Raw genomic sequence first — 288,358 nt, forward strand, 5'->3', positions numbered from 1 at the left:
ATGTAAATTGGTACAGCCACTATGGAGAACAGTATGGAGTTTCCTTAAAAAAACTAAAGCTAAAGCTACCATGTGACCCAGCAATCCCACTCTTAGGCATATATCTGGAGAAAAACATGGTTCAAAAGGATACATGCACCCCAATGTTCATTGTAGCATTGTTTACAATAGCCAAGACTTGGAAGCAACCTAAATATCCATCAACAGATAAATGGATAAAGAAGATGTGGTACATATATATTGTATTGTGGTACAATACAATGGAATATTACTCAGCCATTAAAAAGAATGAAATAATGCCGTTTGCAGCAACATGGATGGACCTGGAGATTATCATACTAAGTGAAGTAAGTCAGACAGAGAAAGACAAATATCATATGATATCACTTATATGTGGAATCTAAAAAAAAAAAAGATACAAATGAACTTATTTACAAAACAGAAACAGACTCACAGACTTAGAGAATGAACTTGATAAATAGAATATTTATAAATGGAATATTTCCTGCCATATCAATACACAAAGGATGTCACAGTCATCAATGATTGCAACCCTCCAACATGAGCCGGTGAACCCTGAGGAAACCCAGGGCTGAAAAGAATATCTGCCTTCTAGCAGCCGTCAGACTGCAGCCACTCCCTGCAGTGAGCCCTGAGGAAACTCAGGATGTGAAAATACAGGATCCTGGCCCCAAATGGCTGAGGTGCATATCAAAGGAACTATTTCAGTGAGCTCAGACTCTTGCATCTTCCCATACATAGAAAAGCGCTAAATTCCTTAACTTGAGATGTCTGGTTTTCTTTAATTAACAATAATCTTTTGATGTTCCCGACTACCTGCCCTTATCGCAAAACCCCTGTATATCCTGGCTTCCCCCACCTCGCCTCCTCGGAGCAGTTTCTCAGAGTTACCTGAAACACTGTCTCCCAGGCTGCAGTCCTCATTTTCTCCAGATAAAACTTAACTTGCAACTCTCACATTGTGCATTTTTTTTAAGTCAACAAACTTAGGGTTACCAGGGGGGAAGGGTGGGGGGGAGGGATAGACTGGGAGTTTGGGATTGACATGTACACACTGCTATATTTAAAATAGATAACCAACAGGGACCTACTGTAAAAAAATAAAACAGTAAACTTACCAACCAAAAAAAAAGAAAAATGAATAGAATCTTAAGAATCTGTGGAACAATATCAAAAGTTCTCATCTATGTGCACATGGATACCCAGCCAGAGAGTGAGATGGGGGATAGATTAAAAGAGGACATGAGAAAAATTTCGGAAATTTTTCATTAACTTGATTGTGGTAATGACTTACACAAATGTGGAAACTCATTCAATTATACACCTTAAATTTAAATATAAAAATTTAATGTCAATTGTATGTCAATGAAATTGCTTTAAAATTTTTAAATTACATACTCACACAAAAAAAGAAGAAAAGTAAATGTCCTTACACCCCCCCAAAAAAAGCCCAGAGATGATAGAGACCCAGACGAAGATTTTTTACTTAAGACATGCCTATGATGCAGTTACAATTGCTGAATGAAACTGCTTAAACAATTCGATCCAGATTTCATCTTTCTTTGAGGCAAAGGGAGGAAACAATAGGCTTACAGAAGTCTAGGAACTAGAAGTCAGCTAGCAAAAACATACTATCCAACCTACTCCATCTCATCATATTGCTTTCTTGAAAACATTGTACAGAGCCAGTTAGCATTCAAAAAGCCAACGCTTCTAATTCTAAAAAAATTAAAAGACACACTGTAATTTTATTTCAAATGTCTTATAGAATACTACTTAAAATTCTTTTCTTCTTGCTTCATTAAAATCTGATTAGCAATATGTAAAAACTTCCACTTTATTAGCAATCAGTAACCTCTCTTCTTCTGACCAGCATTATTTTCTTTTCTATTAAATATAGAAAATGAGATTCTGGGAAGTATACCTAAACTTTGTGATCCTGAGATTTTGTATTTTCAAATTGAAGTTACTATCCTCTTGTATCACAAAAAAAAGTACTTAAGATGGTTTAGATTATATTTAAATATTGTTGGATGAAATGTACTTAGTGGCTGAAGCCAATTATGTTACAAACCATGTGTTTTTCAGTACCAAATTAAACGAAATGGAAAAACGATGACAGTTATATCTAGTATCCCTGCTTCAATATTGCACAAATCAGGATCATACATATTCTGTTTTATATATATATATATAAGTTCTGGGGCTTCTCTTCTACTTAGAAATAAAATAATTGATAAGTAAGGAAATTGTGTGTTTATGTGTATAATAACAAAAGAATGGGTAGATCTAGAGACCCAAATTGCCTGAATAGCCAGCTGAGTACTTTAAGCAGTATGTATTTTTACTGCAACAATTTTTTATTAAACTTCAGATAAGTAAGCAGTGTATACTGAACATCATGAATACTTTCCTTGGTGAGTCAGGATTATCTCAACACAATACCAGTATCATATAGATTAGAGTTAAAAAGTGACTGCTCTTGGGACCTTGGGGTATTTGAGTGATGTTGATAGCATATGAAGAGAAAAACATGCCAGTAGAATTTAGTCTGCCACCTGCATGAACACACTCTTGCTATTTCTGAATGTAAAGGATTCCCTTAGCTTTTGAAGCACTTCGACTCGTGTTTGGATTTACCTGTAATCACGGGGCTTGACAGGCTCTACCTTTCTGGTCCACATTGTGCAATGAATACCTATTTTCTGTTTCTTCCTAATCTGACCCATTTTGATCTCTTCACCTCTAAATCTTATTTGTATTTTACAGTAAACATACATAACACATATGCCAATAAGTAGAGTGGAGGATGGAAAAATTGCCAGACAACTTTGTTTAATATTGTTCTTTTCACGAACTAGACACCATAACACAGAAAAAAATTTAAGAATGTGTGCATGTTCAGTAGCCTTCAGTGCTTACACTGGTTATTGCAAAATTTGCAGGAATCAAAATTTGTTGAAGATTCACTAGGTCTGTGCTGGTTAATTTTGTGTGTCAACTTGATTGCATCACAGGGTGCCTAAATATTTGGTCAACCATTGCTTTGGGTGTCTCTGTGAGGGTGTTTTTGGATGCGATGGATATTTAAACCAGTGGACTAAGTGAAGCAGATTGCCCTCCCTAATGTGAGTGGGCCTTATCTAATCAGTTGAAGGTCTGAATGGAATAAAAAAGCTGACCCCCCGCTTGATTAAGGGATTTCCTGCCTGACTGCTTTTGAATTGGGCCATCAGCTTTTTTCTGCCTTCACATTTGAACTGAAGCATCAGCTCTTCCTGGTTCTTGAGCCTGCCCATCTTTGAACTGAAACTATACCATTGGTTTTCCTGGGTGTCTAGCTTGTGGACTCACCCTGCAAATCTTGGACTTGCCAGCCTCCATAATCATGTGAGCCATTTCCTTATAATGTATATACTATATAATATACAATATCCTTTTAGTTCTATTTCTTCAGAGAACCCTAATACAAGGTGCCTCACATAATTTCAGAATTTTGACTAAGAAATAATAATGAAAATGCATTTCTTATAGTGTTCTTTAATCTACTATTTCCTCTACATGTGGTCTTATTTGTGTGCATGGTTATTGTTATAAGATCAGAGGCTAGTGGAGGTATTTGTCATGACCTGTTAACTTTTTCTTCTATACTCAATTTCCTGACCAATTCATGCTTTCCTTTTGCCCACCTCTGCCAGATTTGGGGACAAGTAACAGATTAGCTCATGGTGGCTATATTAAAGATGAATTTTCCTTCAATCAGTCCAATTTTTAGAAAAGAGACTAGTGAAATTATTTCAGATTATAACTTCAAAATCATTAAGTGGGTTATAGAGCTAGAGAACAGAGTTGACCCTCTCCATTCTCAGATGGTTATAAGGAAAACTGTATCCACAAAAAATATAATGGAAGCAGAATCTCTTGTTGCATATTCAACAGCTATTTCCCATTCCTCCTTTTTTTAAATTTTTTGGTAGCCTTTCAGAAGCTTGAGTAGGCCAATGTCAAATGTGTGTTATTACTCAGAATCAGGCTATTTATTAGCTACCAAGCAAATGTATGTTTACTGGAATCATCTGTTCTTTTTATTTTATTTATTATTTATTTATTTATTTTTGGCTGAGTTGGGTCTTCATTGCTGCACGTGGGCTTTCTCTAGTTGTGGCGAGGGGGGGCTACTCTTCATTGCAGTGCATGGGCTTCTCATTGCGGTGGCTTCTCTTGTTGCGGAGCATGGGTTCTGGGCGTGTGAGCTTCAGTAGTTGTGGCACGCAGCTTCAGTAGTCGTGGCTCACGGACTTTAGAGCACAGGCTCAGTAGTTGTGGCGCACAGGCTTAGTTGCTCCACGGCACATGGGATCTTCCTGGACCAGGGCTCGAACCCGTGTCCCCTGCATTGGCAGGCAGATTCTTAACCACTGCACCACCAGGGAAGCCCCCCATTCCTCCTTGATAACAGATCCCTATTATCATTTAGGACCCTGGTCTCAGTTGATGAACCATGAAGGAGTCTGAGTCAACAAGGTAATATTTTCTCTTTGCTTGTGGTTGTTTTAGAGGCAGATCTGTGATGTATTTCTGACCTCTGAGATATAAGAAGAAATATGTTGAAGACTTCTGGGAAAGATTTCACCTCTAAATAAAAAAAAAAGAAAGCCTTTTTTGCCCCTTTCTCTATTTTCCTACTTTGGAAACTTCCAAATAAGTAGAGCTGCAAAGCTATTTACAACTTTGAGGTGATGAGCCTGCTGGTGACATTCGATACCCTGAGGAAGGCAGAGTGAAAGGATAGAAAGAAACTAGTTTTTTAAGATACCACTGAGCCACCAAACCAACCCTGGGACCAAGTACCTTAAGACTTCTTGTTAAGTAAAAATCAAATGTTGCTGTGTTAATTAAGTTTTCTATTGCTTTCAACCAAACACAACCTAACTGGGATAATCTAGAATGATTAATTATGTATTACAGTGCATGAATTTGTCTTTATTTTTCAATGGTTCTTTCTGGTTATGTTGGCTTCATACTGAGTAGCCTATCTTTTCTTGCATTATACATAATTGCATTATGTTAATTTCTGTTATGATGTTTTCTATTGACATTCTCATTAATGTAATACCATATGGTTGCCTTTGCTTGCACAATGTAATCTGCAAACATACATTATTAGAAATATAAATAAAGTATTTTCTTTATACTAATGGTCTGAAGTACCCCTCAGAAGTTCACAGAGTTTAGAGCAAAATGCTTTTTTTTTGGCAAAATAACATTTTTGTTCTTTAAAGAAACAACTCTTGATTTGATTCCAGGCCATTGTAGAGACTGAAGTCCTGTCAATGAAACAAACATGACAACATGAACTGCTTTTCCTGAAATGAGTGCTACCCAATTAACTAGTCTTCTCCATTAGCAGGTGGGAACAACATATGTGGACTTGAGCCAAAACAGATTCCAAAGACACAGTAAGCTGCATGAGCTTACTGTCTGCACTGCTGCCCCTCCTTAATGCTCACCTATGTCTTCATGGGAAGTTCCCTCTGGCCAGTTGACCAATGAGGGGAAAGCTGAGCCTAATTTACAGAAGTCACTGCACAATATATCAGCACCAGAGAAAAGTAGATTGCTTAGGCATTATGGTCCACTTGAGTGTAATCTTAAGAGAACTTCAGGCCATATATATGGTTGTTCACTATTCCTGTAAGGAGAGATAGTATTGATTTATATGTGGTGGCTAATGATTGGCTAAGCGTGTAGGGACTTGGAAGGAACAAGACTGGAGGTTGGTAACAATGAGTTTGGGGGAAGAGACATGGGGATGAATCACTGAGAATGAACCAGAGTAGGAGAACATTTGTGCTTAATGGGAATGCTCACCAAACTACTGTCAAGAAGATTATCAATCAGATATTCACTTCAGGTGTGATACAACCTCTTTCACCAGGCACTACATTACTTGTCAGAAGGCTAGTGACCAAAGCAACCTTGGTGGTGGCAGTAGAGAATATGCTTGGGCTCAGCAGCATGCCCCAGTCCTCTCCAAAGCCAGCTTATCTGCAATACTATTAGGTGTCCAATATGCAAGCAACAGGGATCAAGGCTAAGCACCCAATAATATGTCACTGGTGAACGAACCACTCGCTTTTTGGCAGGCTCATTGATAATCCTGGCAATCTTCTGTCACAGTGGCAACAGGGAATTTTATAACTGGAATAGATGTTCATTCTAGGATTACATTGTCTCCATTACTGCACACCGTGCTTCTCTGATTACCACTCTCCATGAGCGTATCAAATACCTTATATGCTGCTGCAGTATCCAATTCTACATTGCTCCTATGCAAGGAACCTGTTTTATAACAAGAGAGTATTCATTGGACTTGCCTGTCTCACCATTTACCCTATCACCCCAAAACAACTGTTATTACAGAATGGTGACTGTGCTATTAAAGTCTCAATTGCAGTGCCACCTGAGAGACAATGGCTTGTAAGGTTGGGCTGATACTAGAGGATGAGGTGTGTGTTCTGAACTAGTAACCAAGCATGAGCTTGTATGGTGTCTCCCACAGAGCAAATACGAGAATCTTTGATCTGGGTTATGGATGTCAGAACGACACCATTCACTGTTAAAACTACTGATCCTTTCCAACTTTTTGTCTCCTATCCCTGAGATTCTAGGCTTTGCTGAATTAGTACCCAAGGGGAAGAGCCAAAGCAAGATTCCACTGAATTTGAGGATGAGACAGCTATGTGGCCTTGAGGGGTCCTCATGCCCCTGGACAAACAGTAAAAAAATTTAAGAGTGGATCCATTGTTGGCTGGGTTAATAAACCTTGACTCTAGAGAGGAATTAAAATTGCAATTCCTGAGAAAGGTAGAAAGGACCCAAGGGTATCCCCTAATTCTGCCAAGTCCTGTGGTAAAAATTAATGAAGACTAATTGCCAAAACCTGGAAGCAGCCAAGATAGCCTTCAATAGGTGGATGGATAAATAAGCAGTGGTACATCCACACAATGGAATACTATTCAGTGACTTTTCAGAATGAGCTATCAAGCCGTGAAAAGACATGGAGAAAATAGATGTATTTTGCTAACTGACAGAGGCTAGTCTGAAAAGGCTGTATACTGTAGTATTCCAACTATATGACATTCTGGAAGCCACATAAAGACAGTAAAAATATCAGTGGTTGCCAGGAGTTGGCAGGGAGGGGGATGAGTACATGGAACATGAGGTTTTTAGGGCCCTGAAACTATTCTGAATGACACTATAATGGTCAATACATGATATTATACATTTGGCAAAATGCATAGATCTGTGCAACACAAAGACTGAACCCTAATGTAAACTATGGGTTTTAGTTAATAATAATAATAATAATAATGTATCAATGTTGATTCCTCAATTTTAACAAAAGTACCACACCAATACAAGATGCTAAACTTTCTTGGAACTCTCTGTACTTTCTAACTCAATTTTTCTGTAAACCTATAACCACTCTAAAAAATGAAGGCTATTAAGTTTTAAAAATAAACTAAGAATGACTACAGCAAGCTCATACAAATAAATTATGAAGGACGTTTCTGTCAGGAATGAAGATTTGGTCACTTTACAATGTAAAACCTCAACTAGCAGAGATGTTAGCTAGGGGCACATGGTCATAGATACCTGGTCACCAATAATGACCTGGTGACCATCCACAGAAACAAGGGCCTTAACTTCCACCCACATTTTCTTTCCTGTATTGTCTTGTATATATTTATATATCTTAACAGTTTTTCCATCTTCTTTCCTTTCCATTTCTCCCTCTTTTTTTTATGTAGGGTATATTGAAGGTTAATTTTGAAGCCGTACTTGACAAAATATCAAGATAGTATAGTGATGGACTTAGAAGAGGAATGGACATCACCCAGAACTCTTGGACTTAAAGTAGATGCTGCAACTGGTGATATTTTTGGATTATTCCCTTGTTGTAGAGATGTAGGTAAGTGTTCACTTGTGGAAGAAATCGTGTTATGTTAGGAGGAAGCATGGGTCTTTTGTGATTAATTGAAAAAAATAAAAGTTTATGTTAATATTGAGCAAACCAAAAGATGGGTAATTATTATAATTTGAAGTTTGTTCCTATTTTTGCGGAATTCCCTAGCCTATCAGTCTTGATGGGAGTAAGAAACTATTTCTTGCTTTAGAAGCTAATACACCAAATGCATGCTTTCTCCACTTCCTTTGCAGCTAGGGTACCAGCATATGATTTAGGTTCTGCCAACCTGTTTGCCGGTGCTGAATTTTGACTTAGGAATTCATAGAAAAGAAACAGATTCAGTTAAGCTTTCTCTGTTTCTAGTGGAGGCAACGCAGCAGCTGCTAAAGTGTCTGCGGTGCGCTGCACGGTGGGTGTGATAATAGTTTAACAGTTGGCCTCGGATTGTGCAACAGGTACAGTTGCCGCCTTCTGAGAGCTGCAGCGTTAGTTCTTAGCGACGGTGGCAGTGGTTTCCTCTCTGGACCAGTTCTACAACATGGTTTGGGGCACGTTTCCTGTCTATCTAACTTTAAGTCTGGTTTTACAGCCTTTTCCACAGTTCCACAAGCTCCCCAATATTTCTGTGATAAGCTTATTTACTGTTAAAATCAGGCATATTAGGCGTCTGTAATTTATATTTTAAAAAATCCAAGATATACAGTTATAAGAGAGGCACAGCAAAATTTATCTTTTTAATTTAAGATATAATCTATGTCACATCAGGTAAAATGAACAAACTTCAACAAGTTGAATTGAGGTAAAGACCAAAGATATCTTAAGCCTGGCTGGTCTTAAAAATGTAACTGGATAGGCCTGAGGTTTTTGACTAAGTAGAAAAAAGGTTACATATGTGTGTATATATATATATATATATTTATTTATTTATATATGTATATATATGTATACATATGTATACATATACTTAAATATATTTATAAACTAATATTTTAAAAGGCCTGGAGTGTTTGGGTCCAAATGTTCTGGCTAAAAATGTTGATTCTAACCTTGTGGGAAAAGTGGAATGTGAAAATATACTGATAATCTGAAATCAGTATTTTTAAGTGCTAGGAAACAACTTTTTTGTAGATTTTCCATGGGTATTACATGGAAAAGGAAATATTGGGTTAATTAATATGAAAACTGTAGGTGTAATCATAATTAGAATTTTTAATTTTTACTTCTTGAAATGTTTAATATGTCTTGTGCTTTGTGAATCTCTAAAAGTGTGAAAAATACAGCTTGATATTTTCTAAATGTATTTGAACATGGACTATTTTACTTATTAAGTTAGCAAGCAAATACTCCCCTAAACACTCTGGCAAATCTGGTATAGATCAATTGTGAGCCAACATTTTAGCACGAATCTATTTGAATGGTTTTGGCTGCAAGTAACAAAAAGCATAATTCAAACTGGCTTTTATAATAAAGAGAATTAGGATAACAAAGAATTAAGGATAGTTTAATGCAAAGGTTTAGCAATGCCACAAAATAAACGCTTCTTGCCTCTCTGTATCTCCCTTCTACATTATTAAGTGTCCGTTTTATTCTATGGCTTGAAATTCTGTGTCATCACAAGGTAACTCCCTCATGCTTCCTCTGCTGCCATCAGAGAGAGGCTATTTTCCCCTCAATCATTGAATTAAAAAGCTGTGCTCCCTTCTGATTTGATTAGCTGGAAGCATATGCTCCTTCCCACACCAATGATCATGACCAAGAGTGCTTGACATGGGGGTCATCCCACTCAGATGTTGTCATGGCTGGGAAATTTACTGTCTGGTCAGCAGTATGTGTGGGCAGGGAATACTGAATGCTTAGGAGGCCACTGCATGTATTTCCATTTCAGTAGACTTTGCCATTAAGATACTGCTACAACAACAATCAGAAGAGCAGAGTCTGGGGCCCCCAACTTTGTTGATCTGACAAAATGAGGTTGTTTTCAACTGGATAGTTTTAAAGCTCACCTATGCCCATATGTCCTAGTCCAAATTTATTGTAAACAATTTTCAGACCCATATGGTTAGGATATTCCATTTGTTTGTTTATGCATGAGTGCATTGTGTATTATACATATGTACACCATATGTATAAATATTTACAATATATGCGCATACACACTCCTACATACATTAAACTGTTTTCCCTAAAGAGTGAAGAAAAAAGATGGATGCCGGAGTCGAAAAGAAAACTTTTACTTTATTTACATTTGTAGAATATGCATCTAAATGTTTTACATTGTGGATGTATTAATATTTTCACAGTTTTATTTATTATTTATTTATTTTGACTTAAAATGACAGACATGCATTTTCTCACAGTTCTGGAGGATAGGAGCCTGAAATCAAGGTGTCAGCAGGGCCACGCTTCCTCTGACACCTGTAGGGAAGACTCCTTCATGCTTCTTCTAGCTTCTGGTGTTTGCTAGTGATCCTTTAAATTTCTTGACTTATAGATGCACCGTTCCAATCTCTGGCTCCATCATCACATAGACATCTTCTCCCTCTGTCCTTGTCTTCACTTGGTGATCTCCCATAATTTTAAACACTACTTTAAAACCAGCAGATGAGTTCCCTTAAACAAATTTGGCTCTCACCTAAAAGATATCAAAGTATATGGTAGAGGCACTTTGCTTCTCAGTCTCCTCTATAGAAATTTAGAAGGCCCCTACATTTCAGAAGGGTCTAACATTTGTAATTACACTCATGCACTAAGGTCTACAACTGTCAACCAAATACTGACAGAAAGCTACAGGATGCGACATAGAGGTGGAAGCTCCAGGGTTTGCATTAGCTTCTACTAGTTCTTTCCACTGTGTCTGCCATGTTTCATGTTACTGTTATTTAGTTACTGAGCTAATGTACTTATATTTGTAAAGGGTCTCGTGTGAACCTGTAAATAATTAAAGATGCATTAGCTCCCTGGAGGGCCAGCATGAATTCCCGAACAAGCCAAAACACCTAGGGACCTAATCATGCAATTTCCCTAAAAAGCCTAGCTTTGAGGAAGAAGTCACATCACTCAGCAATGAGTAATATAATTACGCAGAGCAGTTTGCCTGGTGCTCTATAACATTCAATTTTCAGAATTAAAGGTAATGCAATTCAAAAGAAAAATAGCTGGTTTTAACAAATGAATGGCCACATCAACTATTGAAAGTGTCTTTGGGTTAGAGCCTCTGTATTAGGGTTTCGCAAGGCTTATACTTTTAATTAACATCCCATTTAGCTTGCTGTAACTTCCAGTAAGCTTCTCCAGGACAAAACAAATCAGAAATTGATTTTTGATTATAAGTCAAAAAGCAAAAGAACTGAGAAAAATTTTGAAGAAAGAGGTCAATCAGGACTAATCTTTCCAAAAGGATAAAGACAAATCAGATAAAAAAAGAAGCAGATATAATAAAAAACCCTATGAAGTGCGCCTAGAAAAAAATAATTTATTTTTTTAAGAAAAAAGGTTTAACCTGCCAGAGGAAAGAGTTAGCAGTTTGGACAGGAAAACAGCCAAATACCAAAGAATTACTTGAAGTCTAGAAGAGGAAGCTTTAAATTTTCTCAGAAAGAATTGGGTTGCTAAAGGATATAGTGTAGTTAAAAGTTGTGACATAAGACTTTCTTATAGTCTAATCTCAACTCAATGATTTCTAACTTTTTAGAATTGTATTATATGTTTAACTTATTCATAAAAATTGTGTTTCATTGTTTATTCATTTTATCATAAACATAACAAATGCAATGGCATTAGATTTAAATAACTCATTGGATTTAAAATGAGAAATAAATGTGCCCCTCTCCCCTACCTACACTATTGCACAGAGAAAGGTGCTGTTAATTTCTTTGTCCTTGTATGTTACATTTCCTTTTCCAAAAATGTAGTGTACGGGGAGACCTTCAAGATGGAGGAGGAGTGAGACGTGGAGATCACCTTCCTCCCCACAAATACATCAGAAATACATCTATATGTGTAACAACTCCTACAGAACACCCACTGAATGCTGGCAGAAGACCTCAGACCTCCCAAAAGGCAAGAAACTCCCCCACGTACCTGGGTAGCATAAAAGGAAAAAGAAAAAACAGAGACAAAAGAATAGGGACAGGACCTGCACCTCTGCAAGGGAGCCGTGAAGGAGGAAAGGTTTCCACACACTAGGAAGCCCCTTTGCGGGCGGAGACTGCGGAGGGCAGAGGGGGAAGCTTCGGAGCCACGGAGGAGAGCACAGCAACAGGGGTGCGGAGAGCAAAGCGGAGGGATTCCCGCACAGACGATTGGTGCCGACCAGCACTCACCAGCCCGAGAAGCTTGTCTGCTCACCCGCCGGGGCAGACAGGGGCTGGGAACTGAGGCTCAGGCTTCAGTCGGAGCGCAGGGAGAGGACTGGGGTTGGTGGCATGAACACAGCCTGAAGGGGGCTAGTGCACCACAGCTAGCCAGGAGGGAGTCCAGGAAAAAGTCTGGAGCTGTCTAAGAGGCAACAGACCATTGTTACGGGGTGCACCAGGAGAGGGGATTCAGAACACCACCTAAACGAGCTCCAGAGATGGGCGTGAGCTGCGGATATCAGCGGGGACCCCAGAGATGGGCATGAGACACTAAGGCTGCTGCTGCATCAGTGGAATACCTGAATAGAAAATGAATCATCCCAAAATTGAGGCAGTGGATGTTGGGAGCAACTTTAGACTTAGGGTTTGCTCTATGCGACTGACTGGTTTCTGATTTTATGTTTATCTTAGTTTAGTATTTACAGTTTATTATCATTGGTAGATTTGTTTATTGATTTGGTTGCTCTCTTCCTTTTTTTATGTATATAAGTATTGTTTTTTTCTTTTTCTCTTCTTTCAGTGTGTATGTGTAAGCTTCTTTGTGTGATTTTGTCTGTATAGCTTTGCTTTTACCATTTATCCTACAGTTCAGTCTGTCTGTTTTTTTTGCTTTGTTTTGTTTTGTTTTTTAAGTATAGTTTTTAGAGCTCGTTAGCATTCATGGATTTGTTTTTTGCTTTGGTAGCTCTCTTCTCTTTCTTTTTTCTTTTTTTAATACTTTTTTTTTTTTTTTTTTTTGGCGGTACATGGTCCTCTCACTGTTGTGGCCTCTCCCGTTGTGGAGCACAGGCTTTGGACACACAGGCTCAGCGGCCATGGTTCGTGGGACCAGCCGTTCCGCGGCATGTGGGATTTTCCCATACTGGGGCACGAACCCATATCCCCTGCATCGGCAGGCAGAATCTCAACCACTATGCCACCAGGGAAGCCCGATACTATTTAATTTTTGAATTTTTAATAATTATTTTTATTTGAATAACTTCATTTCTTTTTATTTTCTTCCTTTCTTTCTTTCTTTCTTTCTTTCTTTCTTTCTTTCTTTCTTTCTTTCTTTTTTTCTCCATTTTCTTCTGGGCCATGTGTGTGACAGGGTATTGGTGCTCAGACCAGGTGTCAGGCCTGTGCCTCTGAGTTGGGAGAGCTGAGTTCAGGACACTGGTCCACCAGAGACCTCCAAGCTCCACATAATATCAAATGGCGAAAGTTCTCCCAGATATCTCCATCTCAATACTAAGACCCAGCTCCACTCAATGACGAGCAAGCTACACTGCTGGACACCAAATGCCAAACAACTAGCAAGACAGGAACACAACCCCACACATTAGCAGAGAGGCTGCCTAAAATCATCATAATCATAATCATAATAAAATCATAACACCGCAAAACATACCACTGGGCGTGGTCCTGCCCCCCAGAAAGACAAGATCCAGCCTCATCCACCAGAACACAGGCAATAGTACCCTCCCAGGAAGGTACACAACCCACTGAACCAACCTTAGCCACTGGGGGCAGACACCAAAATCAACAGAAACTACGAACCTGCAGCCTGTGAAAAGGAGACGCCAAATACAGTAAGTTAAGCAAAATGAGAAAACAGAGAAACACACAGCAGATGAAGGATCAAGGTAAAAACCTACCAGACCAAACAAGTAAAGAGGAAATAGGCAGTGTTCCTGAAAAAGAATTCAGAGTAATAATAGTAAAGATGATCCAAAATCTTGGAAATAGAATGGGGAAAATACAAGAAACGTTTAACAAGGACCTAGAAGAACTAGAGAGCAAACAATGATGAACAGCACAATAAATGAAATTAAAAATTCTCTAGAAAAAATCAGTAGCAGAATAACTGAGGCAGAAGAACAGAGAAGTGACCTGGAAGATAAAATAGTAGAAATAACTACTGCAGAGCACAATAAAGAAAAAAGAATGAAAAGAATTTAGGACAGTCTCAGAGACCGCTGGAACAACATTAAACACACCAACATTCAAATTATAGAGGTCCCAGAAGAAGAAGAGAAAAAGAAAGGGATTGACAAAGTATTTGAAGAGATTATAGTTGAAAACTTCCCTAATAGGAGAAAGGATATAGTCAAGTCCAGGAAGTGCAGAGTCCCATACAGGATAAATCCAAGGAGAAACATGCCAGGACACATATTAATCAAACTATCAAAATTAAATACAAAGAAAAATTATTAAAAGCAGCAAGGGAAAAACAACAAATAACATACAAGGGAATCCCCATAAGGTTAACAGCTGATCTTTCAGCAGAAACTCTGCAAGCCAGAAGGGAGTGGGAAGACATATTTAAAGTGATGAAAGGGAGAAACCTACAACCAAGATTACCCAGCAAGGATCTCATTCAGATTCGACAGAGAAACTAAAACCTTTACAGACAAGCAAGAGCTAACAGAATTCAGCACCACCAAACCAGCTTTACAACAAATGCTAAAGAAACTTCTCTAGACAGAAAACACAAGACAAGAAAAAGACCTACAATAACAAACCCAAAACAATTAAGAAAATGGTAATGGGAACACACATATCGATAACTACCTTAAATGTAAATGGATTAAGTGCTCCAACCAAAAGATATAGACTGGCTGAATGGATACAAAAACAAGACCTGTATATATGCTGTCTACAAGAGATCCACTTCAGACCTAGGGAAACATACAGACTGAAAGTGAGGGGATGGAAAAAGATATTCCATGCAAATGGAAATCAAAAGAAAGCTGCAGCAGCAATTCTCATATCAGACAAAACAGACTTCTTTAAAATAAAGACTATTAAAGAGACAAAGAAGGACACTATATAATGATCAAGGGATTGATCCAAGAGAAAGATATAACAATTGTAAATATTTATGCACCCAACATAGGAACACCTCAATACATAAGGTAAATGCTAACAATCATAAAGGGGAAATCGACAGTAACACAGTCAGAGTAGGGAACTTTATCACCCCACTTTCACCAATGGACAGATCATCCAAAATGAAAATAAATAAGGAAACACAAGCTTTAAATGACACATTAAACAAATGGACTTAAGAGATATTTATAGGACATTCCATCCAAAAACAACAGAATACAACTTCTTCTCAAGTGTTCATGGAATATTCTCCAGGATAGATCATATCTTGGGTCACAAATCAAGCCTCGGTAAATTTAAGAAAATTGAAATGGTATCAAGTATCTTTTCCGACCACAACGCTGTGAGACTAGATATCAATTACAGGAAGAAATCTGTAAAAAATACAAAACACACAGAGATTAAACAATATGCTACTAAATAACCAAGAGATCACTGAAGAAATCAAAGAGGAAATCAAAAAAATACCTAGAAACAAATGACAATGAAAACACGACAACCCAAAACCTATGGGATGCAGCAAAAGCAGTTCTAAGAGGGAAGTTTATAGCAATACAGTCCTACCTCAAGAAACAGGAAACATCTCAAGTAAACAACCTAACCTTACACCTAAAGCAATTAGAGAAAGAACAACAAAAAAACCCCAAAGTTAGCAGAAGGAAAGGAATCATAAAGATCAGATCAGAAATAAATGAAAAAGAAATGAAGGAAACAATAGCAAAGATCAATAAAACTAAAAGCTGGTTCTTTGAGATGATAAACAAAATTGATAAACCATTAGCCAGACTCATCAAGAAAAAAAGGGAGAAGACTCAAATCAGTAGAATTAGAAATGAAAAAGGAGAAGTTAAAACTGACACTGCAGAAATACAAAGGATCATGAGAGATTACCACAGGCAACAATATGCCAATAAAATGGACAACCTGGAAGAAATGGACAAATTCTTTGAAAAGCACAACCTTCTGAGACTGAACCAGGGAGAAACAGAAAATATAAACAGACTGATCACAAGTACTGAAGTTGAGACTGTGATTAAAAATCTTCCAACAAACAAAAGCCCAGGACCAGATGGCTTCACAGGCAAATTCTATCAAACATTTAGAGAAGAGCTAACACCTGTCCTTCTCAAACTCTTCCAAAATATAGCAGAGAGAGGAATACTCCAAAACTCATTCTACGAGGCCACCATCACCCCGATACCAAAACCAGACGAGATGTCACAAAGAAAGAAAACTACAGGCCAGTATCACTGATGAACATAGATGCAAAAATCCTCAACAAAATACTAGCAAACAGAATCTAACAGCGTATTGAAAGGATCATACACCATGATCAAGTGGGATTTTTCCCAGGAATGCAAGGATTATTCAATATATGTGTATCAATCAATGTGATACACCATATCAACAAACTGAAGGAGAAAAACCAAATGATAATCTTAATAGATGCAGAAAAAGCTTTTGACAAAATTCAACACCCATTCATGATAAAAACCCTCCAGAAAGTAGGCATAGAGGGAACTTGCCTAACATAATAAAGGCCATATATGACAAACGCACAGCCAACATCATTCTCAATGGTGAAAAACTGAAAACATTTCCTCTAAGATCAGGAATGAAACAAGGTTGTCCACTCTCATCACTATTATTCAACATAGTTTTGGAAGTTTTAGCCACAGCAATCAGAGAAATAAGAGAAATAAAAGGTATCCAAATTGGAAAAGAAGAAGTAAAGCTGTCACTGTTTGCAGATGACATGATACTATAGATAGAGAATCCTAAAGATGCTACCAGAAAACTACTAGAGCTAATCAATGAATTTGGTAAAGTAGCAGGATACAAAATTAATGCACAGAAATCTCTCGCATTCCTATGCACTAATGATGAAAAATCTGAGAGAAAAATTAAGGAAACACTCCCATTTACCATTGCAACAAAAAGAATAAAATACCTAGGAGTAAACCTACCTAAGGAGACAAAAGACCTGTATGCAGAAAACTATAAGACACTGAAGAAATAAAGATGATACAAACAGATGGAGAGATACACCATGTCCTTGGATTGGAAGAATCAACATTGTGAAAATGACTATACTATCCAAAGCAATCTACAGAATCAGTGCAATCCCTATCAAACTACCAATGGCATTTTTCACAGAACTACAATGAAAAATTTCACAGTGTGTATGGAAACACAAAAGACCCCGAATAGCCAAAGCAGTCTTGAGCTGGAGGACTCAGGCTCCCAGACTGCAGACTATACTACAAAGCTATAGTAAAGAAGGCAGTATGGTACTGGCACAAAAACGGAAAGATAGATCAATGGAACAGGATAGAAAGCCCAGAGATAAACCCACGCACATATGGTCACCTTATCTTTGATAAAGGAGGCAAGAATATACAGTGGAGAAAAGACAGGCTCTTCAATAAGTGGTGCTGGGAAAGCTGGACAGCTACATGTAAAAGAATGAAATTAGAACACTCCCTAACACCATACACAAAAATAAACTCAAAATTGATTAAAGACCTAAAGGTAAGGCCAGACATTATAAAACTCTTAGACAAAAACATAGGCAGAACATTCTATGACATAAATCACAGCAAGATCCTTTTTGACCCACGTCCTAGGGAAGTGGGAATAAAAACAAAAATAAACAAATCGGACCTAATGAAAGTTAAGAGCTTTTGCACAGCAAAGGAAACCATAAACAAGACCAAAAGACAACCCTCAGAATGGGAGAAAATATTTGCAAATGAAGCAACTGACAAAGGATTAATCTCCAAAATTTACAAGCAGCTCATGTAGCTCAATATCAAAAAAAACAAACAACCCAATCTAAAAATGGGCAGAAGACCTAAGTAGACATTTCTCCAAAGAAGATATACAGAGTGCCAACAAACACATGAAAGGATGCTCAACATCACTAATCTTTAGAGAAATGCAAATCAAAACTACAATGAGGTATCACCTCACACCAGTTAGAATGGGCATCATCAGAAAATCTACAAACAGCAAATGCTGGAGAGGGTGTGGAGAAAAGGGAACCCTCTTGCACTATTGGTGGGAATGTAAATTGATACAGCCACTATGGAGAATAGTATGGAGGTTCCTTATAAAACTAAAAATAGCACTACCATACGACCTAGAAATCCCACTACCGGGCATATACCCTGAGAAAACCATAATTCAAAAAGAGTCGTGTACCACAATGTTCATTGCAGCACTATTTACAATAGCCAGAACATGCAAGCAACCTAACCTGTCCATTGACAGATGAATGGATAAAGAAGATGTGGCACATATATACAATGTAGTATTTCTCAGCCATAAAAAAAACGAAACTGAGTTTTTTGTAGTGAGGTGGATGGACCTAGTGTCTGTCATACAGAGTGAAGTAAGTCGGAAGAGAAAAGCAAATACCGTATGCTAACACATATATATGGAATCTTAAAAAAAAAAAAAAAGGTTCTGAGGAACCTAGGGACGGGACAGGAATAAAGACGCAGACGTAGAGAATGTACTTGAGGACACGGGGAGGGGGAAGGGTAAGCTGGGACGAAGTGAGAGAGTGGCATGGACATATATACACTACCAAATGTAAAATAGATAGCTAGTGGGAAGCAGCCGCATAGCACAGGGAGATCTGCTTGTTGCTTTGTGACCACCTAGAGGGGTGAGATAGGGAGGGTGAGAGGGAGACACAAGAGGGAGTGGATGTGAGGATATAGGTATAGCTGATTCACTTTGTTATAAAGGAGAAACTAACACACCATTGTAAAGCAATTATACTCCAATAAAGATGTTAAAAAAAAGTAGTGTACTATACTAGTATACGTACGGTCTATTCATGAACTTTGATTTTATCATTTAATATGTCTTAGATCCCTTTTCATAACAGCATATATCTCTACCCATGATTTTTATTTTTTTTTTGGTACGCGGGCCTGTCACTTCTGTGGCCTCTCCCGTTGCGGAGCACAGGCTCCGGACGCGCAGGCTCAGCGGCCATGGCTCACGGGCCCAGCCGCTCCACGGCATGTGGGATCTTCCTGGACCAGGGCACGAACCTGTGTCCCCTGCATCGGCAGGCAGACTCTCAACTACTGCGCCACCAGGGAAGCCCATACCCATGATTTTAGTTATTGCATAGTGCATCATTCCGATGTACAATTATTTATTTACCCAATCTCTTATCAGTGATTATTTAGATTGTTTCCAGTTTGCCCTTGCAAACAACACTGCAAAGAACAATCCTTACACATATATTATTGTACGTGTATCACAGGGTTTGTTCTACCAAAGAGAATATACATTGCTAATTTTGGTAGATGCCACCAAATTGTACACCAAAAAGATTTAATCAGTACACACACTCTCTAAGATTATGTGTGAGAATAGCCCTGGTTCCCAACCAGGTATTTGACAACCGTAGATATTACCAAATATAAACTTTGCCAATTTATTAGTTGATAACTGGCAGTCCAATACTATTTGGATTTGAATACCTTGAGTTATCATTGAGGCTGAGCATCTTTTCACGCATTCATTGGTAATTTGCTTCTCTTTCTCTGTTGTCTCTCTTTTTCTATGTTATACAGGTTTCCCAAGCTTTCCAAAAATAAAATGAAACCTTTCCTAAGCCAAAATGGCATAAAGCAATGCAATTACCTTAAGACAGATCTTGCTAATGGACACACAAAATAAATCGAGGTAAATCACAGATGCTCACTGACAAAGTTTGAAGGTATTGGCGGCTTGATGCTGAGATGTTGAGTGTGGAAGGAGCTTAGTGATACCACTCTCGCTGCTGGGCTGCGCTATGCCTCTATAACGGCTCTCAGCAAAACAAACGCTGAAGCCTATTTCTTCTTTTTGCCTTTTTTTTACAAAAGTGAAAAACCTCTTTAGATTTCTTCCAGTTAGTGAAAAGGCAGGTAGTCCTGTAAATCTTTTGTAAAAGAGGAGTGGCAAAAAGTGAACTTTAGAAAAGTGGGGGATATGTGTACTTATTCATACCATCTACCCTTCTGCATATTGGGCTCTTCACTGTTTTCTTAATCATTTGTAAGTTTAAAAAATGACCTATTTATCGGCTGCATTTTAGTCTCATAATTTTTCTCAATTGTTTATCTTTTATCAATGATTATGGAATTTCTTGCTATTTAGAAAGATTGTTTAAAATATTTTATATAAACTAATTTTATTCTTTGCCATTAATATCGCTGGGTTTGAAATCTTCCAGACCTCCCTGTAAACCAACTACAGGAAATTTTCCTCAGAGATAAATTGCCTTTTTCCCATTTGATTGTTGAGAAAGAATAACATTGGCAATGTGAGGCACTGAGGAAATTTAATCTGTGCATAATTGCTTTTAACCCTCATAATAATCCTATGAGATAAATATTATTTATTATCCCCATCTTAAGGACAAAGAAACTGGTTTAAATAATTTAAGAACTTTGCTTAAACTCATAAAAGAAGTAAATGGTGAGACCAGAATTCAAATCTAGGCAATGTGAATCTGAGCTTGAGCACTTTGCCTCTACATTAACTATTTCCTTTTGAGATTTCTATTACAGTGCCTGCAACATTTACAACACTTATTTTTTACGTCTCCAAGAAATCCTTTGTAGGGTAGGGAATGCATTAATCTCTGCATTCCCCAGAGCATACCACAGGACCTGGAAATCAGAAAATGATGGAAAATATTTACTGAAAGAATTATTAATCTGTGATAGTTGTTATAAACATTCAATTAGTTGTGCATGCTTACCAATTGCTATAAGGGAGTCAAAAGAAAGAAATTGCAGATCTTTTCTTGGAGAATTTATAGTTTACTACCGGAAAGTTAAACTATATATACTTGTGAAAGACTGAAGGATATTTACAAAAGAATATCTACTTAATCCCCAAGAGGCTGTATTAATAATGAAGCAAACAAGTTTGTTCATAAACAACTGAATAAATGAATGAATGAATGGTTTTGCTTTGCCTTGCCAGTTATTTTTTTCCCCCAAGATCTCTACTCTTATATTATTATTTTTAAAAAGTATCGAGTTAACCTTCTAAAAAGAAAAAAAATGAGTGTGTGGCTCAGTTTGGAAACAAAGTATTACAGAGTAGAAATTCAGGATTAAGGTCAGATTCTATGCAACAATGCTGAAACAGAAAAGCCTGATTTTTAGCTCAGTTCTCCAACTGAGTGCTAGGTGAGTGCTGGAGGTGTGAGAACGTAAGCCAGTATAATTGGCTTTGAAATACATCTTTGAAAAATTCTGTCTCATTATGGCATGCCACATATGCTAGCATTTGACCCCTGGAAAAAAGGATGGTATCACACCGAAATCTTGACTTACAATTTTTTCATATTGCTCGCTAAATGGATTTCTCTCTATTTCATTCTTATGTTAAGGGCAGACAGAATTCTTACTCATACAAAAGGGATAGTCACCTGAAGCTTTTCCTTCAATTATCACTAGAGTGAGAAAGTTAATCAAGGGATTATGTATATTTATATATATCAGATAAATAATATGGATAGGTTGTAGGATATATAGGGTATGTTACAGGCTGAATTTTGCCCCTCCTCTCCAATTCATGTGTTGAAATGCTAACCCCCAGAACCTCAGAATGTGACTGTATTTGGAGACAGGGACTTTAAAGATGTAATTAAAGATGTAATTAAGGAAAATGAACTCATATGGGTGGTACCTGAACTAATAGGACCGATGTTCCTAGTTGAAGAGGAAAGTTGGACACAGCTATGCATGCACACAGAGAAAAGACCCCATGAGGACAAAGGGAGAAGATGGTCATCTACAAGTCAAGGAGAGAGGCCTCAGAGTGAAATCAATCCTGCTGATGCCTTGAACTCGGACTTGTAGCCTCCAGAACTGTGAGAAAATAAATTCTGTTGTTTAAGCTGCCCAGTCTGTGGTATTTGTTTTAGTAAACTTAAAGAACTAATACAGGGTACAGATAGATAGATAGATTTTTATATTTATATATGTATAAACATTCTTTTCTGGTATGTAGAGAACAAGAGGGAAAAGAATCTCACATCTCTCTTCCTTTCTGCTCTTTTTGGATTGCAGACTCTCCTCGTAAATACAAAAAGTAATAATGCTAACAAAGTAAACAGAAAGGAAAATAATACTATTTTTGACCCCTGTGCAATCTTTTCTAAAATTACTGCATTTTTTTAATTTACATTGAGAAGTTGATGCTTAAAGTTTTATTAACGTGAAAGAACTCACTACTCTTCCAAGCATACAGAAATAATAGATAAAATATGATAGAGGATTCTTTTAAAATACACAGCTGAATTAGAATAATAGAAAGTAATTCCCTGCCCCCACCAAGCACAGAGCCAAGCATCACACTGCAGGTTGCTATAAAACCTAGGTCTAAGGACTGAAAGTTAGGATATATATTGAGAGAAAGAAAAAATGATAATGCAAATTTCATAAAATAATAACAATATTAACAGTCAGGGTAAAGGGTGTGTGGGTATTATGGGTGCTACTGTTTTTTTCATGTGCTCAATTTCAAACTTAAGTTTGAATTGTTTCCAAATAAAAAATCTTTAAGTTAAAAAACAGAAAGATATTTTTGGGTAACATTTTCACACCTAGGCTTTTCAGATACAGGAAGTACTCCAAGTGCTGAGCAAACTCCATAAGAATAAACGCATACCTACATACACCACAGTGAAATTGCAAGATACTAAAGACACAAAGAATATCTTGGAATCCACCAGAGAGGAAAAGCACATAACCTGCAATGAAAGGCAACTAGATTATTGCAGACTTTTCTTCATCTGCCGTGAGAACAGGCAATAGAGAAATAACATCTTCCAAGTTGACAACCCTCAAACTAGAATTCTACAGCCTAATAAACCATATTCAATGGACAGGGATTAAAAATATTACCAGGACTTCCTTGGTGGTGCAGTGATTAAGAGTCTGCCTGCCAATGCAGGGGAAACGGGTTCGATCCCTGGTCGGGGAAGATCCCACATGCCGCAGAGCAACTAAGGCTGTGTGCCACAACTACTGAGTCTGTGTTCCACAACTACTGAAGCCCGCGTGCCTAGAGCCCGTGCTCCACAACAAGAGAAGCCACCGCAGTGAGAAGCCCGCACACTGCAACAAAGAGTAGCCCCCGCTCACCGCAACCAGAGAAAAAGCCCGCCTGCAGCAACGAAGACCCAACGCAGCCAAAAATAAATAAATAAATTTGTAAAAAAAAAAAAAAAGAATTCCTGACTGGGTAATGGGTAGGACATCATAAGGTTTTCTTTTCCACAGAGTGTCTGACACAGTTGCAATAATTTATTAAATAAAAGTAAAAGTCACATTATATGAAGAGACAGAACAAGTCAAAGAATCTGGGCTTTCTAGATGAGTGTTAATCAACGTGGATCTAAAAGCAATAGGAAAAGCAAAAGGATTTGGGCTTGGAGTGTGAGGAGATTTTTAGGTGCTGCAGAAAGGCTGTGGTGTCTTTCCAGGAAAGCTGGAATTGGGTTAAAATAAGATAAGATAACCTCAGTGAAGAGATAAGTTCTTTTCCACTGAATGTCTCCTTCAGTGGAGAAATTAAAGTAAAAGGGGATTTCTTTATCATAGAAAGGGGAGAGGGAGGCCACTGTTTCAGAGGGAGGAGAGCTGTGAGAGGAGGGATCTGGAAAGAAAACCTGTGAGTCATGAAGAAATGATAGTACACGAGAAGGTGGATACTTTGATCAGTTAAGGTTGCAGTAAAAGGTAAGGGTGTGTGGCTTGACAGAATGTGTTGGCTGCATGTTTTCTAAAATAGTTAATTCCAGCAGTCCCTTGACCCTTCCTGGCTGAGGAAATAGCAGCCTAGTGGATGAAGTTTAGACCTTTCTAGAAGAAGAAAGAAAAACACTGTCTTTTAAAAACTAGTCCAGAAAAATAATAATTATGAGGGGATAATATGCCCATTAATTTATTAAATGTAAAGAGATAGCTCTATCTGCTTCTCTATCTATAGCACCATTGATTTATTTTACTTTTTTTCCTCTCTCTTTCCCACCCAACATTTTCAAGTACTTTTCAGACCACTGAGTGTGCATTGTCTCTGGGGAGGGATGTGAAAAGATAAAGCAGAGGAAAATGTTTTTCAGGCTTTGGTTTCTAAGGTTCTAAGCCTTAGGGAACTAGAGAGGATTCTAGACTTACCAAGGTATTTCGAGGCAGAGCAGAATTTTCCCCCACCTTCTCATTAAACCAGAACCAAAACCAAAATGAGACAAAATCCAAAATACTTTGGGTTCAGATTAGAAGAGAGAGAAGAGAGGATGATGAACTTGGGAAGAAGTAAGACCTGGAGAGAGAGCCACCCTTAGAGTCACCCTGAAAGGAAGGAGGCAAGTTGCAACAGCAAAGACCTGCAGCCACATATGTAATTGGGGGTCCAAGGAGCTGGACCTGAGTGAGCTGACAAGCTTGCACTTGTATAAGCAGAATGTGCTGCCTCATCACAGGGGTAATGCTAACTGAACTTCCCCTCTGTAGCCTTGGGTAGATTCCTTCTCCACAGCATTGTGCCTAAGAATCACAAGTGACCCCTGTCAGTGCCCACAGGTGTAGATAACAACAGCCCTAAAATGCCATTGGATGAAAGGGGGTGGGGAGTTTTATATGGATGAGGAAGTCCTTGTTCCTGAACCCTGGTAATGTTACTGAACCAAACTTATGTCCCTTCACCTGACTCACAGCAGAGACAATTTATTGACAGCAGGTTGTGGTGAAGGAAAGTACAGTGTTTATTGTCGGGCCAAGCAAGGAGAATGGGCAGCTCATGCTCAAAAGATCTGAACTCCCTGATGGATTTCAGGGAAGGGTTTTTAAAGGTAAGATGAGGGAGAGGGTGGCAGGGTGCCTGATCAGCTTGTGAACACTCTTCTGATTGGTTGGTGGTGAGGTAATCGGGAGTCAACATCGTCAACTTTCTGGTTCCAACCAGTCTGGGGTCTACATGCTGGTGGTCAGCAGTTAACTTCTTCCACCTGATGGGGGCTTTCATATCTGCAAAACAACTGAAAGATATGGCTCAGGATATTATCTATAACCCTTGACGAGGAACTAAATGTCTTTTGACTTTGTTTTATGGATAAACTATTATTATTTTATGTTGCTTGACTGCTTTCCTTTGTTTCTGCATCTTCTCACTTTTTAAGTTAAATTTGCTCTTTGGAACTCGGGAAAGGCCTAGGAGGCTAAAACTTTTCTATAAATAAGAGGTGTGGGGGGCTTCCCTGGTGGCTCAGTGGTTGAGAGTCTGCCTGCTGATGCAGGGTACATGGGTTCATGCCCCAGTCTGGGAAGATCCCACATGCCGCGGAGCGGATAGGCCCGTGAGCCATGGCTGCTGAGCCTGCGCATCTGGAGCCTGTGCTCTGCAACGGGAGAGGCCACGACAGTGAGAGGCCCGCGTACCACAAAAAAAAAATAATAATAATAAGAGGTGGGGGACTTTGTGTGGGGGCGTGGGCTGTCCCTGGGAAGGCCCCAAAGAGTCCTGCTCAGTTTTAGTAAGATATACCCTGAGTAAAGAGCCTTCCACCAATGTCAGATAAGCAGTATCTAAATCGCCCCTAGAAGTAGGGTTTACTGAAGAAGTTCATTTTAAAAAGAAATCTTTTCTTTTAGAGTTGAGAAAAGTAGAGTAAAAGTAAAATAAACACCTCATTTATGGAAGTGTAACAATGTTTGCTTTCCATCTTTTTGTTGCTGTTAGTTCTGAACTTTCCACGGGAAAACAAATGATCACTTCAAAATCTGTAATTTGAACATCAGGCTAAATTTGTTTAAAATAAACTAAAATGTTTTAAAATGCCAATAATCCTCATAATTATTGAAAATTTAAAAATAAGGAGAAAACAATTAAGACATTCATAATACCAACATTCAGAGATAAATACTTTTTAACATTTTGGTATAATTTCCAAGACACTATGAGACGTAACCATTCAGATGTAAAGAATCTTACTTTGTAAGAGTTTGATTTCACACTGTTTTTTCATCTTACAAGGCATATGTTGAGTGTGACAAAATGGGAGCCACCATGAGGGCATGAAGGCATCTTTGTAGGTATAAAGTTCGTGACTTTTGTAGTAAGTTTTCTTTTCAAGAAACTCACAGTTTTCTAGTGTATACCAGCAATGGTCTGGTGGACTGTTTGCATTGTCTTTATTGATTTATTTTTTCTTTACTGTTTGTGTCGGTCAACAATTACCACAACAATGCTGAGTAACAAATCCACTCCAAACTCTGTGGCTTAAAGCAGCAATTTATTCTTATTAATGTGTCTGTGCCTGATCCAAGCTGGAGTAGACTGGGCTTGGTTCCAAGTTGCAAACTGAATCCAGATCTGCCCTACATTTCTGTCATCCTTCTGGGAACCAACAGATTACCTAGGTTATGCTCTTCTCATGGTGATGGACAGGTGCAAGAGAGCAAGTCTAACCACACTTACACATTTCAAGCTTCTACTTGTTTCACATCTGTGAACAACCTATGGGCCAGAACAAGTCGATGGACCAGCCCAAAGGCAAAGGCAGCAATGTACACTATACCTGGCAGGAGACCAAAGAGAGTCACATGTCCAGCAACAACTAGTAGACTTTGCTCATGCGGATTAGAGGGCAGGAAAATTATTGAGTAATAATGGAATCTATTCCATTAAATTTCAATACAAACATTGAGTATCATAAGTTTGCTTTGTCAATTCTTGAAGTGATTGTATACTGTTAAGGTCAATGGTACATACATTTTGATTTACAAAAATTTTCCTTATGACAACTTTCCATGGATGACTCACTTTCATAAGATAGGAGAAGAAACATACATTTTTAATTGACTTTATCATTACTAGGTTGTTTTGTAACCACTTTTCCATGACAGTAACCAGTAATAGCAATATTAATTCTAATTCCTGATTCTATTTTAAATTTCCCTTGTTAAACTAGAAGTTTAAACAGGTAGAACAATCATTTTAAACACAAAGTATTCCCTACACAGGGCAGTAGAAAGGCTAAAGACCCCAAGAGAAGAAAGGGTCAGATTTAGGAACTAAGACCCTATAAACTGGTTTTAGGGATCAGAAACTAGGGGAAAGGGAAGAAGGCTCTTTGACTGTCGTGAGAACCTGTCCACTGATGACATCTCACGCTTTCATAAAAGCAAAACCCTAAATGAAAACCAACAAAGTGACTCTGAAAAGAGTGCTCTGAGGTAGCTCCTCTTTTCAGCCAAATCCCACCTGCAGCTGCTGCTTTCACTATAAGTTTCCATCTCAACAGCCCTGGAAAGAACATGACTCTATTCCTTTTTCCTCCTCCCTCCCTCCTTGCCTTCCTGCCTTCCTTCCTTCCTTCCTCTCTCTCTCCCCACCCTCCCTCTCGCTCTCAGTCTCTTTCTCTCTTAAATAAACTTTTTTCTATACATATTCATAAAGTTGAAAGCAACGTGAAAACCCTTTTAGTGTATACCTCTGCTATTAGACTGGACCACACCTAAAATAATCTGGACAGAAAAGAAAAACTTGGTGAGAGTTGGCATCCTTTTAGTTGGAAGTTTGCTAATGTCAGCATTTCAGGAGGCTGGTGTGGCAGGTGGCAGGAGGAAATAGACTTGTATTATATGGGAGATATGAGCTACTGGCACTGACAAAGTAGTGCTGCTATCATGGCTTGGTCTTGATGGAATCAAGCTTAGGTTGGGCCTGGTGTAGCTCTAGGCTAAACTGTTGGCTAAGATTGATTTGCTAGGACAGGCAATAACTTCCCTAGAACTGCAAGCATTTATATAGGGCGACTGTTTATGTCACCTGCCCAGTTTGCCATACAACACTACTGTTGAAGAACTCTAGCCAGCAGATACTGAGCAAGTCGTGCCATGTGTTTTTCCTTTCAGAATCTTTCAGTGGCTAAGAAATTCAGATGTCTGTGCTTCACACATAAGTTCCTTCATGATTTGATATTTGAGTAGCTGTCTAGCTTCATCTGTAGTAATATTCTATCCTCATGCTTCATGCAGTGGCATGGTAAATGTTTTAACTGTCAGCTCTCTGGAGAAGACAGTTGAGGCCCTGCTTTGCAGTGATTCTGACTTCTGTGGTGAATGTTCCCATTTTAGCTGATCTCAAGCTACCAGTGTGAAATCAGTGAAGGGAGAGTGGGGAAGAGCTGTGTACCATTGGTCTTGCAACCTTATGGGAGCCAGCTTGGGCACACCACTGACTCCAGACCTTCCCACAGCCGAGAATGTTCTTCACTTTCTTTACTCCTACTCTGCCTCCGATACTCAGCATCACTGATACCCGCTTCCCTCCCAGCTCATCTGAGTTATGTGCCCAATGAGTGTTTCACACTCTCCTTCCTTCTTTAAACAAGCACTTATTGTTTTCTGCGTTTCACACGTTAGCTTAAGTATTAGAGAAATACTGTTGAACAGAGCAAATTACTCAGGCTCTGGGCACATTTGCTCAGCCTTGTAAGAGAGGAGGACAAACAGTATGTGTGGTACGTGCTGTTACTGGGGTAAGCGCAGAGGAGGGGCACCAATATGGAGCATAGCATGCAAGTATTCTCACTACTTCACTGTAAGAATAAAATGAGAAGAAATCCAAACTGGGAGGAATAAAATAATACATTTTTTTGAGATATTTCAACCCCCCAAATATTAGTGAACACTCCAGACCCAGTCTAGAGAAATGTAGTAAACTGGTGATGTAGTAAATGATTTTTTATCAGACCAGTAAGAGATCAGTAAGCGATATTGCCTTCATTCTTTCTCACGTGCTGCCCCTAAACGTGAAATGAGTAACGGACTTGGGCCTAACAAATCAGAATACTTCATGCACTTGACCACAGTGATTGTCCAAAGATAGACCCTTGACCGGAGGTGGGTGGCTAATCTCATTACTTTTATCCTGGGATTCATATAGAGTTCCCGGGGAAAAGAAGCTATCTTTTCCCCCCTGCCCGGGCTTAATAAGCTGGAATGTTATAGGGGATTACCAGAGGGCCATTTTCTCTGGTATTTGAAAGTATGAAAATGCCACGCAGAAATGGAAATGGGAAGAGAGAGACAATGGGTTGAGTTGAGTCCTCAGTTCAATTCCCTGAGCTGCTAGGTCTACCAGCTCTTGCTCTGGTCTGCTACGCCCCAAACATCCTTCCCAGTTGTCAGAGCCAACAAATCAAGTGTTGCTTTTGCTGGTTTGAGCTAGAGTTCTGTGATACAACAAAACATTTCCTGACAAATATAGTGACCCTGGATGTGACCTCAAGGGGGCAAGACTGGGTTATAAAAACTGCACCTCCAGGGAGGCACTTGTTCCACGTCCCTCGAGCTCCTTCCTCTACCTAGAATCCGTATGGGCTCCCAGAGGGCACCAAGTACGTGGGCAGGGCCCACAAATATGAATAAGAGGAAGTCCCTGTGCAGGGACTTACCACTTACTTACGACAAATGCATCCAGACAATATGACAGAAACCTACCAAACTGGGGAAGCCAAGAAGGAATTAGTCAATTGTAGATAGGGGTGAGGGAGAGAATTTTTTAAAAGCAGTTCCTGGGGCTTTCCTGGTGGTGCAGTGGTTGAGAGTCCGCCTGCCGATGCAGGGGACACGGGTTCGTGCCCCGGTCCGGGAAGATCCCACATGCCACGGAGCGGCTGGGCCCGTGAGCTATGGCCACTGAGCCTGCGTGTCCAGAGCCTGTGCTCCACAACAGGCGAGGCCACAACAGTGAGAGGCCCACATACTGCAAAAAAAATAAATAAATAAAATAAAAGCGGTTCCTTAATAACAGTTAATTCTTACTAAGCAACTCCTATATTTCTCTTTACATGGGCTTATCTCATTTAAACCTCTTCAACTGTTAATGGCTAAGGGCCATTGTTCTTCCCATTTTTCAGATAAGAAAACTGAGATTTTATGTAATGACAAATTGATATTGGACACCTTGCCCAAGTTTCCAATTCTAGTAAGTTGGAGAGTCAGAATTTGATCCTGACTCTTCTACTCCAAAGCCCAGTGGGATGAGGGTTAAAGTTGTTCCACAGTTAATATCGTAAAGAAGAAAAAGAACATATAATGGAAGTTTTTACCTGAATTAAGAAAATATTGAAATTACATGGAACACAATTCATTGCCAACAAACAAACACAAACCCCAAGTGCTCAGTCATCTAGAGCTGTTTAAATATGCCACATATCCCTCTTAGGTGTATTACAGGCTCAACATTAATTAGAGAGAAGCCTATTTAACTTTACTTAATCCACTTTCCCTCAAACTTATTTGAATCTGGAACCACTTTGGGGGGAAATCTCATTATATAATATAAAATTAATATCCCATGGGACGCTCTTGGGGAAATGCTTCTCTTTTTCAGAAGAAAGCATGAAATGTTGAAGGTCATAACAAAGTGAAATCAATTAATCAATACATATGTACTGAGTACCTCCAATACACTCAGCAATGTGCCAGGAGCTATTTATGGTCAGTGGAAACAGAGTAAGTAACAGGGGAAATCTAAATTTCAAGGAATTTAAAACAAAGCAATAAAAGACAATAATTAAGGCTTCAAGTCAATCCAACAATTATCCATTAAACTACTGTGCATTATATTAAAACAGGCTCTTCTGTAAGCTCTGTGGTGGTTACTGAAATGAGTAAAACTAGTTCCCGCCTTCAAGGAACTTACAGTCTAGAAATGGGGAGTTTGGAGAAGAGGAGATATTAGTGAGTTGGAAAAATCAGGACAGATTTTTTTGAAGAAAAGAGTATGTGGTCTTAAAGGAGTTACTTTAATTTCTTTTTATTATTGTTTTTAATAAAGACTTAAAACTTCTATCTGACTAGAGTACCTATGAAAGAAAAGGTATTGCTATCCAGAAGATATAAAACCTCCTAGGAAAAAAATAATTAAAATCCAGAAGAACCAATAGGAAAACAGAGAAAGCCTATGACAGACAGCCATACTCAGTTATACTTGTATACTCAAAAGACTACAAATTGCCAATAAACACTTGAACAAATGCCCAACCTCACTAACAATCAGGGAAGTACAAATAACAACAAGGCAAATATTTTTCATCCAACCAATTAGAAAAAGATTTAAAGATTGATAGTGCCTGTTGTTGGAAATGTTGCAGAGAATTAGGTATTCGCAAAAAACAGTTGGCAGAGTATAAAATAATTTTGAGAGCAATTTGCTTGTACCTATCAAATTTTTAAATTGCCAGTTCCCTGTAATTCAGACGATCCACTTCTAACAATCTACCCAAAGAAACAGCTGAAACTTTGCAGAAAGTGTGCATTTGTTGCAAATTGTTTTAATCACAAAACATTTTGAAAAGCCCATCATGACTGCAGAGGCATGGTTAAAACATATTCAATAAAATATATTTTATTTCATTCAATAAGATTCTCTGCAGGAGCTAAAAGAAATGAGCGAGATCTCTTTGTACTGACTGAGAAAGTTCTCCAAGACAGTGGAAAAATCAAATTGCAAAACAATGTGTATTACGTGGTTCCTTTTAAATTAGAATGTATATGTATAAACCTATGAATATATGTACATTTGTGTGTGGATAGATGAATGCAAGAACCAAGAACGGGAGGATTCTCTTATAACTATTAATACCAGTTACCTTTGGAAGCAGGAGTGGAATTAGGGGTTATGATAGATGGGAATTTTCACATTTTACTCTCTGTACAAATACATGTCTTAAATGGTTTGCACTGAGAATATATTCATGCAGTATTTATGCACTTTAAAAAATAAACAAAGGAGAGGTATTTAAAAGATAGTAGAATTAATATGATTGAGTGCAAGCTGAGAAATTTAATGAGTTTGTTTGCATGGGATGGTGACGCATCTCATCTAACTAGGGCCGAGGATGCATCTACGGTAGAAACGAGAATTAAAGTTTAATGAGAGACAAATGAGACTAAATTAAAGAGAAACTTGGAACTAGAAAGAGCAGTTCAGGTTTCACACTATAGCTTTGATATTAGTTAAGTTCATTAAGATTGCTAGAAAGTGCCCTAAAACCTCCACACGACCACTGTGCTGCCCCATCTGACCTTAGGTTAGGGGTGGGGTAAGGATTAAATTCAGATGAATTTCATATCAAGCCACCTAAAATTCTCCATTTTCAAGGTTGACTTTGGTTTGCCCCTACTTTGATTGCTAGGCCAATCAGATGAGGTCAAGATAGCAAGATTAGTATCTCTCAAAGCAAAACTACTAGCTGCTTTATGACAAACTGCCCAAATCCACTTGTTTTAGAAGAGGCCAGCTGGGGCTAGCAGAGATTTTGAATTGGGTGGATTCCTTTCCATTATAGAACAATTGCAAGAAGTTATAGAAATCTAATGATTGACAAGAGCTTTGAGATTGCCTTCCTTCCAGTGGCTTCCCATTTCTCTCAAATTAAATTTCACTTCCCCACTCTGGCTTAAAGGCCCTTGGTGACCCCTTCCCATAGCGACCCCTCCGACACAACCTCTCCCTTTTTCACTCTGATTCTACCACAAATGATCACAGCGCTGTTTCCAAGGTCGACCAAGCCTGCTGGGCATTCCCACGGCATTTGCTACTGATAACACCATCACGTATTTGGGAAAGAGGGCTGCTCTCTTTGCTAATCCTGTCTCCCACCCTCTTTTCTTAATCCCCATGGAATAGCAGAGGTCAGGCTTTTACTAAGACTTTACTGAGGGCTGGGATTCATTTGGGAAAGGAAGTTCGATGCAGGAAAGAGAAATATAACTGCTACTAGAAGAGGCTATTTTGAGAGCCCATAGGCTCCAGGCATCCCTCAGAATCCATTATGGGGCTTCTTGTTGGCTTGAGTCCTGGCCTGCTGCCATTAGTGGGGCCAGTTTACTCAGCAGTGAGACTTCTGAACATTTATCTTCCTTAAAGTTCAGTTCAACTGCTGAAACGTTTGGAGAGAGGAAAAGGTTCATTGCCATCTAGTCCCACCTTAGACAAGCTAATTAACACTTTTGTGCCTCAGTCTCCTCTTTTGTAAAATGTGAAGAATAATAGGACAGCTTCCATATAGGGTTATTGTGAATTAAATGAGTTAATGTATGTAAAGCATTTAGAGCAGTGTCAGGCTGCACTACTAAGTTCTGGATGAGTGTGAGTTATTAATACCCACATCACACCGTTGAACTTAATGCCACATTTCCATGACCTTACACTTCTGCAGTTGAGTCTTTTAGCATAGGTGAGGAATTTACATTTTTTTTCTAGTAAATCCTCTCTGTTGGCTTGGGATCATTTTTCTAAACCAGTGGGACTTTTTTTGGCTAGACTCTATCATTCAACACATAGAGTATTATTTCCAATTACTACGGCATACCACAGACGTTCTCTCTCATCAAGAATAATGATTTTTTTTTTAACAAAGTGATTAAGGGCCTGTATGCACTATGTTCCTGAATGCATGTGAGTGTGTGTGTTTGCACAGAAGTGTTTAAGGCAGGGATATAACCTCTTCCTCATCTCAAAGGTACATAAAGTTTTTAATAAGACCACGGATAATCTAAATGTTTAAATAGGAGTCTGAGATGAGCCAGGGTAAACGGGATGCTGGCTATGAGCAGAGTTTGAAAGCATCATGCCATAAAGATCTAGCATAGGAACATTGATGCCTTGGCAGTTTTTATGAGAGAAACTTATCTTGTAGAAATGCATACTAGATAGAAAAGTTAGTTTTTAAATTTTTTATTATCCCTTAAAATTTAAAAATATTTAAACGTATCACACCTTAAGGGCATGAACAGAGTGAGGTTAGCTTTGTTTAACCAAAACAGGGCAGCCTGTGAAGCTTGAAGAAAAAATCAAATGTAGGACAAATCACAAGGCCTATTTTATGGAGTGAGTGGTAAGCCAGGAGGTGAGCCAGACCAAAAACATTTGGTACCTTTAAAACTATTTCAAATTTACTTTGGGAATGCAAGCTTGATGGATAGACAACTATAAAATAAATTCTTGTGAGTTAACAGATTTTAAGTTTTTAGAGACGTTAGGGTACAGAATGGAAGGAGGAAGTACGCATGATACCCAGTGTTATGTGGAAGAGAAGAAAGTGCTTTTGGTAGCCAGGGGGCCTACACAAAGCAGCATATTCAGGAAGGACTTGAACCCGTCCTGCCCTAGTCAGGAAGCATTTCAGGAAGGATGTGAGCAGATGTACCGTGACTGTGCCTCTACTACATCAAAGACTGCAGTGGTCCAGGTAATGCAGAGGAATGTTTCCTCCTATAATGCACAACGAATGTGATGTATTCCAGGGCGTATCACAAATCATTTCGTGTTTTCTTTCTGCAAGACAGAGGAGTTGGAGCATATAATTTCTCATTGCTTTTGTCTCTCTAGAATCTTAAGAATCCATCAGGGATCACGGTCATTCCTAATTCTCCTAAAGACATTGTCACTGTCAGTATTAGAACTGTACAGATTAAGGGTCTGAGCCAGTTTGACAACTCTTGGGTACTTATACTGATAAGGAAGCAGACTGAAGCTGGAGTATCCATAAAGAGGTTGAAGGGACGACCATTCATGCATTCAGCCAACATTTTAGCCTCGCTCCTATATTCCAGGCACTGTATTAGGCACTGGGGATGCAGAACCAAGTGAGGCGTGGTCTGCTCAGGGAAGCAGTCTCAGTGGAGAAAAGATCAACAAGCAAAGCGCTGTTAGAGGCCTGTCCTAGGGCATATGGCAGTATAGAGGCAGGGCAGCTACATCAGCCCAAGGTGTTCTTAGGCAGAACAGAAAGTGAGGCTCAGAGCAGTATCTCATTTCTAAACAAGACAACAGGATTGTAGAAGCTTTCCCTTGATTGGCGAAAAAGTGGCTTTTTAAAACAAGCCAAACAGATATCCATCCTTTAGGGAGACCCTGGCACGTGCCAGATGATTCTGCCAATTTTTCATGGACGGAAACACAGAGCAGGGAAGAACTGGTGAGTCTCTGCAAGTAGAAGTCCCTCAAAAGGGTCTGTGTTTCCTAAACGGCGCTCCAAAGGGACTGAACTACTTCCATCCGGGAGAAAAAGACTCTGGCAGGCAGGGCACGGGAGGGTGTACGTCTGGAGGCAATTCAAGGCTTTTTCCATCTTGCCTGATGTGGCAACAAGGAAAGATTTGTTCGTTTTATTTATTTATTTTCCATTTTGAACGCTTTTGCTTTTCCCTTCTTCCCCCCTCCCAGCCACTCGGGTTTGGGTTTTCCATATGACTCATAATTCCTTCCGAAAGTGGAGTCGAATTCATAAAAGTGGTGGTGCGCGGGGGGGGGGGGAGGGGGGAGGGGCTGGGAGCCCCAGGGAGTCTTCACTACCGACATTCCCAGCCCCCGGCGCGAGCGGCGGCCGGGCTGGGGAATCCAGCCTGCGCTCGGATGGCGGATACTATCAGAGCCCCGGCGGCCGGGACCGGGTGACTTCGCGGCGGGCGCGGGAGGGTCTGCGGCGGGCGACGCTGCAGCAGCCTCGGCACGGTCGCCGCGCCCCCGGGCGGGAGTGTGCGCGGGTGTGGAAGGCCGGCGTGCGGGCCGCGAGGGGTGTGCGCGCGTGAGGCGGAGCGGGGCTCGCCCCTCGCCGGCGCCCGCCGCCCCGCGGGCGATCGCTCTCTCGCCGTCTCCGGGACCCCCGGACCCCCACGGCCTTTGGTCCGGGCGGGGGAGGGAGAAAGTGAGACTCTGTGTCATCATCATCCATTGTGAGGAGGGGAAGAAATTGGAATCCAGCAGCGGCGAGCAGCAGCTGGGCGGTCACATCTGGGAATGCAAAGCCGACCTCCCCCCCCTCCTCCTCCACCACCTCCTCCTCTCTCACCCAGGATCACTTCCGAAACCACTTCGCCTTCAGCCCCTGCCTCGGCCAGAGGTTTCATTTTTAACTGAATATTTACGAAAGCTGGAAGCGTGCGAGGGGGTGGGGTGGGGTGGAAATAGCGGCTGCTTCTTTTCCAGGGATTTATTTAATGGGGATGTGTTCAAGGCAAGAGCGAATTCAGAAGGATATCGACGTCGTGATCCAGAAGTCCAGAGCTGAGAAGGACTGCCTGTTTGCAGGTGAGTTCTCGCCTTTCCAGAGCCTCGGACCCAGCGCCAGCTTCCTCTGCCTGCCCGTCACCCCCTTTTCCCAGTTTTCTGGCCGCGACGTGTGTGGCTGGGGATAGGGGGTGGGTTGCACGTTCTCATTCCCGGGGTCATTTGGCAACAGCTGCGGGAGCGGGAGCCAAAAGGGGGAGGGGGTGCCAGCCTCTCCCCTTCTCCCCTCCCCCCTCTGGGGCGGCCACTAGCTTTGGGGGCAGAACCCTGATGGCCCGAGCGGGGGTCTAGGCGGGGGAGCCTTGCATTGTATTTTTAGTCCCCGGTGAACGCCCGGAGCGTCCGAGCCCGCCTCCGGGGTTTCAGCAGCAGCGACCCAGGCAGCGGGTTGGACTCGCCGGGTTTGCGCAATGGGCAGAGCAGCGGCGGCGGCTGCCGGGAATGGAGCCCGCTGCGCTGCGCGGCGGTGGCCGGCTGCGCCCGGCACCGAGGCCCCCCGTGGGGCAGCGCTGGGCCGATCTCCCGCCCCTTCTGCTCCCTCTAGTACCTCCGACTGGCAGTGCGATGCCCCGGAAAGAAAAGGGATTCCCGAGGTTCCGAGGCGCGCGCCGCCCCTGCCTGGGGGTCGCCTTTCGTCCATTTTGCTACCCCGGGAGAGGGACTGGATTTTGCTTTCGCAGCCGCGACCTCGGCTGGGGCCGCTTCCGGCGGTCCGGACCGGGAAATTCCCGCCGTTGCCATGGCACCCGGCACTTGTTGCGGGGGGCGGCCTCCCGCGGCACCCGGCACGGGGTGCGCGGCATCCCCTCCCGCACCACTCGGAGAGCGGACCTAGGGGCTCTCCAGCTCTGGCCTCCCGCCCTGCCCCGCCCCGCCAGGTTTCCCTTCGGCTCCATCAAATAGGGGGCCCGAGCCATGACCGGGGTTAAAAATCCACTCCAGGGGTAGCTTTTAACAAGACTTTTCGTTTCAGATTTCAGATACTCAGACTCCACCTTTACTTTCACCTACGTTGGCGGCCCCAAAAGGTACTTATGTGTAGAGTTGCTTCATTTCCTGTTCACAGGCTTGTGTTTCCTTTGTTCTTAGCGTGTTCCGTGTTCCGGTATTTTTTCTTCTTATTCTTATTCTTATTCTCTTGTTGTCTTTTAGCCACGTCCCAAGCCTGAGGTCCCTCGATTTTAAATAGCAGAGGGGAAAGAAATATGTTTGATTCAAGTGTTTCTAAGATCACGCCACGGGCTATGAACAGAGCTCTCACACTCTTCGTGTTAAAGCTGTTCTACAGTAGTAGCTAGCTCTTGAGGCTTTAGGGGTTGACATAGGCGAGTGCAAAACCTGAATACTGGGCATAAGACATAACATGTCACAGAATAGTTTGATCACATGTGGTGATTCTTCTGGTGAGCTGGGGCTGCATGTTTCCATGTTTTCTGAAGGTTGACATAAACGTGCAGTGTGCCAATTCTCCATGCTTTTTTTTTTTTTTTAAGGAGTCCTATTTTGGTGTTCATAGTTGGAAAGAATTTGGGAGTTATATGTAGCTGGAGTGTATAACTTCTTTCTTGAAGAGGAAGAATGAGAGGTGCATATATTAATACTAAGTTGTCAACAGTATGAAAGAAGCCCAAATCCAATTTTGTGTTTAAAGAATTAGAGATGAAATGAAAAGTAATCGTTAAAATATGCTTTGCTGTCTTCACTTGTTGAGGTAGAATTTTCTCCCTGTTAGCCCTTTGGGGACACAGTGGTTTAAAAGAGCAGTGGCCACATATGAGAACTGTCAGAGTTTTAACCTTGCTGTTCGGACTTGACATTCACTACCATTTGATCATATTCCAAAATATGTCTTAGCTAATGGAAACATTTATGAACATATAAATTGCAAAAGAAGCTTTCTTCTGTAAATACATTTTTTACAAGCTTGAAATTGTTACGAATCTTAAAAATGCTTAGGATCTGTGTTGCAATGTACATCTCAAAAAAGCTTTCATTGAAATAGTTATTCAGGTTTCCCATATGCACAGTACACCTAAGTGTCAGGATTGGTATATTGATTTGATTTACTCGTTGAAAATATAACATATGGACTTATTGGGGGAGAATAAAATTACAGTATTTCTCAATTTCCTATAGTACCATCATTTTTGAATAAAAAGAATCAATTAGAAGAGATTCAACTAAATTAACGCTGCTCCTACACTTGCTATCCAGAGAATGTTGGTGTATGACTAATAATCTCTAGAGTTGTTTTAATAGTTAAAATACGCTGTGTGGCCCACTGAAAACATTCCCCATGCAGTCAGGTTGATACCTGCTTGAGTTGTCTGTTTCACAGTTGTGGTTCATCTCATGAGAGGTGCAGACTGGGAAAGCCCTGGGTAGGCTTTTTAACTAACTAGCTTTACTATTTCCAATAAGATAGTAGAGTTGTTTTGGCCTCAGTTTACTTGTCTGTACAAGGGAAAGCCCTGGGTAGGCTTTTTAACTAACTAGCTTTACTATTTCCAATAAGATAGTAGAGTTGTTTTGGCCACAGTTTACTTATCTGCACAAGGAGGGGGTGAACCTTACACTTAATCTCCAAGATCTGTTAGATACTGCACTAAGATTGTTTATCAGCAAATTACTGAACTAGTGTCCACACAGCTCCAGGAGCAAGGCCTGGAGGTTGGGATGAATAATTAACTAATTGAGATAACGTCAGTTTTCACTGTAGGAACAAGTTTCCTTTTCTATGTTATCCTACTAAGAGATAGTTTTTTCCTTTGGTTTCTGATTTAAATAATGGGGAACTTGCATATCTAACGTGGAACAGTCTGCTTTTTAAAGATGTGTTGTGAATTGTTGATGTGATTGCTTTGTCTTCCCAAAAGCTTGTTCTATAAACCAATATATGAAAGATTGTTTTGGTACAGTAATAATAGTACCCTTAATGATTATCCCTTTATGGGTTTGTAGCTAATGGCAGAAAATAAATTTTCCGAAAGAAAAAATATTGTTTTCATGAACTACATTATCTACATTAGAATCTGATATTTATTATGTATTTCTCATTGCTGTGTGTCAGACGGGCATTTAAAAATCAAATAATCCTCCTCTGTTTTGATTTAATATGCTTAACAACTTGTAATATTCAATTAATAGTGTCATGTCGGGAAAACTAGACTTATTTCCAGATTAAAGGAAGGTGGGGATCTTATGGAGAAATAGTACATGTTTATCTTGAATTATATTGTACTATCATTTCATCTAAACCATTGAAAACATTTATTTTTGAGAAATGATTTCAAGAATAATTTTCAATTCAAGTTGTAGATAAAACAATCTGCTCTTTTGTGTCTGACACTCTCCAAGAACAATTACACTTTGTTCTAGGACAAAAGTTGATCTTACATGTTACCCTTCAAAAAAAGAAATAATATTGAGAATTTTTTTTAAATGTAAATTTATTTGTGTTTCTGTGGATAAGAGGAAATGCCAAGAGGCCACTGTGTCAGGACTGGCTGCTGTCCTAGTATATTGGCCTGTCATTCAGAGATTGTGAGAGGGGCAGAGTTCCTTTCGCCATTTGCTCTCCTACCTGGGTGGACTTCAGGTGAGGATTGAGGGGGAGCAGACGGTCAGCTGGAAGAGTGGGTTCACTTAGTTCTCCCTCATGGGAAGGTTCATGGAATTATTATTATCCTCAGCTTTGGATTGGATTTGCAAACTGAGGCTCAGAGAGTTTAGAAAACATGCTCAGATTTACTCAGTTACTGATGAAGCTGCCATATGAACCCTGTTATGCCACACTTCTGAGACCTGTGCTCCTTCCTCTACACTAGTGTTCCCAACCTCTTTGAGACCTCTTTGAGACACTCGAACATCAAAAATATTATGCAGATGTTTACGTGAGAGCTGTAGTGTTAGTGTCATTTGATTGAGAAATAATGAGAAAAGTGTTAAATGTTAAGAATTGATGGGCTTCCCTGGTGGCGCAGTGGTTGAGAGTCCGCCTGCTGATGCGTGACCCGGTCTGGGAAGATCCCACATGCCGCGGAGCGGCTGGTCCCGTGAGCCATGGCCACTGAGCCTGCGCGTCCGGAGCCTGTGCTCCGCAACGGGAGAGGCCACAACAGTGAGAGGACCGCGTACCGCAAAAAAAAAAAAAAAAAAGAATTGGTAATACCATCTACATATGCTTGAAAACTTGTGTTATATATAGGGCAAGATTGACTCATTGTAGCAATGGTCCTTATAATGCTTCTGACTCCTGGGCTTCTTGGAAGAACTCCACAGTCATCAGTATTCCAGGGCCTGCTGTAGGCTCCTACCGAATGCTGCCCCCCATTTCAGGGGTGTGCTAAGAACTATAAAACTGGAAGCCTCAACTGTATACAATTTGTAAGTTTATGCAAAAGTCATTCCTTCCTTGTACTTTGTCATGCTGTGATCTCCTGCCTCCTTCTTTCTCCTTTTTTGGTTGGCAGTAAACTCCTTTCAGACCACTAAGGTTTGGGGTTATGGTCCTTCATCTCACTTGCAGTCAGTTGTGCAGTTAGTGGTAGAAGAAACAGAAGGGATAAAGTGGGTGGTGACAGCTACTGAGAGGCTGGGGAAGCAGGCTGAGTGTCTGGGGCCAGGAGTTAACAAAGAGAGCAGGGAGAGAGCCCCACATGAGCCTGGCTGTGGACCCCTGTGGGATTCCCTGATTGTGAGCTTTTAGCAAGAAAAGTATTGTGAAGATATAATTGAAGTTTTAAGTGTAGATTGTTAAAAAAAAGGAAAAAAGATAAGCCAAAAAGAAGAAACTTTTAAAAAACATGATTTCTCCATCTTCTATTAATATATTAGAATTTATTCTTTCAGAATTTTTATGTCTATATGCATATAAAATGTATGTATCCAAAGACGGTATTATACTCTTGAGACCTCAAGAGTTTTTCACCTAAGAATATGACATGAATGTCTTTCCTTTAGAAAGAATATGAAAATAAAGAAATGTTTATTGAATTAGGATTTTTCCAGTCAAGGAGTGTGCATGATAAGAAATCTAAAATTTATATTAGAAATTATTAATAAATTAGAAATTTAGTATTTAGTGGAATGTTCAGAGTTGCCTGTAAATGTACAAACTGTACTGTATGAATAGACACTTTTTCATGTGGTCATGGGTAGATTGACATCTTTGAAGTGCACTCTTCTCTTTTAGGAGTTTCTGTCCACATAACTGTTTGTGTGACACTAACAGTAGTACTCCACAATCTCTCAAATCACGTGCTACCTCCTCTTTCTCCTGGGCCTTTGCACACCCATCCACATCCTACCCTCCCACCTCTCCCACCTCTCAACCCTAGTCAGCTTTCCTTGTCGAGATCTTTGCTAACCCAAATTCCCCTCTGAGAAGCCTTTCCTGGCATCCTCTACCCTGTTTGATTTTGTTAGGTGTTTCTAAAATCATGTCACATTGTATTGTTAGCTACTGTTTACTTGATCATCTGTCTGGCCATAAGCCTCTCTGAGGCAGGGTCTGTCTTATTCATTGCAATTTGCCCAGCCCTTCGTGCACTGCCTAGTACTATATATTTTCTCAGTAAGTAGATGTTGAATGAATCACTAAATGAATGCTAAAAGGGCTTCTGGCAGGTGAAAAACAATTTCCTAACCCAAATGACCAGGTGTAGAGATACCCAAATAGTTCAAAAAGCCCCCAATCTGGTGACGTCACTTGGACTGGAATTTCTTATGAATCCAGAAGTTGCTTACCCAAGTTATGAGCCCCGTTCTCTGCCCTGTTCAAATGCTTTCAGGAGACAGATAATGCAATTGCTTAGGATAATAGAGAGTTACAAGGACTGTGGTACACTGGAGAGTTTGGTTTCTAAAAGTATTTAATTCAGTTAAAAAAATCAGCACCACTCTGGTGATCAAGCACATCTTCTGGGGACCCTAACCCACCTGGACTCCCAGTGTTTAATTCCTTACTCATGGAATGCTATGGAAAGAGCAAATCTACTTGATTGCCAAAGTGCATCTGTTTTCTTTTGATTTTCTTAGAAAGGAGGCATGTACCTGCGTGCAGGAGTTGGGGAACTGGGAGGGTGGAGAAGTAATTCCATCATCTCCAAAAGATTCATCAGTTTTCATTATGAAAGAAGTACATGCTTATTCTAAAATCTTGAAATATGTAATTATTTTGAAACCATCAAGTGCCCCTGAAGGTGTCAGAATGAAAAGAAGGATCTTTTTTTTTTTTAAATAATTAGGATGCTCCTGTTAGAAATGGGGACTTGTTTTCCATAATTTTTGGTTATACCAATTATTATTCAAAATGATGATTTTTTAAAAAAAGTGTGTGCCCTGGAGCCCTAGGAACCTACCTTAGAAGTTTGGGGTGACCGGTGGAAGGGCGTGTGAAGGAAGCTGAATGTGTGAGAGCCAGGCTTTCACATCCCTTTGTAAATCACAGCTGCTCTAGCTCTTTTCTGTTCCGTATAACATTTTCTTTGAAAAACGTTTCATTGGTAAATGAGTTTTAAAATCATTGACCTAAAATAACCACCAATTTAATACAAGTGTAACGTTATTGAAGCTTATATAGTAAAAACATATTTAAACTCCATTTATTTCATGGATTAAAATAATACTACTAATCATATTTATGGGCATAACCTCTGCTATGCTTTTTGCCTACCTTACATCCTGTATTTGCAACAGAGAAGACCAGTAGGTATTTTGTCAGCTGTTTTACATTTTATAGCTAAAGAAACTGAGGCTTGGGTAGTTTAAATAACAGAGTTAGTAAGAAGCAGAATAGGGATATATTGCAGAGTAAGTCAGTGTTTTTGTGAGGTTTTAAGGGGCATTGATTGAACTGGCAAGACTAGAATAGTAGGGAATGTTTGAGCCTAGGAAGGATTGCTATTGCTAGTGGAATGTCTGCCAGGGGCAGACATCTCTTTCCATAGCATTCCATGAAAATCTACTGCTTGGCAGGGGAAGTGCCCAAGCCCAGTGCTAAGCATTAATAGTAGGAAACTTATGTACATTCGCTGTGGAATCCTTATGCAGATATCTGGCCGACCCATTTAAATTCCCCATCATTTCTTTCTGCAGCATTGGGTGAAAAAAATGAATAAAAGTGAAATTTCATCAGCCTTAAGATATTTTGTAATTCTCTGCACACGTTGGCTTTTGGATGGATATTGTGCTATAGTAGATAAGTATTGCTTTAAAACAGCTGCCACTGACTTTGTATGGAATTTTAATCAAGTTATTGATATATAATCTTTCTTTTTTTCATTCTCTAAATTTCTGAAATCCTATCTTCCATGTACCCCCAGGAAAGACTAATCAGGAATATGTTTTTATTAATAAGGCTTGTCATTCCTATTTTATTGTGTCATACTTTAGGTTTTCTGTTCAGTCATCTCACTTAAATGCTGGGTACTTCAACCCAACACATGAAACAAATCATCATTTCCTCCTTAAAAGAAGCTTCTCTTCCCAGCCCTTCCTTGGGCGCTATCACATCAGTTGAGCCTGGCATGGGGAACCACGGTCTCAGGTTTCATGTATCCCACCATCCTCTTTGCCTCCTAAGCTCCACCAGCTCTTCCTTTGCAATCTTGGTTGGCACCTTCATCCCTCCCCATGTTTACACTTGGTCTGGGCCCTGATCACCTTGACTTAGGTCAATCACTTTAACCAAGTGCTTTAAAATACTTGATTAACAGCTACTCACCAATCCAGTTCATTTATTCTTGAATTCTTTAAGCATGAATTTAATCATAGCATTTACATGCTCAGAAGCTTTCAAATGCAACCAAAGTTTATTCCGTACCAAATTTAGTCCCCCTTCTTGGCTTTCAAGAGCCAACTTCCCCATCCATTCATATATTTCTCAGCCTTCTAAACACTGACTCACTACTATTTGTTTATTGACCTCATCTCTCCACTCAACAGCAGTTTGTATTCACTTAGTGCATTAAACATATACAGCAGCTGTTCAAGGTTTATCGATTGTAACGTGTTGCTTAATATTCTTGGTTTGGCTATCAAGATCATGTTTTTTATTATCACGAAGACTGGTTCATTTAATCTTTCTGTGACCCCAAGTAGCAACTCCGTGAAAATGTATAATGTATTCACATACAAGAAGAGGATAGAGTGAGGCCCTGAGTGGAACAAGGTGAGACTGAGAAGACAAGATGAAATCTGAGGAGGGTGGGATTAGGCTATAAACAGATTAGTCCCAATCCATTACACAATAACAGCAACAGCAGGTCTCAAGTGTAGTTTATTTGCATATCGGTGACATCCTGTTTGTGGCTGACACCTTCTCAATATTAAATGGAGGATGCAGATTTTCCAGTGTTAAATTTAAAAGGGAGACATCCACTTAAGTCTTTGTGCAGTCAGATCAATTTTCCTTAAACCGAAATTAGCAAACAAGATGGTTTCTTTCTGAACATTTTGAAATGTAGGTTGGAAAGACCTTCCCAATGGCCTGAAAATGTTCTTAGGATTTGTCAACCAACTCTGAAGTGCTGTAGTTATTTGGATTTTCATCATCCTTTTGTTTATAAAGCAAATACAGGTTGTTATTATCCAAGAATCGTTTGTAGATTATTTACTGTATTTGAAGTATAGAATTGAGCCAGAGACTAATAGAACGACTTTACATTCGTTAGGCTTTCACATCTGTGCAGAAAAAAGTTCAGGCAAAATTGTAAAACAACAAACCAAAAATACTATTAAGGATAGAGCTGTGTAAAAGAAACAGTAAGTCAAATAAAATGTCACACACAAGAAATCAATACTCTGTTTAAAGACTAGAACTATTTTAGCAGAGTGCCCAGAATATAGTATTTCCCAATATTTCTTAAATGATAGTAATATTTTTCTTAAATGCTATGTGATAGTATTTCCCAAACTGTTTAATTAGATGTTAGGTATGTGGCCAAATAATGACTGGGAAATGATTAGTTAAATAATATTGAACAATTTTAATGGTTGTCTTTTTAGAGACTTTTATATGTTACTGTGCATTATGCATACCCAAGAGGTGAATGAAGCATTCAGGGTTTTTCAGACTTATTTGATTACAGATCTGGAACATCTCGAGAGAGTCATTTTGTGGAAAACACTTTGGTAAACGCTGTCTTATTCATTAAAAATAGTTTTTGAGCAAACAACAGCATAATATAAATGGAAATTGCCGATTCACATTGAGCCCCGAAGAATTTATTTTAAGTAAGTTTTGCAGACCTTGCTTTATGACAGTTAAAGGCACTTGGCATTTCATGCCACCAACATTTCCACATGAGGACTTATCTTTCTGGGTCTCTCACTCCCTCCTCAGTTGTATTGAAGTCACTCATGATGAGGGTTCTCAACTATTCTTCGTTATCAAAGCACCCAAGTTAGCAGGACCCTGTTTGGCACATGATTAGAAGTTAGCTTCATAAAGAAGTATTAGAGATAATGGTTCTGTGTAGCAGAAGGATTCATTATGTCCTCTTAAATTCTGCCACTGTAACTGCAGTAGAGCTTCTTAGTGGGCCATCTTTGTTGGAGTATATACTGTGGGAGAAGTTGGTGGCGAGAGAAATCTAGAATTTATCTAAATGTTTCATTTCTTTGACAAATTACATTTAAAAAAATCAATGTGGTTATCTATTTTGTAAACTCATTTTCCTCCCAGTGACCACATAAGAAAATTACTTGAAGGAGTTTTACAGCATTTCTCAGAATGTTTTCAACATTAGTCAGGAAGCTAACTCCCTCTTTAGACAGTGTCAGTCGTTAAACTTTAGGCAGCCACACGTTTCTTTTGGTAACACATGAATAGAGGCTGAATCATCTGCTTTACAGCGCACTCCTGGGGACACAGGGTCAGGTCTGTATTTAAAAGGATTCGTGTTAACAGTTGATGTTTTGTCTATACGAACATTTTTGTGATTCAGGAGAACCAGTGGAACCTCACACGTACCAAGATCTGCTTAGTTCTAGGTTTCTCATTTGGAAGTCAGTGTGCAAAGTCTTAACAGTGAATTTGTGATTGTGATAATACATTTGTCCATCTACATGTATTTGTGTCATTGATCTTCTTCAGAACAAAGTCTTCGATATTGGCATGCGGGAGACCTAAGCAGAAGGCTAAAATCTGCTTCATGGATAAAAGCTGATGCAGTCATCCTTTCTCATTAAAATGCACCACAGCTAGATATGCAGCAGCAAAAAAAAAAAAAGGCCCTCCAGCTGAAAAGCAGTCATTGCTTTATTACTACTACAGAATTTGATATGATTTCTCTAGTGATTGGTCATATTCATTTTTAGCTAACTAAGAAAGAAGTTTGAATAATTCACTGCAAGCCACATTCTTTCTTGATTCTTTTTGGATCAGTCCATCCTTATGAGAAAACCAGCCTAGAATGGTAATTTCAGTGAATTTCGATTAAGCGATTTCAATCAGAGTTGCATATTCTTGGCTGAATTTGACCCCCCATTGATGAAACTTTGGTCAAGAAAGATTTTAGACTTAATTTTTTGAAATTATACTAGTTTGATTTCATATGAGCTTTCTGTGTTGACTTCCTATGTCATTAATTTAAAATTTCCAGTATTCTCAATTCTTTTTTTTTTAAATAAAAAATTTATCTATTTATTTTTGGCCGCATTGGGTCTTCGTTGCTGCACGCGGGCTTTCTCAAGTTGCGGCGAGAGGGGGCTACTCTTCCTTGCGGTGCCCGGGCTTCTCACTGCAGTGGCTTCTTGTTGCAGAGCATGGGGCTCTAGGCGTGTGGGCTTCAGTAGTTGTGGCAGGCAGGCTCAGTAGCTGTGGCTCGCGGGCTCTAGAGCTCAGACTCAGTAGTTGTGGCACAGGGCTTAGTTGCTCCGTGGCATGTGGGATCTTCCCGGACCAGGGCTCGAGCCCGTGTCCCCTGCATTGGCAGGCGGATTCTTAACCACTGCGCCATCAGGGAAGTCCAGTATTCTCAATCCTTGATGTCCAATATGTACAAAATTCTTCCTAACCAAAAGTAATTGGTGGGGAAAAATCTACTTAGGGCAATAGTTTCCTAAAGGGGTATTTTTTCAAAACAGAGAAATGTTGACATTTTCAGCCTTTAAGTTATATTCTGGGAAATGTTACATTTCAAAGGTACTTTGAAATCAGAATTCAGGAGCTTAACACTACACAGCTATTAGAATGGCCAAATTCCGGAACACTGGAAGCACCAGATGCTGGCAGGGATGTGGAGCAACAGGAGTTCCTGGCGGGGAGGCAAGGTGTAGGTCCGGTCACTTTGGAAGACAGTTTGGACACTTTCCAATAAAACTAAACCTACTCTTACCTGTGATCCAGCAATCACACTCCTTGGTAGTTACACAAAAGAGTTGAAAACTGAATGTCCACACAGAAACCTGCACATGATGTTTATAGCGGTTTTACTCAAAATTGCCCAAACCTGGATGCCACCAACATGTCCTTCATGTTGGTGGATGGATAAGTCATCTGTGGTACATCCAGACAATAGTGGAATATTTTTCAGCACTAAAAAGGAACTAGCTATCAGGCCATGAAAAGACATGGAGGAACCTTAAATGCATGTTGCTAAGTAAAAGAGGCCAATCTGAAGGGCTACACATTCTATTGTTCCAACTATGTGAGTTCTGGAAGTGGCACAACTACAGAGACCGTGAAAAGATCAGTGGTTGCCAGGGGTTAACAGGGAAGGAAGGGCTAAATAGGCAGAACAGAGAATTTTTAGGGTATTGAAACTGTTCCGTGTGATACTATAATGGTAGATACATGTCATTTTACATTTGTGTAAATCCATAAAATGTACAACACCAAGAGTGAACCTTAAAGTAAACTACAGACTCTGGGTGATAATGATGTGTCGCTGTAGGTTCATCATTATTAATAAATGTATCCCTCTGGTGGGGAAAGTTGGTGATAGGGGAGCCTATGCTTGCGGGGAGGATAGAGGGAGCAAACGGGAAATCTCTATATTCTGCTCAATTTTGCTGTGAACCTAAAACCACTCTAAAAGATAAAGTCCATTTAAAAAATTAGCCAGAAAAAAGAGGCAGGTGCTTGCCAAGGCTTTTCCAACTTAAGATTCATATCTATAGAAAGCAATCTACAGATTCAATGCAATCCCTATCAAACTACCACTGGCATTTTTCACAGAACTAGAACAAAAAAGTTCACAATTTGTATGGAAACACAAAAGACCCCGAATAGCCAAAGCAATCTTGAGAACGAAAAACAGAACTGGAGGAACCAGGCTCCCTGACTTCAGACTATACTACAAAGCTACAGTAATCAAGACAGTATGGTACTGGCACAAAAACAGAAATATAGATCAATGGAACAGGATAGAAAGCCCAGAGATAAACCCACCCACATATGGTCACCTTATCTTTGATAAAGGAAGCAGGAATGTACAGTGGAGAAAGGACAGCTTCTTCAATAAGTGATGCTGGGAAAATTGGACAGGTACATGTAAAAGTATGAGATTAGATCACTCCCTAACACCATACACAAAAATAAGCTCAAAATGGATTAAAGACCTAAATGTAAGGCCAGAAACCATCAAAGTCTTAGAGGAAAACATAGGCAGAACACTCTATGACATAAATCACAGCAAGATCCTTTTTGACCCACCTCCTAGAGAAATGGAAATAAAACCAAAAATAAACAAATGGGACCTAATGAAACTTAAAAGCTTTTACACAGCAAAGGAAACCATTAAGAAGATGAAAAGACAGCCCTCAGAATGGGAGAAAATATTTGCAAATGAAGCAACTGACAAAGGATTAATCTCCAAAATTTATAAGCAGCTCATGCAGCTCAATAACAAAAAAACAAACAACCCAATCCAAAAATGGGCAGAAGACCTAAATAAACATTTCTCCAAAGAAGATATATGGACTGCCAACAAACACACGAAAGAATGCTCAACATCATTAATCATTAGAGAAATGCAAATCAAAACTACAATGAGATATCATCTCACACCAGTCAGAATGGCCATCATCAAAAAATCTAGAAATAATAAATGCTGGAGAGGGTGTGGAGAAAAGGGAACCCTCTTGCACTGCTGGTGGGAATGTGAATTGGTACAGCCACTATGGAGAACAGTATGGAGGTTCCTTAAAAAACTACAAATAGAACTATCATATGACCCAGCAGTCCCACTACTGGGCATATACCCTGAGAAAACCATAATTCAAAAAGAGTCATGTACCAAAATGTTCATTGCAGCTCTATTTACAATAGCCCGGAGATGGAAACAACCTAAGTGTCCATCATTGGATGAATGGATAAAGAAGATGTGGCACATATATACAATGGAATATTACTCAGCCATAAAACGAAACAAAATTGAGCTATTTGTAATGAGGTGGATGGACCTGGAGTCTGTCATACAGAGTGAAGTAAGAGAGAGACAGGTACCGTATGCTAACACATATATATGGAATTTAAGAAAAAAAAATGTCATGAAGAACCTAGGGGTAAGACAGGAATAAAGACACAGATCTGTTAGAGAATGGACTTGAGGATATGTGGAGGGGGAAGGGTAAGCTGTGACAAAGCGCGAGAGAGGCATGGACATATATACACTACCAAACGTAAGGTAGCTAGCTAGTGGGAAGCAGCCGCATGGCACAGGGAGATCAGCTCAGTGCTTTGTGACCATCTGGAGGGGTGGGATAGGGAGGGTGGGAGGGAGGGAGATGCAGGAGGGAGGGAGATGCAGGAGGGAGGAGATATGGGGACATATGTATATGTATAACTGATTCACTTTGTTATAAAGCAGAAACTAACACACCATTGTAAAGCAATTATACTCCAATAAAGATGTAAAAAAAAAAAAAGTTTCAGGATTTCTTTTCACATTACACAGGCATATAAATTTAAATCAGGAAAGTATAACATTAGCTATTTTGTTTTATTAAATAAGAGTGTCTTGGCACAAAACTAAAATGGGTAATCTGTATTATGGTTTTAGCATTTAGCTAATTATGTAAAAGAAAAATCACAATTTTAAATTAGAAATTTATAAGTATTATTCAAATACAGAACATAAAACTGTACTAAACAATAAGTATTTCGTATTCCAAGAAATATCAGTAACTATACAAAAATTCTATGCCTCCAGAATTTTAGTCACCACGGAAACACAATATTTAGTAATGCCAGTGCACTTCTCAAATAAAACCAAGTAGGACTTTGTGCTATCAGATATTTCTGTGGCTGAATACTGAACTTAAGCATAAAATATATTTGAAATATTTCTCTCTTGTACACACACGTACACGCATACGCACAAACCTGCAAAACATTGAAATGACAGTGCATTTTAAGCTTCCCCCCTCAACATACAAAGATAACGTTCTGAAGTACACTTGTACATGTTAAGAAAATAATGTATCTATTTCTTTCCCTCACACACACACATCCCCATATGGTTTTCAAAGATGGGAAGCACTGAGAATTACCCTGAAAAAATTTTTTAAGGGTGGAGGGATAGGTAGGCAAGGAACATCATGTAATTTTTAAAAGTGCCGGTACCATATTACTGCTTTTAGAACCACCACAGACATACATAAAATTCTTAATGAATGTAAGTTGGACAGTGTTTACAAATTAATTATAGTCTAAATAATTTTCAAGGATTATGAAATTGTATTTTATATTTTCCAAAGAAAATATTGCAAATGTAGGTTAACTTATAAGATTATTTTAACAGTTCTTTATAGCCTGTAACATTACAGCATGGTATAGCAGAATTGATTCAGATTCTTTTAACCAACCAGTCAAATGGCTTAACCTCTCTGAGTCTGGATTCTGTCGTCTGTGAAATGGCAGTAGTTACATTGCAGGGTTTTCAGGATTGAACTAGAGAACATGTTTGGAAGGGGTCTTGAAGACTGAAGGAATCACAGGACTCAGAAAGCTGTTAAACTCACTGTTATATTTTATCATAACAAAAAAATACAGATTAAAATCAGCAAACGGCAAAGGCGTATTGGGCAAAGTCCAGGAGACACTGGCACAAATTTCCAAGTGTCTGGTCAGTAGAGTCACATGGACGTACTTCGTTTTCCCTGCAGTGACTGGTGATAACACATGCAGAGTGTTGCCAACCAGGGAAGCTCCCCGAGCCTTGGTGTCCAGGGCTTTCATTAGGGGTCAGTCACAGCTGTACTGCACTTTTATGACTGACCTCAGCTACTCAGACTCCAGCCACAGAACAAAAAAAACAGGTGTTTACCATAAATCACAGTTGTTAGCACAACTATCTGAGCAAATCCAAGACCATAGGCCTAGAAAAACACCCTTATCAGGCAGAATATTCCAAGGGCTCAGAGCTCATTTCCTAGGAACTGGCCAAGGGCCTGTCTCAAAGACAGACCTTTCTTGGGAATGTGCAGGGTTTGAACATCCAAGGCCTGAGTTAATCCTTTTCTGCAGTGTCCTGCACAGGACAATACTTGTGCTGGACAATAGAGAAGGCAATACTTGATATAATTATTCATAGCACTAGCCTGACTAATTCCTGGAGTCTGGGCCCCAGGAGCAAGCAGAATAAGGGCGGAAAATGACCTTTTTTGGGTAGGACAATTGCTCTGATTGATTTGGAAGTGCAAAATGTTCTCGATTTAAAAAGGCATTAATTTGTAAGATGCACTGTCATTGAATAACAACTTCTAATAAAAACTATAGTAAGTGTACACAAATGTTAAAAAGATAGCAATAGCATATGTTCATTTGTATAATTGCATGCTATTCTTTTTTTTTTTTTCCTCAGTGTCACGAGGTCCAAGTCTAAGCCTTCGTCATTTTTAGAGTCTAAAGATCCTTCAGACTCACTTGTGGCCGCTATCAGGTCACCGCAGCATTCCAGTGATACTAATTTTCCTTCCCCAAGTTCTGGGTTCCTGATCTTCACCTATAACTTTAGAATAGTTAGGCCTTCTTTTTTTAAAAAAAATTTTGAACAATTATAGGTCTTTGTCTACATTTCTTATTTGCTTAACCTTGTAGTTTTTCCCTTTCTTTCACTGAATTATGTATTAGTGAAAATTAAGTAGTTTCTCTGGAAAATCAGCTAAAATGTGTTTTAAGGCCACCATAAGAGCCCTTCTCTTGGCAGGTCCCTCCTATTGTACCAGCCTCCCCCATCCTTAGAAAGTCTTCATATTATTCTGGTACATTTGGCAGTTCCTCCTGACGTTTCTTGCGTTGTCTGACATGTAACGACCCTCTCCGTAGGAAAAAAAAAAAATCTTTTATTTCAGGGTTATATCATAGCTTTATGCAACAGACAAGTGGTGATTCCAACGCAGCTGACGATCAAATGAGGTGAAATACTCTGTTGAGGTTAAGCTATCACTTTTGCTAACACTGGTAGGTAAATGTCACAACTTTTAAGAAGTTTCTTTTGATATAGATTTTAGAGATGACAAGTTAAAAACATGAGTTTTATAATCAAGAAAATTCAATAACCAAGCAAAGGCTTACTGAGCAAGTATATGAGATAGGCAAATACTTCCTAATTTCGGCTTCTAAATTACCCCTCACATTTTGGTCCCAAGCAGATTTCTCATTTATTCCATGTCCTTTACATGCTAGAGAAGCTGTTGGAACAGGTGACTGGAATAACTTTATACATTCTGATAGCCTGGATTGCCTCAACATTTACATGTTTAATTAAAGTATCTGATAAGTTAAATTAATTTGAAACAATATAATGAAGGGAAAGCTCTTCAGATTTTGTGAGAGAGGCTATTTTGGGACCAGATATTTACCGCTAGGCTTACTACTTCTGCCTCTTCCATTACCGTGGATCAGCGCCCCTCGTTCTTATTTTTCACAGCGCCCTCCCTCCTGCTTCACATAGCCTATGCGTTTTCTTTTTTGACAGTGACTCTCAAGGCTATTGGAGCTGCTACACCAGGCAAGGTGGGAAACGGGAGGGGTGAATGAACATAGAGGTCATTTGCAAACCATCTGTGTTCTTACTGCTCCTCCATTCACTCTGTCTGTCTGCCTCTGTCTGTGTGCATGTCTATTACAATATGTATTTTTCATGCACACATCTACAGTTTTTAAAGAGCAACTATTGTCACAGTTAAAACCGGGGGAAATTGATTTTTTTAAAGGAAATACCAATAGGCAAATAAATCAATTGATTTTTTTCCCCCTGAAACTTGCTTAAGTGTATTGATGAAACACACTCAGTAAAGAAAAACATCACTGTCTCATAAAGTATGTTTCACTTTCATATGCCTTCCATATTCCAGTAACTCAGACTTCCCCTTTCTAAGGGTTACTTTCTAAGTGATGTTGGAAGCCATGTATGTGGTAAGAGGACAGAATTACAAAATCATATTTAAATAAAAAAGTAAAATCTTGCTGTATTTGGCACAAATCCATCAGTCCTATGTCCTTTGTTAGGACCTGAGGGCATGCCTGATTTTCATAAAAGCCGTGCATTGCCATTCAAATAAACAAGCAAAAATTATTTTTGATACCCTACTGAAAAGCATATGAATAACTTAAGTGTATTAGAAATTTTGCAAATGGTTGAAATTTTATAAAATGCTGAGTTTTATATTTTTTCATGAATCAAAAAGATAGACCCTAGTTTTCTGAAAAAATAATTCACATAGATAATATCTATGTAATTATAGATAGTAATTAATTAATTAGCATAGATAATTTCCCTACTAATAGAGCATGAGTGAGTTTTAGTTCCAACTTAAAAGAATATATATTACCAGAGATATAAAAACAGAAGAATCAAATGTATCCGATCCCATTAGAAAATATTACTTTTTCTTGAAATTTTAAATGACAGGAATTTAATGACATACATAAGTCACCTCTTGTTTCATTTTAAAAAATGGTTTCAGTAAAATGCAGTTGAGCAATTGAGATTTGTTTTCCCAGTACCTATGATATTTTTTGGCTAAAAAGTAAGTGAGTTTGGCTTTGAATCCAGTTCATTTATTCTTTAAGGGCTGTTGGATCACTGACCTATGAGGCAAAAGTCATTTAATCATCCTGGATGTGGATAGTCACTTCTAAGCATTTTTTAGATCCTGTTTACTTAAAATGAGAGGGATTAGCATTGGGCACCTGAGAAGGAGGGTGAATATTCCTCTTTGATACCTAGAGCAGCAAGTTTACAGATTCATTATTCAGATTGAGAGCTTCATATAAAATTTAATTCCAATTTCAGCTACTTGTGAAGCAGTTTATTTAAAGTAAAATTAAAGTCCTTGTTTTGAAGTTATGGAGGAGACGCAAGAATCAGAACAGAGTTTCTTTCAACCTGAAGTTGCAAGTCTGTGAGTTCAAGGACTAATAAGTAAAAAAGCAAACTATGTAGTGTGATCATTAAGGGGGAACTATTCCTGTAGTTACCCAGTTGAGGAACATTCCAGTCTTGAATCTCCCACTTTCTGTCCTCTGTCTCCCCACACCCCATTCTTCTTTTTCAATTTACTTGTAATACAGTGTGATCGGAAACCAAATAACCATGCTTGTTAGAATTGTGTCAAAAATGGCACAGACTTTGTGCAGGGACCAGAGGGAACATAAGGACACGGCCTTGTGACATATTTTTTGATGGTTTAAAACCATTTTGTGTGTTTTGTTTTCTTCTGTGCTTAATCTCATGGCTATTACTGTTTCATATCCTCTGACTTAGAGCTTTGGCTACAAAGCAGTGTAAATGTTGCACATATTACCATTTGTAATATTGGCAGATGGCAGTGGATAGATAGATGGTTGGAATTTTGCTGTTTGGGCAAGGCTATGCCATTAAAAACTTGTTTTCCCAAGTATCAGTACATTCTCTACTTCTCTGAGTAGAGAAACCCAGATCTGAACTAAGCATAATTGAATACATACCAAGCGAGAGCAGGGAATAACATTCGATGCCACTTCCCTTTGCTTATATATTGTTCATTGCATTTGAATATGAATGGAAAGGTTTTCTACCAAGCATATGAAAGTAACATTTTGCTAAACTTAATTTTAATGAAATCATTTGGGCGTATTTATAGTCACTTAACATTTTCGGTTCATGTGTTCATATTAATTCTACTTGCTGGAGAGAAAGTACAGAAATGGTATTCAATGTGAACACCTCGTTACTGCAGACATGTAGAAATTTGGCATTTTTAATATCAGATGTTTTAAGTTAAAGAAAACTTGCCAGTGTCCCACAGCATAATCTATGCTTGCTTATGTCCCTTTAATCTTGCCGTTATAAAATTAAGCCTAGAGGCCTTATACGATTTAAAATTTTCAAAATTAGGTCACGTAAATGTTGTGTCAGACTTCTAATTCATAAGTAATATCCTCATGAATAGTGAAGATAGGATATATTTATATCCTACTACTTGCTTAGCTGTGGATCAGCAGAGGTGAATAGAGAACACTAACGGTACTTTGAAATGTTGGTAAACTGTTTTTCTTGATCTCTTATATACAAGTGTGATGACTTTGTTTTTCGTTCCTGAACACTGGAACATATGGTCTGGTAAGTGTGAGTACATTTGGGGAAGGCAAGAGAGAATGCTTCAAATTAGGGCTGACCTGGAAATTTGTGGATTAGGAGGGGGAGGTAGTGAAAAGGAACTTTCAAAGCAACAGAATGAATGGTAAAGAGAACGGGTTCGCAGCATTCTTGGGGATCCCAAGGATTTATCCTGAAGAGACTGAGGAGAGTTCCTGTGATTAATGTAGCAGGGGAACAAATTGAAAGCCTTCCACCTAGGAAATGATTTAAATACCCTGGTCCTATCCAGAGTGTGAATACTTTATTTACTTGGAGGAAGATGTTTTGACCCTTCTTACAGATTCCATCAATTTCAGATGTAGCAAATACATTTTCCCTTTGGCTGTTTTACAAGGACGTTGAGGATTAATTAAATTTAAAAGAAAGTAGTGCATTGAACTCCCAGGAGACAGAGGAGCTATTTATTATTTTCTCATCATTCATTCCTTATTCATTCATTTTACAAATATTTGTTGAATATCAATTGCAATGAAGACACTATACCAGGTGCTGTAACTGGGAATAAAAAGATGAATAATTAGGGTGACTTCTGCCCTCATTATGTATTGTGTTTATATTTTATTTTAAAAATTTCCATTATAATATGAGTAATTGTGCAGGGATATAACGTTGCCAGTGTCAGCAGTAGTTGATCTTTGACTAACATCACTGACACATATTTTTACTTTGTAAATTCATTTTTCTCTTCTAAATTTAGAACTGCTCTACCTTCTACTGTAAGAGAGGCACAACATAACTTCATTTTGTTTTATATTATAATCAGCGCTATATGAACTATTTTTTCTTACTAAAAAAATAAACACAAATTATAATAGGAAACCAAAATAAACCCCTTACACATTACTTCTTCCATTAAAATACATAGGTATCATTTTAGATGCCACACTGAGAATGATTTTAATCTTGTGTTCTTATTTGTGAAAATATTAGGTAGAATTTTAAAAAAGGGTCTCTAATATTCATATTCTTTAATTAGCATTAAAGAAGCATAAATTAATCCACAGTTTGAATTAAAATATATGTTAATTATCGAAGACATAAACTTAGACGTTTCCAATAAGCATTTGTAATCTATTGTAGTAGAAAAGTGCACACTATTTTCCAAAGAGGCTGGCGAAGGTTTCCTAGCTTAGATGACTTTTATAGCTCGTTGGTTCTTGAAGTTCACTGAATAATGAGTGAACAATTTTGACTACCAGCCTGAAAATGTTAATCGTTCATTTCAGTCTTAGCAAGTGAAAGTAGATAAATTTGTAACGTGTGCCTGGTTCTCTCCTTTGCATTTGAGAAGAAATAAAGACTCTCCTTCCTAAATTAGTATAGAAAAGAGGAGAATTTCTCTCCTTGATTATTTCTCAGTTTAGGTTTGTGTTTTTGGAGAAGGAAAATAGTGCTGGAATCAGTAGCCTTTGTCACTGCCAAATAACACTGTCCTGGACTGGGCTGAAAAAATACTGGATTAAGAATAATGCTAAGTGATAAGCTAAAGTTTTATATATATTCATATACTCTATTTCTCTTCATCTTATGTAATGTTATAAAAATGATAAAATGCCTAAATGGAGTCTTGATAGAGCACCAGCATCCAACTTCTGCTTAAATTACGTGAACCTATCAGAAACCTTATGATGATATTTTGGGGCTAACCTAATGTTATTTGGAACCAGTTTCAGGAATGATTCCCGGGACTCACTTGACTTCCATATTTATAACATGGATTTTTAAAAACGATCTTTTCAGTTTGGCTACTTTGAAAGCAGGAGTTTAGTAAGTGTCACAAATGGCATATTTTTCTATTCCTGCCTCCTGTTCCTTTCCCAGAAGCGGGATACGGGTGAAGTCTCTTTGTAGGTGGTGTGCTTGCAGGGCAATCAGGGGACCTGTGGTTCTACTGTAGCTCCATTCCCGTGAAGATCAAATCATTCAACATCTCTGTGGCTTCAGCTGTCCCACTTATAACAATTGCTCTCGACTGTAAGCTCCTTTTACAGAAGTGCAGATTTTACGGTATTTCTGATTTTTTTTGCATTTAGTTTAAAGTGTTATTTGTAGTTGATTAGAGAATGCGGAGAAGGAAGCAGGATTTCTGGAATGTGCAGATCATTCTCAGAGCATGGAACACACACAAGCTGTGTGTCTTGACATTTGTGTATGTCAGGATGCCTTCATTTGAGAATGCCGGAATACCCCACTCAATTGGCTGGAATAAAAGAGGATTTTCTTAGTTGTCTAATTCTGGATTTGGTGATAAATTGAGTTTCTGGGTTGATGAGTTCAGAGTTTAACAATGTCTCCAACTACTTGGTTTCTTTCCAAAAGTAGGCTCTTGCCTTCCATGTCAGCTAGTATGTAGCACTTTCTCCAGGGACTGCAAGATAGCCACAGACAACTCCAGTGGTTTTTCCTTTCCCATATCCAAACAGGGGAGATGCTTTCAGAAGCTGATTATTTTAGGCCTACATTCCATGTCCCATTGCTAGAGTCGGGGGTAAAATTAGATGTCCTCAAATTAGCTACCCTGCGGAAGATATGATATAGTCATGGACAGTAGGAACATTTCTAAGAAAAAAGGAATAGATGTTGTTGGCGTGACAACCACAAAGTCCACCAGAGAGAGAGTTTTTCCATTTCCATTACATAGTGTTTTTTTCTGTTTGGCCTTGGAAAAGCTACAGAACAATTGGATTTATCTTAAGCAAATAATTGTACTGTGCCATGTGAGAGTAGTTCACTCTGACACACAGCTCTGACAAACAAAATACACTCCTTGGTTTCAGTGTGCTCGGGGCAGACTTCTATAACCACTATCATAATTTTTTTTTTTTTTTTTTTTTGCGGTACGCGGGCCTCTCACCGTTGCTGCCTCTCCCGTTGCGGAGCACAGGCTCCGGACGCACAGGCTCAGCGGCCATGGCTCAAGGGCCCAGCCGCTTCGCGGCATGTGGGATCCTCCTGGACCGAGGCACGAACCTGTGTCCCCTGCATCGGCAGGCGGACTCTCAACCACTGCGCCACCAGGGAAGCCCCCACTATCATAATTTTTGCCACGAACCTCAGAGTTCCCTGGTGAGTAGGCATTGCAGAAGAAGAGACTTCACAGGAAATACAGATTCATTGGGAAATAGATCAGAATATGTCATCATGAACCACGCCCTTCCAGTGCAGATGGTGGAGATAATGATTGGTAAATATTTTATTGTTTTGGGTAATATTCTACAGTTCATTTGAATTTATATTATTGATGTAGTTTCAAACTCACATGTGTGACATAAATTATGTATTAATACTTTAATAACGATGGGAAATAAAAATCATAATTCTCATTTCTGTATAAAATCTAATTATGAAAGTTCTAAGTTAATATTTATATAAGTGCCTAGAAATTAATTCTAGCTTGACTCTTCAAGTGTTCTTCAAGTAGCATTTAAATTCTTTACTGAAAGAAAATATGAGATGAGTCATTATGTTATTTTACTCCTTTTATTATATAGCTTTGTCAATTCAGAAAATTAAGAACATCTTGGTATATTATGGGTTGAGCTGTGGCTCAAGGCACTCAAACAGGAAAATGATCGCTTTGGTGATCTTGGACAGATATCGTCATTCACAATGACTTCCTTGTTTGTGCCAAAGGAGTGGGGTAGGGTGGGGGAAGGTGTTTAAATATGAATGATTTTTCTTGCTGAGTTCTCCAGGGAATGCTACATCGTTCCTGGGGGCTCTTAAACTGTCGCTTGACCCTCTGGCCTTCCGAGGAAGAGACACTTTAGTCCACCAATGATCGGAGATGTGATTTTCCAGGAGGCTGGGCTGCCTGAACCTTTAAACCGACTTCTCTGTAATATTTTTCCACACCATCCACTCTTGTCAGCGATCACAGCTTTTGATTTTCTTGGCCAATATGGACGTTTTCTATGTTTAGTGAGTATAGCCTAGTTATGCTGCAGTAACTAAGTAACTCTGAAATCCAAGCCACTTCATTCTATTGCTACTAAGGCTTAGTTCTCTCTTACTGTCTGCATCCGTCTTTGGCTGGTGGGGGGCTCCGTATAATAGGATTGAAGGGCCTCTATCTTGTATGCTCATTATCTGGAAACACACCCTGCTCAGTCTCTATTTCAGGGAAAGAAAGAAGCTAGAGAATTCTACATGGGCCTTTCATTACTTCAGTCCAGATGTGACACACAGCACTTGCTCTCCCGTATCACAGGCTCACATCAGTCATGTAGACCAGGGGTCCCCAACCCCAGGCTGCGGACCGGTACTAGGCCACGGCCTGTTAGGAACCGGGCTGCACAGCAGAAGGTGAGCGGCGAGTGCGCAAAGCTTCGACCGCCGCTCCCCCATCGCTGGCATTACTGCCTGAACTGTCCCCCCAACCACCAGTCCATGGAAAAATTGTCTTCCACGAAACCAGTCCCTGGTGCCAAAAAGGTTGGGGACCGCTGATGTAGTCCTGCCCAACTATGAGGGTTACAGTGAAAGGGGGCAAAAGGAATGTCAGTGAACAGTGTTACACCTGCTATACTTCTCTGTACTGGAAAAGGTTGCAATTTCTGAACACTTGGGGAGGTCGCAGGGGACCAACTCATTCCCTCGCCTACCTTACTTGGTAGAATGGTCTCTTGGAATTCATGGATCTAGACAGTTCCTAAATGAGGCATATGTCTCACCTTGTACCTGGATTACTGCAGGCACTTTCTACTGGAAGATTACTTTGGAAACATTATTTATCCTTCTAGCCGCTCTCACACTGAGGCTTGTCCGTTTCTAGCCTTAGGTGGAGACTGGGCCTTCCCTGAGGTCATCTTCCTGCAACTCTCTTAAGAAAGCTGCTCTTAGGTAAGATGGCAAGTAGATAAAAGGATTCCCATTTGACGGCTTTCGTTTCTTTCTTAAGGAAGGTAGACGAATAGAGAGATTAAGAAAGTTGGAATAGCCTGCTTAAACTGTGGCATATTAAGCCCATATAACCTCACTCTGACATTGTCAATGTGCCGTCTTTCCAGTTCTCACATTATTATTACCACTTCTTTGAGACCTTTGATCTCATGGCCCATTTACTTTCTTTGTTAACTTCTTCCTAAGTTTACTCCTTCCCCTTTTAGCCTGTTCTATCGTCTCAGAGACCCATTTGGTAGTATCCTCTAAACTTGTCCTTTTAGCTTTCTGTTGGACCCATTTAGCTAAACTACATTTAAGATTTGTCTACCTACCTACTCCACTCCTAGGCTGATTCACATTTCTGCAGGTAAAAACTCAGAAGTGACAATGTTCCTAAGTGTATGATCTCCAGCCTCAACTGGGCCCTCACATACCCAGGTACTACATCAGCTGTTGAAAGAATACTGAAGAGTGAGACACCAGTACAGTCTGCTTCCCTGTTCAGCTCTGTCTCCTGTTTTCCACAGTAGTTGCTCTTTCTCTACCTCCCTTCTCCACCCTCCTCAAACCTCTTATTCCTCCACCTTCTTCCAGATGACATTCCATCAAAATCCTCATTAAAATCAGTAACCAAAAGGTAGCAACTCTTCACTTTTTGCCAGGTACCCACAGCCCTGCTTTTGATGATCCTTCCATCATTCAATCTCGTTGGAAAGGAGCCCGTGGCTAATGTGTTAACATCCCGCTTTGTGCTCTGGAACACATCTATTCCATGATTTATTCCCCTTTCACACACCTTCTTCTCACTAGTCCCTTTGTCTTTAAAAAAAAAAAAAGCAAACCAGCTTACAAATAAAAACTCCCTTGTTTCCTCATTCTTTTATTCCTGCTTTACTCCCCTCCAAAGCCAAGTTCTCGGACAGAAGTGTTTGTGTTCTTTTCTTTACATCCTCAGCTTTTCCCTTCAGCTGACTAGCAATCCTGTCCAGTAGTTGGCCCCTGTGCTCCATTGACACAGCTCTTACTTTGCTTGACTTGCCTGAATGTAGCCTTTGACAGGATTAATCAGGCTTCTTTTTGGAAATGCTCTTCTCCCTTGGCCTCTGTGACGGACTCCTGGTTCTGCCCCACACCTCTGACTGCTACATCCTTTTTATGGACTCCACTCCCTATTCCAGTCTCGGAAATGTCAGTGTAACTTAACATTCTCTTCTGTTCCCTCATTTTTACCTACTCCAAACATCCGGGAAATCTCCTTCAACTCCCTTGTGTTGAGTTAATTTCATTACTGTCATGTCCCAGATCTCCCCACTTCCTGACCGCCTTGTTTTCTTCAGCCCCGATCGATGTTCTGTATATCTGCCTATCTACTAGGCACCCCAACTTGGACATTTAAAGAATCTTCGAACTAAATACGTCAAAAATGAAACTCAGCTTTTGTGCCCTCCCAAGTTCCTATGCCATTGAATGACTCCACTGCTTACCCATATTTACTACCCATGTGAAAAACTTGGGTGGCATCCAAGATGCCTTTGTCTCCCACACTCCCTATTTATAATTAACCACCACATTCTTCTTGATTGTTTAACTCCTTAATATCAGTCAAATGACTGATATTGAATGGTGGCCACTTTCCATCCCAACTCCCTCTACCTTAGTTCTGACCACCACCACCATTTCTTTCTTTGATTATTCTAATTTTCCAAATTGGTCTTTCTTCTTCCCGTCTTGCTTCATTTCGTTCCATTCCATCATAGCAAAATAATCTTAAGTATAAATCTGATCATATTACTTCCTCCTCTTAAAGCCCATTCTGGTTTACCCACTGACTACAGAGTGAATCTAGAAATCTTCATCGTGTTATTCAGAAGCCGCCTCTTGATCTTCCTAGCTAATCATTAATCCTCACCACTTTATTTACTTTTGATATTTTATTTTTATTTTGCGTTTTATTTTATTACTGTTTGTTTTGATTTCAGTTTAGATGTCATTTCCTCTAAGTTCTTCCTGAAACCCTCAAGGTTAGAGTATATGTCTCTCTCAGGTGCTACTGTGGCCCCTAATACTTACCTACATGTATAGTAACCTCATTTATGTAAATTCCCTATTTATGACTCTGTCTTTTACACTCCTTAAAAGCAAAAGAAGTTTCTTTTTCACTTAGCATGGTGCCTGTGTGAAGGCAGATAATCAGAACTTTTGAATGAAGGAGTGAATGCTATTGGGACCTAATTAGACAGACCTATTGATGAGAAGTTCTCTTCGTCCCCAGGATTGCATTTTCTTACATCCATAGGATGGTAAAAATTAATACCCTTTACCTCTCTAATCCATTTGACTAGATCTTACTATCAACATCTAAGATCCAGCTTAAGTAGTCACACTTGGTCAGTCATTACCTTGTCTTAGAGGCACTTAATTTGCACCCCCATGACACCTCATGCTTGCTTGTTATAGCACTGAAAGCAATGATTTATAATTATTGGCTTTCCTGCTTGTGTTTACTTCTTGACTTCAAATTCTTCAAAGCAAGAATGTATATTCTTATCTGTGTCTCTAGATGACTGACCCAGGAAAAGAGGAGCTCTTAAAATTTTTATTATAAAGATGTTGGGGACTGCCCTTAGGAATTCTTTATATATGTTAAACATAGGAGTTCTCCAGATGATTACCAAACTCAAATGCCATTGGTAGATTTCAAGCGAAATTATCAGTTGACAGGAAATGAAAGGGATATTTTAAATGCTGTTTTCCCTTACTTTTCAGTATTTATTAATGACCGTAGATTTTCCCCCACTGATTTTTAAATGGCCTGTCTCAAATAAAATTTGAATAAGCATGGGAAGTAGCTATCTTGGCCTGGTGTTTTCTTACCCTTTCTTCATTCATTTAACACTACAGTTGAAAGCATCCCCGGGCATAGGATGGATTACATTTAGCCAGCATTTTGAATCTGAGCCATGTTCTGCAGCCATTAGGAAATTAAGCCTGTCCAGGTGTTGCTGATTGTGTTGATTTTCCTAGGAGGTCATAACCTACCTCAGGATAGAACATAACTACTTTATAGAAGAACATGTTCAGCGTCTAGGGTAGCATTATAGAATTCTAAGCTTTTTTAGTTTGTTATATTCACATCTACAATGCCCATGACTTTAGAGTTACGCATACTTGTTCTTATAATCCTGACAATGCAGAAGGGTATGAAGAAGAAAGAAAGCTGCTTATAATTTCAGCACCCAAAGCTAATGGATTAACCGTTTGATATCTTCGGTGTATTTTTCTATACACACACACATTTGTACTTTCTCTCTTGCTCTTTCATATTTTTTTTTATTATGTGTAAACTAAGATAATCCTAAATTCCTAAATGGTGTTTTGTAAGTAGCCTTTTTTTCACATAACAATAGCAATAAATAATTGTCTACAGTACCATACTTTATGCTTGAAGCAGCTATTTGTGAATATTTTTGTTGCTTTCAATATCCTGCAGTGAACAAGGATCCTTGTACTTATATTTTATTGCACTTGTCTATTAACTCATAATATATTCCTGGAGTGAAAATTCTGAGTCTTTTGACACATGTTGTGAAATTGCCCTTATGAAAGTGACACCGATTTACTTACACTCCTGCCAGCACTCTCATGACTTAGCTCATGCAGGATGTTAGAATTCTTTTAAATTTTTGCCAGTTCCATGCACACAAAGTTGAATCTCATTATAGTTTTAATTTGCATTTATTTAATTGGTAGTCAGTTTGAATATGCTTTCATGTTTAGTTTATTCTCCTAGATTTAGTCAAAATCCCCTTGGAGGGTTTTGGTACCACATTTCCTGCAGAGCGGGTTTCCTCTCTGAATGTCCTTGAGGCATTTTTTTACGGTGGCTTCGGGAACCTTGATTTTAACTATGAGCCTGACAGTACAGCTTCTAGAAACTGGGGCCATGTGTACCTTGCTTTATATTCTCTATGGAATAATCTGCTCCCAAGTATAGAAGTGGAGTGCCTTGACAATCATGCTGAATTGTCAGTGCTCAGGTAGCACTGAGCTTTAGGTGGAACGATGACCTGATGCAGCACCCAGTATGCTTAGAAAATGAAAAAATGAACAGCCTAATCCAGGTTCCTGCTTAGTCACCCAGACTTCCTAAAGCAGTGAACTAGGTTGTTAATGTCTGAGCAGTTTAGCTAATTGAATATTTATTAGACATACTTCATAAAAGCAGATGGGTAGTTTCTGTAATCTGCACTAATAATGTGTACCAATTAATTATTATTATTGTCAATAAAAGAGCAAAATATTTTTATGTCTTTCTTTTATGGCTTTTTTTTTTTTTTTTTGCGGTACGCGGGCCTCTCACTGTTGTGGCCTCTCCCGTTGCGGAGCACAGGCTCCGGATGCGCAGGCTCAGCGGCCATGGCTCACGGGCCCAGCCGCTCCGCGGCATGTGGGATCTTCCCAGACCGGGGCACGAACCCGTGTCCCCTGCATCGGCAGGCGGACTCTCAACCACTGCGCCACCAGGGAAGCCCTATGGCTCTTTTTAAAAATAAATATGAATCATTTTTTTCTTTTGGTTAGTGTTCAGTTTTCTTCTTTTTAATATCTATATCTTTGCTTCATTGTATAATACAGTAACGGATTATTTTTAAACTTTTCCCCCAATAATACATTATTTTGATTTAAAAATAACTCAGTAGATAAGGAATTATTACTTCCAGAAGCACTACAAGTTGATTTACTTTTGAATATGCAAAATATAAGCTTTAGTGTACTTGAGCAATGTTTTTGTGATTTAGAGTTGCTGTGGGATTTATAAATTTCAAAAATTTTCACTTGGGTGAATTCAAAATCATTCTCCACTATGGCATCTTGATATATTTCAGTTGAATTTACTCTTTATTTTTGAACAAAGGCATGATTTAGTTGAAAGAAATACTTGTTCTTCATTATCACAGATTATGTAAATCTTATAAATTAAACCTGTACATCAGCACTTAGAGGACATAATTTAATGCTTATACAGGAGAGATAAAAGATTTTGTTTTAAATGAGGAAAAGAAAAACAATGACTTCAAGTTAATTTCAAATAGACAATGTAGCAAAAGATTGAGGAGAATCAAACTATAACTTAGCTGCTTCTGTGGGTTAATCTATAGTCACTTTTTAGAGTGTTTGGGCTGCCTTACAGAAATAATTTTTTTAAAATTTTATTTATATATTTATTTATTTATTTATTTATTATTTTTGGCTGCGTTGGGTCTTTGTTGCTGTGTGCAGGCTTTCTCTAGTTGTGGCGAACAGGGGCTGCTCTTTGTTGCAGTGTGTGGGCTTCTCATTGCAGTGGCTTCTCTTGTTGCAGAGCATGGGCTCTAGGCACACGAGCTTCAGTAGTTGTGGCACGTGGGCTCAGTAGTTGTGGCTCCCGGGCTCTAGAGCACAGGCTCAGTAGTTGTGGTGCACGGGCCTAATTCCTCTGTGGCATGTGGGATCTTCTTCCTGGACCAGGGCTCGAACCCGTGTCCCCTGCACTGGCAGGAGGATTCTTAACCACTGCGCCACCAGGGAAGTCCCGATTTTTTTAAAAAGTAGAATTTTTTTAAACTTTCTGGGTGAAAGCTAAAAGTTTTAAGATTAGCTTAAACTTGGGTAACTGAAAAATTGTCCCAAATTTTAAATTAAATTTGGTCATCCAAGGTACCATATTTTCATGTATGTGGAAAACATCCATTAAATTTCTTGAATAATTAGCCCATAATCTTCAATATGAAAGGATGAAAACTGTAGGGCAGCCAGGATGATATTATCTAAAAACAAAGTAGCAGTCCTGTTTTACTCATCAGCTACTTCCCTTTCTCTTTCTCCGTTCAAAAATGTTCTGTGCTCTTTATTTTCCATTTACTGATTACCCGCTATGTGCCCTCTGCCCTCGCTGTTCTGATTGATCACCTTCTACTTGGTGTCTTCTTTCTGTGAAGTCTTTTTCCCTTTGACTTTACTAACATCACTCCTGTTTGTTTGTTTTGTTTCTCTTTTCCTTTCCCTCATCGCTTCTCAGGCTTTGACATTTCCACATTTCTACTTTTTTATCTGCCTGCTTGCCCCTTAATCTCCTTGCCCCTTTCTTAATTGACTCTGTAGCTTTTGGAATTTCTTATGCTTTTGCATACTTAGCTCTGGCTATCAGACCCTGAGGACTCACCTGTCTTATCTCTCTCTGTGCCCTTGGACTTATTGCACTTGCCTTGGGTGTTCTTATTCTCACTGAGGATAGTGAGACCCAGGCTTGCAGCCACATCTGTCACTCAGGACATTAAAAAGAATGGGTCTGAAAACATGCTTATACCCTTCTGAGTCAAAAACTCCAGGCTTTCGGAAAGTTATTGAACAGGCTGCCAGAATCCTATCTGGAAATCCTGTCTCTTTTATTTGAAATCCTGGCCAACAGTGTTTGAAAGAAGAAAATTGATACTTAAATCAAGACGTAAATTTAACAGACATTGATTCTATAAAAAATAAAAAAACAATTATTTGTATCATTTTCTTGATAAATGTGTTGGTGGTAACGGATAGATGTTGGCGAAGCTGTATTTTTTAAGTAAATAATATTCTCATTTGTCATCCATAATGTAATTTAGCATGTGGCTTATAAACTATTTGTTTACTATAACTAATTTCACTAATAATGACAATAATCACTGGGTTGGATCAGTAACACTACTTCCCTTTTGTACCTCTGTAGCTTTCACCGCTGAAGTGTCACAGGAAAGCCTCTCTTTCATTAGGTTAAATCCTCCCATTAGACATCTCTCCTAGCATTGCAACTGAAATTTTACACATTCATATATGATTACTTGATCAAAGTTTAATTTCTCTCTGGACTATGAACTCCACGAGGGCTTTTGGTGTTATGTTGTCCAGGGCCTAGCACAATGCCTGGTACACAGTAGGTGCTCAATAACTATTTCTCAGCTGAGTGCATAAGTAAGTAAATGAATGAGCTGGTGCTTCATGATTAAATTAAAGGTATAGATAAGAAAACCTCTGAGAACAAAATTCGTAAAATATTTACTAATTGGTTTACTCACCTATCATTCCAGCAGATTTAGGCATCGGAGAAACAAAGATGAATTCGATGTGACCCCTCGCACTGCAGGTGTCCATATTAATCCCAAACTTCCCCTATTCTCAGGACTTCCTGAGAATCCTAGAACATCTATGAGTGTTGTAATTGAAATACTCTCAAATGATACCTTCTAGCAGGTTCTTCATATCCCCCTCTTATTCCTTAGCATCTTTTCACTTCTTATCACTTTGTCAAATGCCTTATATGAAGCCAGAAATTATACCTGAGTTTGATAGGCAGCAGAATCTCAATGGAAATGAGAACCCCGCCCCTACCCCTGCCCCCAGCACATTGAAGAGCAGGAAAAAGGCTGGAGACCATTCTCAGTCAAAGAATAATCAATCTCTTATCCTGATCAGATTTTTGCTTTACCCCGTCTCTGAATAGAAGGAAAAACCGTTGAAGGAAATAAATGGGAAACCAAAAAAAATCTGAAAAGAGGCTCTGGTGCCAGGGGTTCCTTGAAAAGGGTTCAGGGAAGGAAAAGGATTAGAAGATTAGGTGTTATATAAGATGTGCTGGCCAAGATGATCTGTAGCTTCTAACCGGTAAGTTAAAAATGTACCAAGTAAATCTATTCAAGACATGTCGTTCCCCCACTGGGAAGACTTAGAAAAGGATTTTGCTTAGTTTCATAGGGAAAAAAAAATTCTTTGGAAAAAGTTCAACTTTGCCTCCTTGGAACTATAGTGGGAAGATACTTTTCCACATTCCTGTGTTCAGGAAATGAGGGCACTGTGGTGTCATTGGATCTTGTGTGTCTGGTTGGAAGAGGGTGATACCTAGAACCATGATAATGTCATTCCCATACAGACAGAGTTGTGTCTGTTTTACTCTCCACTGACTGTAATTCTTATCCTTAACATGGCAGGGCACAGGTAATGTTGTGTGAGTGAGTGTTAAATGACTGACCAAGTGAATGAAAGACTGTGAAGGGCCTCCCACCCTGGAACATGGAAAGGATTGCTGGGTTTGTTGACCCTTTAAATTCCTCCCTTGTCAAGTCCATGATCTAAAGAACATGGATCTCTGGCAGAATTGGGATCTTCAGAAAAAATCACAGGACCAACAGTTATTTAAGACCTTACCGGTTACAAAGTGTTTTGTACATACATTTCCATGTAATCTCATTTCCAGAGCTGCCTCAGTTTCTCAGTCATCTTGAGAGCACATCATTGTGTAGAGGTAGTTGGATCAAAGGAAATGTACGTTTACTCAGCCATCTTCAGTAAGATTCAGATTCAGTGGGTCTGAGATGGGCCAAGTTGTACTATTTCTAATAAGCTCCTAGGTAAGCTGATGCTGCTGGACAGTGGACCATATTCTGAGTAGTAGCAAGTTGCTAGGACATTAGAGGTCTTTGGGTACAGCTAAGGTCTCCCGTTGTTTTTCTCTGGCTGATACATTGTTGATAGGATAACATCACCCATTGGTTAGATAAAAGTCCCATTAACACGCAAAAGGACAGACAGCATGACTCATGGAACCTGTCTTCATTGAAAATGAGTGAATTAAGCCAGACTAAATACATATCCATTTTTAAAAGGCCAACTGGAGGCATTCTGGTGAGAAAAATGAGGCTTTCAGGTGGTGTTACTGGTTTAAGGTCAAGAAAATATTGGACTTAAGTCTTAAATCATCAACATTTGTCCTTCTCCTCCTATACCAAGGGCCAGATGTGCCAGAATCAGCTTCTAGAAAAAAGAACTGCACTGGTTTAGGGGTGAAAGGAGCTGGTATTTTTAACCTGTTGCCACTTTGCTGAAAAAAGAACTTATCTTTATATGATTTTCCTCTTTAAAATTCTCTGAGTGGATAAAGCTCTGCAGAGAAAACTAAGTTCCAACTAACTATTGATTATTCAGTAGATAACTTCATTCACAGTTTGGAGAAAAAATAGTAAGTTTGCACATAAAAACTTCTTAAGTAGCCTGTGGTTTCCATCATAAATTTTGTTTTGCTTTTCTGTAATGAACTGAAATGGAGACTTAATTTGATCAACTACAAGGAAATAAACATAATATGACCTAAATTTACTAAACAATGCTTTAAGGCAAGTATTTAAATTCTTGGAATATATGTTTGGTTTTCTCTTAACTATTTTATTTTAGTCTCTTGACTATTGCTTATACTTAATAACTGAATGTTTGTGTCAGGCATCATTTCTCAAAATTATATTTTCCCCTATGGATGCAATGTTAAATTATTGTGGTACTGTGGTAATGCTAATTCAGCTACTGTTCCATAAACTTCCATGTCTTTTTTTTAATCTGGTACAAGCTTTCTCTCAAGATAATCATTATACTTAGTAATCTTCACTCTCACACTTGATGTAGTTACTAGATAGATAATCTTCCAAGTAGTGCTCCTGATCTATCTGCATACTCATTAAAATATTTATTGTTGGTATCGGAAGTTTCTGAATTTCTGTATCTCTGAGACAATAGAAATTCCCCAGGTTATGCTATGGAGAAATTTTTCTATTAGAATTTCTATTTAAGTCTCACATTGTTTGAATACTCAAATTCTAATTTTAAACGTGATTTTTTTAAATGACTGACATGAATTCAATCAATTAAATCCACGAATTAAATGAACACAGATTTTAATTTTTGGAGTTCAGTGAACCTAACACAAATTAAAGATTTGACAGCCTAAGTCATTCTCCCCCTTCTCACTCATTTTTTCTTAGTAGAGCGATAAAAGGAAAGCGTATATAATTATCTTTGATAAGAGGAGACTTATAGTATGGCTATAAGGATGGGGATAAGTGGATGAATTGATATTGAATGGCAGAATTTGGTGTTGATTGGATGTGTAGGCTGGGGTGTGTTGATTGCATATGTGAGGTGTGAATTGGGGGAATCCATTAAAACGAAGTTCAAATTTCAAAGCATAGTGAATTTGTTGACCTGGGGATAAAGCCTTTATTTAATTCTTCTAATGAAAAGAATATGCTTTTTACCTGAATCCTTTTTATAAATATCAGTTTGCTCTCTGCATAATTTTCAAAAGTAGCATATAATATATATGACACTCGAATTAAGTAATTACCTTTCCATTTTGAATAGTCACGTTTGAAGTGACTTTGGTTAACAAGATCGGCTCTTTTGAAATCTGGAAATCTGTGTAAGTGGTTAAAGAGATAAAGTTTGCTTGAAAAGACCATTTAAAGCATGTGTTGATTAATGATTCCAAAATAAATCGTTACTCTTCTGCTTAGATAATAACCACACACATCCAAGGAAGACCTTGCCTTGCCCAAGGGGCTACAGAGAGGGTACATTTTGAGAATTTTTTTTGTTTTTGTTCAGCAGCACAGTGATACACAGCATTTAGAACTTCTTCCTTTATTATTTAGAAACTTGGAACCTTTTATATCATAATTTTATTTTTAAAAAATTTAAGAATTTGACCTCATTCTTCCAGCTCTGACTCATGAAAATAATGGGTGTAATTGTGGAGTTGTGACTGTTTTAGCTTGTAAACATAAACGAATACTTTTTTCTTGTTTTTACAGCTGACCTTTTAAATAAAACAGCATTCAGTTTTCCTGCTTTTGTGGACTAATTTGCAGAACATATAATTTGAAACCTGATGAAAATGTATTCATCTTTAGTTGTACAATTTATGTACAATTTATGTTCTTAAATTTGGTTCTTTTAGAAACAAAAGGAGCATCTTCCCTTAACTTCTAATTAGATCTTATTTAATTTCCCTAAGCAAGAATATTAAGGTTTTTTTTAAAGGTAGATATTATACTACCCTTAATCATACAGTTGCCATAATTAGACCTAGTCCTGTGTGATCATAAATAACTTGATCTTGGTCACTGATAAAGCATGAAAGTAAAATTATCTTTAAGTAGATAAATAAATTCCTACTATATTGGTGGCCTCTAGAACAATACCAACTTTAAAATTCACACCTTCCTATCGAAGTGAAAGTATTCTGAAATGACAGTTTTCAAGTCTTGTCACTTTGTTATATGATTTTCTAACACATTTTTATTGTCTATGAAGTATTTAAAATTCATTCTAAGTCAAAAAACCCTAGTTCATTCCAAACTAAGAATCTAGTAGATGACACCCTTGCTTTTGACTTCTCACTCTTACCTCTATTTTAAAAATGCATAAAATTCCAAATCCCATTGCTACAGCACTGTTCTTTTTCTCCACCCAGTTTCCCTCTCCACCGTATTCAACAACAGTAGTGGGAATTGTTTCTTTTATTAATGTATGTCTTTAATCCTCCTGTAGAAGTAATTGAGGCACGCAGTAATGTTAAGTGCAAAAACAAGGATTAGGTGAACCCATCAATTACACAGGAGAGGAAACAATAAGGACAATATATGCCTTTCCTCCATGTCATTGTTCCATGAGTGCTTCCTCTCTCTGTGCCAGGCACAGCAGATATAGTAGTGACAGTACTGACCTACTGACCGGGACCCTGACCTCCTGGGCAGACAGACAAATGTACATATAAATAAACCAGATACTTACAGATGATAGGAGGTTGTTCAAAAGCAAATTAACAGGATGATGTGATAATTCCTGGGAAATGCTATTTCTGATTAAGGAAAAAAATTCTTTTTTAAATTATTTCCTCTATGTAGAGACAAGGTATGATACTCGAACTGTCCAACTAAGTCAGTTCATTTCTCCAGAGGTTTACCTGGGGGTTTGATTTGGCCATTGAAGGAGTCATGATGTTATCACTGCCACTGCTTATGCGTCAAGCCACCAATATTGATTGAGTGCCTATTGTATTTCAGACCCTGATCTGGCCTTTGGGAACAAAACTGTCAAATTCCCTGATCTCAGTGAGCTTGCCATTTGTTCTCTGCTTTGATATAACCCACCTTGGGAACAACTGGAAGTCTCTTTCCTCTCCGAAGAAAGCTTCAAGGGGAAGCTTTGGCCACCAGGGAACTTGCTTTTCCATTTGTACCCTCCATTAGGCTTGGGAAAGTGAAACAGATGTAGTCAGAGGGTTAGATTTTGGAATTAGTCATGCTTGTCTTATCTCTTTCCTTTTAGTGGTAGTTGTTGTCGTAGCACCTCACATACCGCCATCTCACCACCAGGTGAGATGCTGGTGAATATTAATGACTGACTTCCTGTGTGTTCACACCACTGATCTAGTAGTGTATGTGTATGTGTTCCAGACTTCTGAGGGCCTTTATCTATGTGCCGGACACTAGGGTTTGAACAATAGAGCCTTCTTCAACAAGTCCCTCTTCATTAAAGAGAGACTCATCTGGAGACCTTATGGAATTTTCTTTTGAAGATTTTATGTCAAATATGGAAGGCCATTAATAAGTTTCTGTTTTTACATTTGCCTAATTAATTTATATTTGCCTTGAGACTTTTTCATGCTTTAAAAAGTGCTTTTATTTATTTTTAGTCTTGAGAGCTTGAACTTTCAAAATATTCTTAAAATGTAGGGATGGAGGTTTGTTTTAAATTTACTTTTTAGGTAAGAAAAATGTCATTTGGGGGAGCTTACTAGAAAAGAATAATGGGCTACAAAATGTATGGATGCTATAAGTTTTTATTAGGATCCACTATGTGGCAGGCACTTTGCTGGCTGCTGGGAATATGATGACGAGCACAGTGAATGTGCTTGATTTCATTATGCAATCAGGCAAAAATACTCATTGAAATATTTTCAGTACTGTTGTACAAAATGTGATGTGATAATCATTTAGCAAGATCCCTGTTTTCAAGAAAACTGTAATGGGGCAGAGTTCATAAAATTTAATTTGGTGAAGAAATTTTATTAAAGTAAGGTGAATATCATATGATACTGACTACACACCTGTATATGGTTGTAGTTCAAAGGAAGGAGAAACTGCATTGCCTTGAGTGAGGCACTGGGTTCTTAAAGATAAGTATAATTCAAAAGAGTATCAAGAAAGCTAACAGTGACATTAAAATTGGTTTACATTTATTGGGCACTCACATGATCCATACAGTTTTACACACATACACACACACACGAACACACAATCTCTCATATACTTTGAGTTGACATTTTCAGTTTTGGGGGTTTAACTTCTTTAAACATTTTATTGTTTAAGTACTGAAAACTTTGTAGGGAATATTTTCTTCCTTTATTTTATCACCTCAGTTATATCAGAAATGTAATGAAAATGAGAGAGGAAAATATATGACATAAATATGACGAAGCCTTGATGGAGGAAATTTTTGTATAATTAGTGTAATACAAGGACATTCCAACTTAATAGCGGTTAGTAAAGAGAAAATGAATTTAGAAGAATGAACTTTTAAAAAAGCTTTTGGTAGATTTTTCTTCTTTTTTTGGCTGCGTTGGGTCTTCATTGCCATGCGCGGGCATTCTCTAGATGCGGCGAGCGGGGGCTACTCTTCTTGCGGTGCGCGGGCTTCTCATTGCAGTGGCTTCTGTTGCGGAGCACGGGCTCTAGGCGCACAGGCTTTAGAAGTTGGGGCTTGCAGGCTCTAGAGCACAGGCTCAGTAGTTGTGGTGCACGAGCTTAGTTGCTCCGAGGCATGTGGGATCTTCCCGGACCAGGGCTCGAACCCATGTCGCCTGCATTGGCAGGCGGATTCTTCACCACTGCGCCACCTGGGAAGTCCCCCTGGTAGATATTTTAAGATCGTTGACTTTTCATGTTAGATAACCGCTAAATTATTAATTCTTCCAAGTGCTGCTTTGACTTTTCATTTCTCCTTGAAAGTTTGCAATGCTAAGGAAGTGAGGCATTTATTGCCTTTTTCATTTCAGTTTTTATTCTTAAGGAGAAGGCAGAAATCTCCTAGATTCAGCATTTGACCTGGAACAGTCCTCTGTGTTAGACAGTGAGGAACCCGAGATTGAGCGAGAGGATGACTACTCCCAGGTCACACAGCCATCCCAGCATGGCCTGCAAAGCCATACTTTTTTACTTCAGGACTTTTTGCACAACACGTGACTTTTCTTGGAGAAAACTAATCTAAAAATCGAGCCCTCCTCTCCCCTCTTCTAAGTTTTAGAAACCAAACTGTTTGCTTATTGTAAGAAAACAACTCTGAATACATGAATACAACTCTGAATACGTGAACTTAGGTTCCATAATTAATCTTTCATCTTGGAGACCATTAAAAGGTGGGAGTCAACTGAAATTGTAGTCTGCTTTCTCATATTGGTGAACTTGGTGAAGGTAGAACTCACACTGTGGCAAGATTGCGCAGAGGGCTTAGGCTTTGTTTAAGGGACCACTTGACAAGTAAAATAAGGAAGAGCTCGTATTTGTTTTTTTATTTCAGCTCAGAAAATTTCTTCCCAGTTAATATTGTACTTTGTTTCAGCTTCCCCAGATTTCATCTTGAAGTTCAAAGCCTATGAACTGCCCTAACCTTATATTTATACCTTCTCTTCCATGGCTCTCCCAGTCGCACACACTGTTGCCTTTGACATCGTCTTTGGAATTCTGTGTTTTTCAGCACCATTTGTCTATTTAGAGAGTCTGACCTTGTCCATGTCATTGTCTTGATTCTGCCTGCACACATACTCCCCAGTTTTTTTAAAAAAATGAGTAGTTTTATAATGATTCTTATTTTTTCTTTCCATATTTTACTCGGACCTATTAAAATACTAACATTTGAGAAAAATCTAGGTCTGAATTAGTTTAGTTTTTGAGTAGAATGAGAGTACTGAAGAAGAGGAAAGAAGGTATCATATCCACAGATAAAAAGGGTCACATTTTCAATGCTTTCCAGCAGTGGGTATGTTAACTTTAAGTACTCAGCCTATTTGGTTGGGTGGGTGTTGCCATGTACATTATAGTGCTTGCTATGATGATGTATACCTGAAGGTGGGCCTGGTGACAGCACTCAAGCTTTTCAGCCCCTGCCTCAGTGCCAGGGATGTAGCTCTGTGAGAAACAAGAATCCAGTCACGATAGGAGTAAACCTGCAGTACATTTGCAATGAATTTGCAACAATAACAGCTTTGCAGTCCACCTGTTGATGTCCATGGGATAATGCCTCAGTATCTCACAACTTACGCTTTTCTTATATGAAAGGTTCTGTATTAGATACTTAAGGGTCCTCCAGGCCCCTCAGTTTTATAACAGTCTGAACATTCATTCTTTGAACATTAATTTTCCATGTTTAGATATGAATTATAGGGGAAAGTACCTGCTGTATAAAGCAAAATTTAAGATTTAATTGATAACATATTGAAATGATTGACTTTGCTGTTGTTGCTGTTCTTTTTGAGCTGTATTTAACATTTGTTTAGCTTGCCCTCATATTAAATCTTTTCCTGCAGTTAGAAGTTGTCTTCTCTGTGCGTTCTATAGGGAATCTGGTGCCAAATCTGCCTCAGGCTGGAGAGTCTGGCCTACTTTTCCTACTTTTAGCCTTTGAGACTCACGGTGCCTCAAAGTCCTTATCATTCTGGATATCCTGATAATTCTCCTTGGCGTATGTAGATCCTGATCACCAACTGACCATCAAAAGGCCATTTATCTGTCTTCTTTTCAAATCATAATCAGAAAATGTTGCTTATTTTTCTACCATCTTTGAAAAACTACCCTGACCAATGTGTAATTACCTGGGTAAGTACATGGTCATTTATTTAATATGAGTCTTTATTCCCTAAATGCTCACCTCTAAAGTCTTGCAGTAGTTATTCCTTTAAATCTCTCCTCCCCTGGATAGCAGCCACTAGCTGAACGTGGCTTTTGAGTACTAGAGATGTAGCTGGATTGAGATGTACTGTAAGCTACACACTGGATTTCAAAGATTTAGTATAATAAAAAGCATGTAAAATATCTCAATAATTTTTACATTGGTCACATATTGGAATGATACTATTTTGGATATATTGGGTTAAATAAAATATATTTTAAAAATGATTTCATCTATTTCTTTTTACCTTTTCAATGTAACAATTTAAAATTACATCTGTGGCTTGCAGTATATTTCATTTGGACAGTGCTGCTTTAAAATAGGAATGCATGAAGAATGTTTCAAAATGGTTTTGGAAAGCTGTATTCGTTAATCTATTTGCAGAGATGCAATATCAGTCTAGAGCAGTGTAATTTTTAAATTTAGAATCACTTCATGGTCAATAATTTGCTTCCTTGTAAAGCAAGTGAGAGCTTTAATGTTGCATATGGGATGGATGCGACATTTACAAACGGACAAACTACAAACTGCCACAGCAGTGTCTTCGTTGCCATCTTGATTCTCTTCTCAATGTAGATCGAGACTCATGTATACAAGGAAAAATGTTCTGGTGGAAATTGTTGTTTCAGATTTTTAAAGTGTATTATTTTAAAATTGAGATTATTGACCTGAGTAGTACTGTAGGCAGTACTAGTCAGACATTGGCTTTGGGTTTGTGTTATGCTTTGTTGAGTTTCCAGACACCAAAGTAAATCAAGGGGTTTTCTTCATGTGAGTTTTATGTGCATCACTTGATTATAGGAGAACAACCACAGTAGCTAATTAGCTTGCTTCTTTTTAAATTGCCACTTCCTAATGTGTCACACAGGTGAGGAAAGAAAAATACTAATTTGATAAAGATGTCTGACTTATTTTTAGTTAACTGGGCTCATTTTCTTTTTAAAATCAGAAGGCTGCAATATAGGATATAAAGATTGGAAATGTAATTCCTTGTATGAGATAAATTATTGAAAACGAAGTTTTTAAAGCCAGTTACTTTTATTACTTTCAAAAATAGTTCACTGATTCAGACAGTTGCTCTATCTCAGGTATCATGGCTCAGGAGAATGTGTGATTTCAGAAGTAAAAGATGAAAAGGACATTGGTGATGCCTTTTGGTCACATATGTGGGAACTGTTTTCTATAATATCTGCTTAACTATGAAGAGTAGAGAATGGAATAATAAGGCTTATTATGGAATAATAAGGTATATTATTTCAAAGCACCAAGGTCCAACTGAAAAACTAAAAATAATAGCAGAGTTCTTATAGATACAATGTAAACATTGTAAAGGAGGTAAAATAAGATATAAGTAACATGGAGATAACCAGTCTAGGAATTAAAAATTCAGATGTTTAAAAGGAATTGGTGGGATGGGGCTAGGACTTGATTTTCATCATAAGCTAGCTGCATGTACCATTTAATTTGTTGCCATTTGTCTGCATTTCTTTAATATATATTTTTAATTTGGTCTCGGGCAGTATTTCTTAAAATGTGGTTCAGAATTCTGTATCAGAATTATTGGAGTGCATGTAAAATGCAGATTCCTAAGTCCCAGAATAATTGTATCAGTTTTTCTGGGTGTGATGCCTGGAAATCTGTGTTTTAAGTTGAATCTCAGTGGAATCCTTTTTTTTTTTTTTTTTTCCGGTACGCGGGCCTCTCACTGTTGTGGCCTCTCCCGTTGAGGAGCGCGCAGGCTCAGCGGCCATGGCTCACGGGCCCAGCCGCTCCGCGGCATGTGGGATCTTCCCGGACCGGGGCACGAACCTGTGTTCCCTGCATCGGCAGGCGAACTCTCAACCATTGCGCCACCAGGGAAGCCCTCAGTGGAATATTTTAAATTGAAGTTTAATTGGTTTACAAAATTATGTTAGTTTCAGGTATACAGCATAGTGATTCAGTATTTTTGCAGATTATTCTCCATTGTAGGTTATTACAAGTTAATGGGTATAATTCCCTGTGCTATACAGTATATCCTTGTTGCTTATCTATTTTTTACACATAGTAGTTTGAATCTGTTAATCCCATACCCCTAGTTTGTCCCCCCTCCCTTTCTACTCTCATTTGGTAAAGATAACTTTGTTTTCTATATCTGTTGGTCTGTTTTTGTTTTGCATATACATTCATTTGTATTATTTTTTAGACTCCACATATAAGTGATATCGTACAGTATTTGTCTTTTCCTGTCTGACTTATTTCACCAAGCATAATATTTTCTAGTTCAATCCAGGTTGCTGCAAATAGTGGCATTTTATTCTTTATGGCTGAGTAATATTTCATTGTATATATATACCCCCAGTGGAATCTTGAGCACATTAAAGTGTGAGAATCTCTTTGAGATGTCAGAGTATATTTGGTGAAAATTTTCATGTCGTGAAGTATCTCAGCAGTAACTAAAACAAATGTGCACTATAAATTCATTGGTATTGATATAATATAACAATTCTAGCCAGCCCTGAACAGCATAATATTGGGATTTACAAAGTGCTTTTTGATAGTGGTGGTTGGGGACCAGCCATTTCTGTATCAGTATAGTAAGATGTCAGTGATCTTATTTCCCAATTCTTGGGGGGCAGGGGGAAGCAAGTCCTTTGTTGGCATTTTATAATTGCAACATTGTGGACAGCACGTAGGGGATTAACCCTAAACAAAGTGTGCTTTTTAGTGGGGGGCAGTGTTGTTCTGCTGCGATTACATCAGGGATGGTATCCTTCCTTGTCTCAGCCAAGTACCTATGTTATAAACACCATAAACACTACTTCTACTTTGGTTATGGTATTTTGACAGCAAATAACAAAATGCCTGGACTCAAATTGGCTTAAATATGAAGGAAATTTATTATCTCAAATGACTGAGAGACCAGAGCTATAGTAAGATGAAGTCAGGGCATACATCAGGGACTAAGTTATGTCATTAAGGAACTGGTTATTTAGGCTTCATCCTAAGGCTGGTTTTCCTCCTGTTTCCAAGATGGCTGCCATTAATAATCAGCACTTTGCTTACTTCCTTGCTCAGATTCAACAGAAAGCGTGAGGGGATTACCTTATATCAATTTCATTGTAGTGGAATTATCATACTCCACTATGTGGTTGTTTCAAGGTAGTGTAGGTACTAATTTTATTGAGCATCTTTGTATGTCTCTTTATTTACTTGAACTAGATTCTCTCTTGGATATATTTTAAAAGTGGAATTGTTGGATTAAGATAGGCACATGCTCAGAAATTACTTTCTGAATTGGTTGTATCAATTTATACTGCAGGCAGAAATGCATGAAAATCACCATTTCCCCCCATTCTTGGCTGTAATTGATGTTACATTTTAAAATTTGTATCAATATTAGGGTGTTAAATCATATCCCATCATTATTTTAATTTGCATCTACTGATTATTAGCAAGTTGGAGTATTTTTTGAGTTTCTTGAAAGTTTGGAACTTTATTTCTGTGAGGTTTTATATTCTTTTGCATATATTTTATTGGATCTTAAATACTTTTCTTAGTTACTTTTAGACATTCTTTATATATTCTGAATAGTTGGTTTATGGGAGACAAAACTTTTAATGTGTTATCAATTTTCTTTTATCTGAAAAATCATGTAATCCTCTTCCTGTCCCATTTGACTGTATCTGGAACCTTTTGATTGTAAACTTCCTGTGACGGTTAATGTCAGAAACAAGCCTACTTAACAATAATTTTAGTAGTTAAGATCAGGGTTTTGAATCCAGAAGCTTCAGTTTGAATCCAGGCTCTTCATGATCTTGGGTAGTTACTTCATCTCTCTAATTTCTACATAGGAATAATAACTTGCTATAATAAACACACACAAACACAAATGTTTAACTCAGAGCTCAAAACTATGCCCACGGGGCTTCCCTGGTGGCGCAGTGGTTGAGAGTCCGCCTGCCGGTGCAGGGGACACGGGTTCGTGCCCCCGTCCGGGAGGATCCCACATGCCGCGGAGCGGCTGGGCCCGTGAGCCATGGCCGCTGAGCCTGCGCGTCCGGAGCCTGTGCTCCGCAACGGGAGAGGCCACAACAGTGAGAGGCCCGCGTACCGCAAAAAAAAAAAAAAAAAAAAAAAAAACACTATGCCCACAATAAATAGAAGGAATAATACTATTGTTATTAATAAGGAAGAGAATAGCACTGACAATTTTCATTTCACCAAATAGCTTATGCTTTCAGAGTGCTTTTACTTAAATAAAACTTGGTTGTCTGAGCATTTCCTAATTCACATTTTAATAGTCCATTGTGATGCTGGTAGCATTGAGTGATTGATTTCTGCAATTTTCATATACTGAGACACATATATCTTGCTTATGAAATCACCACTCAAGGGCTTCATAATTTACACAAAAATCTATATAGCTATTTTTTTATTGGGTAGTCTTGTCTAAGTAAGTGTCAGATTTGCATATAATTATGTAGTTCATTAAATCAATATGTTCTTTGTAAACTGACGTAAAATCTTTTTATACAGTTATAAGAGCATGTATTGACTTAATAAATCAGACACTTGTCAACCATGCATCAATGTAAATTGTTGTTTGTATGTAGTGTGAGCATAGTTCTTTAGAAAGAGTACATAATTCATCATTCAATTAACATAAATATATGATCAGTCAGTATTTACCTCCCATGGCCCAAATCCTGCAGGAAGGGAACTTCCTTAGATACATAGAAGTTATAATTGTTTCTCATTTGATGATTCTACTAGGGTGCTTTTGTGTTTTGCAGATATTTTAAATTTAGACTTTTTTAAAAACTCATTTCACAATAAAAATTAAATAGACTTGACAGGTATAGAATGAATAATCTTTTCCTCAAAAACAATATGGCAAATTCTAAAGGTTTGATTAAAATCCTTCGGCCATTAAAACTAACCTCTTAATATTTGAATATAATGTTTGATTTTGAGGCAAAATCAAAAATCTAAAGAGATACTCCAGAGAGTATCTGAGAGAGATTCACTCATTCATTCATTAGGGGACATGTTCTGCTACTTTTCAGGGAACAATAGCCAGGTGTAGAGACCATACTACTTGCCAACATCGTCTTTCAAAAGTTGATGATACTGACCGCTTCTTTTGGATTTGAATGCCTGCTGGTATTTCCCTGCTTCTACTTGCTGTGATCTCCTCTTGTTATCAATGGAGAGTTAAAAAGAATTATATATTCATGACATAAACATATATATAAGTGCAAAATCCGACAGCATGGGCTTATATCAACTGTATTTACCGTAATTTAGAATAATATGCTTTAACTGCTCTTTATTGATTTGTCAGTTTTAGACAGCTTCTACTGAATGCCTGTTATAGTAGTATTTATCCCCTCTTGCATCTCCTTACCCCATAATATCTCCATATAGACATTTCAATACATTGATGCATTTTTGGTTGCATCAGTAAATCAGCATTACATTTACATTGACTATGTCATTGTATTATAACTATATATTTTTTCTTATATAACTTTTCCTAGGATTAAAGATTGTCTATGAATTTTTTCCATTAGCTTTTATTTGACTATATATCTATTTTTTTCAATTATTTCAGAACATTTGCCATGGCTCTCAATAATTTTCCCAAATGGTCAAACACATCAGAATAAATTATCAGTGACCCATCTCTCTCCACTCCTTACCCATCCTGGTGACCTTCCCTGAGTTCTTTTTTTTCCCTTGAGTCTGACCCATTTTCTGTGTACGTCTGATACACATGTGTTATCCTTCATTATGGCTTGTGTTGTAACCTCTGTTTACTGGATGCCATGCTTTCCCTTTTTTGTTGAAAAGTGTACTCTTTTAGCTGCGAAAGAAAAGTTGTGTTGGAAGTCATTTTTTTGAGTCTGGGTATGTCTAAAATATTTTGATTTAACCCTCATTTTAATTGACAAATTGAGAAGGTATGAAAATCTGGGTTAGCACTCATTGTCCCTCATAATTTTGAAGACATTGCTTGACAGTCTTCTACTATCCGGTGCTATAGAGTATACAGTACCTTGCTGATTCTGATTCCTATATACTTAACCTGTCTTTGTATCTCTCTGGAAGCTTGATTTTAGAGCTTTCTTTATCCTTGAAGTTTTGACATTTCACAATGAAATGTCAAAGTAGATTTAGAGTAGATTTTTAGATTTTTAGGTTTAGAGTAGATTTTTTTAAAAAGTCTATTAGACTTGACATTCACAGGAAGGCCTTCTGATATAGAGGCTTCTGTCCTTCTAAGAAATTTTCTTGTACTGTATCTTTGATAATATTTCTTCTCCTCCTTCAACTCCTTTTTAAAATTTTGATTCTATTGTTGAACTTCCTAAAACGATCCTCTATGTTTCTTATGTTTATTTTCATATTTTCCGTGTCTTTATCTTTATTCTGCTTTTTCAAGATTTCTTCAATTTTATCTTCCAGTCCTTTCTGTTGAATTTTTAATTGTCAGTACATATATATATATATATATATATATATATATATATATATATATATATATATTCTTTATTTCCAGGGCTCTTTCTTCATTCTTTTATATTTTTTCCTAATTTTTTTCCTTTTGAAAATACTTTCTTAAAACATTTTGTTTTATTTTATGTACGTAATATCTTCTGGCTATCTGTGTCTCTCTGTATCAACTTAAGTTCCTTCTACTTCCTTCATTATTTCTGTTTTCTCCAAGTTTCCTTTTCTTTTTGTTTTGGTCTCTCACATTCATGTTGGAGGCTTTTCTCAAATGTCTAGTGATCGTTCACTGCCTGTTTATGTTCAAGAGTAAGGCAGTGGGTAAAATATAGTAATAATATGTGCAAACATTATAGTAGGAGGCAGTAATCAATGAAACTCTAGAGTGCAGTAGCCATGTGGTTTAGTGGACTGTTTCATTTCAGGATTCATCCAGAAATTTACTCCTCCCACAAAAAGTACCCAGTGTCATTAAAACCTGCTACTGTTGCAAAGCATAAAAGAAAGGGAAAAATGAGAACAATGGAAAGACCCAGAGCCCCAGAGAGAGAAAGACAGAGACAGAGAGACAGAAAGAGTTGTAGACGACTAAGAGTCAAAGATGGGTAGATGGATTGATAAGGGTGAATTCAGGAGGAAGGGAGAAGGGAGGAAGAAGAGAGAATAAATGATAGTGAGAATATATATTCAGAGATGTTTGTGAAGTGAACTTAATGACCCTTCAATAGAGAGAAGCTTTGTGTTAATTTTGGCAAAAAAAAAAATGACAAAGAAAATTCACATTAATAATTTTCTGGGGTTAATCATTACGTTTTTATTTTATTACATGATTACTCCTGAAATAGTCCTTTCTCAGTTATCTAAAGGTGATAAAGTGAGCACCTTCCATCAGCTTATTATTTATTCAGATCTATTTGCATGTCCGATTCAACCTGAAGTATAAATTGAGTTTTTTTGTAATTTCATGGGTCTTTGCTTAGGTGCTGTCTTCTAATGATTTTTATCTTTATTTTGGGATGATTTATGAGGCAGTGATTGCTGTTGCCTTAGAACTTTATCAGCAATAGTAATAGAGAAGTACTCACGTGCTTCTTTCTATATCCTTTTCAAAAGGAAATCTTTCTATTTATAAGAATCAGAGACTAGAATGGCTTGAACACCAGTGGTACCCAATCTCACTGAATCCTGCTAATTCTCATTTCTGTACCATTCCTTTGTTCTGGTAGGAACCTTTTAGAGAAAGATAAAGAACAGTGTGTGTGTGTGTGTGTGTGTGTGTGTGTGTGTGTGTGTGTGTGTTTCCTCCTTCATAGTGCGGATTTTCTTGAATTTCATTCTCCTTTTTTAAAATATCAATATGTAAGTGTGACAGATTAGCAGTGTAACTCTACTACTGACTTTTGAAAAAGAACATAATTTTGTTTCCATGTCTGCAACCTACATATATGATGAAAAATTATTACATCGAAGAGGTTCTGGTTTGAATGACTTAACCTAGCCTCCGTGTATCTATCTCTGTCTCTCTCTCTCTATCTATATATTATATATTCATACACACAGATGGGCATGTCTCAAATATCTTGATATGATCCTCATTTTAATTGATAGATTGAGAAGGTATGGAAGGTGGGTATGTGTACCTACATACATGTGTATGTATATGCACTCAAATATATATATATTTGAATGCTTTCCTAGCCTTAGCATGTAGTAGTATGTTTAAGTACTTTTTAGAAAGTGAATGGTTTCTTGTTACTGGCCATCTGTAAAATGGCATCTTGATTCCTCCTCTGGTAAACGGAACCTACCTCCTTCATCCTGCATCCTCGGAACTTGGCAGTTTGGCCTGTTATAGAGCTAACTCTTACGACACCATTCATCTCCCAAGTTTCAAACATTATCATCTATCAGACATCAGTTCCTACCTTTTTCTCTGCAAAGGGAAAACCTGCTTCATTCAGGAAATCACCCATGGTGAAAATGAGTGACCTTCTCTCCAGTCAGGGGTAAAAGGGAGGTAGTTTAATCCAGTCGTGTGCCTGGCCTCTCTTGCCCACCTTCCCACCCTGACTGATTCAAGGCTGTGGCTATAGGACTCACCTCTCAGATATGAGGAGTTCCCTACCGTGAAGCTTCTGGACCTGACTCCTGTTAGAGTTGCTCTTAAGAAGGAAATACACACAGGAAGCCTCTTCTGCTTTGGACATGCTCATGTCTGGGTGTGATGTTGGGACTGTAGCAACCATCTTTTTGGCCACATAGGAAGTTAACCCAAAGGTGAAACGATAAACTGAGACAGAAAGAAAAGCTGGAAGAAACTTGAGTCCTTGATGGCATTGTTGAAATGCTGAGTTAAACAGTTAAACAACCATGGAGTACCCCCTGCCCCTCCCACACACATACTCCAACATACATTTCTTTGCTTTTTCTTTTTTTTTTTTTTTAATTTTTATTTATTTATTTTTATTTATTTTGGCTGTGTTGGGTCTTCGTTTCTGTGTGAGGGCTTTCTCTAGTTGCTGCGGGCGGGGGCCACTCTTCATCGCGGTGCGCGGGCCTCTCACTATCGCAGCCTCTCCCGTTGCGGAGCACAGGCTCCAGACGCGCAGGCTCAGTAGTTGTGGCTCACGGGCCAAATTGCTCCGCGGCATGTGGGATCTTCCCAGACAAGGGCTCGAACCCGCGTCCCCTGCGTTGGCAGGCAGATTCTCAACCACTGCGCCACCAGGGAAGCCCTCTTTGCTTTTTCTTATATGAGATAATTGAGGTCTTTTTGAAAGTCAAGTCAGCTTGAGCCAAAAACGTCATGAGTGAAACATATCACTGCTTTACCTTTTACTTCCGTTTTCCATGGTGATTATTAATACACCTGTTAACCCTCTTTTTGTTTTGAAGCCAGTGGAGTAAATGACAGGCCAGGTTATTTGTCTGGTATTATTGCAATAATGATAAGCCTTCAGAGAAAAAAAAAATCTAAAGGATTTTTCTGCAAAACTGATTTACCTGTTTCCCAAAGGATCTTATTACTTCTTCCATCTCTGAGAAATATTTATGGTACAATGTGACTTTCTTCTTTATCAATTTAAAGTTTTATTAATCTTCACTTTATTCAAGATGGTTTGAAATAGATTACAAAGTGGAATGACACTTATTATGTCCAAAATAATAACAAACAGTGTATGCTGACCTTTAGTTATTGATTACCATTTTTTATATTTATCCCAGGGCTATATGTTTAGAAATAGGTATTTAGCATTTTATTTTTTTAAAAAAGAAACTTCTGGAAAAGGTTTTCTGTTTCTCCACAGTGAATATATACTGTTTTGTGAAGCACCTATAAAGCTACAGAATGTTCATATTTTTTATGTTTGAATCACTGTGTTGTTGATTGCAGAAACAAAAGAAACAGGAACATTTTAGAATCTATTCAGTTTCGTATTAGTTTTATGTTAATATAAGGAGATGTTTTATTCTAAGGAAGGTACAAAATGGTAGCAATTGGTAAAGATTCTTGGCAAAACAACCTACCAGGTTTTTAAATTACTGCGGTTTATTACTTCTGCACTCGTTCATTCAGTAAGCACAGAGGACCAGCCTCTACAGGCCACCCTAAGTATAGAAAGTCCCTGTCCTCATGACGCTCACAGGTCAGGGGACAGATAAAAAGTCAGACATTACAGTACATTCTAATATTGTCAGTGACAGTACAGACAAGGGCAGTGAGCTATGGGAGCATAATAGGAAGGGAACCAAATACAGATCTGTAGGGAGGAGAAGAGAGGTGTTTTGGTGTAAGGAGTATTTAATATAGGGAAGTGGGAGGCACTTAAAATGTTTTTAATTTTAAAAAGATCTAAATGCTAACATTGGACTTGATCTTTATCATGTTTTTATGTTTGTGGCATTAGATTTATATAATAAACTCAATGCAGAGATATAATAATAACTAAATATAATATAACAACTAAATATAATAATAATAACTAAAATGTACTGTGTTTACCCCGGTGGTTAAGGAGTGGAGAGGAGATTTTTAATCCCCCTTCTGTCAAATACTTGCTGTGTGACTTGAGGCATAGTTATTGAGCTATATTTTCCTCATCTGTAAAATGGGGATGATAGCGGTCTGTATGTCACAGGGCTACTGTGAGGTTTCAGTGAGTTAAATCTCCAAGGGATTTAGAAGAGTGCTTGGCGTATATAGAGTGATCAATAAGCTTCAGCTGTTATTGTTATTCTTTTGATAATATTGCATCATCTTTTTAATAGTCTGACAAGATAAGGTGGGAGACAGCATAATGGCACCGCAGTGTCCACATTCTAATCCCAGAGCCTGTGAATATGTTCCCTTGAACGACACAGAGGAATTTGCAGATGGGGTTAAGTTAACATTTCACGATGCGGGGGATGATCCTGGATTATCATGGTGAGCCCAGTGTAATGACAGGGATTCTTAGAGGAAGGAGAGTCAGAGTGGGAGACGTAATGAAGGCAGCAGAGGGTTGTAGTCAGAGATTTGCAGATGCTGTGCTGTTGGCTATGAAGATGGAGAGAAGAAAGCACCAGGAGCCAGGGAATGTCATAGCCAGACTCTAGAAGCTGGAAATGCCTAAAAGAGATTTTCCCCTCAGGCTTTGGGGTAGGGGTTGGTGGGGAGAACGGGACATGGCCCTGCTGACAACTTGATTTTGGCCTGGTCAAGTCTATTTTGGAATTGTGACCTCCAGAACTGTAAGATAATCAATTTGTGTAAATTTAAGCCACTGAGTTTGTGGCAGTTGGTTAGAGCAGCAATAGAAAGCAAATACAGATAGGCATTATTCCCTTTTCTCAAATGAGGAAATGAGCTCTGGGAAGTTAAATCACTGATAAGGTTACTGGAAGCTCTGAGATGTGAGCAGGGCTTGTAGGCCGTGTGAGGGGATAGTCACCGGGTGGACCCGGGGCCTACAACCCTGTGCAAGGCCTGCAGTTAAGCCTTCCTGTAGGTCCTGAGCCTCTCCAGCTCTTAAGGTAGCAAATTGCCTCTCTTCTCCCTGAGATACATTCTTGCAGGTAGCCCCCCACTGGCTTTTCCACTCTGTTAAATCACTTACCACTTTTCTAGCCCCTTCTCTTTTCCCAAAAGTGTTAGACATCTCTTTTCCATGGTTGGCTCTCTCATCCTTCCTGTCCTTGTGAATTTATGCCCCTCCCGCCCCTTTTCCCTGCTTTTAGTCTCATTTTAGTAAGAGTTCATCAGGAAACAGAAATCCGAGGTCAGCCAGCCATGCTCGCTCCAAGCAGCATATTAATTTCTGACCTGTAGCAGTGCCTCCTGTCACTTCAGTACCCTCAAAAGATTGCAAACAGTAGCATATATTCAGCCAGATGACCACAGTAAAAAAAGTCTCACGTGGTCATCATGAAAGCACCCGAGGTTTTTGCACTCTTTAGTAATCTTTCCATACAATCTTAGTGGTAGACCAGTAGGTGGTAGGCAGTCTTTTTCACAGCCTGCCAAAATACACACAATGGATACATTTCATATTTGGGGACAGATTTATATGAATTCACTTATATTTTTTACAGATATTCTGGGCGTTTACTCATACTTTCATGAACTCCTTCCCCATATTGGGGGAGGAAAGAGACTTGCAATGCATACTTTTTAGATGTGTGTGGGTCAGCGTGTCCTGGTATTCATAAAGACCTTTAATAAAAATGAAGTACTGCCAAAGAGACGACCAAAATTGGTCATTTAATAAGGAAAAGACAATATGATTAATCAGAATTTTAAAATGTTCATTTTTAAACAGTTATTCAGACCACCATATCATGGGCAGTAGTAACGAGGGGAGTAAGTAAATATTAATTAAAAGAATATTTTTTAAAAAACCCTAGTGTTTATATTGTAATACATGGTATGTTTACCCTATAACTTAGATTAGCAAATTTTCATGTCTCTATATAATTGGAAGTTGTAACTCTTAGGTCTTTACAGAACAGATATGTAGAGCTGCTGTTTCATTCTTGTGTAGTGTACAAGAATAATTCAAAGTTTTTCATTTGTTCTTTAAAGATGAACATTGTTTTAGAGCTTTATTTTCAGTTTTCAGTTCCCAACTTTCTAATTGTAATTCCATTTCTCTTCCACTCTGACATCCGAATGGATGAAACTGACATTGTAACAAGAATCTCAAATTTATTATGCCTTGTTGAAATGAGTAATTCTTTCCAAAATTTTGCTGTGCTTCAAAATGGTCATCTGAGACTCTTGTGCTCTCACATGGAGGCCGAGAATTGCTAATTTGGAGCCTCCTGTAAAGAAAGGAAGATGCTGTTATTCCTTACACTAGAATTCTGTTAAATTACAAAGGAAGATGACTTGATGATGTGGCACAGAGCTTTATAAATGAGGCAATAATTATATGATACAGGATAGTTCTGATTTAATAGTTGTATCAATATAGTGAATATCATTTTTTTTTTACTTGCTCATCAAAGGGTTTGATGCTTAAATGAGCCTAATGCCTGGATAGCATTGAGATTCTCAGATTAAAGGAATTTGGTAAAATTTTCTTGCTACTAGTGAATGTAAATTGTGTTTGAACAAACGTACTGTAAGTTTACTATGCTTTTAATATTTATTCCATTCATTCATTCATTCAACAAATAGCAAATGCACACCTACTATGTATCAGCAGCTGTTCTTAGAGCCGTGTTAACAGTGAACAAAGCGCAGTAGGCAGAGGAAGATCATGTAGGGCATTTTAAGAAATTTGATTTTTATTTTAACTACGGGGGGGCCATTGGATGATTTTGTGGGAAAGGTACATAATTTTCAAATATGTAAGTTGTATAATTTATAAATATTGGGTTAACCAAAAAGTTATTTCAGATTTCTGTGTATCATGTTACGGAAAAGCCCGAACGAACTTTTTGGCCAACCCGATAGATCACTGTGGCTTCTCTGCACAAAGTGGATTATTTGGAGGAACAAAGAGGGAGTTGGAAGACTGGGTGCATGCATTACAGTAGTTCAGGGGGGCTTCCCTGGTGGCGCAGTGGTTGAGAGTCCGCCTGCCGATGCAGGGGACACGGGTTCGTGCCCCGGTCCGAGAAGATCCCACATGTCGTGGAGCGGCTGCGCCCGTGAGCCATGGCCGCTGAGCCCGCGCGTCCGGAGCCTGTGCTCCACAACGGGAGAGGCCACAGCAGTGACAGGCCCGCGTACCGCAAAAAAAAAAAAAAAAAAAAATTAAAGTAGTTCAGGGGAAGGATGACGGTGGCTTGCCTTGGGGTTAAAGAAGAGGAGATGCAGAGCAGTGGATAGCTTCAGAAGCTGGTGTCAGTAAGACTTATGATGCAATAGACAGATGTGAAGGGGTGGGTGAGGGAAGGAAAGGAGTTAATCATGATGCCATAGTTTTGGGCCTGAGCAGGTATTTAGATAGTCAAGATAGAGAAGTCTGGGGAAGAGCAGGTAGAGGAGAGGAGAGAGAAGGAGTTGTAAGACTGAGTCCTGGAACATTCCATAATTTAGTGGTCAAGCAAGAAGATGGGTTCAGCAGTTGAAACTAAGGAGGGACCATAGACAAGAAACTAAGAGAGAGGATGGTGTCATGGAAGCTAAGAAAAGGAAGTGTTGCAAGAAAGAGAACATGTTTAATTGTCCAGTGCTAATGAGAGTTCAGCTCTCGTAGGGAGAGAGAACTGACCATCAGATTGGGGAACAGAGGTTGTTGATTATATTAACAAGACAAGCCCAAAATTTGATTGGGTTAAGGAAAAACAAGAGCTAGGAAAATAGCAGAAATAGTGCGTATTGGCAACTCTTTCAAGAAATGTTCGTATGAAGTGGAACAGAGAAATAGGGTGGTAGCCCGGAAAAATTATCCTAGGTTATACTAGAGTATGTTTGTATGCTGATGGAAAGAGGTAAGGAGAATCTGATGATGACAAACAGCCTAATTTTATGCATGAGGTTGTTGAGAAGTTGAGAGTATAAGCATCAAGGAATTATACAGTTGTGACCAATTGAAATTCACATTAAAATCTGGGAATTTGACCATTGGTAAGAAGTTTGGTAAAACTTAATGAATTTTTGTATACCAAATTTTGAAAGTGATACACAGGTAAATTGATCTTAATAGCTCCTTTCTCTCGAAGAAGGAATCTTGTATGTCTTCTTGATAAAAATTGTAAACATACTATTGAATAAATAGGAAGCGCTTTTAAAACCATGGAGAAAGCATATGTATATCTTATCTCTGAAGGTGTGCCAACAGGAATTTGGCCAGAGAATATTATCAGTATTTTGGTCCTTTATTGTAGGTTTTAAGAAGAACCATATTAAAATTTGTGTCTTTCTCCCCTCTCAGAAGTTAAGTGGTTTAAAAGATAAAGAGGGAAATTATAAAAAATATTTTCAGAGTCCCCAGAGAAAGAACACCCCTTGGAAACAAAACATGCAGTACATTTTCAGAAATCATTTTCATCACGGAAAGTCAAAGTCTACTCTAGATCAGTTTCATGCCGATAACTGAAACCTAGGAGGCTTAACAGAACCTGTAGTGTCTCGTGAGGTATAGCTGTTATAAGCCATACAGTCCTCAGGCAAATTATTTGAAAATATTTGACCTATTTCTGTCCTTGTTATGGATCCCATCAGCAGTCATATATTATCATTAATGGAGAACCTTTCAAAAATAGTGTTTTAGAAATCTTCCTATTATTGCTCCAAAAGTGTACTTTGCATTGCTTACGTTGTAAGAGACGTTGACTCCTTCACTGTCAAGGTCTGGCTCAGGCAGCAGATTGCATTTAGTAGGGATCTAGACTATATGTCAAGGGAAGGTGTGTGTTTTGGACCCTTCTTCTCCCCTCTTGTGTGTTCTCAGCTCCAGCATCTTCCCATAGCACTTTGGCTGCAGTTAACAAAAAACCATAATAACTTTGGCTGAAATGAGAAGTTTTCTTCCTTTTCATGTTGGTTTTTCGGGGCGGGTCTGGTCTCTGTGCTCAGGGACCCAGGCCCTTCCAGCTCGCCCCTTCCTTGTGGGCCAGGATGGTATGTGTGTCCTAGCAAGAAGGAAGAACGGAGGAGGAAGAAGGCAAAGGGACATTTACCAGCTGCCTCTTAGAGGAGGCTCCCAGAAGCTGCCGTAGGTTAGTTCTGTGTGAACCATATTGGCCAGGATGTGATCCTATCCTAATTCCTGGGCGCAGTGGAGGCGGGGGAATACAGTCTTGATTCGGGGCAGCAATGTTCCAGGGTAAACATCCGGTTTCCATAGCAAAAGGCGTGAATACATATTGGGGTCAAGGAGCTGTGCCACTGCATCCAACCCCTGACATCACAGAGGTCTGCATTTCCTTGAAATATACGTGCTCTTGATCATCTTTCTTCTTCCCTTCCATGGGCCTTTGACGATGAGAAAATGGCATCCCTTCCTCCCAGCCATGCTGCCCTAGGGTTCAAGTCTTACTGAGCAGAGTGAAGGCTGCATAGCATTCTCTCGGGAGCTCTCAGCCTGGAGCCCTTGTGTGGTGCGCACTTTGCACAGCTGTACACGGCAGTGCTATTTCCCTGCTCTAAGATCTTTTTCTCCTGTGTCCTCTCCTACTTTGGGGGAGAAGAGCAATCTAATTATCTAATTAAAGTGATTCACAGGGGGTAAAAATATTTTTTTTTTACCTTCCAACAGGGGTTATTATGAAATATTTTTGAGTTGGGATAAAACCCTTTCAGCCCTTTAATATCCCTGTGTGCAAAACTTTCCAATAGCAGTCTCCCTGTTCTAAAGAGAAGTCTGTCTCACTTAGTATAGGAGTTAAGAGGTTGCAGCGGTGGCTTCCCCCTGTGTTTCAGAAAGCATGCAATTTAAACGCCAGTGCATACAGGAAACTCTAAGTTGTTTGTTTTCTAGAGGTAGCATTAGCTTTTGTAATGCAGTCATACCCATGTAGATGATTTATTGGAAGACGAAAATTGGCCAGTTGTTTAAGAAACATGAAGCTAATTTTGCTTGTGTTTTAGTCCACCAATTCAGTAATTTATCTCAGAATACAGAGCTGACATTCTTGAGACAGAATATTCAATTCACTGGATCTCTCCTCCCATCTTCTCTGAATTCCAAGTACTTGCGACTTAAATAACCAGTTGTATTGTTCCGTGCTTACCACTGACCGTGGTTGATTAGTTCCCATGGGTGGATTATAGCTGAAATAGTCAGTACTAATTTGGGAATGAGTTTAATAATATTGTGTGGCTGAAACTATCTTCTCCTGTAACCTTTAGATGGTTTTTGAACACAAGAGTGTCTTATTTAGCACGAAAGTATGAGTGAGTTCATAGAAATGTTTTCTCCTTAGTGAAAAAGAAAAAGTTCTTCTTGGTTGGTAAGAAATCATGCCTTTGTATGCAGCATGAAATGAGTTAAAAAAACTACTAGAAAGGTATTCTGATTTTTTTCAGGTAGTTTTTATAATATAGTCTTTTCTTTTTTATGTATTTTGTTTTCTGTGTATCTATATCATGCTCTAAAAATGTTGCAGCTTTGTACTAGTATTAAGAATGTGACTGAGTAGATGAATCAGATTTTATTTTTCATGCCCAAGCTGTTTCCTTTTTCAATGTGTCCAATTAAAATATGTTACAGTTTTCATAGTGAATGTTTCAGTGTAATATTTGAAAGATGAGGGACAGCTGGACTGAAACAGTTGTTTTTTTTGTGAAAGTTTTGGGGGACTACTAAAATCTGCTTTAAAATTAAGTATATTTGTTTTTCCCTGCTGTTAATTTCTAACTAAGGGCACTGCAAAACTGAAGTTCTTTAGTTAATGAAAGAGTTTAAAAGTTATTAAATTTTCCAGTAAGCCAAATGTATTAATAACGTTAAAAGATGCTGTGGTACAAACTTCTGTGTATTCACCAGCTCCCTTTCTTCCTGAGCACACAGCCAGACTACATTTTCCAGCCTCCCTGGCAGTTCATCATGATCATGCATTTGAGTTCCAGGGAATGGAGTATGGATGGAAATGATGGAAATGATGTATATCATTTCAAGGCTTTGCCCGTGAAACTCTTCTCCATGGCTTCCGTGTTTTGTTTCCTGAGCATGTGATTTAATGCTGGAGGTGGATGAAGCCTTAGCAGATGGTTGGACACGACAGACAATAAGCCTGGAGCCCTCAATGACTGTGTGGGGCAGAATTACCCCCTCTTATCCACATACTGTGATATGGATGAGAAGTCAACGTCTGCAGTGTTAAACTGCTGAAAACACATGTAAAATTTGATACCAACAAGTATATGCTTCTCACCCCTCTTGGAGCATGGAATCGAGCTGTGTACTCTGGAGGAAATAGGATTTAGTGAAGACGAGACATTGTCTCTGCCAAAGATAACTTGCCAAAATTTTCAGGCATGGATGTTTTATATGCTTAAAGATTCTATGAATCTTACATTATCTCAGATGTTCCCTAACCTTGCAAAGTGATATGAGTTGTATACTCACTAGGAACGTTTGGGATAGTCTAGCATCAAGAAGGCATTTCAGTTCAGTCTAAATCATGAATATTTCTGCAGCAAATAATTAACATTGGTAATTGCACCTTTTCAGAGCCAGCTTATTGGAATGATCTGTAATGCAACTTGGCAACTGTCAACAGCTATCAGAAGCCATTTGAAATAATTTACTGATTAGAGATAAGTTCTTAATTCGTGCCCAGCTTTTTTACTCGATGAATGCTAAAGCAGATTTTTGCCTCTTAAATACAGTAATAGCTTTTCCTTGACATGCAAATAATTGTTATAAACTAAAAATTCCTTTCCCTTGAGAATCAACTTTCAGATGCTTTTAATGGATGATACTTTTTCAAAAATGTTATCCTTTGGTTCACAGATGTTTGTTTTAGAGTTTGTTTTAAAAACTCACTCACTTCCCCTAGAGTGAAGTTCTGTCTTTGCCGTCTCAGGAAGTGATGGAAGGACATTAAATTTCTCCTTCTTATACTCTTGCCCAAGTGTTTAACTAGTACATTTTCTACCGGAATAGATCATTCTTTCTCAGTTCCTAGATGAAACAGTTGCCTTCTTATGACTTTGGTGAAGATGATGATAATATGATTAGGTGTTTGGATATCAAAGGCCAGTGGCCTATCTTTTCTGAAAGAATTGTTTTTTTGGTTTTGGCTGGTTTACATTTAATTTCTTTTAGGTGGTTTGGGTCTGCTTGAATACCAGATTCTGGGCCTAATTCTGTAACTTTCTTGCTGTACAATATCAATGCTTTCTCATTCATTCATTCGTTCGTACCTGTAACAGGAAAAGTTAGGAAGCCCTTTAAAGCTCTGTGATCGTGTGATCCATTGAATTTATGATTTACACATGGCAGGTAGTACCAGTATCCTTGGTGATTGTAATCCTAGAGGTAAGAATAAGTTCTTGAAGAAGGATAATAACAAAAGAGAAAACTGAATGAGAAAAATAAAAAATATATGTACATCAGTGAGGAATATTTTCAGATCTCGCCAAAGAGGTTCATTTCTATTCCTTATTAGATTGAAAAAAAAAAATCTTTCAGGAAATGCGGAGGGACATTTTTAAAAAGTTCGTCTCAAAGTGTTATGTCCTAGAAACATCGAAACTTTTCTAACATTCATTTACGAGAAGTTTAGTTTTGTTTTACAGTTTAAGTAGAGAATTTGAAATCCTCCAGGAGAAATTATTCTGTTTGGGTCCACGTACATCTGTGCACTGACATTCATGTAAGCATTCTTCAGGATCAGCTGTAGAAATTCTTAAAAATATGATTGTCTATTCAGATTACATGCCTTTCCCTTCTGCTTTTGGAATGGACAGACAAATATATAGCTCGGTGAAATTATATTATGTGTGGAAATTGATTCGTTACTCTTACCTACCTTATTAAGCATGCAAATTGCTGACGTTTCAGTAGATGCATTTAAAATAGATCATAGCTAATCAAATGTGTCGCTTTGTTTCCTTCTAAATGGCGCAGTGTATGTGCCAGCACAGCAAAGGAAAAAAATCAGTTTGGTTATCCTTTACTGGAGACAGAAGTTGATTGGTTCAGAAGTGAATTTGCAGCTACATGAATTGATATTTATGAATTGCTCTGTAGATGAGTAGGAATCACAGTTTTTCAAAAACAAATGATTGCTCATGAATATATGGTGAAATGTTAGATAATTCTTCCCTGTTCTACCCATGTGTGTGTAGTTTATTAGTGGAAAATAATGTAATTATGTTATTTGTTTTAAAAATTTTTTGTGAAAGCAATACATAATACAATTTTGGCTGTATATGATACTCTTTATAGTTTTATTTGTATAATTGGAGTTAAAATGTTTGAACTTTTTTGATTGGAGTAGTAGTCTAATACCAGTTAAATGTATTTAGTTGTTATCCATGAAGCGTTTTACTTAATGCCTGTGTACATGTGTATTACCTAGAAGTGAATGTTGACTAATGTCTAAAGTAAGAAAAAAATTAGTAAATTATTTACCTATTTATACTTTTAATAAAATATTTATACATAGGTTCAAATAAAAATCTTGTATTTGGGGACTTCTCTGGTGGCACAGTGGTTAAGAATCCTCCCGCCAATGCAGGGAACATGGGATCGATCCCTGGTCCGGGAAGATCCCACATGCTGCGAAACAACTAAGACTGTGTGCCACAACTACTGAGCCTGCGCTCTAGACCCGCGAGCCACAACTACTGAGCCTGCATGCCCTAGAGCCCACGTGCCACAACTACTGAAGCCCATGTGCCACAACTACTGAAGCCTGCGTGCCTAGAGCCCATGCTCCACAACAAGAGAAGCCACCACAATGAGAAGCCCATGCACCACAACGAAGAGTAGCCCCTGCTCACCACAACTAGAGAAAGCCCGTGCATAGCAATGAAGACCCAACACAGCCAAAAAACCCCACAACTTATATTTGATTTCACTGTTAATCATTACAGTTAATCTGAGAAAGTATTGACTAACTATTGCTTCCTCACATAAGTACATATTCAGTCAGGGCGTGTCTGTGAAATTCAAACATAATTTCCTGAGTTTACTGCTAGTAATGGCTGTTAACTAAAGCAAAATGAGTGGGCTAAATAACATAAATTAAAGGGTAATGCATCAATTTACTAGTTCTCTTTTCCGTGGCAGACATTTTCAATTGTTTATGCAGTACACCACACTGGTGCTAAAAGAAGTATTTACAGTTTAGTTACGTTGCCATAGCAGTAGAAGATCTGTTAGGCCCTAAGCCAGTCTTTCTAAAATATAATCAGTATGTTCTTTTCTATTGGTGTTTGTATTTCAGTATGGCAGTGCTAATGTTGGCCTTATCAGTTTGTAAGCAATTCTGCTTAGTTTTTCTAATTCTGTTCATGTAAGTGAGATTTCCTTCACATCATGACTGTAGAAGCCTCCCTTAGAGCCTGAGCTGTTTACGGCTATGGAACTTACTCCTCTGGTATTTCCATGCCTCTTTTAAGAAAGCTGACAATTTGTTTGCTTTATATGTGGTTATTCCACAGTTATACCATGTTGATTCAAGTTGTCCTCCTCCCAACTTAAAAAAAAAAAATTCTGTCACTTAGCTGTGTGTTAGACAGATCTGGGTTTGAAGCTTCACTTTTTCCCTTGGTAGGATGTGACTTTGGAAGTTTGTGTGTGTGTATACACACACACACACACACACACACACATACACACACACATATATTTATTTATTTGGTTGCACCGGGTCTTAGTTGTGGCATGCAGGATTTGCGTTGCAGCATGCGGGCTCTTTCAGTTGCTGCATGCGGACTCTTAGTTGTGGCATGCAGGGTCTAGTTCCCTGACCAGGGATCGAACCCAGGCCCCTGCATTGGGAACGCGGAGTCTTAACCACTGGACCACCAGGGAAGTCCCTGGGAATGTTTTTATGGTTTGTTTGTTTTTTTTAATTTTATTTATTTTTGGCTGTGTTGGGTCTTCGTTGCTGCACGCGGTCTTTATCTAGTTGTGGCGAGCGGGGGTTACTCTTTGTTGTGGTGCTCAGGTTTCTCATTGTGGTGGCTTCTCTTGTTGTGGAGCACAGGCCCTAGGCACGTGGGCTTTAGTAGTTGCAGCACGCAAGCTCAGTAGTTGTGGTTCGCAGGCTCTAGAGCGCAGGCTCAGTAGCTGTGGCTCACGGGCTTAGTTGCTCCGCGGCATGTGGGATCTTTCCGGACCAGGGCATGAACCTGTGTCCCCTACATTGGCAGCCGGATTCTTAACCACTGTGCCACCAGGGAAGCCCCCTTGGGAATGTTTTTAAACTAGGAGTCTAAACTGTACAATAATACTGAATTTAGGGTGTTTTATTAAATGACATATTTAAGTGCTTGGCATATAAAACATATTCACTGAAAATACACTGAATGAAAGAAGTATGTGTAAACTGTTTCATTAGCTGTCTTCCAAGCTTTCTTTCTTTTTTTTTTCTAACATCTTTATTGGAGTATAATTGCTTTACAATGGTGTGTTAGTTTCTGCTTTATAACAAAGGGAATCAGCTATACATATACATATATCCCCATATCTCCTCCTTCTTGCATCTCCCTCCGACCCTCCCTATCCCACCCTTTTAGGTGGTCACAAACCACCAAGCTGATCTCCCTGTGCTATGTGGCTGTTTCCCACTAGCTATCTATTTTTAACTTGGTACTGTATATATTTCCATGTCACTCTCTCACTTCGTCCCAGCTTACCATTGCCCCTCCCCGTGTCCTCAATCCATTCTCTACGTCTGCATCTTTATTCCTGTACTGCCCCTATGTTCTTCAGAAACTATTTTTTTTCTTAAATTTCATATATATGTGTTGGCAACGGTATTTGTTTTTCTCTTTCTGACTTATTTCACTCTGTATCACAGACTCTAGGTCCCTCCACCTCACTACAAAAAACCTCAATTTCGTTTCTTTTTATGGCTGAGTAATATTCCATTGTATATATGTGCCACATCTTCTTTATGCATTCATTTGTCGATGGACACTTAAGTTGCTTCCATGTCCTGGCTATTGTAAATAGAGCTGCAATGAACATTGTGGTACATGACTCTTTTTGAATTATGGTTTTCTCAGGGTATATGCCTAGTAGTGGGATTGCTGGGTCGTATGGTAGTTCTGATTTTAGTTTTTTAAGGAACCTCCATACTGTTCTCCATAGTGGCTGTATCAATTTACTTTCCCACCAACAGTACAAGAGGGTTCCCTTTTCTCCACATCCTCTCCAGCATTTATTGTTTGTAGATTTTTTGATGATGGCCGTTCTGACTGGTGTGAGGTGATACCTCATTGTAGTTTTGATTTGCATTTCTCTAATGATTAGTGATGTTGAGCATCCTTTCATGTGTTTGTTGGCAGTCTGTGTATCTCCTTTTGAGAAATGTCTATTTAGGTCTTCTGCCCATTATTGGATTGTGTGTTTGGTTTTTTGATACTGAGCTGCATGGGCTGCTTGTAAATTTTGGAGATTAATCCTTTGTCAGTTGCTTCATTTGCAAGTATTTTCTCCCATTCTGAGGGTTGTCTTTTGGTCTTATTTATGGTTTCCTTTGCTGTGCAAAAGATTTTAAGTTTCATTAGGACCCATTTGTTTATTTTTGTTTTTATTTCCATTTCTCTAGGAGGTGGGTCAAAAAGGATCTTGCTGTGATTGCTGTCATAGAGTGCTCTGCCTATGTTTTCCCCTAAGTGTTTTATAGTTTCTGGCCTTACATTTAGGTCTTTAATCCATTTTGAGCTTATTTTTGTGTATGGTGTAAGGGAGTGTTCTAATTTCTTTCCTTTCCATGTAGCTGTCCAGTTTTCCCAGCACCACTTATTGAAGAGGCTGTCTTTTCTCCATTGTATATTCCTGCCTCCTTTATAAAAAATAACGTGACCATATGTGCATGGGTTTATCTCTGGGCTTTCTATCCTGTTCCATTGAACTATATTTCTGTTTTTGTGCCAGGACCATACTGTCTTGATTACTTTAGCTTTATATTATAGTCTGAAGTCTAGGAGCCTGATTCCTCCAGCTCTGTTTTTCTTTCTCAAGATTGCTTTGGCTATACGGGATCTTTTACTTTTTTTTTTTTTTTTTTTTTGGCGGTATGTGGGCCTCTCACTGCTGTGGCCTCTCCTGTTGTGGAACACAGGCTCTGGACGCGCAGGCTCAGCAGCCATGGCTCACGGGCCCAGCCGCTCCACGGCATGTGGGATCTTCCCGGACCGGGGCACGAACCCGTGTCCCCTGCATCGGCAGGCGGACTCTCAACCACTGTGTCACCAGGGAAGCCCTATACAGGATCTTCTGTGTTTCCATACAAATTGTGAAATTTTTCATTCTAGTTCTGTGAGAAATGGCATTGGCAGTTTGATAGGGATTGCATTGAATCTGTAGATTACTTTGGGTAGTAAAGTCATTTTCACAGTGTTGATTCTTTCAACCCAAGAACATGGTATATCTCTCCATCTGTTTGTATCATCTTTAATTTCTTTCATCAGTGTCTTATAGTTTTCTGCATACAGGTGTTTTGTCTCCTTAGGCAGGTTTATTCCTAGATATTTTATTTTTTTGTTGCAATCATAAATGTTTCCATTAAGGAGTGCTTCCTTAATTTGTCTCTCATATTTTTCATCATTAGTATATAGGAATGCTAGAGATTTCTGTGCATTAATTTTGTATCCTGCTACCTTACCAAATTTGATGATTAGCTTTAGTAGTTTTCTGGTAGCATCTTTAGGATTCTCTGTGTACAGTGTCATGTCATCTGCAAACAGTGACAGCTGTACTTGTTCCTTTCTGATTTGTATTCCTTTTATTTCTTTTTCTTCTCTGATTGCTATGGCTAAAACTTCCAATACTATGTTGAATAATAGTGGTGAGAGTGGGCAACCTTGTCTTAGTGGACATGGTTTCAGATTTTCACCATTGAGAATGACATTGGCTGTGGGTTTGTCATATATGGCCTTTATTATGTTGAGGTAAGTTCCCTCTATGCCTACTTTCTGGTGGGTATTTATCATAAATGGGTGTTGAACTTTGTCAAAAGCTTTTTCTGCATCTATTGAGGTGATCATATGGTTCTTCTCCTTCAGTTTGTTAATATGGTGTATCACATCGATTGATTTGCGTATATTGAAGCATCCTTGCATTCCTGGGATAAACCCCACTGGATCATGGTGTATGATCCTTTGAATGTGCTGTTGGATTCTGTTTGCTAGTATTTTGTTGAGGATTTTTGCATCTATGTTCATCAGTGATACTGGCCTGTAGTTTTCTTTTTTGGTGACATCTTCATCTGGTTTTGGTATGAGGGTGATGGTGGCCTCGTAGAATGAGTTTGGGAGTGTTCCTCCCTCTGCTATATTTTGGAAGAGTTTGAGAAGGATAGGTGTTATCTCTTCTCTAAATGTTTGATAGAATTTGCCTGTGAAGCCATCTGGTCCTGGGCTTTTGTTTGTTGGAAGATCTTTAATCACAGTCTCAATTTCAGTGCTTGTGATCAGTCTGTTTATATTTTCTATTTCTTCCTGCCTCAGTCTCAGAAGGTTGTGCTTTTCTAAGAATTTTTCCATTTCTTCCCGGTTGTCCATTTTATTGGCATATAGTTGCTTCTGGTAATCTCGCTTGATCCTTTGTATTTCTGCAGTGTCAGTTGTTACTTCTCTTCATTTCTAATTCTGTTGACTTGAATCCTCTCCCTTTTTTTCTTGATGAGTCTGGCTAATGGTTTATCAATTTTGTTTATCTTCTCAAAGAACCAGCTTTTAGTTTTATTCCTCTTTGCTATTGTTTCCTTCACTTCTTTTTCATTTATTTCTGATCTGATCTTTATGATTCCTTTCCTTCTGCTACCTTTGGGGTTTTTTTGTTGTTCTTTCTGTAATTGCTTTAAGTGTAAGGTTAGGTTGTTTATTTGAGATGTTTCTTGTTTCTTGAGGTAGGATTGTACTGCTACACACTTCCCTCTTAGAACTGCTTTTGCTGCATTCCATAGGTTTTGGGTCGTCATGTTTTCATTGTCATTTGTTTCTAGGAATTTTTTAATTTCCTCTTTGATTTCTTCAGTGACCTCTTGGTTATTTAGTAGCATATTGTTTAGCCTCAATGTTTGTATGTTTTACAGATTTCTTTCCTGTAATTGATTTCTAGTCTCATAGCGTTGTGGTTGGAAAAGATACTTGATATGATTTCAATTTTGTTAAATTTACCGAGGCTTGATTTGTGACCCAAGATATGCTCTATCCTGGATAATGTTCCATGAACACTTGAGAAGAAAGTGTGTTCTGTTGTTTTTGGATGGAATGTCGAATAAATATCAATTAAGTCCATCTTGTTTAATGTGTCATTTAAAGCTTGTGTTTCCTTATTTATTTTCATGTTGGATGATCTGTCCATTGGTGAAAGTGGTGTGTTAAATTCCCCTACTATGATTGTATTACTGTCGATTTCCCCTTTTATGGCTGTTAGCGTTTGCCTTATGTTTTGAGGTGCTCCTATGTTGGGTGCATAAATATTTACAATTGTTATATCTTCTTCTTGGATTGATCCCTTGATCATTATATAGTGTCCTTCTTTGTCTTTTGCAATACTCTTTATTCTAAAGTCTGTTTTGTCTGATATGAGAATTGCTACTCCATCTGTCTTTTAATTTCCGTTTGCATGGAATATCTTTTTCCATCCCCTCGCTTTCAGTCTGAAGTGGGTATCAAGGGCTGAAGTGTGTCTCTTGCAGACTGCATATATACGGGTCTTTTTTTTTGTGTTTTTTTGTTCGTTTGCAGTACGCGGGCCTCTCACTGTTGTGGCCTCTCTCGTTGCGGAGCACAGGCTCCGGACGCGCAGGCTCAGCGGCCATGGCTCATGGGCCCAGCCGCTCCGTGGCATGTGGGATCTTCCCAGACCGGGGCACGAACCCGTGTCCCCTGCATTGGCAGGCAGACTCCCAACCACTGCACCACCAGAGAAGCCCTGGGTCTTGTTTTTGTATCCATTCAGCCAGTCTATTTCTTTTGGTTGGAGCATTTAATCCATTTACATTTAAGGTAATTATCGATATGTATGTTCTATTACCATTTTCTTAATTGTTTTGGGTTTGTTATTGTACGTCTTTTCCTTCTCTTGTGTTTCCTGCCTAGAGAAGTTCCTTTAGCATTTGTTGTAAAGCTTTGGTGGTGCTGAATTCTCTTAGCTTTTGCTTGTCTGTAAAAGTTTTAATTTCCTTGTCGAATCTGAATGAGATCTTTGCTGGGTAGAGTAATCTTGGTTGTAGGTTTTTCCCTTTCATCCCTTTAAGTATGTCTTGCCACTCCCTTCTGGCTTTCAGAGTTTCTGCTGAAAGATCAGCTGTTAACCTAATGGGGATTCCCTTGTATGTTATTTGTTGTTTTTCACTTGCTGCTTTCTATATTTTTTCTTTGTATTTAATTTTTGATAGTTTGATTAATATGTGTCTTGGCGTGTTTCTCCTTGGATTTATCCTGTATGGGAGTCTTTACGCTTCCTGGACTTGATGACTATTTCCTTTCCCCTATTAGGGAAATTTTCAACTATAATCTCTTCAAATATTTTCTCAGTCTGCCCCCAGTGGGTAAGGTTGGTTCAGTGGGTTGTGTAGGCGTCCTGGTGGAGGGGACTAGTACCTGTGTTCTGTGGATGAGGCTGGATCTTGTCTTTCTAGTGGGCAGGATTGTGTCCCGTGGTGTGTTTTTGGGTGTCTGTGACCTTATTATGATTTTAGGCAGCCTCTCTGCTAATGGGTGGTTTGTGTTCCTGTCTTGCTAGTTGTTTGGCATAGGGTGTCCAGCACTGTAGCTTGCCACTCGTTGAGTGCGGCTGGGTCTTAGCGTTGAGATGGTGTTGTCTGGGAGAGTTTTTGCTGTTTGACATTATGTGGAACTGGGAGGTCTCTGGTGGACCAATGTCCAGAAGTTGGCTCTCCCACCTCAGAGGCACAGGCCTGACACCTGCCCAGAGCCCCAAGACCCTGTCAGCCACATGGCTCAGAAGAAAAGGGGGGAAAAAAAAAGAAAGAAAGAAAAATAAAATAAAGTTATTAAAATTATTTTTTTAATTATTAAAAATAAAAAAATTAAAAATAGTAAAACAAAGAAAGAAAGAAGAGAGCAACCAAAGCAAATCCACCAATGATAACACACGTTAAAAAAAAAAATAACGGACAGAACCCTAGGACAAATGGTCAAAGCAAAGCTATACAGACAAAATCACACAAAGAAGCATACACATACATACTCACAAAAAGAGAAAATGGAAAAAGTATATATATTTCTATATTTTTAAAAAAAGGGGCTTCCCTGGTGGTGCAGTGGTTGAGAGTCCGCCTGCCGATGCAGGGGATGCGGGTTCGTGCCCCGGTCCGGGAAGATCCCATGTGCCACGGAGCGGCTGAGCCCGTGAGCCATGGCCACTGAGCCTGCGCGTCCAGAGGCTGTGCTCCACAGCCGGGAGGGGCTGCACAGGTGAGAGGCCGGCGTACTGCAATTAAAAAAAAAAAAAAAAAAGGAAGAGAGCAACCAAATCAATAAACAAATCTACCATTGATAATAAATACTAAACTAAGATAAATATAAAACGAGAAACAAATTAGATGCAGAAAGGTAACCCCAAGTCTACAGTTGCTCCCAAAGTCCACCGCCTCAATTTGGGATGATTCGTTGTCTATTCATGTATTCCACAGATGCAGGGTACATCAAGTTGATTGTGGAGATTTAATCCGCTGCCCCTGAGACTGCTGGGAGAGATTTCCCTTTCTCTTCTTTGTTCTAATAGGTCCTGGGGTTCAGCTTTGGATTGGCCCTCCCTCTGCATGTAGGTCACCTGAGGGCGTCTGTTCTTCGCTCAGACAGGACAGAGTTAAAGGAGCAGCTGCTTGGGGGTCTCTGGCTTACTCAGTCTTGTGGGAGGGAGGGGTACCCGTGGCGGCAGAGGCTGGCGTGATGTTGCACCAGCCTTAGGCGCGCCGTGTGTTCTGCCGTGGAAGTTGTCCCTGGGTCACAGGATGCTGGCAGTGGACAGCTGCACAGGCTTCTGGGAGGGGAGGTATGGAGAGTGACCTGTGCTTGCACACAGGCTTCTTGGTGGCGGCAGCAGCAGCCTTAGCGTCTCATGCCCATCTCTGGGGTCCGCGCTGATAGCCGCAGCTCACGCCCGTCTCTGGAGCTCGCTCAGGTGGTGCTCCGAATCCCCTCTTCTCGTGCACCCCGAAACAATGGTCTCTTGCCTCTTTGGCAGCTCCAGACCTTTTTTCGGACTCCCTCCCGGCTAGCCGTGGCACACTAGCCCCCTTCAGGCTGTGTTCATGCAGCCAACCCCAGTCCTCTCCCTGCGATCTGACCCGAAGCCTGAGCCTCAGCTCCCAGCCCCGCCCACCCCGGCGGGGGAGCAGACAAGCCTTTCGGGCTGGTGAGTGCTGGTCGGCACCGATCCTCTGTGCGGGAATCTCTCCGCTTTGCCCTCCGCACGCTTGTTGCTGTGCTCTCCTCCGTGGCTCTGAAGCTTACGCCCTCCGCCCCCCCGCAGTGTCCGCCCATGAAGGGGCTTCCTAGGGTGTGGAAACTTTTCCTCCTTCACAGCTCCCTCCTAGAGGTGCAAGTCCCAATCCCTATCCTTTTGTCTCTGTTTTTTCTTTTTTCTTTTGCCCTACCCAGGTACGTGCAGAGTTTCTTGCCTTTTGGGAGGTCTGAGGTCTTCTGCCAGCGTTCAGTAGGTGTTCTGTAGGAGCTGTTCCACATGTAGATGTATTTCTGATGTATTTGTGGGGAGGAAGGTGATCTCCACGTCTTACTTCTCTGCCATCTTGAAGGTCTCTCCCCAAGCTTTATTTCTTTTCCCATTTTATAAATACGTTTTTCCTGATATGAGTACCTCAGATTTGATTTCAAAGTCTGAGAGGGCAGGCTGCTTTTTCTCATTTAATCACATTAATTAGCATCACTGACCACTATAGAGCACATTTTATATTGCCAATGATGTCCCAATTAAAAAATCCCCGGGAACAAAGCTCCACTTAATAAAGTTGGCTTGGGCATAGCGATGGTTGAGCAAGTTCCCCTTGTCCAGTGCAGGAAAACCCACAAGGGAGCTGTTTGCCTGCTGGTCTCTTGGAGACTTGCTGGCATCTGAATGTTCTCCGAGAAGGGCAGTTCAGGCTGGTCACAGGCAAATGCAAGAGGCACTGATCAGTGCTTGGATCATCTCTGTCCCCATGCTGTAGACCTGTCCCAAAGGGCAGAAGCCAAGCCACTCTACTTGCCCAAAGGGCAAGACTCCTTTATTTAGAGGGAAAGGGTGGAGGTGCACTGGGGAGAGAATTCACATCTTAGAATAAATACATCCCTGTTTCCTTTATTATTTCTTCTTGTGGAAGCAAACAGAAGAGTGTGCCGTTGGAAACTACACTCCTGTGGGTAGTTTAAGGACAAGGTAATCCCAAAGGGGAAAAGTTGGGGGGGGGATAAATTCGGAATTTGGGATTAACGTATACGCAGTACTCATGTAAAATAGATAATCAACAAGGACCTACTCTATAGCACAGGGAGCTCTACTCAATATTCTCTAATAACCTATATTGGAAAAGAATCTGAAAAAGAATGTTGATATATGTTCATGTGGAAAAAAAAAAAAAGGACAGGGTAATCCCATGCTATGGTGTCGTTTATAGTCATAAATCAAAACCATCTCAGATTTCTCAGGGCCTTTGATGTGTGTAAGAGAAACACAGGCACTTCCTTTGTGGTAGTGTTTTGTGAGTGACGGAGCCTTGCCCTGTTAATGGTTTTGGTAATCGTTTTATCCTTAGCTCCCTATCAGCAGGGCTCTAGTAGTTCTACGACCACTTCCCCCTTTTGTAATGAACATTTGAGCTACTTCCTTGCACAAAGAGCTGTAGGCCCATTTGGACACGATGTGAGTCAGCCCTGGCTCTCACGTGCCAAATACCCGCTTCTGCTGAAGTTTGCCCAGTCCCTGCACCTACTGCTTCTGCTTCTCCCCGGGCTTGGCTTCCTCTGGAAAAGGTGAACACTGACCCACTCAAGCTGTGTCTCTCTTTTTGGCTTGTTTTTCTTTGTGTAGATACTGTGTCAAGTGCTTTGATCAAATGTATTGCCGTGGTAGATGTGGACAGTATTTTTTAAAAGTAAAATATATCAGGTAATCTACATGACTCGTAGGCTTGCGTGCAGTTCTTTTCAACAAAATGTTTTAAGGTTGATTATGATTTGCACCTTCTGCTGTGCTGCGGGCTATCGGTACTACAGGTACACAGAGGAATAAAATGCAGTTTCTGCCCATGAAGAGGTCTGGGTTCTGCACTTAGTTTGGAAGATAAAGGCTAGAAAATGAAAAATTTGAAGAATGAAGATGGTGCATTTAAACTCCTCCAGTCTTTTTCCTTTGCTCATCTGCAAATTTCTGCCCAATTATCACTTTGTCTGGGAAACTTTCCTTCCCCCGCACGGTGGGAAAGTCACATGCCCTTGTTTTATGCTCCAGTGTATGGTGTAGTCTTTCCTTCAGAGCATTTGTCCTAACTGTAATTTTCATTTATTTGGGTGATATTTTCATTGTGTTTTCCTTCGACGGACTAGAAAGTTCCTGAGTTCAGGGGTCCTATCTATTTTAATTCAACTCTGTTGGCACAGTGTAGGTCTTCAACAATCATTTACTCCATACTTGGTTGAATGAATACTGAGTTCTGACTATTAAGGACTGGTGAGAACTGATTGTTGAATGCAGTTTCTTTTTACATTCTTTTCACTCTGAATGTGAATGTCATTTCTCTCAAGGGCCTAATATTTGTAGTGTTTTGGTAAAGACTCTCATGTGTGCTTTTAAAAGTTTTCTTTTGTTTTGTAGTAGTTTTAGTCATAATGGGATAATCAGTTTGAATTGCTTCCTCAGAGTCATGTTTGCGATTGGTCGAGTGTGTTAAGATATTTGAGTGCATTATATTTAAGTGGGTGCATATGAGAGAAGGAAAGTTTTGGGACTGGAGCTGGGTAGACATGATCATCGCCTGCATTCATTAGTTCTGTGCCATTTTTCTAGGTGGAAGGAAGTTAAGGCTTAAGTATTTTCCTTTAAATTCTAATGAGTATTTCTAAGCCATTATTTTGTTTCCTTTGTTAAATGACAACATCCAGTGAAGACACTTCATTGATACTTGCAATTTTAGAAAACAGAGTGGGTGTAGGTGATGCGTGGATGCTATTGAATTAGGCTGACATAAAAGAGTGATGAGAATGTTGAATTATCTAGGAACCAACTCCTTTAAAATGGTAAAAGTGATTCTATTGATCTTAACATTTAGAGTTCTGATCAACTTTTGTCATTTTGATATTTTTTTATACAATCTTTTTAAATTGACCTTATTCTTGTATTCTTTTTCCTCTCTGTTATTCTGAGTGAAATTTAATTGGTGGTTATCTCAGCTTCGCTTTTGCTATTTGTCAAACTATCTGTTTTTATGTTAGGCCCTTGTTTCTTAGGAATCACACTTTCAGAGTTAAGGTCCTACGGTTTCCTCAGTTTGTAAAGAACTACACAGATTGATTTTATTTTATTTTTGTTTCTTTTTTTTTTCTTGGCACCCATATGGGACTTTTGGTTACACCCTTTCCATTATTGGTTGCCTTTTCTTTCCCAAGAATGCCTGATATAGAAATAGTTCTAAAAAAGAAGTAAAACTAATATTTTAATATTTTTAATAATTTAATCTCTAGAAATTGAAATATTTTTGAATTGATAGCTTCTCCAGCAAAGTTTAAAATGTTGTGTAAATTTATGAGATACAATTTTGATAACACTCAAAATGAAATTTTGTATGAAGTAGTTTAGAGTTTTTCCATATCCTTTCATATCAGAGACACCTATGTTAACTTTGAAAAATATTTAGTGTGATGAGACAAATCAAAGTTCTTCACTGATGTAGAAAAAAGTAACCAATAGCTCACTTTCTGTTCACACTGACTGAAGACTTAAACTTTTTTTTTCTCTTAAGTGTACTTAGCTGTGTGGTAATTTTATGGTTTAATCTTGTGGTACACATATAAGTGTGCAGTTGTTGAAAATTACCCCTCTTCTAAAGTGAAAATCTCATTCATTTAAAAAAATAGACAAACTTTTGCTCTCATTGCTTTGGCAACTATGAACTAAGAAAAAGTTTTCAGCAGTCACCTCATCATCATAGGAACTTTCCTTTGATAACTACTATACAAAGATTTGCAAAGTTGATGCCAAATAGCATTGCACATATCTTCACTCACAAAGATTGCTTTGCTAAGGAAACCATATACAGAGGAACGGTAACTTTCTCTTCACATTTGGCTGTTAAATACATTTTATGATTGATTTAAACTGAATGACTTCTGACTTGGAGCAAGAGCTGGTGTCTGGTACATATAAATGTTAATAAATATGCTATACAGATTAAATTAAATAATTGTGAAAGATGGTACAATTTAATGAAAGGCATCAGTATCAAAGAAGACCTAAGTTTTGGATCAAGTGCTGTGTAACCAAGGGCACATTGATAGACCTCTCTGGGCCTTAATTCCCTGACCTGTAAAATGAGAGGCCCAGAGAGATGGTCCGTTTTTATGACCATAATTCTGTGAGTGTTATGAGAGTAAATTTTATTTCTCTTTGCAGTTCAGAAAGTTTACTCTTTGAATTATTTCTTTTCAGTTAGATATGAATATCTCCTGCAGGCATCTTCCATCCATCTCTTCCAGATTAGCTGTCTCAAACGTTTTTCCTTCCTTTTCTTACCAATACATTTGGACTCTGTCTTGACACTGATGACAACTTCAGTATCCTTCTTGTCACCTGACAGACTTTAAACATAAAAATCCTCATTTTATAAGTATGCATTAGGACTATGAAGGCTGGCCCTGAAAATTTCCTACCTTTTAAAAAAATCTTCATTACTTGAGCAGAATTTATTTTAGAATGTAAAATGGGAGAAGAAAGGAGCTAGATGCATTTGAGAATGCACTTATAGTAAAATAAACGTTTCAAATACTTTCGTAAAGCGAACACATATGGAAATGTATTAACTAAGGTATGAAGAAGTGTTTTAGCTTGTCTCCTCCTAATTAGGGCAAGCACCTGGCTATATTTACTCTTTTAAGATTGCAATAGGTTTTGGTTTTTTTTTTTTTGCGGTATGCGGGCCTCTCACTGTTGTGGCCTCTCACTGTTGTGGCCTCTCCCGTTGCGGAGCACAGGCTCCGGACGCGCAGGCTCAGCGGCCATGGCTCACGGGCCCAGCCGCTCCGCAGCATGTGGGATCTTCCCGGACCTGGGCACGAACCCGTCTCCCCTGCATCAGCAGGTGGACTTCCAACCACTGCGCCACCAGGGAAGCCCTGGAATAGGTTTTTAAAAAACATAAGAGTCATCAGCATAGATTGTAGATGGATTTTAACTGGATTTTGTTTAGTCTTATCAATTTTTTCTTTGTTAGTCTCTGTCATTTTATAAATGTCAAACCTACTTTTATGTCTTGAAAAAGCTGATATGACAGAACTGAGTTATGTGTGGATTATTAACCAGTACATTAGCTGTTTAAATATTTATTCATTGCCAAAAATCATTGAGATTTTTTTGTTATATTTTAAATGATTTCCTTTGGAAATAATTTATACTTCTAGAATATGAATAAGTTCTTTTGTTATGATGATCAAAGGTGAAATATAACAGATGAAGAAATAACTGCATACACTTAGGCATGTTGATTAGAAGCCAAGGTGTAACCTGTGAGGGAAAGGGTACCTGGTGGGGTTGGGCTTACTTTGGGACAGGAACTTTATTTTTTTGTCTCTATGTTCAGAAATACTTTGAGGAAGAAGAAGATTAGATCTTGTCACAAAATAATCAGAAGTTTCTTGCCGTAACAAAGCTCAGTGTGCAAAATTCACAAGAGGCCAAAAGACTTAGAGGAAAATATCAGAAAACCTAGCTCTGCTTCTGGTTCCACATGGAATTGAATGGATCCCTTTAAATTTATGTTTCTTCATCTGTAAAATGAGGGTGTGCATGAGGTGATTACTGACTTCTGTTGTAGTTGAACACACTGTGAAATCCAGATCATATTGTGAACATTTTTCTTTTCCATTTCCAAAACCTTTTTTATCCTTTGGTTGGCCTTCAGAGAGTGAAATCAAAACAACCTCTCTCCATTTTGAATTTCTTCGTTCAATTGATTTCTCTTTCGCTCTTCTGTCCAAAAGAATGAGCGTGTTTGTCTGTTGGACTTGAGTCAAATGAAAATGTAAAATAGGAAATTCATAGCATTGTGCATTTGCTTGTACAGGTCTGGCTCATGTAAATCTGGTAAGTCTGGTAGACATCTTAAATTTATCTATATGCTAAAGAAGAAAGATGTACTTATTGAACTTTGAATAAAGGACTGCTAGAAAGCTTTTTGTCCTTTCCATTGTGAAGATATACTCATCCTGATCTTACTGTGAAGGGAAATGTTCATTATCTCTTTCAGATATTTTTCTTTTTTTTTTTTTGATACAGTTATTGGGAAAGCATAAGGTATAGGACTTATTGCTTAGGTGTTTAGATTTCTTATTATAATCAGTTATGTATTTGCTTAATTATAGAATGTGGCCTATGAATCATCCTTTTAAATATTAAAAGTTGAAATATTTCACTTATCCAAATTCATTATCCAGAATTTCTAAATCTAAAATGCTCTGAGAATTGAAGCAGAATTATTTTGTAAATTTGGCCCATGTTAAGTGGCAAACTGACCTGAACTGACATGAGGTTATTTATAGTAGCAACATTCATGCATCTCTCTCCATATATATTATTGTTTTTGATGGTAAGGTGTAAAATATGCACTCTGTTACCTTTCTAAAATATGAAAAACTCTGAATTTCAGAACACCTCTGGCCACTGAGGATTCAGATAAGAGACTGATATCTTTATCATTATTAATTTTCCCACGTAAGCGTAAGAATATTGGTTTCTTACACATTATTGCTGGTAGTGGAAATACAATGCAATAATTTAGTGCTTGCGCCTAAGAAAGGTTGGAATTAGAATCTGGAAAAATAAAATACATACAATATGTGGGAGAATCTTAAAGAACACAGAACATATGATAGTACTTATGTATCAAAATTGTGATTTTTAAAACCAGTGTTGTTTGCTATAAATGTAAATAGTGTTTTGTACAGATTTGCTAAGTGGTTAAAAGAAATTCTGAATAGAAATAGTTGATATGCAGACTGATATTTGCATAAAAGCTAATTAATGGACTGCTTTGGAAACATTCAATATTTTGTTGAGTAATTTGGCTTTGAAAACAAAATAGTAAAAATTGTTTTCTTAAATGACAAATGCAAATGACATACAGTAGTTTTGACTCAGCAGATTGTATTTTTTTCAGTAACTATAGGAATGAAACTGTGAATAATTTTCACATAAGGATGCTTTTAAATTTCTGATCTGTGCTCATAGACAACATTCAAAATTGATGAAAAACTTGCTCCTGACATAACAGATGGTGTCTATTGGGCTGTCTGATAGGCAAATTGACTTTAAAAAAAAAATTGAAAATTCAATTGCTAGTACCAACATTTTTTTTAATTGAAGTATAGTTGATGTATAATATTATATAACTTACAGGTGTACAGTATAGTGATTCACAATTTTTAAGGGTTATACTCCATTTATAGTTATTATTAAAATATTGGCTATATTCCCCATATTGTACAATACATCCTTGTAGCTTATTTTATACCTAATAGTTTATACCTTTTAACCCCCCACCTCTTTGTTGCCCCTCCCACCTTGCTTTCCCTCCTGGTAACCCCTAGTTTTTTCTCTACATCTGTGAGTCTGCTTCTTTTTCGTTATGTTCACCAGTTTGTTGTGGTACCAATACTTTCTGAAAATTTTATTTTGCTTAAAAAGCTTTATATTTTAAAATTCTTTATGAAATAGTTTTTTAAAAGCTTTAAAATGTTTCCCTGATTGATTGACTTTAATTTAATATTCTTATTTTATGACTTTTTTGAAAAATTATATTAAGCTGTAATAGCTATATATATATATGTTTAGATTTCAATTAAACTATACTCAGGGTCAGAAAAGGTAGTTGTAAAATAATTTAGGAAATAACTTATCAATTATTGACTCACTACCTCACAATTTGTTATACATAAAAAGGGGCTTTTTGTCAATACAGTAGAATCTAATGCCTTTATTATCTTTTTCAGTCTCTTATCACGTGAGGCTTCATTTTAATATTCAGTATGATTACTTGTTTTCCTACTAAGTCAGATTCTCTACAATGCCCTACATATCTGGTTCTCACACTTGTTCATCTTTTCCTTAAATCTGTAGGACTCATCAATTTCCGGTGTATTCTCAGGTATTATAGTTACCTCCAAAAGCCTTCCATAAGTGGCCTTCTGCCATATAGAGCATTTCCTTACTTTGCTCACACTCTGTACAGTAACTGGTAACTTTTCTAATGAGGAAGGGGAACTTAAGTGACACACTTTGTTATGAAAAATAATGTTGGAAAATCTTGTGGAAGCCTATGATCTAATGATGTTAAATGCAAAAATGTGGATAAGAGTGGTACAGAAATTTTTAACATTGAACTTTATCTTTCTCTTTTATGGAGGTTTTATTTCAGATCCCATATGGACATTTGTCTTTTTTTCTATTATTATATGTGAACTTTGTAATAATTTATGAAGGATCTCTTGAGGGTAGAGTTGGGGCTTGGGAAATCTCATAGAGGAAATTTCATCATTTTCCTTTTCTCTGGCCCTCTTAAGAAAAGGAAAGGAAAGAAAGAGAAGAAAAGACCTTTGTGATGGTGCAGAAGTAGAGTATCCAGTTCTTCATTTGCTTTGGGCTGTCACTGGATGAGTAAAGGAATCATAATAATCATAATTATACATAGTCAGTTCTACATGATAACAGAGGGAGGCATATAGGTGAACTGTTTGCAGAAATAATCACAATCATTTCAAACAAGTCAATTTGTCACTAATGTATTTACTGTTATATAACATTGATTCTCCTTTCCTATTTCATGTCCTTAGGACTATATATTTCCCAACCAAATCGCAAATGTCCCCAGGATGGCTAGTGCACATTTTCTATCTCAAATTGACCGAACAAAGACAGTTAATGCGCTTTCTCTTATTCTCTCTCCCTCTCTGCTTTGCTTTTCTCTGCATTCTTTGCCCTGAGAAATTTCTTCATTGACTTATCTGGGATTAAGAGGTTTATCTGTTTTTATAAATAGAGAAGTGACTTTCCATGGGTGCTGGAGTTTTCCCATGTTCTTCAGTGAATTCACAGTGCCAAAATCAAGGACGCCAAGACACGGATTTATTCTGTAATGATGCATTGCCTAGAAAGGGAAATTAAGAGATTGAGGTCTTTTTGCCCACCCTAAATTCAAACCCTAAGAAGGTTAGGTATGCAGAACCACGTATCAGACAAACTATATTCTAGAGTCTCAATATCATTACTATTACTATAATAGAGATCCACCATGAGCAGAAGGGTTTGTAGTGATTGGAAGAACATTTTTATAAGTGAGATTGATGGTTGCTTCTCTCATTTGGTAGTGCTATACTAGGATTCCAGTGTACATTTGTATGGCTCCTGGGGAGCTGGCCGAACAGAATAGTTTCTGTAATTTATTTAAACATATTTGCATGGCTTGCAGATACTGAAATTTCAAGACCTTCAAGTGCCTTTTGCTGTTTGTTCAGATTTTATAATCAATATTGCAAATATCAGGTGTAATGTTTTCATGATTTTGAGCATGTTGAATTATAGATGCATGTACTTGAACCCTCTGCACATAATATATAAACACAGGCAATGTGACTCCTGTCTTGTCTCATTCAGGACATTATACAGTACAATAAAATTCCATCACAATGATTTGTTTCATGCAGACACATTATAGGCCAAATTATATCCCTTAAAATATTTCATATGTAAATAAACAATCTGTTCCATGAGTGAAAGACGGCGTTGTTCATCTCTCCTAAAATTAGACTTATTAACAGACTTAGTTTAATTGGATTTAGGTTGTTTATCTTTGATAAGACATAAAATACTTATTCTACCATATTTTAAGAGTCATTCAGTGTACATGGGAAGAGAGCTATACGTATATTTTGAGTGCCTCTTAGGATACAATATGCATAATACTGAGCTTCTGGGACACAACAGTGAATGAGCTACATAGACATCTAGTAAAATAGGATACATTAGATCTAGTGTCAGAAAGAAGCATTGATCTGATTTTCACCCAAATTATAGCTGTGAAAGTTTTAGGAGGCGTTAGGATAGGGCCCTATGAAAGTGTTTATTAAAGGGACAATCCGGTCTGGGTCAGGTTGGACAGAGCGGGGTGGAACCCGAGAGGGAGGACCTGAGAAAGTAAAAATGTAAACTAACTCCTAAAGGATGCGTAGGATCTAACCAGGAGATATAGAGGAGTTTGCCCCATTTTATTAATGAATATATCTCACAAGTATTTGATTTGTGAAATACAATTTTTAAATTAATTCTCGTAGTTTTTCCCTATAAATATACTTGATTACTATTATAAAGTTTATTCCAGAAAAGGTAGGAAGAAGAGAAAAGCAGACATCATCAGCAATAACAACAATGATTCAGGAAACCTTCTCCCAAAAAGGACACCTTAGATCCTTCTTCCCCACCAAAATGCCCTATACAACTATAAATCGATATTTTAATAAGTATATATAAAAATTGGAATTTTTAACAAAAATGGAGTCACAGCATCATTAGATGACAGTTTTACATCCTTTTATTGTCTGCACCATCCTTGTAATAGATACACCATTATTTATTTAACTATTCCCTATTTGTGAACTTTTTAGTTACTTCTAACTTTTCAACAACCCAAAAGTATTTTAGGCAAAATGTACAGTATTTATGAAGTTGACTTTATCATTTTAGCACCTAAATTAATCTGAAATAAGGAAGCATTCATTTATAAATTCCAAAGCTTCTTTATTTATGTTTGCATGATTCAAATGAGAATTGGAATACAGATATTTAACTTCCTGAGATACACATTCTTTATCAGAAAAAACTCATTTGTAATGCCATGAACAGAAATCATTTGCATTATGATCAGTGTTTTTACAACTGAGCTTTTATCCTTATATAGTATAAAAATAGCTGAGGTGATCAGAAATCCCTTTAGAATCGGATACTCATTTGCAGTGGCCCATTGTTCCAATGGAAAACCCTCAGAATCCTTTTTGCCCATTTTCATGTTTTTGACAGTTTTTCCTTGTAGTCTTCCTCCTGTGATCATAAGTAATTTCCAAATGCAATTCTTCATCACAAAAATCTTCAGCAAGAGTGTTAATCGGCTATAGAGGCCTCCTTGAGTTTGCAGATCTAGAATCATGACCTATTGAGGGGATAGAATTTAACTTCTCTCCAGAATTTTTCATTAGGAATCTTAGATTGGAGTTTTAAAAGCCTCTATTATTTGCTTCTCTGAGGCTAGGAAAACAAAACCAAGACACCCTCTACAACAGATTTCACCTTGAGTACCTATGTAATTGGATGAATAGCTGTTTGGTTGAGTCCTGCCAGAAAGCAACCTTTCTCACCTGCTGTAACTCTGGGAACCTACCAGCCCGACAGTTTTCCTGGCAGAGATTTGTAGGCATTAGTTGCACATAAAAGTCAATTCTTGTTTCCCAGTAGTTGCTTGTCATTTCTGATTAAATGAAAATCATTTTGAAATATATTCTAGGGATAGTTTTGGTTACACAATTGCTTTGTCCAATAATATACTGGTAAAAAAGAGAGGGCAGATTCTTACTGAACCTGTGAAAATAACTATAGGGCCATAAAACATAAGGAGTCTCATTAGGAGTTTCTGAATTCTGGAGCGATCAGTGAGAATTAGATGCTCTTTCTAAACGTTTCATTTTAGTTTATAAAAGCAGTGTCTACAAAATTGAAGTTAGTTACAGCTCAAAAATAAAGAAAAAGATGAAAGTCTTCCTCATCTGTCTGTTAGAAAATAGAATATTAAAACAGGAACAATATCTCAACAAATAGCTGATCAGTTAACTCAATTATATGTAATTCTTTTTTTTTTTAACATCTTTTTTGGAGTATAATTGCTTTACAATGGTGTGTTAGTTTCTGCTTTATAACAAAGTGAATCACCTATACATATACATATATCCCCATATCTCCTCCCTTTTGTGTCTCCCTCCCATTCTCCCTATCCCACCCCTTTAGGTGGACACAAAGCACGGAGCTGATATCCCTGTGCTATGCAGCTGCTTCCCACTAGCTATCTGTTTTACATTTGGTAGTGTATATATGTCCATGCCACTCTCTCACTTCGTCCCAGCTTACCCTTCCCCCTCCCCATGTCCTCAAGTACATTCTCTACGTCTGCGTCTTTATTCCTGTCCTGCCCCTAGGTTCTTCAGAACCACTTTTTTTTTTTTTTTTTAGATTCCATATATATGTGTTAGCATACCATTAAACTGCCACCTTCCCTTGGTTAAACCATCCACATGGCTCTCTTTGTGTTAAATATTTGTTACTTTGAGGCTGTCTTTTAGTTACATATTCACTGGCTTAAGAATGAATTGCATTTGCTAATTGAATATCTAGTAATCAATTAACTTTGTGGTCAAAATATGTCAGATTTAAGTACATTACCCTTGTTTTCAAATAATTATACTTTCCACATTAATCTTGTGAGAACAAATCAGTTTTCAAAAGCTTAATGAAGAGTGAAAGGCTAATTGATTTTAGTAAGCACTAGGAAATACTATTCTACAGTCTGAAAGTCTCCTGTTTCATTGCTGATCTCCCAAAAGGCTGTAGTCCAGAAAGAAAGAACCAAGAAAACCAGCAGATAGGACTACAGCTTTCCAAAGCCAATTTTACATACATACAGTATTGAAATAAAATGGTAAATCGAATGCCCATGAAGGACTAACAAAAATCATTTCACCACAAGGAAGAAAATGTTATACCCTAAAGAAAATGACCTCACCTTTGACAAATAGAAAAATAATAAATAACTTGCAACTTTTATTTTATAATACCTAATGTATCACAATTGCTTTCAGGTCATAAGTTCTGTAAAAGTTATGAACAGTACTTAAAACCCCAAATCACTAGTGTATTCTCTACTTTCAAATAATTAGGCAAAAATTATGAAATTAAACCATGGGTAAATGTCTATTAATTTTTGTTTGTTTTTTTAACATCTTTATTGGAGTATAATTGCTTTATAATGGTGTGTTAGTTTCTGCTTTATAACAAAGTGAATCAACTATACATATACATATATCCCCATATCCCCTCCCTCTTGCGTCTCCCTCCCACTCTCCCTATCCCACCCCTCTAGGTGGTCACAAAGCACCAAGCTGATCTCCCTGTGCTGTGTGGCTGCTTTCCACTAGCTATCTGTTTTACATTTGGTAGTGTATATAAGTCCATGCCACTCTCTCACTTCGTCCCAGCTTACCCTTCCTCCTCCCCGTGTCCTCAAGTCGATTCTCTACGTCTGCGTCTTTATTCCTGTCCTGCCCCTAGGTTCTTCAGAACCATTTGTTTTTTAGATTCCATATATATGTGTTAGCATATGGTATTTGTTTTTCTCTTTCTGCCTTACTTCACTCTGTATGACAGACTCTAGGTCCATCCACCTCACTACAAATAACTCAATTCCATTTCTTTTTATGGCTGAGTAATATTCCATTGTATATATGTGCCACATCTTCTTTATCCATTCATCTGTTGATGGACACTTAGGTTGCTTCCATGACCTGGCTATTGTAAATAGAGCTGCAATGAACATTGTGGTACATGACTCTTTTTGAATTATGGTTTTCTCAGAGTATATGCCCAGTAGTGGAATTGCTAGGTCATATAGTAGTTCTATTTTTAGTTTTTTAAGGAACTTCTATACTGTTCTCCATAGTGGCTGTATCAATTACATTCTCACCAACAGTGCAAGAGGGTTCCCTTTTCTCCACACCCTCTCCAGCATTTATTGTTTGTTGTCTATTAGTTTTGTTTTGTTTTTGCGGTACGTGGGCCTCTCACTGCTGTGGCCTCTCCCGTTTCGGAGCACAGGCTCTGGACGCGCAGGCTCAGCGGCCATGGCTCATGGACCCAGCCGCTCCGCGGCATGTGGGATCCTCCTGGACCGGGGCATGAACCCGTGTCCCCTGCATCGGCAGGCGGACTCTCAAGCACTGCGCCACCAGGGAAGCCCTTTTTAATTTAAATAGCTTGTAGACGTTTACGTTAAAATAACTCAAGCAGTTTAATAGGTCCGTGTCCAAATTAGGATGATTTTGGTTCTAAGAAACAAAAATATTTTATGCTGACTTAAACTGTAAAAGCAAAGTTATTTGTTCCTGCCATGAAAACTTCATTGATAAAGAGATGTAGGTTTATTTTGGTCAGGGCTCTGCCTCTGTCTCTGTGTCTGAAATTTTCTAAGTTCCACCTTTCTCTGCTCACCATGGGTGTTAGAAGGCTACCAGCAGAAACTGTGGCTGTATACTTCCTCATCCGCATACAGGAGGAGCAAGTGTCATTTCCCAAAACCATTAAATAGAAGTTCCAAGCTTGACTCTGAACGAATTACTGTGAACCAACTACTGATGCCAAGGTATAGGCTAGGTGACTTCTCTTTCCTACTTTAGGAGAGGGTTTGGCAATTCTGATTGGCTTATGTCTCCACCTGAGAGAAGGGATTCTCCTCCCCCAAATTCAAGGGCTTCTTCCTGCAGCAGGGAGGAGAAGGAGAGGAATGGAGAGTGAAGAGGCCTTGTGGATGTCTGTTACAGAATTATTTTACATCTTCTCATGCTTGAATATTTGGGGAGGGGAGAAAGTTGAGAAAACATTTTCATTGATCATTGTCTCCCATTCCACAAGCTGCTTTCTTCCACATGACAATCTCCATGTAATACTCTCTACAAGATGAGGAAGTAGATGTTATCTCACCTAACAAATAAGCAGGAGAAAGTTAGCCAATTTAATGTTCTCAGGTTCACGTGGTTCATAAAGGCATATTTTAAAGTCCATGCTCTTTCTTCTGCACTCTTCAGGTTGTAGACTAAATCATATTTGCTAAGTAATTTTGTGAGGAAAGTTATTCCAAGTTGGAAGGTCAAAGGATGTATACATTTTAAATAAACATTCATTCTGCAAATAATGACAATGTTCCTACGATGTGCTGAGTACATGGTAGGTGCTGGCATACTGTGGTGAAGAATATAGGTGCCTTCTAACCTCGCAGATTTCGTGGGAGAAGCAAATGTTAATGTCACGCAGTTAAGTTTAAAATTACAAACTGTGTGACTGCTCTGTCATAAGATCTGTCCAAGTCTGGGAAGGTTGATCAGAAACCTTTTTCCTGGGAGGTGACATTTGAGTTGAGATCTGAAGGATGAGAATGAATTCACAAGACAAAAAGGAGCGGGCTTCCCTGGTGGCGCAATGGTTGACAGTCTGCCTGCCAATGCAGGGGACATGGGTTCGAGCCCTGGTCTGGGAGGATCCCACATGCCGCAGAGCAACTGGGCCCGTGAGCCACAACTACTGAGCCTGCGCGTCTGGAGCCTGTGCTCCACAACAAGAGAGGCTGCGACAGTGAGAGCTCCACGCACTGCGATGAAGAGTGGCCCCCGCTTGCCACAACTAGAGAAAGCCCTCTCCCAGAAACGAAGACCCAACACAGCCCCAAAAATTAATTAATTAATTTTAAAAAAATAAATAAATACAATATATCATTAAAAAAAAAAAAAAAGGAGGAGGGGGAGAGAATTCCAGGCAGTGGGAACAAGGCATGGCGAAGAACTGAAAACGTGCTTTTTGTCTGAGCATAGAGAGTGAAGCAAGAGGGTGAGACGAGGAGATAGGCTGGATCCTGCAGGGTCTTCGGGTAGTATTAAGAATTGTGCTTCGTATTCCACAAGAAATTGTACCTTAACTCTTGGAGAAAGTCGGTGAGATAATATCTTAGTATTTGTTGCAGTTATGTCTCTGAATATTTATAATGTTTTCTTAATACATGTTTTCTTGCCTCTACAAAGCCCTTACTTCAGTTACAGAATTGTTCCATCATATCCGGCATTTCAGCCTTGACGTGCTGTGCAAATCATTTGTAGTAGCTTTAGACTTTTTATAACCACTTATAACTTGAACTTAGATGTAAAATGGTGAAGGCAAAGGCCTCTGCATTTTAGGGAGTATTTACCAAAAGAGTACTGAATTAGTTATTGTTGCAAACTGTGCAGAAAACTCCAGACATTAAACTTAGAGGGAAGAAATATGGAAATTACATATATATTATACATATTTATATATCTATAAATTTAATGTAGGTTTCAGGTAATATTTATATATAATTAACTTAATGGAGGTGACCTGGCATGTTGTCCACTATTCATGTCCTGTTGGAGTTGCGCTTGTGACCTCCTCTTATTTCTGGTTATGATTAAAGAAAGAGAGAGAAGCAGAACTTTGTTTAAATATACTGTTGGCTTTTGCATTCGACTAAGTCAGTATAAAAGAATGATTTTGCTCATACCATATGGTATATTAATACCATAAATAAAGCATGCATCTAGGTTACTAATTAAAGTTGGGCTGAGGTTTTTAGAGTTCATCCTTGTTGAGAAGATGGTTTACTTAGAAGTCTAAACATTCGACCTATAGTGTAACATTTAAGCATAGAAAGTTGCTGACTCAGCCACTTCCCTAAAATCAAACAAAAGAACACCATGGCTTTTGATTCCATTACTTCACGCGCTGCAAGTATAACTTTAAAAATTATCAAAATAAGCTTTGAAAATGGGAACACGTATATTATTGAGAAACAGTATTTATTGGGCAAGCGTCTTCACCCTTTACCTTTGTCAGGGGTGGTATAAATTGCCTTGTATCAACAGTTTATTTCCGGGCTTCTGGTGGCGCAGTGGTTGAGTCTGCCTGCCGATGCAGGGGACACGGGTTCGTGCCCCAGTCTGGGAGGATCCCACATGCCGCGGAGCGGCTGGGCCCGTGAGCCATGGCTGCTGAGCCTGCGCGTCCGGAGCCTGTGCTCCGCAACGGGAGAGGCCACAACAGTGAGAGGCCTGCATACCGCAAGAAAAAAACAAAAAAACAATTTATTTCCTTGGTGGGAAAGATGAGCCTTCTGTTCTGGAGTGAGAGCTTCCTGCTCTTGTCTTCATGTTGAGAGGAACAGAGGAAGGGAGGCAGATACATTCGCAGGCTTTTCACTGGAGGCCTTGAGTAAATCATGCTTATTCCTTGCATGGAATGTATGATGTTGCAACAAATTCCTGCTCAAACATTTTGCATACCACTGCCTCTTCTGTCCAGGAGAACTGACATTCTTTCTTCTATACTTTCAGGATAGGAGTAGATTAAATAAAGACTTCCATGGGTACTGCTCTCCTACAAGTAAATTAATTAAACTACTGATCAGTTTGAAATGCTAACATGTCTATTTTTTGTGAAAATAACTGGTGCTTCCATTTTTTAGAGCATCTCAGAGATCTTCCTCTATATCGTGTCGTTGAATTTCAGCTCATGCTATCAGGTCTGGTAGTAATTCAAGTATCATCCTCATTATGTTGATTTGAAAATGAAAAAGACAGAGAACACACATGACCTGGGTGTTCAGAACCACTTCTACTTCTGTATATCACAAAAAGCCTGTGCAGAGAATGTGATGAAAGGGCCTGACACTCACGTGAACAGTGGTGTGTACCCACAGGGAGAACTGCTGGGTACCTGCATTTGCTGATTTTTATCAAATATTTGAGCACTTGCCTACTACTTGGTAGGTATTCTGTCCAGGACTGTCATGGTATATCTTCAGGCAATTTAGGAAAAAGATATGATCTGTTCATTTATTCAGAAATTATTTTATTGATAAGTTACTCTGTCAGAGCCCTGGGAATTTGAAGATGAAAATGTTTGGTCTGTACCTTCAGTCTAAGGACAGTTAAGGTCAAGGTGAAGTGGGACATGAAGGAAAGAAAACCCAAGTCTACCTGGGTTATTGACGTTTCATGGGAAGTTGTTCTTCAAACTGAATCTTGAGGGTGGAGGGGCGTGTGTTCTAGGAAAGTAAGTCTACGTGCAGAAGTAATAGTCAATTAATAATATTATTAATGAAGCAGCTAATGTTTATTGACTACTTTGGTGTCAGTTTTTTTCTTCTCAGTGCTTTACCTGTATTCACTTGTTTACTCCTAACAACAACCCCAAAAGATAGGTACTACAGATGAGGAAACTGAGGCAGAGAGCAGTTAGTTATCTAGCCCTCGGTAGCACAGTCAATAATGGCAGAGCCAGCTTCAAAGCCCAACAGTCTGACGCCACCACGTTCCTTTGTGTGAAAAAGCTGACCTGTTTCGGGAATGGTAGAACCTGAAATGGTTGGAAGTTAAGGTCTGTGGGTATTTATCAGGGTTTTGGCTGGTCAGGTGCTTAAAGGTCAGATCGTGAAGAGCCTTGGGAGACACGCTAAAGAGTTAGAATTTTATTCCACAGGATCAGTATTTATATGAGCTTACCTTCATCGGTATCGCTTGGGGTGCTTTTTAGAGATGCACACTCCCAGGTTCCACTTCAGATCTACTATATCAGAATTTCCCTGCTCCAGAAAGTGGCCAAGGGGCTTGTGCCCTGAGTGGTCAAGTGGTAAGTTGATCCCTAGCTCCTAAGAGCAGCCGCTGCTCTTATTTTTACCAAGTTTCTTGGTATTTAATTTGCTGAGTTGAAAATTAACGTAAAGAAGGCTATGAGTTTTGTTTTGTATGTGTTGGGTTTAATATGCTTTCAGAATATCCTATGGGAAATGTGAGGAAAAAGAAGAAGCTGCCTGCTTGATTTAGAGATAGGGAATTTTTGAGTCTTCTGCTTATAGCTGGTTGGAGACACTTATGGATATAGTTGAGATTACTCATGTGAAAAAATAGAGCAGTCAGCATGGCTGGAAAGCATGGAAATATGAAAACAACATGAAACGTGAAATATTGAAAGAGATTAAGAAGACATCAAAAGCAAGCGGGGCCCTGAGAGAGGGGGAGTTCAGGAACCAAGGAAGGAGGGTTTCAAGACGTCTTCGTTTTTATTAAATGCATTTGAGAACTTGTGTAAGAAAAGAACCAGAAAAATAAAAAAGGTCAGTGGTGACCTGAAGAAGCAGAATTTTGCGGGAGTAGTAGTACTAGGCGTGGAAGCCGGATTGTAATGTGCATGTAAAGTGCGTGGCTAGTGAGAACACGTGAGATTATTCTTTGTAAAAACTTAACTTTCAGAAGAAAAGTATGGTGATAAAAGAGGCTACAAGGTAAAGGGAGAGCTTAAACATTACTAGCTTTTTACACAGTTCATATTTATTATAAGGATTGAAACAATACAGATATAAACAAAGAATAGAGTTCCCTTTCATCCAATAACCAAAAGATAGCAACTGTTGAAGTTTGTCATTATTTTTCAAGCCATGTTTCTATCTGTATATGTTTGTAGTAGATATGCATTTACACATTTTAAATGAAAATGTTACAGCAGTCTACATTTTTGTATGTACCTTATTGTATTAGAAACACTTACCTCTTTCTTTTTTTTTATAAATTTATTTTATTTATTTATTTATTTTTGGCTGTGTTGGGTCTTTGTTGCTGCCCGTGGGCTTTCTCTAGTTGCGGCGAGCGGGGGCTACTCTTCGTTGTGGTGCACAGGCTTCTCCTTGCGGTGGATTCCCTTGTTGCGGAGCACAAGCGCTAGGTGCGCGGGCTTCAGTAGTTGTGGCACGTGGGCTCAGTAGTTGTGGCTCGCGGGCTCTAGAGTGCAGGCTCAGTAGTTGTGGCACACGGACTTAGTTGCTCCGAGGCATGTGGGATCTTCCCGGACCAGAGCTCGAACCCATGTCCCCTGCATTGGCAGGAGGATTCTTAACCACTGCGCCAGCAGAGAAGCCCAGTTATCTCTTTCATTACATATTATTTTACACCATTACTTTTTCACAGTTGCCTAGCATCACATTGTGTGTATATAATAGTTTGTATAATCCTGTTATTGGCACTCTTGGTTTTGGGGGGTACTTTTTCATTTTAAATAGTGCTACCATTAATATCTTTGTGGACAAATCTTTTCTCATTTGCATAATAGCACATTTCTGATTAATTTCAAATGGTGGCATTGTTAGATTAAATTAATAGAAAAAGGTACCAAATGGAGTGTGGGTTTATGGGATCTATAAATCGAGATGATATTAGTCTTAGATAAAAAGACAGACATTTCCTTCTTTCTGGATGCAAGGAGGGTGGAGGACTGCTTGCCATTACCTGCAATTTTGTGTTAGTTTCTGCATTTTGCTTTCTCTCATGTAAATTCTAAAAGTGATCTAACTGGGAGAGAAAAGATAGGAAAAGATTTGGTTTATCGAAGAAATTGCTTTAGATTTTAGAGGATAAGGTAAAAGGCATTACTCAATAAAATACTGTTTTTTTCTTGCTCTGTCAAAGCCCCTGGGTGAAGTATGAGTTCAGGATCTGGGAGTTTTGAGTTAGAGATGGCAGAAAGTCACAGCATTTGGGGGCCCACTTGTAGAATACAGATATTGAATTCAGTACCACTGACAGGTGTTCTTGGTCTAAAACTCTTTCAAGTCTGAGTTCCCTTCTCTGTTGTGTTAAAACTGCCATCTTCCTTTAGCTCCTTCCTGTTCTTAAAGAATTTCCTTAGATCTGTGAGCTTGAGAACTAGATCTCAACTCTATCTACTTTCAGCTCTCTGCAGACATTTCAAAAGGAAGAGGATGGTAATGGAGCAGATGGTGAATTGATGCAAGAATGACCTTATGAATGATTTTAATGACCTTATGCATGATTTTAAAAAAATATATAAACAAACACAAGATTAGGCAGATACTGAACATCTAAGGGCTCTCCCAGGAACTTCTCCAGAGGCTCTTGGCTATTGGGAGGTATCTTTAACGGGGATAGATGCTTTCAGAGGAATAAGAGGTGGAAGCAACCATTTTATCTAAAAAGTTATTGAGGTTATGAAATAACTTACAGATTCTAGTTTTAAACTTGTGATATTAAGAACCTAGTACTGTGTGGTGCATACAGTATACGCCAAACACACATAGACGGACCTTAATTTCTCTGGCAAAGCACCTCAATGTAATTGTAATTTAGCGAATTCCAAATATCTGAAGGCATTTTTGTTTTTTAATCAGAATTTTAGAGTTTGCTCCAGGTTTTTCGTCCTTCTCATGTTCACCCTCTTTCACTTTGACTTCTCAGTATTTTTGCCTGCTTTAGTATTTATTATGTACAGCATATGCTACCCTTACTCTCCTATCTATTTAAGCTTGGTCCTTTGCTCTCTTTTTGGTCCTACCTTTTAGGTCCTTTAGTTTAATCATGCATGTCTGCTTCTATTGATACTAGATTGTTTCCCTAAGGACTCTGTTAGTGAAACTGATTTGGATTTTACTGCTCTGGTGATATTCCTTCTGGTGTACACCAAGAAGATGCTATATATCACAGGGGCTGATGCATTATTTTGTAGGGCTTTTGTTTTCTATTTTGTATTTGAAAAATTAGGTGTGATCATGAACATGGGAATGTCTCTTAATATCATGAGGATAATACAATCATAAAATAAAATCATCCATGTTAGTTTTGGTCTCTGAAAAATGTAATATATTGTGATTTTGAGCAAATCGAGTTCCCCAGAGAACATTCATTCATGTAAAATTTCACTTCTGTAAATTTTCGTTGCTTGTACTGGAAGCTGACTAAAATTACTTGGCACCTGCCGCTGTGTGTCTGGCGTTGTCCTGGGGACTTTACAGCTGTTAAGCCATTAAATCATCACAGCAGGCTTGTAAGGTAGGTCTGGATTCCCCCATTTTAGTGAAAAGGGATGGAAGCTGAGTGTATAGAAAATGACTTTTCTTATGCCACCCAGCTCAAAGCTGGAACTTGATCCTGTTTGTTTGGCCCTAATCACAGCAGTCTTCCTAATTGGCGTTAGACATGGGAATGTATTAAGGCTTCACTTTGGATTTAAACATTGATTCGGATGAAAAATGAAACCAAGTGCTGTTGGTTGAGATGGTAAGCTATTGAGAATTAACCCAATTTAGTACTGAGTATAATCTCTGGCAAGGTCCCAGGTTCTGTCACATAGTACTGCCAGATAAAGGGTTGCCTTGATCATCAGTGATTTCATTTCTGCAAGTACAGTTCCATTGTAGAAGGGAATGAATTGTGGGAAAAGAAATTCACACGGGATCATGGTGTATATTTCCCCCAGCTTGTCTGAGGCTCCACTGGCCTGGTTATTTTATCTTCTAAGTTTTGGCATTTGATTCAGGGCCCAAAGCTGGGCTCTTGGCTGGGGTTCAACATCTGCCATTTGTTCTTCCTTTTCCTTTCCAATAGGCACCTCCTCACTGATATTTGCTCATTATTTTATTACTTAATTCAATGTCTCTCCTCTTCAGTCTATCCTAAATGTTTCCAATCACAGTAATTTTTTCAAGACACTTATTTTGTCTTAAACTTCTATTATGCTTCACAGTCTGATTTCACTTATATAATACTCTTGAAATGACAGAATTACAGAGGTGGAGAATTAATTAGTGGCTGCCTGGGTTTAGGAATGCTGGGGTGAAGGGAGACAGCCTTGACCCTGAAGACGGCAGCATGAGGGAACTCTCCGAGTGATCAGATAGTTCTGTATCTGGATCAGATAGTTCTGTATCTGGATTTCTGTATCACTCTCCGAGTGATAGGCACACGAAGCAAATGTGAACAAATGACATAGGTAGAACTGCACCCAGATTTTACACTAATGTTGATTTCCTGCTTTTGATGTTGTGCTGTAGGAAGAGAAGATATAATCAGTGGGGGAAACTTGGTGAAGATCCATGAGACCTCTCTGCACTGTCCGTGTAACTTCGTGTGAATCTATAATTATTAAGAAAGAAAGGACTGTTGTGCTTTAAAATATTCAAGTTCCTTTGTCTAGCATATTCATTATGTTTCATATTCTTTGCTTCCCTCTGAATTAATCGTTCAGTTATCTCCTGATTTGTTTCCTACCTAAATCTTATTTGGCATTAACACAGTGTTTGGCTTCTACCAGGTTACCAAGAAATGCTTCTTGAATTAATTGAGCAATTAAATATGCTTTATGAAAGAACAGTATATCAGTACTTGGTCTCATTACTAACCATCTTTCTTTCCTACTCTTTTCTTTATTTAGTCTTTCTTGTCTCTGCCTAATCTCTTTCCAAGGACTAAGCAACATGCCAGGGATTTGGCGGGTGGAGTCTGGAGACTTGGGCTTGCCTGGGAGGGTTGCATCGCCTGTGGCCACAGTCACAAAGCCCAGTCACAAATTCTAAAAGGCAGTGGCTTCTTGAGGACTTACGACTTAGTGTCATAGGACAAGATGAGCCAGGAAACCCAGGATATAAACTACTGAACCCTGATCATCCATCCATTCAAATTTATTAAGACTAGTTTTACAGACCAGTATATGACTTATCTTGGTGAATATTGCATCCATGTGTACCTGAAAAGAAAAAGATATTCTTTTGAATATCTTTTGTGGTTGTAGTTTTCAGTGAAAATCTAGTTTAGATCACCTGTGTCTTTTAATGAGTTTTTTTTTGGGGGGGGGGGTTGGTTCTGTCAGTTTCTCATACTATGACTGTGGAGTTGTCTGTTATTCCCTTTAATTCTGTCAGGTTTTGTCTCATGGGTTTTGAAGCTGTGTTGTTAGGTACATGCACATTCATGATTATTGTGCCTTCATCCTGATGAATTGACCCGTTTATATTATGAATGATCTCTTTGTATCTTTGTCTTGAGGTGTTTGTTAAACACTTCAGTCTTCTTATGCTTACCTTTGCATGGTATATCTTTTCCATATAAAAATTTTCAAACTACCTGTGTCTTTTTATTTAATGTGGATCTCTTAAAGACAGCATAGAGTTGGATCTAGCTTTTTTTAATCCATCTGTCCACCTTTGCCTTTTATTCAATGTGTTTATTAGTCCATTAGCATTTAAGGCAATTCTTGCTATGGTAGGATTCAGGCACCATTTATTATTTTGTTTTCTATTTGTCCCTTGTTTTTTGTTCCTCTGTTCCTGCTTTCTTTTGGATTAAAGGTTCCAAAATGCTTTTAGAATTCCATTTATTATTGTTTTTAATCTTATTTTGTGTTTGCTTTAGGAATTACAATATATATTCGAAGTTTTCTTAGAGTTATTATTTAGGGTTAATATTATACCATTTCCCATAAGATTAAGGACCTTGGAACTGTATGTGACCGTTTAACCCCTCCCTGACATTATGCTGTAACTGTCATGTGTACTACATTTACATATGTTATAAATCACACTATGAAGTGTTAGAATTTTTACTTTAAACAGCTATGTATATTTTAAAAACATTAGGAGAAAAATAGTCTTTTATGTTTACAATTTTTGGTGATCTTCATTCCTTCTGGGTATTTGAATTTCTGATATCATTCAGCCTGAAGAACTTCATTTGGGATTTCTTGTACTTTAGGTCTGCTGGGACATGTTTCCACAATTTCCTCGTATCTGAAAGCTTCTTTATTTGCCTTCATTCTTGACAGATGTATAGTTTGGATAAAGAATTCTGGTTTCATAGTTGTTTGTTTACCCCCCTGTTCCCCTCCCGCCCCAGCTCTTTACTGTTCAACTGTCCTGTGTCCTCCATAGTTTCTTATGAAAACTTAACACTGATTCTTGTTTCCCTATATGTAATGTGCCATTTTTTTCTCTTCTTTAAATTTTTTTTCTTTATATTTGGTTTTCAGCAGTTTGACTATGTGTACCTAGAACTAATTTTCTTTGCACTTATCCCGTTTGGGATTTTCTGAGCTTCTTCAATCTATACATCTATGTCGTTCACCCAAATTAGGAGATTTTCAGCTTTTTTTCCCCTGCATTATTCTCTCTCTTTTCACCTTCTAAAACTCTAATTATATAAAATATTTGCTGTTTTGCTAGTGTCCCACAAGACCCTGATGATGTCTTTGTTTCTTCTTGAGACTGGATTTTCCTTTACATCCTTAACCATACTTATTAACTGTTTTAACATCATTGAGGGCTAATCCCAACACTTGGGTTAAATTTTCTCTCGAATGTTGGTTCAAGGTTCCTGTTTGTTCACGTCAAGTAATTTGGACTGTTTTCACTTTGTGAATGATACGTTACATAGGCTCTGCATTCTGTACGTTTCTTCAAAGAGAATTGATATTTTTTTGGTCTTAACGGGCAGTTACTTTGGCTGAACTCGAACTCAAGTTTGACTTCTCTGTGACAGGTGGCAGCTCCACTGACCCATCCAAAAAGCTAATATTGAATATGTGCTGTGCGTCATGCTCATGTGTTTACCATAGGTAATTGTGCTGAAAATACAAATAGACATGGACCGTAACCTCAGGAGACTTGCAATCTCCTTGACACAGAGAGGAGAGTAAACAAAGTGTGACAAATCCCCATATGTCCTATGAGATAGGTACATAGAGACAGTGGAGTTAACTGAAAAAGGAGTTGCTAAAAATGATTTTTGAAACAACTCAATCCTTCTGAGAACAGGAGGTAGTTTATTTATTATATATAGTAATGATGAAAGATCGGCTGATGAATAGCTATTAGTTACACTGTCATAATTTTGTTAGTTCTTTGAAGAAAAGGAAGTGTTTCAAAAGCACAGCCTGTTGTGAGGAAGCGATATTAAAAATAAATGTTTAAATTTATAAATGTTTAAATTCTTGAGTGCCATACTAAACAGGAGAAATACTTCTCTTCTGGTAAGAAAAGATGATTTGATAAAACCTGAGCAGACAATGCACATGATCATAAATTACTGAATGTTAGACATTGCTGAGATAAAAGACCTAGCTATACTAAAAAAAGTATCACAAAAGATATATATTACTATGTCATATACCTTAAAAATCTGTAAGTTTCCTGTGTCAAATATCAAAGACGTTTTCTAATCCATTTTGGTGTCTATACTTTTATCTATATAAAGTAATGGGTAACACGGGGTTGGTTGTCATTGTGTAAAAGCATGTTTGCCTTAGCAGTAACTTGAGCCTTTCTTTTCTCTCTCTCTTTTTTTTTTTCCTGTTTTAACAGTGTATCCTATTCAGTACATGTATCTGAAGATTACCCAGGTATGTTTTTCTTTTTCTTTTTATTACAAATATTCATGCCATGATTCTTTGAATAGTTTTTTCTTCTGGAGATGTAAAATATATATAAATATATCTAGGGGTGAAGGGTTGTCAGGGAAAGACAATATAAAAGAATTCTGTTGATTGCCTGTGAGTTACATGTCTCACCCTGAGACACAGTACAGAATCAAAATAGTTCTCCCGTGAAACTACTTTCCTTGAGTCAATATGATAGCTTCATCCTGTATATTTACCTCATTACAATTAAAATGAAGATTCTCTAAACTGGTTTAGTTGTTGGCTTTCATACTCTAAAAATAATGGGTAGGAGTAACAGCTAAAATAGTAGCTAAAAATAATAGTAATATTTGAAAATAATAGGCCTTTCTTAATTTCTCTAAATTTATATACAGTTGAACACATCTCACAACAACTCTCTGAGGTTGTTACTATAATCTCCTCATTTTACAGATGAATGATGACACTACTAGTAAGAGGAAGAACTGCAATTTGAACCCAATAGTCCAGAGCCCGTGGACCATACTGCTAGACTGTACTAGGCTTCTTGCATATGCACAGCTGTCCTCACCGTGTGTCCTGAAATAGATTACTAGATCCACACACATTTGTCCATAGAAAACTGAATATAAGGTCACTACAGATCTATTTTTCTATTGATCAAACCAGTATCTTTCTTCTAGGCCATGTTCAGTCTTACTTTCTAGACTCACTGTAATCTCACCAGAGCCCAGGATGTGTATGCCAGTATTTAAGTCATGATAATTTGGACTTTATCTTTAGTGTTTTTCTCACTAATGATGTCTGTAATTTTATCTTGAGTAAGAGCACGAGCACTGTAGACTTAGTGTAGATCAAATATGACTTGATTAGTTTACCCCAAAGAAAAAAGTATAATGCAAGAATCTATTTTTTATCATATTCTGTGGCAAAGATTAGCAAATTTTAACTGCCTATGTTTCATATATATATTTTTTACTCCAGCATTCTTACTTAATAAAATCTGATGGTTACCAAGCTAACTGTTCTGATCTGTCAGGGTCATAAATTGAAATCGCAATTCCAATTCCTATTCAAATCTAGCCATTTTATTCACTTACTGTGCATGACTGGGATCATAATTTTCTGTATAAAATGAGTAGATTGCTATAAGTAACTTTGATTACGTATACTTTGAGTATTTTTTAAAAAATAATTAGTTAATAATGTGGTATGAGGATATTGTAATATATTTTTTTAGCCTTTAAGCAAAGTATTTCCAGTGGCAATTTGCATTATGCATTTAACCTTTTTGTAAGATCAAATGTTACATTTTAAAATAATTTTCACATATCATAAGTTCCCTTACAGTTGTTTTGCTATGATCTCCATATGTTTTAAGCATAACATTCTATAAAACTATGGTGCAATTTTACAAGGAGAGTTATTCATTATTAAAAATATGCCTATTTTTAATAGTATAAAAAGTATTCTAGGCAGATATTATTGGAAGAACCAAGACATGAGATGTATAAAGAAAAAAAATTTCTTAGCTGGTTTTGCAATCAGCCCTCTCCCTTATTATGATATAGTATGTTTTTGATGCTGAATTTTGCTTAAATATATTAGGAAAATAAAAGCCCCACTATTTATTGTAAATATTATGATTATTATGCTTCTCATCTGAGGCAGCTCCTAGAGATGTCAGCCAAGAGAGATGCAGGACATTTAAGTCAGGGTGATAGAAATAATGCCACAAATGAAAGCCGCCTGAAGACAGTAAGTGAATTATTCTGTAGCGCAAGAAATATGGTAGATGCCTTTAATAAACCAAGTGAACCAAATGTTTAGCTCCCTCTTGTGGTCAAGAAGTATTACTCTGGTTTCTCTCGCCATCCGGGAGCCCCACTGGAACTACAGTATACAAAAATTGAAATTAAAACATAAAGTATTGGTTATCATTGGTGCTTTTTAAAATTGAGTTTACATCACGAAGCAAGTTCATAGTGAATTGGCAATATAATTTAATTTATAAAAAAGAAGTGTAAATAAAACACAGAGGTAATATTATATAAAAATTATATGTTTGCTCTTCCTTTCCAGTATTCATACCTGTATTTTTTTCTCCTCTTGTACTGGCTAGAACTTCCAGAATGACTTTTAATAATAGATAGGAAAATTGGCAACTTTGTTCCTTTTCTCAAAATTAGTGAGCTTGCTTCTAGTCGCTTTCAGAAGAGCAAGTATCATTGCTTTTCTCATTTACTAAGCTTTTTTTTTTTTTTGAGAATGAGTATTAAGTCTTTATTGAATTCTTGTTTGGCATCTAATGAGGTATCGTGTATGTTTTCTCCTTTGAATAGAAGGTGACAAGATATATTAGCAGATATCTTAAGGCTGCTCTATAAGAACTACGTGTATTTTGTCATGTACTCTGTTATTAAAAACTTCAAATTGATGACGGAATTAAACTGTTCTTTGGCATTTGATAGAACTTGCTAGCAAATCTATCTGAGCCTGTATCTTTTTTCTTTTTTTTTTTTTTTTTTGCGGTACGCGAGCCTCTCACTGTTCTGGCCTCTCCCGTTGCGGAGCACAGGCTCCGGACGCACAGGCTCCGGATGCACAGGCTCAGCGGCCATGGCTCACGGGCCTAGCTGCTCCGCGGCATGTGGGATCTTCCCGGACCGGGGCACGAACCCGTGTCTCCTGCATCGGCAGGCGGACACTCAACCACTGCGCCACCAGGGAAGCCCTGAGCCTGGTATCTTTTTAAGGATGGTTCTAGAGCAGTTGTCATATATTTCTGCCATGATTGATGAATCTGTTCTTTGTTTCTATTTCTTAGTCATTTTTTAACATGTGTTCTTCTTGAAAGCCCACTATGTTGGAGGAATGTCCAAATTTTTCAGCAAAAAGTGTTTTTAATAGTATTCAGTCTGTACGTCTAAAAATCTTCTGCATCTCTGTGGTTATTTCTCCTTTCTCATTTCTGTTATTTTATATTTATTCTTGTCTTTTTCTCCCCTTGCTTTTTCTTCCAAAAAGTTTGTCTATTTTAAAAATTATTTCAAACAAATGCTCTCTTTTATGTTGCTTTTAATTTCTAAATGCAGTAATCTTGATAGTACTTTTATTAATTCCTTCTGCTAATGTTCCTTAGGATTTTTTTCCTACTTTTTCTAGGTAATACGGTTCAGTGCTTATCTCATCATCTAAGTTTGAAAATACAGTATGGAATTTTTTTTGCCCTATGAACATGTATTAGCATAATCCTCCAAATTCAGGATTATGCCATCCTATTTATTCCTTAGCAGATTTGCCACTTTATAGTTTTAATCTATTAAGTTACCTGTGCCATCTATTGGAACTCATTTCATAGTTTGTTTTTGTGAAAATTAAAATTGAGAGGGTCTTCAGTTTTAGGTACATATAATAACGTATATAAATGAAATACTAAAGATATATTGGCTATTCAAATAAAATGAAGAAATAAAGCAGCCTTCTAGTTTACCTGTGGCGTTTCTACTGTAGACAATTTTCTGTTTTTTAAAGGTAAGTATGTTACAAATCACAGATAATTGACTCTGCTGTGACCAGCAGAATTCTTTCTCATCAGTTACCACCTTTAGTTGGGAGGCTTACCTACTGGAGGGTATGAATTCTCTCATTTCTCTTACATGTTTTACAAGATACTGCAATTGTTGAGTGACAATATTCTGATATAAAAAAACATAGCAAAGCACTGATGTTTGGATTCAGACAGTTTTACCACTTACTACGCTATGTGTAATTACTTTAGTTACTTAAATAATTTGGGTGAATTAATTTTTCTGAGCCTTGTTTCCTCATCTTTAAAATAGGGATAATAATTGGCTTGGTGGTTGACATGAATATCGTATGTAGGGGAAATATGCAGATTGTATTATAAAACCAGTATAGTTATTATTTATAATTATTTCTATTAAGTTACATAGTAATGAATAATGGAATGCTGGCTTAAATTAGAAATAGAATAAAAGCAGTAATTTAAGAGATGCGTTTCCATAGCTCTCTACTCACCTCTCCCTTGTCCACCGAAGTTCCAGTAATGCTTGCATAGTCTGGTAGGGAAGGGAAGAGAAAATATTCATACTGTTAACAGCCTTTAACAAGAATCTACAGGTTCTCTACAAAACATACACGTTAAAGAACCTAATTGTCCCCGGAAGCTTTCAGAAAAAGAAATTGCCAGCCTTAGACTCAAGTGGGAGACTCTTCCCGTGAAGGAATTTGAGTTTGAAAGCATCCTGTTCTGTCACTGGCTCATTCTGTTACCTTAAATGCATTCTTTATCCTTTTTGCGTCCTACTTTCCTATGTCTAAACAAAGACAATGTATTATTACAGATATCAGAATAGGTTGAGGAAGATTTAGAAATAATTAGTTAAACAACAACAAAAGAAAACATAGAATCAATTCAGACAGCTGGGACGCTCCTCAAAGATCATCAGCAAACCTCTTCATTTTATAACCAAGCAGACAGTGGCTTAGAGTTAAAGGGATCAACAGCTAATTGGTAGCAGAGTCTAGATTTGAAGTGCTTTGTCTGCTCTTACATTTCTGTTCTTGACTTGAATACACCTCTGTGATCTGGCCTGTTGTATCATAATGGTTATTTAATGGATACTGTCATGCAAACTGAAAACATTTTGGTTTGGGTAAATTAAGCCAAAAGCAGAAATGAAAAGTGTTCTAATGCTTAAATACTAATCAAACTACAGACTGGTAGAAAATCTCTTAGAAAATGATATGTCGAATGCCTAATCCTGTCTTTCGGTGTTATGCAACAATTATTTACTAAGTTATATTGTCTTGAATCACACCTCACTGCCTTCCAGTGTCAACACTTTGTGTGAGCCATTTGGTCCTTTAAATTGAGTTATTCATTTCCCTGTTTTCTTAAACAGAAAGTTCTAATTTATTTGCCTCTTGATGCTTTACTACAATCCTCCTCATTCCATGACACTGAGATATTCCATGATATGGAGTCCACTGTCCAGATCTTTCTGGATCTTTCCTTCGAGTTGGTGGTCAGCATTGCTTCCATTGCTCTTTTTCTTCTCAAGTTTGCGTCAAGGAATCCATTGTACATAGGGAAAACCGAACTATGCACAATGAATCAGTAAGGCTCTGAATGAGGGTTTAAGAGGTTTAAAAATGGACTGAACCCTCTGAATGAGGGCTAAGAAATTTAAAAACTCTGTTTTAACAGAGCAGCTGTTGATCCTCACCTGAAGGTATGAGTTTACTGACAGAAGAGACCCCAGATAAGCAGTCAAAGGCTCACCTAATATGATGAGACAGTAATTAAAAAGTTACATTAAATCTGTTTCTTAATCCGGGGTCTCACCTGATAAACACAAAAATCCTCACACCCTCCTAGATGCTACTTGAAAAGCAAATAAGGCAAAATTTGTAATTAGGACAAATCAAAATAATGGGGCAAACCTGTTTTGTTTCAAGTCTAATCCACCCGCATCTCCTCTCAGATTCCTGAATAACTTAAAGCCTTTGACTTTGAGAGTCTCTGTGGCTACGTTGTGAATACATATCACTGTCACTACTCAAGGTCTAAAAACAGTACAGATGTTTCTTTGGAAATAAAGTAATGACTTAGCTATCTATCAGTTAAAAATCATGTTCTCATTGTACTGACACAATATTATGAAAACTGGGCTCAAGATCTCTTATCATGTGTTCGGTAAGTCATCTGAACTCATTTCTCCTAGCAGAAATTGATACAGGCTTCTGTTGTTGGTTAGGTCTATTTTAGACTTTTATTTTTTATATATATATATTTACATATTTATACATCATTGATGAGTGTATTATAGGACCATTATTTAAAAATTGGTTAAATATTTGTTGAATAGCTGTGTCACAGATGCCCTGTAACCATCAATGAGCAAAAAAAATAACAGTCGTGTGTCATATTACCATATACTTGATACCGATATTGGGAAGGATGCGCTTCAATGACTTGAGGCAACCAGTTGCGTCCAAATGATCCATTACTGCATGGGATGTTAGAGATGTGTTTGGATAGTCTCTATCCAAAGTCCGTATTTGTCTAGGAGATGCAAACATCTTTAAAGAAGCTATTTACAATTAATTCGCACATAAACCTGCAATTTACTTCATTTTTTTCCTGAGATTAATCAGAACAGTAGTGTGTGCCTTATGAGTGTTGGAAGCAATGTGGCTATACCTTAATTTTTTTTAATAAAGGTTGTACTTTTTCAAGTTACTATGCCTTTAGTTGTCTATATTTCTTTTGCAGATAATACATACGTGTCAAGTTCAGAAAATGATGAAGATGTATTAGTTACTACAGAGCCAATTCCAGTCATTTTTCATCGAATAGCAACAGGTAATAGGAATACACTATTTTCTTAAATTCCAGGTTAATATTTTCTTGATTATAGGTAGCTTTGTTTTTCGGTTTCTTTTAACCCATATAGTATTTATCTTTGGCATCTATAAATCTGGTTTTCCATACAGATTTTCTATTTAAAGTCATTAATTTGTTTTTCAACAATTTTAAAAATGCATAAATTAGTACTTTTAAAAAGTCCCATTTAAATGCCTTATGCAGATATTTGCTTTTGTGAAAATATTTTCATTCATAATGATACTGCCAGACAAACTGAATATTTAAAAAACATACTGAAGGCAATGTAGATCCCATGAAATACATAGTGAGAACTGAAGGAATTTGTACTGTGGCCACTTCAGTTTGAGCACATTTTTATGGGCAATGAAAAATCAGAATAGTTTGTATGTAATATAATTCTCCAACATAATATAATTTCAAAATATCCCTTAATTTCTCTTGCAAAAGAAAGAATCATCTATGGGGTGTTTTTATACTGAAACTTATAAATATTTGGTAAATAGTATACTGAAAACTAAAATGATTCTTTAATTATAACTTTCAGAATTAAGAAAGACAAATGACATTAACTGTTGCTTATCCATAAAATCCAAATTACAGAAGGAAAATGGGGAGGTATGTAAATTACATTTTATGTTTTATTATATTTCTTCAAACAGTATAGATATATTTGAAATTTACTGTGTATTTGTAGTTAATATCATCATTACTTAGGTTAAAATTGCATATAGTGAATGAAGTACACGCTTCTGGCTTAGGGACTTATGTATGGGAAAGATGGTGGCCTAAAATTAGCTACCTTTCAAGTAATAGAAAGAACATCTGGTTTAAATCTAAATAAAGTGTATACAAAACCTAACTTGTTCTCTGTGTTTTCATCAAGTAATGTAGTTGATTGAAGAGCGCTTATGTAACATATTTAGAATAACCGTATGTTATTCTAAACTGTATGTTTAGATTAACTGTATGTGGTATACATAGTTTTGATCAGACCCTTAAAATTTCATCTGTAAAAGATGATCTTTCTAGCTAAAGGAGCACAGAGCTTGGGTATAGTCTTATTATTTTTGGCCAGTGTTAAAACAACAACAACAAACTTATCCCCTTTCCTCACCTTCAAGAAATTTACTTCAATCTGTAAGTAAATACGGGGACATTAAACAAGCAAAATGAATGTGGTGGGACCCGACAATTCTTTGGTTTTAAAACCACTGAATGCAACCCTGCCTTCCCCTCAGTGTTGTACCATTCATAGTGCTCTTCAGTAGCCAAACTGAGAATCACTGATTTAGCATTATTGCTGCTAAAACCAAAAACTGTTTGTATTTTATAAAACCCAAATTCCCTTTTCTAGGTTTTTTGTTTGCCTTAGTAATTTGAAATTTGATCTAGAAATTTAAGGATAATTACAAAACATTGAATTAATAGATTCCTGTGTCTAAAAGCAGCTACCTTTCTCTTAATTATTTTAAAAGGGTCAGGGATAGGAATAGTTACTTTAGATGAATTTTTGTTGTTTGTACTTTAGACACATAACAGATACGGTTCAGTTAATTAGAAACTCAAACTTCAAGCATATTTAATTAAATATTCTTTTGAAATCTGAAATCTAAAATTATTTCTACAAAGTTCTCTTCATAATGTGATTTGTATTTATTTTCATAATTTGAGTTTTATATTATTAGATTCAAAGTGCCTTTTCTTTCATACCATTATGTGGTGTTGGCAGTGGAAGTGAGAACAGTCTGGGATAAATAACGCTGAGGAATTTTTTAATAAAAAATTGAATCAGTGTGAGCTGCTCAGATGTTTTATCAGAACAAACCCAAAATTGTAATTGATTGATGTAGCTTTTTATGTACATCAAATATTAAATTGTACAACTCAAGACCAGTGAAACGTACATAGAGCTTAATGCACCCACAAAATTCTCTTACTACCTTTTTGTTTTTGGTTTGTACTGCACCAACAATTCTTTTATTTAAAATCCATGTGGTATGCATAAGACCTACCTATTATGGGCACTTGTTACTTTAGTTTCAGAAGGAGGAAAACTAGTTTGACCATTAAAATTGCCTTCTTACTATTATTTTAAGGAGTCAAGACAAAATAGTACAGTGGAAGAAGATTCTGAAGGAGATAATGATTCTGAAGAATTTTATTATGGAGGACAGGTAAGCACACCAGCTCCTCCAAATAGCCACTCTCAAAGGCAGCAGTAGCCATACATGTTCTAGTGGAAATCTGTGCTTGTCATCTAAAAGACCTGTGTGTTGTTCAGGGTTCTGTAACTAACCAGGAAATTCCTATTATTTGTCTGTCGCTCATTTTCTATATATTTTCAGAAATTAAGGTTAGTTTTGCAGTTATTTGACTGTAATCATTTATTTACATTGAAGTTGTCTTAACTTCATTACAGATGTTTTGCAGACAGCATCTTATTATGCTTTTAACTTTTACATTTATTAAGCATATTGTGCTCAGTCAATATTTTGAAATGGTGACACTAATAAAAGCATGAATTGTTAGTTTTAAATAGAAGGTGATTAACCTTTATAAAAACTGATGGGCCCTAATTATCGAGCATCCTCATTATTTGTATTCATTATCTTCCTTTTCCTTCTATACTAAAGTGTTTGTTGAAAAATTGTTGTGAAGAAACATCATAATTTATATATATGAAAATAGCATAGCCACATATGCATATATATGAAAGAATTCATTATATTTTTCCAGAATAATGTTAAAATTTTAAACTGAGCATTTGATTTTAGGATATGGCTATATAAGTTGTCTTGTTCTGTTTCTGTAAACTTCTTGATCCAATATGCTCTGTAACTTGGATAGTTTAAGGGAAAGGTAATATGTTAAAGAGATGCTTTAAAGCCAGTTATTATTATGTAAAGAATGCAAGTCAATTTATTCATTCAGAATCAGAAATTAGTAATCTGTCAATCAAGTGTATGCAAGGCAGTAGAGGTATGGACGGACATAAATAAAACTAGATTTCCTCTCTCCAGAATGCCTTACTAGGAATGGGGTACTTTTCCTAATGATTCTTTAACCAATATAACACTCTAACATTCTGCAAAATAATTCTTCCAGTTTCGATTTTTGTTTACACTGCTAATTCTTACGGGGGAAGTAAATGTTTTTTTCAGTCTAGAAGTTTTTCAGATTATCTGCCACTTCACTCCTTTTAACATTGGCATTGTCTTCATATCAAAGTAGTCAAATATTACTTTTTAAGCATAATAAATTATACTAGATGTATGTGAGCGTAAGGCCTTTAGTGAATATATTGCTGAACTGTCTATACTTTTTTTTTTTTTGCGATACGCGGGCCTCTCACCGCTGCGGCCCCTCCCGCTGCGGGGTAACAGGCTCCGGACGCGCAGGCTCAGCGGCCATGGCCCACGGGCGCAGCCGCTCCGCAGCATGCGGGATCATCCCGGACCGGGGCACGAGCCCGCGTCCCCCGCATCGGCAGGCGGAATCCCAACCACTGCGCCCCCAGGGAAGCCCTGAACTGTCTATACTTTTTTCATGAAGGCGACAGAGAAAATGCCCATGGCAGAACTACAGGGTCACCTGTCCAAGAGATTGTTTGTATTTTGATTTTTTTGATTCTCTTTACCCTAAGTCATTTCTAAATTATCCCTTTTCATCAGGTGAACTATGACGGGGAGCTGCACAAGCACCCCCAACTCGAAGCTGATTTGTCGGCAGTGAGAGAGATATATGGGCCACATGCAGTTTCTCTCAGGTAAATAAATACCTTCGGTGAATACAATTTAAAATTATTTGGAAAGTCACTGGAATTTTCTGTTGGAGTTAAGTGGAAATATCCTTGGGCTTAATTATATTTGAAAGTATATGAGAGTCTATTATGTTTCTACTTACACAAAATAGCATATTTATGGTTATGATTTTTTTGTGTGTACACATGGTTTAAGATTACATTGATTTCATTAAAGAAATTAGTTATTTTTGGAGAGTTAGTCTGATAAAATATCAGTCTTGAGTGGCATCATAATCAATTCCTGTAACAGATTTGGCCAGCTGAGCCCATGTTGTTATCATAAATTAAGGACATATTTGTGTGAACAATAAAAGTCAATAATGCATAACCGCTGGTATCCAAATCACATTGTGATATGTAATCTGGCCCCTAAGAAAAGAAAGGAAAAAAAGACATAAGTTTGTGCAATGTGTGTTTGAATGATAATTATTTTTTTTTGTTGCAGTTACTTAATATATTATTTGGTGATAAATTTCCAGGCCATTTTCTATTACTTTAATCATTCAGAAGACCCCCACCATCCCTATTTAGACTTTCTTTTCTCTCCTTAATTTAAGAAAAACCCTTTTCTGCCATCATACTTGTTTCCTTCCATGAGTCAGATCTGATGTTTCAGATTTTTGTTATCTTCCTAAAGGGTGGTCTCCAAGTCTCCAGACTCCTCTCACAGCCTGACCTCAGTTCCAGCCTCATCCACCCAAACCAGGATTGTTTCTGTTCTCGAAACGTGCTATATTTCCCCTTGACTTTGTCCATTTGCCCAAGCAGTGCTTCCCTCTCAAACCCGGTTGCTCTCTTTTTTCAAGCCCCAGTCTAAAGGTCAGCTTTTCTTTGAGCCTTCCTTGAATCTCTGATGCAGACTGGTTATTCTGCCATATGCACTCCCATCACATTTGGCTCTTAATCTCATTTATTAGTCTCTTCATGTCTTGTTGTTATGGGTTTACTTCTCCCCCTCTAGACTCTGAATTCTGTGAGTGCTGGGGCAGCACACTTTTTTGTTATTTGCCTTTATTTTGTGTTGGTTTGGTTTTCAATCCCGCTTGTACTCCAGTACTTAGCCTAGCACAGGGCACATATGAAATATAAGCTGGGGGCTTCTTGACTGTTTTCAGTGGAACGTCTGTGAAAAATGTTCGTATTATCTGGTTATATTCTTTTCAGTGAACATATGCAGATTTTGAGAGAGCAAACGAATACTTAAGGGAGTATAACACAGCTGTAATTTATAATTGCTAACTGTTTCATTTTACCTGCAGAAACTTACAACCACCTGTGGCCTAAATAAGCCGGGATCGTACACCCGGACCCTCTCCCTCCTGCTCATGGAGGGATATTAGGCTACAACTGAGTGAGGGTGATTGGGATTATACTTGGAAAAGCAAATCTTTGCAATTTCCAAAGTTTTGGCGAATTAGCTGTGATCATTTCACAATTGATCTATGCTCTGGCTCCAGGATAAGGAATATGGAGATTCCATAAGTATTATAGAATGAATAAAGGAAGAAGGCAACAGGGACTATCAATAAATTGTCCAGGGATTCCCTGGCGGTCCAGTGGTTAAGACTCTGCGCTCTCACTGCCGAGAACCTGGGTTCGATCCCTGGTAGGGGAACTAAGATCCCACAAGCTGTGTGGCTCGGCCTAAATAAATAAATAAATTGTCCAAAACAATGACTAATTTTTTTAACTTTAGTCAAACTTTGGTTGAAAGCTTAAAACTTTAATCGCAATAGTTTAACCCTCTCCCCCATAAAAGAAAAACGTCTGTATATGATTAATTCAATACAACATAGAATTTAGCTGCTTTTCATTTGAAATATGTATTTTTGTTTAGAGAATCACTTTACCACACATTGATTGCTTTTATAAAGTTTTTTTACATATATTTTCATGCTATCTAGGCCTCAATCATATCATATATATGTATATATATATGAATATTTTTGTTTCTTCAGCAAGCATTTGATAATTTCTTATATTACTATCATAAGGTAAATACTTATAATTTCTATTAGTAGCTTCCATTATTAATAAAATATTGATAATTTATGGACTGTTGAAATTAGATAAATATCTGGAATTTCATTCAAGTGAAGTATCTAAAGTCATAAATGGTTTTGATTATTTTCCCCTTGCCTCTTTCACTTACAAGTTTTGGTCCAATTTAACTCTCAATGAATGCAAGCCATGTTCTTGCCTGCTCTAGATTTCCTCTAACTACAGAGGATGTTTCCAGAATAAATAACCTCCCAGAGGCCTCATGATATAAAGGGAAATCACAGCAGGACTAGTGTGATTTACTTAAAATAAATAAGAATGAATTTACTGTCTGGTCTCAAATACTGTGGCTTGGACATATGGGAGAAAGGAGTAGTTAGGCCTAAGATCTTGGAGTCACCTTCTTTGCAAAGTTTTAAGTCTATTGAAAACAGACTGTTCTAATTAGCTGTTCTTTTACTTAATTGAGTTTCATAAGGACTTAATGGAGTTTGAAGAGCAAAAGTACCTCAATATGCGTAACATGCTATTTGCTGTCATTTTTTTTAACGTGACATCTAATGAGAAAGGCAGCTAACCACATCTAAGTTCTCTTTAAGAGAAGAAAATAACAGAGATTGCCTCAATTGAGGCAAAACTCTCTTTTAGTAGGTTGAGGGAGGCTATAGAAAAAGTGACTGATGATAAATTTATTACTTAAGTAGGTAATTTTAGCTTTACCTGGCCAAATCATTCAAAAGCAGCCTTCTGGCTGGGTTGAACCGTACTTGGAAACACTGATGACAATTGTGATTCACAGGCTCTTGTGCAGAAAGTGAGTTAGGTCTCTGGGGGAGCATGGTTAACCCCCTGATCAGTCTGCATGTGTCTCATCTTGAACCATGCAACAAAATGAGGTTATTTTACGTTTTTATTATAAATTTACTCCTATAGTCATGTATTCATTTAAAAAATGATCAGTGCTATTGAAAACAATTTGAGATTAATATTTTTAGAAAGCAGGGAATTACAAATCACAAAATTCTCACTTGGTTGGGAATGAAATGATTCTGATAATTTGCTGATGATGTTTCAAACTTTTACCCCGAATAAAATATCCTTTGCTTTATGATCATCCATCATCCATTTAAAGAACTGAAGGCAGCTGAGTAATATTCTAATCTTTGTATTGTGGCTAATGTTAAAGTAGGTTGGAAGATTGCAAGATTTTGACTATTCGTTTTGATCCCTTTTTGTGGTTGGATGATTGTAATTTTGGAGTTGATGTTTTGGAGGACAGGGCATGCAGAGGATTTTTTTAAGGTTTGAGGAAGCTATACCACTGTATTCAGGCTCACCACCCAAACATATATCTCATGGAAAAGAGAGAGAGAGAGAGAACGAGAGAGAAAGAAAGAAAAGGAAAGAAAAAGCCACATAAGTCAGGGTGGACCACTTTAATTTCTCTGGATTTCCATTAGTAGTGGGCCAGTAGGACTACTTAACAAATCTCTGGTTCTCCTCTTCTGGCAGATGGCAGGATTGTATTTCCCTATCTCTTTTTTTTTTTTTAATTAATTAATTTATTTATTTTTTCGCTGCGTTGGGTCTTCATTGATGTGCGTGGGCTTTTGCGGTGAGCAGGGACTACTCTTCATTGCGGTGTGCGGGCTTCTCCTTGCGGTGGCTTCTTTTGTTGCAGAGCACGGGCTCTAGGTGCGCGGACTTTGGTAGTTGTGGCACGCAGGCTCAGTAATTGTGGCGCACGGGCTCTAGAGTGCAAGCTCAGCAGCTGTGGCTTTGCACGGGCTTAGTTGCTCCGTAGCATGTGGGATCTTCCTGGACCAGGGCTCAAACCCATGTCCCCTGCATTGGCAGGAGGATTCTTAACCACTGCACCACCACCAGGGAAGTCCCGTCCCTACATCTTATAATATCAGCAGTGGACACACAACTAGTGTTGGCCAGTGAAATGTGAGCCGAAGTGCTAGTGTGTGAGTTCCCACATCTTCAGTACTCCACCACTCTGGGCCCCTTGACGACTACAATGAATAGCATTCTTTCTAGTCCTCTGATTCCATAGTAAGCAGGTAGTGTGAGTGAGATATAAATCCTTTTTTTGTGTGTTAAACCAGTGAGACTTTGAGGATGTTTGTTACTACAGCATAACTTAACCTACACCGAAGTATGTCATTCGTCAAAAGATCTTGGGTTGGATGTTTGTAATGTCCTTTGCAGCATACTGATTCTCCCGCTTCTGCCTCTGGAGCCCATGGAAAAGCAGTCTGAACTGAAAACCAGGGGAAAGTGATGGCAGGAGGCACACAGAAGAAAGAAACAAACAGGAGACTATTTTTCAAAACCACTGGCATAAAATCTAGATGCAGGCTTCACAATGTGAGATCCCAGACAGTCACCTCTTCTTCCAATGCCTGTGCTTTCCTCAAGCAAAACCAAGGACTTTTAAACGGAGGGCAGAGTTGTAGCAAGTGTTTACACTGTACCTCTTATACACTGTTATTTTATATGGGGTTCCTTTCTTATCTGGATCTAATTTTTAAATTCTTCTTAGCCCTGTTGTCCTTTAGAGAAATTTATAGCTACCATGAATACAGTCTTGCAAATGCTTTAATCTGCCAAGACTTCTTCCCAACTACTAAGTTTGCATATTTCTTGGCCCATTCACAAACATCTCTCCCACACTGAGCATGAAACACACACTGAGTAGGCATGCAGAGATAGACACACAAGCTGTTGAGTTTCAGATGTCATAGGAAGGTGTATGTTTCTTCACAAAATGTATTTCTTCTCCAAATATAACTGACTAATTGTTGAAAGCAGAAATAACTAAATAGCAATAGAGATTTATTTCCCAAGAACTTGTGATAGAGTTTCATGTATGTGTGTGTACGCATATAATTTCCTTGACAGTTGATGAGGGAAGGCTATCTGTCTAAAATATATTTTTATAACCAGCACAGTCCTGCTAATTTTGGTCAGATAGTATTATAAAACATCACAACAGTATAATAAATAAGCTGTGGTTTTATAGAGGAAGGAGGACCAACATAGATGGTCTAACATTTAATATATTGTAAGTATGTATGTGGTATCATTAATGAGGATGTTGTCTTGATTAGTTCCACTAAAAAAACAGGAGAATGAATTGCTAAGAATTCTAACATATAGTGCCCTCAACAATGCATGTTCATAGAAAAATATATTTCATACATATGTTCTTAAATGAACTAGGTCACATGCAAGTAGTCCAAATCAGATGGCTGGATTTCAAGATATGTCAATTCAAAGACTAATAACTCAGATGCTGGAAAGAAATTTGTGGAGCAGTTCTTCTCAAGCCCTCAGTCCCAGAGTGAAACAACTGCATCAGATCATTTCTGTGTAGTCTCCCTTCTCTTAAAAAAGTATTCAAGTTCAATTTGATGTGATCTTTTCATAGTGAATAAATATAGGCAGTGCACGGAATTGTTTTGAATTATTATAAACCCGATACAGCATTCAGTACACAATCAGATATCGAGATTCACAGTTCAATTTGCATTCGTATTTCAAAAATTCGCCTTGATTCTGCGTTTGCTATTCAGGAGATCTAGGGCTACTGAAAGATACTCAGATACAGAAGCAATCCTGATGACTGGGCCGCTGCATCTGGACAGACTGTAATCACGCTTTGTAATCTCGCAGTGGGAAACGTGAAATTACTGGCAATATATAAAAAGGGCATCACAAGGGAAATTGGTTTGCATATACACAGTGTTGTTGTGAGTTCTTTGAAGTGTGGCATAAAAACAAAAGTGTAACTATTTACAGATCTATACCTGCAGAATCCAGTTAATTGCAAACCTTTAATGCCTCTGCCTCCTTAAAATTCTGTATTTATGCTCTGCTGTGGTGAAGAAGAACACTTGTAACCCTTTCCTTTTTGGAAAGAAATTGATAGTATTGGTAACTGGGAAAATACTAACTTTTAACCAGAAAAGTGCTGAAGAAATCATATAAGGAATACTTCAGAATTCACATATTAAAGGTTTTATAAGGAACGTATATCACATTCTGATCATAACGTTATGATAAATTCCGTTGAAATGATCTGGAAATCTATTTTTGAAGAAAACAGCTGTGGGTAAGGTTTGTGCTGACTTTTGTTATCTCTGATTCCTTTTTCTCTGCCTCTAAACATACCCAAGTCTTGCATTCATAAATAAATCCAAAATTATTCTCGCCTCTGAAATTGGCAAAGATGGGAGAAAAAAATGCCTGGCGATGATGAGCATGTGGAAAATGGTCACTGGGGGATCCTCGCTGGTGCCATTATAAGTTGTTTTAACCTTTTAAAATAGTAACTAAACAGTATATATTAAGACTCCCAAATATAGTTATACTATTTATTTTACTCAGTAATTCTAGAAATTATTCTCTGGGAAGACAGCTGCACATCGATTTTTACCCAGAGAGCTATTTATCAATATTTATAGTGTAAAAAAGTTGAAAGCAACCTAATGTTGTATTACATCATTTTATTCATATAAATACAGACATTGAAATTTATGGTTTTGAAGAATGTTCCACAATATAAAAAATACTCATTATAGAAAAAGTGAAAGAGCAGGACAAAAATCTTTACATACCTTATTACCCTTAATAATAATCATGTGTATTACATGATATATTAATATATGAAAGAGACTGGAGTGAGATATAAGCAAAAAGAATTGTCTCTGAGTGACCGTGTTACAAGTTATCTATTGTCTGTTTTTCTCTTTCTCACATTTTATATAATGAGTCTATATTACCATTGTAATCAGAAAAAGTAGATATTTTTAGAAAATACATAAGATTTTTTAATAAAATAAATTTTATCCACAACCTATAGTTAATATATAAGTACTCTTTATACTTTTTTGGTTTTCCTACTTCTATTTTATCTAAATAAAGTGTTTTAGTTTCCATAGTGTTTTGGTAATCTGCTTGCTCAGTGAACAGTATATTTGGAACATTTCCCTCAGGATACTAAATGTTTTTATATCAATATTTTTAATAATGGGTGATTTTAAAAGATTATATTAACGTGCCATCATTTATATCCTTATTATTCAATATTCTTTTTTTTTCCTAATTTCTACTCTTACATACATCCTTCTAGGTAAAAGTTTGCACGCATTTGTTATAATTTTCTTGGGAATGGTTGTTGTCAAGGCCTCTTTGTCTCACCAAAATGTCTTTTGCACATCGTTAGTGATCTCTCCTCATCATTGTATTTAATGGCTCTCTTTTAACATGCCTGGCTGTAGGTTATTTGACTTCTTAAGAGAAATATGCAGCAGAGACTCTATGTGGCCTGAAAAACCTAAAATATTTACTCTTTTGACCTTTATAGGAAAAGTTTTCTGAACCCTGAAGTAGAGGCATAAAAGAAATGGTTCTTGTGCTTGGTCCTTCTTCTTGTCTTAGTTTCTGTATAATTTCATAACTAAGTTGGCATACTTTTGTATCTAAATTTGCATATATGTCTATATTTGTAAAGGGTTATAAAGGTTTTTATCCTTTATGAATAGCACAGATGTTTTGACGCAGGCAATTAAAGAATTCCTATGCGAATAATTTTATCCCTTTTCTTCTTTATGTAACCTTTAAAAATATGACCATGAAAAAAAAAAAGTAATTTCATAAATAGTGAAAATGTGCTCAGTGTTTTGATATATTTCTAAGGAGAGGAAGGAGAAAGCATAGAGGCTGAGTTATTATTTTCTAACATGCTGCATGTTTTTGGTCATTGATATCAAAAAGCAAAAGGACTCTCTAGATTCCTTTATTCATCAAATTACATAAAGCCATTTAATCATTAAAAATGCCTTCTCTAAACCCTATAAAAGTGCCATAGTTTTGTACTCTGTTAGCATTATTTGCATATATCATACACAGAAATCTTCATTGAGTACCTACTATGTGCCAGATACTGTACTGTACAATTTTGAAGTTGAACGTGAGTTCAATGCCTGGCTTCCCACTGACTTCTTATCTGCCCTTTGACAACTTGTTTCGCTTTCCTAAACCTCAGTTTCCTCATTTGCGAATGAGGATAATTATAGCATCCCTGTCAGAAGGCTATAATGAGGACCTAATGAGATCATCCATTAATGTTTGACCTGGTTTCCAACACAAAGTGATAAGTGATAGTTTATTGAATATCGAATCGGCTAAGCACTTGCATAAGTAAATAGGATACGTGTATTCACATCCCAGCTCTGCTACAGAGTGATGACAGGTGAGTTACTTTATTACTCTGAGCCTCAGTTAATGGACATATAAATTGGAAATAGTAGTAGTACCTATAGGGCACTATGATCGCAGGTATGCAAAATCCTTAGAACGATTTCTGGCATGAAAGTGCTCAATAAATATTGTCCATTAACTTTTATAATTTCTGTTATCTCTGTAGTTTTCTCCCTCACTATGATTTGTATTTGTAACTTAAGAAATTTATTACAATATCGAAAATAGGGATGTGTGTATGGAGAATATAAAAATTGCTGTTTTTATGATCTTTGTTAACTATATGCTAGTTTGTGGCACTATGTTTGCTGGAGAAAAGTTGGTCTCCATCATGTCTTTATGTGGAATATACTGTTGTTACTTGTTTTAATTTTGATACATCAGACCTTTAGAGCTGGCTGTCAAAACATAGTGACATTTAAGTGGCAGAACACCTGGACCAGTTTCAGAACCACCGTCTAATGTGACAGGAAAATTTATGGGCACTTTATTGTGGCAGTCACTTATCCCTCCACCCCTTCCTTGTGTCAGAAACTCCTTTCTTGTCCTTAGAGGCAGCTCTTCATCTTCAGAGTACAGTGAAAAGCGAGTGGTCACATAAGAAGATTGTTTAATTTGTCACAGAGAACTGGGAATGTTTGAAACTATGAACCAAATAAGTCTTGAATTTATGTATGCGTTTGCCTGAACATGAAGATGGAAAGATATCTGTATGGTATAAAGAGGTCACATAAGACCACAATCCAACTAAATTGAGTTAGTTAATTCATGTCCACAGTCATTTCTGAGCTATCTGTGGAAATCAGAGATGAAAATTCATGATCAAATTTTAATTTAAAATAAGCTAGGACGCTATCTTTTAAGCAAAATGAAAAAAATAATGTTAATCTTTGCTTTCAGGGAATATGGAGCCATTGATGATGTAGATATTGATCTGCATATTGATGTTAGCTTTCTTGATGTAAGTATCAATTGAAGCAATATGATTGGTACATTTAAAAAACACACTTTTATTCTTGGAAGAAAGTTAATTTTAGTTTCTCTTGTACATAATACTATAAGTAACATAATGACTTTGTCAAAGTGACTTATGAAGAAATGCTATGACTTGTCAAAAAAGCAGAGATTTTATATACATATATATTTTTTCCATCAGTTCTTGTAATATATTCTGAAACTTATGGGCTTGTAGTATATCATTATTTCTTAAGTTTTCACTTTAATTTTCAGATTTAGAAGGCAAGAATTAAGAGTACCTTGGCTTTCTTTTCACAAGCGAATAGGTTTTGAAATAATTTATAGGCCTTAATGATTTAAAATAAGTTTAAAAAATTTTATCTGGAAAAAACATCAAGAACTCTAAAAGATGACTAATTCATCTTTCAAATATTTGCACAGGAGGAGATTGCTGTGGCATGGGAAGTGATTCGAACAGAACCTATAATTGTCCGACTACACTGTTCGCTTACACAGTATTTAAATGGCCCAGGTTAGTTTTATTTCTCTATTATTTTGAATGTTCATTAGTTGTGCATTGTGCATTATGTAAAATGACTGTTCATTTGGTAATTCTGAACATAAATGCAGCTATCTTCATAATGATACTTAAATATACTTGCATCCTAACAGAGGTGCTCTATGACCAATATAACTATTGGAAGCAGAAACATATAACATTTAGTTTTATAGTTTTCAGAAGTTGACAAGTTGCTGTGAAACAAACACAATAAAACCTAAAAGAGAATTTTGCATATAATAGATTCTCAGTAAGTATACTTAGGGTTGCTCTTAAGTTTAATTATTTCTGTCTCTCAACCTGAGATTTAATTTTAATGTTTACTTATCTCACCTTTGATTACTGATGAATTTAACCTAAGTGTAACATATTTCTGTTTTTGAAAATGGAGATCATAATAATATTTTTGTTTTCCAATACCTGAAAGGGTGATTTTGCTTTATCTCAAGGAATAGTTGTTTATAACACAGGACCCTATTATAAATCTTGCCAAGACTTACTGGATTTAAATGTTTTCTCTGCCTACTAATACTCTCTCTCTCTCTCTCTCTCTCTCTCCCTCCCTCTCTCTCTCTTCTCTCTCTCTCTCTCTCTCTCTCTCTCTCTCTCTCATATACACACACACACACACACACACACACACACACAACTGCATCTATTCATATTATTGCAGTTATCTACTGCTGCAGAACAAACCACTTTAAAACGAAGTGGCTTAAAACAACTTCTCTCTCACCATTCTTTGGGGCTCAACTGGGCAGCTCCTGCCTGGGGTCTCCCGTGCCTTTGCAGTCAGGTGGTGGGCGGGGTTTATGTCATTAATGGCTCCACTAGTTGGATGCTCAAGATGGTTGGATTTCAGATGGCTAGCAATTGATACAGGTGTCATTTCGGGACCACGCAGGGCTCAGCTGGGGCTATTAACTAGAGTGTCTCCTTACACAAGGCTTCTTCGTGTGGTTTGGGCTTCTTGTAGTATGGTGACAGGGATCCGAAAGCAAGTGTTCCAAGACACAGGGTGTGTTAAAAGGCTCAACGGCTCTTTCACTGTATTCTGTTGATCAAAATTGTCAATGGACCCACCCAGAATAAAGGGATAGGGACATAGACGGCACCTCTCGAAATTGTGGCCATTTTTGATCTGCCGTGCACACATTACCGTGGTCTCTGCACATTTCTCTTTAGGCATATCATGGAACTTATATCTACTGTTAGTTTTCACATAAGAAAAATATTTGCCCTTTCAAGTTCATGAAATATATAGGAAAGTCTCTCATTTTGAAAATGTCTCTGTTGTCACCATTTTTTAATTTTTGGATAATGTATTCTACTTAAATAATCAACATACAGTAACACATAGTAACTGATGTGATTTAATGCTAGGCAAAGACAAATAGATGTTACATATCTTTATTTTGATTACTTCAAATATATAGAAATGTAATAAAGAAGAAAAATAATTCCTCGTAATCCCTCTATACTGAGAAACCTGTAAATCGGTTGGTGTTGTTTCTGTTTTCTGTGCACATGTGGTTTATTTTCATAAAGTTGATATCAAATTGTATAGATATCTGTGTGCCTTAATGTTATGTCATGAGCCTGTCCTCCAGTCGTTAAATATTCTAAAATGGAATGACTTGTAGTATCTGCACAATATTCCAGCCTATAGGTGTATGTGTTTTTGCTGTTTTCCCACTTATTCTGCTGTGTCGCTAATATTTTTCTTTCTTTAGTGATTTGAAATGTACTTATTCTGTTTTATTCTGATGGTGGTTAAAAGCAAAAGAACCCCTCATGTCTGAACTTTTTTTTTAATTAATGGGGTTAGGAAGAAAATTGGGTCATATAATCTCTACTCACCCCAATTCCATCTGTGCAAGATGACGATGTGGCATGCTTTTATGTAATCTTACCACTGTTACTCACGTGTTTATGTAATCTTGAATTTTAGGCAGAGATTTTCCATTCACAGTATCTCTTTGAAGATTTGTCACATTTGCATGGTTTTATATTTCAACAGTTATATTTTAATTCACGTTTAGATCATTTTATTGCTCAATACTATTTATTTAGTATCACAATTCATCTGTAATTTCTTATTTTTTCATCTTTGTTAGTTGATTTACATGTTTACTAGTTTGTAAACCAAAGAAACGTGCGGGTTATGCTTCATTTTTCATACCTAAGAATGACTCTTTGTTTTGTGAACGAGACAAACTTGACCAACTATAAATTTATGGGCTCATAACAGTTCTCCCCAAAGAGGCAAAAGTGCTTTAAAAACTTCTGCTAGTCTGTGTCTGAAGTGTTTCACTTTGTTCATTTGTAAGAAATCTATCTTGGTTTTTTTTATGTTTTGTTATGTGTACTTATCGAGGTATTTTTTTCTCTTTCTCCTTGATACTACTCTTTATATATTTATTTTTGATTGGTATGCTTACCTTCTTTATCTGCTCGCCCCAATATATGTAGATTGGATCTAATTCCCGTATCCTCCATGCTGTTTATCATTTCTCTTAGTCTTTCATCCGTCACCTCTGATTTTCTAAGTTTTTTTCATTTGTCTTCTACTCCATTGAGTGAATTTTTTTCATAATTTAGTCTTTGATTTAATGTTCCCCTATTTTTAATTTTACTACAATCTCTGCTGATACCATATTTTCCCCTTTATTATCAATTGCTTTCATTTTATTTATGCATCATTTTGAATTTTGTTCACAAAATCAATAATTGTCCAAGAATTATAATTTTGTTCCTATAGATGTGAGTTTTGTTTTCCTCAGAATTCAAGCAGTGTCGAAATGCACTTCTTTCAGAAATTAGTGTGATTTGTGTATAATTTCTTCCGATAAGAAGAGTAAAGACTCTTTATAATGAAAACAGGAAATACAGAGACAGTGTGGGGAAAAAAAAGGGATAGTAAAGAAAGAGAATTCCAGGGACTTCCCTGGCGGTCCAGTGGTTAAGACTCCACGCTTCCAGTGCAGGGAGTGCGGGTTCGATCCCTGGTCGGGGAACTAAAAGATCCCACATGGTACACGGCCAAAAAATAAAAATAAATAAAATATTAAAACTTCTTTAAAACAAAAAGAGAATTCCACATTTACTCATTTACTGTACTCTAGAGTTAGTTCTGATAAGAATTGAAGAAATATACCTCCTTATCCAATTTGAAGTTAAAAATAAAGATTATTTTTATTGTACATGGGGAAATATACTTTAAAAAGACAAGGTTGTTATGATTCTTATGGTACTATGTATTTTTTCCAGAATTGCTGGTATATAAGTCTAGTTTATGATCTCAAGGACAGGGCTGCTTTTAGTTTAAAGTGATAAATAGCTGATGTTATTAAAAATGTTTGCCTGTGCAGATCCTCTCATTATTGATACCTGTACATTTACACGATCACAGTGTGGGACTAATTTCCACATATCTTGAGCGACCCTCACTTATTGCCTTCCCAACCTAAATTATGAGACAAGGAAAAATTGAACAACTTCTACCTTTTGTAAAACAGAAAATATTTTACTAGTATATCTTTCTCATTCTATTGCCCCCAAAACTGAATGCTGTGGGGAGTTTGGTTGAGGTAAACTTTTAATTTTGGAAGAATAGACATTTCTATAATATTTACTACTTTTCCTATAAAGAAGCATATATTTGTAGATTCTACTTTTAAATGTTGTACAGTTCTGTGTTTTTTGGTTTTGGTTTTGCCTTAAATGACTGATTTTAGCTAAATTTATTCCTGAATATTTGTGTACTACTTGTTTGCTTAATGGCACTTTTATATCCCAGTTTATTTTCTAACTGATTGTTTTGGCTATCAAAAATCTATTACCTTCCTTTTTTAAATTGTGGTAAACATAATATAAAATGTACCATTTTTAAGTGCACAGTTCAGTGGTATTAAATACTTTCACATTGTTGGGCAGCCATCACCACCATCCATCCCCATAACACCATGTGTTCTTTTTTTTTTTTAGCATCTTTATTGGAGTATAATTGCTTTACAGTGTTGTGTTAGTTTCTGCTGTATAACAAAGTGCATCAGCTATACATATACATATATCCCCATATCCCCTCCCTCTTGTGTCTCCCTCCCACCCTCCCTATCCCACCCCTCTAGGTGGTCACTAAGCACTGAGCTGATCTCCCTATGCTATGCGGTTGCTTCCCACTAGCTATCTATTTTGCATTTGGTAGTGTATATATATATGTCCATGCCACTCTCTCACTTGGAAGGAAGAAAAGAATATATAGTAGACCTAGGTTTTATATTTCTTGTGAACCCAGTCAGGAACTAGAATATACTCCTATACATATAATATATTCTAAGAAAATACTTAGTAGTAATTTGATCATTATTAGCATCATGATTTAACTTAGTAGATATAGTACAGGAACAAATTTTATTCTGTATGTGACTTGCTTTTCGTATGATGGCATACAATTACTTTTGTTTACTTCTCACCAACCATCTTGTACATTGCAATTTGGAGTTTTAGTCCTCAGCATTGAAATGTTTTTGGTATTTCTTCCTGTTCCAGGGCAAAAATCAGAAAAATAAAAGGTATTTGTTTAATAAATTGCTGTACTTTAAAAAAAAATCTATTACCTTTACAAACATTAAAAAAAATTAATCTAAAACATTTTTAGGTTTACAGAAAAATTGCAGAGGTAGTACAGAGTCCTCATACACTCTACATCTAATTTCACTGATTACTAACATCTTATATGAATACATTAAATACAATAAATTACAATAATTAATTGCATTAATTTTAATAGTAATAAGAATTTTGTCACTGGAATTTTGGAATATTTTTAGAAGTAACATCTTGTTAGCTCTTTCAGTGTATTCCAAAATTTGGGGTCATTCAGATCTTATACTACTAATTGAGTCAATGTTGGTGACATTTATTTTCTAGTCATTCATAGTATGAATAAGTTTTGGCCTTTGTATTATTAATTTATAGGATAATTAGTATATTCTGGATAAACAGTTGTGTCTATTATATCTCTTCTTTCTCTCTATATGTGTCTTATACAGTTTTCTTCAGTGAAGATTTCAGTTCTAGTGTGTTTTGGATTTTTCTGCATTTTTTTAAACCAGGTCCTTTTTGCTTCTTTGCCTCCATCTTCCCAGTTACTTTTCCCATCTGCCTGAGAAGAAACTGTGTCTTCTTAAATCTTAGAGAGAGCACACTGTGTTCTAGTTTTGTCATCTTTTTCTTTAAAAAATAATTCCCCTGAGTTTTCAAGTTGGGATTTTTTATTCACTTTTCTATAGCCTTGGGTTTGGGACACATGGGATTGGAGTGATGTACTCTCTATGTTAAGGATTAGAATGTTTTCAGGAAAGAAACTGATGGGTGATATAACACCCATTTTCTTTGATCAGTGGAGTGTTTGTATCTCAGACTAATGGCCAAGATGGTGAGGCAATTGGGGATACCAGTCTGGTTTACTATGTGGAGCATGTGTGGTCTGAGACTGTCCTATTAATAAGACAGTCTTTGCTCTGTCTTATTAATAACTAACAGTTATCCCAACTGTTAGTATGAATGGTGCTACCGATGCTCCTGTGCAATATCATCCTTGCATTTGCATGCTAGCTTCCATCTCCTTTCACCTAATTAAGATACCCTTCCAGCAGTTCTCTCTCTCCTTCTTGTACTGTTCATGTCTCTTTCTTCTAAAAGATTTCCTTCAGGAAAAAAAAAAAAAAATTCCTCTCATCTTTAAAACAAACACCTTTAGACCTCAGATCACTCTTAACTTAGTCCCTAACACTCTGCTTCCCATGCCTGTTAAATATCTTCATTAGAGTTGTCTCTATTAGCTTACTTCAGTTTTTTTTTAATTCTATTTATTTTGTCTACAGCAGGTTCCTATTAGTTATCTATTTTATACATATTAGTGTGTATATGTCAATCCCAATCTCCCAATTCATCTGACTACCACCACCTCCCTGCTGCTTTCCCCTGCTTAGTGTCCATACATTTGTTCCCTACATCTGTGTCTCTATTTCTGCCTTGCAAACCGGTTCACCTGTACCATTTTTCTAGATTCCACATATATGCATTAAATATGGTATTGTTTTCCTCTTTCTGACTTACTTCACTCTGTATGACAGTCTCTAGGTCGATCCACATCTCTACAAATTCGTTCCTTCTTATGGCTGAGTAATATTCCATTGTATATATGTACCACATCTGCTTTATCCATTTGTCTGTTGATGGGCATTTAGGTTGCTTCCATGACCTGGCTACTGTAAATAGTGCTGCAGTGAACATTGGGGTGCATGTGTCTTTTTGAATTATGGTTTTCTCTGGGTATATGCCCAGTAGAGGGATTGCTGGGTCACATGGTAATTCTATTTTTAGTTTTTTAAGGACCCTCCATACTGTTCTCTGTAGTGGCTATATCAATTTACATTCCCACCAACATTGCAAGAGGGTTCCCTTTTCTCCACACCCTCTCCAGCATTTGTTGTTTGTAGATTTTCTGATGATGCCCATTCTAACCAGTGTGAGGTGATACCTCATCGTAGTTTTGATTTGCATTTCTCTAATCATTAGTGATGTTGAGCAGCTTTTCATGTGCCTCTTGGCCATCTGTATGTCTTCCTTGGAGAAATGTCTATTTAGGTCTTCTGACCATTTTTCTTCTTTTTTTTTTTTTTTCCTTGCGGTACGCGGGCCTCTCACTGTTGTGGCCTCTCCCGTTGCGGAGCACAGGCTCCGGACGCGCAGGCTCAGCGGCCATGGCTCACGGGCCCAGCCGCTCCGTGGTATGTGGGATCTTCCCAGACCGGGGCACGAACCCGCGTCCCCTGCATCGGCAGGCGGACTCTCAACCACTGCGCCACCAGGGAAGCCCCTGACCATTTTTCAATTGGGTTGTTTGTTTTTTTAATATTGATCTGCATGAGCTGTTTATATATTTTGGAGATTAATCCTTTGTCTTTTGATTCATTTGCAAATATTTTCTCCCATTCTGAGGGTTGTCTTTATGTCTTGTTTATAGTTTCCTTTGCTGTGCAAAAGCTTTTAAGTTTCATTAGGTCCCATTTGTTTATTTTTGTTTTTATTGCCATTACTCTAGGAGGTGGGTCAAAAAAGATCTTGCTGTGATTTATGTCAAAGAGTGCTCTTCCTATGTTTTCCTCTATGAGTTTTATAGTGTCTGGTTTTACATTTAGGTCTTTAATCCATTTTGAGTTTATTTTTGTGTATGGTGTTAGGGAGTGTACTAATTTCACTCTTTTACATGTAGCTGTCCAGTTTTCCCAGCACCACTTATTGAAGAGATTTTCTTTTCTCCATTGCATATCCTTGCCTCCTTTGTCATAGATTAGTTGACCATGGGTGCATGGGTTTAACTCTAGGCCTTCTGTCCTGTTCCATTGATCTATATTTCTGTTTTTGTGCCAGTACCATATTGTCTTGATTACTGTAGCTTTGTAGTATAGACTGAAGTCAGGGAGTCTGATTCCTCCAGCTCCTTTTTTTCCTCTCAGGATTGCTTTGGCTATTTGGGGTCTTTGTGTCTCCATACAAATTTTAAGATTTTTGTTCTAGTTCTGTAAAAAATGCCATTGGTAATTTAATAGGGATTGCACTGAATCTGTAGATTGCTTTGGGTAGTTTAGTCATTTTCACAATATTGATTCTTCCAACCCAAAAACATGGTATACCTCTTCATCTGGTTGTGTCATCTTTGATTTCTTTCATCAGTGTCTTATAGTTTTCTGAGTAGAGGTCTTTTACCTCCTTAGATAGGTTTATTCCTAGGTATTTTATTCTTTTTGTTGCAGTGGTGAATGGGAGTGTTTCCTTAATTTCTCTTTCTGATCTTTCATTGTTAGTGTATAGGAATGCAAGAGATTTCTGTGCATTAATTTTGTATCATGCAACTTTACCAAATTCATTGATTAGCGCTAGCAGTTTTCTGGTAGCATCTTTAGGATTATCTGTATATACTGTCATGTCATCTGCAAACAGGGACAATTTTACTTCTTCTTTTCCAATTTGTATTCATTTTGTTTATTATTCTTCTCTGATTGCCGTGGCTGGGACTTCCAAAACTATGTTGAATAATAGTGACAAGAGTGGGCAACCTTGTCTTGTTCCTGATCTTAGAGGAAATGCTTTCAGTTTTTCACCATTGAGAATGATGTTTGCTGTAGGTTTGTCGTATATGGCCTTTATTATGTTGAGGTAGGTTCCCTCCGTGCCCACTTTCTGGAGAGTTTTTATGATAAATGGTGTTGAATTTTGTCAAAAGGTTTTACTGCATCTATTGAGATGATCATATGGTTTTTATTCTTCAATTTGTTAGTATAGTGTATCACACTGATTGATTTGTGTATATTGAAGAATCCTTGCATCCCTGGGATAAATACCACTTGATCATGGTGTATGGTCCTTTTAATGTGTGTTGGATTCTGTTTGCTAGTATTTTGTTGAGGATTTTTCCATCTATATTCATCAGTGATACTGGTCTGTAATTTCCTTTTTTTGTAGTATCTTTGTCTGGTTTTGGTATCAGGGTGATGGTAGCCTCGTAGAATGAGTTTGGGAATATTCCTTCCTCTGCAATTTTTGGAAGAGTTTGAGAAGGATGGGTGTTAGCTCTTCTCTAAATGTTTGATAGAATTCACCTGTGAAGCCATCTGGTCCTGGACTTTTGTTTGCTGGAAGATTTTTAATCACAGTTTCAATTTCATTACTTGTGACTGGTCTGTTCATATTTTCTATTTCTTCCTGCTTCAGTCTTGGAAGGTTATACCTTCCGATGAATTTGTCTGTTTCTTCCAGGTTGTACGTTTTATTGGCATAGAGTTTCTTGTAGTAGTCTTTTATGAGCTTTGTATTTCTCCTGTGTCCGTTGTAACTTCTCCTTTTTCATTTCAAATTTTATTGATTTGAGTCCTCTCCCTCTTTTTCTCGATGAATCTGGCTAAAGGTTTATCAATTTTGTTTATCTTCTCAAAGAACCAGCTTTTAGTTTTATTGATCTTTGCTATTATTTTCTTTGTTTCTATTTCATTTATTTCTGCTCTGATCTTTATGGTTTCTTTCCTTCTACTAACTTTGGGTTTTGTTTCTTCTTCTTTCTCTGGTTCCTTTAGGTGAGATGTAAGGTTAGATTGTTTATTTGAGATTTTTGTTGTTTCTTGAGGTAGGCTTATATTGTTCTAAACTTCCCTCTTACAACTGCTTTGCTGCATCCCATAGATTTTGGATTGTCGTGTTTTGTTGTCATTTTTCTCTAGGTTTTTTTTGATTTCCTCTTTTTTTTCTTCAGTGATGTTTTGGTTAGTTAGTAACGTATTGTTTAGCCTTCATGTGTTTGTGTTTTTTTCCCTGTAATTTATTTCTAATCTCATAGCGTTGTGGTCAGAAAAGATGCTTGATATGATTTCAGTTTTCTTTCTTTTTTTTTTTTGCTGTATGTGGGCCTCTCACTGTTGTGGCCTCTCCCGTTGCGTAGCACAGGCTCTGGACGTGCAGGCTTAGCGGCCATGGCTCACGGGCCCAGCCACTCTGCTGCATGTGGGATCTTCCTGGACCGGGGCATGAACCTGCGTCCCCTGCATCGGCAGGTGGACTCTCAACCACTGCGCCACCAGGGAAGCCCTGATTTCAGTTTTCTGAAGTTTACCAAGGTTTGATTTGTGACCCAAGATGTGATCTGTCCTGGAGAATGTTCCTTGCGCACTTGAGAAGAAAATGTAATCTGCTGGTTTTGGATAGAATGTCCTATAAATATCAATTAAATCTATCTGTTCTATTGTGTCATTTAAAGCTTGTGTTTTCTTGTTAATTTTCTTTCTGGATGATCTGTTCATTGGTGTAAGTGAGGTGTTAAAGTCCCCCACTATTATTGTGTTACTGTCGATTTCCTCTTTTATAGCTTTTTGCATTTGCCTTATGTATTGAGGTGCTCCTATATTGGGTGCATATATATTTATAATTGCTGTATCTTCTTCTTGGATTGATCCCTTGATTATTATGTAGTGTCCTTCCTTGTCTCCTGTAACATTCTTTATTTTGAAGTCTCTTTTATCTGATATGAGTATTGCTACTCCAGCTTTCTTTTGATTTCCATTTGCATGGTATATCTTTTTCCATCCCCTCACTTTCAGTCTGTATGTGTTCCTAGGTTTGAAGTGGGTCTCTTGTAGACAGCATATATATTAGTTGTTTTTCTGGGGTTTTATCTTCTTCCTTCATCTGGTACATAGTCCTCTGCCTTTTCATTTGGTCTGTCTTTCTGTGAATGTCATTTTCATTCCACAGGCTGCAGGATTGTAGTTCTTCTTGCTTCTGCTGTCTGCCCTCTAGCTTCCTTCATTTTCTTTCCTCTTTTTTTCTCCTTGAATACACTGTAGATGTGCTTTGGATGCATCATTTCACAAACGCTGCTCTTGTCAATGTCACCAGTGACTAGAATATTGCTTAATGACCCCATGACCAATTTTGAATCCTCATCTTAATTAACTTAGCAGCATTTGATAACAGTTGTTTACCCCCTCCTTGGAAATTTTTTTTGAATATATGTCCAGATTAACATATTAATTCTGGAATCTTCCACCCTCCCAGCCATTCCTCTTCAGCCTTGTTTGCTGAGCCTCTACATACTGAATGGCTCAGGCTGAATCCTTAGACTTCTCTCCGCCATCTACACTCACTCGTTTCTCATCCAGCCTCGTGCCTTTAAGTACATATGTATTTTTGCTCTTCCACATGTAAGTCTTTTTTTTTTTTTTGTCTGTGCTGTGGGACTGGTGGGATCTTAGTTCCCCTACCAGGGGTTGAACCCGGACCCTCGGCAGTGAGAGCTCGGAGTCCTAACCACTGGACCGCCAGGGAATTCCCCCCACATTTATGTCTTTAGCACATTCCTCTCATCCGAAATGCGTAAACACTGGATTTCTTTATCCAGTTGCCTACTTAACTTTTCCACTTGAGTGACAAATAAGCATCTCAAATTTACAATAGCCAGAGTCAAGTTGGCAGTCTTCCCCGCTGCTCCAAACCTGATTCTCTTGCAGTCTTTCACGTACCAGGAATTGGTACGTTTCATCCTTCTGGTTGCTCAGGCCAAAAATCCTTTGATTCATCCCTGACTCCTTTCTTTTTCTGACACTTTAAATTCAGTCCATCAGCAAAATCTGTCAGCTCTCCCAGAGAGTGTGAATCCAAAATGTTCACCATCTCTGCTAATCCAAGCCACTGTACTCTTCCCTTAATTACTGTAATGAGTTCCAGACTGATTTTCCTATTTCTATCCTTGCTCTTTACAGGGAACCTACACTGTTTGTGGTCCTTTTCTCATCTCATCTCCTAATGAGATACCTTGTTCACTCCTCTCCAGCTCTCCCTGCTGGTCCTAGAATACTGAAGCACATTTCTTGCTCAGGGGTACTGCCCTGTGTTTCCTCTGGCTGGGATCCTTTTCTTCATGCCATATTATCTGATGTTGAAGTCTGTTTATGCCCACATAACCTTCAGCCCCCCCACCCTTTTCTGTATTTTTATCCAGAGCCTTTATCACCACGTGACATTTAATCTATTTTCTTATATATTTTTTGTCTGTCTCCTTCTCTTTACTAAGGCTCATGAGAGCAGGGATATCGGTGTGTGTTTTTTGCTATTCTATCTATAGTGGCTGACACAGTGAGAAAACAATAAATACCCTTTAAACCAGTGAATAATGAATGGTGAGTGACTCTTTGGGAGGTTATCAGTTTCATAAGCAGCATAGTTATTAACTTAGAGAAATATATGTATCTGATAAAAATATGAAGCACACAAGAGGGTGTGCAGTGAAAAGTGAGTATCCTATGCCTACTGTCATCCTCCATTGTTTTATTCTTTAAAAAATGTCTGTGTGTATACCAACATGTCTCTCTTCCACCTAAGGCATAGTGTGCAAACTATCCTACACATGGCTATTTACACTTAATATATATTTTTGGAGATCATTCTTCATTATTATATATATTGTGCATTTACATATACGTATATTATACATTAGTATATATAATATATACTAACCTAGAATGATCTCCAAAATCTCTCTATAAAGCATAAATAGCCATGTGTAGGATTGTGTGTAGACTATTTTAAAATGTGTATGTATGTATATACATATATATTACATATACATAGTAATATATATGTATATTACTTTTCAGACTTTTTCCTGGCTGATGGTTGAGTTTCAGCTCAACATTTAGGCTGATTTTTTTTCCTTTGCAGTGCCCACTGTTGATGTCTTTCAGATTTCCACAAAAGAGAGATTTGGACTGGGACATCAGCTGAAAAAGTAAGTTTTCCAATGACTAAAAAACAAATTTCTATTAAAGAGAACTGAGTTCTCATTTTGCTCACCACTCCCTGCCCCATTTTTATTCAACAAAGCTTTTTGAAGTACATGCCTCAGGAGCGGAAGTCGTCCTGATGCTAAGAGCTGCATCAATAATTTAGTTGGCAGAGCTCACTTTAGAACTGAGCCAGATTCCTTCCATCTGCCCCCCCTGGATTCACTCTCCTCCCTCTAACATCCTGCCTTCCACCTGAGGAGGTGGGCATAGAAAACTTAGAAGATAAACCCTTAATGTTTAGAATTCCACATCTTTGAAACTAAATTCAATTTGCAACATATATTTAGCACAGTATATTATGCAGTGTTTTCTTTTTAAGGACTCAATATAGATTCATCAGTTGTAACAAATGCACCACTCCGGCAGGAGATGTTGATAATAGGGAAGCTATGGGCAGGGGCATATGCGAAATCTCAGTACCTTCCTCTCAATTTTGCTGTGCACCTAAAACCGCTCTAAAAAAATAAAGTCATTAAATTAAAAATAATTTTTAAAATGAGGGAGAAAATTGGGTGAGGGAAAAAAAATCACAGGGGAAATTTTCTCAGTTTCCTGTACCGGATTAGGTATCCTTTTCCAGTGCAACTGGCTTTGTTTTTTCGATTGGATTTTGTTTTTCAAGCCAGTATCTTACAGGTCTTGGAACTAAGCATGGAGCCTGCCTTCTATGTTAAGCCATTCAAGTTGGCCACCACCTCATCTTAGCACATGTTTTTTTTCTTCCCCCCTATGATTTTTTTCCCTCATCCAATTTTCTCCCTCATCTTTTTAAGAGCGGTTTTAGGTGCACAGCAAAATTGAGAGGAAGGTACTGAGATTTCGCATATGCCCCTGCCCATAGCTTCCCTATTATCAACATCTCCTGCTGGAGTGGTGCATTGGTTACAACTGAAGAATCTATATTGACTATGATTATCACTCAAAGTCCGGAGTTCTACTTTATGTACTTTTGTAAGCCACTTAAGAACTTTTTTGGGGGGGAGGGGTGAAATGCCATTGGTCCAAATGAGACAACAATTATAAAAGCACAGAAGTCTAGGAATAGATAGCTTCCTACCCTTAATGACATTGAGCTGAGAAAAAGAAATTATATGTGTAATCCCCACCCTGAGAAATTAAGGAAAGCTATACTCTGTATTCACTGTTGAATCACCTTGTAGAATATGTAACATTTTATTAATAGTTCCACCCAAATGTTTAACATTTTTAAAAAGTTATTTACTTTTATGGGCAGATTTTAATTATATGAAAAGTTTGGTATATGAACTAGAACTTTGTTTAATGACCCTTGATAAATTTTAGACTAATTTAGTTTCTTTCCTTGATTATAAATAACTGGGTTTGTCTGTGATCTTCTAGTCTAAAATTATATATAATAAAATTTCAAAATCTGATCTCATCCTCACAATGTCATAAGAGGAAATTGAAATATAAAGAGGTTATTTTCCAGAAACATACAGCAAGTTAGGAAGGCAGATTTAGAATCTAGGCCCTTTGTTTTTGCTCAGGAAATAAGAAACATTAAACTTGTTCCGTGATTCTTTATCTTGTGTGTTTCTGGCAGTAAGAGTCTAAACAACAGCAACAGCAAATGCTTATGCAGTGCTGCTTACATGTCAGGCACTTAGAATAGTGACATATATTAGCTCCCTTGATCTTCACAACAACCCTATCAAGCAGGTACTGTTACTCTCCATGTTTCCTAGATGATGAAGCCCAGGCCCCGGGAGCTTAAGCAACTTGGTTAAGCTCACACACTGAGAAAGTGGTACAGCCAGAATTTGACTCCATATCAATACTTTTGATCCATCCACTAATCTGCCTCTCATATAATCCTAGATACTCCTTTGTCTTAATAAGGCTTGGAATATATTTTCATCATTGAATGGATATTGGGGAAATGTGAGGTCATTAAAAGAGCCTGAAAGAGAAAATACTGACCCCAAACAGATGTAATAAAGTGATCAGCCTTGAATAGGGTATCTGTCAATCAAAGGCGAAGCATATCACAGACTATGGAAATAATCTTAAACTGTGTGTGACTTTATGTTGAATTGATGTTGATCAAACTTAAGTTGCTTTTTTCTGTTTTTGTTTTTGTTTTTTTTGCGATACGCGGGCCTCTCACTGTTGTGGCCTCTCCCGTTGCGGAGCACAGGCTCCGGACGTGCAGGCTTAGCGGCCATGGCTCATGGGCCCAGCTGCTCCGCGGCATGTGGGATCTTCCCGGACCGGGGCACGAACCCGTGTCCCCTGCATCGGCAGGCGGACTCTCAACCACTGCGCCACCGGGGAAGCCCCTTAAGTTGTTTTTAAAAGGAAAAAAATACATTGCAAATCTCCAACATTGCCTGAAGTATATACAAACATAAAGTATGGTGTAAATTCTTCATATGTTGAGTTCACATTTATAACACAAAATTCAATTTATAACTGATGTGCAAATCGAAATGAAACATTCAAATTTCAAATTAATATACTAATTTAATTTGATGGGTGGTGTCATTTCGCTGAAGCTATTTCACCACCACAGTTTGAACACAGTACTGACTACTATAGTGCCCATTTCAGCATGTAGAAGATCATCATGTTACCCACGTGTATTCCCTTTCTCTTCTGAACTACTCTGGAAGCTTTGTTCACATAGCTGGCTGTGACCTCATCCGGTCTTCAGTTGATGTGAATGTATAATTTACCTTGAAGTCTTTTTCCCTTCTTTTATCATCAGCCAATGGCAATTATAGTAGTTCTTCTTAGTGACAGCACAAACTCAAACACCAGTGTGAGCACTGAAATCTCTCGGTGCCTCTGTATTATAAGGGGGTGGTCATTATACCAAACGTGCTCATATGTATATTTCAGATCACAGTTGAAATGAAACACTATATTGAATTTCTTATAGGAGGTAGTTAACTCCTCCCTTTCGAATCCAAGAACATGTGGGGATTTGGGTGTGCAAGTTTAAGAATTACTAGTTTTAGATGTTGAAGTCACACTTTAGAACGCTAATATAATATGAAAGTGGGAACAATTTTAGCTCTTTTACTTGTTAGTTTTTGTTCCAGTTAGCCTGTCAAGAATCAGAGAAGCACTTGCTTGGTTTCTTAGGGAGTGGTACACAGGAATGGCAATTTTTCATAGGAGGAAAAGAATCTGAATCTGCTTGGTACAAAGGGTGGTGTCACTGGAGATTTCAGGTTAAGTACAAGGGAAAATGATGACCTTAATATTACTGTTACATTTAAATCTTGATGAAATCTTGGGAGAAAAAAACCTTCAAAGATTAAGTGGAAAATAAGAACTTTCCCTCGTCCTGAGCTCTAGGGAGAATTTACTGCAAATTTGGAATCATGCATCACTGACTGCAGCTTTACCCCCTTCTTCCTCACTACCTCTACAGCTAAAAAGACCGCAAATAATTGCACATTTCCTCTGAATTCAACTAAGCTAGCTCACTAAAGTTTGGGGTAGTTAGTCTGAGTGATGTAGTTTCTGGCGATCTGAGTTAATGTGGTGAGACCTGAAGGATCTCAAGAAAATAATAATTGGCCTAGTGCTAAGAGTCACAGCTGCCCCTTTTGAATAACATACATTAACATAGGTCTCTCCGTGTTGGACAACATAGGTGTTACAGCTCTGCTTACAATCCAGGCTAACTTGGACAGATTTCATTTCCTCACCTTACTTGTGAAATGTGTGGAAGGAGAAAAAAAATCTGTATATAAAGTTCCTCTTTCACACCCTGCTGTATTGTAAATAGTAGATATTGGTACCATCTTCCTGGTCCAAAAGCAATCTGTGTTAGAAACAACTGAAAAGAGCAGGAAAGCAGGACCTGCTGAATTGACTTGGGAAAGAAAATCAAAGTGTTTAATTTACTGCGCACAATGTTTAATTGTAAAATTTTGCCTCTACTTAAGTATCAGCCTTAAGGGACTCTCCTCCATTGTCACTGGAGGGACGGGATCCAGAGAAGCTGTCACAGCCTGAGACCCTTCTCAGAAAACAAGGCTGTGTCTTTCTTAAATCCACCTTTGACGTTCTAGAATTCTTTATCACAAAACAGTGATGCCATGGTCTTGACTTAGAAAATATTGAGATCAGAAGTTACCAAATTCCTGCCTTAGGATAGGAACTAAAAATTCTTAGAGGCGCACCATCTTTTAAAAAACCAGCACATTTTAAAGTGAATGGCGGCTGTGCTGAACGTAAAACTTGCTGACCTCCTAATTCTCCATAGAGTCAATTTTGCATGGCTTATTTTTGTTTACGATTTTGTACTTTCATTTTGTTTTCCTTCTCATGAAGAAAAATACATAAGCAAATCAAGGAGAAGGAACAGAACTTTACTTTATCTTAATAGATCATAATTACTAACAAAACATTTTTTAAAACCTGTGTTGCTAGCACCAACAAAATAATTCAGACTTTTCTCTCGCCACCTCAGCTAAAGGTGTTGATCCTAAAGGCCGTCCTTATAAATCTCCTTATATCCTTATTCTTTTATCAACTTCTTAATCGTTTGTATTTTTAATTATGTCACAGTAATTAATTAATTATTAATCGTAACACAGTAAAATCGTAGAAATTTTCTATAGGATGCTTTCCTACACAAGAAGACATCTTGTATGGTTCAAAATTAAACTCCGCCTAATTACCATGCATTTATTTTCCTTTGATAAATGCATTCTCTACATAATCCATATAGAAATCTGATATTAAATTACCTTGGAACTGTGATAACAAACTTACCTTTGGTTTGACAGAATCATGCAGACATTTGTTACACAGCAGTGGAAACAGAGCAAAGAAAAATCTAGTTGCCTGCACAATAAGAAGCTGTCAGAGAAGAAAGTGAAGTCTCCCCTGCATCTATTTTCTACCTTGCGCAGGTGGGTAACAGACGTCTTTCCATCGTCTTACTAAACGCTGCACCTGTGATATTCCATGCTTATTTAATTCAAAGCATTATTGCTACAGTGTTGGCATCTGTTTATTTTCTTTATGACTTTAAAGAACAGACCAAGTTACATCCATTCCATCAAAAAACACGGATACTCATTTCTATGTTTTGAGTTTGTGTTTCCTTTACATGGGTTAAATTTACTAAATTTACATTGTTTGGTTTCTAATCACATAGAGTTTTCCCTACCAAAATTAGTCCTTCACAGGGCTCTGGGATAGGTAGGAGGGAAAAACAAACTGGACAAACCCTTTTTGCTTTCCAGGAAACATAGACTTCAGTCCCCGTGATCTTTCCATACATATTTGGTTTCCATTTTGGCTGGATAAGCTGGATTAAAAAGACATGGTATTTGTAACAGAGTTGAGTTGATTGAGCCCGACAAGCGTTCTCCATGGTCTGTTGCACTCACGATTTGCCCTGTTAATTGTTGCATTTTGAAGGTCGCCAAGTTATCCTCCCCCTGGTTGTGGAAAGAGCAAATCCAAACTGAAATCGGAGCAAGACGGGATCTCCAAGACGCATAAGCTGCTGCGGAGGACTTGTTCCAGCACAGTCAAGACGGAGGACGTGTGCGCCCCGAAGCCACACAGGACCTTCGGTCGCTCGCTGTCCAGCGACCCCCGGGCTGAGCAGGCGGTGACGACCATTAAGTCACACAAGCTCTTGAACCGTCCCTGCCCTGCAGCCGTCAAGCAGGAGGACTGCCTCGCTCTCAAGTCGCACAAACTCTTGACTCGCTCTTGTTCTGGAGACCCGCGCTGTGAGCACAACGCCAGCCTGAAGCCTCACAAACTGCTAAGCAGGTCTTATTCCAGTAACCTCAGAATGGAAGAATTATATGGACTCAAGAGTCACAAGTTGCTCAGCAAGTCTTACTCCAGTGCCCCCAAGTCATCCAAAACGGAGCTTTTCAAGGAACCCAGCGCAGAGGGCCGGAGGCTCTCTCTTACCTCAGGGCTCATTGGTATCTTAACACCATCATCATCTTCATCTTCCCAGCCTGCTGTGCGTACATATTTTCATCTTGAGTTCTTAAATGTCAGCTAAGGGGCAGTAGAGGGTTTTGTTAGTTTGTTTGTTTTGTAAGATCTGGGAAAGGAAAGAAGCACAGTTTTGTTTTTGTTTTTCAAAATTTACAATTTTTTTCTTTTGGATGTTATTTTGCATACCAGACATTTGCAACTGGTACTGGAATGTTCGTTTTGATTCTGAAAAAATAAATGTGGCTGTCAATGTGAGGTCTAGTCCAGAGTCCTGTCACGGGAATGAATGCTACTAAAAATGGAAGGAAGTCCATTGGATTCACAAAGCCTGTCCTTTTAAGCAAGCATAGCATTTTTAATGTTTTATTAAGTAGGTTTATCTAATCTCTGGTTTTCTCACAAAAGTAGTGGAGCTCAGAGTTTGTCTGATAATTTTTTTTTTAGAATAAAAATTGTTGATGTTTTATTTTATTTATTTATTTCCAATAATTAAGAGTGGTGTCCTTCCTATTGTATATAAGAGGACAACTTTGCCCATGAACTTGTGGAGAGAAGTAACAGTTACAGCTGTATCCCGGAGCCTCACTTAAAGCTGCTCTCAGTGTCTACTTTATGAAACTGAAGTCACTTTGTCCTGAAGCTGTTTTGCATGGGGAGATGGGCCTGGGAGGTGACTGTATTAAAGCTTAAGTACTTTGGGTGGTATTTATTGGGAGTCAGTCTTACACAAAGTTTACCTCTAGAGTAATCAGCATTATAGCCAGTTTCAGATAAAGAAACAGACCTATCTTATGTATATTAATTACATAAAAGAATTGACAAAAAGTTTTGTTTGCTTTTAGTAAATTTGTGTTTGTGTGTGTTAGGGAGGAACGTATTTAACTCTTTAACTATTAATACAGATATACCAAGCAATAGATGAAACTGAAAAAAAATAAGATACATTTTCAGAAAGTTGTGGTGCTCTTGTATAGATTTATTTCTAAAATTACATTGTAAATTTTACCATGAAATTTTATTTGTGTTAAGAAAATGTATATGAGTATGTTGGTAATTTTAGGTGGATATCCCCAAAGCCCATTTCTTCTCAAAACTAAGTATTAAAGACATATAGAAAAGTAATTATGTCAGAGTTACATAGTAGAAAGTTTCCCATGGTTAGTTTCACCTAAGAAAGATAATTTTGGATATTCTGTAAAAGAATATGTCTTAATGTCCTCCTGTATGGTTAAGCCTAATACAGTAGTTTAGTATTGTACCCCTTACAGCAGCTGTCTAGTACGTCCTTGGAGAAATAATTCTATCTGATTGTAAAATGAGATTAAAATAATCTAAATGAGGAAGTGGGAGCAATCAGTGATGAGTAATAGAGGCAACGAGTTTTTGTGATCATTTAAAGATGCCACTCATTTTTATTAGAAGATCAGAAATTAAGAATGCTGCTCATTTAGTTTAAACAAAGATTGCAATCGTAATGGAGGAAAGGGCATTATACTAAATTCTAAAATCTCGATGTCATAATCAGTGATTTAATTCACATTACAGGTGATCTTAGATCACATCTGTATTCACTGTTGCGAAAGTAAAAGGCTATAATTTATATATTTTCCTAATTAAAAAATTATTTTCTTCTCCTTTGCTTTTTATAGCCAAATGGTGCCAAATGTATTCCAATACGAGACCGTGGCTTCCTAGTGCAGGTATGAGCCAAGCCTCCATCCGTTGTAGGAATAGTTTAGCCTTTAGTGGGTTTTCAAATCCTTCATGAACTTGACTTTGTTCTTTCTCTTTATTGTCTTATTCAGACAATTGAGTTTGCTGAACAGCGGATCCCCGTGTTGAACGAATACTGTGTGGTTTGTGACGAGCCACATGTGTTTCAAAATGGCCCCATGCTTAGGGTAAGTTCTCATTGGTGGAATGGCAGTTTAGAATATAAATGAAGAGGGTTAAGATATAAAAATAAATAAGTAAATAACTGCATTTACAGTAAATAGTCTCTATTGAGCCAGTTACGTAATACACGAAGTCATAATTTTGACCAATGAGTCACTATTTCTGAAGGAGTCTGTGAAAGATCAAGCTGTTTCATATTAGCAAAATGTTTCTTATTTCTCACATGTGCTTATTTATCACTTCATTGTCTATTCATCTATCTCTATATCCATCCACATCGATATGTATATATATGTAAACTTGTAAACACTTTTTTCAAAAAAGCACAATTTAAAGATAGTTCATACAGAGAGTAGACGGTAGTTCCAGTTAGAAGTGGTATGTAGTAGAATCTGGAGAATTAGAGTAAAGATTTTGAAAAAATGCCAACTCACTAACACATTTGTGGCATTATTGAGTATGGAAATAAGAATCAAAGTATAAGTGGTGTTTTTGGGGAGAATTATCCAATATCCTATATCTCAATTGGATAATTGGAATTATTATCCAATTATTTCCTTCAAAGAGTTTATAGTTTATATCTTACATTTAAGACATTGATCCTTTTTGAGTTAATTTTTGCTTATGGTGTGAGGTTGTTGTCCAGATTCATTCTATTGCATGTAGATATCTAGTTGTCTAAGCACCATTTGTTGAAAAGACTCTTCTTCCCCAATGAAATGATCTTGTCTGTCTTGTTGAAAATGATTTGACCATAGATGTTTTGATTTACTGGTCAACTCTTAATTTTACTCCACTGATTCGTATGTCAGTCCTTATACCTGTACTGTACTGTCTTGATTAACTGTAGCTTTGTAGTGAGTTTGAAATGAAGAAGTGTGAGTCCTCCAACTTTTTTTTTTTATAATATTGCTTTCACTGTTTGGATCCCTTGCATTTCCATGTGAATTCTAGGGTCAGCTCATCTGCCAAAAAGGCAGATGGAATTTTGATAGGGTTTGCTTTGGGTCTGTCAGTCAATTTGGGAAGTATTGCCATCTTAATATTAATCCTTCCAATCCACGAATGCAGGGTATCCTTCCATTTATCTAGATCTTTAAAAATTTCTTTTTACACTGTTTTTTTAGTATCAGTGTTCAAGTCTTGCACATCGTTGGATAAATTTATCTTTAAGTAGTTTATTCTTTTTGATGCTGTTGCCACTTCTAATCAACATTGTACTGGAGGTTCTAGCCAGGCAATTAAGAAGAGAAGAATAATAGAATGTATCCATATTGGACAGGAAAAACTAAAGCAATCTGTTTGCAGATGACTTGAGCACTGTGTGCCAGGCACCCTGTATAGACATTTTGCATACTGCTTCTTTATTTGATTTTCACAAAACTCTGTGGTTTAGGTAGGTATTTTTGTGCCCATGGTGCAAATAAGGCGGTTAAGATTTAAAGAGATTAGCCGATTTATTTAGCATCACCCAGCTATATGAGTGGAAGCTGAACTTTGAACCTGATTTTGTCTGACTTCAAAAATGCATCACAAACATTTATTGAAGGCTTTATGAATATAACGCACCATACTAGATTCTGTTGCACTTTTTAAGAGAGATTTGTCCTGTCCTTAGGAATATATGTTTGAAAAGATGAATTGCAAAGCCTAGAAATAGGTACTTTTATTAGAAATTTTTTGTATTTCAGGATTTATACTTTAAAAAACATATATAATATCCATTTATGACCATAACGACTCAGGCTTTATGATATATTTGTTTCATTTTATTTGTTTATGGGAAACACATAAAAGAGTTTTTTCTTGCCACCCATATGCTATTTTTTTTCCATATGCTATTTTTTGACAGTCAGGTATTCCTCTCAAAGAGATATATTGTTATTCCGAAACCCAACTTAACTAAATCAGAATTTATTAAATATTTGTGCAAGATTGTTATTTTTAGTCAATACACGGAAATGTATAGTTACGATGAGAGGAGAGAGGATGCTTTAACCGTGTCAGTTTATCCCAGTAAGGAGGCCTGTTTTTACTTCGTGGTTGTGCATCTGTGGCTCTTGATTTATTTCTTGATCCATGGCAATGGCATTTTCCTTGCCGTAGACAATAGTAATGTTATTAATGGCATAAGCTTTTTGAATGCTTTTTATGTAATCATGTTTTTGAAGTGCCTTATATGGATTATCTTATTTAATCCTCAAAATAACCCTATTAGGCAGATATTAATACTGTCCCTGCTCTATAGATGAGGGAAACCGTAATTTTTTTAAGGTCACACTGCTTGTAAGTAATAGGGACAGGATTCAAACCCTGGCAGAATGGCACCAAGGCCACGGTTCTTAATCGTGATGCTACTCTTGACTCATGTGCTTGAATTAACTACTTTTATGTCCTGGAAATTTACCACACATATTGTTGGGAGTTTGCTCTTTACGGTTTAATTGCTGTCAGTTCATTCCTATAATAGGTGATAGAAATATCATAGTTGATGTTAGTATTCTCTTTGCCTTGCTTCAAGTTCTGTTTTACTTTATCTTTCTGCACCAATGAAGTTTGCTGTCTCTTTCTAGAAATGGAAATGCTTTTGTAAACAAGAGAGAAAACGTTTTCTAAATAAATATAGCTAGTTATCAGGTGGTTTTATGTTGCTTCAATTCAGACTGTTATCTAAGGAAATCAGAAAACTTACTTTGGTTTCTTAAATAGTAAGATAAGTGACATATGAAATCAGATCAGGAAATGAAAATAGAGAAACATCTCATAGTCAAAGGAAGAAAAGTAAACAAAACTACCTCCTTCACCTAAATCAGGTATATATTCATTTTTTCTCTCTCTTTCTTATATTTACATCGCGATATGTTTTACTATAATTTCAATAATGTACATAGTGTATAATTTCAATAAGGTATAACAATTATTACAAATATAATATTCAGCCCATATAACACATTAAAAACTGCAGTAAATCCTCGAGCTATAAAGAGGATAAGTCATAGCCCCATAGGGTGATTGAATAGGTTACATAAAACTCGATTTCCATAGATTTTTCTGCCTAATGTTTATTACGTTTGTTAGATCTTTCTCTGTCAAAATTCAAATTGTTTCTTATATTTTGTCTCTTTTCTTCAAGGCTGATTGTTTTTTAAATAACCTAAGTCCCCTTTTACCCCTATTTCCCAAAAGTCCTAAAATTTTACTCCTTTCCTATTCTGCCACTTTACTCAGAGGTCTAGGTAAGCATGTCACACTTTTGCAACATGAAGCACTACTTATTTAGAAATACCACAATGCTCTGATTTTCTCTTTTGTTTATAAAGGTTATAAATATCACTCTCAGGTGTGAGTCCTGACATGTAGTGCTGTGGATCTGCATAAAACTCACAGTATCAGGCGGGTTGTTCAGAGTCCCAGAATTGCAGTTCGGCAGTACAGTCTGCATTGTGATCAGAAAACCAAACCCCTGGTTCTCTACGTTTTGGAATCAGCTAGAGTGTTAATGCGCTGGACTGTCTTGGAGATGCTTTAAAATGTTGATTTTGGTCTTCAAGTGTGTCCTCAAAACAAGAAAACAAGGATTTACTGCCAAAATCACCACTGCTTTTATCAGCCTATAAGTTCCTAGTGCCCTTGTCTTTTTGTTAGTGTCACATTAAACACCCAGTTCTCGGATCAATGCAGGTGTTTGTCTTCTTTGAACCCTGTACGTGAGCTGCTGAATCCTGTTGGAAAAAACCACTCATGTGGTTGTGTGACTTAGTATCCCTACAAAGTTGGAACTTTGTCAGTGATACTGGAGGCTCATTCTCTGTGTCCCTGGTTAATAGACTTTCCTGTTTCTCACATCAGTATGTGATGTGGGAATTATGATTTCCTTTTCTTCTCCTGCTGTGTGAAAATGTCCCACATTACTTGCTCTGGATTATCAGGCCTGAGATGCTACTGTCACCTCTTGAGAATAATGCTCTTTCCTACTAAAGCAAGGTCAGAGAAACCTGCGAGTCTAATAATTTTGTGGTCCAGTCTTGGCTGTGGACCATAGACAAATGTTTGTAACTAAGGTTCTTATTTTCAAAGTGAAAATTAACAATACCCAGCTATAATTTGGTCATAGTATAAGGCACTCCCACGACCATTTTTTTGGAAACTGAGTGTGGGGGTCAACCTGGGTATGTCCCATTTTACCTTGAGGAAAACAGGTAGGTCTTCTTGTATTTAGGTCTGATGTTAAAGAATGGATGAAAAAGCATAGGCTATTTTCTCCCTGCTCCCCCTCAACGCATTTTGTAGAAGTTAACATTTCAAGTTCTGAAATAAAGGCTAAACTAAATAGTTATGCCAAAAAACTTTCAGTTCAAAAATATAATTATTTTTACATCCAAATTGAACAGAAATTGGTTTTAATGTTCAAACAACTTTAGTTTTATCGGGCAATAGAGATCACCATGTATAGTGGGGACTAACCAGGCCTGATCCTATTTTATTGTGGATCTGTCTTGATCTCTGTGGGATTCCTGTCTTTCTTAATGGACAGTAAATCTTTCCCTACCCCAAATGTGTCTGTCTTCCGAACCATGAAAAGCACCCAAAGTACTGACTATAAAACTGGAAACACAGAGAATTAAAGGCATATAGGTTTTGTGTTTCCAGTAGATATTCTTAATTATTCTCATATGTTTTCAACACTTGTTTTTAAATTATGAAGTTGTATTTACATTGTTCATTTCTTTTTTAGCAAGACATAGTGTAGCAACAAATTAAGAATTTTGATAAACTGCGGGTATGAAAATAAAAATACCACTTCATGATATGCTTCAATGAAAATTCTTATTAAACACTAATTTTTGTATATACATTGTGTTAAAACAAGTAGAAGAGACAGCTTATCCAGGTTACCTAATACTGTTAATATTTAAACGGCTCTGTATACCTCAAGGAGATTTTATAAACCATATCTCACTTGGTTCTCTTTCTCACTTAGTCCTTTTATCAACCTGGTGAACTAGATCTGATTTTATCCCTGTTTTATAGCTAGGAGAACTGAACTGTGCACATATGCTCCAACTGGAACAGTATCCACTTTTATCTGTTTTATATATTGGGCTTACATGAAATATTTTGTTTGAAAAAAAAGACCATGGCAAAAAAAGGTTTGAAAACCACTCACCTACACTGTGCTATATATAAATACATAGCTAGATTCTCTTGAGTTGTGTCATTTCTATTTTCAGTAGGAAGTAATTTAAATTCATTGAAAACACAAAGTTTCTAAAGTGCAGTTAGGTTCTAAAATATTCTTTAGGGCTTAAAGCCATTTTTTTGAAACATGTTTTTACTGCTCACATTTAAATTGCTTTGATTCAAATAAAATTAAAAATGTATTCATCTTAGCTTAAAAATTTCTAAAATGAATCTTAACTTAGGGACATATAAAGTTCCCCATGTTTTTAAATGGTGCATAATGAATATTATATTGCAGATATATTATGTATGTTATGTGTAATGGCAGGAGGGAATTGCCATGGTTTTGCAGTTTACATTATAGGGACTAATTTTTTGAAGGCAATATAATAGTATAACCTTAAGAATAGATAATATTTTATAAATTGAAACTAATAGAGTTATTGTAAACTCGAATTAGTAAATAATGTACATTTTGGGTGATATTTAGGCATACATACTTTGCATTAAAGTATGTTTAATAAAACACACAATTTCACTTATCTAGCGATAGCTATTCAATGACTCTATTTTACTTTGAATTGATGCTGGAGTTTTCTGTGCAAATGATACAGTTATAGCAGAATTTGTTGGGAGCACGGTATTGGCTGGAAGTTGGCTCAAGGTGGGAGAATGCTAATTACAGTATAACTGCATATTTTATTAAGGAAAAATGAATCAGTTTCTTTCCTTGAATAGGATGTGCTTTCTGTGAGACATCTAATCTTGATTACTTACAATTTGAGAACTTTCTTTTAGTACGCCATCTTGTGTTGACATTTTGAACTCCTCTCAAATAAAATGTGGATAAACATGGGAGAGGGTCAGTGATCTACAAAAACTAGTTGGCAAATTGTTATATCAAAATTAAACTCATTTATATCTTGAATACTCTATAGAATGTTCAAGTAAAAAATGATTGAAATAACATTGTTACTTTAAAAATTCACTGGGATTTACTTAGTATGGTGTTAAATAGTACATAAATTATTCACAATATTGCTACCTCTATAGTTGCTATTTTAAAAAGAAAGGAAGACACATAGGCAGAACACTCTATGACATAAATCACAGCAAGATCCTTTTTGACACACCTCCTAGAGAAATGGAAATAAAAACAAAAGTAAACAAATGGTACCTAATGAAAAGGAAAACATAAACAATATGAAAAGACAACCCTCAGAATGGGAGAAAATATTTGCAAATGAAGCAACTGACAAAGAATTAATCTGCAAAATTTACAAGCAGCTCAATATCAAAAAAACAAACAACCCAATCCAGAAATGGGCAGAAGACCTAAATAGACATTTCTCCAAAGAAGGTATACAGATTGCCAACAAACACATGAAAGGATGCTCAACATCATTAATCATTAGAGAAATGCAAATCAAAACTACAACGAGGTATATCACCTCACACCAGTCAGAATGGCCATCATCAAAAAAATCTACAGGGTTTCCCTGGTGGTGCAGTGGTTGAGAGTCCGCCTGCCAATGCTGGGGACACGGGTTCGTGACCCGGTCCAGGAAGATCCCACATGCCGTGGAGCAGCTGGGCCCGTGAGCCATGGCTGCTGAGCCTGCGCGTCCGGAGCCTGTGCTCCGCAGCGGGAGAGGCCACAACAGTGAGAGGCCCGCGTACCGCAAAAAAAAAAAAAAAAAAAAAAAAAAAATCTACAACCTATATGCTGGAGAGGGTGTGGAGAAGAGGGAACCCTCTTGCACTGTTGGTGGGAATGTAAATTGATACAGCCACTATGGAGAACAGTATGGAGGTTCCTTAAAAACCTAAAAATAGAACTACCATACGACCCAGCAGTCCCATTACTGGGCATATACCCTGAGAAAACCATAATTCAAAAAGAGTCATGTACCACAATGTTCATTGCAGCTCTCTTTACAATAGCCAGGACATGGAAGCAACCTAAGTGTCCATTGACAGACGAATGAATGAAGAAGACGTGGCACATATATACAATGGAATATTACTCAGCCATTAAAAGAAACAAAATTGAGTTATTTGTAGTGAGGTGGATGGACCTAGAGTCTGTCATACAGAGTGAAGTAAGTCAGAAAGAGAAAAACAAATACTGTATGCTAACACATATATATGGAATCTAAAAAAAAAAAAAAAGGTTCTAAAGAACCTAGGGGCAGGACAGGAATAAAGACACAGACATAGAGAATGGACTTGAGGACACAGGGAGGGGGAAGGGTAAGCTGGGACGAAGTGAGAGAGTGGCAAGGACATGTATACACTACCAAATGTAAAATAGATAGCTAGTGGGAAGCAGCTGCATAGCACAGGGAGATCAGCTCCGTGCTTTGTGTCCACCTAAAGGGGTGGGATAGGAAGGGTGGGAGGGAGATGCAAGAGGGAGGAGATATGGGCATATATGTATATGTATAGGTGATTCACTTTGTTATAAAGCAGAAACTAACACACCATTGTAAAGCAGTTATACTGCAATAAAGATGTTAAAAGAAAAGAACCGTTATAAGAGGAAATTCCAAATGCTAATGAACATGTCTAAAAAGGTTATTCCACGAATAATCAAAGAAATTCATAATATAGCACTTTCCTTACCAAATAAAAAAAAGGAAGATAAAATTATTTTTATAAGAATGTAATGTGTAGTTCTACTTCAGATTTTTCAGTATGATAGCAAACTTTCTCTTCTCCCCGCCAAAAGCAAGTTTTCTATCGTACCTGATTTCCTTCTTCAAACAGTTGCAGTAACAGGATATTCCTAGAAATCAGCCTTACAAATTTGAGTATGGGAAGAAAGTCCACTTTTCAGTGAAAAAAAATGCGGGAAAGAAAAGGAGTGTCTATAAAGTAATTAATCCATAGCTTTACATTAAGAACGTAGGTTTATTTTTTAAAATAATGGGTCAGCTGGTAAGTCCGTGTAATTTGGAGATTTAGAGGTTTGAGTGTAAATAGATGTGGCAGTGGGATGAAATAGTAATTCAGGAGAAAACATTGAACTGTTGTTGCTCATCTGTTAGCCAAGATAAAGACCAGGAGGTCTGGGTGAAATTGGTAAAAAATCATTTGAGACAAAGTCAGGGTGGCACATGAATACCTAGGATTGGCTACAAAGTGTGGTGATAGAATATTCAAATTTCAAATAATTATCTTCCAAAAAAATTATCTTCCCATCTAGTTTAGCAGAATATTTTATTTCATTTTCATTTATATTGCATAAGGCAACAATTTGGTACCAAAATGGTAGTTTCTACTTATATTCCCTGAATATGTGTGTGAACACACATACATACATCCATATATTTTAGGATGATCACAAAGTAAGTATAATTAATTATCCAGGGTTCAAATAAAAAAATAAAAACCAATCATTACTCATATATACTAAATGAGCCTTATCCTGATGTTCAGCTTTGGGATTGATGGATTTTAGTCATAAAAAAGTTATTTGGCAGTAGTATTATCAAAAACGAAGTACCTTCTGTGTCTCTGTTTACCTCCTCAGTGAACTTTGGGTGTCCGGTAGAGTACACGTATTAATTCCTATGGCCCTTTACGATTTCCAAGGTTTATGTTCCCCGAGTTCTTGTTTGTGTATAGTTTCACGATCCTCAGACACCAGTACAGTGTTTGACACTATAGTAAATATGCAATAAAATGGTTGATGTTATTATTTCAGACCATACCATGCTCCCCTAAAGTAAACAAAGGAAGCAACCCAATGTCAGCGGGGGAAGTTGAGGAGGAAACATACATGCACATACACATGAAAAAATAGATTAAGAATAGGTTAAATGGTAAAGTAAAAGAAAAAGTAGTAGAAATTGAACAGTCTGCTCTAAGTATGTCCAAATATATGCAGCAGTATATATCGCTTGAGGCTGGATGAAGAAATTTTTCCAATTAGTTTCCTACCATAGGTAGTTTTTCCTGATGTTTCTGAAATAGAATCAAACTGTCCTTTTAAGGCTGACAAAGGAAATCTATCAATTTATTTGTTTTGAAGATTCTCTTTGGGGAATGTCAATCAGAACTCTTTGTGTGATTGGTCCTGCTTTTTGTCTGCAAAGCTACCATGTGGGCCTATTCTGAACATAGAGGATGCTCAGAATGGGGCCATCCTTCCCCACTAGTTAAGCAGTAGATGAAACTATCCTCTGAAATGAGTGAACATAGGAGCAATGGCACTAACAAATGCGGCTGTCTGCTGTGCCGGGCACCACAGGCTGCATCGTGTTAGGCCTCATCAGCTACCTAATGCAATGTAACTTGGGAGATAAGATAAATCAGGCAGATGACACTGTATCAGATTTGAAAGATGAGAGCTCTTCCAAAGCAATTGCAGAGTGTATATTTCAGTGCTGTTGACTCCAGGAGGTTATTGAAGTCAAAAGTCTTTCCAACAAAACCAATCTTTCAAGAGCTGGGTAGCAAGTAAGCAGAGTCATGCTATTTCTTCCAGAGAAAATTACCTAGGAAGAAATGGAATTCTCCTTTTTATATTTGTTTTACACAGCTTTGTGGTTAATTAGTATATCACCAGCTTAGGTATCTGCTTTTTTTTTAGTGCATCTCATGTGCAAATGTGTATTAAGCAGGCGAGGTGGATTTTCCAATTAAAGGATATTTTCATCTATTGCTAAATCATTCCAAGTGCAAGTGCCTAAAACTAACTAAAATGAACTTTTTAATCATATTTGTGACTCTGTATCAATAAATGATTATTTGCTAATTGTTACCTAAATTTAGAAATTTAATTCTTTAAAGTGATATTTCTTCCCTTTTCCCCGTCCAGTTTTATTGAGATATAAATGACATACAGCACTGTATAGGTTTAAGGTGTACAGCACAATGATTTGTCTTACATGCATCATGAAATGATTACTACAATAAGTTAGTGAATATGCATCATCTCATATTAATGGAAAATAAAATAACAAAAGTATATTTTCCTTGTGATGAGAACTCTTACGACTTACTCTCTTAACTTTCATCTACACCAATGTTAATTATATTAATTATGTTGTACATTATATTCCTAGTAGTTATTTATCTTATAATTGGAAGTTTGTACCTTTTGACCACCTTCCTCCAATTCCCCTTCCCCCCACCCCTCCACCTCTGGTAACGGCAAATCTGATTTCTTTTACTACGAATTTGTTTGTTTTTGAAGTATAATTGACTTACATACAACACTTCGTTAGTTCCTTGTGCACAACATAGTGATTTGAAATTTCTATACATTACAAAATGATCACCATGGTAAGTCTAGTTACCATCTGTCACCATACAAAGATACTGCATTATTACTGACTACCTTCTCCACACTCTACGTTTCATCCCTGTGACTCATTTATTTGGTAACTGGAAGTTTGTACCTCCTAATCTCTCTCACCTATTTCTCTCATCCTACCACCTACCTCCCTTCTGGCAACCACCTGTTTGTTCTCTGTATCTATGACTCTGTTTATATTTTGTTATGTTTGTTCATTTGTTTCTTTTTTTAGATGCATGTAAGTGAAATCATACAGCATTTGTCTTTCTCTGTTTGATTTATTTCAGTTAGCCTAATGCCCTCGAGGTCCATCCATGTTCTCACAAATGGCAATATTTCATTCTTTTTTATGGCTGAGTAATATTCCATTGTATTTATACATATACCACATCTTTATCCATTCATCTGTCAGTGGGCACTTAGGTAGCTTCCACATCTAGGCTATTGTAAATAATATTTCTTTTTAATATTCTAAAACTTTGCATTTTCTATTTATTATGAAGAATGTCATACATTTAATTTAGGAATATGGAGGATGGGGAAAAAATGCTGAATTGATTCCCTTTTCTTTCGTAGCCTACTGTGTGTGAACGAGAGCTGTGTGTATTTGCTTTTCAAACCCTGGGAGTAATGAATGAAGCTGCTGATGAAATAGCAACTGGAGCTCAGGTAGTAACATGTGATACTAACTATTCTATATTTTTATTTGAAAAATTTATTCTGATCCACTAGCTAACTTCACCTTTCTTTGGGATGAATTTTTGATAGTTTCTTGATAGATTAAGAAAGCAAACCAGCATTTGATATTTCTAGATAGAAACTAAATTTTGCCAGCTTTATCTAATGTGTGCTTTTTGTCCTTTTGCAATTGCCAAGAGGAGAAGTTAAACCAACTTTAATTGTTTGAAAAATAATTACGTTTATTTCTTATATGGTGAAATTGAGATACTGAAACCCTTGCACTTGCATTATGTAATGTTTATTTGTAAAGTTATAGTGCCATAAAATGGAAGCCAATTTATTTTTAAAACTTAGGTGAAAAGATAATGGACAGAACATGTAATAAAAAGAGAGCATTCAATTTTACAATAGCAATGTTTATGACATAGGAAGGAAAATATAAAAACAAAGAAACAACTTGAAAGTAGAGAAGCATCCCATGTTTCTGGAAAGGAAAAAAATCTGTTGTAAAGATGCCAAAATTTATTACTTCATGCAATGTCATTAAAATTTCAACTAGTTTTTGTTCATTTATGGAACCTGACTGAAATACTAATAAATAGATGAGAAAAAAATTACAGAAAACAAAAAATAATGAGTGTTAATTAAGTGAGGCTAGACCAACCAAATACAAAACCATATTATGTAATCCTATGATATTTTGAAAAAATATAGTACTGGCAAAGAGTAGAAAGTCAGATTATCCCCAAAATAGGTCAAGTTATAAATACATTTAATACATATTAAAGGAGGTATCACATTATATTGTAAAATAAAAATGATTTAGTGAAGGTGGGAACAAATGACCTACAACATGGGGGGGAAAACAGGTTATCTCTTTATGCTGTGTGCAAAAACAAATTCCAAATGGCTTAAAGAATAGTTTTGTTTAAAAGTATTATACCCACACTAGAGGAGGGTTGAATTAAGCGTGCACAGCCTATGTAGGGCCTCAGGTTCATGCATTTATGCAGATACAAAAAATCATGAAGAAAAATATCAACAGATCTGAGTCCATACATACTTCACACTTTTTACTTGAAAAAATAGTGAACGCTAAGAGCTAACACACTTATGAAAAAGTGTGTTTTGCTACAAACTTAATTACATAGAAGCTCATAAAAAGTGAGACAAAAAACATGAAGATCATCACAAATTAATAGAGGAAATGAATGCACAATTCACAAATATGGGCCTATAGTTAGTAAAGAAACATGAGAAAATACTTAGTCTCACTAAAAATCAAAGGAAGCTAAATGTAAAAGAATTGTATAAAATTCACAAAGATGGGTGGAAAGAATGATCACGCAACAGACATCTGGTCATTCTTATAGTAAGTATCAAATGCCTGCTATGTAACAGGCAGTACACTAGACTAAGATACAACAGTTAACACAGACAGCCCATGCCTTATGGATTTAGACTCCCTTAACCTCGTTATTTCACTGATTACCTAGACTGAGATGCATCCACTTGATGAAATTTTAAGGACCATATTTGTGATGTAATGAGTTATAAATGAAAATAATGCAAACAGAACATTGATCATATGCGATGTGAAAAATGATTCCATGATTAAAATAAATTTCAAAAATGCAGCTTAATATTGCCCCTATACCCAATGTGCACAAATTTGCATACTAAAAGCTCTGAGAATCCCTAAAACTGAAGAAAATGACTAGCCTATACTTAGAGGGTTTCTCAAATGTATCTATCCATGGTGAGTCTTTATCTCTTTTTAAAAATGGTAACATTTTTCTCATCCCTTGAAACTAATATTGCTTCAAAAAAGGTTCTTTAATATATGCTATTTATAGCTATGTAAAAATAAACTTTACACAGGTGTGTGTATGAGTGTACATATGCACATACATGTATATTTACATGGATATGTGTGTATATATGTGTATAATTTTTCAAGTGGTATAGTTAATATTTATGCATTTTACTGGAAGTAAAGTATCCCGCATACAATTTGAAAAGGGAAGGAAGTAAAGCCTAGAAATAAGGAATAATTGATTAGAAGGAAAACTAACATATTAACAGTAGGCTAGGTTGAAAGAATAATAGGTGCTTTTTCCCCTCTTACTAGAGATACATCTCTAAAAATAATGGTTCTTAAAGTGAAATTACTTTTGGATTATATAATGATAGTAACAAGGCACAAATACTCGATCAGATCAATTCAGTGATTCAACTCGAAAGATCAGTATCCAAAAATCTCAGAGAATTTAGTGATTCTACTCCAAAGTCAATGCGGAATATTCTTTTCACCACTTTAAAGGAGATACCCCAATATTCTGGTTATAATCCTGGAGATTACATGGAAATGGATTCCTTTTCTAAATAAAAACTGTATCTCTGTAGCCTTGTTGCATCAGTTGACTCCTGAATTTCTAATGGTGCTCTGAGGAGCTCTGGAGGTTGCAAGAACATTCTTCAGAGGGATCTGCAGGAGGCTGCGCTGTGATGAGAGTGTCTCAGCAGCTGGGATTCCAGGCCTCTGCTTTAACCAGAACAGCAGCTCCATTTTATTCTTTTATGTTTGGGGGCTCTCATATACAATTTTCTTTTTAAAAAAGAACAGATAAAAGGAATTACTCTTGAAATGTTTGAAGGCCATTAGTCTACAATTTTAAATTCACTTCTTTTCCGGAATACATTGTACATCATTTTACTCTGTGGAAAAATTAGCATATGTAAATAGAGTACAAATCCAAACAGTGTAACATAAACCTTTCTTTGTTCAAAGATTCTGAATGCTAACTCCTATAACAGATAAACCATAAAATTAAAGTGACTTAACATGGTAGGCTTTTATTTCTAACTCACACAACTGTTCGGTTAGAATGTTTGTTGGGCAACTGTGTGATCACTGAGGGAACCGGATTCCGTCCACCATATGAGTCTGCTGTCTTCAATACTGGCATACAGTAGAGGGGAAGGGAGAAAAGGGGAGAAAGAGCGCCTGTTTCTTCATCAGCTCAGCCCCTTTCCACTTTCTGTCCATTGGTTAAAACTAGTCTTATGGCCTGACTTAAACAAAAGGGGTAGAAATGTCGCTTGCAGTGCAGTTGCTTCCAGGCAGTAGTAGCCCTATACCTTGAAAGCAAGGAGTATGTAACTTCGGTGGACAGCAAGAAATTTTGCCAGGGTAGTTACACTGTTTCTTTTCAGTTCGGTTAACACATATATTAACAAAAATATTCTGTTAATTAACTTCTTTACCCCTACATCCATTATTTTCATTATAATTTACTTAAGTCCACTAGTGAAATTATTGGCAAAACAATGCATTTGCTTTTTTTGGTAGTTTTGATTGTTTTGAAGCGTTGGGCACAAGGTTTTTAATTAAAGTATTTGATTGAAAGGGGAACATTATTCAGGTTATTTTGTATCCATTTGTGCCTTCCTTGTTGTAGTGAAAAACACATGATGTAAAATTTACTCTATTCATCATTTTTAAGTGCACAGTTCAGTAGTGTTGAGTATAGTCACATTGTTGTGAAGCAGACTTCCATAACTTTTTCATTTGCAGAACTGAAACTCTATACCTGTTGAAAAACTCCCATTTTCTCCCTACCCCCATCCCTGACAACCACCGTTCTACTTTCTGTTTCTGTGAATTCGATTACTTTAGATCCTTCACAAGTGTAGGCATATAGTATTTGACTTTTTGTGACCGGCTTATATCACTTAGCATAAAATGTCCTCATGGTTCATCCATTTTGTAACAGGTGACAGGCTTTTCCTTCTTTAGGGTGGATAGTGGTTCATTATACGTGTATACCCCATTTTGTTTATCCATTCACCCGTCAATGGGTATTTTGGTTGCTTTCACCTCTTGGCTGTTGTGGATAATGCTGCTGTGAACATGGGTGTGCAAACATCTCTACAAGATCCTTCTTTCAATTCTTTGGGACATATACCCAGAAGTGGGATTGTCACTTACAGCAGGATCATATGGAATTTCTACTTTTAGGTTTTTAGAGGAACCTCCATACTGTTTTCCATAGTGGTTACACCATTTTACAGTCCCATCAACAGTGCACAAGGGCACAAATTTCTCCAGCTGCTCACCAACACTTTTTATTTTCTGTTTTTTTGATAGTAGCCATCCTAATGGTTGTGAGGTGATATCTCACTGTGGTTTTTATTTGCATTTCTCTGATGACTAGTGATGTTGAGTATCTTTTCATATGCTTTTTGGCCATTTGTATGTACGGCTTCTTAAAAGAAATGTCTATTCAGTTCTTTTGCCCATTTTAAAATTAAGTTTATATGATTTTTTATTGTTGAGTTATAGGAGTTCTTTATGTATTCTGGATATTAACCTCTTATCAGATAAATTATTTGCAAATATTTTCTCCCATTCCATGTTGTTTTTTCACCCTCTTGATTTTGTCCTTTGATGCATAAAAGTTTGATAGAGTCCTATTGTCAATTTTTGTTTTTGTTGCCCATGGCTTTGATGTTATATCTAAAAAATCACTGCTAGATCCAATGTCGTAAAGCTTCCCCCTGTTTTCTTGTAGGAACTTTACAGTTTAAGGTTTTATGTTTACATTTTTATTCTATTTTGATTTAATTTTTGTGTGTGGTGTAAGATAAGGGTCCAGCTTCATTCTGCTGCATGCGTATATCCAGTTTTCCCACCCTCATTTGTAGAAAAGACTGTCTTTTCCCCATTGAGTGGTCTTAGCACCCTTGTCAAAGATCATTTGATCATACATACATGAAGGGTATGTATTTTTACAAAGCTTCAAATGCATCCTATGACATATAATTTTTTAAGGTATTTATAAGATTGTACCAATTCATGGCCCCAAAAGTTTCAGAAAAGGCTCTTTCTCAGGATTCTTGCTTGGGTTTTACTATATTAGGAGACCAGATAATACTGAAGACAATTTGTGTCCGGGTTACGGTGCATCTTTCTGGATGAGTATGAGTATGGGAGAGGAAAACAAAAAGGAGGGTTTTAATTTGTCTTTATTATTATTATCTGTTGCTTGGAATCCAATTTACTGCAAACACACACACACACACATAAATGGAATAGTGTGGTAGAAACATACTAGCTGTTTCAGTTCTACTGTTTTCTGAGTAAGTCCTGTGGGTATCTATGTCTGTGTACTTTGGAATGTGTTACTTATAGATCCTATACCCAATGGCTTGAGTGTTGCTAATTATTTTAGGTCACTGGAAATTCTGGATGCTGTGATTGGGTGGATGTGTTTTGTGAGTATACACACAACATAGTGAGCCCTACTGTCATTAGGTCAAAATACCCCCTCGTTAACCATAAGAATCAAAAATTGTCCTACTCTTACTGTGCATTTTTTAAATGCCTGTTTCAAAACTTTCTGGAAATATCTTTCCCTATAAAGATTAAGTCAGCTGCTTCCTTATGAAGTCTCTTGTCTTTACCCTATAGGTACGTCCGTTCTGATGAGCTCTGTCCGTTTAGACCGTATCGGCTTTCTTGATTCAGTTGCTAGAGCGTGTTGTTTTTGGGAACTAGGAAGGGGAGCCACGCTCTTGACTGCTGTGTCGCCTTGCCTCTTAGTGAATTGTGCGAAGGAGTCATAGACGCGCATAGGCATAAAGCCATCTTATTTAACAAATCAGAGGACATTAATAGCCTTTGTCAGAGGAGAGTAGGAAGAAGTAAGATGGTGTCAGGAGATTTACTGTCCTTGGGGCATGTCAGATTCATTTTCTGCAGTTTCCTTCCCCCGGAATGGTTTCTCCCCAGTTAGTCACGTCTCCGTCTCCCACTTCGCTCAGGTCTCTGTTGAAATGTCACCACATTTCCTGACCACGCTAAAATCGTCCCCCCTACGGCTTAAGTCTCTAATGCCAGCTTTATTTTTATAGCATTTAACACTGCCAGACACTGTATGTCTTTAAGCATATATTTAACTGATTTTTCAGCACATCTTCTCCATTGAAAGGAAAATTTCACGAGACCTTTTCAAGGACCTGCCTTGTTCATTGTCCTTCCACAGAACCTACAACAGTGTTAGCATGTAGTATGTGTTAATGACAAAGACATGTTAAAGACAGATATGAAGACGTGAGTAGTTGGAAGCAACACATATTAGTCACTTTAATATGTGTCACTTTAAATAACACATATTAAAGTAACTTTAAATATTAGTTACTTTAAATTAATAGTCAGGTTTGGTCAAATTTGATCTAAAGTCACAAATTACAGATTTCAGAGATCGCTAGCCATCCTGAATCTTTCCTAATTAACTACCATGAGAGGGAGAAACAATGGCAAAGCATTTGATAAAACCTGAAGGGTAGTAACTATCTTATGTATGTATTTCAAGGTGGTAGATCTACTAGTATCCATGTGTAGGTCCGCATTGGAATCTCCTAGAAAAGTTGTCATTTTCGAGCCATATCCTTCTGTGGTAGATCCTAACAATCCTCAGATGCTGGCCTTCAACCCGAGGGTAAGTAGTCGTCCTAGCGCATCAATCACAAGTTTCCTTTAACGATAACGGAGATTTTGGTCTCATTAGCTTTCTTCTTTCTTAGCTAAATTACTGTCTCATGGTATCCATGATCTGTCACGAACTCTGTATCCATTTAGCAAATATGATTCTTTTTCCACAAATTTGATTTACTTCCACCTTGTCTTTCATGTATCCTGTTACTTCTCCTCTCCTTTTCTCCTTTAAAATCATTTTCCTAACTTTGCCTTCATGAAACTAGACCCATTTAATCCCCTCAAATTCTGATCTTTACACATCCCATCTGCATGGAAGGTAGGTAAATAACTATAATAAATTGGTTTATAATGGTCAATATGATTATTTTAATTTCATCATATATTTTTTGAGATTCTAACTTATGTAATCTCATTTTAATTTTAAGGATCATGGGTTAAGGGACAAATTTTCCCTTTTCTTTTGTACTTTTAGTTCATCCTCTCTTGCCCTCCCCTCTCTCCCTCCCCAGTTATCTGAAGGTTAGTGAAAGTTTATTTCATATTGTTGATCAACTGACATTTCTTGAGAAAACAGTTTTATAAATATTCAGGGAAGTTTGGCAGAATTCTTCTGAAATAACATGATTTTCAAATTACATGAGAGCCCAAATTGCCTTAGTTTCTATTACTATTCCTCTTGAAATCATTTTATGGAAACAAGGACTATATAAAATTCTCTTGGAAACACTTTCCCTCCTTCATAAGTGGCAACAGTGCACATATTTTCAGTGTGCTTTAAAATGAATTATCAGTTGAGTGTATGGTGTCATTTACACACTTATTAATCATACTTGTTTGGTAACAATCTTCCAATCAAAAGGAACTAAAAGCAAAATGAAACTGTAAGATTTAAAGTGGATTTTTGTGTTTTAGAAGGATTCTGTGCTTACTTTATTCATCATGGCTTAGTTTTTTAGTGGTGACAACAAGAATCAGGAGCCTAATATCTTTTGTGTATTTATAGCTTTTCCCCTGTAAGCTGAACATCATTTTATGTATTTACACTAAGACTGGCATTATTTTCTTTTTTCTTCCCTCTGACTCAGTTATAAATCCTATGTCCTAGAGCCATCTTATTAAAGTCTTCCCTTTTTTTTTTTTTTTTTTTGTGGTACGTGGGCCTCTCACTGCTGTGGCCTCTCCCGTTGTGGAGCACAGGCTCCGGACACGCAGGCTCAGCGGTCATGGCTCACGGCCCCAGCCGCTCCGCGGCATGTGGGATCTTCCCAGACTGGGGCACGAACCCGTGTCCCCTGCATCGGCAGGCGGACTCTCAACCACTGCGCCACCAGGGAAGCCCAAAGTGTTCCCTTTTGTGTACACAACACAGTCATTGCTTTCAAATTGACCCTGATGGAAAATTCAGGTACAGAAATAATATGTCTCTCAAGTAACGTGCAGACTTGCAAAGGCTTACGGTGAATACTATTTTTTCCCCCATTCAAACAGAAGAAGAACTATGATCGAGTAATGAAAGCATTGGACAGCATAACTTCTATTAGAGAAATGACACAAGTAAGTTTATCATCTTGTGGTCTTGTACAGTTCAGTTTTGCTTGAGTGAAATTATATTTTTAAAATATCTGAGAGTACTGGCCATGTGGTGAAATGTAGACTTTTCTATTATATGAGAGTATAATTAAAATCATAAAAAAATGAAAATTGTTTTGTACTAGGTTGTTTTAATTAAATTACATCAGTGTTTTGGCATGCTACCACTGTGACTTTGGAGGGTAATTGCATAATCATAATCTGAATGCTCGGCTCTCAAACTCAGACAAGAATTTGTTGGAATATCTTAAGGTAAAAGTTAAATCTGGTACCATCTTCCTCGACTGCCAATTTTAATTAATGGTAGTACTTTCAAAACATTTTAATGTTAAAATCAAAACTAATATTCTGTCAAGTGTAAATTACACGTAAATAGTTTAGATGTAACACAGAATCTCAAAAGAACTTTGGAAGACACCAGACTCCTTGAGAGCATGAGTTTATATTTTTGACCATTAGGGAGGTTTTGGTGGAAGAGTTTGATGAGCAAGGATCAGGGTTTATTATGAAAGTCCAATATATCCCTGGGCAGGAGTCCAGCACTTGGAAAAGCACATCTTATTGAATTATTGAGGCCTTTCTACTGCCAAACACTTGGAGAAAGGTTTGAAGCTCATCATTATAAGTAGAAATTAACAATCTGATTGACAATACCACACATTATGGGTTGAGTTTGCATATGGTGGTTTCAAGGCTTGCACTGCCTCTAGAGGCCTTTGCAAGTTTATGGTAAGTATTACTCTGAGTCATTGCCTTTCTCTGGGGAGGGAGGGAACAGTGATTTCTCCAGTCTTGGGGCCCACAAAGCTTCTGTGCCACTCCCCCGCCCCCACTACCCCATCTACTCCATTTGCAGATGTGCATCCAAAGTACATTTTTTAAAAAGATTTATTCTTTCTTAAAATTTATTTATTTTATTTATTTATTTTTTGGCTGCATTGGGTCTTCATCACCGTGTGCGGGCTTTTCTCTAGTTGTGGCGAGCAGGGGCTACTCTTGGTTGCGGTGCACAAGCTTCTCATTGTGGTGGCTTCTCTTGTTGTGGAGCACGGGCTCTAGGTGCACGGGCTTCAGTAGTTGTGACTCGCAGGCTCAGTATTTGTGGCTCACAGGCTCTAGAGCGCAGGCTCAGTAGTTGTGGCACACGGGCTTAGTTGCTCCATGGCATGTGGGGTCTTCCCAGACCAGGGCTCGAACCCATGTTTCCTGCACTGGCAGGCAGATTCTTAACCACTGCACCACCAGGGAAGCCCAAAGTACATTTTCACATTCCCAAATTTGATTCTTGGTTCTTTTGATAGTCATTTATTTATAAAGTCAAATACTCATTCATCCATTCAACAAATGGTATGTGTCAGACAGTGGTAAACAAGAGATCCTTTAATTCACAAGTTATATTATTTGCTTAAAAGCCGTCATTCTTTCCACCTGTTTTTCTATGCCGTTTCTACATTATCAGAATTCCTTTTCAAGCAAACATTTATTATTTGTATAAGGAAAAGAAAACAATAAATGCATTTCCACTTAGGGGGGAAAAAGAACCTATTGCAGTACCTTACATACAATTAAACATTTTTGGTCACCAAAGACTTTGGTATAGGATATTTATACTATACCGTAGATCCAGAGCATTCTTGCATCTAAAAATAGCTACAAACCCTGACTCTGGGATCAGCTCTGTGCCAAGAATTGCTTCCTTTATTCTGGGTCATGTGTAAGCTATTTTAATAGGAGGCGATGGAGATGATTGCGTGTCAGCTTGGGAAGTTGGAGGCCCATGTGGTATAATTTGCTCATCAGTGACGTGGCCTGCCACCTTGAGCAAGTTGCTTAATTGCTTGATGCCTCAGTTTCTTCATTGCCAAGATGGTAAATAGTAATGTTGGCTTCTCCCTCAGTGTACACTTCATAGGGATGCTGTCAGGTTTTATCCTGTCAAATTCTTTAAACCTCTCCAAATAAATATAACATTATACTGGCCTAAATTGTCACAGACAGATTGCCTTTCTTTCTAGGAAAATGTTAATTGGGTGAATTCCTTTTAAATATTTGTTAATTGTTAATTGTTAATTGTCTGGGTGAATACTTTTAAAAGAAGGGGTCATCGTCTTATGTAAATTTTGTCCAATTTTCTCATGTAAAGATCTACCCGAAGTCAGTACCCTCAGATATGAGCATGAGTAGTAGCTATTACAAGTTTCGCTTTAATGTTAGTTAAATGTTAAAAAATGTCAAAGAGAAACCAGATGCTTGATAAAGGTGACAAGACAGATTTATTCAAGTACTGCAGTAGGGGAGAGAAACTTGCGGTGTGAGCTGAGATCACCTCCGAGTAAGGCAAGGTGACCGAGATTTTTAAAGTGAAAACAGAGAGGGAACAAAAAGGGGCTACAGAGAAGTGAAAATAGGGGGGGCTCTGGGGAAATGGAAATTTCAGGGGGGATAAGAGAATTACTGAAAGGTTAACTGTATGGGTTGGTACCTTTTGTGTTTTAGCAACATTGGGTTTTCTTGAGCAAAGACTCAGCAGTGGTCCAGGGACTTCCAGCCTAGTGCATGGAAGCCAGGCTAAAATTCCATTGAGCCTCTTATCAAAACGTTCCGGCAAGTCTTTTGTCCTGCATGGAAGGTCAGAGTTCATATCATCTTGGGGAGAAGCAACTAGGGTAATGGCTGCCATTATCATGTCACAACCACAGGTCTTCACGTTTAACTGGATAAGGCATACCTGTTCAATCTGATTTTGCTTTTGCAAAAAAAGAAAAAGAGAAAATAAAAAAAGGAATTTTTAAGAAAAATCAAAACGTATAATGACTTTTTTTTCAGGCACCGTATCTGGAAATCAAGAAGCAGATGGATAAACAAGACCCCCTTGCTCATCCCTTACTGCAATGGTATAAAATTTAGTTTTCCTCTTAATGAAAACAGCATCACTTCCTACTGCCTGCTTTAAGGAAAAAAAAAAAAAAGCCTATGTTGCAAGACCTGCAATGCTCCAGTTCTACAAGCCTATGAGGCCTGGGGATTTTACAGTCCAAGAGTCCTTAAGGACTCTCACTTTAATTAAAATTTGGACATCACAAGGGGAAGAAAGTGCTGTCATATGCACTGCAGGGATATACGATGCAGTCGACAGCAGTTTGTTATCTATCATTTTAAAAATTTTGATTGGTTAGATTACATGGTGAAGCCATTTTGGCTCATTTAATTTTCTAGTGTGATAAAGCTAATTTTCATCTAATTTTCTGTGTGATAAAACTGTTTCAAACACTTACTGAAAGTCTCTCTATAATGTGTGTTTTGCATAATTTACTCCCTTAACAAAGATAGTGTAAATTTGATAAACTCTGTGTTTGATGACTGCAGATGAGGCACTGTTTCAGAGAAAGTCGGGTAAGGCACACAGCATTAGTCCAGGCTAACCCTAGAAAAGAGGGGTTAGGCTATAGTTGAGGGGTGGGTTGAGAGCTCCCCTTGCTCTACAACACTTACGTCAAATAATTTGCCCTCTGGTTTCTCATCTGCAAAAAGAAAACAGTAGTATCTACTCACCTACTCACCGTACCTATGGGGGTTTTAGGTGCGTCTCTTTGAAATCACTGACAACTCTATGGAATTTACCATGATTATCAGGCAGTAATACAAATGTAAAGATTATAAGAAATTGGTCTGAATGAGTACTTGTTCCATGCTACAGCCAGGAAGTTTTTTAAAAAATATGTAAAGATGGGCAAAGGAGGAAGAGGCCACCTCACGACTCTTAAATACTTAACTTTCACTTAGGCAGAACCTTACAAAACACATTTAATATAGTCTAGTAAAACCATGACAAGAGTTAGGTTTTAGAAGTCTTTCTTCTTTGTATCTTTTATAATCTATCTTTAAAATTCTGACGAATTGAGTAAAATAACACATAGTTTTTATTTTAACTTTTAAAATTCTCATATTAAGTCATATTCAAAATGAAGGTAAAAATTTCAAATATCTAATCTCTTTCTTTTTTTCCCTGAAGTTAGCCTGATGGTTCACTTTTAATTATTTGTGATCATTTCCTTCAGCTTGTTAGTCACTCTTCCTTCAAGGAGGAGAAAATTTACCAACATGTTTTACAATTTTTTTAGTTATTATTTTCTATACTGCAAAGCATAAAACAATTAGTCCTTTCAGATACCTGAGGTTTTGATTTTTTTTCAACTTCATTGTCTACATATGGTGAACAACAGTTTGTATATAAACCATTGTATCAGCACAAATATCCTCAAATATTTAAAGAAAGGAAAAATATCTTCATAAAAACTCATTCTTAGTTAGACAGTGTAGGGAGAAGCAGATGTATGAATCAACTTCTAAATTTTGTATTTAGATTACCATTATTTGAAAGCATATTCATGTTCACTTTGCTGACATCTAAGGTTGTGGTTATTAAAAATTATATCTCTTAAGTTTTAAAGAGCTACGTCTGTGTTTTCAGGTTTAAGTATCTTGTTTATTATATCAGCTCTTTAAATTGTTTCAGGAAGCAAAGCAAAATGATGTAATTAAGTAAAATTGTTACTCAATTTAGTTTATGTCACAGCAAAAATAAGTTTTAATCACTTGCCAACTGAGGGGAAAAACACTTTAAATATATGTGGCATATATTTGTGACTGATGCCTTATTTTAATTAATTTCAGGGTTATTTCAAGTAATAGGTCACATATTGTGAAACTGCCAGTTAACAGGGTAAGTTGTTTTTTCACATATACATACAGAAATGCGAGGGCTACTTACTAGTTGGGAGAACTGACCCCTGTGATTTTTAGGCAGCCTCTCCAGGAAATTGAAGTTAACTCAGGCCAAGCCTAATTCTTCAGTGAGAAATGACCACATGCGCCCCAGCTCTAAGTTTCTCCAAGATATCAAATTCAATTTCAGGCTGCTGCCCTGAACTTTTAAGTAAATGAGTCAATGTGAAATCATTTAGTTATTCCACATGTGATAGAGAGGACATTATCTAGAGATTGACCAGAAGAAGGTGATGTGCTTTTTTATCATTGTCATTTAATGTTAGCACAGCTTTACTTTTCTATATTGGAGAAGATATTGCCTCCAGATAGCTTACTTATCGGCCTAATATGCTTACAAAATAAAGAAAAAGCTAATGGACTCTGATTTCAGTTCTGATCGTCACCTAGGAGCAGTATCTAAAATCTCAGCTCACCCATCTATGAATCTCTAAACTATGAGATTCCTATATATTGGATTCCTGTATAAGTACATATATTCTTAGGTGAAAGGGCAGCAGTTAGAAAATTTTGTTAAGCGACTGATTCAAAAGACTTTGTTTCAATTTTTTCCATGAGCAAAGTGGGAAACTATAATTTGAATGTAGGCAATTTCTAATTTTACAAATATATGTAAATAAAGCATGATGATGATAATTTTTGCAGTTTTAAAATCTTGAACTAACTTTTCTGCTTAGCAAATTCAGATATTTCCCCAGTTGAATAGCTGGTGGATACTTAGGGAATTCAATAATAAAAGTCTCAAAAAGAAATGTAATTAGGAAGGCAGATCTGCTTGAATGTGATTACATAGCATATTCCAAAGCTAAATATAAATGACTTTGGATTGTCTGTCTCCTGTTCCTTTTCCATTAGCCTAAAGAATTATCCTTCAAATCAGCAATTCCATGCGATTTATCATTTATGCAGGGTTTTTGTCAAATGAATGCCCTATTAATCTAAATTATTATGGTTTGAAACTAGATAATTCTTAAACCAGTAAAGTTTGAAATTGTCATCAGCCTGATTGTATGTAAATTTGACATGTTTTCCTGCATCCTTATTTTAAATGGCAGCAACTGAAGTTCATGCACACTCCCCATCAATTCCTTCTTCTCAGCAGTCCACCAGCCAAAGAATCCAATTTTAGAGCTGCTAAAAAACTCTTCGGAAGCACCTTTGCATTTCAGTGAGTATGGCTTAATGTTTAGGGGTGTGTGTCACCCACTTAGTCTTCCAGAAATGTGTAGGGAGGAAGTCATCTTCTTTTAGTAGTTGGCTGTTAGCACTGGACAGTTCACTACACGATACTTGATTAGGAAACCCAGAACTCTGAGAAGGCACCATGACTTGTTATATTGAGACCCCCATAAAAAGGTCGTTGATTTTTGATTTTGCTTTTTCCTTCCCCTCCCCTGTGTTTTAGTGGCTCGCACATTGAAAACTGGCACTCCATCCTGAGAAATGGTCTGGTTGTTGCTTCTAATACACGACTGCAGGTAAATTTTCTGCATGCTTTAACAAGACTCATTATTCTTCAGTATTGGAGTTCAGTAAGCAGTCCGTCCTGGTGGTGTTTTCACTTGCAAAAGGGGATGCGTGTATGCTTTAAAAAATTACGTGGATTTTTCTAATAGGCATACGTAATTTTCACAAAATAAGTCAAGCAGAATTGATCTATACACAACATAGGGATGAAAAGAAAAAGAAAACTGATTTCCCCTATGAGAAAATAGTGAAACCACTTTAAACTTAATAGAAAAAAATTATCACAAAAGAGGTAAAACCTTACACAAATTCTCTCTGCTACTCCAACTCAAGTATTTTGAGCACAACCTCAGTGTGAATACTTTAACAGAAGAAAAGGTAGGGCTAAGAATAAGCAAAATGGAGATTGGACACCAAAGAGCCATTGGCTACCTGCTTTTCAGCCTGCAGGGCACCACATGGGCAGGATACTGTGGGTGTGGTCTTCATCTTTATTTACGCCCTTCATCTCCAGCATCCCACCTCACTCTCATTCAGCTGATTTTCATCTGATGATGTAAGGAGGTCAGGAGATGAAATCCTCAACCCGGTCACCTGTGCGAGATCTCATATTCTGATGACAATTGGGATGACACAACTAAATATAAATGTTCATAAATACACATTTAATATAAATATAAATGTTCATAATATAAATGTCCATAAATACGTATTTATTGAATTAATACTTGGTGCATACTAAATACGGTATGAGGGCCCTAGAGCATGGAGATAATAAGAGACAATTTTAATTGTTCTGAGTAGTAGACTGGTCGAAGAGTTTCAGTTAATGAAACTCTCCGTAACTTGAAAAATTTAGAGGAAGTAAGGAATGGGATGACAGTGCTGTATAATGAAAATCTAAGATATTTTGTTGATATACTAGCAGATGAGTCCTGATCAACCTTCTGTCACATGTGTTTCAGCCACGTTTACTTTCAGTATTTTAGAGTCATTAACATAAAAGCCTACTCCAGGGCTTCCCTGGTGGCACAGTGGTTAAGAAAACGCCTGCCAATGCAGGAGACAGGTTCCATCACTGGTCCAGGAAAGATCCCACATGCTGCAGAGCAACCAAGCCTGTGAGCCACAACTACTGAGCCCGCATGCCTAGCGCCCATGCTCCGCAACAAGAGAAGCCACCGCAATGAGAAGCCCGCGCACTGCAACGAGGAGTAGCCCCTGCTCGCCACAACTAGAGAAAGCCGCGCACAGCAACGAAGACCCAATGCAGCCAAAAATAAATAAATTAATTAAAAAAACAAAAAGCCTACTCCAGTACTTGATACTAAGTGACTCTTTGTCATCAGCTGGGTGGAAACTCTTTACTAAGGATTTTTTCTGGCTGTCATTTTCCATATATCAATGCACTCTGAATTTTAAGAACAAGAATATTAGTACTCTTTTCAAATTAGACCTTGAAATCAGAGCTTATCATTTTATTAAGAGCTAATGTTCCAGCATAAGACCAATGGTCTTCTTTTGTGAAATATTAACATTTGAAACCATAAACTGACTGTTTCCTTTCCCACCTCCTCTCATTCTAGCTCCACGGTGCAATGTATGGAAGTGGAATCTATCTTAGTCCAATGTCAAGCATATCATTTGGTTACTCAGGTAAGCTTGTATTTCATTTCAACCTCAAATATATTGTTTTTGTTGTTGTATATTCTAGGCACAATTTTTTATCGAGTGAATGAAGCTTATTTGATGTATTTGTATTAAATTCATTTGATAAATGTCAGAAGTAAAAACAAAGCTCACGTGTCAAGATGAATTTATAATACTTCCCCTAGCATATAAGATGGAGCATATGTTTTGTCAGTTTCAAAATTAATTTTAATTTTGTTTCAATAGTTTCTACATTTATTCCGTCTACAGTGAACATTGAAAATATAGCATGTACAAAATATTATGTAGAGCACTGAAAAATGTTTGCACATTATATTAAAGACGTTTTAAGCAGTATGGAGAACTTAGGATTAGAAAAACACCCTCAGAACCATCCTACTTATGGACAACTTCTTGTTAATATTTTAGTGAGATTGTTTGAGAAAAACATATTGGAATAAACTGAAACCATGTGCCGAGGAGGAGCCTCATAAATTCAAAATATGGAAAGAACGATTACCAAATTGTTAGCGTTCGTAATCCTGAGGTAGTAAAATTCAGGGTGATTTTTTCTTTGTACTTTAAAAATTTTTGGAATATTTCACAATGATCTGTGTGATTTTTTTTTCTCAGAACAGAAACTTATTTTGTTTAAATATAAAATAATTATGCCCATTGTAAAGAAATGGAAACTACACAGAATTGTATAAAATAACAAATGAAACATTTTCCTCCTAACAACCTCAGGGTTTGGTGAGTTCCCCTTTAGACGTAAAGGCTTTTATATTCGTATACCTGCATAGATAGTTGGTTTTGCTTATATGCTTGTGTTGTGTGGGGTTACATGATTCCATTAAACAACTTCAGGAGATGTTGTTCACATGGTGCCTGGATGGTAAGTCTTAACATCCATATATTATAGAAAAGGAGACTTAGAGAGATCTAATAACTAAGAGAACATTGAGCAGGCTTACCTGTCTGATTCTTTTGCCCAAGTTCACACTCTTTCAGCCACAGCAAGTGGTTTCTCAGTGTTCCACCTCGACCTTTCCCAGAGCACATGTCCTAAGAGGACCAGGTGGGCTCTGTATGCCTCTTCTGACCCAGCCTCAAAACTCACGTGGCGCCACTTCCCATGTACAGTATTGGTCAAAGCAGTCACAAGCCCGTCCACATCCAGGGGCTGGGGAATTAGACTCCATCTCCTGATGAAAGAGTGGCACAGTCGCATTGTAGAAAGACATACTGTTGAGAGATATTGTTGCAGTGATCTCTGAAAATACAATATGCCAAAATAAAACTCGGAAAATAAATATCAGAAGAGTAAGATAGTATAGGAAATAAAATCACGTAGTTCAGTGGGAAAGATGATCAGAATCAGCTTAAATCAGACTCTAAATCTTTTTAAAACAGAACACAGTAAAAAAGTAATATCAAACCATTTTTAATAAATAAATACAATCTCAGCATAGATAAGGACAACACAACACATCGTCGAGTCCTGTGATTTTCTTCTTCTTATACGGGTGTACTGACTCCTTAGATGGGTTCATGGAAAGGTTTTTGAGGGATTCAGATGAATGTGAAGTTGGTCTGTGTGAATGTTTGTCTGGAAAGAGGGTAGATAGCTTTCATCCAATTCTTTCAGTGTCCTTGATCTGAAAAAGAAAAGGAAGAACCTCTACAGTACGTTGAAGTAGCTTCATACTTGGTTTGGAGGGCTTCAGGTCTAGGAGTTAGAGAGCAGAACCGTCTTTCTGCACTAATAGCTTCGCCTGTTCCTCAGCTTGACCACACCCACTTCTGCCTCTTCGCGGGAATGTCTGCCTTGGGAAGTGCCTACATCCACACCATTTGCAGTTTGGTCCATAGGCTTTGCCCCATTTTCATTAAGCCTTTTATTGAAACAGCAGCAAACAAATAGGCTTCTCAACTTCAGGATAGTAGATGAGCATTTTTAAATACACTATAGCTACAAATCTACCTATTCTAAAACAGACAGGAATTTTAATTCTGTTTTGTCTGAAATATTTCACAATAAAAAGCCATGGCATTAACAAGTTAAGGTAAGACTTGTGAGTATCATAGACAAAAGGACTTAAATAGTTTTCCTTTATTAGGAGGAATAGTAAATTCTACAGGAATTGAGCATGAAGTTAAGTTGCAGTATAAATATATTTTTCTGAAATTGTTTATATTTTCCACCCCTTATCTTCTTCTAGTCACTAGATGGTAGGAATAAAATTTAGGTCCTAAATGCCTTTTAAAATCAAGTTTTAAGAATTTTCTGATTATATCAATTTTATGCAAGGGAAGGTCCTAGCCTTCTTTTCAATGCAAAGAAAAACAAAGTGTATTTTCTACTTTGTAACTTGACCAGGATTTCCAGAACCCACCAACTTTCCACCCTGCTTGCTCAGGGCACAGCAGCTGCTCCTTCAGGAGCCCTTTGTGATGGTCTGTGGCCTGATGCTGTCAAACCTTTGCCTAAAGTGGAACTTTGCAGTGTAGATGGATTGTATTTTGAGCTGCATCATACGGCTTTGTCCCTAAATTATTATTTTGCTGATGTTTTTAGGGATGAACAAGAAGCAGAAGGTGTCAGCCAAGGATGAGCCAGCTTCAAGCAGTAAAAACAGCAACACATCACAGGTGGTGTAGCTAATCGGGTGACTGCCTCTGATGAGTGAACTCTAGCTCCCTTAGCTGGCAGGACTTCGATAAATACTCAGGCTTTTTAAATCTGCAGAATTATTTTAAGTGGTCGTTACTCCTGCAGGAATGAAACTCACCCTAAAATGCCTTTATTCGATAAATATTCAATAAGTATGTATTGAGCTTCTACAAGAGTGCTGGACATCTCCAAGATACTGGGCTACAGTGATCATCAGCGATAGACAAATCCTCTTGGTGCCTGTGTTCTACTGAGTGGATATAAATAAACTAAATATATATTTAGACAGAAAGAATGCTAGATGGTGGTAAATCTTACAGAGAAAAATCAGGGGAAAGGGATGTTGAATGCTGTGGGATGCAAGATGGAACTCGAATGAATTTTAAATGGGGTGATCAGGAAAGCATGCTCTGAGAAGGTTCTATTTGAGTAAAGACCTATAGGTGGTGGGTGCATGAGCCATATGGCTCTCTGGGAGAAAGAACACTCCAGGCACAGAGAAGGGCAAACACAGATCCCTTGTTGTTTCAGAGAAAACAAGCATTCTGGACAAATTAAAATCCATCTGATGAATAATGTGACTTTAGATTATTTTTAAAAGAGTATAGCTAGTCTAGTGTCTGAAAACAAAAACAAACCCCCAGATTTTCTACATGAAATGTTTCTGAAACCTCTGTGGCTTAATGATGCTATAAATATGGGTTTGTTTTGGGTAGTTAGATGATCTAGAATAATTCATTTTAATGTTTGAAAAGATTATGCAACTTTAATTTTGTTTCCCTCTAAATAGAGATGCTAGGCTTCTGGTAAAAATAAATTTGAGTTCTAATTCTATGTTGTGAGGCTATTGAACTTTAATTTAGTATTTTTTAATTTGCTTATTTTTGAGAGTAATTTAATTATGATTATGTACAGAAATTAAGTGATATAACAAATATAGATTGACATTAAGAGAGAATTCAAGGATTTTGCTGCTGGTCGAGATAGACCTTTTTTAAACCTCTGGAACTATCTTAGTGACTATTACTTTTTAATGATGATTCTTTTTTTTCACTTGAATGACTGTCCCATTTTTACTCTAATTTTTAAATTCTTTTGGACTTTAGTCACAGAAAAAAGGACAGCAATCCCAGTTCCTGCAAAGCCGTAACTTAAAATGCATAGCCTTATGTGAAGGTAAGTTGAAAGTTTTACAATTCTCATAGCGTTAATTCTCTCTCTTATCTGTATTTAAAAGTTTAAGTGTGTTTACAGAATGCTCACAATGGACTAGTGAAAGCTTTATTCCTTATGACCATCTCTAAGGGCACAAATGGAAAATACTTACAACAGAGATCATAAAGGTTAAAACCAAAAAGCAGAATTGGCAAGAATTCAACTAGTGCTATATTTTATTCTTGGCAGATATTTCAGAATGGTAATTATCTCTTTCTGATCAAGTATTGCTTTTCTCTTTTGTTAATATACCCCTTCCTCTTTATGTTGGTTTCTGAATGTATAATACCATAAAAAATCTGAAAGATGAACCAAGTGCTGAGTAGATAACCCAGTAGGCCTTTCTCATTCCTACACTGAAATTATTCTTCGATTCTGAACTTAGGACAGAAAATTGACAGGCGCTTTGCAAGATCATATACTTTCCTTTGTTCTTGCTTTAAAATCTGACTTTGGCTAAAAGTTCATTTTTTTTTATTCTTGTGTTGGGAGTTTTGGTAGCCACTGTTTACTGTCTTTCAAGTTTTTCAACGTTTGATGGTTATAGAGGAGGCTAAGTTGCTTTCTACATAGTTCCCAAGTCAGGACCTATTTGCCACCATAACACAAAAGTGATTTCCTTCCTATTGTTATGCTAATCGTGTTCCAGACATAAAATTGTTACTTGGCATGTCACTGTTTTTATTTACATTTCTTGATAGCTTAATAAGGTGAAAGAAACATTTTCCATATGTTAATTTGTGCATGCATTTTTGCTTTTAGATTTCTAAGAGAAGGGATACAGTAACTTAGAATAAATAGTTCTTTAATTTTCTCTTCCATTTACAGTGATCACCTCACCTGACCTGCACAAACATGGAGAGATATGGGTCGTCCCAAATACTGATCATGTCTGCACACGGTTCTTTTTTGTGTAAGTGTAAAAACTTAAAATCCTATGTTACTGTCTTCTCCATAAGTGAGGTAGTAATGACTACATTATTCTTAGGTCACTTTAGCTGCCAAAATATAGCAGACACGTATTTTCTCATCAACTCAATGTTTTTGTTTTATTTTACTAAGCTGTGAAAAACGGGGGTGTTGAAATGCTATTAACTTAGAAGAATTGAAGAAAAACATGGTCTCTTTAACCACTATCTGTGTGTATGTATGTATACATGTGTATATAAGTGTATATATACATACGTACAGATCTTATATGTATCTAGATAGATATATACACACACATAAATATACACATATATTATCTATAGATTTAAAAAAATATTAGACCTGGGAATGAGGAAAACAATAATGAGAAAGCCTTCTTCCTATAAAAAGTTGATCTGCATTCCATATGATATAGGCTGGCAATGCCGGGCATGTTAATGTGGGTTTTTTGACACAGCTATAGCGTAAGAGCTGCATGAAAATACAAGAGTGGTATTTTTCTTCCCAAAGTAAATGAGTGCAGTGGATCTGTCTGATTTTTACCCACCTTGCTTAACTCTCAACTTTTTCCCATGCCTGAGCCTTCCTCATCCACGGTCCTGTCACAGAAAGGACCTCAAGGAAGAGTTGAGTATATCTGTTTTGTACGTTTATGTAACTTTCTAAAAAGAAGCTGGAAAAATGCACTGACTTGTTTTATAAGCCATGTCAAAATGACTGTATCATGATTACTTCAATATATAGCATAGCTGGAGCATGCTACATCTGCAGCATTTGATCTGTTAGCTTATTGACTGACGGTCCACAATGAAAATTTTATGAACTGCCTGGTTTTCTTTTGGTTGGTCTGAAAAGTGTGATTTTCTTATGATCCAGATTTATATATTATGTATTTATCTATCTTTTGTGTTTATGTTACATATTAATATATAGATTACATAGTATGAGACATATACATACCTATAGATTTCATTCTTAGTGGCAAGACAGCAATGAGTATAGTAAAAAGAACCCTGCTGCTTTTGATCAGACAGTTTGTGTCTAGGCTCACCAGTTATTAGTGAGGTGACATTGGCCAAGCTGCATAACCTCTCTAAGCTTCCTCAGTAGACGCAATATAACATCATCAATAGATTACAGTAGAACAATATACCAGTATCAGTTAGAATCCCAACAGGAAACCACTGGCCCTTAAGGAACGAGATAATTTCTATCATTCACAGTTAGATCACTTACAAAAGTGTGATTATAGGGAAATCATAGGTCTAGGACAGTAACCTGGAGCTAGTAGCACCAGAGCTATTTTACATCCTCAGGTCCAAAAAGATAAGAATAAGAAGCAGTTATCAGAACCTGGTAGGAGAGCCATTTCTAGTTCGTCAGCTTTGACAGGAGTCATGGCCTTCAGTTCAGGGACTAGGCAGCCCAAGGTGACCTTGTGGGGCTGGAACCAAGCAAAACCTTGACCTCGCCCTCCCCATTGGCCAAACTCTACCAGAAACTAGAGGGCAAGGGAGCATATTGACCAGGTCCATAGGAGTCACCCTCCTGGGGCAGAAGGCAAGGTTGAGAAGTGTACAGCCATGGCTCTGGAGACTCCCAGGATAGCTGTCTGCTTTTTAAGGTTATGATTCAGATTAAGGTATAGCACAGTGCAGGTCTCCACTGAAAGGCACTCATTGAATATTTTTTCCCTTCTTCTTTCTTGCTCATCTTGACTCTTATCCATTGTTAGAAGGTTGGCCTTCCAAAAGACACCTCCAATCACAAAGTTATTTCATTGTGTGAGCTGGAGATTTTCATGGAAAAGTAACTCCAGAGGCCTTTCCTTAGCTTGTCGTTAATCAGTTAATCTGCTCCTTTTAGCATCTTGCTAAAATTCATAGTTGTTGAGCTAAATAACATTAGACATGGAAGTAGGCAGTAAACATTTCTCGTGTTACCTCTTGGCAGTTTTACATAAATTATATGTAAACTAAATCAGTGGAGGTATATGTGTGGGTGTGTGTATGTTAACTGGAGAGAAGGATTTCTATATTTCATAAGAAAAAAGCGAGGAAAGACCATCTGAAGAAAAGAGAAGAAAAAGCCTTCAGTACACTCAGATACTTTCCAAATAATGCAAAGGAAAAAATTCTATTAAGGTAATGATTTTCATTCTTTTATAAACACAAATGAGACTTCATTCTTTTTTCCTGCTCCCTCAGGAGAGAAGGAACTAATTAAGGAAAATTGATGAGATTCAAAACACATGAAAAGGAGAATCCATTCACTAATGTACATTCTAATTACAACCATCAGTTTTCCTTCTTTATAAAAGATATAATCACAGAGTTCTGCTAGTGATGTGCCTGCCTGGTGAATGGCACTATCTAGGAAAAGAATAAATTGAGGAGAAAGAAGTGAGTTATCAAATATACCATAATCAGACAGAAACTCAATTTCTATTCTTAATTTCATCCTTTCTTTTTTTTAACACATTATGTGATCTCTAAAGTTAGATGCTTTGCCTGATGACTAGGATATAAATTGGTGAGGCCTCCTTTTTATCTGTTACTAACTGAAAATATTAAAAATTATATAAATTCTATGCTAATCTGACTTCCAGAGTGGAGATAATAAAATGTATAAAATTAAATAAATAAATAAAACAGTCATCTACTATCCTAATCACATTCTTCCCAATAAGTAAACAATAACAGAGAATGAGAGAAAAATGGGGGAAACTTTAGAACAGGGTATCAGAAAAAATTAAAAGTAAAATTTAAAGGAAGATATCTGTTAGGAAAAAATAAGAGAGTAAGAAGTTTGAAAAAAATTTGTTGGAAGACTCCAAAAATGAATAAACTTAATCAAAGATAAGTGCTTCAGGCAAAAGGTAATAATTCAGATGTTAAGAACAGATTCCAGACGGTTCTGAGGGTCTAGGAATTGTTGCTAGAGCTTGATTTTGTTACTGACCTTGAGACACGTGTATAAAGACATTAAGGTCAATATGTAGAAATAAGGCAGCTATTTTAAAAAGGGCCGGAAGTTTCTCAGGGGGTGTGAAAACCACAGAGACGTATGGTGCTCCAGTCATATACAACAAAAATGTTATGAAATGGGGATTTTAAAGCTAGAGAGGAAAACTTATTATTGGTGTTTTCCAGAAATAGGAATAAATAATAAAATCCAAGAGAAGGTAATTGATGATTTGGCAGGTTAACAGATTAGGTGTATCTAGTGCCATGGGCACCCCATGTTACACTGCCCCCCACCACTGCCATAGTGTAAACTCATAGAGATAGGAGTGTGTCTTCTCCCTCAACTGTCTGGGACCAAGGAAAGGTTAAGAACCGCCAGGTTTTTGTATCTTGCTTATTATCTGGTGTTACAACCTACATGTTTGATGCTTTAGTGGTTCTCTGATTTAGAGCAGGCAGATCTGCAAATGAATCGTTTCCATAGTTTCTCTATTACGATTTAAGGTATCTATTTCTCAAAATATTTCAAGAAGTTCAGAAATTTAGGAGCAAGAAGGACCAAATAAAACAAGACTATCTGCAGAAAAGTGATGCAGGGTATTTTCAGTTCTTGCGTCAAGCAGATGTCGGTGCTAAATAAATTGCAGGAATTCCTATCTAAAGTCTATTCTGTCTTTTAAGGTCTAGCTCAAATAACACCTCTTCTATGAAGCTCCTAATCAAAATTAATCTCTCTTCCTGGTATTCCTACAACTCAGTGCAGAACTTCAATTTAAAATTCAGTTTATTCATTGTATCTGACTCTTCCACAAGACTGTGAACTCCTAAAAGGCAGACTCCTACTCTTGTGTTTTTACTGTCCTGCATGCCCTGCATCACCTTGCATGGTACCTGATGTACAGCTGCTTGTCAGCAAATTTTTAATGAATGAACAGAAGAAGGCAAAAAGGAAAATATTTTGGAATATGTATTGTTTTAATTTTAGGTCAAAGTTTGAAATATATCTAAAAAGGTAGCTACAGGAAAAATTTATAAAATAATTGTATCATGGCTGTTACATGAAATAAGAGATACTTTGCATCATGATTTTGCAAAAGGTACACAGTGTTTGAATGGGAACATAGCAAGGAGACAGCTTATTTATGAAGTTAAAAGATAGGACATTCAGTCATGGCTCAGTGACATAAATTGTGTGACATCTAGCTGATATGATCTGGGAGCTTTGCTTTATCCCAAGTCTATAATGAATCCAATTTCTCTGTCTCTAACCCAGATCTCTTTCCAAGATTGAAACTGCCACATCACTCCCCTGCTTAAAAGTCTTTGATAGCTGCTTACTACTTATAAGATGAAGTCCAGTCTCCTTTACAAAGGGAACCAACTGATTCCTTGGTGCTTTGTTCTTCCTTCAATACCACTGCGTTGAAGGTGGAGGAGATCCAATCTCCAGCTGCATGGCCCACCATTTTTCATTGCCCGCTGTTTCTCACCCCAGGATGTTATGCTGCACAACCTGAACTGTATGCTGGGATTTCCACACTCCATGCTTTTGCTCTTTCCTTTCTCCATTAATCTTGGATTCTCTCTTCCATTTTCTTCCCTCATATTGTTTATCTAATTCCCACTCCTCTTTTAAATCTTAATGTATGTCTTCCCTCCTCCCAGAAACTTACCTTGATGCCTTTGTGCTGTTCCCTTTTGTTACTGTGTAATACCCTGGGCTTGTGTTTATTACTGGATTGTTCTTTTTTATGTATCGTCTTCTCCATTAACTCTGTATACCTCTTGAGGTCAGGGACTATACAGCTCATTTGTGTTCGCGTACCTAGCACAGCGCTTGGCAGGTACGTAGGAATGAATGAAATGCCCATTTTAGAACTGCTTGCTGGATATTTTGTCCCCCAAAGTCCACTAATACCTTAAAATCATTATGTACAAAGTGGAACCCATTATTGCTGTAGTTTTCAATTCCTTTTTCCATGCTCACTAGTCATCAGTTCCCAATTCCATCTTTTCACAGTTTTCTTCTATAAACACCTTTGTTTCAGTGTGTATCGTTCTCTCCCCTAGAGTACACCAAAAGGTTACTAGTTATTTTCCATGCTTCTGCTTTCTTCATTGCTCCTAATCTGTTTTTTAAAATGCCAGATTTTTTAAACATTGCCATCCTTACACCAGTGATGCCTGTTCAATGTACAGAAACTGAAATCAAAGGTAAGCAAAAAGAGAGACAATCACCCATGATATTCCCACTTAGAGTTAGCTGTGGTTAATAAGATCATACAATTTATACCACATTATTTTTCCAGAAGGAGAGTTTGATTATTCCTTGCTCATACAGGCTGATAGTTATTAACAAATAAAAACATGGCATTCTGCAATATAGTGCCCATCTGACTTGACTTCAGTTACCCATACAAACCACTGATTGAATAAAATTATCATCCAAGCTGTTTCTTGAAAAAAACTTGGAATTCTTTTCCCCGCTAATGTGCCTTTGCTCGGTCAGTAGGAATGGTTGGCTTTCTCACCAGCTCAGCCTTTAGCCAATCTTTCCAGACTTAACTGTATGGTCTTTTCCGTGGGGCCTCTCCCGGTGTCCCATTCAGACAGGATCTGTCTTTACTGTCAGTTCTGCTTGCCCTTTCTTTGTATCACCCAGGCTGCCTTGTCCTCCAGTTATTTGCATAACTCTGTTATCTCCCCTAGTAAAATGCAAATTCTGTCCGTGTTTGGGAATCTTACATCTCGTGCAGAAACACGTAATACATATTGAATGAAAGCAATGACAAAAGACTGAATGTTCTAACTTAATAGACAGATTTATACACGGGCTCTGAAGCAGACAGTACACTACAGCATCAGATTTCTTACAAGAACTTTGGAGAAGTGCTGGATATCATTCAGTTCACACTGAATTTCTCCTGTCTGTGACTAATGAAAAACAGTGCTATCATTTCTGGCTTCCAGATTTAGGGAGTCAGAAAACAAGTGTAGGGCTTCCCTCGTGGCGCTGTGGTTGAGAGTCCGCCTGCCGATGCAGGGGACACGGGTTCGTGCCCCGGTCCGGGAAGATCCCACATGCCGCGGAGCGGCTGGGCCCGTGAGCCATGGCCGCTGAGCCTGCGCGTCCGGAGCCTGTGCTCCGCAACGGGAGAGGCCACAACAGTGAGAGGCCCGCGTACCGCAAAAAAAAAAAAAAAAGAAAAGAAAAGAAAACAAATGTATGTGAACCAATCTTAAAACTGTCACAGAGCTGCTATAATCAGTTTGAAAATAAAGGTTGTCAATACATTTAAGTTTTTGTCCATGAAATTTCCTAACATACCCAAGAGAGTTCCAGATAGCCAGATTCCATCTATTGTCTCATAGCTTTTAAAGCAAATTGGTTTATTATTTATTAAAATTTCAGTTATCTTTTTATACTCCTAGGAACATAAGTAATTTTTGTCTTCTTTTAGATGGTTTCATTTTTCCTTCTGTAGAAAACCCCAGTCAAGTGTATCATTTCCCTGTTGATATCATTCTTGCTGTATTTCTTTCTTTTTTTTAATTTTGTTGCTGCCTGGACGTAAGTGAACTTCAGTGTTATATTAACAACTTAGTGTTTGTCTGCAGTACTAATAAATAGCTGCAAAATAATCTGTATGCTATATTGTAATAAATGTCTTAATGCCACTAGTAATTCATTTATCTAAGCCCTGCTGGTTGACCAATTCAAATGGTAGTTGGTTTTACCTTTATTATTATATATACTTCATAATTTAAGACACCTGAATGCCTTTGACTGATTTTATCCTTCAGCCCGCAGCTGTTGTGTTTCCTTATGGGCTTCATAGAGAATGGAAAAATCAGCATTTTTCTTAATACTTTCAATCTCATTCTCTCACTCTTGCTCTCTATTCTCTCCTCCTCCTGTGTTCTTTCTATAAATTATTATAGTTTATTTAAAGAATGTGAGTCTCATCTCCTCTCCATTAATTTCAAACGCTTTTTATGTGTCAATGAATGTGTAATACTTGGATATAGCAAACCCTTCTGTTTGACTGGGAAATAGAGTGAGGGAGGAGTGATGGGTCATGACTAGAGAAGAAGTTTAGGTTTGGATTATGAAGGACCCAGGTGTGCCATGCCAGTGACATTGGATCTTGTTCTGCAAGTGAAGCGAAGGCCATTTGCATCACTCTAGCAGGGCAGAGAATAGTCTTATGGGAGGGATGGGGGGATAAGTGTAGAGATAGAAAGATCAGTTATAATGTCATTACAATAGTCTAGGTCAGCGTTTCTCGCTACAGAAAGAAATGAATTTGACATTGTGACTTGGGAAAGAACAATCTTACTTTGTGTGGTGCAGTCAGTACTCTCTGTCCTACTTTATTCTAATTTCATTGGAAAATGCTAGCCTGGACAACCTAATTTCAAAGCCTGCTAACTGTACACAACCTGCCACTTGAAAATCACCCGTTTAGATGAATGATAATGAATGCCTAAACGAAGGTGATGGTATTAGATGGAGAGAAGATGCAAGTGGGAATAACTAGGGAAATGGAAGCAACATAACTTGATGATGTATTGGATTTGGGCACGTGGAATAACCAAGAATGACTGAAGTTTTCTTGTTGGTGGGGTGGGTAGATGATGGTAGTTCAAACTGAGATATTGACAGAGTAGAAAGGGGTCAGTTTTGTATTAAGAAGTTAAGTTCAACTTTGAATATACCACCTCTGTGATTTCTGTAGGAAATTTATAGTTAGGGAAAGATGTAAGGACTGGAGATACAGTTTTAGGAATCAGCATGTGGGTGATAGTTACAACAATGGGACAGACTAAAGTAAAGTGAGTTTGCATATCATAAAAAGAGGGAACACTGAGGAGGGAATTGTGGATAAAACCAGCATTGAAATGGGAGGCCAGGGGAGAGAATGCAATGAAAGAGACTGAGAATTAATAATCAAAGGGCCAACTAGGGAGGGAAGAGATGATATAGCTTTAAGAAAAAGAGCAGTCAGCTGTATCACATGCTGCAGACATAGCAGATACAGTCTCCTGAATTTATCAGCTAGGAGGCCATGGGCAACCACTGTCAGTACTTTTCAATAGAGTAGTAGGATCTGAAGAATGATTGCAGTGGGTTGAGGAAAAAATGAGAAGTTTTAATGTATTACAGGCAAACCTTAATCAAGGTCAACTTTAAGTTGAAAAGAACAGAGATGGTAATATGTAGGCTGGTATCTATTAAGCTGAAAATATCTTATATAAACACCTATTAGGAAACTTAGGATGGAGATACATGGTAGACTGGTATCAGAAGTTGGGAAGCCATCAAGAACCAAAGCAGTTCTAAGACCTGCCACTCTTCCCGCTTCTCTCAAAGCACTATGGTTTCCTTTGTGTCTGGTTCATTCTCTTTTCGTCAGTCTCTTTTGTTTTCCATAATCTGTAACCTAGAGGAGCTAGGCCAGTTGGTTTGATAAAACACCATTGTCTCATGTGGGCCAAGCCTGCAAGCCAGGTTGCTTCCCCAGCCTTGGCTCAGAATTATGGATGGCTTAGCTTACCCTTGGTCCAGTGAGTAGCCTGGATTTATACAAAAACCAGGTAACATATTTTACTTGCCCAATAAAATAGATCTTTACGCAGTTTGCTACCAAACACCCGATTAGATCTAGGTCTAAAGCGTTTCACTTTACACATTCTCTAGTTTGTAACAGAGCACTTATTGTTTGAACTCCTGAGAAAATAATTTCAACTGGGCTTTGCACCACATATCCCATTCTTTTTTTTACAATAATGTCTCACCATTGGGTGCCTTATGTATACGTATGTGTGTGTGTATTTGCACGGTAAAAATTAACCAAGTAGGCAAACTTGGGCCACTTCTTAGGAGTTTAAACTCGATATAGATGCAACCATCACTAGGTTTTTAAGTAGTTGATTATGTAAGGACCTAAGTTCTCATTGTTATGTGTCATCTATTTCATTTTTCTGTACTGTGCTATTTCAGGAGAATTTAAGCATGGTGAGGAAAAGACAGTGGCACACATTAATCTTTGAGACACTATGCTTACACCCCTGGTTATCTATTTTGAAGTAATTACCACTTCTCTAAAGCTTCTGTCTTGAAGTCATTTTTATGAAGTAAAATTAATTCATCATCTATTCTACGCTGAATATTATCATGGAAGTTTAAAAATTCATTCTTGGGAAATTCTTATTGCCCAAGTAAGTTTATTTGAGGAAATGAATTATCATCTAAAATGTAATTACTTCTTTCTAAAGGACTTAGTAATTGCCGTCCTTTAAAGTTATATTTTCACTTCTATTGCTTAGCTAAACTTAGCAGACTGGCATTCTTGTATGTAGTACCAGCATAAATAAGAATATTGTTGTAGTCGGACTAAATAGAGCAACCAGTGATAAAAAAAAAATGCAGCACTGATTACAACAGAATAATAATTAGAAGGCAGGAATGGCAAAGGAGCAATGGTGGAAAGTGAAGTGATTTTTCTGAGAGTGTCACTGATCAGAAAATAAATGATTGAAGTAGGAGTGGAGTTAAGAAATCCAGAACCCAAGGAACATAAAACTGAAGTCAGTATCTTCTTTCTCAGCAGGCTTCTTATAACAACTGCTGTGAAAAAGGTTTGCAGAGCCAAAGACACTGGGGTGCTTCCCGCATCTCAGGCAATGCTTTATGTGAGGTTAAAAAGTTAAAATTAAAAAGGAAGGGTCAAATCAGGGCATGACGTAGAATAATCACATGTTCAGTAATGTGAGCACATTATTAAACACAACTGAGAAGCACCTGTCTCTGGCTCTTGATTCCCTTGGGCTGTACTTTAGGTACCAGACAGCATTTCTAAGCGTCTTAAATGCTTTGGGGATGTTTTTGAATGTTTCTTCTTTTCGAATGTTTTATGTTTCTGTGTCTTGTGTTTTAGCTACGAAGATGGCCAAGTGGGAGACACAAATATTAACACACAAGAAGGAGGCATTCACAAAGAGATCCTTCGAGTAATTGGTAATCAAACTGCTACTGGTTAAAGGACCACCATTTAATTAACATGATTTGAAAGCCTTCCTCGGGTTCAAAGCTGGATTTTGAACTGAAGAAGATGATAAAGTAATTTATTGTTATTATAAACAAAATTAACCCTTTGAATACTGATTTTTTTCTTAGTATTTCTAAGTTTCTCATTAAATACCTAAAATGGTATAAAATTTATCAATTGTAGGGTTATGGAATCTAGTAATAAAATTACAACAGCACTTAAACTGAAGTTTGGGTTCCTCACACAATAAACAGATTGAAAAAACAGTTTTGTGCTGATATTTTTATATTAAACTCTTTAATTGGAAATTTGGTATTATATACCGACATCTTAGGGTACAAAAATAGAACTGAAAGCATTTTATAATGGCGTCTAAATCTATAAGATACTTTGCAATAAGTGTAATGTTTGCACATTCTGATGTGCTATATAATTAGCGGTATGAACATTCGAATGTTTGGGGGAGGGATGTTTCCTAATCTGTTACTTTTCCATATACAAAAGCAATTAGGTCTTAGATACAGTGCTTTGCCCAAAAGTATGTAATATACATATCTATAGATTCATGCATCAAAATGTATGATCGTGCATATATGTGTGTATGTACACATACGTGTATTTTAACAACAGATGGCACAGCTCCACAATTCTGTTCTCATTCAATGGAAAGAAAATAATGTTCAGTAAGAAAATAATATTCTCTCTGGACATAAACCAAGATATGAGCCAAATTCACCACTGCTCATTCACTGAAAATATTTGCAAACAAGTTTTCTATTTGTTTAAAGAATTTTCCCCTCAGTTAAAATTTAACTCTTTATAATATTATAATTTGGGGAACATCTTTATTCAAATGATAATATGTTTAAAAGAAAGGCCTCAGAATTTAAAACAACAGTATATATATTTTTATTTCCTACTGTGGAACGTTTTTTACATTTATTTGTACCACACCAGCATTTTTATATTTTTCATCTAATACCTCTGCTTATTTTTTTTCATATTGAGAAAGAAGACAAACTTTGAAGTTTCTTTTATATTAAAAGAACATGAATAAGTTTATATAGAGAACAATAACACCAGCTCTCAGCATTCTCTTTTCAAGAGTCATGTGTGCATCAAAATCGTTACTATTTCTTTGGGACCTAAGTTCTTATTCATTACAATTTTTAATTGACAGTGTTTCTTTTCCTACATGATGTTTTTGGAATAAGGCCATTCATGAGAGCAGTTTAATTAGCAAGTCTGCCACTCTATTCAAACCCTGAATCAAGGCTCATATCTGACTCTAATTTATTTAGAAAGAAAAAATAAAAATGTATCCTCATTTGCAAGTGTAATATAAATTCTGTGCTTGTTCCTTTGGTATAAAAGGTGAGAACAAAGGTCATACACATTGTTCAGGATTGCTATCTAGGAAGCATTTACTAATTGTTTGTTTTCTTATATTGTAAATAATTGATATGCCACTTATTTCTGCAAAAATAGACTTGAAGGGATATTAATCATTGTGATAGGATCCACCTAAAACATTGATCTGTTTTGACTTGTGCCTCTGAACTCAAGGCCAGACTGAGGGATGATATTGGTGTGGTAGGTCCAAGATACAGTATCTTCAGTTCTGTGACCAAATATTTGAAGACTTTACGTGGGACAAGAGGACTCCTTGCTTCTTTCTGCCAAGACTCCCAAGTCTCCCAAATCCCTTTACTGTGTTTTAAAAATAGTTTAAAGCAACAAAATTACATTTTCAAATTAATTTTGTGGGACATTCATGTATATATGACATACATATGAGGATGTAATAGTAGGATTTGGAAATTGAAATCTTGAAACCCCATGTGTTTGGCCACTAGGACCACTGAGGCACCTCCAAAAACTCTTTGAAGTGCCTCCAAGCATAATTTAAAAACCACTAATCCACTAAGGATTTACTCAACAGTTGAGTGACCTGTAAGGGGTAGAGTATTAGAATCTGAACTGGAAGGGTAGCTTGGAGGACTCAAGGGAGACTATTTAGGGGAGATAAAACATTATAATACAAACTTCTACTGTCAACTTAAGAATAAAAGTAGATTCATCTATCAGAGCAAGGAAAGTAATTGATAGTTTTAATGTCCACTAAATATTACAGATAATAGACATCTTTTATGATAGTAAGATGTCTTCTCATGATAATTGAATGCTTTTGCAATGCAGAATGACAGATTTTAGTTTGTTTTGAAAAATTGTCAAAACTTTTTAAGCCTGTATCTAAAAATTAAGCCAGTCTTCTCATTGGACTTTTGATATTGGGAATACTATAGTAAACTGATGTTTATTTCTACAGAATCTAATTTCAATACCCATTAGTAGATGAATATCATGCTTTCAGAATCCAAGCAGGTCCTTAAAATTTAGAACTTTAAACATTATCATCATGCCTTGATTCAGTTACCTCGTTAAGATATTATCTTTTGACTTATTTGATAATTCCAAACATGTGATATTGTATTGTACTTCTATAATCACTTGAAGTCTGTTCACTGATTCTTTGTAATAGTTATACTAATTATGTAGTCATTACTACTTAATATTAACCCACTGAGCAAAGGCAATCATTTCTTTTCATTCTTCAAGTGGGAGAAGAAGAGCCTTAATTTATTAATTCTACTTTTTTTCCTGCATTACTGATTTTGTAAACATTTCACTATGAATAATTTGTCCTCTTTCATTGTCCACTGTATTTAAAAAGAGAAGGAAATGATTGAACGTTCGAGAAGAGAAAAAGTAATAATATACATATAACCTAGTGCTGTAGAATACATTATGGTAAGGTACTTTGGTGCCTTAGATTGCGTTATGTTAAAATGATTTTTATTTTGTTGCTCAGCAAATCTCAGTCAAATGTTGGATTTGAAGGTGGTTTCTAAATTTAAAATTTAAATATAAGAGTGCCACATCCTTAAATTCACTCTCAAATACTGTGATATAAGAAACCTACTCAAGCTATTGTTAATGCTATGAATATTTCTCATTGAAAAATTTAAGAGTTTAGAGAAGAAATCCCTCAATTATTCTCCCCTTAGCTAAAAGAAAGGAAACTTTTAATATGTAAGTCTATGAATCTTTATTATCACTGAAAGAATTTTATCAGTACTTTGTACCATAACTTGTACCATAACTTGCCTTAGGGCACGGGGTTTCAGAAAGTTCTAAGGAAGACCTCATTATCCTTGTTAAAGTCTGGATGACTTCATCAGATAGTGATTTAATACGTCATGAAGGTCCATTCAACCTTGGACTGTCTACCATCTAAATGTATGGATTTCACGGTGACACTTGAAGCACACTTAAAAAATATTATGATGTTATTCTATTGTCCTGCTGAATTCATTATTACACTACCTCAAGACAAATGATAGACTGTTTGTCAGGATAAGTTTGGGTTTTCAGTATAAGGATCAAATAAAATTTTACAAATAGAAGTCATCAAATAATATGACAGTCAAGACCATGCTAGATCTATGTTGTCAATTACCTCTTGACAATACAGTAATATGGATATTTCAATCACCAGTGATGAATAACATAGTCATCACCCAAAGAGTAAGTGAAGGGGTTTCAAGTTGCAAAATTTGAAAATAATTAGTTCCCTTTAGGATTGGTTTTCTACGTGGGCCCATTTTATGTCCTTTCACCTGAAGCCACAAAGAATTGCCCACCCTAAACAGTTAAAGGATTAAAATACCCAACTGCTGTGCCAGAATGGCAGACTGAATATTCAAATATTCTTGAATGCCTGCTAAATTTTTGTCAGATTATATATAAATTTGATGTATATTATTATCCAGTAAATTTTTCTTGGGAATTTTGTATACACTCTGATATATTAGGATAAGTTTTTGTAGTTCAAAGGAATTTCAAGTAGTTTTTAGACAAAACGTATCATATCCATGAGTGTGAAAAAGCTGTGTTGAAGAATAGATTACATTACACATTTACCAGCAAGTCAGTAAAAAATAGTGCTTATTTATATAGTCAACATAATTTAATGTTCTAAAAATAATTTCTTCAATCTGCCCGATATTTAATGTGTCATTTGAGATTTTAAAAACGCAGCCACTCCTTTATGTAAACATTAAGATATGCCTATGTTTCTTTAATTCTACAGCCTTCTTTACAATAAATTTCTTGACTTTTGTGCACAAAATAGTATTGCAACCTGCTCTTTAGCCTCTGGTGCCTTAGAGTTATTATAAATATTTAACAATATGTATATAATGTAAATACTGCCAAAAGATCACTAAGGCCAAATATTTTCTCTATTCACTTTTTACTGCACTTGCTTTCTATTGCTACTTAAGCCTCTTTTATCCAGCTTTGTAATAGTTCTAACATTGTAGCCAATGTAAATGTTTACTTTCAATAAATCTGAATTTGTTCAACAAGTACGGTATATGTGGGCACTATTTTGAAAACTCGGTTAGGCCTTAGATACTCCTCATGATGAATCTTGCTTCTGGGGACTAGATATTTGAAGTTCTCAATAAACTCTAAAAAGGATGCTGCCCTTTTCACTTAAAAATACTTGTAAAATAAGAGGGAATAAAAGAAAAAACTCTTCTTGCCAGTATTCCCCAAGTAGTTGTGGTAGATTTAATTGGTCATGTGAGTACCATTTTAATTTCAAGTTCCGTCAAGAAATACAGGATTGAAACAAAAGATTTTTGTACATTTTACATATATGCTCTATTTGTAAACACTTTGGCATAATACCAACTGGAGCATTTCAAATGAACTGCCTTGAATTTTCTAAGCATTTCTGACTTGGTTAGTAATTGGAAAATAATTGTTAAAGCACCACTTTATAAAATACATTTCATTAACTGAATAAGATATTAGTCCATAAATAAATATGGTTCTCTAAACACTTTACTAGTAAATATTTATGAGGAGCTAAATTTACATTCTTGTAATAAATAAAATATTTTACTCATGTTACATTTATAGCTGCAAAACCATAGATAACACACTTTGGGTTTTTAGACTTGATTTCAGTTACTCTAGAAATACTTGTTAGAGTCTAATATGCATCTTGACATTCAGTATAAGGAATAGAGAGTATTAGATTTTGTGTTGACCTTAAGGAGCCTTCAGTCTATTTGGGAAAGGAAAACACACACGTTTGCAAATAATTCATGAATAGCACAAGGCCAGTGGTGCTGAATGGGAAAGACCAACAATACAGGCAACACTTAGGGAAGGAACAGATCGTCTACATCATAGCAATGAGGGAAATACCATGTGAGATCCTTGGGCATTAGCAGAACACTTAATAGACTGTCCCCAGTCTGAGGACAAGTAAAACAAAGATAGGATGGAAAGTAGGCTTACAGATGAAAGAATCTTGAGTGAACCTACAAAAACTCATACTTTTATATTTGTTGACACAGAAATTGCAATCCAAATGACAACTTTGATCCTTTAATACTTTATTAAAAAGACATTTAATCCTTAAATTAGTGTTAATGAGTAGTGTCTTACTAGTATTTCCATTTACTTATTCAGCACTTTTCATAATCTTTTTGCAGCACAGTTACAATGATTTGCTTGTATTTGCTTGTATATCTGCTTTTGCTTTGTTGTAGATAATACGTATATTAGAAAGCACTTAACTTTTTTGAGTTTTTAGTTTTTGATTCCTCCACCAAATTTTTGATAATTATCTTTTTGACTTCATGGCTCAATCTTACAGACTTGTGGAGCTGTCATTCCCTGTCATGGGGAATGATATTTCTCCTCATAGGAATATAACTGGCAAGAGCATAGTTCTACATTCCAGGTTAACTTAAAAGTTACACGGGCTGCTTTTTTGGAAAGCCGATGTTGAGAATTTGCTGAGTATTTGGCCTCTGTTTCTGCTCCTAACTTCCGGGTCCCTTTTTAAAATTATTTCAAATAGTAGTGATTTGTAACTTGTATCTAAGAAGACTGAAATTTTCAAAGATACCAAATATATATACCTATCAATAGTTGAAAAACCAGGTATTCTTGAGTTTCAGATAAGAGAATTTTTTAATTAGATAGGATTTGTTTTATGAGCTCTTGATAATTTAGACAGCACATTCACACAGATTGTCTCATTTTCCCATCCACATAACTGTGGAATGTGTTAGCAGATATCTTTATCTCTTGTAGAGGAGAAATTAAACACCTTGCCAAAGGGATCACTAGGCTCCAAACCTAGGGTCAGTGTTTCTGAATCTAATCTTTGTGCTCTTTCTAATAAACCGTGTTTATCCCTGTTGAGATCCTAGCTTGGCAAAATGGATAACAAGTGTAAGAATTACAGCAGACTGATGGGAAGGGTCAGTGAAGAGTTAGGTCTGGTTGCCTTGAAGAGTTCTATCAAGGGGTCATTAAATACCATTGCACACGCTGGGTGTGGTTTTATTCTGGAGAATCTGGAAGGAAAGAAGTCTACACTTGACTGCAGTGGAAAAATCGTTGTCAGCCCTTGGGTGAGTGACATCATGAAAGTGGAGTTTTGGAAGCTTGCTGTATTCAGAAGGATTTCGGAGGAGGCAGAAAGCAAGAAACGTTAGAAATTGGTTTTAGTAATTCTGACGGGTACAAAGCCCTGGAGAAGGAGGAACTGAGAAAAAGAGTGGATAAAAGAGATGGAGAGGATTTAGGAAAAAGCAGTAAATTAGGAAACAAGAGATCCAATTTGTGTGTTAGAGATAACGATATAAATTGAGAATTTCCCCCTGGACTTTGTACTGGAGATCCATTAAAATTCTCCTATTCCTTTTAGTATTCAGGAAAGAGAGGATGACCTGAAGACGATGGCCTAACAATGCTGTCTACACCAAGAAGCCTAAAAGCACACATTTAGCCAAGTGAAGGGGAAAGGTAGAGGAGGGATGTTCTGGACCCTAAGGGGACATGTTTGCGAACACACTTCACCCTCCTCCTGTAAATCAGGCTTGCTCAGTACTGAGATCTGCAAGAGAATGGTTGTAGTAGTTTAGTAAGTTTCATGTCTGTTGTGATGTGACTTATCATTTCCCAGATCCATCGTATTGTCAAGTGTGTGTGTGTGTGTGTGTGTGTGTGTGTGTGTGTTTGATGTACTGTAGCCTGGGTGACACTGAAGACTCATCACCCAGGATGGTGGCATCTTACTCTTCTGCTTGGAAGACGCTGTCCGCCATGGCTCCAGATCCCACCTGTAGTCTGATGACTCCTAAACCTGCACTCCTATTCCTATCTCTCCCCTGAGCTTCAAATTCATATGATCAAATACTGCCACACAAGCATCTCTTCCTCGGTGCTCCTAGGATACCTCAAATAAACTCTAACCAGTGCCCCCAACCCCCCACCATTTGACTCTCCTCTCAAAAAGCCAATGAACACTATCCACCTGTTTACTCAAGCCAGGAGGCAAGTCATCCCCTAGTGCCTCCCTGTCATTCAATCCCCACCAATCAGTAGCCAGATCATTTTAATTCCTCTGTGTGAGTGTCTTGAGTGCGTTCAATTTTCTTGATCTCTCCTGTGACTTCTTTTGTTAACTTTTATGTGGGTTATATCAATATCTTCCCGTGATTCTCCTTGACTGAATCCGGCACCCTCTCCCCAGAGCAGACATTCAGCTAGAACATATGAGTACAGCCTATGACTGTTAAGATTCTGAATGTTAGTTCTGTATGTTAGTGAAGAGACACTGCCTCAGTCCCACATGCCCAGATGCAGCAACTAAAGGGTTAACTCAGCACACAGCAGACCCTCCTACATTTTGGTCCCCACTAAATAAGCTACTAGATTTTAAAAAAAATTTTATTGAAGTATATTTGATTTACAATGTGTTAATTTCTACTGTACATCAAGTGATTCAGTTAATAATATATATTCTTTTTCATAATCTTTTCCATTATGGCTTATTACAGGATATTGAATATAGTTCCCTGTGCTGTACAGTAGGACCTTGTTGTTCATCCATTAGTATCACAACTGTCTTGACCCCCTTACATAATACTGAAGCTAATGTGATCTTCCTAAAATGCAAATCTCATTTTATAAACCTCTTACTTAAAATCCTTCAATGTCTTCCAATTTATTACTCAATAAAATAAGAACTTCAGGCCCCTGTTTCCCTCTTCCGTCTCCAGCCTCATTGTTCCCCACCACCACAACCATCCTTACACTCAGCTTTGGAACCACCCTGAATGATTTGCAGTCCAGAGGACAGCCGGTCGCTACTCATCTCCTTTCACAGGCTTTTTCTCTCTGCCTAAGACAGCCCCACTCCCAGTCTCCAGTTTTTACTCCTCTTGGCCCTCAACCTGTTTTCACTTCTTTCAGAACCTCCTCTTGTCCTCCCAGTCTGGACCAGATGTTTCTTCTAAGTCTTCTCAGAGCATCTGACCGGCACTCATCTGTCTCACTTAGCACACAATGAAAAGGTGTATTGATTTGCCTGCTGCTTTCTCCTGGTCACCCTCCTCCATGCCACCAGGCGCAGATTATTTCCAGTACTTGGTAAGTGTTTGACACTAAGTAGGCACACAAAAAAGTACGTTTTAAATGTCCATCTGATGAAAATGGTCTTCGAATAAAGTGACATTAAAGCCAAAAATATGTCTTGTAATTGGCACATAATATATTCATAAATCTAAACAACTACCCAGCAGGGGGTGTATAACAAGCCAAAGCTAACGTCATCATCATCACCCTGGGCTCCAGCTCTATCGCCTGCAGAAATTGGAGGAATCCCTAGATGTGGGTAACATTTTCTCTGTCACCCTTGAATTATGTATTTTCATCTTTCCATTATTTAACTTTGGAACAAGCAATACCTGGATTGTTAGGTCATTTTGAGAGCCCAGAATGAACCATAAAACTGGATACCTACAACTTTATAATTTAATGTCAGTAATTTGCATAACCAAAGGATCATTGCTTTGCAAAATAATTACTTTAAATAATGAGCGTCCTTAGCATGTTTAAGAGTTAATTTACAGGTCATTAACTACTTGACATACAAGGAAGAGATATTTTAGGCTAAAGTACTAATATTCATTACCAATAAAAATAAATCAGTGATGGAATTAAACACATCTTATAATTATGTCAGTGAGAATATAAGGTTCTTTCCAAAGGAACTACATTCTTCTAACTTGGTATAAATTGCAAGGAACCTGAATTTTATTATATATACTTACTACTTTGTGACACCTAACTTAATTTTTGCAGCTGTGTAATTGGGAACATTATGTTCTTTGTGTGTTTCCTGGTTAACTTCTGGGATACATATTTCTTTCTTTTTTTTAACTTTTTATTTTATATTGGAGTATAGCCGATTAATAATGTTGTGATAGTTTCAGGTGTACAGCAAAGCGACTCAGCCATACATATACATGAGGGATACATATTTCTTAATAGTTATAGGCTTAGAGCATAACCAGTTTTCTAGTTCTAATCTGCAACAGCCGTGGAACAGCATAGCTTTCTGCAATTTATTATTTGGAATCTTTTTCCTTGCATTCCTGCCTATTGTAAATCTATCTATAACTCAAGGCCATAATTCTCATACCCTCAAGTACATGAATACTTTCTGGATCACTCAGCCATAAATGATGTCTCCCTGCTCCAAATTCCTGCAATACTTTGTGGGAACTGACTTATAGTTACCACTACTTCTGGGTTTTTTTTGTATAAAAAATTGCATTCCTCAAAATTACACCCTGCCTACCACCACCAATAATCTTTCTTTGCTAATGTTGTGCTTAATTTCATAAATTTAACCTGTTAAACATTTAAGTGTTTAATTTTTTAAAACCATGCAATTAAATAATATTTAAATTTTTATTAGTATTACTGAAAAATGTGACGAAGAGTAAGTCCAACCACTTTGGGCTGAAGGTGACCACAGTCCATCTCCACCTCTTTCATACCTTCTCCACTTCTGCTACCCAACCAGGATGATTTGGGGGAAGTAACAGGGCAGAGTCATCATTTATTACCATAAATAGTATAACAATTATTGCCGTATATAACATAAAAATTCAATGAATAAGAGATCCACCACCTTCCATCCTCTTTAAGTTTCCTTAATTTGTTCAGAGTGAAAGAGACTGTTCATACATTGGACCTAAGGCAAAATATTAAGCTGCACATAGACATTCAAAAAGCATCAACAAATACATGATTCATTGTTTAGTATACAAAAGTTCTAAAAAATATGTGTAAGCAAACATGAACTTTCATAAACATACTGATTTTCTTTTGTAATGTCTGACTGACATCTGTTTTCAGGGATCGGGAATGCTATTTCAGCTTGCATAATTCTAAGGATGAGGGTTTGGAAGTGTGCACCAGCACATTTCCCATTGAAATAGCAGTGCTGAGGGCTCACTGACAACCTTATTTCTGTTCAAGACTACCTTCATTCTCAAACTCACCGGGTTGAAAACCATCTCTCCTCCCCATTGCATCCACTCAGTCTCCAAGAACTGTCAAGTCTCCATCCAAAAAATCTCTGCTTTCCCTGGACTACTACAGTATTTATCAGCTCTAATATTTTCATTTATCTCTTCAAAACACTTCTTTTTCTTTTTAGCCCATGGTATGTACCAGACTCTGTGACAGGTGTTCTCCAGATGCCCATCTTTCACTTTCAAGAAGTAGTTCCTGCCTTGAAAGTGTCTACAGTCTTTAAGAGAGTACCTACAGAGGTAGTTACAATCCAGGATGCTGCATGACGTGATAGGTGGGTACATGGAAGGAAACCTCTCACTGAGCCTTGAAGACCTCTTTGTCAGGGTACTATCCTGCTCAACGATCCTGTGGTTTCTCATTACTGTATAAACCACACATCCTAGCACAGCATTCAAGCCCTCTATGAAGAAACCAAACAGTTTCCGTCTTTATTTATCACAGAATCACTACACATGATTTATTTTCTGTCAAACCAGTTTCCCCATTAATCCCTGAATCCACTAAACCTTGGACATTGTTAATTCTATGTTCTTCCTCACACTGTTTCTCTTTGATCCAAATCATTCTACCCATTCCCACTGTCAGATCAGTTGGCCTTAATCCTCTTTTCTTAAAAATCTCAGAAGAAATCCTATCTCCTCCCCGAAGTCCATCACCAGATACAATCTCTTTCTTCCATACAATTTGATAGCCATTAACTTGAACATTTCTCGTGGCTTCCATCACATCCTGCTGTAGGTAACAGCACCAGACTTGCCTCCTTTCTTCCACTAGAATGGAACCGCCTCCAAATAAAAACCTGTTTATATTTGTTTTTTGGTATCCTCCACCACCCCGAGTAAGTGAGCAGCAAATATTTTTGGATGAATAAATTAAGAATTATAATGTGAGAATGTTGCAGGCAAAGCAGTGTTACTGTATGCTATAGACACTCCCTTCAGTGATTTCTGCCCTTCTACCCCAATGGTACCAAATTATAAACTGAGGGAAAATAATATATCTAAATCTTGTTTTGCAAATTCACTATAACAAAATGGTGACTGTTCGCAAATAGCAATTAGAAAACCCCTCTGGGAAAAGAGAAAATAGTTGAACCTCAACTTGGGATCCTGGTTGTTCTCTATATTGCTTAATTTGCCTTGAAAATATAGCTACCTTGTTTTTTGTTTTTGTTTTTTTTTTTTGGTACGCGGGCCTCTCACTGTTGTGGCCTCTCCCGTTGCGGAGCACAGGCTCCGGACGCACAGGCTCAGTGGCCATGGCTCACGGGCCCAGCCGCTCCGCGGCATGTGGTATCTTCGCGGATCGGAGCACGAACCCGTGTCCCCTGCATCGGCAGGCGGACTCTCAACCACTGCGCCACCAGGGAAGCCTGGAAATAGCTACCTTGATACGTTTTTCTCACAACCGGTTTCTCACATCAAATAGTAGAGTGAGGGTTTCAGCAGCACCGTCCCGATGACAGGAGGGGGCTGATGAGAGACCACGGAGTGTGGAGGACCAGCAGGCAGTGGGGTGGCTGGGGAAAGAGGAGGGGCTGGGGAAAGGCGCCAGCAGGGGAGGTCCTAAGTGCACCAAAGGCATTTCCTGGGCTCATGTCAAAGCCTGGCCAGGCCTGGTCAGGATGAGTGTAGTTGTTGGCTACAGAAAGGAAACGAAAAGTGGAGTAAATCCTGAAGATTCTCTTCCTTAGAGCCGTGTAGCCTCCAGTTTCTACTGGTGCCTCCCCCTCCGACTTAGCCATAAACCTCCTGTTTCACCCTGGGTATCAAATTCCCAGGAAACTCACAGGACACAAAAAATCTCCTTTGACATATTAGATGAGGTTGCTTCATTCCTTTGAGTATTTATGGGACTGCTTTTTTTTCTGTAGGCCAAACAAACAAAAATAAAGAGTGTTGAAAAGAGGGGTTTTAATAAGCTAAAGTCCTTTTACACAATTGGGAAAGCCCTCAGAAAACCTGGAAAAATTAGCCATGTGTTTTGTTTTGTTAATTAATGTGGGGTGAAGAGGTGGGCGTGAGGCCTTTCATTCCTTAAGCAGCCAACAAAGGAAAGGAGCCCAGGTGAAAAACGACAGGGAAAGTGGGAAGGCAAAGAGGTCTCTGGCATAATGTGGGAGCCTTCTGAAACCAAGAAGAATTCCAAGAGAAATTTGTTTCTCAGCCCTCTAGCTAGAGAAATCATATCAATCCTGACTCTATCCCACACATTTCTCATGCTACTTTTTATAAACAAAATTCAACTTTTGTTTAAATGCTTAGTAACTCCCTGGGTTGTTCTCTGCAGCTCTGGTGCTATTATTTCTTTCAGGTTGTCTAGCTACTCAAGTCAAAAAAATGAATGTTTCTATTCATCTGCTATTTTTCATATTTATCCACGGAAATAAGCATTTCCCTCAGCGTGACTGAAACTGCACTTTTACCCACACTCTATCTCCACAATCACACTCCAATTCATATGTGTTGACATATTTTCAAAAGCCTCATTGTGGAAGGTGAGAAGGTGAAAGGTTGGCCCATATAGGGTTGGGACATTGTTGACAAGCTGTCATCGTCTTAAGACTTGCAGACAAAAGGGAGCAACGTGAGCACAGTTTAGGAATCCAGGTAACCACGATGTTCTACGCCACCACAAAGAGATCTCACAACAACAGAGATATCAAAGCGAGCAGGTTTAAAGGCAGCAGTGGGGACTAACATTTCATAAAGATGGCCATGGCAAGAAGTTAAATATGAAGTCCAGGCTACAAGATATCAACTTCTTTTCAAACAGAACTATCTAGTGTGTTCAGTTTGCCAAAGAAAACCTGTAATTCATTCATTAGCCCTTTGTTTTCCCAGAAAGTGGAGAATGGGGTCCTGGGCAGAGTATGTACTACATACGCTAATTAACTAAACTTTTTCTCCTGGGATTTCTAGGTCCTGCCTAATTTGACCTCTCCCATCAATCCAACCTTATCTCCCACTACCTCTCCCTCCCAACACCCTAAATTCAGCCATTAGTTTTTTCCTGTGTCCCTTCAACACACTGTGAACCTGTCCACTCTCCTGAGGGCCCCAATTTTCTCCCTTTGCTTAGAAGTTTCTCTTCTTCTGACCTCCAGGTACCAACCAATCTCCAATCCACTACCTGTAGGCTCAAGCTAAGCTCCACTTCCTCCATGAACTCTTTCCAGACTGTAATGTATGTTAAGAGGGGCTTCTTGGACTTCCCTGGTGGTGCAGTGCTTGAGAGTCTGCCTGCTGATGCAGGGGACATGGGTTCGTATCCCAGTCCGGGAAGACCCCACATGCCGCGGAGCGGCTGGGCCCATGAGCCATGGCCACTGAGCCTGCGCGTCCAGAGCCTGTGCTCCGCAACGGGAGAGGCCACAACAGTGAGAGGCCCGTGTACTGCAAAAAAAAAAAAAAAAAAAAAGAGGGTCTTCTTAAGGTTTTTTTGTCTCCCTAATATTTTGTAAAGACCCGGGGAGAAAGAAAATACTATTTATACTTCAAATTTCTGAAACGTTCAGAATATAGCAAGTACTCAATAAAAAATTCTTGAATAGGCGAACTGTATTGACCAGTTAACTGAGAATGAAGAGAAGAGAGTGAGAAAGTTAGGGTGTGAGGAAGACACCCATATATACTTTTGTTTAAAGTTCTCTCACTAACATAATTATTCATTTACACTGATGTCTCTCTGTGTCTTCTGACGCTAAAGCCCTAGACTTACACGTCTGTCTTGTGCACCTGAGTCCAGTGGCTGCTACAGGGTAAGACGCTCAATATGCTATAAATGAGCAAGTTACCCAGTGCAGGATGAATTAATGAGTGAAAACAGCAAGATCACATTTGGGCCTCTAAGCAATACCTACTCAAACTTCTCAGGAAATTATGTTCTGTGTTGAAAATTCTCCTATGGGCCCCAGGAGGAGCACATCCTTGGACCAACAGAGATAGTTAGATTTGAGTGCCTGGAGGAAGGAGCAGGCAGGCCCTCTACTAAGCAAGGGGACCTACGTGAGGGCCCCATGACAGTGGAAACAGAGTGCACAGCGCACAAGCATGAGAAGAGTTTAGTTTTCTGTTAATTTTATTCCCCTTGGGGGCCTTGCTCTGTGCCCACACTCCATCCACTTTGAATTTCCCTTTCTTATCTCTGTTTTCTCCCTTATCTTCTCCACTCTTTCTTTTGATCTCCTGTTATCCTGAAATGCAAACTGAGGGTGGACAGAGAGTGAGAACTAGGAGACACCCTAGAGGCTGAGATGCTGTATATTGTACAGATTTTCCCCAATTGAATGAATCAGGGTTGAAATTAGGGCATTTTCTAATAGGATAGAGGAAGCAACTTGAGGCATTTCACTGCATTTTAATATCTCTAAAAAAGCTAAGTAGCTACTGTGCTGCAGGTTCTCCACTGGGCACTAGGTGGATACAAAGGGGAAGATGCCTCAGTCCTGCAAGAATGTGTTAATAAGAGTGCTTATTAGTAAGAGTGATGATGATGATGATGTTTACTAACACTACATACAAGGCATTGTTCTCACTTCACTTAATACTCACAGTAACCTCTGAGGTTGATACTATTATTATCCACATTTTACATATGGGAACACTGAAGCAGAAAGGCACAGGAATTTGGCCAAGGTCCCATTTCAGTGAATGGTGGAACCAAGGCCATCCAACTCGAGCTCAGATGCTTAACTGCTCAGTGATTTTGGCTCTCTCACCCACTGATCAGCAAGCACAATTCCAAGCACAGGCTCAACATGCCAAAGTGTTTGCTGAACTAAATCTCTTTCTACACAGTGTTTATGAAATCTATGCCCTTTGAACTAATTTTGGCATTTATAATGGCCCAGAACAAGACCTTCACCACTGAGAGGATCTTTATAGAGTAAGAAGAACAGCTGCTAATATAAATGCTTTGCACAACACTTACAGAGTTTTGCCAACAAGTTGAGTAGAATCCTGGATATGTCTGCTCCAGAAGCGCTTGAGGTCGGTTCCGATGCCCTATCCCCTCCCCAGGCTGCTGAAGGTAATCTAATTGCTCCGCTCACAGAATGTCGAGTGCGTTATCTGCCAGAAAAGCTGTTGTTACAGGCTACGTCCTGCAAAACACAACAGAACAAAACCCAAAAATTGTCACAGCAGTTCACACCTCCTGGAATACAGTGACCTTGAGAATCTTCAGGACTCTAAAGCCTTGGGATGGGATCAGATTTATGAGGTCCAGAGCAAAACACCACAGAAAATACAGTCTGTAATAAGAATCACAGATACCCGTGCGGGAAGTAAATCTGGGATCAAGAGATAAAGCTGCCACCCAAAGTATTTTCTCATGAAGTTGTTGGTCAGTTGTGGAGGGAACCATAGGATCATCAAGATGATTTGTTCTGAATTATTTTTTCATTCATCAATTAAGGCATTCAAGATGTAAATTGGCCACCAATCACGCGCAATTACTATGTGAGGAGCTGGGAATACAGGGATGAAATACAATGAAATGCTCATATGTTCATGAAGAGAGGGAAATGTCTTTTTATTTGTTTACCTCTGTGCCAATCCTGGGCATCTTGGTCTTCAGATCCATTCTGCACTCTTCCACTGCTCTGCGTTGCAGGGGGAGCTGAGCCTACTTCGTTTCTCATGCTCCTGCGTCAGCCGCCTTCCAGGTTGACTGGGACAGTGCGAAGCAAAACAGGAGACTGGCAAACCAGAGAAGGGAGAAGATGGGGTATTCCTCCCTCCATTTGTTCCTCTGGTGGCCTCTCCAGCAGAAGCTGTTTCTCCTTTGTGCCTCCAGCTAGCTCCTGCAGTGCACGCTAACTGATATTAGTAACCTCTGGGCCGTTTCCTCAGGCCCTGTTTGGATTCTAATCTCCTCCATCACCTGAGTAACCAATATCCTGCATTGAATCCCCTCTGTTGCAAATACTCAAAGTGCTTTCTCTTCCAGACCCTGACTACAGATGTGTATTCCCTATGCATAGAACGAGCCTCACACATATTTATTGCTCAATATTCGTTAAGTGAACAAATAAATTAATAAAGGGAGACAAACAAACATATGCATGATTATAACATACACATTAGGAATGATAAAATGGATATATACCACAGGAATACAAAAGACAAAGAAGTTCTCGGTGTATTTGAGAGTTAGGGAAATTGAATTTTGAAGGAGAAATTTTCAGGTCAACGGTAGGTAACGTGCTTTCCAAGAATCGGAAACCACGTGAGTAAAGACAAGAAGATAAGAGACAGATATGAGTGCTCAGGGACCTACATAGTATTTCTCCATGGGTTGGACATAAGATTACTGCCTGAGAATTGTGGAAATTGAATTAAAAGATGGTGAGATTTAGACTACAAAGGGCCTCATATCCAAACTAAGGAATTGGATTTATCCTGCAGAATTACTGAAAAATTACAAGCAAGGAAATTACATACACACACACACACGAATTTGCTGCCCATGATATACCTATTCCAAAACCAAAGCGAGCATTTTGTGATTACTTAATTTCTACCTTCTTTGTTTGTCTGTTGTTTATTTTTGTTTCAAAAAGCAACCGTTGCTGAAATATTTCATCTAGTTAAAAATGATTTTCAGTAACAGTGGGTGCTTCAGTCTGAAGATGCCTTTGTGAATACTGATTAGTTAATCCCCTCAGGGTTTGTGCTGCTCCATTACAATAAACATCAACCACCTTTCGGTTTGTTTTTAATCACTGATGCATCATCTTATAATGTCAAAAGTGTGCTTCTCCACTGCCTGCCAGATGGCCGCAATGTGCCAATTGCCTAAAACTCCACAAAAAAAATGTTATGTACAGATTAGAATTATGCAGAAATGGCAAAAGAAACTGCAGGGTATCAGGAAGCCGTGGTTTTACAAGCATGTTAATCTGGAACCTTTGCTAAGAATACTAATACTTATAGCCCCAATTGCTGGAAGCAGCATCTGAGCCATTTTACTTGTGCATCTGGAAGAGTAAAAGCAAATCATGATGACTTGGGTCTGTGAAGCACAAAGATTCTGTGGTCCCACGTGCTTTGAAAGGATTTTTACAAATATCTTATTTCCTCCATACTCCTTGAACTTTTTTAAAAATTTAATTAATTAATTTATTTATTGGCTGCGTTGGGTCTTCGTTGCTGCATGCGAGCTTTCTCTAGTTGCAGCGAGCAGGGGCTACTTTTCATTGCGGTGCGCAGGCTTCTCATCATGGTGGCTTCTCTTGTTGCGGAGCACGGGCTCTAGGCGTGCGGGCTTCAGTAGTTGTGGCACCCAGGCTCAGTAGTTGTGGCTCGCGGGCCTAGAGCGCAGGCTCAGTAGTTGTGGTGCACAGGCTTAGTTGCTCTGCGGCATGTGGGATCTTCCCAGACCAGGGCTCGAACCCGTGTCCCCTGCATCGGCAGGCGGATTCTTAACCACTGCACCACCAGAGAAGCCCTCCTTGAACTTTAAATACGATTGGCTTAAATGCCTAGGTCAAAACCTTATGGAAATCCGAAGGCTGACTCAAGATTTCTGTGGACTGTTCATGTGAGCAGGTCACCTTCACCTCCTAGATTCTGACAATGTACTGTTTCTGTGTCATACATGCTTACGTTCAGACATGGAACTCAGTCATTTCCTCATTTTCCACACTTGCATTGGGGCAGGTGCTTCATTGCGATGCAAATGATTTCCATGTCAACATCAGCAAGTTCTTTCATCCTTTCAGCCACTTTGTCATTGGAATTTTCTCACTGGCTCTTCACCAGCTACCTGGACACTATATATCAGCTCTCTCACCAGGATACTTAACAAAGAATTTAAATGATAAAGTGTTCATCTTCTTAAATGATTACCTCTTTATTCTAGTTTATCCACCAAAGGAAGAAACTCCTTGAAGAAGTTAAGCCAGCTTAAGGGGTTAATATGAGTGATTTTATCATTAAAGATACTGCTATGGTTTAAACATCTTTGGGTCCTGGGGCCCTAGAGAATGTGATGAAAATGTTGGACTGTCATCTCATTACTACCAGGTGCGAGTGGAAGTCCAGGTTCCCCACTCAGCCTCCTAGGCACCTGAGCAATTGGACTTCTCCTTGCTGTTGGATAGAGTGGGAGTTCTGACTCCACACTGGGCCTCCACTAACGCCTCCCTGGCTGGCAGATGTAGGAGTGCCTTGTAACTGCTCCTTATAAGACCACCACCAAACCCACAGAGGGAGGCTGTCCACACTCCCTGGGCGATGATGAAAGCTCTGACAACTGGGTATCCTCAGACAACACCCCACTTGGGGAGTGGAAGGGATACTTCATGACTGCCAGGTGGGAATGGAAGTCCAGACTCTCCACTAGGCCTTTGCTGGTGTGGGCAGGGTAGAACCAGAGGGTTTTGTTTTTTTTGCTTTTGTGTGTGTGTGTGTGTGTGTGTGTGTGTGTGTGTGTGTGTGTGTTTTCTGTGATGCTTAGGATGGAGCGATTATTATCTAAAACTTCTCTTTTTTGTTAGGCTGCCCCTTTCTTGGTCCTTTGGCTAGAGAGAGAGGGCTTTTTTTGGGGCTTCGTTTGTCTGCATCTGTTGACACTTCTGGGTTGCTAGCTTCTTCAGCTCTGTGATATATGAGGGAAAAAGACAAAAAACCCCAGAGAACTCACCACTCTTTTGTCCCTTGGATCCTCAGGTCTCTAGTGAGTCTTTCTTCTGTTCACCTTCCATAGACTTCTTATATTTGTCTCATATAAAATGTTTAATGTTTTCATTTGTACTTAGTCGAGGAATAGGGAAAATATATCTACTCCATCTCCTGGGAAATAGAAGTTGATTTGATCCTCATTTTTTTTGGTGAGATTTTTGGTCCTATTCTTTCATAAATTTTCTGTTTATTATCTTTATGTATTCAATTATTGAATTATCATTGCTATTTTTATTTCATTACCTATCTATAGTTAAGGTTATTAACAATGTCATTTGGTTGCAAATACTTTAACCAGCTTTTCGATGGACTTTTAATTTTGTCCATCATGTTGAAATATAAAAGTTTTAATATTTATGGAGTTAAATCCATTGGTAATTTTCCATATTTTTCCCCTTACATAAAACATAAACAGTCTTTCTCTATCCAAATATCGGTAAATATTTGTACATAATTCCTTTTAGAGTTTTTAAATGACTTTATCATTTTATTTTACTTTGAACTCTTTTAGCCACCTCAAATTAATATTTTTCTTTATTAATGTATACTTGATTTACAATGTTGTGTTAATTTTTGCTGTACAACAAAGTGATTCAGTTATATATATACATATATTCTTTTTAATATTCTTTTCCATTATGGTTTATCACAGGATATTGAATCTTGTTCCCTGTGCTATACAGTAGGACCTTGTCGTCTATCCATTCTGTATATACTAGTTTGCATCTGCTAACACCAGCGTCCCAGTCCATCCCTCTCCCTTCCCTCCTCCCCCTTGGCAACCATACATCTGTTCTCCATGTCTGTGAGTCTGTTTCTGTTTTGTAGATAAGTTCATTTGTGTTATATTTTAGATATTAATATTTAGATTTAATATTTTTCTATAGACTTAGAGGAGAAATTCTTGGAACTATGTTTTTAGGGGAAGAATTTTTGACTGTGTTGAAGACTTGAAAATGTTTCCAAATATTCTCTAAGCCAGTACAAAATCTTGCTGCAAAAATGTCAGACTGTATCATCTATTTACTCCATGGATGAGCAGTACCAGCCTTCCTAACAATGTGTCTGCATTCACCTCAGTTCATGTTGAGGATGATGGGAAGGGAACTTTGCCTGCACTGTTACACCCAGGAAAATGGCCGTGCTGAAAAACCTATGTGGGTGATGATGGATTCCTTGACTGGGCTGTCAGAGGATACTGGTTGAACCATCTTACCAGGTCTCCTATCATGTAACACACCATTGGAAGCTTAGCAACAGAAATTAACTCTGCTGAAATATCAATGAAGTTAATACTTCAAGCGTCTTGACTCGAATTTAGGTAAGTTTTGAAAGACAAACAAGTGTGCACTATGGCTCCTTCAGTTTGCCTCACAAGTGTTAGTCTTTGTTAGGCACTCTAGGGCTGTACCAAGGTCATTTTTTGCTACTTTTTAGGAGGCCAGGAACTCTGTAATCATCTCTGAGAATACAAATGTGTCAGTGTGGTATTGCCATCTTGAAACACCAGGAAAGGATTCTGTGGTAGTGGGCATAAATCCTTTAGAGCTCTCTGCCATTGCTCCATTGTTGTTTGTTTGTTTTTGGTCTGTGCTTCTAAGTCTTCATCAAAGCCATAGACTGAATAAAATAACAATTCTTCTTTGCTTAATACATCAGAGAGAGAACTCACAATTGTATATTAACTAGGGTAACTCAAAAATGGAGTCACAAAAGGGAATCCTATTCCTGAAGTGAGAAAAACAGCTGTGTTACTATTAAACATGACAATCATAAAGACTTCATAGAAATGTGGAAAATATTTTGGGGGTAAATTAAGTGGAAAAAAAAGCAAGATGAGAAATAGTATGCTCACCATATTAGGAATAATACAAATTATGATAGTAGTAGCTTCCAGGTGTTTTTTTCCCCCTCAGTCTTACGTAATGTTGCCTATTTATGAGACAGCCTAAAAATCACATTTTAATTAATTAAGGAAGAGGAATTATGTAAATATGGGAGTTTCCTTGGTGTACTTTGTTGTTGGTTCCCTAGAGTTACAGACTTCAGAGGAAGGCTCCCATTGGCTAGTTTTATAGCAATAAAATGCTGTTTTATTGAATGTTGCCTCATCACTGCCTGTATTTTTATTGCTACACAAGCAATGGTAGATTAAAAATAACTCAAATATTACAGCATTTTATAAATTTCAGCGTTATTTTATAAACAATGCCCAGATAGAAGAGAGTATGAGACAAAAAGAGCAGCTTCCTGAAGTAGCCCTATTGCTTCTGTCTCTGAGCTGTGAGAGGAATGTTTGAAACCAATGAAACCAGAAAGTTCCAGCAGAGCAGGTTTGTCTCCTGGAGGGTGTGCTTTACACAGAGGCCTTTTGCCAGGAAGCCCAGACAACAGAACTTCTTTAGGGACAACTAGAGCCTTCAGCTCTGCCAGGAATTACTTGGGAAGAAAACCCCAGAAGCATTCCGTTCTCCAGAGGGCAGGTTTTGGTGCAGATTGGGGCAGATCTATGACTGTGTGTGTCACTCCAGGACAAGTGAGTTTCATGCTTCACAATAGAAATGGTGAGCCAAGCTCAAGAGTTATTTGCAAGCTGAGAACAGAAACTCACATAAATGGTTACAAGATAAAAAATGGAAACTTCATCAGCTATATAGAAAAAATAAAAGAGAACACAGTTGCTGGCCCAAACATACACACACACACACACACACACACACACACACACACCCCTCAAGGGCTGAGTGCTGTTAAAAGTATTTGTCAAAGAGAATAGGAAAGCCCTCTGGAGCCAGAAGAGGGAAAATCTCTCTAAAAAGAAAACAGAATGGGAAGTCAAGAGAAATTAGGTCCTTAGGTCCCAGTCATGTCCCTATGACTCCGGAGAGAGAACATTGATCAATTCTCTCTGAAAAACAACTAAACACTCAGACTTTTCTAGTAGCCCATGAAAATGTACTAGAGTGAATCGGAAATATGAGGGCTCTCTATTAGCTTTATATTTATGAAGCAGATCCTTTTATTTGTTATGTCTTGGTTAAGGATTCTAATAAAATTCTATAAAAACCTGTGAAACTTGGTGTGCAAACAAACATGTCACTGAATCGATGCCCAGAGAAGACCAGATAGCCCTTAGAGAAGAAAGGGAAGTTAGGAGACTGGCATCTCAGAAAGAAAGACTTTACATCCTGTGCTTTATCTCGATGCTCCTGGGTGTATTATTATCATAAATAAAATAAGGAGGTTCACAGACTTGCCCAAGGCCACATGGCTAGAACTACTCAGTTTGAGATTAGTACATGAGTTAGTTGCCTCCCTGCCCTCCTGTCAGGTTTAATGTATTTATACTCACATTTTCTCAGTTGCTTAAATAGCCCCCAGAAAGACCATTCAGGGGCCATTGCTGTAGGCACTAACCAGGAAGGGGAGAGGGTTCTGCTACTGCCCAGTGGGCACCAATAACAGAACACAGCAAATCCTCACCTCTGTCTTGTGTAGCCTCCATGAGGTCATTTTAACTCTATAGCTGATCCTTTTTTCTGTGTTGCCTGATGGGTCATTTACATGGCACACCAGTGCCTCCTATTAAAAATAAACACACATATTTTTCCAGTCAAACCACACCGTGTATTTTTAGTTTAGAAAAATGAAAAGGGGAATGTAAATTTTCCAGACTAGCATTTCTCTAGGACACATTCACCTAACCTATTTTTTTCCTGCATGCCTCACTATTTTTTCCATATTACACTAGTCCTGAAATGCCATCAATATTCTGGTATATGTCACTATTCACCTGACGCTTTCCTCCTGTGGGGACATTTTATTTGTGCACAGTTGTGTTATTTCACTCTTGGTATCTCTATCAGATTCTGCAAATGTTAATGTTGTATCTGTCACAGTAACATTCAAATCATAGAAATAAGTACTGGAGACTGGAAACTTCAAAAGTAATCAGAGTGATAATTCTCATAACTTTCTTTCAACTTTAAGATCATTTTTCTTTATTGGCTGATTGGGTTTTACAAAGAGAGGGTAGAAGCAAGAGAAATGATTGTATTTTTTTAAAGTTTTTATCTATGCAGTTTCTCCTACTCCTACTTTTATTTTTCTTCTCTTCTTTTTATTTGCCCTAACAAGGTATTATTTGTAATATACTGAAGATGTATTATTTGCAGTGCCTTGAAAAGGAAAATTTGAAAAATGTGTATGGTTTCACATGATTGATTTTTTCTTACCTAGGGTTGTATGAGTTGAATTTCTAATACAGTGTCATTCCTTATATTTATCATTTTCTTAGCCATTGGTGCAGAAAAAAATATGGCTACATTTCAGATTTTAAAATGCATTACGGCTATTCTCCTGAACAGAGTGAAATTTTGGAAAGCATCCTTTTCACAAAACAAAAACATCCTGAGGCTAAGTCTGGTGTGTGTGTGTGTGTGTGTGTGTGTGTGTGTGTGTGTGTGTATTGGTCCAGCATTCCTGGGCTGAGCTATTCATCCTTGTGCCCTACAGAGACCTGGGTTGTTTTGTGGACACCTGTCTTTGTACAGCTTTGAGAGTTTGCTGTGGAGAGCACACAAAGGAAACATTAGGAGAATGGTGGCAGGTGGATCAGCTCAGCATGCAATTCATTTTCGAAAGGAAAGAGAATGGTAGAAGGTTTGACGTTCAGAGACTACGGTGGGAAGATTCCTAAGTCACTCTAAAGTTGATTATGGAATTTAACATGCCTGGCATGGAGCACAGAAGAATAATCTGGTCTGGTATTTTTGCCATAGCATCTTTGCTGTAAACATTTTTTGCTGTAAAAGATAAACTAATGAAAAATAAAAGAGGGACATTAAAAAAGACATACTGGAATATGAAAAGTGAATAACAAAGTTAAAAAGACTTTACTGCAAAATACAAAATATTTGAATACACTTAAAATGTGTGTAGACTCATGGCAATACTGTGCAAATAACTGATTTTATTTTGTGGGTTGAACCTAAGCACTTGTCTTCCAAGTGTTTTTGTTCATTTGTAGTATTTTCTACTTTTTTCTTTTTGCTGTTGATTCATCTCCTTGTTCAGCATCACACTTTTTCTTTGTTGTTAAAATTTCTTTGTTAAGAGAGGTAGCAGTTTCCAAACAGCAGGATGCACATTTGTAACTGAGCTTTGTGTTGCGTTGTGAGAGCCTCTACATATTGTTTGTTCTTGGCGTGTTGTCACCTGTCCGTTGATGGATGTTCCAAAGTCCTATGGGAAATGTGGGTTCAACTCTGTGCCTTCAAGTCAACTGAAGGATTTGCGAACTGGTATATTATCATTTTTTTGTAAGGTATGCAGTCTGGCTTTACACTCTTATTTCGCACTTCCGTTTTATCACTGTGTTTCCTATCAAGTTGACATACATGGTTGTTATCTACTATTTTAAGACCACCATGTTTACTCATCACCGTAGAGACCATTATGAGGTCTCAGATCCATGTAATACAAAAATGGGAGCACTGGGTCAATGGAGAAAGGAAACCAAACTGTCAGTTATTTTATCTTTTACAGTAAAATTGCCTTATGGCAATTCGTTATGCAGTGAAAATGATCCCAGTGAAGATATCTACCGCAAAGATGCTTATGGTGAAGGTACCTAGAACCCCAAATAATCACAGATTGTAACAAATTACAAGAACTTTTAAAGAGCTTAGTTTCTCTCTAAGTAAAATAGATTTCTTACAATACTGTATTTGTTCACAGCAATTCCATGTAGGAATCATAGAAACTTTGCCTGTTCTAGGGAACTAAGATGGGCAAAGGCTATGAAATCTTTCTGCTGGTTTTTCTTTCATGTCATAACGACCTTCTTTTGTATTTTGCAAGTAGAGTGGCGGCAGTAAGTTCTACCTCTTTGCCTGGTTTTTGCTTATTTACTTGAAATGATATTTATCGCTTCTCAGTTTTACTTGTTATAGCAGTAAACATCAAAGAGATGTTTAACTACATGAACTACAAGTTTTTGGAGTCCTTAATGACTGAACATCTTGAAGTGAAATCAGAAGTTTGAGAACGGCTGTTCTGAGTTTCTTCTACCCTAATTTAGTCTCCTTTTTCTTTAATTTACCTTTGGGTGGCTAACTCTTATATATGAGCTACACTTTACATTTTTCTGTTCTACTTTGTCCACAAACCTTGACTCTCCCCCTACACCCAGGTTCCCCAAGTGTGTGGAACAGACCCACAGAGGTAACCAACTCAATTATGCTGTGGGAAATAAGAAACTAGAGGAAAACGGAAAACATCAAAAGGGATAGTGTAATAAAAAAGAGCACAGGTGTTTAATAGATGTGTTCAAGAGATGTGGGCTCTGATCCTCTCACCATGGGAGCAAATTAACGTTCCTTGTCTGAAAAATGAAAGAGGAGATCAGTTGTTTTCAAAATACATTCCACAGACTTTTATGGTTCTGAAGAGGTGACGGTGGTTCCAGGTGGAATGAGAGACAGGGTGGGTAGACTTCCTCCTTCCCTGTCTCAACCAAGACAGAGCCACTTCTAGATCATCTTATAGATCAGAGTTTGGGATAAGACTTCATTTGATAAAAGAGCCCTTTTGCATGAAAAAGTTTGGAAACCACTGGACTAGATGATTTAAAGGCCTTTCCAGCCCTAACTTGACAGAAGAGAAAGGGATCCTGACAGGAAAATATGTCTACTTCGACTAAGACAATATAATTTTGGTTTTTGTTCTAAACTTTATGAGCTGAAGAGGTTGTCTCAAATGAATCTGAGATGAAAACTGTGCACCGATCCTAAGTGAAGAGGTTGTGAAGAGAATTTTCCTGTGTTCTACTGGTGGTCCTTGTGGCTTTGATATATGAACACAACCCTCCAGCCAACACTTGGTTACACTTTCTTTAACAGGATCCCTAACACCAGAGAAGCAAGTTTGCCTTGATCTGATAAAACATGATTCAGTAGAAAATCCAGGAACCTGACAGAGAAGTTTCTTTACTCCATCGGAGTTTATGGAACATTTGCCTTGCTATTGAGGTAAGAAAAAAAAAAAAAAAGAAGAACTGCAAGGTCTAAATAAGGTGGAGGACATTTAATAGATGAATCAAAGCAATAAAATATTGCAACAAAGTAGTATGTTTTAACTTTGAGATCTTATATGTCCTGTTTTCTTTTCCTCTGCTTAATAAATATTTGGACAAGAGACTTTCTACCTTGCCAATGTAAATATTGAAGCATAGATGTGTGAAACAACCTGTGTGAGTATACGAACAAAGAGCACAATAAAAGAGACAGAGCTTCAATGCAAGGGTTTTGATTCATCACCTGAATTCTTGGTTTTACATTCCAGAGAATGGATTTCTTCTTTGTTACTGACTACACCAATACTAGTAAGTGCCTTAGGAATATGTTTTTACAACACAAGATATTTCCTGAAGGAACAATTCTCTTGGGAGGAGAGAGCCCTTCTGTTTTCATCTCTGGCCCAGCTTCCACTCCAAGAATCTAGCCCACCCCCTACTTTTGCTGTGTAAGCATCTTATACATTCTAATTGAAAGAGTTTCAAGTAACCTAAATTATCATTTTCATGAGAGGGAGGTTGTGATTTTTTTAACTTCCATTATGGTATTATATGTACTTAGAAAAGCTCTAGCATTTTCAAATGTTTATAGTTTAAAACATAACGAAATGCATGGCCCTACTGTCTTAGGTTCTTCTAGGAAGGAGGCAAAATATGCCCATTTCAATTCCAGATAAAATAGTGTTTGAATTCAATTTCTCTGGAATTTGAAAATTGCTGTTCAAATTTCTCTTCTCTGAGACCTTTTAAAACACAGTAGCACTTTTGTTTAAAACAAAATCACAAAGTTTAAAATCTTTAATGAAGAACTGTTATAAACGTAAAAGATTTTTCTCATTAGTCATAGCTGTGTCACTTTCAAGATGTATCTTCCAATATAGCTCTCTATAAATTTATGACATTCTCTAGCTTGATTTTCTTCTCATGTGATGAGTACTTAAGTTTTCACTTGGATCATGAAAAAAAACCTTGAAAGTTAAACAGCATTTTGCAATTTTGATACTATACTCTTCGCTGATCCACAAAAGTTATGAATGGGTTAGTCATTTCCTGCAATTATAAATGACCTTAATGTGATCACGTGATGAAAGTCATGCTATCTTAGTCAGTTATTTTGGGGGTCTTTGGGGAGTTTTTTGTGTTTCTTTGGACCAGTTCTGTAGGGAGCTAAATTAGTAAATTTATGTCTGCTATTTCAGCTCTAAGTTACACATGACCCAGTTTTGTATGCTTATCTGGGAACAATCCATTATTGACTTAGTTTGGAGTAGACATAATGTACTAATCTTAGTCATCAGAAATATGCCCTACTTAGAGAAGTATTCCATTCACTTTATTTCTCAAATGCACAGACCACTTTGAACAGCCCTTATCTACAAACAACAGAGAGGAGTAGTTTCACACTCCAAGAATTTATCATAAGTCACTGGAGAATTTGACATATTCTTTGTGCTTCTAACTCTTCTGCCTGAAGCTAATTTCAGCATAAACTCTTACATGATTAAATGAATTTCACCCAACCATTTACTCGCATGGTTTGAAGATCATAACAAAACTGATGGTTATATTTTGGGAAGAAACAATATGGCCTCAACTGCTTGGTCTGACACAAAACCAAACAAAATTACTTCAAGGTTTTCAAATGCTTATAGGCTTCTGGATTTAGAATGGTGATGAGTTTTTGCTTTTCTGTTCCACCTTTATCTTAATTTCTTTCCACCCCTCCTCTTCATCCATATAATCCCCATCTCCCTTTGGTCAATCTGCTACTATATGTCATGTACTACATTTCTGTGGGTGACTTCAAAACTTTTTGGAACTGGGCATTATCCCCTTCTTTCCACATTCCTCTTCTTTCTCGTTATTCTGAAGAAATGTAATCAAAGAATGAAAAGACCAGATTTATCTGACTCAATAGTCTACCATCTGAAAAGACTGTCAGGACTCTTTTTTTTTTTTTTTTTTTTAACTGTACGCGGGCCTCTCACTGCTGTGGCCTCTCCCGCTGCGGAGCACAGGCTCCGTATGTGCAGGCTCAGCGGCCATGGCTCACGGGCCCAGCCGCTCCGCGGCACGTGGGACCCTCCCGGACCGGGGCACGAACCCGCGTCCCCTGCATCGGCAGGCGGACTCCCAACCACTGCGCCACCAGGGAAGCCCTGTCAGGACTCTTATCAGAAAAAACATCGTATGTCTTTGTGGGGAAAAAAAAAAGCAAGAGAAGTATTTCTTGCTCTATAGAAGTTAGAGTTTTAAATATGACTTTTGATTTTCCATTGTATTAGTTTGCTTGGGCTGCCATAACAAAACACCAAAGACCAGGTAGCTTAAACAACAGAAATTTAGTTTCTTACTGTTCTGGAGACAAGAAGTCTGAGCTCAAGGTGCTGGCAGGTTTGGTTTGTTCTGAGGCCTCTCTCCTTGGCTTGCAGACGGCCTCCTTCTCACGAGTTCATGCATGGTCTCGCCTCTGGGTACATGTGCCCCTAATGTTTCTCTGTGTGTCCAAATTTCCTCTTCTTATAAGGACATCAGTCATATTAGATTGGGGCCCTTTCTAATGGCCTCCTTTTAATTTAATCACCTCTTTAAAGGTCCTATCTCCAAATACAGTCACATTCTGAAATAATGGGGGTTATGGCTTCAATATATATATTTTTGGGGAACTTGGTTCAGCCCCTAACACCAGTGTTTTGGTAAAACCCTCCTCAGGTAGCCACAGTAGATCTTTTCTAGCATGATCTGGTTTTCTATCCACATAAACATGAAAATGCCCATTAGCCATCTCATTACATCTGAGATGTAATGAGTAGCATTATTTTTGGAAATTGGAAGAGCTTTTCTCTTTGTCTTAGGATGGATTAATATATTTATGTATCCTAGAGGGCACTGTAGGTGCAGTGTTACTGTTCTGACTTTTTTGATTTACTTTAAATAAATACTATGCTATTTCGGAATGGAGTTAACCCAGGAGGTAAGACTGCTAAAGGTCAAGTTTTAAACACTTGTGGTCATCTAGCTTCTATACTTGAAAAGGAAGATCCACACTTAACCAGAGAGAGAAGCTAGATTAGAAGTAATCAGGGCCCTCCAGAGAAACAGAACCAAGAGGAAATGTATCTCTATCTCTATCTATTATCTACCTACCTATCTATCTATCTATCTGCCATCTATCTATCATCTATCTATTTTAAAGAATTGGCTCATGTGATTGTGGGCACTGGCAAGTCCAAAATCTGCATGGCAGCCTGGCTGGCTGGTGATCCAGAGAAGAGTTGATGTTGCAGTATTGCATCCAAAGGCAGTCTAAGACAGAATTACTTTCTCTTGCAGGGACCTCAGTCTTTGCACTTAAGGCCTTCAGCCTACTGGATGAGGTCCATCCAGATTATGGACGGTAATCTGTTTTACTCAAAGTCTACTGATTTAATTGTTAATCACATCCAAAAATACCTTCACAGCAACACCTAAACTGGTGTTTGACCAAACAACTATGTACCATAGCCTAACTAAGTTGACATATAAAAGTAACCATCACAGGTGGATTTTAAAATACAGTGGTGACAGTTCATTGTGACACTATGTCCAAGAGCAAGGCTCATGTTCTCGCTGTAAGTTAACCACTCTTAGTCCTCCAATGAAGGTAGTGTTTTCAGCTGATCTGCCAGACAGCCATGCGAATGTGGGAATAGTCAGTGTTATAATGACCTCTTCCACATGTGCCAGCTATATAATGCATGCAAGAAGGCCACCCAGAGACTGGCTATGTACTGTGAAAGTTTGCCTTCTTGGAGGCACAGAACCATACCACATGACCTCTTGCCATTAGTTTGGTTTTTTGAATCCATCATGTACCATGTATGATTCTATCCCAATGCCATTATGGAAGTGATTCACATTTTGGAGGTGGGAGCTTCTTGAACCCTTTCTTCAAATGAAATCTGGAAGCGTAAACAAACAATGAAATGGAGCAACAACACTATGTGGGTGCAAGTGGATTCTTCACTACTGGCCCCTACCTGTGCCCATTTTACATCTTATTGTAAGTGTAAGGAAAGGGCTTGTTTCTCTGTAGTTCACATATGGGGGATATCAGATCTTCAGAATACACTCCAAAGTATGAGAAAAACTAATATTTTCTCTGATAACTTGAGATAGCTATTGCAAATCCCCTGACCTATAACTGGTGCTTTATTATTTCAGCCATTGTGTGTGGCCTCATTGGTCCTAATTTGTTATTTTGCTCTTCACTAAGCCCAGGTATATGCCTTCTCAGGCCATAGTATATTGTGTTGGTGAACAGACTCTTACTTGAAAGGAGAGGCTACATACTAGGTAGCTTGTAGGCCTTCTCCCTGTGATTTAAAGGGAGAGAGTTCCAGGGAGAAACAATGACAGACAAGACAAAGGCGGGGAGTGATGTCTGTATTGGTAATATTGAGTCAAACTAGTTTAATTTATATTTGGTAGCCTCTAAGAGAGCAGAGGAGTATTTTAGAGAAGTATTTAGAAAGTATTTCAGAAATACTTCAGAGGAATATTTTAGAAAACTTCCAAATAGATTGATTTCCTTTTTTTTTAAGTTTCAGGATACATATGGGTTAAAGTCAGTTTTGAGAAAACTTCATTTACATAAAACTCTGAGAATACTGATTAAATAATGCATTTATTTACATGACTATTTTACAATAATCTGTGGAAAGATCAGGATGGTGCTAATGCCTGCCCTAATCTGAGAACCTGGGTTAAGGTTTACATAAAATTTCTTGCAACCCATGAAAGCCACATTTCCCACACTATTTACTACAGGGCCCCAAGGCACCTCAGGTAACTCACAGGGTCACAGCAGGATATTTTAAATTTTCAAGGAAAACACAGCAATGCTTACTATCTGTCAGACACAAGCAAATTATTAATTTAAGGACTTTCACAGTTTCAAGATTAAATTGTACTACATTCCTTTTAATGATGTCATATCTAAGAAGCTGAGTGTTCTGAAGTTGCTGTGATAAAAAGCAAGTAGCTTGCAGGAATGAATATAAAAGAGGAAATAAAAGTGGCAGTGTTCAGTCTGATTGCTAGGTTTGAGATGCAATGCAGTACCCAAGAGGCACATACATCCAATGCATTAGTACATAATTCTAGTCATTTAAGGATGAAATAAAGTTCTTCTTCCAGTTTATGTGTATGTTTGTGTGTATTTGTGTGTGTGTGTGTGTGTGTGTGTGTGTGTGTGTACTTAAGTGTCTATTAAGTTGCTGGAACAAAAATACTAATTTGTTTGGACTAAGCTACTTAAAAAACTATTAGGGGGCTTCCCTGGTGGCGCAGTGGTTGAGAGTCCGCCTGCCGATGCAGGGGACGCGGATTCGTGCCCCGGTCCGGGAAGATCCCACATGCCGCGGAGTGGCTGGGCCCGTGAGCCATGGCCGCTGAGCCTGCGCGTCTGGAGCCTGTGCTCCACAACGAGAGAGGCCACAACAGTGAGAGGCACGCGTACCGCAAAACAAACAAACAAACAAAAACTATTAGGTAATTCTTTTGGCCTTGCTGCTGCCATGAAAACATCACACCAAGGGCACAATGAACTGAGAAAGTTTGCAAACCTTTATGCTAGAGATTATGGCTGCATTTGGTGCCTGCTACCAATTGAAGAACAGGTTTCAAAATATTCTAAATATGTAGTTTTTCACAGGTAATTGTGTATGAAAGACAGAAAGTGCCTGGGGGAGAGGGAGAGGAGAAAGAGAGGAGTTTTACATGAACGTCGTCCATATTATGCTTTTTCTGTTTATAAAAAAGGACTATATATAAAATAGGTAATCAACAAGGACCTACTGTATAGCATAGGGAACTCTACTCAATATTCTGTAATAACCTATATGGGAAAAGAACCTGAAAAATAATGGGTATATGTATATGTATAACTGAATCACTTTGCTATACACCTAAACCTAACACAACATTGTAAATCAACTATACTCCAATATAAAATAAAAATAACATTTAAAAAAAGCATTGTGATGTTTAATCTCACATCAGAATCTCCTGCTCAGGACTTCCCTGGTGGCGCAGTGGTTAAGAATGTGCCTGCCAAAGCAGAGGACATGAGTTCGAGCCCTGGTCCACATGCCGCAGAGCAACTAAGCCAGTGTGCCACAACTACTGAGCCTGTGCTCTAGAGCCTGCGAGCCACAACTACTGATCCCAGGAGCCACAACTACTGAATCCCGTCCACCCAGAGCCCGTGCTCTGCAACAAGAGAAGCCATCGTAATGAGAAGCCTGCACAGCCCAACGAAGAGTAGCCCTCGCTGGCCACAACTAGAGAAAGCCCACACACAGCAACGAAGACCCAATGCAACCAAAAATAAATAAATTAATTAAAAAAAAATCTCCTGCCCATTCCTTACCTAGTTTGCCCCACCTTGGCAAAAATGGTGTCACCATCAAATCAGAAACCTAAGCAGCATCTTTTATTCTTTCCTCTCTATTACCCTCCACAGTGGCTTTATCACTGAGTTTTGTTTCTACCTTCGACATATAGCTCCTGCCCACCCATTTCTCTCTGGCCTCACTGCCAACCCCTTGCGCAGACCACCCTCCTTCCCCCTATAGACCCTGATGATGGCAACAGCTCTCAACAGGTCTTCCTGCATCCACTCTTCCCCTCTGTTCTCAGCAAAAGAGCTTCAATAATCTTTAGAAAATATAAATGGAATCATAATTCCCCCTTACTTAAAACCTTCAGTAACATCTCATTTCACTTTATGAAAAAAAATATATCAAAGCTCCTTACATGACTTAAACAAATCCTACATAATTTGTCTCTCCTCTGCCTCTCTGACCTCATCTCCACGTCAGGCCCTCAGACTCCATGCCCCAGCGCACTGGCTTCTTTCCGTTTCCTAGGCACTAAACTTTTCTCCAACGCAAGGCTTTCTTGCCTCTCTCTGCCCGGAACGCTCCCAACCATCACCACCGATATGACTGACTCCTTTCGTTTTTCAGTAAAAACTGTGATTTTCTCTGCAAAATGTTCTCTAACCGCACGGCCCTAAGTTAAACCTCTCTACATAATCTCACAAGGAGAAACCTTCTCACGGCCTGAACTGATTATGGTTTTTATTTGCAGTTGTCTGTTGATTATTTTATTGCCTGACTGGCCTCACTAAACTAGAAGCTCTGCTAGAGTAGCTTGTGGTCTTTGTACTTATCGGTGTAGACCTAGTACCTAGCAGTGTCTCTGGTTGTGTGCTCAGTGATAATTGGGAATAAATGAATGAGTGAATGCATGAATGAATGGGAGGATACCCTGCATTCTACCAGATGTGTGGGTTGGGATCTGGGATTGGTCTCCTTGATCTTTTCTACTCTGCTGGCCATTCCATCTAGTCTGGTCTCCTTGCCCTTGGCCCCTGCATCATCTGTAGATGAAATTTAAAGTGATTCAACAGTGTACCAGCTGAAGACAAATTTACAGACACAAACAAGGAAGCAGAGCCCCCCTTTCCCCTAAAATAACTCTAAATTCCCTAACTTTGCAAGTACAAATAAAGATTTCAGATTGTTTTTCTTGAATCACTCTTTCTTTTTCCTGTTAAGAACATGGCTATTTTAAATCTTTTCAAATCTGAAAAGATTTGAGTAATTACCATATGTAAGAGATTTCTTGAGCAACTGTTTTTTGTGTGCTAAAAATTCTACCCTGGCTTTTCTCTTTATAGAAGTCCCAGTAATGTTGTTCATGTGAACAACATAGGAGCAAAACTTCTTGGGATGTCTGCTTGTGGCAAAGCAATATTTCAGTTTTCTAAAAATAAATCTTATCTCTAACTTTCCACTGTATTAAAAATGGTCCAAAATCCTAGGAAAAAAACTTTATTTGGTTCCTGAAAATGATGGGAAATTTGTGCAAAGTTGCACTGTAACTATAAGAAAAGGATTTTGAGAGAATTTGTATTTGTATTTGCATTCTATGTATGAAGCTGTTTTATTAGTTTTATTTTTTTTAATCTTAGTAAAGCATATGTGTATGTATTTCTATTAATTAAACATTTTATAAGTATGTAAATATTTATTTCCTAAATACTAGGGGGTAAAGCTGTAGAGTAAACCCTAATCGACAAATAAAACACATATATTTAAGGTGTACAAAATGATGTTCTGATATACATATGCATTGTGAAGTGATTACCACAATCAAGCTAATTAACACATCCATTCCCTTACATAGTTACCTTTGTGTGTTTGTGTGTGTGTGTGTGTGTGTGTGATGAGAACACCTAAGATCTACGCTCTTAGCTAATTTCAAGGATTACTAACTAGGGTCAACATGCTGTACACTAGATCCCCAGAACTTACTCATATTACGTCTGAAAGTTTGTATCCTTTGACCAACACCTTCCCATTTCCCTCACCCCCCTGCCAGGCCCTGGAAACCACCATTCTACTCTCTGCTTCTCTGAGTTCATCCTTTTTAGATTCTACGTATGAGATCATGCAGAATTTGTCTTTCTGTGTCTGGCTTATTTCACGGGGCATAATGTCTTCCAGGTTCATCCACGTGGTTGCAGATGGAGGATTTCCTTCTTTTGCATGGCTAAGTAATATTCCATTGTACACAAATACCACATTTTAAAAAATCCATTCATCTGTTGACTGACACTTTGTTTCCATATTTCTTTCAATTCTTTTAATTAATGAAAATGCTGTGGAAAAGATGGGATGCTTACTGGAGCTTGAAGGGTAGATTTCTTTATAAGCATATTTTTAAAAAGTATTCTATAAGGAAGGACTGGACAAAGAAATAGCTGTCTTGGGAAAGTATTAGTAATAGATGAAGAAAGGCAGAAAATTTCAGAGGTCTCTGTTAAGTGACGTAGGCTGCAGTCATTGATGACCCAAATAATGATCAGTTACTTGTGCTGACATCCACTTCACGTATCAGGGGTACATTCAGTGCAGAATATGCCCTGGTAGCAATGGCCCTCTCATCTTTCCCACCTCTGCTTAGCAGAAGAATGCTGGGCTCTTCCCTGACACTCATTCTTCTGCTCAGAAAAAAAAAAAAAAAAAAGGAAGAAGTTGAGTAGGTAGATGCATCCTCAGTAACTTCCAAGAATGTTCCAATGATGTTGTAGCGGGAAGACACTGGTTCTCCCTTCTGACTCTTGCCTTAGACTGTGACCTGGTCCAGGTTGCTCTGTGATGATTAAAGACCCAAGACGAGAATGTCCCTGAGCAGACAACGAGAGTTTCAGTGACATAGTCTCTACCAAGTGTTTACCTTAATAGCATTTACCAGAAGAATCCTGATCAGTATCTCTCAGCAGGAGATGCTACTTATCCTCTTAGAAGATTGTTCTGATTAGGGAGAATTGTTTCAGAGGAAGGGATAAATTCAGGTGAAGCTGGCGACAGAACCTAAGATTGCTGACGGCAAATTTTACCCGAGACATGGCATAATTTTGTCTTCTGTTTTACTTAAAATATTTTAAATGTTGTAGAAATATGGAGGTTTAGCATTTTATAAAGATCATTCAAAATTCAAACTAGACTCCCACAAAATAAGGAATGGTGACTAGCATTGTGTTTGTGCCCTTCAGTGTTTGGCTGGAAGATTCAATTTAATCTAAAAAATGCAATTAAAATGTTAAGTCCCCCCCCCCCGAAAAAAAAAAAGTTAAGTGCTTTGTGTTTCAGTCAATAGGCAATAGATGTTACTATGTATCAGGTACCACAAAAATAGCTGTGGAAGATTTGAAAAGTTTAGTACAGGGTCTCTGCCATCACTGGGAAGAAGAGACACAATCACAGGAAATACAAAATGTGTAAGGCAATGTGTAAGCAGCAAGCTAAGTAATTCAGCAATTGAAATTTATAGACTGAAAGCCTCATTTTAATTGCAAATTACATAATTGCATTTTCATGTTTTACAATAAATGAGATGAATTTCTCTCCAAATTGTTCTTCTCTTGGAGAGTCGATTTGGCCTGCATAGTCCACATTGAAAGCCAGAAACCAGCACGCCCAGCACAAACATTGTTTTTCTGGAGCTACACAGCCCCACACACACTCGCTGGGTTGGGCAGGCTGAAAAAGTTCTGCCTCAAATAAAAAGTGAAATGTACAGTTATTATGGACATCTGAATTTTGAGATAAAAAATTTCCTCTTCTCTGGCACTGTGAAAACGAGTTAAGATGTTCTCCCAGTAAACACCCAGGAGAATTCATTTGGAGATAATTACACTCTGGTGTTTAAAATTATACTTGGAATTTTGAAGTATTTGGATGTGAGGAGAAGCTGTGGTTCAAATGTAGGGTTCAAGACTAAGAATCTCGGGGTAGATTTTGCAGAGTGGAGAAACTGTGACTATAGGATAATTTTCATTAGCTAACATACAATGTGTATTGGCTTTGGATATTTTCTCTGATAATCAAGAGAGCTAGACAGTGCATGTTAGTCCTATACCTGTTGTTATATTGGATGAGACTTTCTGGGTGAACTAGTCAGCTATTATTTTAAATATTAGGAGGCTAATTTATGTAAGCTTGAGCCGAAGGTCAGCTCATTCCTGGGATTCAGAAATGTTGAGGAATGTCTGATAAGTTGGTAAAATAGGCAGCACACATATATTCACTCACAGTCTTTGATTCACATGGGGAAAAATATTTGTGTAGAAAAAGTGGAAAAGAACTGGGATGGGCATCACGGTATCTGACTCAGGTAGGGGGTTCCATGGTGGACCCATTGGCTATCTGTTCAGTCCACCGGTCTTTTCCCCTTCTTTCAGATTTACTGCCATCCCCTAGGGGCTGATGCCCTGCAAATATACTTGTATTATATAATCCCAGCCATGGCTGATTGGACCTGGACAGGACATTCTACTCAAGATAGGTCAGTCTGCTTTTCTTTCTTGAGAATCTGGAATTGAAATTCCAGGATGACCAGGAAGTATCTCCATGGGACTGAATCATATAAACCATTGTAATCACAACAGTAGAGTCTGTCTTGTGAAAGGGAAGCAAAAAGAGCTGAAGAGTGAAGTAGATGTACCAGAAACTTGAGTTCCCAAGTTGTGCTCCAGTGGTTCTCAGTGACAAAGGGCAGCTCAGAGAGGAGAAAGGCATTTTACACATTAACATGGAACCATCCTTGGCATAGACAGCAGTGCTCTGATGGAGGGGACAGTGAGCAATGGCAGTGCAAGGACACTGGGAATTGACTCTTGAGGGTCAGGTCAGTAGTTACCAAAAGGAAAATGGTGCAGGCAGATGAATTTAGGAGCAATACCTGGAGACCTCAAACTACAACAGTGTAAGATTGGCATCAGTGAGATGAGTAGTGACTCACTGAACTTTGGGTAAATAGCATTAAAGTGACCACTTTAGTACCCATGATTGGTTAGGTGTAAGGAAACTTGCAACCATATGAGCAAGGGCTCTATTTCCAGAGCAGTCACTTTGCAAATAGTAACCAAAGGATACAGCACGGTGTTTATTTTTCATCCCAGGTGGACTTGTCCACTTGAATAAGAAGTATCACTCAATGGCTAGGTGGTTTTCGTCATATCTGTTACCTTCTCAGGACCTCACCTGCATTTGTAAAATGAGGCATCTGGACAAGATGTAATGTTTCTGGGTCTGAAACATATTTCTGTGAAACTAGAAATATCTTACATTTGTTCTCTTCCTTCGTGAAAAGCATTCACACACAAAAAAATTGTCGTAGCTAATTCATTTATTTTGTTTTTCCCCTACTCATAGAATTTATTGTCTGTATGTTTTTTTTTATTATAAATCAACATTCGTTAACAATCTTTCTTATAAGCTGAAATGCAAATGGGCAGTTTTCTTAAGATAGGATTTCAAAACAGTAGGTTTTTTACTATGGATTAAAAAAAAAAAAAGACAGTGTGCTGAAATGAATCTTTCCTCTATGAGGTATGGGACCCAAAATCTATTATAAACTTGCCTCTGGTATATATCAGTGACTGAACATTGGAAAGACATAATTCAGCTGTTGAAAATCTGATTTGTGTTTGCTGAAGTGTTCCAGGAGCCCCTTGAATGGAGACTTTCTTGAAGTTCTTACCAGTGGTGGAAGTCCCCTCACAGAGAAATGAAAGGTGGGTAGGAACACTAGGAAAGAGAGGATGATAAATACACCTACATCTTTGATAGCCTGTGCAAGGTTACGTCGATCATAAATCCAAGCTTGCTAGATGAGTCAAAAAAAAAAAAAAAAAAAAGGCAGAGACACAAGAATGCAGAACAAAAGATTTCTGCTGGAGAAACAAAGTGAATCAGAAATAGTGTAAAAGGTTACCTTACATGGAATTAGCAGGATAGCTTAGGACCAGCCTTAGGAGAACTTTGAAGGAGACAAAGAGTGTTGGGGAATAGCTCCACTGTTCTAAAAACTAGAGGACTTCTTTTCCAAGATACAGTTTGTGTGTGTGTGTCTGTGTGTGTTAAAGCGCCAAGCTGGATGTATGGATATGACTTGAAAATGAATTGCAAAATCACCACCACTACTGAGGGATGAGAGTTCCTCCGTATTTTTTAATTACTCTCTTTGCTGGAGTCACAATGTCCCTGTGTTCTGTAGAAATACATAGACATAATGAGAGTTTAAGAGCTAGGTACATTAAAGGAGTAGAAGAAGAAAGAGGGGGAGACAGAAGGAAAGAGAAGGGGAAGGAAGGAAAATTCAGAATGCCAAAGCATATCAGGCAGTCTGCTGGAATATTCGTAAATGTGATATAATTTTTACCATGAAAGAGACCATGTTGAATGCTGAGAATCGTGCGGGATAAATGTCCTTCCTCTGGGGAAGAATGGAGATTTTTAAACAACGTATCAAGTGTCAAGGAGACAATATTATATACCAGTTAAGGACATGGATGTAGGAGTCTGGGAGATGTGGGTTTGAATCCGAGATGCTGCATTTGCCAGTTGTTCTAAGCATCAGTTTCCTTTTCTCCAAAGTGAGCCCACCCTCGAAGGGTTACAGTGACAATTAGTGATCATAAATGCTTAAGGTTTCCTACACTGCTGCTCCCTGAGTAGGCATTCTTTACCCATTATCTCATTTAATCCTTACAACTAACATCTGAAATGGATATTATGCCCATTTTACCGAGGAAGTCCCTGATGGACAGAAAGGTTAGGACTTTTTCCCAAAGGTCAAAGCTGGCCAGTGGCAGCAAACCCAGGCTTTACGACTCCAAGTCTAAAGCATTTTGACTTACCTGGGATTTTGACCAGGGAAGCCAGAGCACAAGGAGGCAGAATGAAATTGGCATGGCACTGCTATACCTCTCCTGTCTTCACCGTCCCTTCTAAGGTCTGATTGTTCTCATGGGGCCGATGTTTATCTGGACTGTCCCCTTGGTAATGGCCCATGAGTGACCCTTCTCAAGGGTCACTGTAAGCAGTAACACAGAAACAAACACAGTGACTTTCTCCCCCAAGTTAATTAAATCAACAGAGTCCCATTTAAATGCTCTTTACCTGAAGTTCTGTCTTTAAGAACTCACCTTCTCTAAGATGTGGCCTCACTAGCAACTCAAAGCTCACCTCAAACACGTCTGTTAACAGATGTTAAAGTTACAAAAGCTCTTCTTCTGGTTCCATTCAAACTCACCTGTACGTGAATGCTGTCCCTCAAGGAAACTTGGAGAGGAACTTTATGTTTGGACCCTCTCCCATGATAATGATTAGAGGGCCACCACCCCTGCTTTGTCTCAGGTTTTTACAATGATTCAAAATAAATTTGGAAGTTCCTGAAAACTCCCAAGTCTTGCATCCTCATAATGCATCCTCATGTTCCACTCACAGGTTTATTTACCAAACCACACGGTCATCAGGAGACATGGTTAACCTCCTGCATTTGCCGCCGCTGTTGTCAGTTTGCAGCTCATAGCTTTGGGAAGCCAGCCTTTGGACCGGGCTGGATTACTCTATATAACTGTTTTCCAACACTGGGTTACTCAGAGTGGTTTTCTCCTCCTCAATGGATAAGTTCGTGTTTATTGAGTACCTCCTATAAACTCAGCATTAAGGTCATAGAGAAACATAAAATGCCATGATTTGACCTCAAGGACTTTTGAGAGTACCCTAAGGAAGGTCAGATCAGGTCAGGGGACAGTGGATTGTTTCCGGCCATCTATTACTGTTTGTTGCTCTATGTAACTAACTCTTCTTCTACGAGACTGATTTGAGCCAATCAGTCAGAAAATGATAATGTTTTTTGTTTGTATTAGAACTTGCAGCCACATAGAATGCTATTAGACTGAGGGAAATTTAAGATATCAATAAAGAATGATTCCGGATTCATTTTCTGACTTTCCCAACCTTCTCACAGAATAATCTGAATTTTTAAAGGCTCATTATTGAAACCACAACTTAAAATAGAAGACCTAGATTCTAGTCTTGGATCCGCCAGTGAGTGGCTGTGTACTCTTAGACGAGTCACTTGACCTCTCCGGATCTCAGATCTTCATGTTTTATAAAATGAAGGGGCTACCATGTGTGAGAAATTATGTGCCTATAAGATCTTTTTTCAGCTATAATTATGAGCTCCTGGGGCCACTCTCCACAAAAGGTATTTTAAAATAAAATATTTAATTATCATCATGACAGATGTGTGGACTTGGCTGCAGGTGCAACCTCTGGTCTTAAAGTTTCAGGTCTCTGCAAGTAAAGGGGCACCTGTGGGATCCACAACACACAAGGACTGAAAGGTGGGTCCCTCTGACCAAGGATCATCTGGCTCCACCAGCAGCCTGTGAGACACCCCTTAAACTGACAGGCCCCAGACTACACTTAACCATAATCACAGCTTAATGAAAAGAGATTGAGAACTAAAGAGTTTTACTCCCTGCTCTGACACTAATTTGAATTATTACTCTAGACAAGCTACTTACACTGTCAATTTCACATTTTCCCCCTTGGCCAAGAGGGAAGAATAGCACTGATTCTAATCATTTCATCAGATTGTTGTGAAGACACCCCTACACCTCCTGCACTGTACCCAGATACAAAACTGCTTTCAACATCTCTGGTACGTGGTGGTCACAGTGCAGTTTGTGATGACAGATCTCATTGGTTCAGAATATATATGTCACTCACTGGCTTACCCACAGGATGAATCTTAAAGGACCACTCTTAGCTTGCCATGTCCCTGCTCAAAAACCTTCTGTAGCTCCCACTCCTTGACACAGGTAGTCTGAAGGTCAAGGTCGTAGATACTGTTTAGACTCAACATCTGCCTCTCAGCGGTCGTCAGCTGTGTACGCCAAAGTCTTTTGCACTCTTTTTTCTCCACTCTTTCTTTAGGCGCTTCCATGAGGCTGTCCAGTGATCTGACAGATCAGCCTGGGTTTCTGATCCCTTCCTATTGCCGGTCTGTGTCTGTCTTCCACTGAAGGGCCGACCACCTCACGCTGGTGCAGCTTCTGCTGCCAAGAGTCATCAGGTCCCTTCTCCAGCCTCCACTCCCATTGCTTCTGCCTCTGCTGCCTCAGGCGCTCACTTCTTTTTCCTGTTGGGGCTGCAGTCACAATGCCCGAAGTCCTAGGCTGCCATCCAAGGTCAAGAGTCTGACCCCAATCTCCTCCAGGCTTGTTTGCCTACCTCTCCTCACGGGAACGTTTTGTTCAGGCTAAATTTATTCCTTAACCCAACACGTCTTCCCCGCTTAGAATAACCTCTGCCCTTCTTACCTTTCCACAAGTCTCAAATGTTGCCATCTTGAAAGGTTTAATCAAAACCTCACCTGCTCCAAGAAGCCTCCCTTACGGCCTCATGGAGACTCAGTAACCTTGTTTTCTCTCAACATCAATAACTTTTATTCTTTGTACTCTGCTTCTGACACTGCAATACTGTCCTAGGTGACTTTTTTTTTTTTTTTTTTGAAAGCATGATGTGCAAGTGTTTATTTTAATTACTCCTATTTGAAGGTTCTTATTTCTGGAGAACAGCAAGGCATTTTGTTATCCACTCTTTCCATTCTTTAAAGGCTTCCACAGGTTTTGGCAAACTCAGAGGATCCTCACGACTATGTTTTGGAGTAACTGTAGGTGTGTCAGTGGACTCAGCATCAACCCACCTCACCAGCGCCTTGAAAAACAGATTCACCTTTTAACAAATCCCAGCAAAACAGACTTAGGCAAGAGAAAAACATTAGCTTCCAAATCAAGTTATCAACATCGGTGACTTATGCTACCCCACGGAGCTGTTCCATTTGATAAAGATGGTCACGAAGGTGAGACCATGCTTGTCAAAGGGCATGCACCAGAAACACGCCAGCTGTGAGCACACAGGACAGTCATGAGGATGCACAGAAGAGAAGAATTACACTGAGTCCTCACAGTTTTTTGAAGGTGGGAGGATAATTACTTTCTTTCCTCAACTTGCTAGGTGTTCCACAGGCATTATTATATCGTGGTTGCAATTTCACGGGGATACGTATACACTTTGTATCTGTCTTTAAGGTGGAAGCCGACAGCACTCTGCAACTTGCGTAAACAGATGGGGCAAAGGTCGAGGGGACGCTGGTCAGCTTCTTCCAAGTGGTTGGAGCCTTGCATCAGGCATGCGAGCCACTGGCAGTGCCGAAGTCCAAAGATATGTCCAATCTCATGGGTTAAAGTCTTACAGGACCGAAGCAGCAAAACACTAGTCACTTCAGGAACGTAATAATTATCAAAAACCGAGTAGTCACTTGAAGACTTCTTCTGCAGCTTCTTCAGTTTGCCTTCGTAGTGGGAGCTATAAAAATCACTGCCGTACCTGGCAAAGCTGAATATCCCCACACCATCTGTCAAAGAGGCCTGTCCAAAGACAAAATTCCAGGAGTCTCTTGGGTAAAGATCGATCATCGTTATTCCCACAACACAAAAAGCATCTTCAGGTTTCTTCTTTTTTAAGAACTTCAGGATCTGCCCTGCATGAATCTGTAGGTTCTGCGTGTTATCATTGATTCTAAAGGAGCACCTCGTTGCAGAGACAGGAACTGGTTCTAGGAGTTTTACTGTCAAGCCATAGAAAAATGCTTCACAGTAGCCCTTGAGCCATTTCACATATTCTTCACTGATACTTCTGGTGTTTCCTAGCAATCCAATGCACTGTATATAAACACTGTGCTTCTGTGGAGAAGGTGTCTTTCTGTAAGGATCACTGAAAAACTCTTCAAAGCCTTGGGGAGCCTCAGGATGGGAGGTCATCCAGTCTGACTGCGAATGCAAAGTAATGGGTCCAAAGAGATCACTGTCTGGCCGGAAGGCTTCGTCCATCAGACGCTTTTCCCCAGCATCTAACTTCTCATACTGTGACACAAGCGCTGGGTTCTTTGAGATGAGAGCTGTCTTTAGTGTGCGCTCAGAGTGCCGTACTGTTTGCATAGTGACACGCCTCTTCCATTCACATCGCGTGCCTGCGCAGAGACTTCATCCTTCCCTTTGAACGGGTCAGACAGCTGTTCCACCGCGAGGCTTCAGGGAGAGGACGGCTCCCTCTCAAGTTTCTGCCTCACAAGGACCGGCATGTCTGGGCCTGGGCGGGAGCGCGTGGTGCCTTCACCCCCATCACCGTCATCCCGCCTGGCGTCCTGTCCTAGGTGACTTTTAAAGGCAGAACTTCAGTCCTGCTACAAACTTTGTAAATCCTACCATTTAAAGAAGTGTTTTGGACTCTTAAAGTCCAGCTGAAATCTGTATTACTTGGGACAAAAGGTTGGGCAGAGTAAAAATACAGAATAATTTTATCTTAATTGATAATTTAAAAAATCAGACCTAGAGATGATGAAGTGATGGACTAAATAGAGTCACGATCTATTTCCAAATCGTTGACAACACTCTTTTCCCAACTACTTCAAAAGATTCTTCAAAAGCCTAAGCAAGGAGAGTGGGAAATAAGGCAAAAGCAATGACAGCAGTAAGTGATGGCTGGGCTTCTGCTTCTTCTTTCAATGCCTAGGAGACCAACACGGGTATGGATTACTCAACTGCTTCCTTTCAGGGACAAGGCCAGGGATGTACCAAATTATTTGACACATCCCTCCCCTTGTATCTAGGGGATGCTGTAACTGCCTTGATGTCTTAGTCTATTTGGGCTGCTATAACAGAAGTTTTACAGGTCTTAAACAACAGAGATTTATCTCTCACAGCTCTGGAGGCTGCAGAGTTCAAGACCAAGGTGACAGCAGATTGGGTGTTTGGTAAAGGCCACATCCTGGTTCATAGACTGCCATTTTTTCTCTGTGTGCTCACACGGCAGGAGTGAGGGAGCTCTCTGGAGTCTCGTTTATAAGGACATTAATCTCATTGATGAGGACTCTGCCCTTATGACCGAATCATCTCCAATGGGCCCCACCTTCAAATACCATCACACGGGGGATCAGGTTTCAACATGAGTTTTGGGAGACACAAACATTCAGTCTTTATCACCGACCAATGGAATCCAGCAGAAGTAACCCTGTGCCACTTTCCAGGCCGATGCTCTAAGAGACTGGCAGTTTCCACTGCCTCTTACGTTCACATCTGAGATTGAGCCACCCTATTTGAAGATGCCCAAGCAGTCCCATGGAGAGGCCCACAGGAGAGGAGTGAAGACTCCTGGCTGAGAGCCCCAGCGGAGTTCCCAGATGACAGCCAGCACAGCTGCCTCCATGCAAACGAGCCATCACAGAGGTGGAAACTCCAACCCTGGTCAGGCCACTCCAGCTTATGCTTTGAGGATCAGAGATGAGTGGTCCACAGACAAATTTTTTATCAAAATGAATACTTGTTGTTTTAAGCCACTAAGCTTTAGGTGGTTTGTTAGGTGGTTATAAACAACCAGAATATAGTTAGAATTAGCTTCTGTCATTCTGCTTGAAAACAGAGTTGGCTGAGTTGACCTGACACACTTCATAATTATACATTGAGTAGATAAATCTACCAAAAATGTGGACGTTCTCACATTCGGATTTTTTTGGCCAAAAGAACAATTAAACAACACAAAAAGCATCGGCTCAAATTCTCAGTGAAATGATTACAAAATAACACTGCTTTAATTTCTCATATATATTCTGCAAGTTGGAAGAAGAATACGAATGCCATTTAAATAATGTCCGGTCTAAATTTTCCACTCTCCTGTAATGACAGAGAATACCAGCCATTAGAAATAAGGTCTAGGGAATTCAGTGCTTACTTTGGAGAGGATGTGTGGATGTTAAGAGTATCCTATTTGGGGGGACCTACTAGGCTATGTAAGGATTTGGTGCCATTCTACATTCACCAAATACTTAGTGAGCTTTGATTACGTATGAAGCACCGTGCTGAGCTTTGGGGGTACAGTGTGACAGAGAAGATGTTGTTCCTGCTCTTATGGGGCTTACATGAGGTAGGAGAGAGAAACAGTAAACAAAGAATTATATATCAAATCACTGTATCACAACAATTTTGTTAAATGCCATGGAGGAAAAATACAGAGGGTATAGAGGGCATATTAGCAGAATTGAATCGAACTTGGCGGTAAAAACATCCTCCATGGGAAGTGGCATAGGCTGACATATAAAGGTGAGTCAGAATTAGCCAGGTGGAAACGGGGCGGGAAGGAGCTCGGGGGTCTGGCCAGAGCAGACTGACCAACGTGGGGAGTGATGGGGGATGAGGCTGCCCCGGGGGTTTAGTGGTTGGATTGTGTGGCTCTTTTAGCCCAAAATAATAATTTTGAATTTTAATCTAAAAAAATGACACTCATGACAAGCTTTAAAAACGGAAATGATTATATTGATTTTTTTTTTTTTAAGGATTAATCCCAGGAAGAAAGGTTTTGAAGTTGATGTAAAAAGTGACCCGATACATCTTTAATTTAACAAAGGAAGGTTTGGTGGGAGAAGAAGTTGGGGGGATGTTGATACCTGACTTCTCTACCCAACACATCTGCCCAGAACTTGCCTTCCCCCTAGCTTGCTCCCAGCCCTCCAATCTATAAAACTCCGAGTGGCTCTGCAGCTGAGGTCAGTGAGGACCCACTGGAGGCAGCAGATGTTGCAGTCCACTGGTTCTTTCTGGAGGTGGGGGAAGAGCGTGACGTGGGTCCAGCAGGAGGAACAGACCGTGAGATGGCTTTCTTCTCCACATGAAGCCGGACGAGGAGCAGATAACCTCTTGCCACCGATAAAGAAATAGAACTGATTATTCCGTAGGTGGCATTTTCTTTTTCAGTATCGAACTAATCAAGGTCCTGCTGTGGTGGCAAGAGACACTGAATTGCTGAGGTGGCTGCCTTCAGATGAGAAAAAAATTGAGCACCTGAACTTAGCTCCATAAATAACTGACAGTTATTTGCCCTGGGGATGACGTTGCTCTGAATATTCCTACCAAATGCTAACTTAGAGATTACACTGTGTCTGTCAAAATGGCCATTGTAATTTCAGGAGAAAAGCTTCTCTTTAGCTAGGGCAAAAATGTATTTTAAGAAGCATAAGTTTATACCTGAAATAGGACTTTTGCCTGAATGTCTCCAAATGCACAAAACCCAAGGCAAAATCTTCTCTATAGTTGTTCACCCTTTTTTGTGCTTGAATATGCCTAACCTCAAATCTGTTTTGTTGTTGTAAAACCAGTGTAAGTCTATAATTATTCTCAAGTTCATTTTATTCATAATCAAATAAGCATTATAATAATAATGACATGTCTAAAACTATACTAGCAATCAATCCTCTTACACCAGGTAGCATTTTAGGAATTAACTTTGCCCATCCAAACCTACTTTTCTAATAAAGTAATTTCAGCATCACTTCTATGCCAGGCACGTGGGATGCATTTAGGAACTCTTTTTGCATATGGAAAGATGACCTTTAGGTTCTAAAGGTTTCTCTTCTAAAACTATGAAGTATTCTCTCTTCTCGTGGACTTTGGGTTAAGTATTTATAAACCTACTATTATCATAAGTGTGTAATGTTTTGTTCATCTTTCAAATCTTCCCTAGATGCTTGTTCCCAGATATATTTGAATAACACTTTACTTTCCATGCAGATATTCCAGAATCATAAAGCCAAACCTGGGATCCTTCAATCTTACTCTTCATTTTAAAGAGACCTTACAATAACAGGGTGATGCCTACACTGTAGCAATTAGAAGTGGGGTTCCTGACAGCATCCCCCAATAGCATTCTTTCACCTTTCATATCCAGTTCATTTGGGATTTCCCAGTTGTACTTTGGCTCTCAAATGGTTTATAGAAAAGGCACTTCCCTCTAGCCTCCCTATCTAATCACATGAAACATTCACTCCAAATCAGTCGTCAATGGCTCCCTCCTGCCTTTTGTACTTATTTCAAATCTTGCAGCTCAGCCTTCAAGGCCCCCATTAACTGGCTCCCACTGAATCCCTGTTCCTCAAAGGAACTCTTCCTTTTTCATCATTTTGGTTTTCCCATTGCATCTGCCCCCTACACGCCCAACGCATACATATAACCCCAGTTCATTTCAGCTCCGTGACTCTAGTCAAGATATTTCTCTGCAGGCAATGCTCTTTTTCTCCTCATTCTATTATTTCAAGTGTTGAACTTAGGCTCCTGTCTTGCTAAAGGCCCACCTCCTATATAAAACATTATCAGGTGTGTTAAACCCATGTAAGTAGTGAAGGAAAACATACTGTGCAAGGAGTTAACAGAGAGAAGCAAGCCAATCCCCATCGCAGGCTCAAGAAGAGGCTCAGGATGTGTCATCACATTTGGCTGAAGGTAGAGCCAGGCAGGCGGCAGAACACAGGGACCTTGTTGGGCAGTTTGCTTGGAGCTCCGTGCGGGTCCCACGCTGTAGAGCCAGGTGATCCTTCCCCCACCCCAGCAGGGTATTTGGGATTCTGCAGAAAAATCGAACTAGAGGGGCTCAGCACCAGGGGACACCTGGGACACTGAAGGGAAGGAAGAGACACTATACTGGAAAGAGGAGAATTAATTGAAATTCTACAAACTGAAATGAAACTCTTCAGCAACCTTGTACTCTTCAGTTTCAAGAATACTGTGAACCAGGCACATATTCCAGCCAGAGGACTGGAAGATTCTTCTCTGGAGAAAACAAATACTCTCAAAGGAAAAAAAAGATCGAATGCTACTGGCATTTGGAAAAAATCCCCTGATGAAATGACCAGATTTCTACCCAGTCCCTCTGTGCTGAAGTCTACCAATTGCAAAGTTTTGCCAAAGCACAAGAGATTCTGAATTAGTATTTTATTAATTTTAGGAAGGTCCCTCCTTGAGAGACAGAGATGAAAACAACCACAGAGAGGAAAAGGAATTTGAAGGAAACAGAGGTAATGCTGGGACTATAAAGAAACATCAGAACTCTGATCAGTTTCCTTGGAGACAAAAGAAAGTATTACATCTATGGAATGATAGAAGACTATTAAAAATTAGCAAATAAGAGTAAAAAAGAACTTTTGAAAAATAAAAATGATTCCTCATGTAAACAAATTGAATATAATTTTGGAATATAATATTGAAGATATATTTCAAAAAAGTAAAACCAAAAACATTGAAAATAGAAGAGTCCAAATAAATGAAAATTTGATCAATACGAGATGGATCAATATGAGATATTCAACTCAAATAATAGGAGTTCCAAAATAAAAGAGAATAAGGAAAAGTTAATAATGATGATGATAATAATATCATTATTTCTTATTTGAGAGGCATGAGTTTCCAACTTGAATGAGCCCAGCATCATAAGTGAGAAAAGACCCACACCAACTCATGTTATGGTGACATTTCAGATAATGGGAATAAAAAAAATATTAAAAGCTTTGAAAGAAAATAAAAATATTCCCCATAGAAAGGATAAAGAATCAAAATGATAATAGACTTTTCAGCAGCAACACTAGAAGCTAGAATATAATGGGGCAAAGGAATCAAAATTTTGAAAGGAAATGAATTGCAACCTAAAATTCTAAAATCAACTAAGTTATCAGTCAGGTATAAATTTAAAGAAATAAATTTTAAGATCCTTTCCCACGCATAGCTATTGGAAGAGTTTCTCCAACAAAATAAGGAAATAAACCAAAATGAGACAAAAATAGATCTAAGAAACATGGAATAGTGTCTCAGAAGTGCAGTTCCAGCAGGCCTTCCAGGCAACCAGACCAAAGTAATGAGAAGGTTATTTAGGAAGATCTTAAATTTAAAGACCAATATGCATCTGGCTATATTTTCTTTTAAAGATGAAATGCATACAACTAGAACCAGCTTCTATTTCTATTGCTTTGTAAACTAGGCTGAGTCTACCCACTCACTGTGAACACATCTATAAATAAAATGTGGCCAATGGCAAACTCTAAACACAAGAAGAAAAACAAACAATGTAGGTTGGTGATGTTACAAATACAAGTTTCCTCAGTCCAACGTAGAGACTGTGTTTGTTTGTTTCCCCTAACAGGTTTGCCTGTGTATCCAGTCCACAACTGTAGGCCCATAGTTAGTGCTGTGACATGACCCCAGTGGGCCTTTGGCACATACTTACACGGTCTCTCCATTGAAGTCCTGTCTCTGATTCTCTCCTGCCTCCTCCTACTATTAGTGTCCACTGACCTCTCCCTCTGTTAAAATGTGCCCTCTGCAATTCCTCTAGCCCTGGGAAAAGTACCTGGAATGTTAACAATTTACCCATCCTTAGGAGCATGTCTTTGACAAGAACCAGACTATTCTCTCCTACTCCCTTCTCCCCAAAGAAGACAGACAAATTCTTCCCCAAATTGGCACCACTACTTAAATTTTCATCTAGTTCTTCTAGCTGTTATTCTCAAAACCCTTGGGAGAGCAGAGATGTGAGCGTGATTAGAAATCTTGTCAATAGAAATTACATCAGTTTCTTTTAATCTCTTGATCAGTGAAGAAACAAACAAATAATGCAAAGCATTGTGGGTTTTCTGTCTGCAGGAGGAGTTAATGTGCACAGATCCGATTATCTTAAAAATCAGTGTCTCTTACCTTTTAGTGAGTTTGTCATGTTGATCCATCAGGTGAATTTAGCCAAAGGCTGCACCACCAATTTAATTTCATTTCGTTATACTGTCAGTTTAGAAGTGTCTTTGTTTTTTAAATAAATCAAGGTTAGTATGGTTTTATTTTATATTTCAATTGGTTAGGATTAGCTATACCTGTTTATGTACCCAAAAGGTAGGGATTTATATACTCTTCCCATATGGGGACACATTAAAAGGTATCAGGTGCTAGTGCTGTACTTAATTGTCAATTGGTAAATTCAATGAAATATTCTTTCTTGGTAGAACTAAGTAAAAAAATTTGGAAGTTCAACACTATGTGGTTCAATATAATACATGTTAGTATTATTTTGAAGGGTTACTGCCTTCAATGACTACTGGACGGGAATCAAAAAGCCTTGGTTCGTTATGAACTAAATATGTAATATGAAGAAAGCCCCTTAACCTTTCTGGATATCAGTGTTCTCATCAGCAAATTGAAAGGGCTGAACAAAATTATCTCTAATATCAATTTCTAGAAACATATGATTTTTTTCCTCTGCGTTGGGTCTTCGTTGCTGCATGCAGCCTTTCTCTATTTGTGGTGAGTGTGGGCTACTCTTCATTGCTTTTTTTTTTTGAACATATGATTTTATAATTACTATTTTTGTGATAGAAAATTACCAATAAAAATAAGAGAATACAGGTTGAGAAGTTTTACTTCAAGAGTGAATACAAGTGACTGGCTTCAAGTTGATAATCTAGGTAAAAAGGATGTATGTGTTTCTTGAACAAATTATTCTAATTCAGAAGGAAATGTGAAATGAAGTTCCAAATTGTTTTCTTTTTGAGTATCATCACAAGTTTTGAATGTTATAGTTCTTTATTAATATCATAATATTGGGCTCATATTTACATAGTAATTTAATTTTCCAACTCTCATCCTTTATTTAATAACAAGAGCTATCATAGACAGAGGGCTTATTATGAGCTAGGTATTTATTATGAGCATTTTATACACATTTTCTAATTTAATTCTCACAGTATACATATAAGGTTAGTATTATCATAATAATACATAATAATACAAATGTACTGAGCAATAAACTGAAGCCCAGTGAGGTAGGATAATTGTTCAAGGTCATAAATTAGCAAATGACAGACTTTTTACTCTGAATCCATCAGACTCCAAAGGCATCTCTTAGTCACTGTGGTACCTTGTTTATAATTCTTCATAAATATTTTAGCAAATAAATGTGCTACATTTATTTAATTTTCTCCAATTTCTAGTCAGTCTTTAAAATGTTGCAGATCACTTTTTTTTTTTTTGCTGAGCAAGATTCTCACCATTACAAAAATTAAGCGTCATTTACGCATAAATGAAAATGTTAACAATAGAAGAGGCTTCTTAGGCTTTATGTAAATCCAAGATCTTGTGAAACAAGCAGAAAATTAACACAAGACTTTCTTGCCAAAGTCAATGACAAGTTAGAGATGAGCAAATTTTCATGAGGCAAACTGTTAACTAAATGTAATACCTAGTTCCAAAAGTAATGATGTTATGGCCACCTGACAATTTCACTTTCAAGTGAAAAAAGTAAAAGTTAAATCTTTCTTTTTACGTAACCCATGTATTATGGATTGAATCATGTCCTCCAAAATGGAATGTTGGAGTCCAAATGCCCAGTACTTCAGATGTGACCTTATTTTGAAACAGGGTCTTTGCAGATGTAATTAAATTAAAATGAGGTCATTAGTGTGGGCCCTAATGCAAATGACTGGTGTCCTTAAATAAAAAGGGGAAATTTGGTCACAGACACAAAGGGAAATGATGAGAAGAGACAAAAGGAGAAAATGGCCATCTAAAGCCGAAGAGAGAGGCCTGAAACAAATCTTTCCCTCACAAATCTCAGAAGAAACCAACACCTTGAATTTAGACTTCCAGCCTCCAGAACTGTGAGACAAATTTCTGTTTTTTAAGTCACTCAGCTTATGGTACTTTGCTACAACAAGCCTAGCAAATTAACACACTATGTTTTCTAGGCCATATCAACTGTGCATTAAGAACTTTAAGGTAGAATATCAGTGTTTTTCTGGCTCTACCCCTTTTTAGAAAAACCAGACATCAATTTACTCACAAATAGTTATCAATCCTGTGCACTCTGAAGCCTTTCCACTTTTTTCTCCTTATATTTTCATTGTCCGATTGTAGTCCCTGTTTTATGAATACTGCTCTTGGCTTCCTGCATTTCACTGGTGGAAATCAAGATGAAGACTGACAATAGAGGGCACAGGACAGGCCAGAGGGATGAGGGATGCTCAGGACTTGGGCATGGTCCAGCACACTTCATAAGGAGACTACAGTGGAGTTTGAATCCAAAGAACACAGTATCCTCAGGGCATATAACCCTTGGTGATCTCAGAGCTGGTAGGTGGCTGCTCTCAGACTCAGAGACCCTAATCTTGACCATAATGGTTACAAATACCGTGTTATGAAATTAATAATTAAAGAGTACTATGTTTTCAAGAAATCTTAATATGCAGACCGGCATTACTTGCTATTTGGCTATGCATAATTAAATATTTAATACAAGGCTAAAGCACTTATGTATATATTAAGTCAGCAAATATTTACTAATGATCTCCTGAGTTCCAGGCATTTAAATCACTTGTAGAAAGCCATGATTGTAAAGGTTTTCTGCTATGTGCTTTTGAGCATGTCATGTAATCTCTTGGGCCATGTTTTCTCTACTTGTATGAAAAGGGAATTGTATGATATTACCTGTAAAGTCTTCCTAGCTCTAAACTTCTATGACGTTAATGATTCCATTCATTCCATACTTTAATAATTCTTTGTTTCCACCTTTTGATATCTTCAATTTGTGCAGAATTCATTATCTGATTATAAATTCCAAATGCGTGGCTGATTCTTCGATCCGCTTAAGGCTGCTCACGGGCTTCGGGCTGTTAAAATTTTTTAGGTCATAGACTAAATTTGGAAAATGGCAAGATTTTAAGCAGCTACTGCTTTAAGATTTAGTATCATACTTTCTATTATCCCCAAATAGCCCTTCTTAACATTTACCTTCTACTTCTGAATATGCTATAAAGAGTCTACTTACCTTTTCAAAATTAACAGCTATCTTGAGCACATTAAAAGGGCACCATTGTGAAGTTTGTTTTATGTTTCTTTCCATTAAACGTATTATTCTCAACATCTCGCTGTTTTACATCTTTTCTCTGGTGTTGAGCACAATTACCACTATATTCTTATGACTCTGCTCTAAAGCTCTCCTTCTAGCTGAAAGCCACACTACATCGTTAACTCCACAAGGTCCAATAACATTTTCCCAAACATGTTGTGACTGTCACCACTGGAGAGCAATGCTTTTAGGGGAAAACGTAGAGTTGGTATGCAGCACGTTCCTTTCTTTTATGCTTTCCTAATTTCAGATAATTATTGAGTTGAAGTTTATTAGCTAATTGTGTACATGCTGCGGTATTCAAGTACTTTCATTTATGTAGTTGACAGTAACTAGAGTTTTCTTCAATACAGGTATTTTTCTTCAGATTTGGGAGGTGAAACTGCACTCTACTAATTGTGGTTATTGGAAGCCCAGTATGGCTCTAACTAGAATTTAATCAGTTGTAGTTATTAGGGAATTATTCCACGCACCTTGGGGAATTATACTAATTTTTCTCTACCAAGATATCATCCAATTGGCACTCCACTGATATGTCCACAAACCATGGGCATTGTTTTACCTGTAACAAGGGGAGCAAGGTCAGGGGCAGGAACTTGAACCACTTGAGCTAAATAAACTTAAGTTCAAGTTCAGTATTGTGGTAACATTTTAACATTTCTAGTTCTGCTCTTCTCAGTGGTTTCAGAAAACACATAACTTTTATATCAATTAAAATTAAGTTATTGGGTATATGCTTAGAAAGCTCTTAGCTTAGCTAGAATTGTTTTATTGGTCACTATAAAATACATTTTAGAAATTGAGTTTGATTTCACTGCTACCTTTAGCAAAGATTTGTAGCATACTCTCTATGTTTACACAAGGTGCCTCTTGACTTACAGGTATGAAAAGGTCTCTTTGGTAAGGATGAAAATTTGCCAGACATGTTTAAAAACATGTTCTTCCTTTCTTCAAATTGTCCTCAGGCTCCATACTTGCCAGTGTTCTAATTGGGAATTCATATAATGGTTGGTCATCTGGTAGCCTTGAGTACCCCCAAGATCATGTCTCAAAAGATACTCAAAGAAGACCTAGGTTCCTGACCAAGATCAAATGAGAGAAAGCAAAGTGATTTAAGGCATAAAAGACATCCTATGGTGGTGGTGATGATGATGATGATTCTTTTTTATAGCCTTATGGAGGAATAATTGACACATAATAAACACCACATATTTAAAGCTTACAATTTCATCATGAACCCATCATTACTCCCAAACATTTCCTCTTGCCCATCTGTAACTCTCCTTCCCACTTCCATCAGCTCCATCCCCAAACAACCACCAATCTACTTTCTGCCATGATGGACTACATTTTCTAGATGTTTATATAAATAAAATCCTATAGTATGTATTCTTTATTTGTCTGGCTTTTTTCTCTCAGAATAGATAGCTTGAGTTTCACTCATATTATTGTGTGTACTAATAACTCACTGCTTTTGTGGCTGAATTGCATTCAGCTGTATAGATATACCATGATATGTTTACCCATTCACTTATTGATGATAACCAGCAAGAAAATGAGCACCTCAGCCTTATAACAACAAGGAAATTAATTCTGCCAATAACATGAATGATCTTGGAATAGGATCTTGAGCCTTAGGTGAGGCTGTACATATCAACACTTTAATTTCAGTCTAGTGAAACTCTATAAAAAGGACCCAGCTAACCTGAACCCAGACTCCTGACCCATGGGAACAGTGAGATAATGTTTGGGTTATTTTAAGGCTCTGTGTTTATCATAATTTGTTACATAGCAGAGGTCAGGAAATGCTTCCGTGAGGAAGTAGCATACGAAGAAATCAGAGTCTGCTACGGGGGTGATAGGAAAGAAGATTGCTGACAGAGGTTGCATCCTGCCCAAATGCCTGTGGGTGGAAGGAAAGGGGGAGGATTCAAGGAACTAAAAGAATATGATTGGCTAGAGTGTAGCTATTCAGAAAGGGAATGAATTGAGATGAGCCTGGAGAGGTAACCAGGCGCTGTAAATGTTTGGTCTTTTTGTTAAGAGCGCTGAGACCTCAGGAAGGGTTTTTAATGTGTTGTAGGGTGGAGAAGAGGTGGAATGACTGATGTGATCAGATTTGCTTTTTTGGAAAGATTATTCAACCTGCAATTTGGAGGCTGGGCTTGGAGAGGGCAACAGTGAGTGTGGAAACCAGTTAGGAATGCAATGCCATATTCCTGGAGAGAGAAGTGGGCAGTACACAGTTGAGTATTAGCAGTGGAGGCCAAAAGTGAACAAATTTGAGTTAAGAAAAGCCTTAGACAACCACATGGAGGTATCAGGTAGAGAGTTGCATGTACTGATTTGAAGCTAAAAATGTGGGTCTACACAGAGACAGACTCATTGACCTGTAGAAGGTAATTGAAGCCATGGGTATGTACGAAACAATCTAAGATATCAGATTCTTCAATGCTTAGTTCTGCAGGATAATATTGCAAAGAAGACTTTTAGTAGCCAGAGATACTGAAAGAAAAAAGTGTGGCAAGGAGGCCAAGAAAAGAGTATTTTGAAAAGAAGGGAACAGTTCACAGTATAAATAAATACTAAGAAGCCAAAAAAGTATGAGCTCTGAAGATGTCTGCTGTGTTCTGAAGGTCTTACGAAGAACTGTTTGGGTGAGATAATAAGGGTGGTGAGGAAATAGAAATATTGTAATATAGACAGCATTTTGGAAAGTTTGTGAAAAAGAGGATGAAGAAAGGACTCTAGCTTCAGGAGAAAGGAGGTCAATGAGATTTTTAAAATTTGTTTTGCTTGTTTGTTTAAAAATAGGAAAGATTTAAATACCAAAGGAAATATCCAGTGAAGGAGTGAACCACTGTCATTTATTACTACTGTGCTTTTATTACTTAGTGTGACTATTTGTCCTATGGAAAACGAAAAAGGTTTTATTTAACAGCCTAGGTAGTCTTCTAAGACTTTAGAGCTATTCTTTTTCTTTAGGATCCTGGCTTAAATTTGAATTACAAAGAAGTCCAGAGGAAGTTTGTGCAATAAGTAAGCAAACACAGGAGCTCATTCAGAGCTTAGTGTTTGTTGTTATAGTTGTTCTATGACCTGGGTTAATCAATTAATGAGGCAGTACCTTTAATAGCAGCCCCTGTCTTCTGAATACTGTCTAAGCATCTGTGATAATTATTCAGGCTCTAAAAGAGTACTGTTACTCACCAGGAGCTCAAACTCTAATGGATGAACAAATAAAAGCACTGGAAGGTTTGTGGAATACTAATAGGAGGAGAAACTGGAGGAGAATTCCTATTTCCTATAATATTATTAAATCTTTCTCTTAAAATTAAATTCGTGTTCAAAGAAGTCTCTACAAGGTTGTTGGGTTTTATGTTTGCTTGTTTGTTTTGTTTTTTGTTTTTCTGATACACATAAGAGTGAGCCAAAATTCCATCATCACCATCCTTAAAATAAGGCTGTATCCATGCCACACAACATTTATAAGAAAGTTGTGGCAGTCATTGTTCGTTGATTAGCGAATATTATGAAGTCAGCCTTAGCCATCGTACATTTTTGTTCCAACCTTTACTTTCCCAAGCTTCTATTTTCCTCCTGAACTTCCTATGACTATTCAGGAAACAGTCAAGGCTTTGTTATATGCCCTGCCCTCGGGGCATTGTTGACATTGCAAAACTACTGAGTAATTGCTCACTGTGAGGTCTCAAAATAAACTACTGACAAGGAGGACAGAACCTATAGCTTTCAAATAAATGAACCTGGATATTTTGAGTGCCAAAAGTCTGAACTTTATATCATAGAGGAAGAATATATGAAGAGATCCAAAGGTCCCCAGTCAGCTCTGGGAGACTGCCTAAGAGCTACCGCGTAAAGCACCATCTTTGCCAATGCTAGGAAGCCCAGTGGGAGTCACATCAGCTTGTAGGTGGTTCAGTGACCATTCGAGGATGCACTGAACATTGATTGTGCAAGGAAAACCTTCTCGTGGCTACCCTGAAAAGTAGGCTCCAAACAAGGTGATCGGGGTATTGTCCAAAGAAAGTAGAATTCATTTGTACATGGTCTCCGATGTTAGGACGTAATTAGTGAGAGGAGGTTCTGCATGTGACCTTGAAATGAGAAGCCCCACCTCTACCAGAAAGTGCCATTTTTTTAAATTAAAAAAGAATAGCATGCATGGTGCAGATAACATATTAGAGGAGATAGAAGACTGGGGCTATCACTGTTGGATAAAATTAACAATTGTGGATGATCACCGATATCCTCTTATTTATTGTCAAATTATCAATCTGTAAAACCAATCTGATTTTGAAAATCTGTACAAATTACCTTAAAATTCTTTTGTTTATTCCATCATACATGTATCTAAGAACATTATGTGGATATTTCACTTGGCAAGTGACAAAAGTAGGTCTTTTTTAACTCTTGATGTCCTCAAACTGTCAGGGCAATGGGAGTTCCTGATGTGTTTTAAGGTGCGTTGCCAAGCCATGTCCTCTGTGATTATTGAAGTAATGAGCACTTAGAATGGATTCCTGTGGCATTAACTTATTCTATGTAATTCTTCAGCGTGTAGATTTTGATAAATTTTGTTCATGTAGGGAAAAAAAGTTATTTTTGATAATTTAATCCTGTCAGGTAGCATTGCTCATAAGTTACTGCTGCTTTCTTTTGAAAAATGATGGATATAATATACAAGTTGCTTAATTATTTGACTGACTTGGTTTCTGAAGTCTGCCAAAACATTTTCTTTATTTGGCTTAAGAATTGTTTGGGAGTAGCTTTCATGTAAGATAGCATAAAATCATCTATTAAAAAATATATATAGAAAAAGTTCTAGAAGATTCTAGGATGTTATATATAAATACATAGAAAAAGTTCTAGAAGGTTCTAGAAGGGTGTATATATTTTTATATATAATATATAAAAAAGGTTCTAGAAGGGTATACAGAAACTGTATATAGTAGTTAGCTCTGGAGAAAGAAGTTGAGTGGCAGACATGGGGATGGCGACAGGGGTTGAGAAGGAAATTTTTAATTTTTTCTGTGTATAATTCTGTATTGTTCTTTTTGGTTTTTAAACAATGACCTGGTATTAACTTCGTAATTGAAAAAATGTCTGTGCCTTGAGAAACTCATCTGGCTTCTTTTGCACATTCTTCACTTTGGGTTTTAGAATGCATTTTCCCCTTTTCTAGGTTGTGGCTGTTTGCTGTTTTGCATATAAAACACACTAAAAGAGATACCTCTCTGACTAGACTATAGAACGCTTTTGTTTTTTTCCCTTCTTTTCCTGTGGAAAAGATTTGTAAAATGAGATCAATAGAACACTGGGATTAAATAAAAATCAGTCATGGCACTAAATTCTCAAGGTAGACATTCAGTAGTATCTATTTATCATAGATTATGAGTATCTTATCTATATATCATCTGCAAATAAACTTATTTTAGTAGAGTGAGTGGATTTGTTTTGGTAAGTGTTTAGAGCAGTATGTTTCCAGAATAGGCATTTCAGCAGTGTGATAATTGTGCATTCGTGTTTTGTATACAGTATGACAAATCCAATCAATGCTTATTTCACTTTTCATGATTCCTATAATAAAAAATACAATAAAATGGAATATGAATGTCCTGAGGCACTCACTGCTCTGTATAAATAGAATTTTTAGTTAAGGAAGAAAACACATGATTACTTATTTTATTAATTTAATCTTAGTTTTTGCCATTGTATGTCTTTAAATCAGCTCCTATAAATTTGTGTCTGAAGTACCACCGTACTGAATAAAAATCTAGAAATGGTGAAGTGCATGTTGCTGAAGAACTTAAGATATTACTTATTTCAAGACAGTCTTCTGGTAGAAATCTCATTTATTTTATTTTAGATGATGGCCCTAGAACCACCGATTTTTTTCAGCAAAAGAAGCCTTTTTTCTTTTAATTTCACATAACAACATTGCTATGTCTAAGTGATTTTAATACAGCTTCTAGCTTTTATAATCCTTTTTTTAAAAAAAAATTTTATTGGAGTATAGCTGACTTACATTGTTGTGTTAGTTTCAGGTGTACAGCCAAGTGAATCAGTTATGCATATGTATATATATATATCCATTCCTTTTCAGAGTCTCTTCCCATATAGGTTATTACAGAATATTGAGTAGAGTTCCCTGTGCTATACAGTAGGTCCTTATTAGTCATCTATTCTGTATATAGTAGTATGTATATGTTAATCCAGTCTCCCAGTTTATCACTTCCCCCACGTTTCCCCTTTGGTAACCATAAGTTTGATTTCGAGATCTGTGAGTTGGTTTCTGTTGTGTAAATGAATTCACTTGTATCACTTTTTAAATTAGATTCCACATATAAGTGATATCATATGATATTTGTCTTTCTCTGCCTGACTTACTTCACTTTATAATAATTTTCTTGATAGTTAAATTCTGAAGGTATTGAGTGCTTAGAAAAAAGAAATACCATCATTCTAATTTTGGAGACAAATCAAAATAATAGAGAGTAAAACCACCTAGAATAATTTTTTTTTTAAATATTCAGACAACTTTTTAAGGAAATAATTATTTAATTAAATAAAATCAAAATTTTATTTTGGAAAACCTTTAATAACTCAAGAAACATTTATCAAATTATTACCAAGTGCAAGACAATGCAATGGGTATTTTAGGATATTCATTTATTCATTCAAAAATATTTATTCGGCATCTACTACGTGTCAGGCTCTATTCTAAATTCTGGGGATATGTTGGTGAATAAAACAGACCATTCAAAATAATTTTTTAACACTATTATGTCCCAGACATTATTTTTGGAGCTGGGAAACGGTAATGGACTAAAAAGAAAACATTCCTTGTCCTCATTTTAGCTGCTAAAGACAGAAATATGTAAGATAAATAAAATATATAGCATGCCACACAGTAATAATTGCTAAGAGGAAGTATAATAAAGCAGAATTGGGGGTATGAAATGTTGGGGAGTGTGTGTGAATTTTTAGATAGGGTGCCAGGGTAAAATGAACTGAGATCATGATATTTTAGTAAGCACCTGAAGAAAGCAGACCGCTATATCCGGGAAATAGCTGATATCTTGACAAGTAGAATCTTAAGCAAAAGCAATAGAAAATGCAAAGGCCCTGAGGTAGGGTTGTTTCTGAAGCGTTGCAGGAATAGCAAGGAGATCAATGTGACTGTTGTGGAGAGAAAAAGCTGGAGTGAATAAAAGAGATTAGAGGGGCAATGAGGCATCAATTACCTTTGCAATTGATTTTGCACGGCCTTATAGGTCAGTGTAAGAATTTGGGCTTTTACGCTAAAAGACATGGAAAGTCACTGGAATTTTTTGAGCAGCAAGATGACATGACTTGTGTCTCAATAGGACCACTTTGTTGTCTTTAAAATATACTGCAGTATGGCAAGGGAAAGTGTAGGGAGACTAGTTGAGAGGCTGTCCCAGCGACTGATATATGTCAGATATGATGCTGGGGAAGTGGTAAACAGCCCAGCTTTTTCTGCAGTTGGAGTCAACAAGATAGTGTGACCATGTATATATGAAGTGTGTAAGAAATATAGGCATCAAGAATGACCCCAAGATTTTGGGTTAATTGTGTTGGAGTAACCGTTTTCATTGAAATAAAGCAGGGAAAATTTAACCAAAGCAGGGAAAGATTCCCCTCCCCAGTCCCACACCTAGGAGTGGTGGTGAGTTTAGTAATTCAGTTTCATATGTGTTAAATTTGAGATGTCTTTGGACATTTGAGTGAAGATGTTAGACTATGTAGTGGAAGAGTCAGGCTCATGAAGTAGTTGAGCATCATTAGCATATAGATGACATTTAATGCCATGAGGTGGGATAAGGTCATTTGATGGGGATAAACTTAGAGTGGGCTCAAAAGAGTGGAGGGCATGAGAAGTTGCAGACACTGAGTACAGACAACTCCCCAAGGAGTTTTGTTGTAAAGGGAAGGAGAAATAAGATGGTAGCTGGAGATGGAAATAAAGATATAAAATATAACTATAAAAATGACTATAAATAATATTTGAAAAGTATGTTTTTGAACTTCTTATTACATTATTTTGATTACAGCATCTCATATAATTCATATTATAACTGTTACTTAAAGAAACTAGCACCTCAAAGAGGTCACAGTTTGAGTGGGCTGTAGAAAAGGGAAGACAATTACTGAAGAGACTTCATACCTAAGAGGCTCACCTGGCCAGTGAGCATGATTTTTCCAGGTGTGTTATGAGCTGAAAGAAAAAGCACTGGGGCTTCCCTGGTGGTGCAGTGGTTGAGAATCCGCCTGCCGATGCAGGGGACACGGGTTCGTGCCCCGGTCTCGGAGGATCCCACATGTCGCGGAGCGGCTGGGCCCGTGAGCCATGGCCACTGAGCCTGTGAGGCTGGAGCCTGTGCTCTGCAACAGCAGAGGCCACAACAGTGAGAGGCCCGCGTACAGCAAAAAAAAAAAAAAAAAAAAAGAAAAAGAAAAAGCACTGATTGTAATAATGAATTGATAGTGCCCAGAAAGGGTCAAGTGATTCTACACAACTTACAAGAAAATCAACTAGCAAGAGGCTTTTGTATTAGAAGAGAAGTGGCAACAGACTGCAAAGTCATAATGTGATTTTGCTTTAAATTGGAATTAAACCTTTAGGGAAAAAATGCCCTTTATGGGAGGAAAGTTTTTCCAGAAGGAATTGGACAAAGGGATATGTATATTATTCTTAAAGTAAGAGATCGGTATCATAAAACTTAAATATTTTATATAATAGGTTTATTATTATCTATTATGGGTTGAACTGTATTTCCCCCCAAAATACGGTGAAATCATAACTCCCAGTATCTCAAAATGTGACCTTATTTGGAAATAAGGCTGTTGCAGAGGTAATTATTTAAGGTGAAGTCTTAATGGAGTAGATTGGGCCCTTAACCCTCTATAAATGGTGTCCTTAGAGGAGGAGAAGAGACTCAGAAACATAGACACCGAAAGGGAGAAAGCCATTTGACAACACAGGCGGAGACTGAAGTGTTGCAGTTACAAGCCAAGGGCACCAAGGGTTACAGGCACCCACCAGGTTCCAGAGGAATCATGGCTCTGCTGATACCTTGATTTCAGACTTCCAGCCTCTAGAACTGTGAGACAGTAAGTTTCTGTTGTTTTAAGCCACCCAGTTTGTGGTGTTTTGTTACGGTAGCCTTAGGAAATGAATACACTGTCTATTCCCCAAAACAGTAGTTGCCCCTTTCTCCATGGTTTTGCTTTCTGTGGGTTCAGTTGCCCACGGTCAACCATGGTCCAAAAATATTAAATGGAAAATTCTAGAAATAAAAAATTCATAACTTTTAAATTGCATGCTGTTCTGAGTAGGGTGATGATATCTCGAGCCATCCTGCTCTGTCCTGCCCAGGATGTGAGAACCACCTCTTTGCCCAGCATATTCCGCTGTTAGTCATGTTAGTCACTTAGCAGCCATCTTAGTTATCAGACTGAGGATCCCAAAAAGCAAGAGTAGCGATAGTGGCAATTTGGATATTCTCTTACTGTGCCTAATTTATAAATTAAACTTTATCACAGGTATGTATACAAAGGAAAATTCATAGTGTATATAGGATTCAATACCATCTGTGGTTTCAGTCATCCCCTTGGGGTCCTGGAGCATATCCTCTGTGGATAAGTGGGGGACACCTGTAAGAAAATATAACTTTAAAAGTCTTGCCTAGAGTTTGGGTTCCATTCTGAAAAAAATTTTTTTTTAATGTAGCAATGGGGCAGCTATGGATGAGTATGCAAAACGAAGTATCCGTAGTATTACTACCATTAAGCATTGACTCTGTGACACTTTACCTACATTATCCCAAATCTCTAAAGTAGCCTTTCTGCAACATAGGTATCATAGCCAGAATTCTACAGATGGGGAGTCAGCAGCTTAAAGGTGTTAGAATAATGATTCTGTCAGATCTGAGCCCTTCCTCACTGTTATATGCCTTCCTTCCATTAAGCTACAAAGAAAATAACACATGGGAAAATTATGAAGATGAAAAAAAATATGTAGCTTCTGTGTTTGTAATTTCCTAACACTTCAGTTTTTCACACATAAGAATTTTTGCTGCATGGTTTATATATTTCAAGATAAAGAGATTCAACCAATAGAACCATCAAGTAAGTGTTCCATGGTGCATGGCTTGTATGAACAGATGCTAACATAAAAAGTAACTATGTGACTCTCAAAATAAGAATTTTTTAAAAAGATGCCATAATTTCTGGTAAGGTTGCTCAAAGGAATAAAAGTAATTTGCCCCTACCTCAAACAAGCAAAGGAAACAAAAACCTGACAGAGTTCTTTGCTATAATGATCATCTCAAGTAAGAAAATGCAAAATGTGTCAAAATTAGAATACATGAACAATGAAAAATGAGTAAGCTAAGCATGATTTTTAACAGGCTTAAGTAGAATATCTGGGAATAATTATACCCTAAAACATGGAGGAAAGATAATATATATTGTGACTTTTGTTACAAAGTCAGAGGCTTGTGATTTGAAGAAAATAGAAAAAAATAGATATAAGAGAAAATGTTGTGTTAAATGATAAATGGAAAAACCAGAGAAAGTATTTGTGGCTATCTACCAGTCCCATATACCTGTATATATGTTTTAGTGTTTAGCTTATTGACATTTTGCCTTATCTTCTGCATCTTACATGGATCAATGCTTAGTGAAAGAAAAGTATTTTTGAAAAATAACACACTGGATCAGATAACAGGCTCCAGCTTTGATGGATAAATTTCCCTACTGTTCAATTCTTCAAGAGAGCCTGTTTATATTGGCCTCACATGGCTAAGTTCTTGACCATAACCTTAGCTGAATTTCATTCTGTCTTGTCAGAAAGTATCTTTGTCTTTTTGTTAGGCTGGGGAAAGTTCAAAGGTCAGGCAGCTGGAGAGAGCTGTGGCCATGGAGGCGCCATTTTCCTGGACTCCAGTCCTCCTCTCTGGCTCTTCCTTTGTTGTACTATTGCTATCTTATCCCAAAGCAAACTGCTCAGTGGGGCAACTGACATTTTCAGGAACATATTGCAGTGGGATCCACAAAGCTTATTTGTGTTGAGAAATGGAAAGACTGTGATTCATACACCAGCCCCATAACATATTCCTCTGTGAGCTCAAGATGAAACTGCCATTTCCTGTTCTTATATCAGCAAAATCATCTGCAATAATTTTGTACATTATTGTGAAACAGCATAGTAATTAGTAGGATAAATTTAGGTACCAAACAGAGCTGGTGTCTGCTTTCAGTCTTTTCTACTTACAAGGTGATGTTGGACAAACGATTTAATCTCCCTAAGTCTCCAGTGCTTTCTGATCAGGTTTGTGAGAACAAAAGGCATGATGCAAAAGACATGGAAAGCACTAACATTAGTGACTGTAGAAAGTGGACAAGAAGAGCAAAATATTTTCATCATTAACTGTGTGACCTTAGACAACTTACTTAACTACCCTGTGCCTCAATTTCTTTATTTGTAAAAAAGGGGATAGTTATATTATCTGATTCAGAGAGCTGTTGTGAAGATTAAAAACAAAAGAGTATTTCAAAAGCACTCAGAACAGTGCTTGACACAAAGTAAGTGATTAATATATATAAGCTTCTATCATTGTCATCATCATCATCATTATCATCAGTAGTATTAACATGATCAGTGACATTATTCATTAATGTGATAGTAGTAAAGTGAGATTCTAGCTAGGTTCATTTACAATTGGTTTACGTTAAGTGTGGCTAGCTTTGTATAGATGGAGTGTGATTTTAGGCTTGCTTGAAAAAAAATCTCCATCCCACTCCACCTCATCGATACATACCTTTCCCATAGAGTTCCCCGTGACTAAAAGCTTGCCACGAGACTCTGAGTTTAGAAATCTCCTCTCCAATGGATCACCTTTAAATTGGAAGGGAGTTTAAAATATGTAAACATCTTTATTTGAAGAATAATAATACCCAAAGCTAATTATAATATGGAACAATTTATCATGTCATTTTCCTGCTTGGTAGCAAGAACGTGGTAATATTCAAGAGCAGTTGGATTCCCAAAGTGGTAGAGTAGATCTATAGGCAGAATAAAATCAGAATATGAGGCAAAGCAAACATGTGAGAATTGTCAAAGAGGAACGCGGCTACTTTAAAGTTAGAATGGGTTTTATCCAAATTACTGAAGATATTGAAGCTGCTGTTCTTGTCCCTGTTTTTCCCTGGGTGCAAACACAGCTCCAGGAAGGTTTGCACAGGGAATTAGTGGCAGTTTTTGATTTATAAAAAGTGTCCTCAGAATGCCACAGGGGGCAATGCTCAAGGGAGAGTGTCTTCCCTCAGAAACAGTGAAACAAATGGATGTAGTCATTCAACTCTTCCATAACAGGAAAAGAAGCTGTTGATAAGAAATGGCTGCCTGATTAGTCTTCTGGGCAATAAAAATGCAATAGAAAATGTGCATGAAAAGAAAGAATTTGAGAACTTTAGGCTTATGAAGAAAATGTTCTCTGCAAAAATGTCACCAAATTATAAAATTGCTTGTGAACTAAAATGAAAGATAAATTAGAAATTTAACAAGGGGTGTATTAAGTATTGAAGTATTAACATTTGGATTGAATTGCTGATTTTAGTGACTTTTAGCAGCACCAAATTTATGTAGGGTCATGAATAACGAGGTGAGCCAACACTGTATAGGCAATAAATGTGAACATTTTAGAGAAAGTACTCCCATCACACTGACTTTCTGAAGTTCACTAACCTTGGAAATTTCTTTTCTGGCACAGGTACAAAATTATCCAGATTGACTCTTTATGTATTCACATTCACCACATTATAAGCAATCAGGAGATAATTAACAGTCCTTGAATTCACTTTTAACTTTAAAGACTGAGCCAAAGTAACAGCAATTTCATTTTGTAAGACTGTGGCCTTTCAAAAAATGACTGTAAATAATGTAATATGTAATCAAACTAGTATCATTCTGATCAAATCAGGAATAAGTGCCTTTCGTGGTGAATATACAGATGAAAGTAAAGTTCATTCTATATTAGAACACCAGGACCAGGCTGAAGCAAAGTCAAACAATGGGTACCCCCCAAAAAGAGGGGTTTCAGAACTATCACAGAGCTGACTGACCCCAAACTTATCTTCCCATCAACTTACACAGCGTCTGAAATTTCTACCATTAAATTCCCATTTTGAGTTGACATCATGTCCAGAAGATAGGGTTTGTTTAGCTAGAGATAAATTAGCTAAATGGGGTAATAAACATCAACACATTTGTTTCTATTAGTTATCAGATCAGTTTGCTTTCATCTATGACAGAGAAGAGCCAGGAGAGAAGTGGATACACTGTGTGAAATGTCTGGAATAAGGACCTGCCTGTGGAGACCTAATCCACATAGATGACCACACAGGGCAAGAGTCTGAGAGGAAGACTTTAAAGGTTGGGGATAGAAAACCAAATTGGGGGATGAAGAGGGAGTTAATGCAAATTCCATGGAAATCATCACTAACTTGACAATTTTTCTTAAATATGGTTATTTTATAACATTTCTGAGAAGAGATTTTACTAATACAATTAAACTTTGTTCAAAAAACTATTGAAATTTTTTAACATTACCTTAGGGACTCTGAAGACAATGTTACGTTCCTTGCTGTATCTAGGGTCAAAACACACAAAAAAGAGACCTAAGCTTGTAAACCCAGCATTAAATCATTATCATCCTTATTTGTGTGGAAAAAAAATAAAACTTGATCTCTTAATCCATACCCAAAAGTTAAGTGAAGGTGGATCACAGACATAAATGTAAATCCCAGCGCCATAATACATAACACGTAGAGGAAAAATTTGGGTAGATAGGGATTTCTTGAACAGAACACTAAAATCAATAACTATAGAAGAAAAAAAAGATAAGTTTGATTTCATCGAACCTAAATGCTCTCATCAAAAATCTTATGAAGAAAACATACAAACCACAGATTGGGGGAAATATTTGAAGTATATATATGACAAAGGACTTGCATCTGGAATATATAAAGTCAACAACAAAAGTATGAACAACCCAGGAAAAAGAAAGCAATATAAATACTTCATAAAGTAAAATATACAAAAGGCCAATAAACATACAAGAAGGTGTTTACTATTATCAGTTATCAAGGAAATTCAAAGTAAAACTACAATGAGATACCATTTCATACACATTGGAATGGATACAATCAAAAAGATTGATAACACTAAATATTGGCAAAGCTGTAGGGTATCTGAAACTCTCATACATTGCGAGTAGGAGTATAAAATGGTCCAACCATTTTAGAGAGCTGTTTGGTAATTTATTTTAAAGTTAAATATACGTCTACCCTATGACCCAGCAGTTTTACTTCTAGGTATTCACTAAAGAGAAATGAAAACGTAAGTCCATGAAAACTCAAATGTCCATTACACATGAGGGGATAAAAAAAACTGTGGTATAGTCGTGCAATGGAACACTATACAGCAATGAAAAACACTAACTACTACATGAAACGGCATGACTAAATCTCAAAAAGCATTAAATTAAGCAAAGGATTCCAGGCACAGAAGAGTATATACTCTGTGATTCAACTTATATGAAGTCCAAAATCAGGCAAGTGTATGATGACAGAAGTCAGAAAGTGGTTGCTTAAATGGGGGTGGGGGGAGGGGGGAGGATGTGAATGACTGGAAAGGGGCTTGAAGGAACATCCTGGTGTGATAGAAATGCTCTAAATCTTGTTTTGGGTGATGGTTTCATGGATGTATAGATTATCACAATCTTAAAATCTGTGCTTTTTTTTTTTTTTGCGGTACGCGGGCCTCTCACTGTTGTGGCCTCTCCCGTTGCGGAGCACAGGCTTCGGACGCGCAGGCTCAGCGGCCATGGCTCACGGGCCCAGCCGCTCCGCAGCATGTGGGATCTTCGCAGACCGGGGCACGAACCTGTGTCCCCTGCGTCGGCAGGCGGACTCTCAACCACTGCGCCACCAGGGAAGCCCAAATCTGTGCATTTTTGACATTAATTATGTATCTTTAGAGAATAATTCTCAAATGGATTATTATATGTTGAATTTCTATTATCTAGCAGGCAGTGTGCTAGTGGCTTTATAAGTAGTATCTATAAACAAATCTAACAATCCTTATGGGATAGTATTTTTCCCCCTTATTAACATACAAAGAAATTGAAACTCTAGGTTTACTCCATGAAACTTATACGGCTAGTAAATGACAGAATGATATTTAAGCCAAGGTTTGATGCCAAAAGCCATGCTCTTTCCAAACTGCCACACTTTCAGAGTCAATATTTCTTACAGTCCCTAATGACAAAATAAACAGACTTGGGAATTTGTGGATGCAGCTGAAATGGATGGAGCTATGGAGAAAACAACTCAAAAACTGTAACCTGCTGCCTGAAATTTGTTTGTAAGAACCTAGGTGTCATAGAGAGAAGCACAAAAGGATTCTCAGTACAATAGTGAACTCACACAATGCCTATTATCTAAATGATTTCATTGTGAACTATTTTAAGAAGCTAAGTTATTTGGTGCATGTACCTGTTAGAATAAATCACTTTATAATCTTTTCTTTTGATAGAATTATAACTGTTCAAAATGTTTGGACAAAAAGATATTCTTTCTTCTTCTATTTTTCCCTGCTAAAATAGCACTTTACTGACTAGGAGAAAGCAACTACAGAAACATGGAAACCAAATATGACTTTTAAAAGGACAGTCTAAATAATACTGTCCATTACTCCATTTACTGGAGTAAATGATATAGCTGGAAAACTCAATGGTTTTACACAACAAGGTTTATTTCTCACTCACAAGATTGCCAATGTAGATCAGCTGACTCTCGAGACACCTTTTGTCCATGTGGTAACAGAAGGATCCAGGTTGCTTCCACCTTTTTTTGCCTTCTCAGAAGCGGCATCCGTGATCTGTGCCAAAGGACACGGCGTGCGCCACCACTATGCACATCCCGTTGGTCAGAACTCAGTCTCGCTGTCTACCTTACTACAAAGAGGAGGAGGAAGTATCTCCCAGGCACAGGAAATGATGTAAATGAACACAGCACTGCCTATTCCACAGCAGAGTTATCATTCGTAGTGAGAAAACACTGAAAGAGAAGTCAGCAAATTTCACCATTTTAGGAAACACCCAGGATGGTCCACCTTGTATAAAAACGTAACAATTAGAAACGACAGTTAACTCATTCCACAGACATATTCTCCCAGTGTGAACTATGTCATCCCCACAGGGGCTCACTGACCTTTGGATTGCTCCATTTTATTAACTTTCAAAACTTATCCTCAAGGAAGATCTGATGTGTTCTTTTCTACTAAGGCAGAGGGTTGTCATTGGAAATGTGGTCAAATGTAGTTTTCTACCTTCTTTACATCCCTAAGAATTTCATAGCCGGAATTATGTGCCATTCACCCCCTCAAGTAACATGCACTTAAGAGAATGTCACTTTTAAATCTGTTGAAAGAAAAGAAAGAAAAGAAAAGAAACATTCGATTTGCAGATTCAGTATGTCTATAAATCTCATGCTCATAGCAAATCCTTTGGAATATGGAGTTGGACTTCCAGGAGAAAGTGATGTAAAGAAAAGACCAAATAAGACTCGTTGTGAATAAAGTACAATCTTAATTGACACTCATTTTATTTAAATATTCTTTATAGGAGAGGGATTTCCACATCTTATCATCATTTGCATTTATGATGAAATGCACTGCTGAGAGGTTAAGAGGTAGAAAATGAAATTTTGTTTTTGTTTGAAAACCATCTTTGTAGGAATCATTTTATCACTAAGGAGAAAGATTTAGCAAATACTTCTACCTAGCACTGAAATTTCTTTTCATCAAGATAAGGAGATAAAAAGTAAACTCTTTATAGAAACTTATTTCAAAAGACTTTGCCATTCTTTCACAGAAAACACTGTTTCACATATTATGTAATAAAAATTGATCGTCATGAGCTCAGTTCAGTAAGATGTTTGCAGTAATTACTCCTGACATTGTCACAAACATTAAAGTGTTTAACAAATATTTCATAAATATAATGAAGATATTTATAATAAGTGATTCCTCATTATATTTCTTTGCAATTTGATAAGACAGCAAAATGCCAGATGATTCCTATTACTGCAGAAATCAATTGGCAGGTGATAAATAATTTTTCACAGAATGATTAAATCAATATCAGCCTCAGAGTGAAAAAATGTGTTGGGCACATTATAAGTAGGGCAACACTGATTGTTCCTGAAGTCATTGCTTTCTTAGCATGAGGTTGAAATAAATACTGGATTTATTGAGGGCTAGAGAAATGGCCTCACAATAAAAAGACGAGGTTGGGAGTTATGAATGAAAACCAAAGCAAACAGCAAATCACCACCACCACAACAGCAACATTCAACTTCTGATTTCTTATAATCATATGCATTTGACTGCCAAGTATTTGGTAGAAAGCATCTTCTACGTCCTGTCAATTAGATAAAAAATTCCGGTCACGTTGAGTATTTCTTTCAGGACACATGATTTTGATGATTTTCGATGCCCTTTCTCTCTTTTTGTCTTGGTGGCCATGATGGAATAATCTATAAGAATAGGGAGATGATGAGGCTGAATAGAGCAGCTGTGTGATTGACCATTGCAGTGGTCACAATCCAGAGGACCAAATCAGCTAACTGGGGTGAGGATTAGCTCACAGAAAGTGCTGATTGGCGAGCACCGCCTCTTCTCAGCTCCAACACAACATGACACGTCCTCCAGCCAAGGCATCTGAAATCTGAGATTGTGGAATGAACTCGACTTGAAGTGAGGGTGCTTTCCTGAAGGAAAGAGAAAATTAGAGAAAAAAAGGCTTGATTATAAGCACTATGATTAGGACCATGATAACCACAGTTCAAGCTGAAGTATAAAAGGGTTTGGGGTTTTTTTTAAAAACAGACATCAGTGAACATGGCAGATGTAGCTTTGACTGTCCTCAGCAGTAATCCTTGTTCATTCTAAATCTAGTCTCCTTATGTTCTTAGCAATTTAAGTGTGTTAAATAAGATTTAAGAAAAAAAAGATACATGAGAATATTAATGGTTGTGTTTTCTAAAGTTTATGGAAAAAATAAAAGATAATATGGCAATTATATTTTCAAAAATAGTATAAATTTAAAGTTAAGATAAATAAAGTGTTTTTTGTTGTTGTTAAGAAGTCAATGTTCAGCACATAATCAGGATATGTTGTATTATTTCAAGTCAGCACCTCCTTGGAAATCTTTCTTGCAGACCCACCGTCAAACACACAACCTTCTCTGTTCATGAATACCATACATTTCACAAATGGCGAACACTCTTCCTCCAATTTAAATCAAACCGGTAAACACACAAAAATAGTCTTTCTTTCTTTACTAACATTTCTTTCTAATAATTCTTTTCTAGCATGAACTTTTATATGTGGAAAGTAGGGATAAGGAAGGAGCTTAGATTTGAGAGTCAGTTGAAGAAGGAAGTGGAGTCAGCAAAACTAAATTTTGGGGTCTTTAAGTATATGATTTTTTTGTGTTGTTTTAGAACTGAAAAGTATTGATCCCATAAAAGTCCATTTGAACATTTTAATCCTAAATATATAATTTCTGGATCTGGCCAAATTCTAATCAATGTTGAGCATAAATTCATAATGTAAGGGAGTAAACCCATAGAGGTTAGGATAATTTTTGGTGCAAAGGAGAATTAAAGGCAGAATTTGAATATGTCTTCAATGCCATTTTTTTTAAAACTTGAGAAATGAAATTCTCTGGAATTGATAACAGAGGATCAGTTTGCATATGAATTAAGTCATGACTATTTCACAACAATTTTCTAAATATTATTTACAAATGAAACTCACAAATAAGAAGATGGTCCTTAGCTTCTCAGAGCAACTCCTCAGATACACCAACTCTTCCAACAGTAAAAAGCCATCCTATCTTTGTATTGTGCATTCCTCCCTCCAAAAAGCATTCACTGAGGATTGATATGCTGATCTCATACTAAGCACCAAAATCAGTCTTTATGGCAATGAACCAAAATCCTCCATTTTCATAATATAAAATACAAATAAACCAAAATATGTGCACTGAATTTTGCCAGGACACTTGGCCTTTCAGTAATGCTCTCATTTCATTGCCAGAGCATAAAAAGTGGAATATTTTTAATTTAAATAAATGTTGACATGGTCAATTGAATGGGTGTTTTCAAGGGCTATATTTTAATCTATACTTCTAAGTTATTTTGAATAAAATTCAAATAGAAAATATTCATACTAATATGGCAATTAGCTTCAAAATCATCCTTAAATTTTTAGGGAACACTCTCGATAGTGACAGTGTTTAGAAATCCAGCCAATAACTTTGCCTCTGATAAAAATAAGCCAATTATTAGGTGTTTAATGAAATTACCTATTTATTTATCTTAATAGAAGACTAAAGTTATCATATGTTACAGAGCATAAAGAAGATGGCAAATGTGGAGGAAAAAATAAGAGTGAGAAAGGAAGGATTTAACATCATGATTTTGAAAGCATATATTTGAAAACTATCATATGGAGAAAGGAATAGAATAATTTTATACGTTCACAGAGGAAAGAATGAACTGATAGATTGAGCCTAAATATAGGAAAGAATTTTCCATCAAAACTGTCCCAAAGGATAAAAGAAAAAAGATGAACTGACTCAGGAGGCTGTGATTTCTCTCTCACTGGGAATATTCAAGAACAGGAAGGAATTCCTTTATGTGCTCAACAAATATTTATCGCCTGCCTCTGACCTGTGCATCAGATGCTGTGTGGGCACTGGAATAAAATGGTGGATAAATCCAGATGAAATATCTGCCCTCATGGAACATCTAAGCTAGTGGAGGAGACAGACCCTAATTGAATAGATGTTCTAATTACCTTTTTGCAGGAGTAGAAAGAGGTGGGACCAGGTGAGCACGTGACACAAGGGCCATCTAAGTCTGGAATGTCAAGGGAAGGAGGTGACAGTTGAGTTGAGATGCAAGGCTAAGAAAGTGCTAATTGGGTATAGAGGAAATAGAGGCAAAGCAACAGAAGTAGAAGCAAGTATGGCCTATTCAAGAAACTGAAAGAATCCAATATAGGAGCAGGGAGAATGAGGGGGAGTGCAGTGTGAAGCAGGCAATCAGTGGTGAGACTTGGTATGATCTTGCAGGCTATGTTAAGCATTATCTGGTGTTTGTTTTTGTTTTTTATCCCTAGAACACTGGGACAGACTTAAAAAAAAAATTTTTTTTTAAAGGGAGTACTATGATCAGATTTGGGTTTTGAAAATATCACTCTGGGAATGATGAGCTAGAGAATTTATTGGACTGGAGCAAGAGTGGCTGTGGGGTGTGGATACAGTATTTTAAATAATAAAATAATCAAAGAGAGAGGTGTTGCCTACTTGGATTAAGCTGGTGGCAGTGGAGATGGACAGAAGGGGATAGAATTGAAAAGTACTTGAGAAGTCAACCAAGAGGCTCTGGTGTCAGTGTGGGAGAACTTCAGGGTGACTGAGGTGCTTGCAACTCAGATAGAGGGACTGTTAGATGAAGTGTGAGGGTGTGGGGGGGAGAGAAGATCATGAGTTTGAATACAGACACCTTGGCTTTGAGGTGCCTTTAAAGGAGTAAAGAAGAGATATAAAGCAGGGATTTGTTTATACTCATCTGGAACTGAGAGGAGTAATACAGACCAAAGATAATATTTGTGAATCAAATCATATAGATTGTAATCACAGCAGTGGGAATGAATTATACAGTCTATGGAGTGAGAAGAGGACCAAGTCTTGAGAAGTTTCACTATTTTGTGACTGGGCAAAAGAGTATAAGCTTGCTAAGAAATCTGAAGAGAAGCCATCAGAGACAAAGGGGAAACCTATTATTTACCAGAAATCAAGAGAAAAGAGTATTTTAAGAAGTGGCAAGAAGTCAACAATGTTGCATGCATCTGAGAAGTCAAGACTCTGTAATGTCCGCTGGGTTTAGAGACATGTAGTTCACGCATGACCTTGGGGGGAGACAGAGGGGATTCATATATGAGATAGGTTGTTGGGTGAGATAAATTCTAAGGTTCCTTTCAGCTGTAAGATTCTTCCAATTTTTGTCATGGCAAAATACATTTCTAAATTATTTTATAATGAAATTG

The 288,358-nt window shown here is 37.8% G+C and overlaps 2 protein-coding genes across 2 annotated transcripts; one reads left to right on the top strand and one right to left on the bottom strand.

Moving 5' to 3' along the window:
* Positions 1–35,827: 35,827 nt before the first annotated feature.
* PARP8 (poly(ADP-ribose) polymerase family member 8) lies at positions 35,828–218,137 on the top strand. Its single transcript, XM_030881971.3, has 27 exons — positions 35,828–36,166; positions 36,253–36,354; positions 37,307–37,361; positions 131,400–131,437; positions 137,757–137,846; positions 138,415–138,485; positions 139,967–140,044; positions 141,542–141,636; positions 150,847–150,907; positions 151,345–151,435; positions 163,739–163,805; positions 168,630–168,755; positions 169,270–169,834; positions 171,462–171,512; positions 171,618–171,713; positions 182,771–182,863; positions 189,253–189,378; positions 190,866–190,931; positions 193,794–193,861; positions 195,642–195,690; positions 196,808–196,920; positions 197,158–197,230; positions 198,806–198,875; positions 201,448–201,521; positions 202,650–202,719; positions 203,587–203,671; positions 213,596–218,137. Exons 1-27 carry the CDS (start codon positions 36,064–36,066, stop codon positions 213,696–213,698), a joined length of 2,679 nt encoding a protein of 892 aa, XP_030737831.2. The 5' UTR covers positions 35,828–36,063; the 3' UTR covers positions 213,699–218,137.
* A 37,744-nt stretch (positions 218,138–255,881) lies between these two features.
* Positions 255,882–257,563, bottom strand: LOC115866470 (archaemetzincin-2). Its single transcript, XM_030881970.2, has 2 exons — positions 256,437–257,563; positions 255,882–256,080 (listed from the first exon to the last, which is right to left on the bottom strand). The coding sequence occupies exons 1-2, from the start codon at positions 257,361–257,363 to the stop codon at positions 255,925–255,927; spliced, it is 1,083 nt and encodes a 360-aa protein (XP_030737830.1). The 5' UTR covers positions 257,364–257,563; the 3' UTR covers positions 255,882–255,924.
* Positions 257,564–288,358: the final 30,795 nt, after the last annotated feature.

Source organism: Globicephala melas, chromosome 3 (assembly GCF_963455315.2).
Source record: "Globicephala melas chromosome 3, mGloMel1.2, whole genome shotgun sequence".
Lineage (NCBI taxonomy): Eukaryota > Metazoa > Chordata > Mammalia > Artiodactyla > Delphinidae > Globicephala > Globicephala melas.

Coding starts and splice junctions, on each gene's coding strand:
- PARP8 (XM_030881971.3), top strand. CDS start 36,064: ATGCAAAGCCGACCTCCCCCCCCTCCTCCTCCACCACCTCCTCCTCTC. Junction 138,486..139,966: donor TACAGAAGGAAAATGGGGAG/GTATGTAAATTA, acceptor TATTATTTTAAG/GAGTCAAGACAAAATAGTAC. Junction 151,436..163,738: donor ACAGTATTTAAATGGCCCAG/GTTAGTTTTATT, acceptor TTTCCTTTGCAG/TGCCCACTGTTGATGTCTTT.
- LOC115866470 (XM_030881970.2), bottom strand. CDS start 257,363: ATGCAAACAGTACGGCACTCTGAGCGCACACTAAAGACAGCTCTCATC. Junction 256,081..256,436: donor ACCTTAAAGACAGATACAAA/GTGTATACGTAT, acceptor CTGTTTTTCAAG/GCGCTGGTGAGGTGGGTTGA.